Raw genomic sequence first — 211,782 nt, forward strand, 5'->3', positions numbered from 1 at the left:
TAACAAACCTAATTCCCCCCACCACAACATTTACCTACATCCACCCCTGCCCTCGTCTGCCTTTCTCCCTCATCTCACTGAGGAAGGGGCCTCTTCTTCCCCCAGCTCAATCCTTTTGGCCCCCAATTCATCCTCTCCTGTCTGCGAGCTTGCACCATATCTGCAACGTCCCCTTTTCCAATGACTCTTCCTCCTCAGCCCATAAAGATGCTCAAGTCTCTACCTTCCTTTAAAAAAATTTAAAAAAAAAAAATTTAAGATAAGCAAAAAAAGCCCTCGTAATTACCACCATATGTTAATATTTCTTAAACCTACATGAAGTATAAAATAGGTACAGAGATCATATGAAAGGAATAAATCGCCCAGCCACGAAGACTGTAGTGTATGTAGAAACTCCATCTATGGTTTAAAAAAAAAGAAAAAAAGTGCACTCCACAAATATTTTTTAGTCCCTAATTTAATCCGCAATGTGTTAGTTATATAAGCACACCGCACTAAGGATAAAATTATGAACATATCCCACTGCTTCACTTGACTAGCCTAAAAAATAAAAATATATGTGAACATTACACAGTCCATGTCCTCAAGAAGCTTACCATCTAATATCTGTATTAAACTGCTTACAGTTCAATTTTCTGTGGAAAAGAGATTGAAAACTGGGCTACTGTTTTTGGGGAAAAAAAATCATTTTAGATTCTCACTTCACACTAGACATCCAAAATTAATTCCAGAGGAATTTTATCTGTAGAGAGATTATTTGTGTATATATCCTCCTCAAAAACTTTCATTCAAGCACAGATTTAGGATTCTTGCTGAATCAATTATTGTTTGATGATGTTATACTTCTATTCCTCTATATGTATTAGTAGAATTTTACTGCAACTAATAGCTTTCCATCGTTTTCTTTCTTTCTTTATATTGGTTAGTATGACTTTGGACTCATTTTTCTCCAACATGTTATAGTTCATTACTGCCACCATTCATTTCTATGCTCCAGGTGTCCCTGCCTTGGCCAGTGTGAGCCCCTTCCAGCAGACTCCTGAGTCCATTTGACATGCCTCCATTACTTTTTGAGCACATCTTACCTTTTGTTCTTTTTCTCTCTCCACCACCCCTTACCCCTGGCAACCATGATTCTACCCACTGCTTCTATGAGTTCAACATTTTTACATTCCACATATATGAGATCTTGTGGTATATTTCTGTGCCTGGCTTATTTCACTTAACATCATGTCCCTAGGTTCATCCATGTTGTCACAAAAGACAGAATTTCCTTATTTTTAAGGCTAAATAATGTTCCACAGTATATATATACCACATTTTATTTTGTTATTATGTTTTTTGACATGGAGTCTGTCACCAAGGCTGGAGTGCAGTGGCACAATCTGGGCTCACTGCAATCTCCGCCCTCCATCCCCCACCCTGATTCTCCTGCCTCAGCCTCCCGAGTAGCTGGGATTACAGGCGCCTGCCACCACACCCGGTTAATTTTTGTATTTTTTAGTAGAGACGGGGTTTCACCATCTTGGCCAGGCTGGTCTTGAACTCCTGACCTCGTGATCCACCTGCCTCAGCCTCCCAAAGTGCTGGGATTATAGGCACGAGCCACTGTGCCCAGCCCCACATTTTCTTTATTCAGTTGTTCATTGAGGGACACTTAGGTTGATTTCATATCTTGGCTATTGTGAATAATGCTGCAATAAAGATGGGAGTGCAGATACCTCTTCAAAATAGTGATTTTGGCTGGGCACAGTGGCTCACACCTGTAATCATAGCACTTTGGGAGGCCAAGATGGGAGGACTGCTTGAGGCCAGAAGCTCAACACCAGCCTGGTCAACATAGCAAGACCCCATCTCTATAAAAAGATTTTTTTTAATTTCAATAAAGGAAAAATAGTGATTTTATTTCCTTTGTATATACACCCTGTAGTGGGATGACTGGATCACATGATAGTTTTATTTTTAAACTTTTTTGGCAACTTCCATACTGTTTTCCATAATGGCTATACTAATTTACATTCCTACCAACAGCATGCAGGGGTTTCCTTTTCTCTATTTTCTCTCCAATCTTGTTATCTTTTGTCTTTTTGATATAACCATTGTAATAGGTGTTAAGTGATATCTCTCACTATGGTTTTAATTTGCATTTGTCTGATGATTAATTATGTTGAACATGTTTTTCATATACCTGTTGGCCATTTGTATGTCCTCTTTTGAGAAATGTCTATTCACATCCTTTGCCCATTTTATATTAGATTATTTGTTTTCTTACTATTGAGTTGTTTGAGTTCCTTATATATTTTGGATATTATCCCTTTATCAGATGTATGGCTGGCAAATATTTGCTCCTGTTCTCTCTGTTGTCTCTTCAATCTGTTGATTGTAACCCTTGCTCTGTAAAAAGTTTTCAGTTTTATGTAATCTCATTTGTCGATTTGGCTTTTGTAGCCTGTGCTTTTGGGGTCATATCTAAAAAATCACTACTCAGACCAATGTCATGGAGCTTTCCCCCTCCTTTTTTTCTAGTAGTTTTACAGTTTCAGGTCGTACACATAAGTGTTCAATTTACTTGAGTTGATTATTACATATGATATGAGATAAGCCTCTAATTTCATTCTCCTGAATATGGATATCCCATTCCCCATTACTACTTATTGAAGAGAATATCCTTTCCCTATTGTGTATTCTTGGTCCCTTATTGAACAACTGACTGTAAATGGGTAGATTTTTTTTCTGGACTCTTTATTCTGTTTTTTACTTTTTAATCTTTTTTAAAAATTAGCAATCCTATTTATTAACTGATGGACTCTTTATTCTGTTCAGTTGGTTTTTCTGTTTCTCTGCCAGTATCATGCTGTTCTGATTACTGTAGCTTTGTGGTATATTTTGAGATCAAGCAGTATGATGCTTCTAGCTTTGTTCTTTTTGCTCAAGATTTCTTTAGCTATTCATCCTCTTTTGTCATTCCATAGGAATTTTAGAGGGTTTTTTTCTAGCTGTGTGAAAAATGTCATTGGAATTTTTATAGGGATTGCATTGAATCTGTGAATCACTTTGGGCATTTTAACAATATTCTTTCAACCCATAAACATGAGATGTCTTATTTATTTCTGTCTTCTTCAGTTTCTTTCATCAATGTTTTATAGGTTTCAGTGTGCGGGTCTTTTACTTATGTTAACTTATTTCTTTTTTTCTTTTCTTTTTTTTTTTTTTTTTGAGATGGAGTCTCACTCTGTCTGTCGCCTGGGCTGGAGTGCAGTGGTGCCATCTTGGCTCACTGCAACCTCCGCCTTCCGGGTTCAAGCGATTCTCCTGCCTCAGCCTCCTGAGTAGCTGGGATTGCAAGCGCCTGCCACTACTCCCAGCTAATTTATTTTGTATTTTTAGTAGAGACAGGGTTTCACCATGCTGGCCAGGCTGCTCTCAAACTCCTGACCTCATGCTTCGCCCACCTTGGCCTCCCAAAGTGCTGGGATTACAGGCGTGAGCCACCGCACCCAGCCCGTATTTATTTCTAAGTATTTTAATATATTTTTGTAGCTATTGCAAATAGGATTGTTTTATGGATTTCTCTTTCAGATAGTTCACTGTTAATGTTTGGAAACACTACTCATTCTTGTATACTGGTTTTATATCCTACAACATTACTAAATTTCTTTATTAATTCGAATAGTTTTTTGGTGCAATCTTTAGGGTTTTTCTGTATAAGATCATGTCATCTGCCAGGCGTGGTGGCTCACGCCTGTAATGCCAGCACTTTGGGAGGCTGAGGTGGGCAGATCATGAGGTCAGGAGTTCGAGACCAGCCTGGCCAACATGCTGAAACCCCGTCTCTATTAAAAATACAAAAATTCGCTGGGCATGGTGCTGCGTGCCTGTAGTCCCAGCTACTCAGGAGGCTGAGGCAGGAGAATTTCTTGAACCCGGGAGGCAGAGGTTGCAGTCAGCCGAGATCTCACTGCTTCACTCCAGCCTGGGTGACAGAGTAAGACTCTGTCAAAAAAAAAAAAAAAAAAAAAAATGTCATCGGCAAACAGGTACAATTTAATTTCTTCCTTTTCAATTTGGATGCCTTTTATTTCATTCTCTTGCCTAATTGCCCTGACTAGGACTTCTAGTACTATGTTAAAATAGAAGGGGCAAGAGTGCATGTCCTGGTTGTGTTCCTGACCGTAGAGGAAAAGCTCTTTTTTACTGTTGAAATGATGTTAACTGTTGGTTTGTCATATATAACTTTTATTGTGTTGAGGCATATTCTTGCTATACCTAATTTGTTGAGAGCACTTCCTTACTTTTTGACCCGGCAGACTCATCTTGAACTTTCCCTGCCCCAGGCCTAGAATCAATCAGCTCTCAAAGGAGCACCAACTCCTTTTAGTAGGGATGCAGACATGTTTGTAAAAATTATGAAACTCAGTTCCAGCTAGGATGCAATAAAATGCACTCTCTTACACTGCGTGTGAAAATATAAATTGGTATATTCCCCTCTAGAAAATGATTTGGTGGATTTAAGCACCTTAAAAATATTTATACTTCATGATCCAATAATCCCCATTCTGGCAATCTGGCCCAAAGAATTGATCTGTGTTTTAGAAAAGTAAGATAAAGACATTTATCACAGCCATTTATACATTAAAGAAACAAAAAGGAAACATCCAATACAAACCAACACAAATGACACGAAAGCAATGTAATCAAATCCATTCTAACCAACACAACTGACATGGAAGCAATACAAATGATTTTTTAAAATATGTAGGCATCAATAGTATGTTGACTAAGACTTTTAAAAGCAATTTTCCACCGGGCGTGGTGGCTCACGCCTGTAATCCCAACACTTTGGAACGCCAAGGCGGGCAGATCACTTGAGGTCAGGAGTTCGAGACCAGCCTGGCCAATATGGTGAAACCTCATCTCTACTAAAAATACAAAAATTAGCCAGGGATGGTGGCCCATGCCTGTAATCCCAGCTGCTCGGGAGACTGAGGCAGGAGAATCACTTGAACCCTGGAGGTGGAGGTTGCAGTGAGCCAAGATCGTGCCACTGCACTCCAGCCTGGGTGACAGAGCCAGACTCCGTATCAAAAATAAAAAAGTATGGCTCAAGCCTGTAATCCCAGCACTTTGGGAGGCCGAGACGGGTGGATCACGAGGTCAGGAGATCGAGACCATCCTGGCTAACACACTGAAACCCCGTCTCTACTAAAAAATACAAAAAACTAGCCGGGCAAGGTGGCGGGCGCCTGTAGTCCCAGCTACTCAGGAGGCTGAGGCAGGAGAATGACGTAAACCCGGGAGGCGGAGCTTGCAGTGAGCCGAGATCGCGCCACTGCACTCCAGCCTGGGCGACAGAGCGAGACTCCGTCTCAAAAAAAATAAATAAATAAATAAAAAAGTATTTTTCTTTACTTTACAATCAACCTTCTTGAACAGGTTTTCTTGTCTCTCTTTCCATACCCCCCATTCATGCTTCAGTCCCCTGTAGTATGGCTTCTATCTTCTGATCCTCACAGAACCATTCCACTTCTATCTTCTTCATCCTCATAGAACCTTTTTACTAAAAGTGCATTCAAGATGTCCTCCTTTTGCAAAAATTATTTTCAGACCCTGTCTTTTTTTTTTTAATCTCTCTGAAACACTCCCTCTTTTTTGAAAACTTTCTTGTCTGTTGGCTTCTATGACATTAGGCTCTGCTGATTCTTTGTTAACCCCCAGACACTCCTTCTCATTCTCTTTGTGGGGGCTCCTTTTCCTCTACGTGACCTTTAAGATGTAAGTGTCCCTCAGAGTTCTCACTGAGGTTGACTTTTCTCCTTACTTTGAAGTCCTAGATAATATATACTCTGTCTTCAACTGTTACCAACACATGCTAAAGATTCCCGAATTTCTTTCTCCAGTCCACCCTTTCTGAACTGCAGATGAGGCCAACTGCCTCCTGGACATCATCTTGCTGTCCCATGGCATCGCAAAGTTAACAAACCTTAAACTTAACCCATGATCTTGGCCATCAAATCTGTGACTCTATGTATATTCCTTCCTTGTTGAACTGCACCTGGTCTCCCAAACTCCAAATTCAGAAGTCCCTTTTGCTGTTCTCTCTCTCCTAATCTTCATGGACAATCAATGACCAAGCTCTATTCATTCCACCTCACCCTTTTTTAGATAATCAAAATGAAAATACAACCACATTAGAATATTTATGAGAATCCCGTTATCTGGATGAGTGTCTCAAAACCAAATGCTTACAGAAATTCCATGGCCCATGTTTCCATTTGTGTTTATAACAGTATTTGGGGCCAGACTATTAAAATACTCAGATTCTTTTACCGGCTATATGAAAGACAAATGATGTCAACATATACAATATTAACAAAATAGAGAAGAGTGCTGGGCTAAATGAACCATCATATGTCATCCAGTAAAATAGGCTAGCTATGTAAAAAAGAACGTGCACGTGGCTGGCCATGGTGGCTCACGCCTATAATCCCAGCACTTTGGGAGGCCAAGGCTAGTGGATCACGAGGTCAGGAGATTGAGATCATCCTAACTCACACGGTGAAACCCCGTCTCTGCTAAAAGTACAAAACAAAATTAGTGGGCGTGGTGGCTTACGCCTCTAGTCCCAGCTACTCAGGAGGCTAAGGCAGGAGAATGGCGTGAACCCGAGAGGTGGAGTTTGCAGTGAGCAGAGATGGCGCCACTGCACTCCAGCCTGGGCAACAGAGCAAGACTCTGTCTCAAAAAAAAAAAAAAAAAAAAAAAAAAAAAAAAAGAACGTACACATAACCAGTGAGCTTCATCTTCACATTTCAAAAAGTAATTTCAGCTAAATGTTATTTGTTATATTTAAGTGATATTAATGGTAATGTGTTGTTTTCTACTTTTCTTTCCAGTCATTTTATCTATAAATTTTTGTATTTTACAGTTGTATAAGAGCTGTCAGCATAAGAAGCATATATCTAGTTTTATGCATATTTATAGCAATATTTTAATGTCGATCCTAGGGATCTGAAAAATAACTTTTTTAAGAGATAGGGTCTCACTTGGTTGCCCCAGTTAGAGTGCAGTGGTGCAATTATAGCTTACTGGAGCCTGCAGCCTTGAATTCTTGGGCTCAAGTGATCCTCCCACTTCAGCCTCCCAGGTAGCTAGAACTATAGGCGCAATCTTGCCTGATTTTTGTTTGTTTGTTTGTTTTGTATAAAGAGGGTCTCCTTATGTTGCCTAGGCTGGTTAAAAACTCCTAGCCTCAAGCAATCCTCCTGCCTTGGCCTCCCAAAGTGCTGAGATTACAGACTTGAGCCACTGCACTCGGCCAAATTTTTCAGTGAAAAATGAACTCCTCCATAACTGGCTTAGGAAACACTGTTTTAGATGCTGAGACTCCAGTAACTACCACCTTTACTACTACATTGGCTTAAAGCCAAGTTTGCTGCCATCTCTAGCAAGTGTTTAGGATTTGATATAACATGTTTTATGATTAAATTTGCCTTGGTTCTATATAACATCCTATAGCTATTCACTTTTTAACGGTATTTTTCTCAATGATAGTGAATGTCTTTATTGTACTATATTTGACATATTTTTATGGCTGCCCTACATTGTTTAGGGAACAAGTATGGATATGAACGCTTACTTGTGGTAGTGAGCAAGGGGTAATAAGAAATGTGAACCTGATATAATATAAAGTAACTACAGTCTCAGGTGTCTTAGGGCATCAGATTCAAGATGAAAATTAAAAGTGTGGGGAAAAGAAAGAAAGATAAGATTATTCCTGTGTCTATGCAGAAATGGAAGTCATAAGAAACTCCATTTTGATCTGTACTAAGAAAAATTGTTCTGCTTTGAGATGCTGTTAATCTGTAACTTTACCCCAACCCTGTGCTCACAGAAACATGTGCTGTATTGAATCAACATTTAATGGATTTAGGGCTGTGCAGGATGTGCCTTATTAACAATATGTTTGCAGGCAGTATGCCTGGTAAAAGTCATCACCGTTCTCCATTCTCTATTAACCAGGGACACAGTGCACTGCGGAAAGCTGCAGGGACCTCTGCCCAAGAAAGCCTGGGTATTGTCCAAGGTTTCTCCCAACTGAGATAGCCTGAGATACGGCCTCATGGGAAAGGAAAGACCTTACATCCCCCAGCCCGACACCCGTGAAGGGTCTGTGCTGAGGAGGAGTAGTGAAAGAAGGAGGCCTCTTTGCAGTTGAGATAAGAAGAAGGTTTCTGTGTCCTGCTCGTCCCTGGGAATGGAATGTCTTGGTGTAAAACTGACCATTCATTCTATTCTGAGATAGGAGAAAATCGCCTATCTCAGATAGGCTGGAAGCAAGATATGCTGGCAGCAATACTTCTCTGTTACTCCTTGCTACACTGAGATGTTTGTGTAAAGTGAAACATAAATCTAGCCTATGTGCACATCCAGGCACAGTGCCTTCCCTGGAACTTATTCATGATACAGATTCCTTTGCTCACATTTCCCTGCTGACCTTCTCCCCACCATCACCCTGTTTTTCTGCCACACTCCCCTCACCAAGATAGTAAAAATAGTCATCAATAAATACTGAGGGAACTCAGAGACCAGCGCCGGTGCAGGTCCTCGCACGTTGAGCACCAGTCTCCTGGGCCCACTGTTCTTTCTATATACTTTGTCTCTGTGTTTTATTTCTTTTCTCAGTCTCTCGTCTCCACCTGAGAAATACCCACAGGTGTGGAGGGGCAGGCCCCCTTCAAAAAGCTCATATACCTCTCTAAACAGTTCTACAGGAATAAATGGAGGTTGGCTGCCAATACCCCTTAAGCCACCTCAAAAACCAAGTTGACAGGCTGTATGCTTTTTTCTTTTCTCTCGGGAAAAATACCAGTGCCCTCTAGTGTCCAAAGTGCACCTTGAGTAGTACCATGTAGATCAGTTTATCTTCAAAGAATAACGTACTAATTCAATGTTAGAGATAATTTTTTAAAATAAATTTTGGAGGCTGGGCGCCGTGGCTCACGCCTGTAATCCCAGCACTTTCGGAGGTCGAGGCAGGCAGATCACTTGAGGTCAGGAGTTCGAGACCAACCTGGCCAACATGGTGAAACCCCATCTCTACTAAATACAAAAATTAGCTTAGCATGGTGGCACACCTGTAGTCCCAGTTACTTGGGAAGCTGAAACGGGAGAATCACTTGAACCCAGGAGGCAGAGTTGCAGTGAGCCGAGACTGCGCCACCACACTCCAGCCTGGGTGACAGAGCAAGACTCTGTCTCACAAATAAATAAATAAATATTGCAGCATTAAATTCTGGGCAGCAATATAAAAGCATGCTATTATCCTACAGATCACAATATAAAACACTCTTTATTTTCATGTTTTTGAGAGCAATGAACACACAAGATACAATCTCTGGAGGAGACCAGAATTCTTTTTTTAATCTACCGTTTTTTAAGGCTTCACATCTCTAGTCCAGCTTCATTGGATCACAGATAATCCCCCTCGACTGAGCATGGTGGCCCACGCTTGTAATCCCAGGACTTTGGGAGGCCGAGGAGGGCCGATCACTTGAGCCCAGGAGTTCGAGACCAGCCCGGGCAACATGGTGAAACCCCGTCTCTACCAAAGGAAAAAGAAAAGAAAAGCAATAAAGAAGAATTCGCTAAGTGTGGTTGTGTGCACCTGTAATCCCAGCTACTCGGAAGGCTGAGGTGGGATGATCTCTTGAGTCCAGGAAGTCTAGGCTGCAGTGAGCGGTGATCGCTCCGCTGCACTCCATCCAGGGCAACAGAGCAAGGCCCTGTCTTAAAACAGAAAATAATAAGAATACCATTCATTATCTTCTAACGCAAACAATCAATGGAGTTTCTACAGACCGAGACATACGTGGTGGCAGGACCTGCTTGTGTAACTGTTCCATCCTTTGCATTCGGCAGCGCCGAATACCCTAGGCGACCCCGCGCTGGCTGGGGGCACTCTTTTTTCAGCCAAAGGCACGTTCCATTACCGCCCCTCAGGGGCGCGCCAGGCAGCGGGCCGGCCGAGCTGCCACCGCCCGGGGCGCCCTGTCCGGTTAACTTCAGTGCCGATCTGGAAACTTATTCCGTGGTGCTCTAGATTGTTACAAAGTTCTGGGTGGTGCAGTCCCAGCGCGCCCCGCTCCCCGGCCTGCAGGTGGCATACGAGTCTCTCCGCTGTCGGAATTCGGGACTGAATCACTGCGGCGCGGAAACCCCTTCCCCCAATAGGATCACCAGGAAAGTGGCACCATGGAGTCTCTATCCCTGGCTGTGGCCACGCCCCTCTCGCGGACTCCGCCCACCCCACGGGAATTGACTCTTGGCGATTGGAGGCGTGTCGAGGGCGGGGCTGGGGGAGGTGGGCTGAGGAGGCGGGGCCTGGGAGGGGACAAAGCAGGGAAGAGGAAAAGCTCGGACCCGCCCTATGGTCCCGGGTTTCTGCAGAGTCTACTTCAGAAGCCGAGGCACTGGGAGTCCGGTTTGGGATTGCCAGGCTGTTTGTGAGTCTGAGCTTGTGAGCGGCTGTGGCGCCCCAACTCCTCGCCAGCATAGCATCCCGGCAGGTAACCTCTGGCTCCGAGGGGCGGCCCCGGTCCCTGGCTGTGGTGGGGTGGTTCTAATTCCCCAGAAGGCAGGAATGGGGTAAAGGAAGAAAGCGCAGATCTTGGGTGTGGAGGGAGTCGAGGCCTGCTGGCAAAGAAGGGAACAAATCCAGGTAATGAGAATGGGAAAAGAAAAAGGGGTAGGAGGGGATGCTGGATGCTTGGATATGCAGAAGGCCTGCTTTTGGGCATGGGAGGGAGAAATTGGGCGGTGGGGAAGTTGGATGCAATGACAAGGGGAAAAATCATGTCTGCACTTAAGTTGGAAAATCGAGGGGTGGAGGTTGCAAGAATGCATGTAGAAGACTAAGCCTGGAGTGTAGGAGGAAGAAAACGTGCAGCAGCTGCGGGCTGGAGCAAAGAAGGCTGTTAAGCCGAAGACGGGCGTCTGCAGGGAACTCAGGCGGCGGGGAATAGCCCTGAGGCTGATCCCTCGCGCCCGCCAGGGGGCGTGGAGGGGGCGGAGCTCCAGCGGCCTTCCGAGGGGTCGCTAGGCCACACGGGGCCGGAGTGGGCTGGGGAAAACACCCCCGCCAGTTCCGGGTGCGTGGAGTTTAAAAGGTCCCAGCACCAGCGAGGGGAGGGGAGGGGCGGGCGTGGAGACCTGGAAGGAGGTACCGATCCAGCCGTGGTTGCAGCCCTCTTGCACAACGGCCATAAGGACGGGTGCAGGCCAAGAGCAAGGACGTGCAAACCCCAAGACCTGCTGACGGGCAGCGAAGCGGGGACACGCAGAGATAATTGTGCTCCCGTGACCTTTATTTGGGAAGTGCCTGCGGGGCCTAAAACTGGCCTTTGTGCCTCCAAATACACTCAGCACTGTACTTGAAACCAGATAAACTGGGCTGTCTGGCAGGTATTAAAAACAGCTAAATTCTCCTGTGAGTGTTCTGTATGTTAACACTTTCTATTCCTCGTTTTGTTTTAGGAGATAAACTACATTCAGTTGAGTCTGCAAGACTGGGAGGAATTGGGGTGATAAATTCATTCACTGTCAAGGTGAGAATTAGCAATTTCCTCCCTTCTTCTGTACTTTCTTTGATGTGGCAGTACAGTGTTTAACTGGTCTTGGGGGCAGGCCGAGGCACTGCAACGGAGTGAGTGAGGAATATTTCCAACAACGAATTCCAACAGCTTCCTTGTTTCTTTTAATCCAGTGCCTTCTCTGCAAGAGAACATTTTTGCCCAGAAATTATTGTAGTTCATGAACTCGGCAAAAAACAATCTGGCCAAAAATTTGAGGTTGATGAAAATAATATTAAATGGCCCTTTTTTTAATTAAACTATTCTGTATTGTTATTCAAGGTTTATTTTCTGGAATTGCACAAGTATGTTAGGAGATAGGATTCAGCTACTTTAAGAGTAAATGAGCTGGTGCCTGTTGGTCTTAGAACAGCCCTTCCTTCTGAAGTTGGGGTTGGGGTGGAGGCAAAATCTTGAGGGGCAAAAAAGGTGGAGAAGTCAGTCCAGTGGGGCCTCAAGCCCATCCCACAGAAATCAGATCCAGAAGAAATACAATTATGTTCCACATGGTAGTAACAAAAAAGCTTCACTGTTTTAGTTAAAAGATGGTAAAAATTTCATGGCTAAGTAATGTGAGGAAAACCTGAAGCATTTGAGTTATGCATTATGAGATAAAGAAAGATTATTGTAGAGAATACAGTTGCTTTAACTGAGAAGGAAATAGTGAACTAAAAAGATATCAGTCTTTTCATTTTAGGTACAATATTTGACCTTTATTAACTGTATTTGCCATCAATGATAAATTGCCATGTCATGACTGTTGCATCATACTATATAGGGGCATGGCCATGGAAGTGTAGTATCAGGAACCAGATAAGTTCACTGCCTCCTTTTTTGCTTTGTTTTAAAATAAGGATGAGTGTGACAGTGGAATCAAACATGAACTGAATCATGTGCTTTCAGCTGTACTACAAATTATACTTGACATTACATATGGGAAGTAATTGGCTCATCCACACCATTCTGTTCATTTTTTTTAGTCTAGTTCAGTTCCAGAAGGTTCCCCAAAGGAATCTCCTAAACACTAGTAAGAAAAATTCTAGAATTGCAAATTTGGAAAGTGAAAATGGGCCTGGGGATTGGAAATACATCCAGGCTTGTCGAGAAACTGAGGCTTACTGTCTACTAATCATTATATTTTTATTTAAAGACCAAATTACTTTAGCTCAATTTTTAAAGAAAGATTATTTTAGGCCTCTTACCTAATAAATTTTTTAAGTCAATTCTCTTGACTTTTTTAGTCCTTAAGAGAATAAAAGCAATTTGTAGCTGTGTTGTTGGATTAAAAAAGAGTTTCGATTAGAGCATCATTAGAAGGAATAGATAACTTTTAGCAGGCTCAGGGCTGCTTCTGCCTCTAGGGACAAGCTGGGACATGGTCTTCATTGAAGCCTCACAGTTTCATTTTTTCCAAAGGGTCCACCCTTGCACTTTCGCAGAATCAGATTGATTTGTGTATGCTACCACCCTATCCTTAAAGTGCTGTCTTCCTAGGACAATGCACAGATTGTCCTGTCCCACTCACTAGCAGCTTACCCTTGCCTGTGAGCAGCCAGAAGAAGATGACAGGGACATGCTTTGGTCCTGGGCAGTGGCCCTACTGTATAGAGATTCTTCTAATTGAGAAATCACTTTGTTGTATTTAGCCCCACATCTCGAATGTCTGAGTTATCTCTAGGAAAACAGTTCCCCCGGGGAATTCTTCATCTCGCCTTTCGACTTAAAGTTTCCCTAAATATGGGTCACAAGAACCAGTTGAATCTCCTCATGGCTAGTTATTTTTATTAAATAACAAAAACAGCCTCTTAAAAGAGGGGAAATACTAGCACTCACCACTCTGCTCATCTTGAGAGCCCAGTAAAATGATGAGCTGGACTGAAGTGTTTGATAAACATGAGATTGTGGAAATAATCTCATTCATAAGACAAACCAGTAGTTGAGAATAATGATTGCATTATGAAGGGCATGTTATAGAGTCAGGCTCTCCCACGCTCCAGCTAGGTGGCCTTGGGAAAGCTCTTTTTCCTTTAACAAAGTAAAATGGGAAAATGATGTCCGTTTTTTAGGATTGTTATGAGGGCTAGCTCAGAAACCACATGTGAAACCTAACACAATACTTTGTACAGAGAAGATACTCAGTTCTAATGGTAAATAGAATTGCTGTTACCTCAACTGCGCATAAATTGAATTGCATGAATTGTTCTTTTAGTAGTCACCACGTTGTTTATATATTTACTTTCCCAATTATAATGAAATAAATGACAAGGCATGTATTTTTTTTTTCTTTTTAGGTTTATTGAAGTCAAAATGTCCAAAAAAATCAGTGGCGGTTCTGTGGTAGAGCTGCAAGGAGATGAAATGACACGAATCATTTGGGAATTGATTAAAGAGAAACTCATTTTTCCCTATGTGGAATTGGATCTACATAGGTAAATGAGTTACCCCTCCGTGTAGCAAACTCAGAAAGTATAATTGGCTGGGCATAGTGGTACACACCTGAAGTCGCAGCTACTTAGAAGGGAGAGGCAAGAGGATCCCTCAAGGCCAGGAATTCAAGTCCAACCTGGGCAACAGAGTGAGACCCCATCACTTTAAAAAAAAGAAAAACAAAAGGGAAGGAGAAACAGGAAAAAAAAAAAAAAAAAGAACGTAATCTGAATTATTTTGAGGTGAAGTTAGCTTTTTTTATATAGATACAGCTGTGTTTTGTGAATAAAGTTTGTTTTAAGCCTAAATATATTCAGATGAATCTTCTATTTTAATTTTAACATACTGCTAGAAAAACTTGATTTATCATCTAAAAGTCAAGAATTATAAGGGAAAGAATGATTTTCAGATTCTTCTAACCTTCTGTTTCCTGTGAAGGTTTCATTTGTAACAAAGCAGTGGCTAAGAGTAGTACAATGTATTGAGAAAAGGGAAATAAGAGAGGATGTAAGAAACAGTAAACTGAATGCAGTTAACACAGTCTTGTCATTTCAAACTCAATTTTCTATCACTCTGCTTAGTCAATGGACCTGTTTCCTTTTCATTCCTCACCTTTTGCCCTTTCCATCTAATTGTAGTGCAGAAAGAATTCATGAAGTTACTTAATTGAACCCCTCCTTTCCAGCAAAAGTTCCCTTAAATCCTATGTCTCTTTGCCCTGCGTGTAAAGTGCTTGGGGACAGATGCAAACGTCTATGTAATTCTCTCATTTTTTTCGCTGTGCTTTTTATAAACTTGCTTCTATTCTTTGTATCTTTAGGTAGAGATAGAATTTTTTAAAGGGTAAAGTGGCTGAAGACTGGCATAGTAAAATATTGAGCAACACATTTCAGCCAAACTATTGGCAACTCTAAGTGTGTTTGCCTCAGCCCAGAATTAGCCATCAAAATTCGTCCTAAGGACCTGATTGAGTGGAGACATTTAATTCACATAATGTCATTAAACATACTTTTTAATTATTCTAAACCTAAGCTGCTGATGTCTATATTGAAATCATAAGATATAAATGCTTGCAGAAGTCAACCAAACGTATAAGAAATTAGGCATAAAAATATCTTCCAACTAGGTTAAAAAAACAGCATTTTAGGAACTCCTGTTTCAGGACTTTACATGACAGTAGGTGAACTGGCAGGGTTCTTGTCCTTATAATGGCTGCAAAGATGCTTTGAGGCTCTTTAGTATAGAATCATGAGGAGTTTTAAAGGGGAGGCACTATGACTAGGAGGAAAAAAGTTGGTGGCTGCAGACTAGATAATTTTTGGAGGCTCAAACAAGTTTTAAATTTTTCCAAAATTGCTATGATTATCACTGACTGGTTCTTTTTGAGGAGAATGGAGCAGATAGTTTGTTTTATGTAGGCTGGACAGTGGTCCCGGTAATTTGTTCCTTCCTTTCTTATCTTGTTAGAAATGTTAAGAAGACAAGCAAAAAGTCTACTAATTTGCTGGTGGATTCTCCTCATGAGAAATGGTTCCCAGGAACTTGAAAATTACTGATCATACCTCCTGTTAGAGTTGGGATTGGATCAGCATTTCCTGTGCAAGAAGATAACAAAGGACATGACTTCGCTAGATTTATATGATTTATCTAAAGTCAAAGCAGCTGGGAATTATTTTTATCTGGAAATAAGTCAAGATTACTATCTCTTTGTTTGCATCATGAGTTGGGTAGGAGATCTAAGAAAGGAAGATAAAGGAACCAAAAAGAAATCTAGAGGCATAATAGTTCAGCAAGTTTTAAGAGCTGAAAAACTTTTCTTTAAATCCTTGGAGAACAGAATACATTGTTACATTATTTTGTTTTCTTGCTTTTTAACAAGCTGTTACATGCTTCAAATAAAGCTTTGCAGTCATTTTCTATGTTCCCTGGACAACCCAACATTCTTTCAGCTCTGAATGACCTGCAATCTTAGTGTTGGTGTATATTAAGCTATAACTCTCTGGTATATACAAAACCATGATGATTCCATTACTTACCCAATAAACTGTAGGCTTGTTTCCAGAACAAGCACTTGCTCAAGAATTAGAGAAAGAATTAGGCGGGCATGGTGGCGCATGCCTGTAGTCCCAGCGGCTTGGGAGGCTGAGGCGGGAGAATCACTTGAACCCAGGAGGCAGAGGTTGAGTGAGCCGAGATCATGCCACTGCACTCCAGCCTGGGCAACAAAACAAGACTCGTCTCAAAAATAATAATAATAATAATTAGGGAAAGGCTAATTTTATGACTGGCATTAATGAAGGAGCCATTAGCATTTTTGGCATCAACTGTCACATCTTTACCTCCTACCACTTTAATGTCAAAATACAAAAAATCCTTTAAGCCCTCCCACCCCCTTTTATTTTTAAAGAACAATATTTACTAAGGGAAAAAGGTGGCTCTTAGGCTTACACTTAATTATACTAATTATATGGAGAGAAACCCGGCCGTTATTTCCTCTATCTGTTGAAAAACAGGAGGCAAAGGGCAGAGTTTGATGGTTTCCATTCAGTTTCCTGATAGACAGCTTCCCATTACAAGAGGAGGGGCGGCCCAGCAGTCTAGCCTCTCTTAGTTCTCTTTTTAGTTGGCACCCATGTTCTGTGTTTAGGGTGTGCTAATGCTAAAACTTGGCAGATTTTGGTATACTTGGAGCCTTCACTTTCTCATAATGAGCTCTATATGCCATCACTGTAGTTATAGGTTACAACTATCCGTTTGTCTGAAAAATTTTGCTTCTAATTTTTCTCTTTCTAGCTATGATTTAGGCATAGAGAATCGTGATGCCACCAACGACCAGGTCACCAAGGATGCTGCAGAAGCTATAAAGAAGTATAATGTTGGCGTCAAATGTGCCACTATCACTCCTGATGAGAAGAGGGTTGAGGAGTTCAAGTTGAAACAAATGTGGAAATCACCAAATGGCACCATACGAAATATTCTGGGTGGCACGGTCTTCAGAGAAGCCATTATCTGCAAAAATATCCCCCGGCTTGTGAGTGGATGGGTAAAACCTATCATCATAGGTCGTCATGCTTATGGGGATCAAGTAAGTTATGTTGGCAATAATTTGATTTTCCATGTTCTTTTTTCATGGCCCAGACTTTCCAACTTATATGTGTTTTATTCTTATCTTTTGGTATCTACACCCATTAAGCAAAGTACAAAATTGATCAATGCATGTATGTATAACTGTATATTTACACACATTTAGCTAAAGGCAAATACAAATAAACTTACAAATAGGCATCCATCTCAACACATTTTTTCAAACATGCTGTTTTTTTTTCCTTTATCCTTTTATTCAGTTATACCATAGGATATTGCCATTTTTATGTTTGTAATTTCATATGGTTCAACCAGATCTGTGGTTTTCAACACTGGCTGCACAATAGGATCCTCCTACAAGTTTTTTTGGTGGTTTTGTTTTGCTTTGCTTGATTTGTTTCTTTGTTTTAGTTCCAATGTTGAGTACCACCCTACACAAATTGAAATCTGAATTCCATGGGGTTTAGCCATTTTAAAGCTCCCTAGGTGAATCTAATATGCAAACTTGAGAACCACCAAAGATTGTATTAAACATGATCCCATCATGCATAAAAGAAAAAACTGGCTGGGTACCATTGTTCACATCTGTTATCCTAGCACTTTGGAGGCCAAGTTGGAAGGACTGCTTGAGGCCAGGAGTTTGAGACTAGCCTGAATAGCAGAACCCTGTCTCTACAAAAATGAAAAGTATTTCAATAATTACATCAATTGCTCATAGAAGAGCCAGTTTTATTGTTTATTCATATTTAAAGTGAGTAGGCAAAGCTGAGTGGAGTGGCATGTGCCTATAGTCCCAGCTATTTGGGAGGCTGAGGCCTGAGGATCCCTTAAGCCCAGGAGTTCAAGGTTACAGCTATGAGCTATGATCACACCACTGCCTGCACAACAGAGCAAGACCCTGTCTCAAAAAAGAAAAAGAAAAAAAAAAACTGACTCGGTAGTTGAAAGCAGCCTTACTAAAGCATTCCTGCCTGCTTGGAAAAACAGTATTGCTTCTTTACTTCTGTACCAGTAGGCTTGTTGCCAAATTAAGCAAAAAACTGCCAAGTAAACAAAATCAAAGTTCAGTGTTGAAACTGAGGTTTCAGACTTTCACAGAAAGTAGTTTATGTCTTAAAAGGACCTTAAAAACAGGAATCTCTGATGTTGAAATCCGGAGGTTTTAATGTAGCCATCATTGAAAACAGTGTGTTGAGGGTAAACAGTTTAGTCCTTGAGGGATCAGTTAACTTTGTTCCACCCTGTGGCTAAAACTATCCTTTCGTCCTGGCCAGAGCCTTCAGAAATAGCTCCCAGGGGCCCAGGCAAGGGAAGGTAGATAGATGGCAGTGGTGCAAACTCGCTAATCTTGCAAACATCACCCTAGATTCTTTCGGGCTCAGTCGTGCCTTTTTTGTGTGTGTATCCTTTTTGTGTTTTGTTTTTGAGACAGTCTCGCTCTGCCGCCCAGGCTGGAGTACAGTGGCGTGATCTCAGCTCACTACAAGCTCCGCCTCCTGGGTTAAGCAATTCTCCTGCCTCAGCCTGCTGAGTAGCTGGGGATTACAGGCACCCACCACCACACCTGGCTAATTTTTGTGTTTTTAGTAGGGATGGGGTTTCACCATGTTGGTCAGCCTGGTCTCAAACTCCTGACCTCGTGATCCGCCCGTCTTTGCCTCCCAAAGTGCTGGGATTACAGGCGTGAGCCACTACGCCCGGCCTTCCTTTGTTTTTGTTTTGTTTTGTTTTTATTTTGGCATCAGTTATTTGTAAAAATGGCCATTGTACTTATTAAGTCCAGAAAGAGAATTTCAAACCTCAGGTCGATTCACAGACTGTTTAAATATACATAAACCTATACAATGCATTTATGGTGCTTTGGTGCATAAATGTTTTCCCTTTTCAGTTTCTCCCTTTTCAGAAATAGTAATAAATTACCACTCATATTTAATTTACAGACTTTATATGTCAACAAAGTTCTGTGTAAAGTAGGTATTTAATCTTCACTGTTACTTGCTGTTCTTTGACCAACTGTTTTTAGTATTTCTCTGTTTTTTGTTTTATTTTTTTTCCAAGACGGAGTCTTGCTCTGTCGCCCAGGCAGGAGTGCAGTGGCACGATGTCAGCTCACTGCAAGCTCCGCCTCCTGGGTTCACGCCATTCTCCTGCCTCAGCCTCCTGAGTAGCTGGGACTACAGGTGCCCGCCACCACGCCCGGCTAATTTTTTGTATTTTTAGTAGAGACGGGGTTTCACCGTGTTAGCCAGGATGGTCTTGATCTGCTGAGCTTGTGATCCGCCCACCTCGGCCTCCAAAAGTGCTGGGATTACAGGCATAAGCCACCACGCCCAGCCTGTTATTAGTATTTCTCTACACATATAGATGTGGCCAGCGCCTGCTGGTACCTAACTCTGCAAGTATCTGATTCAAGTCATTGAAGAAGATACAATGCAGCAAAGACTTCTGGATGTCTAGTATATGCCAGGCATATTATTCCACTCAGTAGCTGAGGCCCATAAGGGAGGTGTCTGTCCTTGAACAGCCCTTTCCTAAAAATCATCATCATCCCATTGTAGCTGCTCCCAGAATGATTTGATTGCTCCATATGAACAAGTCCTATAACACTAGTAACAATGATACCATGAGAGACCGAGCTCCGATGGCCTAAGGACGGACCAGACCTCAAGTCCTTTGACCCTGGATGCAGTATTTGTACTATATCATAGTTCCCTCCTTGTAAAGCTGATGTAAGAATCAAATGAGGTGATACAAGTTAAGCACTTAAAGCGTCTGGCATAGAGTAAGGACAAAGCATTAGCTACCTCAGTACTACAACTAGTATTGTTATCATCACCCTCTAGGGAGACTTCCCTGGCTTCCATGCCATGGTCACCTCTTTTCTTCTGTCATCCTATAGTCTTTTTTGGGGGGGGGTCTATACTCTCTTTTGGCATTTGAAAGCTCATATTGCTTTTCACTTGTATATGTCTTTATTGGGTTGTAAACTTCCTAAAGGAAAGTGGCTTATGTTATTCTCTGTCCTCTCCAGATCAGTGCTCAGAAAACTTTCCTGTACATCATATAGGCACCTAATAAATATTTATTGATTTGGGGGAACTTCTAGACCTCTTCATCCACATCTCCTAACAAAAAAAAAAAAAAAGAAGTTTGACATACTGCCCTATTTGTCTAGGTATCTTCTAGGTCTATATTGTATGAATATTTTCCTTATAATTCCTGCTAGGGTATTTTTTTTTTCTTTATGCCTTTTTCCCCCCTACATAGTACAGAGCAACTGATTTTGTTGTTCCTGGGCCTGGAAAAGTAGAGATAACCTACACACCAAGTGATGGAACCCAAAAGGTGACATACCTGGTACATAACTTTGAAGGTATGTATGACTGTAGCATAAGCTTCATCTTTTTTTAAAAAACAAATGATTTAGATAACATTTTTATTGCTTTTTTAAAGTTAGTTATGTGGCTGCCTAAAAATATAATCTGAATTTACAGTGTTTTTGCAAAACCCGAAACCAGACATAAAAAAGTAATTTGCTTCCATGCCTTCCTGTGGCATGATTAAAGGCACAAAAGGGTTAGCCACTTAATTGGAAATGCCTTTCGGCAAAGGCAAGGAGATAATTACGCATTTATCTTAAAGCACAGAGAGAAGGTTGGCAGAAATCTGTTGTGCGTGAATTGTATACGTTAAATATTAATATTCTCAAATCACCTGGCTTATAATCCTGCCCTTTGCTCTGATAGGGTTTGTATCTGGAAGAGGTTGCATTATATATTTGCTGAAGTTTTCTTCTTGCCCTTCTGGGTATTTATTCTGTGAAAGTGGAACATTTGCTTTTTGCCTTTTCTTTCCCAGCTACCCTGCTACCTTTGATGGTAAATCCCACCCACAAGTTGTTGAAACAATTAGTCGGCCCTTTTCCTTCACTATTGAAGTTGTTGAAAGCACTCACACAAACAAAAAAAACCCCAACATTCACCTAGCTTTTGTTTTTCTTGCCTCTTCCAAATAATATCATTTATTGGAATCTGGTTCTGCAGGCTTCAGCACCTTTCACCCTGAACCCAAGTTAACCCTGAGCGTTGGCATAGATTCAAGTTCTATCTAAACAGAGTTCAATAAGAGTTGTAAAAGATGGTGATTACATGTAGCATAATTATTTCTACTTATTTCTACCAACTACAGGAGGAGTGCTCAGTATCCTCCAGGAGATTATAAGAATTTTCATTCAGTATTTGAAATGCAAGTTTTTCTCAATAACTGAGGATTGAGTGTACCCCCAAAGTTTAAAATAGATGTTGGGAATTGTAAAGGTAGGTGTGTTTGTCCATTCTTGCGTTGCTATAAAGAAGTACCTGAGGCTGCGTAAGTTATAAAGAAAAGAGGTTTAATTGGCTCATGGTTCTGCAGGCTGTACAAGCCTGGTTCCAACACCTGTTCCTGGTGAGGGCCTCAGGAAGCTTCCAATCTTGGCAGAAGGCGAACAGACAATAGGTGTATCACATAGCAAGAGAAAGAGAAGGGGGAGGTCCCAGACTCTTTTAAACAACCAAATTTCAAGTGAATTAACTGAGCGAGAACTCACATAATCACCAAAGGGGATGGTGCTAAGCCATGCATAAGAGATCCAACCCCATGTTCCAATCACCTCCCACCGGGCCCCACATCCAACATTGGGAATCACATTTCAACATGAGATTTGGAAGGGACAAATATCCAAACCATATCAGTATGTAAAAGAAGTTTCAAAATTATTTGCCTTTTCTTACATGTATTTCTGCTTCATACCAGTTTTTGGTATTTCTGCATCTTCAGGATTTTAAAGACTGTATGTTTTTTCATTTCTATTGTACTTCCAAAGCAAGTTAGAATGTCCTTATCTAGAACTGGCTTTTCTCTCATTATATGCCTCAGAAATTTGTAGAATATTCAGGTTAGAAACCTGTCTGGGACTTCTGAAGTCTAGTCTCAGATGTGAGAGCTGAGAAGTAGGTCATTCGGTTGTGATAGGTAACTTTACCCTTATTACAACTACACTACATTTATTCTTCTCCCTTTTTTTCCTCTTATTGGTTTCTCCTCTACAGAGGGTGGTGGTGTTGCCATGGGGATGTATAATCAAGATAAGTCAATTGAAGATTTTGCACACAGTTCCTTCCAAATGGCTCTGTCTAAGGGTTGGCCTTTGTATCTGAGCACCAAAAACACTATTCTGAAGAAATATGATGGGCGTTTTAAAGACATCTTTCAGGAGATATATGACAAGTAACTATAGTTCTTTTTTAACATTTTCCTTATTCTCAAGTAAGCTGACATTTGTCATATAGAGTATGTATCTCCCTGTCCCTATGATTCTGGGGAAATTGAGTGAAAATCATCACTGTCTCTTAAAGATAAGGGCAAAGCTGAGGTTTAGCAGGAGTGAAACAAAACCACTCAGAGTTGCTTTTAGAAGATAAACATGTTCTCAAATAAGGGCCCCACATGAATTTTTTTCAGAGCCAGGTTCTTTAATGTTTAAATAAAAGTACCCTGTTAGTGATAGGAAGTTCTAATTTTTCATGTGGGAGTTTCTAAGTCGACCCATTTCCATGCTTTCTGAAGCCCATTGTTAGAATTTAAAACTGTTTTAGTGGAGTCATTTGAGCTTAAGTCTAAGTTTATAACAACACTGGCATCCACAGCACAGGAGGTGAGCATGTGTTAATATTTAAGATTGGCATAAGTCTCTTTAGGTGCAGGTGTTTAGGCCAAAATGTTCCTGAGTCATTTTGATTCCTCCTCCTGCTGCCCATCTATACCAAGCCCAGAAACTGTCCGGAATATGTTTTAGTTTCCTGAATGACACCAAGCAGTAGAACAGCCTTTTCAAAAATACATTTTTAAAATAAGCTGAATCTCAAGAATCTGATCTATAGTATAATGAAAACTGAAAAGTGAGGTAGTCATTGGGATACTCTACTGTCTCAATTCTCACAGCTTCCCTGCAAGGTGGGTAAAATTGTTCTTACAGATGGTCAAATTGAGTTTTACAGCTAGAAAATGATTGGGCTAGGATTTGAGCCAATATCTGTCAGATTCCTGAGTTTCTGCTGCTTCCACTAAAATATATGCTGCTGCTTGTGTGTCCTATCTTCTCTTTGGGACAAACAGATGATATCCATAACAAAATCAATTTTATTATTATTCTCTTTTCTCTCTTGTTTCCTAGGCAGTACAAGTCCCAATTTGAAGCCCAAAAGATCTGGTATGAGCATAGGCTCATCGATGACATGGTGGCCCAAGCTATGAAATCAGAGGGAGGCTTCATCTGGGCCTGTAAAAACTATGATGGTGACGTGCAGTCGGACTCTGTGGCCCAAGGTACGGAGGTGGAGCCTGGCCTGTAGGAACTGGGTCATTCCAGGGTAGTTCTCTAATTTGGGGAGGGGAGTTTTGTAGTCCTTTGCTGTAAAATCATGGAATGTTAAAACTCCAGGTCCACTGTCTTATCTGACAGCTAAGGAAATGAAGCTCAGACTAGAGAAGTGATTTACTCAAGACCACAAGGGAAGTAAATGAGTGGATTGACACTCCTGGCTCTAGCCTTAGATGTTAACACAGTTTCTCTCGTAACCTTTTTCCCCACTTCAAGTTTTAAAGCCTACCTGATCTGAAAAATCACTCCCTTTCCCTGCCTTCCTTGTCCTTTGGTGAAAATGTAAAAAACCAGGGCACTCAGGGAAGGAGGGATAAAGTGAGGAGCCTGATCATGTCATAACCAAGCTTTGGTGCCTGCAAAGCTCATTTATCTAGCAGCAGGACCTACTCATGTCCCTCTGCCAGCTGCTGTTCTGGTAGAATAGAAAACAAATGTGTTTGGCCGGGCACAGTGGCTCATGCCTGTAATCCCAGCACTTTGAGAGGCCAAGGCAGTGTTTCACTTGAGGCCAGGAGTTCGAGACCAGCCCGGCCAACATAGCAAAATCCAATCTCTACTTTAAAAAAAAAAATACCAAAATTAGCCAGGTGCAGTCACATGCCTATAGTCCCAGCCACTCAGGAGGCAGAGGCATGAGAATTTCTTGAGCCTGGGAAGCGGAGGTTGCAGTGAGCTGAGATCATGCCACTATACTACAGCCTGGGCAACAGAGCAGGACTCTTGTCTCAACAACAACAAAAAACACAAGTGTTTTTGTTTACTGCTTAGCTTATACACAAATACATTGAGCAAAGAACCCTAGGACTGTTTACAGAAATTCCAGAAGTTTCATGCATGGGGTAAGGGCCAAATCAACAGAAACACAGCACCTGGTTTCCTCAGCGCCAAGTTGCCCTTCAGTTTCAGTTGCCCATGGTAGCTGTGTGAACTTGAATCTCCCCAGATGAATGTTTGTTAACTTTAATTATGTTTGTTTTTCCCAAGAAGTTCTACTTTTTCTTTCTCTTATCAGTGTTAAGCATCTCCTCTCCGTTAGAAAATCAGTAGATCAACCTGGTTAAAGATAACTTTTATGTCAGATAAATGAGTCACACAACTCTCCTTACCCTGCTTCTGTTTCTCTACATCCTCACAATCATTTGTACTGAATGCAACAGAGGAAGGAGTGTTGTTGCTTTGTGATGACTCCGTGGTTGATGATTAACTTCACAGGTGATGTTGGGAAGTAGCAAAAATGGAGAAAAGAAGAAAATCAATTGTACAGATATAAGAGTTGTAATGTGGTTCTTTCAATAAGAAACTACAGAAACGAATTGTTGTATTGAGGGTATGAAAGAGAGCGAGGAAGGGCAACTGGGATGTTCTTGGATCCAACCGATCCTGTGTTTACCTGCCTTCTCTTCCCAGTCCCAGCAAGTGTATGAGCAGCTTGAGGGTAGGAGACAGCTCTCATCCATCTTTATTTCCCCAGAGCAGCAGAGCATTGCACATAAGAATAACAGTAATAGATTGAGCTCTCACTGTGTCCAGTACTATTCTAAGAAATATATAGTTTTCATATATATTTATGAATATATGTATATTTATCTAATCCCACAGCAACCTAGTGAAGTAGGTGCTGTTATTACTCCCATTTTACAGATAAGAAAACTGAGCCACAGTAGCTATAAAGCCACAGAACTAGAGTGGAATGCAGGCAGTTGGACCCTGAGCCCTCCATCAAGGAGTAGGTACCCCTGAGATAAGTGAGGGGAAAATGCAGCCTTTCCAGACCCATTGGCTCTGACATCTGGAACAGGGATCCTGCCTTCTGAAAGGCAGAATTATTGGTGATTCCATGTGCTCATGTTTACTTTGCTTACTAAGACCTATCAAGATAGAGTCATTTATGCTCTCATTTCTGAGAGACTCCGTGCTCTTCATGCAGTTGGACCCAATGCTTCATGCTCCGCTACTTACAGGGTATGGCTCTCTCGGCATGATGACCAGTGTGCTGGTTTGTCCAGATGGCAAGACAGTAGAAGCAGAGGCTGCCCACGGGACTGTAACCCGTCACTACCGCATGTACCAGAAAGGACAGGAGACGTCCACCAATCCCATTGGTAAGATGGTGTTTACATTGATTTTTCACCAGAGAGTGCTCTCCAAAGGATATCTCCAAAGCAGCTCAGATGTGTTCCCTTGGCTTCTCAGTGTTTTGTGTGCAAAGTCATCACTAAGTAGCTGATTTGTTCTACTAATAAGATCTATTTCAATATGCTTCTTAAAATATAAAATATATGCTTTTCTGTTTTGTGGGAGAACATAGGTTACAGAGAAGATTTATCAACAAGCATTTTCCTTTACCCGTGGTGCAGTGAAATGTCACATAAGGCTACAAATCTAAAAGTCACAGGGATAGATCCTTTCAACCAGTTTCAAAGAAGCACTTTAAAAGGAGATTACAGCCTGGAAAAAGGAGACCAATATAGACAAGAGATAGAAGAGAATGTGACCTTTTTCAAATTAGAAAATGCCTTAAGTTTCAAGCACTAGTACCATGCCATGAAAATGTGTTTTCTTAAAGTTTCTGTTTGGTAAAATATTTCTAACTTTCCTAAAACTTTTGACCCATGTTGTTAGTATCTAAAGAAGTCTGTCACTTAAACAAAAAACTATTCTGTTTTTGGGAACTATGAGACATTTGGAAACCTCTGTAACTGGGATGATGGGAGTGTTGGGTTTTTTCCCCCCTTTTAGCTTCCATTTTTGCCTGGACCAGAGGGTTAGCCCACAGAGCAAAGCTTGATAACAATAAAGAACTTGCCTTCTTTGCAAATGCTTTGGAAGAAGTCTGTATTGAGACAATTGAGGCTGGCTTCATGACCAAGGACTTGGCCGCTTGCATTAAAGGTTTACCCAAGTAAGTATAAGATGCCCTAGCGTCTGTGGTCAAATTAACACTTATCCTCATTGGGCTTAGAGCATCAGTGCTTTCTGGAAATATATAAATTGTTATTCATCATCTAGTTCAGCAGTCAGCAGACATTATCTGTAAATTGTCAGATAGTGAACGTTTTAGGCTTTGTAGGACATATAGTCTTTTTGCAACTACACAACTACTCAACTTTGCCTCTGCCATTGTAGCAAAAAAGCAGTCATAGACAATAGAGAATCAAATAGTGTGGCAACACCCCAATCAAACTTTTATGTTCGAAACCATGTGCTGGGCTGTAATTTGCTGACATCCTATCTAGTTGACAATCATTGAATGAAAAGGTTCTATTTAATTTTAAGAAGCAGATTATAGACAAATAGAAACAAAGGTACTTCAGAGGCTATTTTATTCTACACCTTTATTTTCTTTAACTTACCGATGAGAAAAGTGAGCAGCACAAGTTTAAGGTGTGCAATTGTTTATAGTCCCTTAAGTATCTGTAACCAATATTTGGGCAAATATTTGACAGCCCATATGTTTACTGAGAATTTTTCTAAGAACATGGTAGCCAGTATCCTGGGGGGATTTGCTCCATATCTCAACCAGTGCATCCACAGAGGTCCCAGGTAGGATCAGTATATCCCATAATGGGGATATACTTGATCACTGCATGTTTCTTAATTTAAATTTTCAGCAAGATTGCAGTGTTTGAAATGGTCTTATCAGGGGAATACCTTTGTAGCCTATTTAATAGGCACCTGTCAGCAGGATTATGTTATCCAGTCTACTGTCTTTCGTTTTTCCTTTTTTTTCTTTTCTGTTGAGACACAGTCTCGCTCCGCACAGGCTGGAGTGCAGTGGTGTGATCTCAGCTCACTGCAACCTCTGCCTCCCGGGTTCAAGCGATTCTCCTGCCTCAGCCTCCCAAGTAGCTGGGACTACAGGTGTGTGTCACCATGCCCAGCTAATTTTATTTTATTTTATTATTATTATTATTATTATTTGTATTTTTAGTAGAGACGGGGTTCCACTGTTAGCCAGGATGGTCTCCATCTCTTGTCCTCATGATCTGCCCGCCTTGGCCTCCCAAAGTGCTGGGATTATAGGCGTGAGCCACCAGGCCCAGCCTGTCTTTTGTTTTCTTAAGACACCGATAGAAATAATAACATTATATCCTTTTTTAAGGACATGTAACAGTTTGTGGGAAGGTGGGTAAAGGATTGGCTATGCCCTGAATAAGTTTTGTTATGTTTAAGAATGAGGAAGAAGTGGGATGATTTTGGTTTCAGCAGCATTAGTCTGAACTGAAACTCCGTGATAATTTCACCCCCAAAGCTACATAGCAAGAAACCTAACTGAGTATGTGTGGGTGAGTCTCTACTGCAGGCTGCCTAGAGAGCCTGAGTACTGAGCCTGGGTCAGCCCCAGGAACCTTGAACATAGTCATTGTCTATAAATTTTGTAGCTTACTAACATGAATGTGTTTTCTTCCAGAAACAAAGAGAATACTATTTTAAGTAGCATTTCTAGGACTTTACCGCTACCTGCTACCATATCAGAGACAAACTAAATTTTCTTTTTCTTCCTCCCCATTAGTGTGCAACGTTCTGACTACTTGAATACATTTGAGTTCATGGACAAACTTGGAGAAAACTTGAAGATCAAACTAGCTCAGGCCAAACTTTAAGTTCATAACTGGGCTGAGGAGGATAAGTGTCTTTTGGTAACTAGGTCTATAGGTTTACATTTTTCTGTATTACACTCAAGGATAAAGGCAAAATCAATTTTGTAATTTGTTTAGAAGTCAGAGTTTATCTTTTCTATAAGTTTACAGCCTTTTTCTTATATATACAGTTATTGCCACCTTTGTGAATGTGGCAAGGGACTTTTTTTAAAATTTTGTTTTATTTTCTAGTACCAGCCTCAGGATTTGGTTAGTACTGATTTGTATTCACTGTCACTTTTTCTCATGTTCTAATTATAAATGACCAAAATCAAGATTGCTCAAAAGGGTAAATGATAGCACAGTATTGTTCCCTAAAATATGCATAAAGTAGAAATTCACTTCCTTCCCCTCCTGTCCATGACCTTGGGCACAGGGAGGTTCTGGTGTCACAGATGTCCCGTTTTGTGAGGTAGAGCTGTTAAACTTGCACATGACTGGAACAAAGTATGAGTGCAACTCAAATGTGTTGAAGATACTGCAGTCATTTTTGTAAAGAGCTTGCTGAATGTTTCCAATAGACTAAATATTGTTTAGGCCACAGGAGAGTTTGGAATCCGGAATAAATACTACCTGGAGGTTCGTCCTCTCCATTTGTCTCTTTCTCCCCTGGCCTGGCCTGAATATCATGCTACTCTAAATATAGCATATTTCATCCAAGTGCAATAATGTAAGCTGCATCTTTTTTGGACTTCTGCTGGCCTGTTTTATTTCTTTTCTGTAAATGTGATTTCTCAGAAGTTGATATTAAACACTATTCTGGTCCTTATCTTCTCCTGAACTGTTGATTTTAATTAAAATTAAGTGCTAATGACTATTCTGCGTTTCTGTTTATTGGATGCCAAGCACCATGCTACATCCTAGCCATAGGAGTGTCATCTGAAAAAATTTTCTGCTCTTAAAAAGTTCACCATGGTGGAAATAGATAAGTAAATAGTAAGATGTAGATCCTGCAGTGAAAGGAAAGAAGACCAAAAAGGGAACTAAAGGAAGAATTAAGGAATATTAGAGAATATATTCTATCTATGCACATGCTTAGGAGTTTAGTCATTATATATATGTTATCTTGTAAATGATTAGGGAGCCAGTGAAGACTTTTAAGAAATAAGGGACTTGATCATATTTTTATTTTTAAAAATAGCACTCTGGGAAACTTGTATAAAAAATGGATAATGGCCGTGGGAGGCCAAGGCGGGCAGATCACAAGGTCAGGAGTTCAAGACCAGCCAGGCCAATACGGTGAAAACCCGTCTCTACTAAAAATACAAAAGTTAGCCAGGCGTGTTGGTGCACGCCTGTAGTCCCAGCTACTCGGGAGGCTGAGGCAGAAGAATCGCTTGAACCTGAGAGGCAGAGGTTGTCGTGAGCCGAGATCACACCACTGCACTCCAGCCTGGGCAACAGAGGGAGACTCCGTCTCAAAAAAAAACAAAAAAGAATGGATAGTGGGGGGTGGGGAGGAGGGTGTTGGGTGCAGTTGAGGAAGGAGGACCAGTTAGGAGGCTGTTGCAATACTTCAGGTGGGAAATGATGAAGATCTGACCGGAACAGTGGCACCAGGAAGAGAGCGGGATAATCCCTGGGATAAGGAAGTTGAATGGCTGGGTCTTGGCAAGACCAAGGATATGTGGGGATGGAGGGACAGGAGCAAGTCAAAGATGCTTCCCACTTTGTGGCTTCACACCTGGGGGAAAGGCTGCTCCACATCCCAGCATCTCTGGGAGGGAGGCCCTGGTGAGCTTTGCGCTCTTACACATCAAAAGTCAGTGAGTTGGGGTGGAGATCCTTGGTAATTTCTAGTCTACCTTCCTGGCAAGCTTGGAATTGGGCCCCAGACCCTGCTCTACACAAATCTCCTTGAAGGCCCAATGAAACATGGAGCCTTTCAGAATCCGATGGCATGGAGCTTATTCAAAATGAGCTTTTGACCAATTTCCCTCAGCGCTACCCCCAAAATACATCCCAATCCAAGCCCACAGTCCCAGAACAGCCCTGTTGAGAAGAGATTCTCATGAAGTAGGGGAGGCCCATGTGGCTTGGGCAATTTATTACTGACCAAATTGAAGTTAGAATCCAAACCATGTGAGCTCTCCTGGCAAGGGAAATAAAAATCAATTTTCACATAAGATAACCGGTGTCAGGTCACTCAGGTGGTAGAAAAAAAAAAAATTGCTTCTAGTTAACATCAAGAAAGAGGCAATAAATATTTTTATCTCATGTAAGATTTTTAAGATTTTTCAGTAAAAGATTTTATAACCTATACTGTAGTTTGTAAAAGGAATAGAGATCTACATAAATTAGAATAGAAGACACATAATCATTGCTTCTCTGGTGGCTTTTTGCTGATAAATTCAACTAGTCTTTACCTCAATATAATGACATGCCAATGACTCATTTTAATATTAATACCTGTAAGTTTTTTTAATAGGATAGATTGGGATTATAAGGAAAAGGAATGTAAATTCTTTTTACATGCCTTCATACTATCTCATTTAATTCTCGCCAGAGTCTTAAGAAGTTGACTGTATACCACTGATACTTTTTATGAGAAAGCAAAAAATTAGAGATGTTATTAATAATTAAACATGGAACTGATATTTTCTTCCAAAAGGCCACAGGTCTTTCACTCTTTGGAAAATAGATTTTTTTTTTTCTCTTTTGAGATGGAGTCTTGTTCTGTTGCCCAGGCTAGAGTGCAACGGCATGATCTTGGCTCACTGCAGCCTCCGCCTCCCAGGTCCAAGTGATTCACCTGCCTCAGCCACCCAAGTAGCTGGGATTACAGGCGCCAGTCACCAAGCCCCGCTAATTTTTGTATTTTTAATAGAGATGGGGTTTCACCATGTTGGCCACGCTGGTCTCGAACTCCTGACATTCCGCCTCAGCCTCCCAAAGTGCTGGGATTACAGGCGTGAGCCACCGCACCCAGCCATAAACATATTTAAAGCCCTTTGATGTCCAACATACTGGTTAAATGTAGTATTCTTCAGATTGTTAGATATTTGGCTTCTTACAAAATTCAAATTGTTTTAACATTTTAAACTTTACATCCAAAAAAAAATTGTCAAATAAAATGTGTTTTGCACTCTCCTCCTCTCATCTAAACTTATTACTCAGCTGAGCACAGTGGTTCACGCTTGTAATCCCAGCACTTTAGGAAGCTTGAGGTCAGGAGTTTGAGACCAGCCTGGCCAACATGGTGAAACCCCGTCTCTACTAAAAATACAAAAATTAGCCAGGCATGGTGGCTGTAGTTATTCAGGAGGCAGAGGCAAGAGAATCACTTGAACCTGGGAGGCAGAGGTTGTAGTGAGCAAAGACTGCACCACCGCACTCCAGCCTGGGCAACAGAATGAGACTCTATCTCAAAAAATAATAATAATTTTAAAAAATAAACTTATTACTCTTTTTTCAGATTTTTGACTGGTAACCTCTTCATAACTGTTAGAGCATCCATTTCCTCTTTCATTAACAAGATTTTAATAAATTTTAAGTGTTTTGGGCCAGAGATGGTGGCTCACACCTGTAATCCCAGCACTTTGGGAGGCTGAGGCGGCCGGATCACTTGAGGTCAAGACCAGCCTAGCCAACATGACAAAACCCTGTCTCTACTAAAAATACAAAAACTAGCCAGGCATGGTGGCAGTCACCTGTAGTCCCAGCTACTCAGGAGGCTGAGGCAGGAGAATCGCTTGAACCCAGGAGGCGGAGGCTGCAGTAAACTGAGATTGCACCACTGCACTCCAGCCTGGGCAACAGAGTGAGATTCCGTCTCCAAAAGAAAAAAAAAAAAAAGGGTTTTGTTTCTACTGCTTTGACCAAAGTTGCAAAATACATCAGTGGCCATTTTGAATTGGAACTTGGGAGTCACATTTCAGGTTTGGGTAGGAGATGAAAGCATCACATACAACAAAATGATGGCATTGGACTGGGTGATTTTAAATAGTTCCTCCAGCATTCACAAGCATCCTCAGAGTTGATCCGGTGAGTGAAAATCAACATTTGGCCTAATGTCTATCAGGATCAGCATTTGGCCAAGAACCCAGTTAATGTTCTGAACAGATGCTGACCAATACATTCAGAGGCTGATGGTTTATTATGTAACAACCAGAGGATCAGAATTGTTGACCTGGGAAATGATTACTCTTTAGCACAACATAGAAGGCAGCAGGATCCAGGGACAGGGAAAATATGAGTTCCAGACTTCAAAACTCTAAATTGTAGGTACTGTTTCTTAAGAAGAATTTCTAACTGAAAATATTTAAAATTTAATCTTAGCAGTCAGAATCACAGCTCCCCTGTGTTCCTGCTTGATACATAAAATCCTTCTACAACACTAACAAGTGACTTACCATCTACTTAAATATTATATAATAATTATTTCCCCCAAATTAAGAGTCTTGGCTCTTCTTATTAAGAAGGAAATTAGAAACTAATATAAAGAATGATAATGAAGACTTTGGATATTTATATCAATACTGATAAAAGTTTTTGCACTCACCTCTCTAATATTAGAGATTTTCACAACCCCTATTTTTAATATTAGGGAGAATGTAGCTTCCAAACTGTGAATTCCTCTGGAACAAGAAACTCAAAGAACTCTGAATTTGGATGATATCTCAGACTCTGCAGGAGAGGAATTTTGCAGATACTGTAGCATTGTTTATGAAACTGGCCCAATTGTCCCATAAAACTAATATTTATGGTTTCTTCTGAATAAACAGAGAAATTGGCCTTCCTAGTCTTAAAACTTGAAAAAGTTACATTTGTCTTATCTGAGTTCCTTTCTCAGGAAATAAACCATCAGGCCTCTCAGATAGCATCAAGGAATTGGAATTTACGAGATCATTGCATCTGGACAAGGAAACATCAGACCCCTCACCCATCATGATTGTTGAGGCAATTCCCTGCTTCCTGTTGACCAGCTCCTCTCCCTTACCCCTCCCTAATTCCTGTTTCCCTGAATGTAATTACATTTCTTCCCTACTTTATAAACCCTTAATTTTAGTCAGGTAGATGGATTTGAGACTGATCTCAAATCAGTGGGTGAGACAGATTGGGTTCAACTCTGAATACAGCATGCGCAAGTGGCAATTTACAGCCAAGGAGCAGGGTGGGGTCAATGGATGGAAAATTACCAAGAGGAAACATCAGGGGTGAGAGGGATTCTGGCTAAAGCAACCAACAGGATTCTTGCTGAAGAGAGACCAGAATGATCAGACATCACCCAGGAGATGGTGGAGGGTGAGGAACATGATCACACATTGAGGATGATCAGATATCAATAATGGGGGGGTCCTTGCTAAAGTGACTTGTCAGGGTCCTTTGCTAAAACTGGATTTTACAAGAAAATACACAGATGGAGCTAGCAGAAGATTCAGAAGCCTGACTAAAGTTTGGCCAAGCAAAACTGTATCTTGGTCAAGTAATACAGCATCCTTCTCTGTATATGATAATAAGGGAAGAGGGGGAAGGATGCAGAATGCTGGTTTGTCCTCACGTTGGTGAAATTAGCTTTGCTTATTTAGTGAAGGTGGTAGCTGCCTTGTGAATGTACTGTTCTCTCCCTTGTAAATGTAAGCAACATGTAGGAAGATGGTATGCACACTGATCATCATCAAGCTTCACCCATTGTTTCAGCGTCCATTGATGATTTTATAACTCCATCATACCTTCTATAATTATTACACACATTAGCATAAAAAGAGTATATATTTATATTACCATAAAGAACAGCTTTCTCTTCCCTCCATTCCTCTATATTGGTATTATTGGTATGGACTCACAGATTCTTTTTATTTTATTTTTTTTTTAGACAGGGTCTCACCCTGTCACTGATGCTTGCATGCAATGGCATGCTCACAGCTCACCACAGCCTCAACCTCCCAGGCTCAAGTGATCTTCCCACTTCAGCGTCCCTTAGCAGCTGGTGAGAGGTGACAACGTGCTAGCAGCCCTCTGCTTGCTCTCAGTGCTTCCTCGGCCTCGGCAGGCTTGAGGAGCCCTTCCTCCTCAGCCTCGGCGCTTGAGGAGGCCTTCAGCCCACCACTGCACTGTGGGAGCCCCTCTCTGCGCTGGCCAAGGCCAGAACCAGCTCCCTCTGCTTGCGGGGAGGTGTGAAGAGAGAGGCGCTGGTGGCAACCGGGGCTGCGAGTGGCACTCAGGGGCCAGCGCGAGTTCCGGGTGGGCGTGGGCTCGTCGGGTCGCACTAGGAGAGGCCAGTGAGGGGTTTAGCAGCCGGGCCAGCAGCTGTGGAGGGTATGCCAGGTCCCCCAGCACTGCCGGCCCACCAGCGCCACTCTCGAATTCTCACCCGGCCTCAGCCATCTCCCTGCAGGCTAGGGCTCTGGATCTGCAGCCCGCCATGCCCGAGCCCCGCTCCCGCTGTGGGCTCCCAGGTGGGCTGAGCCTCCCCTATGGGCGCGACCCCCTGCTCCACAGTGCCCAGTCCCATCTACCGCCCAAGTGCTGAGGAGTGCAGGTGCGCAGCGAGGGACTGGCAGGCAGCACGGGACTGGCGGGCAGCTCTGCCCGGCCCTGGCACAGGATCCACTAGGCAAAGCCAGCTGGGCTCCTGAGACTGGTGGGGACTTGGAGAACTTTTGTGTCTAGCAGGAGGATTGTATATGCACCAATCAGCACTCTGTGTCTAGCTCAGGGTTTGTGAATGCACCAATCAGCACTTTGTATCTAGCTAATCTAGTGGGGACTTGGAGAACCTTTATGTCTAGCTAAAGGATTGTAAATACACCAATCAGCACTCTGTGTCTAGCTCAGGGTTTGTGAGTGCACCAATCACTGCTCTGTGTCTGGCTAATCTAGTGGGGACTTGGAGAACCTTTATGTCTAGCTAAAGGATTGTAAATACACCAAGCAGCACTCTGTGTCTAGCTCAACGTTTGTAAACACACAAAGCAGTGCTCTGTGTCTAGTTAATCTGGTGAGGACTTGGAGAACTTTCATGTCTAGCTGGAGGATTGCAAATGGCCAATCAGCACTCTGTGTCTGACTCAGGGATTGTAAACACACCAATCAGCACCCTGTCAAAACGGACCAATCAGCTCTCTGTAAAATGGACCAATCAGCAGGATGTGGGTGGGGCCAGATAAGAGAATAAACTGCAGGCTGCCCCAATCACCTGTGGCAACCCGCTCTGGTCTTCTTCCACCATGTGGAAGTTTTGTTCTTTTGCCCTTTAGGATAAATCTTGCTACTGTTCACTCTTTGGATCCATGCTGCCTTCATGAGCTGTAACACTCACTATGAAGGTCTGCAGCTTCACTCCTGAAGCCAGCGAGACTACGAACCCACAGGGAGGAATGAACAACTCCAGATGCACCACGCTTAAGAGCTGTAATGCTCACCGCGACAGTCCACAGCTTCTTTCTTGAAGTCAGCGAGACCAAGAACTCACCAATTCCGCACATGCTGGGACAACAAGCATGCACCACCACACCCCAGCTAATTTTTGTGTTTTTTGTTGAGATGGGGTTTTGCCACATTGCCCATGCTGGTCTCAAACTCCTGGATTCAAGGGATCCCCCTGCCTCAGCCTCTCAAAGTGCTGGATTCAGGCGTGAGCCACAGCATCCAGCCTGGACTCACAGATTCTTATTTTATTCAATGGACTGTAATTTACCACCATCTTCATGTATTTTGATGCTTAGATTGTCTCAGATTTGGCCAGTGGGAATCCTATCAAGCTGAGTTGTGTCAGGATTGTAACATATTCTGCAGTTAATTTGGGTATACTGTCCTGTATATTAAGCCACCTAGTAGTATGATTCGCTTTTCTTAAGTGAGGCTTCCTCTGAGAAGAGTTTTCACATGCCATCCTTCTTTTCTACCAACAGAATGTATGGGTCCATGCTTTCCTTTCCAGATCTAACCACACAATGTCTCAGCAGACAGTATTGTTGAAAGACTGCCTGTTTCAAAATGGATCCCCAGAGACTGGAGCCTTACTTAAAAGACAAGTCTGGGGTAAAAGCAAAGGAAGGTACTAGGGTTCTAGGATTGTCACCAGTTACTGACCTTTTGGAGAGATGGGGAGATCAACTTTCAAATTCTATTATTGAGAGACTAAATTATGGAGTCCACACGGTGGACATTTAGGTAATAATGGGAATACGGACAGAGTATGACTGGGTAGGCACCTGAAGAACTTCTAGGGCAGCTGACTGTGTTCCATTCGTTGATATGGGTAATGATTACAAGAGTACCTTGTAATGGTTTACTATGTTATACATTTGTGTGATTTACTGCATCCTTTTTTAATAATAAAAAGTTTTTAAAAGTGTATTAGGAAACCTGTTCTTAATCCCTTGGACTAATTGCATAGGACATTCTTCTGGAACAAATTCAAAAACTTTCTCTGCAGTGTCGGCTTACCCTCCTGACAAAGCCTTTTGGTTTGCCTTTGATAGATGACACAATTTCAAATCATCTTTAACCTTTCCAAATAAAAACTAGGAAGCGCCTCTCCAGGAAGGTGCTCTGCCCTGGAATTTTAATTGGACTGTATACTAAGTATTATGAGTAAAGACATTTAAGGGTCTTTCGTGGGCTTTTGGACTTACATTCCTTTACCTGAATGACTTCCTGACACTTTCTTGTCTGGAGTATTTGGTTTTAAAGCTTTCATTTGGTTTCTACATGAGAATTATCCTTTTCCTAGTTGGTCTTGCTTTGTTTTATTTGGAAAATAATGCTTTGCACATTATTTATATGTTCAGAGACTAAACTTCAAGACATTCTAACCGAATCATGTTTTCCTATGTTCAAGTCACTACATTTTTACCAAATTCAAAATTTTATCCTCCTTTTTTTTTTTCCACTTCAGAAGCATTTCAGTCATTTCCTACAGGGTTTAACTCTGAATTTTTTGAGTAAACTCCAAAATGTTTAAAATATATGATTAAAAACTAACTTGCTGGGCACAGTGGCTCATGCCTATAATCCCAGCACTTTGGGAGGCCAAGGTGGGTGGATCACAAGATCAGGAATTAGAGACCAGCCTGGCCAATATGGTGAAACTTCGTCTCTACTAAAAATACAAAAATTAGCGGGGCGTGGTGGTGGGCGCCTGTTGTCCCAGCTACTCAGGAAGCTGAGGCAAAAGAATCGCTTGAACTAGGGAGGCAGAGGTTGCAGTGAGTCGAGATTGTGCCACTGCACTCCAGCCTGGGCGACACAGCGAGACTCCATCTCAAAAAAAAATAAAAATAAAAAATAAACTAACAACTTAACTTTGACCCTGAAATATTATTCTAATATTCTAGAGCTATTCTTACCTATTTAAAATGTTCCAAATTTCCTGGCTGTAGTTACTCCCTTTGTTAGAATTACTCAGCAAGTTTACCTTTCTTTGATCATGTTTCTATTTTTATTGTTTGAAATACCCTGCTTGTTGGTGACTTATTTTTTCCTGCAAATTAATTACCATGCTCATGTACTATTCCATGAAGACTTACAACTTGGAACTCAGCCAATGTTTTGAATCTGGCCTTTCCATCTGCATCTACTTCCTTACAGAAGGGGTTTTTCCTTTCTTCGATTTTTGAACCTAATTCATCCAACAAGTAGATTGGAGCATGTCCACTAATCCTGACACTATCTTGGTAAATCAGTGTCCCATAGGACCCACAACCTCTAGGTAAGGGTACTTTTATCGGTCAGGCTGCTGCAATTGTACCATTGCTGAGCGTAGCTTGGGTTTTGAATCATTGGTTTTGTTACAGTGTTTTAGTAAGATTCTTTACTATTATAATGGGAATGCTTTTCAGAACTTATTTGGAGTTAACTTGGGTCTCATTTTCTATGAACACATTCTTCAAATATCCTAAAGCTATGGCAAGATAAGCAACATCTTGATCTGTACAATGAGTGCTTTAATTCTTGCACTTTTCCACAGTTGTGATTACCTCATGTAGTTCAGCGGTATGACTGCCACATCACTCACATATGCCATCTCCTCTGTCAATTACTGGAAAAGTACCAGGCCTGATGTGTCTGCCTCATAAACTCCCTCTGAGCACTGTGGAGAATTGTAGGCACATGGCTTCTCTGGAATGACAGTATATTAGCTTCCACATTATTCATTCAGTAGTCAGAGATTTCACAGATAATCTCCAAAATAAAATGAAGGAAATGCATTTTAAAGATCACTCTTTTTGAGTCTAGATGAATGAATCAAGGGACCACCGTCAAAAATACAGAAGTTCCAAGAAGATTGCTGGTTCTAAACAATGAGCTCAGTTACAAACCCAATGAGTGTGAAATAGGCACAACCCCCAACTGGAGGATTTCAAGCAGTATTTGAAGATGAAGGATTGAAGCCAGGACCAAAGATATAGACAGCAGTTGAAGTCTTGAAAATAGACACTCTCTGACAAGAATAGCAAAACAAGAACAATAGGTGGTCAATGATTGGCTACACTTAAGAAATAAGAAGAATAAGTGAAGGACACAGAAGGAACAACCTGAAAGACAACCGGGAAGATCAGTGTCAAACGAAGCCAGAGAAAAAGCCAATTTATGTAGGAAGGTGTAAACATCCAGCTCAAATATTAGAAGAGGGCTGAAGATGAAGGCAAACTGAAAAATTATCACTGGTGACTCTGGAGAATCATAAAAAGCATCTGAAGATTTTTAAATAAATGAGGTTTATCACATTCCCATCTTCTGAACTGATTTTTTTTTTTTTTTTTTTTTTTTTTTTTTGAGACAGAGTTGTGCTCTTGTCACCCGAACTGGAGTGCAGTGGCATGATCTCGGCTCACTGCAACCTCCACCTACTGAGCTCAAGCAATTCTCTTGCCTCAGCCTCCTGTATAGCTGGGATTACAGGCACACACCATCACACCCAGCTAATTTTTGTATTTTTATTAGAGACGAGGTTTCACCATGTTGGTCAGGCTGGTCTTATAACTCCTGACCTTGTGATCTGCCCGCCTCAGCCTCCCAAGGTGTTGGGATTACAGGTGTGAGCCACCACGTTCAGCCAGCTTTTTTCTTTAAGGTGGGGTCTCACTCTGTCACCCAGGCTGGAGTGCAGAGGCGCAATCTCGGCTCACTGCAACCTCCGCCTCCTGGGTTAAAACAACTCTCCTGCCTCAGCTTTCCGAGTAGCTGGGATTACAAGCATGTGCCACCACACCCGGCTAATGTTTATATTTTAGAGATGGGGTTTCACCATGTTGGTGAACAGGCTGGTCTCGAGCTCCTGACCTCAAATGATCTGCCTGCCTTGGCCACCCAAAGGGCTGGGATTGCAAGCATGAGCCACCGCACCCGGTCTTCTCAACTGATTTTCTTTGCCATTTGATCAGGAATCACTTTGAACAAAGGTAGTAAAATAATCAACTGCGAGGTAACAAAATAGAGGGTATCACATAAACAATTCAATAAGCTTCTAAGAGAAATTCAGCTCCTACTGAAATTCCAAACCTATGCATTTATTCAACAAATATTCTTTGAGGGTGCACTGTGTGCCAGGGACTGGCCTAGCCAATGGGCACACACAGTGGGCACAGCGTGGTAAATTAGACCTGAAACTTTATACTATACCATTTGCATACCACCAAAAAGAGAGGGAAACTTATGCATCGTTCTACATTGGCATTTGGGGACCATGTACACAAATTATACAGGCAACTTTTTGAAAACAAATGTAAAACTATTTATTATTTCAATAATTATGTGAATTGCTCATGGAAGATTCAGTTTTGTTGTTTATTCAGATACAAAGTGGGTAAGCAAAGGTATGTGCAGTGGCGCATGCCTAGAGTTCCGCTACTCTGGAGGCTGAGGTGGAAGTATCACTTGAACCCAGGAATGTGAGTCCAACCTGGGCAACATAGTGGGATGCCCTCTCCAAAAAAACACAAAAGCAAACAAAACACTTCAAAAGTAGGCACTTTTGAAGTTTTAGTCGCAATGGACAATATCTTAAACATTGTTTTCTTAATCTAATCTATATAAACTTTATGAAAACATCAATTCCTTAAACACTTTTCTTAATCTGTTCTGCAGAAACCTTATGGAAAATAAATTAGGTAATAATAAATTATTAACTAATAAATTGTAATAATAAATTAGTTAATAATTTATTGTTAACTAATAAATTAGCTAATAATTTATTGTTAACTAATAAATTAGCTAATAATTTATTGTTAACTAATAAATTAGCTAATAATTTATTGTTAACTAATAAATTAGCTAATAATTTATTGTTAACTAATAAATTATAATAAATTAGTTAATAATGTATTATTAACTAATTTAAATTGTTAAATTAGTGGGGATTGAGTAGACAAGGAAAGCAATACCAAAGGAAAAAAAAAGACAGCTTGGCCAACATGATGAAACCATCTCTATTACAAATACAAAAATTAGCCAGGTGGTGGTGGTTCACACCTGTAATGCCAGCTACTTGGGAGACTGAGACGGGAGAATCGCTTAAGCCTGGGAGGCAGAGGTTGCAGTGAGCTGAGATTGCATCACTACACTCCAGCCTGGGTGACAGAGTGAGACCCTGTCTCAAAAAAAAAAAAAGAAAAGAAAAGAAAAAGAAAAAAGAAGAATGAATTCCTGCAGAGCCCTGAGATTGTAAGACAGTGACAAACCTTAGGCCTATATCACAGTGTGTAGGGAGACCCCCTGAAACTATTGCTATGGAATAAAAGATGAAATGCTCCTGATTATTGTAAATACAAAATTGCATGCAGGGTTGTGTAAAGACAATGCCAGGTTGGACTGCCAGAATGAGCCAACAGCGCGTGATGTGCTTCCCCCTCCAGAGAGCCTATGAATGGACGTGCAGTCAGGGAGGTTTCACATCACCAAGATTCCTATCCCAGAAAAGCAGATGTTCATAGCTCTGGGAATGGAACGCGACCCTCATGGAGAGCCTATAAATGGACGCACGGGGGGTGTCTGTCCATATGGATAAGATAGGGCTATAAACGCCCTCATCTTACCATGGCTCTTCTAGGCCTCTTTAGGGTTAAGGCATACTCCCTTCTGAGAATTTCTGGTCTAACCAGTTGTCTTGCTTCACGTCCTGTTACCAGGGATTGTTTGTAACCAGCTCTTGCTGCAACTGTTACTGGTGATTAATATTTTGCTCATCATAGGTAATGGAAAGACTGTGTTTCTGTTAGAAATTACTGATGCGCATACTATATTGTAAATTCTTACCTCTGTATACTCTACTTCTGCATACAGATGTTATGTTAAAGGATTACTTCATCCCCATGTGACCATCTCACCTCATAATCAAATGACCCTAAATCCCTCACTAACCTACCCCTGCCCTCACTAAACTTAATAATAAATGCTGGCATATCCAGTGCATTGTTGGCACTGTGGGACCAGAAGGCGGTGACCCCCCTGGACCCAGCTTTCACTATCTTGTGTGTGTCTGTTATTTCTCGACCTGCCAATCCGCCTGGGAACAAAGAGAGAGCCCCGTTGCATTTTGGGCTGCTGGCCAGATCCCGCAATAACAGTGTGTAGGATTTGTAAGTGGAATTATCCCATGTAAACTAGAGTTATGGAAAAGCAGTGTACAGACTAAGTTCTATGCAAAATTAATGACCTTAGTAGCATTTATGCTGACAGTCTGTAACATTAGAAAGTAAATTGTGGCCGGGCATGGTGGCTCATGCCTGTAATTCCAGCACTTTGGAAGGCCGAGGCAGGTGGATCACGAGGTCAGGAGATCAAGACCACCCTGGCTTACATGGTGAAACCCTGTCTCTACTAAAAATACAAAAAATTAGCCAGGCGTGGTGGTGGGCGCCTGGAGTCCCAGCTACTCAGGAGGCTGAGGTGAGAGGATCACTTGAACCTGGGAGGCGGGGCTTGCAGTGAGCCAAGATCATACCACTGCACTCCAGTCTGGGTGACAGAGCAAGACTCCATCTCAAAAAAAAAAAAAGAAAGTTAATTGCTTTCTGGACACATGGTATTTGGTAAATAAGCTCAACGTTATACCAGACTCAAGATGCAAGGATGAAATAGACTGCATTTCAAAAGTTTGGATAATTCAGTTTGGCACTAGAACACAATTTATGGGGGAAGCAATGTAGCAAGTCTTCAGTATTTAACTAGAATAACAGTTGAGAGAATTTACATTTATGTATGTGGTCCTTTATATAGGTATTTTCATTTCATTCTTACCATCATCTACCACTACATTTTACACAGGAGGAAACTAAGGCCCAGAGAATAAAAGTGACTTGCTCAGGGTCAGCCAGTAAGTAGCAGAATAGAGGTCAAACTATCATTTTCTCAGTGCATCTAGACAAAATGTTTCTCAAAATATGAACCAAGGGTCACCTATATGAGACTCACCAGTGATAGGTAAAACACACAATGGAGAATTAATTTGGAAACACCAAATTGAATATTCAAATGCAGATTCTTGGTCTCCATCTACCGAATCAGACTCTGAAGTCAGGGCTCCAGGAATTTCCAGTTTTACGAGCTCTCCAGGTGATTATTATGAATGCCAAAGTTTGAGAACCATGAAAGGAGGTTAGGTGAAAGCTGACATATGTAATAAATTTACATAAAGTTTTGAGTGGTTTACGTCAGCCATTTTAAAAACAGGATGATGATAATTAATTGCGAGTAATCTCTAATGGGTACAATTTAAGACAGTACATAAGGTGTATTATTTACCGCTTACCCCTTGCTGGCTTCAGCATTTTTTGCAGGAAACTTTCTCTAAGTTCCACTATTCCAAGCTACTGTTCCAAATTGCCTTTCTTCTACTCCTGAACCCACAAACTCTCTCAGATGGGTAAACTGGGTTTTCTGTCACTGTTATTCCTTTCAGAGCTCCTATTAGGGCTCTTCCACCAGCTCCCCTGTCCCCCAGCGCTGCACCGCTCAAGCTCAGGGCTCCTGCTAAGCTAGCCCCGCTGTCTCTCCCTGCAGTCACAATTATGATTATTCACCAGGACCTCATCAGCCACGATGAGATGTTCTGCAACATTTACAAGATCCAGGAGATGGCTGAAGGGCTGTGCCTGAAGGTGGAGGAGAAGATGGCACTAGGAGAGAGGGTAGCATTGATGACTCTCTCATTGGTGGAAATGCCTCCGCTGAAGGCCCAAAGGGCAAACGTACAGAAAGCACTGTAATCACTGGTGTTAAGATTGTCAAGAACCATCCTTTGAAGGAAAGCAGCTTTACAAAGGAAGCATACAATAAGTACATCCAAGATTACATGCAATCAATCAAAGGCAAACTTGAAGAACAGAGACCAGAAAGAGTAAAACCTGTTATGACAGAGGCTGCAGAACAAATCAAGCACACCCTTGCTAATTTCAAAAACAATACCAGTTTTTATTAGTGAAAACATGAATCCAGATGGCATGGTTGCTCTATTGGACTACCATGAGACTGGTGTTATTACAGTAGGCAGCTAGTTAGGCATGAGCAGGGAATAAGAGGTCTCCGCCCACCCCCACCAGGAATGTCAGGCGACCATCAGGTGATGGTCAGGTGGTTGTTAACTGTCTCTCTAAAATAATAATTGGTCATGGCCAGGCGTGGTGGCTCATGGCTGTAATTCCAGCACTTTGGGAGGCCAAGGCGGGAAGATCACCTGAGGTCAGGAGTTCTTCCCGCCTGGAAAGAACTTCCTACCTGGTCAACAAGGTGAAACCCCGTCTCTACTAAAAATACAAAAAAATTAGCCGGGTGTGGTGGCGTTCACCTGTAATCCCAGCTACTCCGAAGTCTGAGGTAAGAAAATCACTTGAAGGAGGCGGAGGTTGCAGTGAGCCTAGATTGCTCCAGTGCACTCCAGCCTGGGTGACAGAGCAGGACCCCATCTCAATTATTATTATTATTATTATTATTATTATTATTATTATTGGTTGCATCCAGCTCCAGGGAAAGGCAGTCTCCCAGTAGATAGAAAAACACCCGAAAGTGGTGATAAGGAGCTTCCCAATAAGATCTCAGGAACTGAGTGAGTGGGTTCAAGCTTGCACACTAAGAGGCAAAATGGCAGAGTTTAACTGGTATATAACCACCTAGGAACATTTGGCTGGTAAGGGAAGAGTACCTCAAGTGAGTATGCGTACAACTCCAGTAAACACACTACACATATTCCCCTCTCAGGCACCAGCAGGCCACTGCGCATGTGGACAGCCCACCCCCAGGGAGGAATCTGGGGAGAAGGGATGCAAGACCCTGGAAGCATGCCAACATATAAAACCCCAAGTCAAAGGTCAAACGGTGCAGTTGATCTCTCAAGTTGCCCGCTTAGCCCTCTTCCAAGTGTACTTTACTTCCTTTCATTCCTGCTCTAAAGCTTTTTAATAAACTTTCACTCCTGCTCTGACTCTTGCCTCTGCCTCCTTGATGGAATTCTTTCTTCTGAGAAGGCTAGAATTGAGGTTGCTGCAAACACGTTTGGATTTACCACTGGTAACAGTGTGACCCCATATATAATTTTCTTTCTTTCTTTTTTTAATACTTTTCAAAACCTTTTGACTCAATTGTTATTTTGTTTTATTCTACTTATGTATTTTTTTTGAGACAGGGTCTTCCTCTGCCACCCAGGCTGGAGGGCAGTGGCACAATCTCAGCTCACTGCAACCTCCACCATCTGGGGTCAAGTGATCCTCTTGCCTCAGCCTCCCAAGTAGCTGGGACTACAGGCACATGCCACCAAGCCCGACTAATTTTCGTATTTTCTGTGGAGATGAGGTTTTGCTGTGTTGCCCAGACTGATCTTGAACTCCTGAGCTCAAGCGATCTGTCTGCCTTGGCCTGTCTACTGGGATTATGGGTGTGAGCCACCGTGCCCAGTGATTCTCTTTAAGGATGGTTTAGAAATGGAAAAATGTTAACAAATTTGGCAATTACTTTGGATCTCTCACTTGTCGTCATAACTGGCTTCTACTTGTCATCCACATAACACCAGGACTTCGAACAAATGGGACTGATATCATCTTGAGCTCTTCATTTATTTTGACCATAATTTATCTGGAGTGTAGACATTGTCTTTAAGAAAAATATGTCAGGTAGGTTCTCTAAAAATTAAATGCATTTAAACTCATTTGAGAGAATGCCTTTTAGTTTAAAACGTATTTAAACTAAGTCCATCTTGTAGTGTTCCTGGAGAAGCTAAGCCTGATTGTAAGCCACTACTAGAAAGAATAAGACTGTCATCAGATAACTTCCACAGTGGAAACTACTTCTGAGACTGGAATATAAAAAGCAAGGATCAGGCTGGGCCTAGTGGCTCCTGCCTGTAATCCTGGTACTTTGGCATACTGAGGCAGGAGGATTGCTTCAGCTCAGGAGTTTGAGATCAACCTGGGCAACATAGTGAGACCCCATCTCTGAAAACAGATATATATAAATAATTTAAAAACCCCAAGAATCAAAAGTGTTAACTCTGAATTGCAGTAAAGGGAAAGACCATGCTCATAGCAATGCCAGCATCTGAAGTGGAGCCTTTTACATTTCATCACTTACAATGGAAGTAGTTAATTCTGAAAGAAACTATAAAGAGGGTAAAAAGAGACTAACTTAGCTGGGACAGAAAGAAAAAGAACTTTCAGTAGCGGGGTCAGGAGAGTGGCAAGGTCACCTGTGGCTCTTTGTAAAGCAGAGTTATGTGTTAAGTCAGGATTTATTGGTTCCATAGCTGCCAGAACATTTGTCCTACTTTTCAGGCATCTCTACAACATTTTCCCCATAATCTCCTGGGTGAAATGCACATTCGCATTCCAAGTCACTTTGAATGGGAAAACCTTAATGAAAAGGCGTTAATCACAGATACATCAGGAAATATACTACAACAATATTGTCACAGCTGCAGCAGGAAGTCGTGGTGAGCCTTCCTGGTTATTGTTTAATGTTGTTTTGTGATAAATAAACAGAGTTCAAATGGATAATGAAGAAACCATTTCATCATCTGTGTGTGTGTGTGTGTGTGTGTGTGTGTGTGTGTCTAGACCTCCCCATCATCCCTCTCTAATTCCCCTCCCATTCAACACATCAGTTTTCTCTCTCATTCATTTCGTTTATTTATTTATTTATTTGTATTGTTAGTAGAGACAGAGTTTCACTCTGTTGGTCAGGCTGGTCTTGAACTCCTGGCCTCAAGTGATCTGCCCACCTCGGCCTCACAAAGTGCTGAGATTACAGCCGTGAGCCACCGTGCCCGGCCTCTCTAATTTATTTTTGTCCAGGGATTAAGTATTACTGACAAGATGAACTAGGCTGAGTCAGCTATAGTGAATCCAGATTCTAAGGCAACCTCAAAAAACAAGCAGCTCAGGGCAAGAACTGAAACCTAAGGTTTAATGATTTGATATTTTCCAAAGTCTGAAGTTTTAGGTATTTTTCCAAATGCTACCTGAGGATTTCTATTGCAACTGTGCATTGCTGCCCTGCCAGACAACTGCAGTCAGCATCTTTGGGCTGACTTGGTTTCTGACCCCTCCTGGTTTCAGACCAGGCACTAGCCCTTGAGGAAAATTCAGACTCCCTTGAAGGTGGTCTCACAACCCCACACTCCTTCTAATCAATTCTGCCTCCCCTTGAACTGAGGCAAAAAAGAGGCCAGGTGCGGTGGCTCACACCTGTAATCCCAGCACTTTGGGAGGCCAAGGAGGGCGGATCACGAGGTCTGGAGATTGAGACCAGCCTGGCCAACATGGTGAAACCCGGTCTGTACTAAAAACACAAAAATTAGCTGGGCATGGTGGCACGTGCCTGTAATCCCAGCTACTCGGGAGCCTGAGGCAGGAGAATGGCTTGAACCAGGGAGTCAGAGGTTGCAGTGAGCCGAGATTGTGCCACTGCACTCCAGCCTGGAGACAGAGTGAGACTCCATCTCAAAAAAAAAAAAAAAAAAAAAAAAAAAAAGATCGTGATTCTCAGCTAAAAGTACAGAGTAAAGAGAACATGGCAGCAGTGAGAGAGAGGTGAGATGCAGGAGAATCGTTTGAACCTGGGAGGCAGAGGTTGCAGTGAGCCGAGATTATACCATTGCACTCCAGTCTGGTCAACAGAGCAAGACTCTGTCTTTAAAAAAAAACAAACAAACAAACAAAAAAAAAACTACCTCTCTCCAACAGCAATACAAAGAGAACTTTTTCTGAGCTGGAACCAAACAAATTAAAAAACAACCATTTCATTCCTGCAGAAAAGCTCAGTAAAATTCAACTTCATGCTTCTAGATATGGCTCTAGAGATGGGATCTCATCTAAAAGAACAGATTTTTAAAAACTGTTTCTAAATTTTGCTCGTCCCAGGCACATTAAGATGGACCCATGACAATTACTAATTCCTCTGTCCATTTATAGAACGTTTAATTGAAATACAATAAATATATAGAAAAGAGCACATGTCATGAGTATACAGCTTGGTGAAATTTATAAGCTGAACATTTCCTTGTTAGCCCCAGATCAAGACCCAGAATGTTATCAGAACCCAGGAAGTCCCCAGATGTGCCCCTTCCATATCCTGGCAGCAAAGATTTAGTAACCGTTCCCCTGACTTCCAAAAGCGAGTCGTTTTACCATTTTTTGTACTTTATACACATGAATCAGATCATGTGTGTTCTGCAACTAACTTCTTTCATTCTACTGTGTTAGTGAGATGAGTCCTTACTTGAGTATAGTTTACACAGTTTTTTGAGGCAAGTTTGCTTTTGAGAATTTAAGGAATGGAATGAAACAAGGTTTCACATGATTAACACAGGCAATTCACTTCTTTCGGATCAACAAGGCATGGCTTATCACAGTATCAAATATCCTAGGACAAATGGCAAAGCTAGCTACAATTTATTTCAACAAGGAGGGAGATGGATAAAGGAGCACTGTTTTGAACAACCTGAAGCTTCTGCTTCATGTTAAGCCTTCTAAAGTATGTTTGCAACAACAAGGTCACTTGGGCTCTCAATTAGCCTGGCTTCTGGCTTCAGCTTGTCTGTGGCCTTAGGTATACTTCTTGTCCTCTGAGACAGAAAAATTTTACTAAATATTACCCTTCTAGTTCTTATAGCCCATGATTCCATGTTTCCAACTCAAATCCCTTGACCATCTATCCACACAGCGATCCTGCCTGCATCCAAACCAGCTGGTACAGAGAAAAGTCACAGTTTTAAGTTAGGAGTAATAAAATCAGTCTAATTTTACAAGGTCTACTGAAGACAATATACCCATGTTATATCCAATAAGCAATTTTTTTTTTTTTTTTGAGACAGAGTCTCTGTCACCCAGGCTGGAGTGCGGTGGCATGATCTGGGCTCACTGCAGCCTCCCCCCAGGTTCAGGTGATTCTCATGCATCAGCCACCCGAGTAGCTGGGATTACAGGCATGTGCCACCATGCCTGGGTAATTTTTGTGTTCTTAGTAGAGATGGGGTTTCTCCATGTTGGCCAGGCTGGTCTGGAACTCCTGACCTCAAGTGATCTGCCTGCCTTGGTCTCCCAAAGTGCTGGGATTATAGGCATGAGCCACCACGCCTGGCCTAATAGGCAATATTTTAAACATACAAGTTCTATAACATCCACTTTCTATCTTAAGGTGTTTTAATAGCTTATGTATCTAATAAGTAGACTTTCTTTTTTTCTTTTTTTGAAACAGTTTCACTCTGTTGCCCAGACTGGAATGCAGTGGTGTGACCATGGTTCACTGCAGCCTCGACCTCCCTGGACTTAGGTGATCCTCCGACCTCAGCTTCCCAAGTAGCTGGGACTACAGGCACGTGACACTATAGCCAGCTAGTTTTTTGTTTTTTTGTTTTTTTTTCTGTAGAGACGGGGTGTACCCAAGTTGCCCAGGCTGGTCTGGAACTCCTGGGCTCAAGCAATTCACCCACCTTGGCCTCCTAAAGTGCTGGGATTACAGGCATGAGCCACCACATCTGGACCTAATAAGTAGACTTAGAGTGTGGATGAGGATGAAGTGACAGGCCAGGTGATCTATTCTGTCCCCACCTCATAGTCACCTTACTCTTGACATCATTCTAATTGTATTTACACTTGGTGTTGAAGAAAACAAACACAAAAATCTTCATGGGTCAACTTTAAACATATCTTATTTCTAGATCACCATGGATTCATATCCTTTTCTTCCTATTATTTTGTAAATAACACATTTATATTACATTATAATTCAAATATTTTTGTATTGAATTCACCATTTAAAATATATGACAGTTTTTACAAACCAATTTTGACTTTTTATTTTCATTGTTTTATTACACTGCAATTCTTTAAAGACAGAAATGCTTCTCAGCCTCAATGTGAGAGGTGCTGCTGGCAGGAAACTGGGAGAATCTGTTCTATTCACTGACCTCATCAAGGACAAAAACCAATAGGACAAAGCCTCTGCCTTCAAGAAGAACGCAGTGAAGACAAGACAGTTAATATGGCCACCTTAATTTTTTTCCAAGAAATGTTTTGGAAACCTGACATGATTGGCCTTACCCAGACCTTTTATTTCTCAACAAACTCAAGGAGACAACTCATCCTGAAGTGCTACCCTTGGAAATACCTTCCTAAAAACAATAATAGCAACAAAATAACCAAGAAAATTATTTACTAACCCAATTGGAGAGAATAAAAGGTCATGCTTCAAAAGTTACCATTGCTTTGTTGTCTAAGAACAAGTTTTACTTTAAAAATAAAATGACAAGCCAGGCGTGGTGCCTCATGCCTATAATCGCAGCACTTTGGGAGGCCAAAGCGGATCGCTTGAGGACAGGAGTTTAAGACCAGCCTGGCCAACATGGCGAAACCCTGTCTCTACTAAAAATACAAAAATTAGCTGTATGTGGTGGCACACGCCTGTAATCCCAGCTACTCAAGAGGCTGAGGCATGAGAATCACTTGAACCCAGGAGACGGAGGTTGCTGTGAGCTGAGATTGCACCACTGCACTCCAGCCTGGACAACGAGAGCAAAACTCCAGCTCAAAAAATAAATGAATAAATAAATAAATAGTAAACAGTCACAGTAGAGGAGAGACTGAATTATTTTTTAATTTTCTCTATAGAGAATACTATGAAATCTTGGTCCTATTAAGAGATAATCAAAGAGTATGTAAACAAAAAAGGAATTTTAGAGTATGTTAGGCAGTTAGTAATCATGAAAATATTAATACTGATTTTTTGTTTATGGTATTTTTCAACTCTTTAAAAAATTTGTAACTTGTGATTAATAGTTCTATATAAACATTCAATTTTGTATTAGTTTCATATTTACAATTCTGCATTGTTTTTATTAAACAGGGTCCCCATAATGTATAAACTTCAGGCTCACCAAACCCAGAAGTGTCTAGGTACAACATAAACTCAATATGGAGTGAACAACTAGTTTAGAAAATTCCAAATCTATGGTTTTTTCAGTGTCTTCCATAATGCGACCTCAGGTAATCAACTGACTTACTTGGCCAGTGGAAAGGAGTGGAAATAAAGATTAAGAGGTATCAACAACAGACACCCAGCTGTAGATGGGCCAGAAGAACAAACTCTGCCCCCAGTCTAGTGGTATAGAGGAGACACAGACAGAAACCATTAGCAAGCTTTAAGCAAGGGAGCAAGTGTTTAAGACAAGGAGGCAGGTGTGTGGGCAGGGATCTCATTTATCATTAGAAAGATGGTGATGGTTTGAACCCAGGTGATGTTTCTTCAGGATTGCCACTGTTTTGTGTTGACATTCACCAAGTAGAATGATCTTTGCGTCATTGGGTACTTTGGGGCACCCTAAGTATGTAGGAGTCAGAGTTTTACTAGCTTCCCCAGCAATCCTTGCTTAGTCAATTGATTCCTATGTCTGCAGCCAAATGCTATAAAAAACTCCAGGGGAGGTAAACTCCTCCCATCCTCCTGGCTTTTCAATTAATCATTTAGATGGGAAACACAAGCCTACTCAGGTAAAAAGACACGTGAACTTCAGGCCAGGATCACAATCCTGTCCCAAATATATGACTTTTCATCCTCCCTCAACCCTTAATGGGGGTGGGCGTGGGGGAGTGTATTTTTAAAAACAAATGATTTTAATTCATTCACTGTTTCCTAGCAACCAGGAAAAAGCATGTTATCCTGATGTCTGTGAGCACCAGTCTGAGACGCGCGGATGCTCCAGCATGCCTCCAGAAGCAGAGAAAGAACAAAAGCACTGGAATAGGTCTCCGGTTGGTGAGCAATTCTCAAAGGGGAATTTGTTAAGAGCAGGCACCTAATAGAATAGCCCAAGAGACCTAATAGAATAGCCCAAGAGATTGCAGGGGTGCAGCAGGGAACCTGCATGGAATGTGCAGATATTCTCCAGGAAATGATATTCCTATAGAATCTGGGGGCTCTGACTTCTAGGGAATTGTTTCAATGAAACAGTTAAAGCCTGAGACAGATGACATCTTTCCAGTACCTCTTTTGTGTGTGCTTTCAGCCACACACAAAACACACAGCGGTCTTGTTTTCTTTAGAGCTCTATAGTCAGAGAAGAGGGGTAACTGGCAGAATTCAAATCTAGCTGAATCAGAGTCTGTGCAAATGGCCTTCTTTAAACCAGGCGTAGCTACTAAATGCCTATAAATCACTCACTTCTACAGCTGTAAGGAATCTCTCCAATCATGCAATGCTTTTTTTTACAGAGGAAGAAATGAAGAAACATAGAGAGGCAAATTAATTTGTTCAAGGTGCACAGCTAGTTGGTGGCCTCACAGGGTCTTCTGATCTACAGCTTAGTGGTTTGGGAGTGGGATATACTCATATTTTAAAGATCGAAACCTTTGCATATTATACTATATTGAATGGCGGTGGTGGGGGCAGGGGATGGGGAGGATGAGGGATGATCTAAGAGGAAGCTGTCACAACAACCGAGCAACGCAAATATTATAACTTGTAAGTCTGAAACTCAAAGGGCTTGCTCAGAATTACAAGACAAGAATGGATTAAAGCACATGCTAAGTGTGCCTTAGTCCCCTTCAAGGAATTGAGATAGGCCAAATAGTCTAGCAACAAATGTTTTTCCAAATTATTGAATCAGAAGAATTTTAATGCATGCCAGACTTTATAGAGTTACAGAATGTTGGGGTAACAAGTGCTCTAGGCAATGTTAGCCAGGCCCATCTTTTTAGGATAATACCTGAGGCTGGAAAGCAGAAGATGCACAGCCACGTCAACGAGTGTGGCTTTCCTGGGTCCAGTGCTCTTTCTTCTCTAGGCAATGGGGCCACCTCTATGGCTTGCTGCATTCTCTCCCCATTGACTCTGTAGGGGGCAATATTATTGTCTTGATACTTAATCAATTTCCTGTGAAATGCTCTTACTTTCTTCCCACTTTCATCTTATCCACATCCCGTTCACTCCCCAAAAACTGAAGCAGATGTAGCAGCAGCAAGAATGATCCAAAATGGCCAGGCACGGTGGCTCATGCCTGTAATCCCAGCACTTTGGGAGGCCGAGGCGGGTGGATCACAAGGTCAAGAGATGGAGACCATCCTGGCCAATGTGGTGACACCACTCTGTCTCTACTAAAAATACAAAAAAATTAGCTGGGCATGGTGGCATGCACCTGTAATCCCAGCTACTTGGGAGGATGAGGCAGGAGAATCGCTTGAACCCAGGAGGCGTAGGTTACAGTGAACCGAAATTGTGCCACTGCACTCCAGCCTGGCAACAGAGTGAGACTCTGTCTCAAAAAAAAAAAAAAAATTTATCCAAAATAACGAAGGTGGACTAGGGAATACTTTATTTAGATCAGCGCCATCCTGTTTGCTCTTTGCTTACTGTTAGTAGAGCTGAATCAAGTGAAGCTTATATGGTACCATTTTTTAAAAAACCGTGTCTAAAGTTTGTTTTCCAATCATCTTTAGAGTAGTGATTTAAATACACGTACAATTTTAAAAGTACAAAGGGTACTATAATAAACACCCATAGGTTTAGAATTCTGGAGTCAATAACTACTAACATTTTGTTATATTTGAGTATTGGGGTTCCTCAGAGAAACTGAACTGACAGGATGTGTGTGGATACACACACACACACACACACGGTGCAGTATAGGCTTAACCATCTCTTTTGCTCAAATATTTTGATTTTAAGGAATTGGTTGACATGATTGTGGGGTCTTGGCCAGTCCAAAATCTGATAGAGGAGGCCAGCTGCCTGCAGACTCAGGGAAGAGTTGCAGTTTGAATCCAAAGGCTACCTACTGGCAGATTCCTTCTTGCATGGGGGAGGTCAGTCTTTTGTTCTATGAAGGCTTTTGACTGATTGGACAAGGCTCACTCAGATAGAGGGCAATCTGCTTTCAAAATCCACTGAATTAAATGATAATCTCATCAAAAAACACCAGAAACATCCGGGATAATGTCTGAACAACTATTTGGTCATAGTGGCCCAACCATAAAATAAATTTAAAAATAAATAAAACATCACAGATAGTGGCCCAACCATAAAATAAATTTAATAATAAATAAAACATCACAGATAGATACCCTATTTATACCTCTCCCTGAGTACCCCATTCAACAGTGATGATTTTCTACAGACTCCTTTTTGATGACTTCAGACCTCTTTTGACCCCATCACCTGATCTTCAATTTCTGGTTCAGTGCAGGGGTGGGAATTGAAGACATATTTCCCATAACCACATTTTCTTCCAAGGACCTCCTGGCCATAGGAGGGTATAGATGGAGTCTATGGAAAACTGCATTATGAGCCACTGAGCCAGGGTGAACTCACTGGGAGTTATGCTCACAGAAAAACCCAAACGCATTTAGATCTAGATGGATCACATCCATCTAGTTTGGATGGTTCTGCCTGAATAGTCTCATCAGCTATTACACAAACCATTTTGGTTTTACTTGCTAGATTATTGCAAGGAAGAGTAAATTAAGTAAATAAGTGCTGGAAAAATTTGGAAGGAATAAAAGGTATCAAATAAATACAAAGTACAGTGCATGAGCCTCCAGGCAGCTTTTTGACCTCGAATCTGCTGAATAAGAGGCCTGAATGAGGTGCTCCCTCGGATCCCTTCCAGAGCCTAGGACTCCATGACTGGTATTTGCAGTGATAGCATCCCTAACTCAAATTCTCTCTGATTTGCTGCTGTAGCCTCTAGGCTCAGAGAAGCTGGGTCTTCCCACAGGATCTCAAGTGTACTGTTAGCTGCAGATACCTGCTCAGCTGGCTAAGCCTTTAACATGGAAAGAAGGCTCATAAAGAAGGAAATGAAAAAGCTCTTGTAAGTATGATTGAGAATAACTTTCATTTATGACACTTGGCATTCAGTGGATTTCATGTCATAGATGGCTTGGGTATTGGCAGCGGGTAAAAATCAAAGGAAGAATCTATTTCTGCATGGTAGGAGAAAACCAGAGGGTGATCTGGCCTCTCTCGGTCTCCTGCCAGGGAGGCCTCACATGTGGTGCAAGGCAGGATGCTGAAACTTTTGGGAGGATGTTTCTGCTGGCAGCCTGCACATTCAAGGCATCTGCGTTCTAGAGCCTGAGAGCTGAGCCTATGTCCCAGTCAGCCTGTGTAGGCAGGATGCACCGTTGAAAGGGTCTGCCTCTGCTGGTAAAAGGTATACGAGAGATTCCTGAAAGGGCCCAGCATCTGAATTGCAGCCTCCTGCTCTGCCTCTTTTATTGTCAGCCTTATTGACTAAGAAATTCATCTCCTTTTTCTTGACATCTGACCATTTTTAAAACAAACACAGAAAACATCAAGTTTCCTTTGAAAGAAATGTTTTCCTCCCATGGTAGTTTTTTTTTGACTTGTACTTAACGAATGTTGGTGAAAGATCACAAACCATATAAAAAGAAAAAAGAAAGATTATGTTCTATCTCATATGTGTTATAGACACAACAGTAATACCCTTTTCATAAAAAAGCTATCACCATCCCCATCAAATATCTTTTCTTGGCCTTCTAAGATAATTTTAACAAGCCCTTAAGAAATACTAGAAGAAACTATGAATTTACATATATGTACATATATACATGTATACACATATGTGAATTCATATATAGTACACGTGCACACATATATGTGTATGCACATGTATGTGAATTCATATTCATCTCTTGCTTTTAAGCGGAGATTATATTGGCATCAGACTTCAGGAAAATGAATTTGACCCAAAAGGAAGAAGGGAACTTACCTTTCTAGATTATATGGTAAAGAAAGGCACACTGATGCGAGTCATATTTGTGTTATATGTTAGAGACCAATAGAATAATAAAGAATAAACCATGATCAGGAATGCCAACTCTTCCACATATCTCATCCAAAGATTTGGAATTTCAAAAGTGATATAAATACAAGTTTATATCCAAAGAATACATTTAGGCTACTTTAAAGTATCCTGAAATTTCAGTAGAAATTTAAGAATTTTTATCAATCTAGTTAAGCTTAGTGACTCAGAAGAAAAGATTTTAGAAGCCAGAAATAAACTTATTCTCCACCTTACGTAAAATTGTGAGATGTGCCGAAATCAACCTGGGAGATGCCATAGTCCTTCTTTTCCTGCACGCATTTCCTCTCTCTGACATTCCCAGGGTAGCACCTCTCTCTCTTCTCTCCTCATGGTGCTTATTTTACCTTCTTTTCTTAAAAGTCACTGTTAGGAAAGGATCTGCTAAGGATAAACTAAAGTGGAATCACTAATAAGTTTTCATGCACTCCTCCTCCTAAGGGTATTTGCATTCTAAAGAGAAAAAACCTTATGGAAAAGAATACTTACCTACAGAATTTTATGTATCTGGAATTTATCAACTTTGGACATGCTGCTTGAATTTAACACGGGAAGCAAATGATTATTTTAAACAGTGTGTCTCAATCCTTTTGGTCTTGTAAAACCATTTCTGTGTGTGGGTATTTGGCATATTATTTACTTTCCTGTAAGTTCTGTTCCAGTTGAGTTTAATTTTTAGATAAATGTTATTTCAGCTAATTATGGTTAGACATTTTAAACTGCAGCACTGTAGAATTACCATGTAAACCAAAACTGAATATTAACTCAGCTACCAGAGTATCAGCAACTTCTGTTGTATTTTGGTGGAGGAGGGAGGGATAGGGAAAAAAAAAGCCTTTTTCTGCAGACTGAGCCTGTGTCACTTCAATGGTTCAATGCTGCTCTCTTGCTTTTAAGGGGAGATTATATTGGCATCAGACTTCGGGAAAATGAATTTGACCCAAAAGGAAGAAGGCAACTCACCTCTCTAGATGATATGGTAAAGAAAGGCATGCTGATGCGAGTCATATTTGTGTTATATGTGTATTAAAGAGACAGAAAAAGGATCTAATTTATACAATAAACAAGGCTAATATTGACACCCATCCCCCAAATGTCCTCTTCCTCATCTTCTCCTCACCCTGAGATTGTTCATATGGTCATTTCAACCCACTAACCAGAAAGCAAAAAGAGAATGAGAAAATAAAACATGAGAGTTATTTGCTATTAGGAAAGAAGATTAAAAAGCAAAATCAATGCAAGGCAAAATGTTACATCCGTGGAGTTAAGAGTTTGATAAAATTAGCTATCACGTAGTTCTCAAAATAATTTCTTTACCATTTGCATCAGTGGGGGAAAACCAAATAAATTAAGTAACCCTAAAAATCCTTGGTGTTATTTATTTTGAAACCCAGACTCAGGATCTGAAAGTTCACATCACAGAAATTAAGGAAGAAACCATATAAAGATCTAACTCAAAAGAAATCAGCACACCCTGTTTTTCCACTGCCCATTTACTATCCTTGCACTAATAAAAAAGACTCTGTCCCTCCACTCCCCTCTCTTCTTCTCTGACTAAAGCAGAGTCAGTCTCACTGGCTTTCAAAACTACCCTGGAGGTAAGGAAACAGTTAAGCCTTATTCTCTCTGTACACATATTAAACAGATAAATTAAGTAGATTAGAGCAGTGCTTCTCAAACTTTAATGAGGTCATATTACAAGGCTGTTTTGATTCAGGAGGTGAAATGGGGTGGGCCCACGGCCTAGGAATTTGCATTTCAAATGAGCAAACAGGTGATGCCAAGGCGTCAAACCTCGGATCAGGTTGCAACAACTGGTCATGGTCCCATTCTTCCTGTTTATTTATTCATTTAGGTTCCCTGTTCAATTTGGTTCCGTCCCTGGAAGAAATAACTCCACTGTTTAAAAATGTTAAGACTTAAGAACGCCTCTGCAATAATTAAAAACAAAACCAATCTTCCCTTTTCTGTGTGTGGGGACTGAAAGGAGAGAAGGAATATTTTGATAGACAAATGGTAAATATGCTTACTGAACAGGAACTCTTAGGAATTACTAGGAAAACGTGGTCACTAGGATAAAAATGAGCCTCTGCATTGGTTCTCAGCTTTTTACTGTGTGTGCGTGTAAAACTCTCAGCAAGTCACTTACTCAGGTCTATCCCGCTCCCCGCCTGCCCCATCCTTGCTTCATTATAGTTCCTCTACCTGTGATTTCCTTCCCCATCTGTAGACATTCTCATCCCACAAGCCCCAGCTTCAATGAAGCTTTCGTCTCTGAAGCTTCTTGGGATTCTAGCTATCTCTCCAGGTAGACATAAAATGGCCCATCCTTCCAAATTCTCACCACACTGCCCCTGCAGCCCTGGAAGCACATTTCTTACATTCTACTCATGGAACCAGAAATTGTTCCCTGCAGCCCTGGTCCCCTAGCCTTACCTTTTTCTATTTTAAAATTTAGGGAAACTGAGGCCCAGAGAGCATCAGTTACTCACCTAAGGATATTCCGTGAGTTTTTGGCAATACCTAGATTTGAGCCCAGATTTTCTGATTCCAAGTTTATAATTCTTCACTGATCTCTCCTTTCGTTTCCAAATCACAGAAATCAGATAACTGCTCTAGTGGGAAATAAATGTAATGTCTGAAGATCCCAAAATATTTCTGACTGATTCATCCCTGTGAGGTGAGGTCTGAGAAAAAAAAAAAAAAATCTGTCTGAGCATCAGGTTATTAAAGCTAATGATCCTTCCCATTTTGGACATGACAGACTAGAATAGGCTTAGCAGTACCATTGTCATTGGGTCCAGAGAGTACTTCGGCCAATGTCTAAGCCTGTTTCTTTGCTTTCTGTGCTTCTTGCTCCCAGGCACACTATGACTTGGCCATCAGTGTTGCTTTGCAATGGCTGCATCCCTCAGAAGACTTAACTTGGTTGGAGTGGGAGGAACTGTAAGTTGAAATAGGTTTGTTGCTTTCCTCTTTAATTTGTGCCTATGATTAACGATTGAGGAAGTTCCAGCCCTAACATCTTCCATCATGAGGCACTCTGCTTTGAAAACACTACAGGGTGAATATCCCCTTCAACGAGACACCTGAGGAACCTCCACAGTTGCCAACTTGAAGAAGTTACATGTTTCCATGTTTTGCATCTCTACCAATTGACTTCTGTGAGATAAAAGACTTTCTTGCACAGAATGTTGTATCTTAAGGGGTCAGGTGCGGTGGCTCATGCCTGTAATCCCAGCACTCTGGGAGGCCGAGGCAGACTCATTACTTGAGGCCAGGAGTTCAATACCAGCCTGGCCAATATGGTAAAACCTCGTCTCTATTAAAAATACAAAACTTTGCCCAGCATGGTGGTGCACACCTGTACTCAGGAGGCTGAGGCAGGAGAGCAGAATCACTTGAACCCAGGAGGCGGAGGTTGCAGTGAGCCAAGATTGTGCCACTGCACACCAGCCTGGGCAACAGAGTGAGACTCCATCTCAAAAATAAAGAATGCTCTGTGTTAGAAACGTGACTGCTTTACTGTGTACATGCCATAATTTAAAACAGTCAGTTCTACGGTTAAAGGCTGTAATCTTTTCCTAAGGACTACCAAACACAAATTCTTAAGCATTTAGGCAGATATGTATCTCAGCTGAGCTATTTGAAGCGCAGAATAATTTTCTTTCTGGGATTACTGGCATTTTCTGTCGTGTGTAGGGAGTGTACAGGCAGATTCACTCAATTGGTAAGAACACAGAACTAATGAGGACAGGATCAAATCGCTTATTCCAGAGGCCTGTTATTTTTTTTTTCTACTCAATGGCTCTGGACTACACACTTGATCCTAGAGAGATGTAACAGGGTTTAGCTGCAATGAGCAGAAAATCCAATTTGAACAGCCTTAAGCAAAAAAAGGTGGGGAGTAGATTTTATTGCCCTTGAATCTGAAAAGTCCACGGGTAGGACTGTGTTAGGCATGGTTTAATTCAAAACTCAAACAATGTCATATGGATCCACCTCTTGACTCCATTTCCTCAGGGTGAACATCATTCCTAGTTTCAGCCTATTTCATTATCAGAGTAAGGGTGGAGATATATATATACACACACACACACACATATATATATATATATTTTTTTTTTCATCACATAATTGTGTCTCAGTGGCTGTTACCTGACTTGTCTAGGGTTGGACAGTGGCAGTGCAGGGGAGGTAGAATACACTGACAGCTCAGTCCACAGTGTATTTTTCACCTTTGGAATCTAGGGGTGTAGTGGGCTCCCCTAGAAGCATATAGGCTTACAGTGGGGTTAGGTAGTTCCCCCAAAGCAAATTGCCACAAGAACGGGAAAGGATAATGGTTCCCAAAACCGAAAACATCCCCCACAGTGGCCAGTCTGCCAGTCTTTGACTGCTGTGAAGACATGGAGAGATGAGGCCAAATTCATCACCATTATTGGAAGGTTAAAAATTCAAAGTTTGGATTTCACCGATGGAGGAACAATCACATCAGTTTTATTAAGATAAATAAGCGGATAGCACACAGCCATTGCAGATTACTTATCGATTATCATCACAACCTCAGCAGGCATCAAAAAGAACAAGAATAAATCCTCCACTTGTATTTCCTATTCCCCATTAGGAAAATGCCATTCCATGGCAGACCCATGTATCCAAATCGTAGAGAACGAGAAGCTATGATTTTATCATCTTATGCTGGAATCTTAATGGTAAGGAAAAGAATATCATTTGCCTATATGAATATTTCACATCTACTCTGAGCATTTTTACAGTAATGAATATTTACATTATTTTTCAACCAATGTTTCTAAATGTTTAGGAGTTACTAATAGTAAATGCTTCATTTTTTAACGTAATAAAAAGACTAACTTCTAAACTGTATATGAGAACATTTATTTAAGAGGCAAAGAAAAAAGAAAAGAATGAGAGACATAACTAATTGGTATCTGGAAAACTGATTCTTCCATTGATCAGAAGTTATTTACTGTATTTAGTACTTATGATACCCAAGCACAGTTTTAGACATGCTGGAGCTATACTAGCTTTGTGTTGTAATAAAAGAAAAGCCATGGTATGATCATACTTTGTTAATGCTGTTGTTGTTTAACAGAACAGTATCCCGATTGAGGAAGTCTTTAGAATTTATGGGGCTGATTCTTCTGCCAGTTCTGGTACCATCAAGGTAAGGGTGACCCGGGATTGTCAATATAAGGGATTTTTAGAGAGAATTTATTTAGTGTATAAATGTATAATGTCGTATTTTCAGACATCAATTACAAAGTAACAGTTTTGCATCAAAATGTACAAAACCAGACATAATCATTTCTTACCTGAATAACATGTTTATGAAATGCCTTTCATATGTAAAAGACCACGCAGTAATAACAAATGTGTCTCATGTAAGGCTGAGAAGCATCAGCAAAGAGGCAGCAAAGAGAGTACCAGGCTTGGGGGCCGAATTTTATTCTGCTGTGGTTTTGGGTTTTTTTGAGATGGAGTCTCGCTCTGTCACCCAGGATGGAGTGTAGTGGCGCGATCTCGGCTCACTGCAAGCTCTGCCTCCCGGGTTCACGCCATTCTCCTGCCTCCGCCTCCCGAGTAGCTGGGACTACAGGCGCCCATCACCATGCCCGGTTAATTTTTTGTATTTTTAGTAGAGACGGGCTTTCACCGCATTAGCCAGGATGGTCTCCATCTCCTGACCTCATGATCCACCCGCCTCAACCGCCCAAAGTATTGGGATTACAGGCGTGAGCCACCGCTCCCAGCCAACACTACTTTTATTAAAGACGGGTATCACTACTGGTCTCAAATTCCTGGGACCCAGTAATCCTCGAAATCCTGGCCTCAGCCTCCTAAGTAGCTGGACTGCAGGTGTGAGCTCCACTCCCAGCTCCTCCCATGAAACTACTTTGAAATCATTAGCAGTAGAAGCAGCAGTGACCTGGGAGTTCAGAAACCTGGGTTTGAGTTCTTACTCCACGACTATGAAACCCTAGATGCATCCCTTTCCTCCTTTGGGCTTCCATATGACTGATCTTAAAAAAAAAAAAAGGTGTTCTGATTAATGTTTAAGACCACTTCCATTTTTGACACTTGTAAATGTATGAACATTAAGTAAACATTTAAATATGAACTGCTATTTAGAGGTGAACTACTGATCCCTTCACCTTCGGATACCTCTAGAAGAGGGAAGAGGGAAGAGGAAAAGGAAGGTGGGGTGGTGAAGGCCATGCAGTGGGAAGGAGGAAGGGGGAGAACCAACGCCCTCATGCCCAGGTCTTCTGCTCACACTGTGGCTTTCCCCGCCCCCACCTGGATTCAGAAGGGAGGGCAGGGCAGGGGCAGGGCTGGGCCACAGGAATGCCTGCCTCCCTTGCTCTTTTACTGCAGATCATTGTGCAAGCACTGGGGTCATGTAGAGTTCAAGAGCCCACCAGGTCCACCTTAGGAGTCAAGTGTTTACATCAAAACCAACCTTCCTATCACCTTAATCCATATGTAACCTGACTGCAGTCCTGAGACTCAAATGCCCTTGATGATTGTGAAAATCAGAACTTTCTCTCTGATCCCTCTCGTTTAACTCACTTCATTCATTCACTCATTCATTCATTCATTCATCTGTTCATTCAGTATAATTGTAGGTGCAGGGGACACAGTGGTGAGCAAGTCAGACAAGGTAACTTTTTAAGAACTTTTTTTGTAGGCAGGGCGCAATGGTTCACGCCTGTAATCGCAGCACTTTGGGAGGCCAAGGTGGGTGGATCACATGAGGTCAGGAGTTCGAGACCAGCCTGGCCAACATGGTGAAACCCCAACTCTACTAAAAATACAAAAAATTCGCCGGGTGTGATGGTGGTCGCCTGTAATCCCAACTACCGGGGAGGCTGAGGCAGGAGAATCTCTTGAACCCAGAAGACGGAGGTTGTGGTGAGCTGAGATCACGCCACTCCACTCCAGCGTAGGCAACAAGAGTGGAAACTCTGTCTCAAAAATAATAATAATAAAAAAATATTTTAGGGATGGGGGTCTCCCTATGTTCCACAGGCTGGTCTTGAACTCCTGGGCTCAAGCAATCCTCCCACCTTGGCCTCCCCTAGTGCTGGGATTACAGGCATGCACCACCACACCCAGCCAAGATTACTTTTCCTATAGATCTTATATCCTATATTGGAGCTTACCTTGTCTGAGATATAAGCCACCCCAGGCCTGACCCTCCTCAGAGATCAAGATGTTCTTGGTTTTCAAAGAAAGCCCAGCTCTCTGTGTTCCTTGGATAGCCAAGCAAATCATACTGCTTCATTCCTGCTTGCCTTTTTCTGCAGCTTTCTCCCTTCTAGGCTGCCCTTTCTCCTTTTCCCCTACCCCTCAGCACATATACATGCAAGCGTGAGCCCCAAACCCTTCTGTTTCAGTCACTGTTTTCTTCCTGTCATCTTCTGGTACCTGGGAAAGGTCTAGAAAGGTATCAGCACATCTGACTGGTTGGTCCCAACTCACATGACCGAAAGATTAATATGGAAAATCACATCCTCGAGAGCATGGCACTGTGGACCCCTCCAGGCTTGGCTGGGTTATCATTCAAGAAGGTTTGCAAACATGGGTGTCTGAGTAGCTCAGATAAATTAGGTTCATTTAAAGTTGCTAGAAGGCCAGGCGTGGTAGCTCACACCTGTAATCCCAGCACTTTGGGAGGCAGAGGTGGTTCAATCACCTGAGGTCAGGAGTTCGAGACCAGCCTGGCCAACATGGTGAAACTCCACCTCTACTAAAAACACAAAAAATCAGCGGGACGTGGTGGTGCATGTCTGTAATCCCAGCTACTTGGGAGGCTGAGGCAGGAGAATCCCTTGATCCTGGGAGGCAGAGGCTGCAGGGAGCCCAGATTGTGCCACTGCATTCTAGTCCGAGAAACAGAGCAAAACTCCGTCTCATAAATAAATAAATAAATAAAGGTGCTAGAAGGGGAAGACAGACCATGTAGAGGTGGACCAACCAATCTCTACCTATCCATCTGATCACTCATTTATTCATTAAAGAGCCTTTGTTCAGCACCTTCTCTGTTCAGTGACACATAGTCCCATTCTCACAATCAGTGACAATAACCAGCTCAGAACAGAGAGAGATAATATTGTCACAGGGGCTGACTTTTCTTTAAAGCCTTGTATTTGTTTTTTGTCTTAGTTTTTGTTTGTTTGTTTGCTGTTTTTTTCTTGAGACAGAGTTTCCCTATTGTTGCCCAGGCTGGAGTGCAATGGCGCAATCCTGGCTCACTGCAATCTACGCCTCCCGGGTTCAAGTGATTCTCTGCCTCAGCCTCCTGAGTAGCTGGGATTACAGGCATGCGTTACCATGCCTGGCTAATTTTGTATTTTTAGTAGAGATGGGGTTTTGCCATGTTGGTCAGGCTGTTCTCGAACTCCTGATCTCAGGTGATCCACCCGCCTCAACCTCCCAAAGTGCTGGGATTACAGGCGTGAGCTACTGCACCTGGCTGCTTGTATTTGTTTATTGCTATGTGATGTGAATAATGGCTCAATTTTATATACACGCACACACACACAAACATACTATATATACATACATGTGTGTATATATATAATTGAGCCATTGATTACTATACTACGATATATGTATGCATATCTGTATATATGTATACATATGTGTATATGTATATATAATATACAGATATGTATACATATGTATATATACTATATGTATATGTAGTATATATATAGATATGTTATCCGAGAGGCAGATTGTGTAATGTTAAGCACTAGGATCCCAAAGCCTGGCCTCCTGGGTTTGAATCCCAGCTCCACAGTTACAAGCAGAATAATTCTGGGCAAATGTTCTAACCTCTCTAATTCTCAATTTCATTTGTAAAAACAGGGACGCAAAGATGGGGTGGTTGTGGGAATGAAGTAAGTTAGAATCAGTGAAGCCCTTAGTGTTTGGCACATGGTAACCTCCAAATAATAGCTTTAATTAAAGTTCTGGTACTCAGGGAATGGAGGTCTGGGGCTGTCCTGTGCACTGTGGGATGTTTCACAGCATCCTTGGCCTCTACCCATTAGATGCAAGTAGCTTCTCGCCAGTTGTGACAATTAAAAATGTCAGCCCGGTGCCATGGCTCACGCCTGTAATCCCAACACTTTGGGAGGCCGAGGCGGGTGTATCACTTGAGGTCAGGAGTTCAAGACCAGCCTGGCCAACATGGTGAAACCCCGTCTCTACTAAAAATACAAAAATTAGCCGGGTGTGGTAGTGGGTGCCTGTAATCCCAGCTACTCAGGAGGCTGAGGCAGGAGAATTGCTTGAACCCAAGAGGCAGAGATTGCAGTGAGTGGAGATAGTGCCACTGCACTCCAGCTTGGGCAACAGAGGGAGACTCCATCTCAAAAAAAAAGAAAAGTCTCTAGACTTTGCCAAATGTCCCCAGGGAGGCAAAATCACATGAGATTGAGAACTACTGCTCTAAATATTCAAAAATTAAATAGCTAATCAAGTATCCACGTGTATTATTAACACAATGTGAACTTTGCCTCTTTTGGACAACCAGTTATCACAGAGGGTGTAATTTGAGTTACCAATACGAGAGCCTAAGAGTCTGAGGATCTGCCCCGTGAGCCTCACAGGCTCCCCACTTCCAGAACGCCAGTTCAGGCCTTACTCTTGGAGCTACACATCAGCTGCACTCAGGGACTTTTGCCACATCTTGAATTAGGAATTAGCAGAACCTCTCAATAGGAATGTAGCATTTCTAAGACTGAATTGTAAGGCTATTTTAAGAATCTTTTGGAATTTAACATAATTTCAAAAAATGGTTTTAACTAGAAAGAGGAGTTTAAAAAAAAAAAAAAAGATATTGCCAGAGATTCTTCTTTAATTGTTACATATATCTGAATGATTCCTTCCGATAAAATGTCTCCTAAGCAACAGCTAAAATCCTTCCCAACCAAAAGCTTAAAACTGTTGAATACTAATCAGATTATGTAGAATTTCCTGCAACTGGAATTGGCCACATGACACAATATGGGTACTGTGCTAGGCTTGATGACTTTCTCCGGGAGTATGTGCTGCCACCTGATGGTAAAAAGGCGTCATAGGCGCGGGATTGCTCACCAACTCAGCCTCAGGTTCTACCTCCTGAGAGGGAGCGGATTTTTGCTGTAGGGAGCTTTTTTCTGCTGAGGATTCTGGACTCCTAGAAAAAAATCAACTAAAGGCGTTATGCAAGTGAGGGTTATTGACAACTAGCCCCGGATAAATATAAAATGTCTTACTCTTTTTTTTTTGAGACAGAGTCTCACTCTGTCACCCACGCTGGAGTGCAGTGGTGCCATCTTGGCTCACTGCAACCTCTGTTCAAGTGATTCTCCTGCCTCAGCCTCCTGAGTAGCTGGAATTACAGGTGCGCGCCACTGTGCACTGCTAATTTTTTTAAATTTTTAGTAGAGAGGTTTTGCCATGTTGTCAGGGCTGGTCTTGAACTCCTTACCTCAAGTGATCCACCCCTCCTTGGCCTCCCAAAGAACTGGGATTACAGGCTGAGCCACCGCACCCAACCGTGTTTTATTCGATTTTAACCTGAAGAAAAGAGAACATAAATCTTCCTTCAACAAATCAAACAAAAATAAAAATATTCTTCAGCTCCATTTGATGGAGAAAGAAAGAGACAGAGAGAGTGGAAATGTGCACATCAGAGAGAGAAAAGAGACAAAGGCAGGTGGTCAGACAGCACTAGAACCTCTGCTTTCCTTCTTTCTTCATGAAGCCGGACCCCAGCGTCTGACTGGCTATCATTTGAGTCCATCTGACTGGCTATCATTCGAGTCCATCCTAACTGACATCCAAGTCCAGAGCATGTCACAGGCAAACAGACTGATGTCCAGTCCCAGCTTTGTCACTTGCTAGCTGTGTGTCTTCAGATAAGTTATTTCTCTCCAAGTCCCAGTTTCCCCATATGTAAATAGGCATGTCTAAACAGGCATGATTACACTTCCCCAAACACACCTGATCACTCTGAGGACTCATCAAGATCGCACGTATCGAGCACACGATGGTGGCACCAGGGGACCTTCCATTTTAGTGCTGTTATTTCCAAGTTCACCCCCACTCGGATGGCCAGCCTCCTTCCTCCTGACTGCAGCCTGGTCCCTTCGTGATAGGCCTGGCTTCCACCCTCTCACACTTACTCCAGTAATTTGCCAAGCATCTTCTCTTTTTGGAGGATGCTGACTCAGACTGAATTGTGCAGAAATTTTAAAATGTTTTCATGATAAGGGGAGGGACCTATGTTTGAAATAAAAGTTCAATATTGACAGATCTTAATCATGAGGAATTGGCCGGATGCAGTACCTGTAATCCCAGCCCTTTAAGAGGCTGAGGCAGGAGAATCACTTGAGCCCAGGAGTTCGAGACCAACCTAGGCAATGTGGCAAAAACCTGTCTCTGTCAAAAAATACAAAAGTTTGCTAGGTGTGGTGTTGTGTGTCTACAGTCCCTGCTTCTTGGGAGGTTGAGATGGGAGGATCATTTGAGCCTGGGAGGTGGAGGCTGCCGGGAGCCAAGATCTCGCCACTGCACTCTAGCCTGGGTGACAGGGTGAGACCCTGTCTCAAAAATAATAATAATAGTAAACGAGGGATTAAAAACACACTTTCAATATTAATTGTGTCCAAATGAACACTTAACAATATATATTTAAAGGACAAAGACCAAGCAAACCAACAAATCCAAGTGTGTAAAATGGAACAGTATCAACAGCTTTAAAGTTCTCTGTATACCCTCTCCTGTCTCATACCCTTCCTTTCGCCCTAGGTTACCACTATTTTGAATTATGTGTTGATTACTATATTTTACCTCTTTATAGTTTTACCACATATGCATCTCTAATCTATATATTGTTTAAGTTTGCACAACTTTTTGAGTTTTTATAAATAGAATATTAGCAAATGTGTCATTTAATGGTTTTCTTTTTTTATTCAACATTATGTTTGAGAAACTTATTAATACTGCTGCACTAACATAGCTATAGTGTCTTTTCACTACATACAGTATTCCACTCTAGGAATATACCACAATGTTGTCATCTATTTTTCCATTTCAGGCACTTGAGTTTTTTTTTTGTTTTTTTTTTTTTGAGATGAAGTTTTACTCTTGTTGCCCCGGCTAGAGTGCAGCGATGCCATCTCGGCTCACTGCAACCTCTGTCTCCTGGGTTCCAGCAATTCTCCTGCCTCATCTTCCCGAGTAGCTAGAATTACAGGCATCCGCCACCACACTCACTTAATTTTTTTGTATTTTTAGTGGAGACGGGGTTTTGCCATGTTGGCCAGGCTGGTCTTGAACTCCTGACCTCAGATGATTCACCCGCCTCAGCCTCCCAAAGAGCTGGGATTACAGGCATGACCTACCACGCCTGGCCGAGTTATTTCTTGCAAAAGCAAAAAGCGTTGCACAGCAAAAGAGTTTCTGTGTGGTATATGCCTAGGAATGAAATTGCTAAGCCGTGGGTATAAGCATCTTCAACTCTCTACATAAAGCTAAATTGCTTTCCAAAATGGTTGTGCCAATTCTATTTCTACCAGCAATGCAGGTTATCTACATTGGCTTTTTCAGTTTTGTCAGTCTGTTAAGTGTATTATGGTATTTCACTGTGGTTTAAATTTGCATTCCCCTGATTACCAATGGACAACTATTCACATGTTTCTTCTTCTGTAAAGTGCCTGTTAAAGACTTTTGGCCAGATGAGTGAACCAACATTTCTGCATTAGGTGGGCAGGGGGAGCTCTGCCAGCAAGGGAGAGTGGGAATGGGAGGACATCAGGAGACATTTCTCAGAAGCGGTGACATTTGAGTTACATGGTAAAAGAGAGGTAGGTGCCTCTGGGCAGAAAAGGAGGAAATGGCTATAAAGGGAACTATGTGAAGAGTATCTGTGTGTGACAGGGCATTCTAGGCAATGGGAACCAAGTACAGGAACAAAAGGCCACGTGTGCAAGTTCATGTTCATATGCTTCACACGCCCCATCAATGGACTGTGAGTACTGTCCAATGGACAGTACTCAAGAATTGGACTCAAGGATGCAGAGTTGATTAAACAGGCCAAACGCTGTAACTAGCAGGTGTTCGTGCCACAAAGGATGGACAGATTTTAAAAGTAGGACTGTTTTCCTTTCAGGTTCCCCAAGTTTCATCTCTCCGCCTCTCCTTGCACCCCTTTGCCATGTTAACAGCACCCAAAGCAGCAGAATACGCCCGCAAACAGAGTAAGCCTGGTTACTTTCATCTGCTTAGAGGAATGTAAGTAAAACTAGGAGATTAGGAAATAGCCTCACCAGGTAAGGTCAAAATTGTCATGGGAATTCGATTTCTGTGTCTGGTTGAATTTGAAAGAACGAGGGGCTCTTAGGGCTTAATTTCCCTCCATTACTGAAATCAAGGAAGTCTTATTTCTCAGATGCTTTGGTAATGGGAGCAAAGCACTCCAGAAGCAAAGGATCTAAAACTGTGGGCGGGCTGGACAGGGTAGCTCACACTGGTAATCCCAGTGTTTGGGAGGCCGGGCTGGAAGGATCTCTTGTGTGCCCAGAAGTTTGAGACCAGCTTGGGAAACTTAGTGAAACTTCATCCCTACAAAAATAAACCGGGCACAGTGGCTCATGCCTGTGATCCTGTAATCCCAGCACTTTGGGAGGCCGAGGTGGGCGGATCACCTGAGGGTAGGAGTTTGAGACCAGCCTGGCCAACAGGTGAAACCCCATCTCTACTAAAAATACAAAAATTAGCTGGGCGTGGTGGCGGGCGCCTGTAATCCCAGCTACTCGAGGCTGAGGCAAGATAATCTCTTGAACCTGGGAGGCAGAGGTTGCAGTGAGCTGAGATTGCGCCATTGCACTCCAGCCTGGGCAACAAGAATGAAACTCCATCTCAAAAATAAATAAATAAATAAAATAGCTGGCCATGGTGGCACGCTCCTCTAGTCCCACCTACTCAGGAGGCTGAGGTGGGAGGGTTGTTAGAGCCCAGGAGGTGGAGGCTGCAATGAGTCTTGATGAAACCACTGCACTCCAGCCCGGGCGGCACAGCGAGACCTTATCTCAAAAATAATTAATTAATGAAATTAAATTAAATGAAACTGTGGACGTACACATTTTTTTAAAAAGTTTTATATATAGATATGGTTACTACATCTGTCTGTAGGTGTCAAGTCAAGAAAGGGAACAACAAATAAAAATGCCACCAGCAGCTCTACAAAGGAAGCAAATGCCACGGAATGGAAATCATCACAAAGGTTTTCAGACACACAGCCAAAGAACAAAGTAGGTGTGAAATTGTAAATTGGACCAAACTGATACCAGCTATTTTGGGAGTACTTTCCTGATAGCGTGGTTAAAAGTTTAGCCTTTGGAGTCAGATGCTCTGGGTCTGCGCCATTGCACTCCAGCCTGGGCAACAAGAGCGAAACTCCATCTCAAAAATAAATAAATAAATAAATTAAATAGCTGGCCGTGGTGGCACGCTCCTCTAGTCCCACCTACTCAGGAGGCTGAGGTGGTGCCTCTAGAGCCCACTGCTTACCAGCGGTGTGACAGCAGGCAAGCTAAACTCTCTGTGCCTTAGTTTCCTCCTCTGCAAAACAGGAAGAATAATGATACCTACCTCTTAAGGTTGTTGGGGTGATTAACCGAGATTATTCATGGTAAAAGTTTAGAACAGTGCTTAGCACGGAGTAAACCCCAAATAAATACTAGCCATCATTATCTTTTCAGCATTTGAAAAATACTATCCACAAGTTAATTGGCTGTTACTCTGTTGATGCAAATAATACGTTGAGGAGAAAGTTTGTATTAATATCTGTATCCAAAATGTTCCTATTCTTGATTCCTCTCTCAGTAATAATAATTTTCTTTTTTCCTGCTTAATGTCTCCCCTGCTCCTGCCCATCTGATTCCCGATTTTTATGTGGCAGAATTCAGAGAATGGTCAGAGACGGACAGGGCTGGAAAGAAAGGAGACAGGGAGGAGGGCTCTTTGTTCTTCCAGCTCTGGGCTCTCAGCTGTAACGTGCAACGTGAAAAGAAAATTTCAGAAGTCAGAGAGACTTCTCTGATTAAAAGAATAAAAGCTGAGAGGGGAGAAAATCAGAAAAGTGGTACAGGGTGGGTATCTGGGATATTTTAGAGTTTTGTTGAATGGGAAATGTTAGATATGCTGGAAGGCTGTAAGGTAGAAAGGGGGAAGGGAACTTTGAGAACTGATATGCTGACTTATGATTGGGTTTGCATCAGGAAACAAGTGACAATTGAAATTTATTTTTATTTAGTTTGGCTGTTGTGCCATCCATTTTTAAACTGAATCTCTGAATAGACTGGACTACATGAGGCTTAGGATTTATTCAGATTTCAGAGGCAAACTCTTCTCTGTCCCTTATATCTGATTAATTATAAATGTAACCTTATCATAGCAACTGCTTTAGCAACTGACTGAATTCTTTGGTCATATCAGGGTTTTAATAAATGTTATTCTGATAACAGAACAACTGCACTATTTGGAAATTGTCACCATATTCAATTTTCTTTCAAACGTATTTGCTATAATAAGATTTGAAGGCATTCGATTTTTTTTCTTTTCTTTTTTTTTTTTTTCCTTTTTTTTTTTTTCTTTTTGAGACAGTCTCGCTGTGTCACCCAGGTTGGAGTGCAATGGCACAATCTCAGCTCACTGCAACCTCCACTTCCCGAGTTCAAGTGATTCTCCTGCCTCAGCCTCCCGAGTAGCTGGGATTACAGGCATGCCCCACCACATATGGCTAATTTTTGTATGTTCAGTAGAGGCGGGGTTTCACCACGTTGTCCAGGCTGGTCTCAAACTCCTGCCTCAGCCCCCAAAAGTGCTGGGATTACAGGCATTAGCCACTGTGCCCGGCCGAAGGTATTAGACTTTCTAGAACTATAGCTTTGTTTCTGAAGAATTTTTTGAAGAATTTGAAAAATGAGGTCATTTTTTATACGTGTTTGGAAGCAGCAAGTTTTAGAGAGCAAAACAAAGGAACAATGAAAAAAAACAGTAACAACTCCAGAAATCACACACACACACACACAATCTAGACTTCAAACTTAATCACACACACAAAAAGATCTCTGAAATAGGGGTTTACAGAAAACCCCCAAAGCCTCATCAATGGACCCTATGTAAGGAAAACCTACCCCTAAACATTACTCATTGGTATCTTATTTTTAAATATAATTTTGTTCCATATATGTTTTCTTCCACAACCACTGAAGATTGCTGGATTCTTGATGGAAGCATATCTTTTATTTCCTTAGTATTTCTCACACGTATATGAAGTACTTTGCAGGCAGCAGAGATTCAGTAACTATTTTTATTTAGTGAATTGGCAGTAGGTAGTAAGTGAAGAGTCCTTAGGTGACGGTTCTCAAATCTCTGTACCCTGTCTATAGTATCAAAGGCTCAGTTCTGGGGACCAGACCTTTCTATAGGCTGACTGATGCTTGCGAGCCCAGGAGTGTCAAAAGAAAAAACGCCCATGTTTTAGTAGGGCCCCAGGCCCTGAGATGAATCCCTTCCAGAAAGGCCCTTTCTTAACAATCAAACGACAGAAAACCCTTTGTGTTTTTTCTTTCACACTTTATTATTTGTGCATTTTAGGCATTTTTTCAAACTCTTGGGTAATGTATCTTTTAAACTAGTTTTAAAAATTTTAATAGTGATACATGCTTATAAGTAAAATTTTCAAGCCATACAGAAAATATAAAATGAAAAGCAAAAGAACTCCCTCTTCTTCACACCCCTTTCCCACTTTTCAGAAATAATCACTGTTAATATTTCTTGTGACATTTAAATATTTGCTACACATATACATATAAATATACATATATGTATGTCTCACTGGTTTTTTAGAATTCTTTCAATATTAAAGGAATAAATATTTTATTAAATGGATGAAAAACATGCTTTCACACCTTGGTATTTGAAGAATATTTTCATTTTAAATACTTGAGCTTAATATTTTTCCTTTTTGGCTTGTAGATATTATATGTCTTTTAGCTAAAGAACAATTTTTTTAACCTCAAGATAAAACAATGCCTCATTCAGAATTTTTTATTTATTTCCAGCCACCGAATTTCTTCATAGAGTAAGAGAAAATAGGAAATTATTTTTTAAAAAAAATCTTGGCCAGGTACAATGGCTCATGCCTGTAATTCCAGCACTTTGGGAGGCCAAGGCAGGCAGATTACTTGAGGTCAGGAGTTCAAGACCAGCCTGAACAACAAGGCAAACCCCATCCCTACTAAAAATACAAAAATTAGCTGGGTATGGTGATGCACACCTATAATCCCAGCTACTAGGGAAGCTGAGGCATGAGAATTGCTTGAACCCTGGTGGCAGAGGTTGTAATAAGCTGAGATTGCACCAGTGCACTCCAGCCTGGGCAACAGAGCGAGACTCTGTCTCAAAACAAACAAAGAAACAAACAAACAAACAAAACCCTCAGTGTTCTGGGAAACAGTTTTTTTTTTTTTTTTTTTTTTTTTTGAGATGAAGTCTTGCTCTGTTGCCCAGGCTGGAGTGCAGTGATGTGATCTCGGCTCACTGCAACCTCTGCTTCCCAGGTTTAAGCAATTCTCCTGTCTCAGTCTCCTGAGTAGCTGGGATTACAGGTGTGCAAACACCATGCCTGGCTAGTTTTTGTATTTTTAGTAAAGACAGGGTTTCACTATGTTGGTCAGGCTGGTCTCGAACTCCTGACCTCGTGGATCCACCCACCTCGGCCTCCCAAAGTACTGCAATTACAGGTGTGAGCCACCGTGCCCAGCTAGGGAACAGTTTTAAAGATTTTTTTTTTAATTGCATTGTCCTGGGAAAGCGTCAGTAGTGGGCACATTACTAGGAAATAAATTTGGAATGAACAGGACCATACCAAAGAGCTAGAATACAGCACACTTCTTGAATCCAGGCTACCCACTTAATAACTTGAGTGAGTTACCTAATCTCTCTGTGCTTTAGTTTTTCATCTCTTTAAAAAGTCATGATAGTACCTACCTCATAGGGTTGCTACAAGCACTAAATAAGTTTTATGTGTAAAGGCTTAGAAAAGTGTCAGGACAAGCCGGGCGTGGTGGCTTATGCCTGTAATCCCAGCACTTTGGGAAGCCGAGGCGGGTGGATCACGAGGTCAGGAGATCGAGACCATCCTGGCTAACACGGTGAAACCCTGTGTCTACGAAAAAATACAAAAAATTAGCAGGGCGTGGTGGTGCCTGTAGTACCAGCTACTCGGGAGGCTGAGGCAGGAGAATGGCATGAACCCGGGAGGCGGAGCTTGCAGTGAGCCAAGATCATGCCACTGCACTCCAGCCTGGGAGACAGAGCAAGACTCTGTCTCTCAAAAAATAAAAAGAAAAGAAAAGAAAAGTGTCAGGACAGTGGCAAGCAATAATATAATCACTCTCTTTATCACCACTCATGAAAAATTCATGCTATCGTGGAAAGAAATGAGACATAGAGAGAGGACAATTTAAATTTAAATCCAAAGCAATACATCAGAAATTCAAAATAGTATCCTACAAGCATAATACGTAACTGCTAAAAGGCCAAAAACTGATTTGCTTTGGGTAGTACTGGTTAAGAGAAGTATAACTTTTAACTTGAAAATAACTTCAAACTTAGAGAAAATTTGCAAGAATAATATACAAAAAACCCACATATTCCTTTTATGCAGAGTCACAAATTGTTAATGTTTTGTTCTATTAGCTTTATTATGTTCTGTCTTTGTCTCTCTGTATATAGATAAAGATATATAACTTTTTTTCTGAGCCATTAGAAGTTATATATACTCTACCACTTTACCCTATGTCCCTAGGTGTGTATTTCTTAAGAACAAAGTCATTCTCTTAAATAACTGCAGAATAGTTATCAACTTCAGAATATCTATTATTGGTACTTTTATTTAATCTACTCTCTATACACCAATTTTGTCAATTGACCCAGTAATGTTCTTTTTAAGCTTTTTTTTTGCTTCTGTATAAGATCCTGTATGGGATCACATATTGTATTTAGTTGGGAAATAAAACTCAATTTCCAAATATATCAGAATAATTCTACGAAAATTCCTTTGTAATTACATTAATCTAATCTATCTTTGTCAGTAAGTTAGTATCTGATATTTGACCTTAACTTCCTAGAGACTTAAAGCTAATGTTTGTATCCATGTTAAATTGATGTGCTTGATACCAAAATCATCTTTTATTCTGCAGGTCACTTAGAAAATTGGAATTGTACCATGGAACTTCATAATAGATTCTCTGGGAGCAGATGAGAAGCATCATCTTAAAACCACAGCTTTTGCCAGTACATTTTTCTTTACAACTAGTTTTTGATATAACTGCATTGAAGTGTTATTTTTGATGTTGAGCTTTCTTCTTTTAGAAGCATATTACATGGCTACATTTTGTTAAAAAAAAAAAAGTATGATCTTATGCTACTTCATTGTGACTGGCAGACTGCTGGAGAATTCAGAGAGTATATAGTATTTCTGTATTAGAGCAAGCTGGCTTTGTAGCATATTTTACAAATGTGTGGCATTAAATATTGCACAGAGATGGAGTGGGAGGCAGATTTTCAAAGAGTTAATCCAAAATAAAATTAATCTGTCATTGATTGCCTTTACTGTGTTCTCATATGAAAAAATGTTTAAAACTCATTTCAATAAAGCATTAAAAGAAAACTGAATACAGGCTTTCTCTCAGTAGACTATAAAGACCACTGGGAGAGAAGATGTTCTGGTCTTTTAGTACCTTTCCAAAATGCTGATTAGGCACATGGCTTAGCCTGTCAATGTATGTAATAACAACTTGATCACATGAATGTCAGTGTGCATGCTACATTTCTTCAGGTTCTGGTGTGCCATCTGTCTACAGAACAGTTTTCATCAGCACGTGCAAAAACACAGATGGGGGGTGTAGACTTTTTCTGAAAATGGTGGTGTATTCTCATGCAGGGCTGGGAGACCAATGCAATGTTTTCCACACTGGGTTTGATTATGGTTGTAAGATTTACCAGTAGGCCTGCAGCTAATTAGAAGGGAGGCAAAGGAGGGAATCAGCAACCTGTGGTCCCTGCATGCACTGCTAGGTGTCTAGCTTCATAGGACGTCGCCCAGTTTTCTTTTGCCTAGCTCTGCTAGTTATTTTTTTCTTGGTAGCTATTGCTGTCTCTCCTTTTACCACCTGCGCATTTGCCTTACATGCTGCCTGAGGATTTTCACAAATGACATTGTGAATGTGTTGCTAGCTGTGGTCAAATACTCTTTTAGAATACCTCCGTGGGTCTAAAGCACAAAGGTGTTTGATTTCATCTTCCTACATACATGTGGAATGACAAAAGACAGTCTGGGGTTTGGAGTCTTCCTCCACCCTTGCACATCTGAGGAGTGCTTCTAAATCAATACGTTGGCAGCAATGGAGAAGGCTCTCAGGCAGTCACTTGGGTTCAATGAAACAGTGATACTATTGAAAGGAAAAACACAGGCAATCATCATGCTAATTTTAAAAAACAAAAGCAATGCTAGAAGGAGGGTGGCAGGGGGAGGGGAGTGGAAGGATCCTGCGTATTCTTCTGCTCTTTGAGCCTCTCACAGACTCTCAGGTTACCTTTTTATTTTCAGCTCAAGAAGTGTTTAATCTCCAAGCAAAATATACCTGCTTCCAGTATTTACTGCTTTTCACCAGCACCTCAAAGTCATACATTTAAAGATTGATTTTATTATTTTTTCATCTCATGAAATTGTTATCTTTATAATAGAATTTTTTTCCTGTCTGGCTGAAGATGGCAGATGTAATAGAAAATTAAGAAAACAGCAGCAAAAAACAAAATAAAAAAAATAAAGCTAAGATCTATAATCTTGCCATTTATTGATTACCATGATTGATATGTTAGTATAGTACACACTTCTAATCTTATGTTTACCCTACCTAAATATACGCAAAATATTTTTATCAAGACTGTATCATACTGATGAAGTCATTTAAGAAATATAATTGTCTTTCAATTAGAGGATTTTCTGTTTGGGATTTTGTTGTTGCCTCTTCACAATTCATGTCCTTCTGGACCGCATATGCTTCCCATAAGTGACCTCAGATGTAACCACCAACCTCCATCTCAGCAGTTTCCATAGGCAAACATTGCAGAATGCTGGGCATGTAATGTATTTCTAGTGAGCTGCATAGGATGAGAAGTGCGCCCTTTGTCTCCAAGGTCATAATGGCTCTGCTGACTTTAATACCTTTCACTGGAGCTAGTGAGGACAACTCGAAAATGCCAGAAAGAGAGAGAGAGAGTCCCCTGCCCCATGATCTCAGATGAAAAAAAAAGAGAGAGAATACAGAAATCCCCCTATGCACCACCCCCAGGTCCCTTTTGTGTTGTTTTTGCCAACACAGCAGCTTTCCTGCTATATATACCAGTTGCCCCTTTGTCCCCATCATACTACATGCTAATCACCCTCTGTCAACAACCATGGGGAAGGTGAGCCTGTGGAGATGCTGTGCCATGTCTATTGGGCGTCTGGGGTGTGTGGGGATGTTCCTTCCAGCTGACTGTCTACTGTCACCTTATTTCTACCTCAGATCACCTTCTTCGAGGACCGAGACTTTCAGGGTCGCTGCTACAATTGCATCAGTGACTGCCCCAACCTGCGGGTCTACTTCAGCCGCTGCAACTCCATCCGAGTAGACAGCGGCTGCTGGATGCTCTATGAGCGCCCCAATTACCAGGGCCACCAGTACTTCCTGCGCCGAGGCAAGTACCCCGACTATCAGCACTGGATGGGCCTCAGCGACTCGGTCCAATCCTGCCGTATAATTCCTCATGTGAGTCTTGCTTCAACCTGACTGATGTGAAAGCATCAATGATCCATGGCCATCAATTCCTGCTTATAAAAGTCAGTTTGCTCCAACTCAGCATGAGTGTTCACAACAAGGCCTGACCCTCAAGCCTTAAAAACACAGAACAAAACAAAACAAAACAAAACAATAATCTCTATTTCTCCTACTTAAGCACATCAATAATTGTTTTAGGGCATGGGAAATCACAACATAGCCTTTAAATTAAACTTGGTAGCATCTAGATGATCCCTAATTTCTACATAAAAGTCACCTTATTCAGTAACAAAAAAAAGAAAGAAAGAAAGAAAGAAAATGAAAAGTCTCTCTAGCTTATCTAGATAATTTTTTTTTTTTGAGACAGAGTTTCACTTTTGCCCTTGTTGCCTAGGCTGGAGTACAATGGCACAATCTCAGCTCACCACAACCTCTGCTTCCCAGGTTCAAGCAATTCTTCTGCCTCAGTCTCCCTTGTAGCTGGGATTACAGGCATGCGCCACCATGCCTGGTTAATTTTGTATTTTTAGTAGAGATGGGGTTTCTCCATGTTGGTCAGGCTGGTCTCAAACTCCTGACCTCAGATGATCCGCCCACCTCGGCCTCCCAAAGTGCTAGGATTACAGGCATAAGCAACTGCACCCGGCCATGATAATTATTTTTTAATGATAAAAAGTTAACAGACTATGGGATAACATATAGGTATAATCTACTCTGACTGCATTGGAAATTTTTTTCACTACATTCTGGGACTTACTAGAACCTAAGAAAATACGTTTCAACTTGTGTGGATTTATAATTTCCAGGAGTCATTATCAACTAGTTTCTTACAAATACCAGAGACACACAATTGATTAGGATTTCATAGAACATGGTCCTCACCAAAATGCTGCTTAATCTTTTTTAATCACATGCAGCATGTGTTTACACTTTCTGATGGCACTAAGTTATGTGGTGTGACAAGGAGATTCAAGAATTGAAATCATGGCCAGACTTAGTGGCTCATGCCTGTAATCCTAGCACTTTGGGAGGCCAAGCTGGGCAGATCACTTGAGGTCAGGAGTTCAAGACCAGCCTGGCCAACATGGTGAAACCCTGTCTCTACCAAAATACAAAACATTAGCCAGGCATGGTGGTGCGTGCCTGTAGTCCTAGCTAAGCAGGTGGCTAAGACAGAAGAATTGCTTGAACCCAGGAGTCCGAGGTTGCAGTGAGCGGAGATCATGCCACTGCACTCCAGCCTGGGTGACAGAGTGAGACTTCATCTCAAAACAAACAAACAAACAAAAAAACAAAAAACAAATTTAGGCTTAAAAAATATGCAGATGCACAAAGAGGTATAAATAAAATAGGCGTTTTTGGGGGACAAGAAACTCAAATGGCACAAATGACCTGGCAAAATGTCACTTGAAAAGACATGTGGACTCAGTGTAAATATAAATCACTGTAAATTATAAGTGCAAAAAGTGACTCAAAAACAAGCTTGATAAGACTCAATTATATGGAGTAAAAATGGATATGAGAGTTGAAATCCTCACTACAGACTCACTGACTACAATTGTATTGATGGTTGCTTACAAAGAATACACTTTTATTCCCTATATTTTAATGTTTGTTTCTTCCACAGCATCTTCAGTTCACTGATCAGGTCAGATTTATTTTAATATTTTTCCTAATTTGTTAGAATAACAACATTAAAAGTGGGTTCAGGGGAGAAACACTTTATCAACTGGTTTAAAAACCATGTTTCAACCAGGTGCAGTGGCTCACACCCATAATCCCAACATTTTGGGAGGCCAATGTGAGAGGATCACTTGAGCCCAGGGATTCAAGACCACCCTGGGCAACATAGTGAGACTCCCTCTCTACAAAAACAATTTAAAAAATAAATTAGCTGGGTGTCATGGTGCACACCTGTGATCCCAGCTACTTGGGAGGCTGAGGTGGGAGGATCGCTTAAGCCCAGAGGTGAAAGTTGCAGTGAGCAGTGATCCTGCCACTGTACTCCAGCCTGGGCAACACAGCAAGACCTTTATCTCAAAAATAAAATAAAAGTCACGCTTCATGAAGATACAGACCGATTGTGTCACTTTCGTTGACACCCAAGGATGCACGCTGTTTATTTTTCTTCTTTTGTTTATTGCCATGACAGACCAGGTCTCACAAGTTAAGGCTGTACGAGAGAGATGACTACCGAGGCCTTATGTCTGAGCTCACTGATGACTGCGCCTGTGTCCCAGAACTCTTCCGTCTCCATGAGATCTATTCCCTCCACGTACTGGAGGGCTGCTGGGTCCTCTATGAAATGCCCAACTACCGGGGGCGGCAGTATCTGCTGAGGCCTGGGGACTACAGGAGGTACCACGACTGGGGGGGTACAGATGCCAAAGTCGGCTCTTTGAGACGGGTCATCGATTTGTACTAAGCTGTGCCTGCCTTGTTATGATCCACATAGAAACAAAATAAATATACAAATTGTGTTCCCCGCACTAAGTGGCTCTTGCTTATCTTTATTTATTTATTTTATAATTTGTTTTGTTATGGAGTCTCGCTCTGTCACCAGGCCGGAGTGCAATGGCGCTATCTTGGCTCACCGCAACCTCCACCTCCAAGGTTCAACCGATTTTCCTGCCTCAGCCTCCCGAGTATCTGGGATTACAGGCACCTGCCACCATGCCCAGCTAAGTTTGTAGTTTTAGTAGAGACGGAGTTTCACCATGTTGGTCAGGCAGGTCTCAAACTCCCGACCTCAGGTGATTCGCCCCCCTCGGCCTCCCAAAGGGCTGGGATTACACAGGCGTGAGTCCGTAATAAAGGACCGTGCCCAGTCCTTGTCTTTAAATAATAACTGAATTCTAATAGATGGCCACCCCTGGCAACTTACTTGACCCTGAAAGATGTTTTGAATGTCCACTCACTTCCTAGTCAGGCAACGGTATTAACAGAATATCCATCCCTGTCATGTAGAGAGAAGCGACAATTTCTACCTTTCATGACCTACAATCTGAAGGAAAGAACGATGAGCATAACAAAAAATACTTTAGAACTCACAGAAAGGAAAAAATACAGGACCCATTGTGGCTTGTGACTGGAATGCCAAACACAAGGGATTGCTGGAAGGATTAGGGAAGATGAAGTCTCAGGGGAGGTTTTAGTCAAGTGAAAATGCGGGCTGGGCGCGGTGGCTCGAGTCTGTAATCCCAGCACTTTGAGAGGCCGAGGCGGGCGGCTCATTTTTGCTCAAGATTTCAAGACCAGCCTGGCTAATATGGTGAAACTCCGTCTCTGTAAAAAATACAAAAAAATTAGCCTGGCGTGATGGTGCATGTGAATGCCTGTAGTCCCAGCTACTCGGGAGGCTGAGGCAGGAGAATTGCTTGAACCTGGGAGGCGGAGCCTGCTGTGAGCTGGGATCGTCGCCACTGCACTGCAGCCTGGGCGATAGAGCGAGACTTCATCTAAAAAAAAAAAAAAATACAGAGAGAGTGAGAGAGAGAGAAAATTCATGAAGAGTTTTTTGTTTTGTTTTGTTTTTTTGAGACAGGGTCTCAAGAAACTGCATGAGGAAGACAATATTTAAAAGAAGCTGGGCAGAGATTAGGTGATGCTGATGTTCAGAGAAAGGAGAGATGAGTAAGGGCTGGATCTGAGAAGCGATGTCCTAGGAAAAGGACCCTAGACGGCCTTAAAGATTGGATGGGATTTGGCAAGCTTTAGGGGAAGGGAAGGTGTTCTTTCTAGGCTTAGGGAACAACTCCCATCTGCAGGCCCAAATTTTCGTGGACACCCTGAATCTAGAAGGCAAAACAAGAAAAAAAGTCTCCCTGGTTCGCCCTTCTTGGCTGCCAAAATTTTAAATCAGATATACCCACAGTTTTCAGGGTAAATTTTGTCTACTCTCACTGCTTCTGTACTTAACCACAAAAGTTCAATAAAACAGTGAGGATGAGGACTTTTCCAATGCTTCAAAGACCTCCAAAGCGCTATTATAGAAAGGATACACAGCTTTAACACAATGAAGAATAAAACTTAAAATATGCACAAGCACACACACACACACACACACACACATACACACACAGTCTCTCTCTCTCTCTTTCTCTTTCCCAAGTCTCTGTTACAGCTGATGAACAGCCCTGGCTTTTGCATCCTCAGTCCTCTGGCCACAGTGAGATGAGTTTAGAACAGGGTCTTGTCATGAACTCATGGTAACGTGTTCTGGGGAGGATTTCCCCACTCTTGGCATATTCTATTGCAAATGATCACTTGTGAGTGCAACAGTGACCACTCTGATCTGCAGTCCTGCTTCAGCTGCAGCAACCTGGTTTATACAGGTGGACAGCAAGGGCTGGACGCTCTGCTGGGGCAGATACATCAACCACCAGCACAGGTGGACTTCAACAACTCCATCTGCTCAGACTGCACAGTCCCCACATAGGTTACTCTTCCTCATAGTCATCATTGACTATGATATCAAAATTACCAAACAAAAGATCTTTGCTAAATTAAACAAAAGTGTTCCAATATATGAAATTATCCATCCAGGAGTTGTGGCTCATGCCTGTAATCTCGACACTTTGGGAGGCCAAGGAGGGCAAGACCCAGGAGTTCGAGATCAGCCTAAGCAAATGGTGAAACGCCATCTCAACAAAAATAAAAATAAAAATTAGCTGGGTGTGGTGGTGCATGCCTGTATTCCCAGCTACTCGGGAGACTAGATGGAAGGACCGTTTGAGCTCAGGAGGTCGAGGCTCAGCTTTGGTCGTGCCACTGCACTCCAGCATGGACAACAGAGTGAGACCCTGTCTCAAAATAAAAAAAAAAATGAAATTATCCATTGATCACATTTAGTCTCTATACCATAAACCAAAGTGTAGGCAGTATGGCAGAGCCCAGAAACAGGCCAGGCACAGTGGTTCACGCCTATAATCCTAGCACTTTGGGAGGCTGAGGCAGTAAAGTCAGTTGAGGCCAGGAGTTTGATCCCTGTCCAACATAGAGAGACCCTGTCTCTACTTTAAAAAAAAAAAATGCATAGAAACACGTATTTTTAAAATTTTTTTTAAAATTTCAACTTTTACTTTAGATACAGAGGGTGTATGTACAGCTTTGTTATATAGGTATGTTACACCCAGGTAGTGAGCATAGTACCCAATAGGTAGTTTTTCAGTCCACACACTCCTTCCTCCCTACCCCCTCTAGTAGTCCACAGTATCTATTGTTCCCATGTTTAATGTGTGTTCAAGGTTTAGCTCCCACTTATAAGAGAGAACATGTGGGATATGGTTTTCTGTTCCCTTGAGATTATGTTCTCCAGTCCCATCCACTGTTGCTGCAATGGAAAGAATTTTTTGTTGTTATGGCTGTGTAGTATTCCATAGTGTATATGTACCACATATTTTTATCCAATACACCATTTATGGGCACGTAGGTTGATTCCATGTCTTTGCTATCATGAACAGCATGGTGATGAACATACGAGTGTGTGTGTGTCTTTTTGGTATGATGGTCTATTTTCCTTTGGGAATATACCCAGTAATGGGATTGCTGAGTTGAATGGTAGCTCTGTTTTAGGTCCTTTGAGAAGTTTCCAATCTGGTTTCCACAGTGGCTGAACTAATTTACAACCCACCAACAGTGTATAACTGTTCCCTTTTCTCCATAGCCTACCAGCATCTGTTGTTTCTTGGCTTTTTGATAATAGCCATTCTGACTAGTGTGAGATGGTATCTCATTGTGGTTTTTATTTGCATTTTTCTGATGAGTAGTAATGATGAGCATTTGCTCATATATTTGTTGGCCACTTGTATGTCTTCTTTTGAGAAATGTCTGTTCACATCCTTTGCCCATTTTTTAATGAGGTTATTTGTTTTTTTCTGCTTGTTGAACTGTTTAAGTTCCTTATAGATCGTGGATATTAGACCTTTTTCAGATGCATAATTTGCAAATAATTTCTCCCATTCTGTAGGTTGTCTGTTTACTTTGTTGATATATGCTTTTGTTGTGCAGAAGCTCTTTAGTTTAATTAAGTCCCACTTGTCAATTTTTGTTTTTGTTGCAGTTGCTTTTGGGGACTTAGCCAAAATTCTTTGCCAAAGCCAATGTTGAAAAAGGTATTTCCTAGATTTTATTCTAGAATTTCGTATTTTGGGGTCTTACATTTAAATCTTTAATCCTTCTTGAGTTACTTTTTTTATATGGTAAAAGGTAAGGGTCCAGTTTCAATCTTCTGCATATGGCTAGCCAGTTATCCCAGAACCATTTATTGAAGAGGGAATGCTTTTCCCATTGCTTGTTTTTGTCAGTCTTGTTGGAGATCAGATGGTTTTAGGTGTGCAGCTTTATTTCTGAGTTTTCTATTCTGTTCCACTGGTCTATGTGTCTGTTTTTGTACCTGTATCATATTTTGGTTACTGTAGCCTAAAAATATATATAGTTTGAAGTTGAGTAGTGTGATGCCTCTGGCTTTGTTCTTTTTGCTTAGGATTGCTTTGACTATTTGGGTTTTTTTGTTTTTTTGTTTTTTTGGTTCCATATGAATTTTAGAATACTTTTTTTCTAATTATGTGAAGAATGACATTGGTAGTTTGGTAGGAATAGGGTTGAATCTGTAAATTTCTTTGGGCGGTATGGCCATTTGAACAATATTGATTCTTCTAATCCATGATCATAGAATATTTTTCCATTTATTTGTGTCATCTCTGATTTCTTTCAGTAGTGTTTTGTAGTTTCCCTTATTATAAAGATATTTTACCTCCTTGGTTAGCTGTATTCATAGGTATTTCATTTTCTTTGTGGCTATTGTAAATGGGGTTGTTTTCTTGATTTTACTCTCAGCCTGGATGTTATTGGTGTGTAGAAGTGCTACTGATTTTTCTATATTGATTTTCTATCCTGAAACCCTGCTGAAATCATTCACCAATTCTAGTCGCCTTTAGAGGAGTCTTTAGGGTTTTGTAAGTATAGAATCATATCATCAGTGAAGAGAAATAGTATGACTTCTTTTCCTATTTGGATGCTGATATGGTTTGGCTGTGTCCCCACTCAAATCTCACCTTGAGTTGTAATAATCCCCATGTGTCAAGGGTGGAGCCAGGTAGAGGCCACTTTTTGCCATACTGCTCTCATGATAGTGAATAAGTCTCATGAGATCTGATGGTCTCATAAATGGGAGTTCCCCTGCACAAGCTCTCTCTTGCCTACCGCCATGTAAGATGTGACTTTGCTCCTCATTTGCCTTCAGCCATCATTGTGAGGCCTCCCCAGCCGTATGGAACTGTGAGTCAATTAACTCTCTTTCCTTTATAAATTACCCAGGCTCAGGTATGTCTTTATTAGCAGCATGTGAACAGACTAATACAGACGCCTTTTATTTCTTTCTCTTGCCTAACTGCTTTGGTTAGGACTTCCAGTACTATACTGAATAGGAGTGGGGAGAGAGGGCATCCTTATCTTGTTCCAGCTCTCAAGGGAAATAGTTCTAGCTTTTGCCCATTCAGTATATTGGCTATGGATCTGCCATAGATAGCTCTTATTATTTTGACATATGTTCCTTTGATGCCTAGTCTGTTGAGAGTTTTTATCATGAAGGGATGTTGGATTTTATCAAAAGCCTTTTCTGCCTTTATTGAGATGATCATGTGATTTTTGTTTTTAATTCTAGAAACATTATTAATTGATGTATCAAGGCTATTATCATCTTTAGCATTTATTAAAATACTGACAAAGACTCTGATATGGTTTGGCTCTGTGTCACCACCCAAATCTCATCTCAAATTGTAATCCCCATGTGTCAGCGGAAGAGCCTGGTGGGAGGTGATGGAATCATGGGGGTGAACTTCCCCCTTGCTCTTCTTGTGATAGTGAGTTAGATCTGGTTGTTTGAAAGGGTGTGGCACTTTCCCCTTCACGCTCTCTCTTGCTCCACTATGGTAAGATGTGCTTGCTTCCCCTTTGCCTTCCGCCACGGTTGTAAGTTTCCTGAAGCCTACTGGCCTTGCTTCCTGTACAGTCTGTGCAAGTGTGAGTCAATTAAACCTCTTTCCTTCCCAAATTACCCAGTCTCAGGTAGTTCTTTATAGCAGTGTGAGAACAGACTAATATACTCTCCCCTTTTACCAATATTATGATCAGTCTTCTCAGAGTCCTTTGTTTGACTAGGTCCAACCTTGGGCTTCCCTTTTTGTCCTTATAGAATCCAGTTTGGTCGAGAATCTTCCTTAATTACTTTAGTGAATATCTCCCACCCTTGGTATCTGAACACCTTGGTCGTCCTTCAGCAATAACTCTATCAAGTCAATTTAGCTAGAAACCCCTCATCCTTGGTGTTTCCTCTTAGTAATTTTCCATCCACTGTCCGTGACCCCACTCCTAGGTTGTAAATACCCATTTGTCCTTTTTGGAGTCAGAGTTGTATACAATCTCTCTTCCCCACTGCAAAGCCCCATTGCAATGATCCCTATTCCCATCTCCATGGCCCTCTCTGAACAGTCTGCCTTACCACTTTAACAAGTGTGATAATTTTTCTTTAACAGTATGTATGACATGATTTTTTAATTCATTGGCAATACTTTACAATTTGTCATATGTCTTTAAATCCATTGTCTCATCTGATTTTCATTGTTATTCCTATTTAATAAATGGGGAAACTGAGGCTTGGGGGAGTTAAATGACTTTTCACAAGCAGTTACAGAAACTGTAGAAGTTAGTGGATGTGTGTAGCTATTGCTCCCCTGAGTGTATTCTCCACAAATAGTGCCTAGTCAACAATTTCCCAGTGTGTTTTGGTATTGTGATGAAAAAAAATTTTTTTAAAGGAAGCAGTGTGAAATCCAGACCACAGGACAAACAGGATAGGTTGTCATAAGTGGTATTGTTTTCAAGTGTTGGCTTCTCCACCAAGCTATGGTGCAGGCCCTGAAACTATCACTCTCCCCTCCTACAACTCTAACCAGCCTAGGTGCCTATACTCCCATAGCAGAAGCTGACTATGCAACTGAGAGGACTTCAGTTCAAGGCCCAGACATTTCCATGACTTCAGAAACAGCAGATGAGGCTCTTTCACCAACCTCTTGAACCAACATTTTATTTCTAAGTATTTAATTTGATTCTCCAATAGTCTCAATATAACAATTTGCCTCAAGGCTTGTTTAGGGCTGTCACTAGTTGTGCAGGAGGTTGGAACAAATTCTTCAATATCACACGAGATAAGTTAAGGAATGGGCCAAAGCCAGCCTATAAGCGCTCCATACTGTTTATCTGGCCACAGAGAGTCATGCGAGGGCCTGCGTATCTACTGGATACTGTGTAGGTTCTGTTCCAGGAGAGGGACCCCTACCCACTATAGATTTTCCTTTTTGGAGGGTAGCATGAGTCAGCAGGAGAAATACACAAGCTGCCTGGATTGACAGTATCAGCTATTCACAGGTCTCTGGGAACACCAGCTTCCCTGCACCTAGAAACTTTGGGGCTGACAGGCTCTTTGGGGCCCATAGGATATTAGGGCCCCTACCCCCTGCCAGAAGAGGAAGCCACCAGTCTTGTGAGAAGTGGGGAGAAAGTGGCTATCTACTTGCACAAACTATGGTGAAAACCCAGGTTAATTACAGGTAATTCTGCTCTTTGAATTATAATGCTCATTAATGTGCCTGAATTATAATGCTCATTAACATTCCAAGTCAAAGGCAGGCTCTCTGATTTGTGTGATCTAGGCACTGAACAAATTTTATCTTCAGTTAGGCGTTTATACATTATATAAGATTTTATGAAGCCATAACAACAAGATCATGCACTAATTTCTTCTTTCTTCTCTTTTATTTTTCATCTTCTTTCTTCTTTTTCATTTTTCAAAGGTGACCAGCTCCCAGTACCAGGCAAGGAGGTCTCATGTTGGAGCTCCCTGAAGACTATTTCCACATCCATGATTAGTTCATCTCAAGGATATCTTCTCCCAATCCCTAGACCTATAAAAGACCCTGAATCTTCTGTGAGATGCCCAACTGTAGGGGAGAAAATTCCTACTGAGGCTCCAAACAAAACAGGAATTTCACCACTAGGGGAAGACAAATGTCAAAGTGAGCCCTTCAGGAAGAGTCCCAACTGATGCTGAAATATGTTTAATCCTTAAATTTCTTCTATTAGAATCAATGAGATTTTGACCTTGTGTTGCTAATACTTACTTTAATTTATCTTTCTTTCATAGGATTACTGATTCTTCTACGTATCAGAACCGGAGATTGGTTTAATTTGTATGACTTAAAGGATGTTTCTCTAGGGTCCTAAATCACTTAAACATCATACTACAGATAAAAATCTGGGTAATTTTAAATCAGATCAATGCTTACTACATGATAGTTCATCATCATCCTCAAACACTAACCTATGAATCACACTGAATATGTTAGGTCTTACATAAAACAGGGTTGTTAATTTGGTCTCTAAGAGTTAGAACTTTCAGCACATAAGGACTGTTTACATTGTTTTAGTGAGTCCACTAAAGTGAGTCCACTGGGTGAATGATATCCTCCTGAATACTGACTAGACCTCAAGCATGGGTATAGCTAACCAATAGACAGTCTATTTTTCATTCAGTTTCTCTTCACCAAAAAAAAAAAAAAAAAAGTTATTAAAAGGCTAAACGTGATCACCTTATTCAGTACTACTATCACTTTATTTGAAAGATGACTTAGAAGAAAACAAGAGAATGCTACATAGTATAAATAACACTGTACAACCACACATGGGTTTGACATATAAAAAAGCTGGGATGATAAAATATCAAAATGTTAACTGCAGTTATCTCAGCTTTATTTTCTTCTTGTAGTGGACACTGTGGTGCTGCCTGGACTTCCACTGTGAACTGAAGCACTCCTTCTCCCAGATACTGACAGTGTAAAGCGAGTTTGTCTCCAAGAATTTTCCTCTGCTGGAGGAAGCTGCCTTGCCCAAAGTTACACTTCTCCACGGCAGCAGCCCACATGAAATTACTGGTCAATGCAGAGGCACAGATTCCCAGTCCACTTGCCTAAGTTCCTGACAACTCTAGCCCTAGCCTTCCCTGTGGGATCGGATGAGGTCACCATTATTGCAATAGCTCTCTCTCAGCTCACACTTATAACTGCCTGCAGGGGTCCCTTCTGACCAGCTGATAGAGTGGGGGAAGGCTGAGCTTGACACACTAATAAATTGGCATGGCATTTGGGTGCAAGCCCCAAATAGAATGTTGCTGCAGAATAGCTCACTGAGGAGCCACCCTCAAGACAGCAGTGAGGGAAATCCTCCCAAAAGGCAACCTTGAGGCAGTGCACCTGGCTGCGCTCGCAGTGCAGAAAGAAAAGTAGCCCAAGGTCAAGCATATATGGAATTACTGAGCAGTAATGTGTGGCTTGGCTGGCTGGTCCAGGGCCTGGAAGGAGAAAGATGAAGATTAGGGACAAGAAGGTCTGGGGTAGAGGAATGTGCAGGCAGATATGGGAGTCGGCACAAAGGGCGAAGATAGTTGTATCCCATGTGAAGGCCCATTGTCAGGCATCCACCATTGAAGAGGCACTAAACAACCAAGTAGACAGAATGATGTGGTCATTTGATACCAGTCAGCCTCTGCCATCAGTCACCCTACTACTGGCAGTCAGCTCACTAACAGAGCGTTCATAGTGGTATGGATGAAGGCTATGCATTAACTCCTACTTATTAAGGCTAATCCAGCCATTTCCACCGTAGAATGTCCAATCTGCCAGCAATAGGGACCAACTCTGAGCCCTTTTGGTCCCACGCCTTGAGAAGACCAATCAGCCACTTAGTGATAACATTTGAGGCAGAGCAGGGACACCAAACAGCAGGCAGGACTCTGGACAGCCACCAGCAGAAGGAGGGATTTAGGCCCTTAGAAGATCTGAAAGGGGGAAGAAAGCCACAATTATCTGTTTTTGTCCATGTCAGAGCCAAGTATTGAGGGCCTGCAATGTGCCACTCTTCTGCTCTAGGGCTCGGGGGTGGAAACGAACAAGAAATAATACCCCAGCCCCCAGAAGCCTACAAACTTCCAGGCAAGTATCAGTTTCATTCAAGACAAGCCCCCAAATACCAACAATGATGATCACAGAGTTTTGTGGGGTTTTTTTGAGACAGGGTCTTGCTCTGTTGCTCAGGCTGGAGTCCAGCGGTGCAATCACGGCTCACTGCAACTTCGACCTCCTGAGCTTAAGCGATCCTCTCACCTCAGTCTCCCAAGTAGCTGGAACTACAGGTATGCGCCACTATGCCAGGATGATTTTTGTATTTGTTGTAGAAACGGGGTCTCACCATGTTACCTAGGCTGGTCTCTTAACTCCTGAGTTCAAGCAATCCACCTGCCTCAGCCTTCCAAAGTGCTGGGATTATAGGTGTGCGCCACCTCGTCTGACTGATCACAGAATTTGGAATTTGAACTAAGCTTTATGGTTTTTAACGCACTTTCACAAATTACTTCACTTGATTTAATAAGCAATTTAAGATTGCTTGTTATTTAAATTCTGGCTTTTAAAACTAAAACACACACACACACACACACACACACACACACACACACGCACCCGTCCCTGAGCAGAATTCATTACTTAGTTTAATGGCCTTTGAGAAGTCAATTAAGCAGAGTAAACTATAAAGGAAAAGCACAGAGACAGAATTTCGCCCATCCTTTTGCTCAACTAAAAGTGTACTCTATTCATTTCGATGGCAACAACAGCTTTAGTGAATTAGAACAACCCGAACCTACCAGAAAGAATGAGAGTAAACCATTCAGCCAACCCCAGTGACCGGGGGAGGGAGAGGGACGAGCTTGCAAATCCCCTTACTCACCATAATGGGCCCTTTTGTGTGATTTCCTGTGGAGGCAGCAGTCAGGGCTGCTATATATACAGTGACATTCCCCCAGTCCCACACAGCAACCAGAAAACATCTGCTTACTTCCTTCAAAATGGGAAAGGTAAGTCCTGGGTACTGGATACTCAGCCTTGGCCTTAATGCAGTGGCCTCAGTGGGGGCCAATCACTCCATGCTGCCATATCTTCCATTTTTCAGATCACCTTCTACGAGGACAGGGCCTTCCAGGGCCGCAGCTATGAATGCACCACAGACTGCCCCAACCTACAACCCTATTTCAGCCGCTGCAACTCCATCCGGGTGGAGAGCGGCTGCTGGATGATCTATGAGCGCCCCAACTGCCAGGGCCACCAGTACTTTCTGCGGCGAGGGCAGTACCCCGACTACCAGCAATGGATGGGCCTCAGCGACTCCATCCGCTCCTGCCACCTCATTCCCCCGGTGAGTATGGCTCTGTCTTTGCCTTCCATCTTTTTGGAAATAAAAGCTATTTAATGATATTTTTTTTTTTTCTTTTTTTTTTTTGGGAGGGAGTCTCACTCTGTCACCCAGGCTGGGGTGCAGTGGCCGGATCTCAGCTCACTGCAACTTCCGCCTCCCGGGTTCAAGCAATTCTCCTGCCTCAGCCTCCCGAGTAGTTGGGATTACAGGTGTGTACCACCACGCCCGGCTACTTTTTGTATTTGTAGTAGAGACGGGGTTTCACCATGTTGCCCAGGCTGATCTCGAACTCCTGGCCTCGAGTGATCTGCCCACCTCAGCCTCCCAAAGTGCTAGGATTACAGGTGTGAACCACCACATTCGGCCTATTTAATCACATTATTCTTAAACCTAATATTTCTAACTAGAGGACAGAAAATGGAAGTGACACAGTACATGCAGGCCAGTTTAGAAGGGTGTCTCAGATGGGAAGCTGTTCTTCATGAACTCTGTGTTGGTTTTTTAAAAATCATATGCTCCCAGATTTTATATTTTAAACATAATCAAAAAGCTGAAAGAGCAAAGACTAATTAAGAAAAAGCAGGACATGGAGGAGACTAAATTTACCGTCTATTCAAGATAAAATGTATTAAATGTTCATTTCAAGCCATATCAAGTCAGAAATCAAATATATCAAAATGTATAAATATAACCTGGGACTGTGTAATTGATTAAAAAATACTTTTGCGGCTTGGCACGGTGGCTCACGCCTGTAACCCCAGCACTTTGGGAGGCCGAGGCCAGCAGATCACAAGGTCAAGATATCAAAACTCGGCTGGGCGCGGTGGCTCAAGCCTGTAATCCCAGCACTTTGGGAGGCCGAGACGGGCGGATCACGAGGTCAGGAGATCGAGACCATCCTGGCGAACACCGTGAAACCCTGTCTCTACTAAAAAATACAAAAAACTAGCCGGGCGAGGTGGTGGGCGCCTGTAGTCCCAGCTACTCGGGAGGCTGAGGCAGGAGAATGGCGTAAACCTGGGAGGCGGAGCTTGCAGTGAGCTGAGATCCGGCCACTGCACTCCAGCCCGGGCTACAGAGCGAGACTCCGTCTCAAAAAAAAAAAAAAAAAAAAAAAAAAAGATATCAAAACTCTTTGATCTCTACAAGGACATGTCAACATGGTGAAACTCCATCTCAACTAAAAATACAGAAATTAGCTGGGTGTGGTGGTGTGCGCCTGTAATATCAGCTACTCAGGCGGCTGAGGCAGGAGAACTGCTTGAACATGGGAGGTGCAGGTTGCAGTGAGCCGAGATCGTGCCACTGCACTCCAGCCTGGCGACACAGCAAGACTCCATCTCAAACAACAACAATAACAAACTTCTGCTTGCTGTGTCTTACTTTTCTATTTAATTATTCCTCCTGAGAAGATAGGATCCTGTCTTCTGATTTCTATTCTAATTTAATGGTCAGTACCTATTAGCTAGCTTAGAGGTATAAATTAGAGAAAAGGCCAAATCTGAAAGTAAAGTTTGAGATTCCATATATTCTGAGGAGTGACTGCAGAGTTCTTAGAATTGTGGCATGTGGGAGGCATGGGATACAGTGTCATAAAAACAGAATTTAGGCCGGGCGCGGTGGCTCAAGCCTGTAATCCCAGCACTTTGGGAGGCCGAGACGAGTGGATCACGAGGTCAGGAGATTGAGACCATCCTGGCTAACACGGTGAAACCCCGTCTCTACTAAAAAAAATACAAAAAACTAGCCAGGCGAGGTGGCGGGCGCCTGTAGTCCCAGCTACTCGGGAGGCTGAGGCAGGAGAATGGTGTGAACCTGGGAGGCTGCGCTTGCAGTGAGCTGAGATCCGGCCACTGCACTCCAGCCTGGGCGACAGAGCCAGACTCCATCTCAAAAAAAAACAAAAAAAACAAAAAAAACAGAACTTAATAAAGGTGATACTTGCTGCTGAGGGAAATAAGTTGAAAGCAGGAGGCTAGAAAGGAAACTTAAAAGTCAGCTAGGTTGAAATTTGAACCGAAGGCTGGGTGCGGTGGCTCACGCCTGTAATCCCAGCACTTTGGGAGGCCGAGGTCAGGAGGTCAGGAGTTCAAGACCACCCTGGCAAATATGGCGAAACCCCCTCTTCTAAAAATACAAAAATTAGCTGGGCGTGGTGGTGCGCACCTATAGTCTCAGCTACTTGGGAGGCTGAGGTGGGAGGGTCACTTGAGCCCAAGAGGTTGAGGGGACTGGGACCCATGATCATGCCACTGCACTCCAGCCTAGGTGACAGAGGGAGGCCCTGTCTCAAGAAACAAATATAGATGTGTGTGTGTGTGTATAATAGTGAACCCCAAATATCTGAGACAGGTCTCAGTCAATTTAGAAAGTTTATTTTGCCAAGGCTGGTCGTGGTGGCTCACGCCTGTAATCCCAGCACCTTTGGGAGGCCAAGGGTGGTGAATCACCTGAGGTCGGGAGTTTGAGACCAGCCTGACTAACATGGAGAAACCTCTACTAAAAATACAAAATTAGCTGGGCATGGTGGCGCATGCCTGTAATCCCAGCTACTCGGGAGGCTGAGACAGGAGAATTGCTTGAACCTGGGAGGCAGAGGTTGCGGTCAGCCGAGATCGCGCCATTGCACTCCAGCCTGGGCAACAAAAGCAAAACTCCATCTCAAAAAAAAAAAAAAAAAAAAAAAAAGAAAGTTTATTTTGCCAAGGTTGAGGACGCACCCATGACACAGTCTCAGAAAGTCCTGAGACATGTGCCCAAGGTAGTTGGGGGAACAGTTTGCTTTTTATACATTTTAGGGAGACATGAGACATTAATCAATATGCGTAAGATGTAAACTGATTCAGTCTGGTAAGACAGGAAGTAGGGGCTTCCTGGTTAGATGTAGCTAAGAGACAGAGCGGGGCGCGTGACTCACCCCTGTAATCCCAGCACTTTGGGAGGCTGAGGTGGGTGGATTGCCTGAACTCCTGACAGAGTTCAAAGCCCAGCCTGGCCAACATAGTAAAACCCTGTCTCTACTAAAAATACAAACTGAGCGTGGTGGTGCGTGCCTGTAATCCCAGCTACCTGGGAGGCTGAGGCAGGAGAATCACTTGAACCCAGAAGGCGGAGGTTGTAGTGAGCTGAGATTGCGCCATTGTACTTCAGCCTGGACAACAAGAGCGAAACTCTGTCTCAAAAAAAAAAAAGTAGATAAGAGACAAAAGGTTCTTTTGAGTCCTTGATCAGTTTTCCGCTGAATACACAATTCAGTCTGGCTGGATGAATCCGCATCTTTGCATAAACAGTAGGGGAAAGGCAGCAATAAGAGATGCATTTGTCTCAGGTGAGCCTCAGAGGGGTGACTTTGAATAGAATGGGAGGCAGGTTTGCCCTAAGCAGTTCCCGGCTTGACTTTTTCCTTTAGCTTAGTGATTTTGGGGTCCCAAGATTTATTTTCCTTTCATTGTATATACATAATATGACCCTTAGCTTTCCAATGACTGTTTTCTCCTTTGAGAAAGGCTTTCTCAAATAACAGCGACTAAAGTGATGTGATAAATTTTATTGTAAGCAAATCTTAATTCCCGAAGACCTAGCTCCGCCCATGAATCATTAGACTCAGTGGTGGGTGACTGGGGGTGAGACAGCTCCTTAACTTTGCAACATGGTTGTTCTAGAAGCAAACTTGGCCTGGGAGAACTTCTGGGCGGTTGTGGCCAGGGAGGTGTAGGGACTGGAGCTTCAATTTCCAACTATTTTTGTTCGTTTACTCTTGCTTTTCTGTCTGCCACTCCAGCACTCTGGCACTTACAGAATGAAGATCTACGAGAGAGATGAATTGAGGGGACAAATGTCAGAGCTCACAGACGACTGTCTGTCTGTTCAGGACCGCTTCCATCTCACTGAAATTCACTCCCTCAATGTGCTGGAGGGCAGCTGGATCCTGTACGAGATGCCCAACTACAGGGGGAGGCAGTACCTGCTGAGGCCGGGGGAGTACAGGAGGTTTCTTGACTGGGGGGCTCCAAATGCCAAAGTTGGCTCTCTTAGACGAGTCATGGATTTGTACTGAAGTATTTACATTCTCCACTTTTTTCCTTTAAAATCTAATAAAATGTTTAGCTTGTGTTTCTGGCACTAGTAGAGCCCTATCTATTAAGCATTTATAAGTGATAATGGCACTCAGCCAAACATAGTCACATGTTTTCAAGATGGGAAGCAATCTTTTATAAGGAGAATAATGCAGAGATATTATTTCCAGCACTCTTCTAATGACTAAAACATGTTGGCTCAAATAAAAACTCAGTTCACTTGGGCTCAGGCCATTTGTAGTTAGTCTCACAAGGCCAGATTTGCAGCTACAGTGGTGAATTTATACTTTTTGAAACACCTCCAAGTTATCCCTCCAGGTTATCCCTATTGTCTTCTGTAATAGTCCAAGCCTTAGTTGACGAGGAAAGTTGTTCTCAGCATCTGGACTCCTACCTTAGCTCCATAAACAAACAGATGAACTGGTCCACCACTCTTACCTATTACACTCCTATCCTCCTAAGAGTCACCATCCCTTTCCTCTCACTTCCATTGCCAATCTCTCATTGCACTGTGAGATTTCCAGTCCAAATAGAATTCACTGTGTTTTCGCTATAGGTGCTTTGTGGAAGAATTTCAGGACATTTACAAAAACCACATGTGCATGGGGAAACTCAGCCTCATGTCATTTCAATAGAAAGTATTATGATTACACATAGTAAATAATACAAAGTGGTCAGGTGTCGTGGCTCACGTCTGTAATCCTAGCACTTTGGGAGGTCAAGGTGGGCAGATCACAAGGTCGGGAGTTCAACACCAGCCTGGCCAACATAGTGAAACCCCGTCTCTACTAAAAATAAAATACAAAAATTAGCCTGGCATGGTGGCGTGTGCCTGTAATACCAGCTACTCAGGAGGCTGAGGCGGGAGAATTGGTCGAACCCAGGAGGCAGAGGCTGCAGTGAGCCGAGATTGTGCCACTGCACTACAGCCTGGGCGACACAGCAAGACTCCATCTCAGAAAAAAAGAAGAAAATAATACTAAGTGGAAAATAAGCAACTGAAATTTTCTGGAAAACTTCGTTTGAGTGTATGTTTGTTTTCTTTGGTTTTTAAAAATGAATTAAGGTTAGCCAGGCACAGTGGCATGCACCTGCAGTCTCAGCTACTCAGGAGGCTGAGGCAGGAAGATAATGTTTGAGCCCAGGAGTTCAAGCCTAGCCTGAGCAACAGAGCAAGAGTTCGTCTCTTCCCAAAAAAAAAAAAAAAAAAAGAATCAAAGTTGCTAATAAAAAATTATGGTACATTTTAAAAATTCAAAATAAGTGAATGAGGAAATTGGGTCAGAGGCAACACAAGAGAAGAGATGAGATGGAGCCAAGAGTGAAGTTCGAACCCGAGTTGCATGCTGTGAGGTGCTATGTTCAGTGTAGATATATCCAGACTTGGATCCAGCAGCCATCAAGGCAGAGAAGAAAACAAGATTCGACAATTAATTATTCAAGACAAGCCTAATCAATGTCAGTACCAAAACCTAAAAGAAAGTTTTCTTGTGAGTCCTCATAAGGAGAGTACTAAGTAAACACCATCCTCAACAACATCCTGCAGAAATTAAATAAAGTTTTGTGGATGTTCCATATAAGGTTCATCAATAAAACAAACAAATGGCTTCAGATCAAAATTTATCGGAAGTACTCCATCCTTTGAGATTCTAATAAATTGCCTCAAATCCTATCTTACATGGGGTGGGAGCTTTGTGTACCCACTTCCACCAACGTATCTATAACCTAATGTCTTTGGTAATTCTGGAAAAGGAATGAGTCGATCATGCTTCTCTCAGGAGCCCCTCACTCTGAACTCCTGCCTCGGCTTTGGGTGGGTCATATTGCCCTCCTACGTGTGCTGCTATTCTGTCCTCATGCACCATGCTGACCCACATGCGGGACAGAGCTCCTTTTCCTTTAACTTCTGAACCATCTCTCACATGAGGTACTGATGTGTGCAGCTGGCTTTATAATAAAGGGTATGGGAGCACAGTGCAAGTTTACATCATAACAGTACATTGACACAAATGTAATATTAGATTGCCCTATAGGCTTTAACCTACTGCTGGGTGGTCTGCCTTCTCTCCCTTTCTTGTTCCTCTCTTCTTGGCTGGCAGCCATACCCAGGGCTGTTCATTTTTTTTTTTTTTTTTTTTTTTTTGAGACAGAGTTTCACTCTTGTTCCCCAGGCTGGAGTGCAATGGCATGATCTCGGCTCAATGCAACCTCTGCCTCCCACATTCAAGAGATTCTCCTGCCTCAGCCTCCCGAGTAGCTGGGACTACAGGCACCAGCCACCATGCCCAGCTAATGTTTGTATTTTTAGTAGAGACAGAGTTTCACCATGCTGGCCAGGCTGGCCTCAAACTCCTGACCTCTGGTGATCCACCCACCTCGGCCTCCCAAAGTGCTGGGATTACAGGCGTGAGCCACCATGCCCAGCCCTGTTCATTTTTGATAGAACCCTCATCCATCCATGTGCTCAAGGTCTCTATATCCAACACCCAAGGGGCTTATGACAGACTAGTGTATCGTTTATTTCTTAAATTGGGTTATTTATTTATTTGAGACAAGATCTTACTCTGTCATCCAGGTTGGAGTGCAGTGGCACAATCACAGCCCACTGCAGCCTGCATCTCCAGGGTTCAAGCGATCCTCCCACCTCAGCCTCCCAGACAGCTGGGATTACAGGTGCACACCACCATGCTCAGCTAATTTTTTTTATTTCTAGCAGAGACAGGGTCTTGCCATGCTGCCCAGACTGGTCTCAAACTCCTGAGCTCAAGCGATCCTCTTGCCTGGGCCTCCCAAAGTGCCAGAATTACAGGTGTGAGCCACCACATCCAGCCATCAATTTGGTCATTTGTTTTGGTTTTGGGTTTCTGTTTTGTTTTGTTTTTTTTTGAGATGGAGTCTCACTCTGTCACCTGGGAGGGAGTTCCGTGGTGCAATCTCAGCTCACTGCAACCTCTGCCTCCCAGTTCAAGCAGTTCTCCTGCCTCAGCCTCCCAGGTAGCCAGGACTATAGGCGCACACTACCACGTCCAGCTAATGTTTGTATTTTTAGTGGAGACACAGTTTCACCATGTTGGCCAGTCTGGTCTCAAACTCCTGACCTCAGGTGATCCACCCAACTCAGTCTCCCAAAGTGCTGGGATTACAGGCGTGAGCCACCGCGCCCGGCCTACTCTGGGTCATTTTTGAGGGTGAAAGTATATATTATTAATAATTACACTGGGACAAGAGGCATGAACCAAGACTGTTCTATGCAAACTGGGATGCATGTTTAGCCTACTGTGTGTGTGTGCGTGTGTTACAGTTTAGCCTACTGTATGCGTGTATATATAGTGAGAATACAAATATATATAAAGATTTATTTCCTGAAAAATCATCAGAATCTAGGATTATTTAGTGTTACTCTTCCTAAATCTCAGTTCTTTAACCTTTAAACTCGCAATAATAGTGATGGCTTCCTGGAGATTAATCAGAGTCCTGTTTGTCAACAATATGTCAAACATAATTTAGAAAACCAAAAGCTCCTTAAAGTGCTGAATTTTACACTATTTTCCTAGAAGACATAAAATCACATATTTTGGCTGGGCACAGTGGCTCCCACCTGTAATAAAAGTAATTCACCATCTTTAGGCATGAAAATTATTCTAAAACATCTGAACTGAAAGGGATTAGAGTCCCCGAATCTCTTTGATCAAGTCATTATTCTTAGAAACGTGTTGCTCCTATCCCTGGGATACAGGCAAAGAAAAAGATGTTCTCCTCCTAAATCCAACATACAGAGGAAGTCAATACTGGGGAGTGACCTGGGGAAGACATTATGCCGAAACTAGCTCCTAATTCTACCCTTCACTCCTCCTCTTCCTCCTCTGTTTAAAGTAAATCCTGGGGCCTCAAAGAGTGGAATGTTAGAAGAGATAACCGATAGAATCCCACTAATCTTTTTCCCCATTGAGATGAACCAACAATTTGAGATAACCTTCGTATTCTGCATTCCAGGTACCCTACACACACCAGCTTTTCCTGCGTAGCCTAGTTTGTCCAGATTTAAGTCTTTTTCTTCCTTTTTTCCCTCTTTCCTCCCTTTGAATTTATGATGTCCTCTTGCCTGTTTAATGTGATAAAAGGCCCACCAAGCAAAGACACTGAAGTAGTAGCTATTACATAAAGTAAGTGCCAAGAACTGTTGTGCTGAGTTATGCCCTCAAAGAGTTCCCCTCTTAGGGGCTGCTTCTACAATTTTCCTGCCCTGTTACCATGGGTTTAGGTGCTGATGTTAGCATGTGTCCCATTCTCACCCTTTCTGTCCTTGGAAGGTCAATTATTTTCTTCTTTGTGGGTTTGTCAAAGCAAAAGTGTCAATCACAACCACCTGTTGCTTAAAGACGACATGCATTGTCAATTTTTTCCAAGAGGACTATTATAAGGACTCAAGCAGAGGTGGGTCGATGATTACCCCCCGTCTTCTTGTCCTTTATTACATGGCCATCAAAGACAAATTGAGAAAGACAAGTAGATGCTAGGGCCTCTGTTACGGTGATCCTTGGTCGCTTATCCAGTCTCTTTGTTTGGGACACTTTGGTCTACACCGTTGCCACCTAAATGACCTCTGCTCATTTAACCAAGCACACAGTCAAGCACATACTGCATAACTATGTTTTGTCATTATGGCATACACAATGATGGACCACATATGTAACAGTAGTCCGATAAGATTACAATAGAGTTGTAAAACACCTTTCGCCTAATGACGTCATAGTGTAACATCTTAGTGCAACACATTACTCACGTATCTGACGATGCTGGTGTAAATAAACCTCCTGTGCTGTCAGCAGTATAAAAGCATAGCATATACAATTATATACATTACATAATACTTGATAATAAGCAAATATGTTACTGATTTACGGATTTACTATACATACTTTCTTTTTTTAAGATGGAGTTTCACTCTTGTTGCCCAGGCTGGAGTGCAATGGTGTGATCTTAGCTCACCGCAACCTCTGCCTCCGAGATTCAAGTGATTCTCCTGTCTCACCCTCCCGTAGCTTGGATGACAGGTGTGCACCACCACGCCCAGCTAATTTTGTATTTTTAGTAGAGATGGGGTTTCACCCTGTTGGCCAGGCTGGTCTCGAACTCCTGACCTCAGGTGATCTGCCCACCTCAGCCTCCCAAAGTGCTGGAATTACAGGCATGAGCCACCGCGTCCGGCTTGCTATACTATGAAGTGATGATAAAAAGTATTCTCCTCCTACTTATATTAAAAAAAAAAAAAAAATTAACTGTACAGCCTCAAGCAAGGCCTTCACCAGGTATTACAGAAAAAATCATTATCCTAGGTGACAGAAATTCTGTGTCCGGAATTGGTGGGTTCTTGGTCTCACTGACTTAAAGAATGAAAGCAGCAGACCCTCGCAGTGAGTTAAGTTACAGTTCTTAAACACGGTGTTGTCCAGTGTTTGTTCCTTCAGACGTTCAGATGTGTCTGCAGTTTCTTCCCTCTGGTGGGTTTATGGTCTCGCTGACAGGAGTGAAGCTGCAGACCTTCACAGTGTTATAGCTCTTATAGGCAGTGCGTCTGGAACTGCTAGTTCTTCTCCGTGGCTTTGTGGTCTTGTGGACTTCATGAGTTAAGCTGCAGACCTTCGTGGTGAGTGTCACAGCTCATAAAGGAAGCATAAACCCAAAGAACCAGCACCAGCCACATTCATTGTAAAGAGCAAAAAAATAAAGCCACCACAGTACCCAAACGGACCAAAGCCGTTTGCCACTGCTAGCTCGCGCAGCCTGCTTTTATTCCCCTATCTGACCCCACCCGCATCCTGCTGATTGGTCCATCTTACAGAGAGCTGATTGGTCCGTTTTACAGAGAGCTGATTGGTCCATTTTACACAGTCCATTTTGGTCCATTTTGGCAGAGTGCTGATTGGTGCATTTACAATCCCTGAGCTAGACACACAGTGCTGATTGGTGCATTCACAATCCTTTAGCTAGACACAGAGTGCTGGACAGAAAAGTTCTCCAAGTCCCCACTAAGTTACCTAGACACAGAGTACTGATTGGTATATTTACAAACCCTGAGCTAGACACAAAGTACTGATTGGTGCATTTACAAACCCTGAGCTAGACACAGAGTGCCCAGTGGTGCATCTACAATCCTTTAGCTACAGAGTGCTAGACAGAAAAGTTCTCCAAGTCCACACTAGGTTAGCTAGATACAGAGTACTGACTGGTGTATTTACAAACCTTGAGCTAGACACAGGGTGCCGATTGGTGTATTTACAATCCCTTAGCTAGACATAAAAGTTCTCCAAGTCCTCAATAGACTCAGGAGCCCAGCTGGCTTCACCTGGTGGATCCTGCACCAGGGCTGCAGGCAGAGCTGCCCGCCAATCCCACACAGTGCACCCGCACTTCTTAGCCCTTGGGCGGTTGATGGGACTAGGCGCCACCGAGCAGGGGGCGGCGCTGGTAGGGGAGGCTCCGGCTGCGCAGGAGCCCACGGTCTGGGTGGCGGGCAGCAGCGGGGGGTGGGTGGGGAGGCTCGGGCATGGCGGGCTGCAGGTCCCGAGCCCTGCCCCGCGGGGAGGCAGCTGAGGCCCGGTGAGAATTCAAGCACAGTGCCAGCGAGCTAGCACTGCTAGGGGACCCAGCGCACCCTCTGCAGCTGCTGGCCCAGGTGCTAAGACCCTCACTGCCCGGGGCTGGCAGCCCCGCCTGCCGCTCTGAGTGTGGGCCCTGGCCTGTGATACCTGTGGGCAGCTCCGACTCCCGCCTACGCCTCTCCCTCCACACCTCCCCACAAGCAGAGGGAGCCGACTCCAGCCTCGGCCTCGGCCAGCCCAGAGAGGAGCTCCCACAGTGCCATGGCAGGCTGAAGGGCTCCTCAAGCGCTGCCAGAGTGGACGCCAAGGCTGAGGAGGCACCAAGAGCGAGGGCTGCTAGCATGTTGTCACCTCTCAATTCCATGTGTGTTTTTGCCCCTGAAGACCTTCCAGTGGGACAAGATGTGGAAGTGGAAGACAGTGATATTGATGATCCTGACCCTGTGTACGCCTAAACTAGTATGTGTGTTTGTGTCTTAGTTTTTCACAAAATTTTTAAAAGTAAAAGGCCAGGTGTGGTGGCTTACGCCTGTAATCCCAACATGTTGGGAGGCCGAGGCAGGCAGATCACTTGAGCCCAGGAGTGGAAGGTTCTTGTATCAGTTCGAATCCCAAGAGCGCGTCAACAGGCAACACGAGGAGGTGTGGAGCAACATGCTGTTTTAATGAGCACCTGGGTGCAGGCCGGGTGAGGCCTAAAGTGGTGTCAGCACCAAGTGAGGAGGGTGCAAAGGTTTTATAGTCTCCTGTAAACAGGAAGTGTCCTAGTCTGACGTAACTGCTACCTTGTACCCAGATGGCCTCTTTCTCTATCTTGATCTTCAGGGATACTTGTCTTCCAGCCAGCTCTTTCCTGCTTCTGCTATCTTGCTGGTGCACGCTGCTGACACAAGTGGCCTTGCACCTTGGGACTGGGCCTGAGAAGGGAGGGGTTACTCATCCCCTTAAGCTTTCAGACCTTAGGGAGAATCTTACAAGGAGTTTGAGACCACCCTGGGCAACATAGCAAAACCCCATCTCTATTAAAAAAAAAATAGAAAAAAGTTTATATAATAAGGATAAAAAGAAAGAAAACATGTTTGTACAGCTATACAATGCTTGTGTTTTAAGCTAAATATTACTACAAAAGTGTCAAAAATGTTTAAAATGCTTAAAAGTTGATGAAGTTACAGTATGCTAATGTTAGTTTATTATTGAAGAAAGAAAAGCATTTTAAAATAAATGTTGTGTACCTAAGTGCACAGTGTGTAGAAAGTCTACAGTGGTGTACAGTAATGTCCTAGGCCTTCACATTCATTCACCCTCACTCACTGACTCACCCACAGCAACTTCCAGTCTTGCAAGCTCCATTCATGGTAAGTGTCCTATACAGGTGTACAATTTTTTATCGTTTATACCATATTTCTACTGTACCTTTTCTATGTTTACATTTGTTTAGAAACACAAATACTAGTGTGGTAGGCTGATCCATCTAGGTTTGTGTTAGTACACTCTATGATGTTCACACAACAATGAATTTTCTCAGAATGTATCCCACTGATAAGAGATGCATGGGGGAAGAGGAGACTAGAGAATGGAGGCATGGGCCAGGCGCAGTGGCTCACTCCTATAATCCCAGCACTTCAGGAGCCTGAGGTGGGAGGATTGCTTGAACCCAGGAGTTCGAGACCAGCCTGGGCAACATAGTGAGACCTCATCTCTACAAAAAAATAAACAAAATTAGCCAGGCGTGGTAGCAGGCGCCTGTGGTCCCAAATTCTGCTGAAGTGGGAGAATCCCCTGAGCGAGAGAGGTAGAGGCTGCAGTGATCCAAGATCACGCTACTGTGCTCCAGCCTAGGAAACAGAGCGATACCTTATCTCAAAAAAAATAAAAATGAAAAGAGCCAGAGAATGGAGGTGCAAGTGAGTAGCGGTGTTGCAGGCAAGCGTGAAGCCCAAGAACCTGCCTCTGCCCCCAGCAAGGCCCTGGCAGGGCCAACGACTGCAAGCTGCATGGCGAGGGCCCAGGTCATAAGGAACGGGCACATTCGGACATGAGAGTGGGGTTGAAAAATATAGGCCAGTAAAGCTGAATGAAATTGTCAGGAATGAATACACCGTGGGCAGGCTGCAGATCTTTGCAAGAGAAGGGAATATGCCTCACATCACCTTTGCTGGCCCCCTGGGAACTGACAAAGTTATAAGCATCCTGGGCCCAGCACTGAAGGATGCCATGCTGGAACTCAGTGCTTCAAAATGGCAAGGGCATTGATGTTGCGAGGAATAAAATCGAAATGTTTGCTCGACAAAAAGTCATCCTTCCCAAAGGTCAGCATAAGATCATCATCCTGGATGAAGCAGACAGCATAACTGATGGAGTCCAGCAAACCTTGAGGGGAACCGTGGAAATCTGCTCTAAAATGACTCACTGTGTTCTTGCTTTTAATGCTTCAGATAAGATCACCGTGAGGCTAGTGTGACAGCAGCATAGATGAAGGATCAGAGAGAGGCCAAATTTCGGGCTTGGACATCATGAAGAAGCTGTTAGAGTAGTCTAAGAAGATAAAGGAGAGTTTTAGAATTCTACATTTGTGTAACTGGTGGTTCTTAGCTCCAGCCGCAGGTCAGCATCTCCAGTGGAGTTTTAAAGAAACTGCGAGTGTCCTGTTCCTACCCCAGCCAGACCGAATGGTCATCTGCCCAGAAGGGCCCAATATTCAGCACACATTGTGATTCCAGAGTCTTCCTGGGCCTGGACTGACTCATCTGAGGGCTTGTGGCACATGGATGTCTGCCTTGGAGGATCATTTCCCCATCTGGAAGCCCTGGCCAGCCAAGGCCATGCTGGGGCAGTGCTGGCTGAGGCCTCTGTCTGATTTGCACTTCAGTTGGGTGATTTGAGGAAGGATCTTAAAAATCTGGAGTTCACTCTAGATTAGATGTTAGCAGACAGCAGGATTAATTTTGTGATTAGTTACCTCAAGAAATATTACCCATGGGGAGGGGAGACTAGAACACAGATAAACCTGTAATCCATAAAGAAGTAGCAGTTAATCATTTTGGCTGAGAGAGTGAGGGCTTGGGATTTTGAGAGTGGAGCATTGACTTTGTTTTTGTCTGCACTTAGGCAAAGTTAAGAAGTAGCTTTATTTTATCTCATTTCATCATGGTCTCAGAGTAGCCTTGTCTGAAGTTGTTATTCTGTGAGACTGTTTATGTCTAACAGGGGAGTGACATGTCCTTACTGTGAGTGCCAGGTCAGCATCCGAATGTCAGAGGCTGCTCCTTTTTCTCACTTTTTTCTCATTAATCAGACTATAGTCCATGAGATAACTCATGCTCTGAGTGGTTATGTAATTTGCCATGGAGCTAATCAGTGAACCTTCTGAGTGCAGGCGGCCTGAGTCCAAAGCTCACGCTCTTGCCTGTGAAGCTTTATGGCCTCCCTCATGCTTGGAAAAGAAAAAGCAATCTACAAAGCAATACTTTATACTTTGGTTAATACTTTGACATTTAGCCCTGTTTTTACCACATTTCTTTTAAGCACCTGCTGCCAAAGAGGAGTGGCGCCACCAGCATGGCTGGGCTGTGTGGATTATACAGCTACATTCTCGTAATCAAAGAGCTAATAGGGTGATGCCAGCCTCTGAGGGAAGCCTCACTGCCTTCCCATCTCTGTTCAGAGGCTACTGGATCCCAGTGCACAGTCCTCCGCTACACAAAGCTGACCAACGCCCAGACCTGTGCAAAATTGATAAATGCTAGAGAGAAGAGTACAGTGCTGTACACTGACTTTGGCCTAGAAGCCATCATCTTCATGGCCCAGGGAGACATGAGGCAGTCCCTGAACAACTTGCAGTCCATCTTCCCGGGATCTGGCTTCAGTTACAGCAAGAATTTGTTCAGGGTCTGCGACGAAAGCCACCCCTACTCATGAAGGAGGTGATCCAGCATTGTGTGAATGCTGATGTCAAGGAAACCTACAAGGAAGGATCAGAGAGAGGCCAAATTTGCGGCTTGGACATCACGAAGAAGCTGTTGTAGTAGTCTGAGGAGATAAAGGAGAGTTTTAGAATTCTACATTTGTCTGACTGGTGGTTCTTAGCTCCAGCCCCAAGTCAGCATCTCCAGTTCACCTTTGGCATCTGGGCTACTCACCAGAAGATGTCATTGGCAACATCTTCCAAGTGCGTAAAAGTTTCCAAATGGCAGAATAATTGATAAAGTGGAGTTTGTCAAGGAAATTGGATACACTGGTATGAAAGCAGCAGAGGAGTGAACTCCCTTCTGCAGACAACTGGGCTCCTGGCCAGGCTGTGTCAGAAGACAATGGCCCTGGTGGCCAGTTAGAGCAGAGGCTTTATTGATTGAGTTACAAGAATCCTCATCCCTGGAATACAGGAGGCACAGCCTTCTGAAGTAGGGGGCATGGGTAGGGAATGCCATCTGAGGCTGGTGCCAGCATACACCGTACTTTAAACCCTCGTGGTTTTCACGTTGCTTCTAGCTGATCTCTGCTCCACGAGTGTTTGCATTCAACCTCAGACTCACTGATGAGGTGATGGGGCAGGGCAGAAAGGCTCAGAGAAGCTCAGGGCAGGCACCTCATCTGTGTGTGAGTTGGCATTTAGCTAATAAAACCTTGCAGTGTTTGTTGTAAGGTGACCACATGAGGCCTCAAGGAAAACCACCTTCCTGTCTCTGCCCTCGCTTGTTCCTCTCCTTTCTACTTGTCGCTCCTAGCAGCCTGCAAATAAGAAGATGACTAGATAGTAGATTGGACAAGCTAATCTCAGTTCTTCTAGAAGCATGAAGGGACCAGTTCCCTGGGGTGAGGGCAGAGTTTGCTATAATTTCCTATTTAGATAGACTTCTCAGAACCAGGGCAATGAGCCCTTCAGGAAAGGCTTGCCGAGGGGGTGCCGACTGGCGTGGCACCACACAAAAACTCCAGCATGATGCCTTTCCCATGTTTTCGAGGGAACTTTTTGCTTTTGCTTTAGAATTCCCCAGTGCATTTTATATTAATTTGCAGAATTGCCTCTTTATTTGCAAGGGTACTATTTTTTCCCATTTTTTAAATTAAAATGTCAATTGTATATAAAAAAAGAGATGCATGACTGCATATGATACCACCGTATATTAATTGCTAAGAAGCAGGAAGGTGGGTGGTAAAATCAACTGCTGGCTGGACCTCAAACACCAGCAAAACTCTAGAATTGGCTACTGCTGTTGTAACATTCATTTCTCATCTCAGAAGAAATAAAAATTAGAATTACTAAGGAGTGGGAGGACTTGGGGCACAACACAGCATTCCTAGTTTTTCCCTTTTGCTTATTATCTCCGCTGTTATAAAGTCCCATTATGGCCAGGTGTGGTGGCTCACACCTGTAATCCCAACACTTTGGGAGGCCAAGGCTGGAGGATCATTTGAGCTCGGAGTTTGAGACCAGCTTGGGCAACATGGCAAGACCCCATTTCTATTTTTGTTTAAGCCCGATTAAATCGGCCAGGCACAGTGGCTCATGCCTGTAATCCCAGCACTTTGGGAGGCTGAGGCAGGCAGATCACCTGAGATCAGGAGTTCAAGACCAGCCCAGCCAACATGGTGAAACCCTGACTCTACTAAAGATACAAAAATTAGCTGGGTGTGGTGGCAGGTGCCTATAATCCCAGCTACTCGGGAGGCTGAGGCAGGAGAATCGCTTGAACCTGGGAGGCGGAAGTTGCAGTGAGCTGAGATAGCACCATTGCACTCCAGCCTGGGTGACAAGAGCAAGACTTCATTTTTAAAAAAAAGCCCCATTAAATTGATCAAGTACAGGGTGCTTGTGTCATCCTACACACTGAAAGTTGCACATCCTGAACTTTGATGTAAGTGTGTTATGCCTGTGTATGTTGAGCATTTGAAATAGGCTCCATAGACCATGATAACAATAAATTTCAGACAAGGGATGACTTTCACACATCCCCCCTCCCAGGCATTTATTGAGTATCCTGTATGTGCCAGTCCTCTATGCCAATTAGTGAGAACACAAAAATAAAGATGGAATAGTCCCTGCCTTTATGGGGCTCTCCCATCTGTTTTGAGGGACTGATGTCTAAACAAAATAATTAGATAAGTGATAGTTACCATTATAGTGGTATGAACATGAGGTGCTATGGAGGCAGTATTTAATTCAGCCCAGAAGATTAGGAAGGGTTCAGGAAAATCTTTTACAGAGAAACTGATGCTTGAGCTGAGACTTGAAGAAAGGGCAAAATTTCTCTGGTTGAAAAATAAACTGGTGTCTCATTGAGAAGGATCAATATTTTGAAAAACAAGAACAACATGAAATAGTGTTGTGCATTTGGGAGATGACAAGTGGTTTGGTGTGATCAAACAGAAAGCATGGGGACAGACAGAGGAGGCCAGGTCTAGGATGCCATGCTAAGGGATCAATATTGGATCCTGGAGACAATGGGAGGCTATGAAATATTTCAAGCAAATGAACAGCATGACTTGATGTGTTTTGATTCTCATCACTCCAGCATCTGGCTGAGTGCAGTTTGGAGGAAGACAAGACTGGGCAGTCAGGAGACTGTTGAAAGTCCAGCTGAGATACGATGAGACCCTATGTAAGGCAGCTACAATGGCAGGGGTTTTGGGGTGGGGGGTAGTTGGGGCAGAGGAGAGAAGGAGAAAGATTTGAAAAAAGGTTGGAGAAATACAAGACTATGCCATTCTGGAACAAGAGCAACGTTCTGGGATATGCATTTTCTGGCCCCTTTATTGCTTTTCCTGTCTTCTTACCAGTGCTCTAATTTAAGTGCTGGTATCTCTGCTCTGATTCTCTCACTGTGTACATATGAAACTTTATAGAACAAAAAAGAGTGCTACAAAGCAGAGAGCACATCTGCCTTTAGGTCTAAAGAGAATGTTAGGCAGGGCACAGTGACTCATGCCTGTAATCCCAGCACTTTGGGAGACCTAGGCAAACAGATTGCTTGAGGAGATCAAGACCAGACTGGGCAACATAGTGAGATCCTGTCTCTACATAAAGAAAATACAAAAAATTAGCTGGGTGTGGTGCCATGCACCTATAGTCCCAGCTACTCAAGAGGCTGAGGTGGGAGCTTGAGCTTGAGTGTGGGAGGCAGAGACTGCAGTGAGCTAAGATTGCATCATTGCACTCTAGCCTGGGCAACAGAGCAGACCTCTGTCTCAAAAAATAAATAAATAGAATAAAGAGAATGTTAGTACAATTCCTAATAAGGCATTGCCTGGGGATGGCTAAAATACATGATTTCCTTGTCAAAATATAAAGGGATAAACCACAGCAGTGTTTTGGCCCAAGAACTATTTGTTGCTTATTAAAAATATAGGTTCTGGGCTGGGCACGGTGGCGCATGCCTGTAATCCCAGCACTTTGGGAGACCGAGCTGGGTGGATCACCTGAGGTCAGGAATTTGAGACCATCCTGGCCAACATAGCGAAACCCTGTCTCTACTAAAAATACAAAAATTAGCTGCATGTGGTGACGCACGCCTATAATCTCAGCTACTCAGGAAGTTGAAGCAGGAGAATCACTTGAACCCAGGAAGCGGAGGCTGCAGTGAGCTGAGATCGCACCACTGCACTCCAGCCTGGGTAACAGAGTGAGACTCCGTCTCAAAACATAAAATAAATTAAATAAAATAAAAAATAAAAATATAGATTCTGAGGTCTTCTCCTGATCTAATGGTGCAGGATTTGGCCAAAAGGTCAAGATGGTAATTTGCGGTTTTGACATGCCAGGTGATTCTTAGGCACACTCGAGTTTGAAAACCACCTGATGGTTTCTGAAGTCCCCTCCAAGCCTAATTTTTCTTTAATCACAAAATGGCTTTATAGAGGATAAATTTTTTTTCAGGAATCTTTGAAAGGATTAAATACGTTTGAGAGAGATAAACAGGATAAAGTCAGCCTTAACGATGTCACTCTATTACTAATAACAACATATATTCAGTGTTCATTTGTGCCAAGTATGTGCCAAATGCTTTATACACATAATCCCACTTATTCATGTCAATATCCTTTAGCTAAAGGCCACCAGGGACACACCTGTCTTTAAACAAGTTGAGCTTATTACTTGTTGCAGCAAGGGAGGACATTCTCCTTGGGGAAGCATGGAGTGTCTCAGTAAGAGAGCTTAGAAAGAAATTGTTAATAGGATTGGCACTTCAGTTGTGTGATTTGGGGGAGGATCTTAAAAATCTGAAGTTCACTCTAGATTAGATGTTAGCAGAAAGCAGGGTTAATTTTGTGATTAGTTATCTCAAGAAATCTTACCCGTAGGGACGGGAGACTAGAACACGGATAAACCTGTAATCCATAAAGAAGTAGCAGTTAATCATTTTGGCTGAGAGAGTGAGGGCTTGGGATTTTGAGAGTGGAGCATTGACTTTGTTTTTGTCTGCGCTTAGGCAAAGTTAAGAAGTGGCTTTATTGTATCTCATTTCATCATGGTCTCGGAGTAGCCTTGTCTGAAGTTGTTATTCTGTGAGACTGTTTATGTCTAACAGGGGAGTAACATGTCCTCACTGTGAGTGCCAGGCCAGCATCTGAATGTCAGAGGCTGCCCTCTTGTCTCACTTTATTTCTCATTAATCAGACTATAGTCCATGAGATAACTCATGCTCTGAGTGGTTATATAATTTGCCATGGAGCTAATCAGTGGGCCTTCTGAGTGCAGGTGGCCTGAGTCCAAAGCTCACGCTCTTGCCTGTGAAGCTTTACGGCCTCCCTCACGCTTGAAAAAGGGAAAGCAATCTATAAAGTAGGATACAGTACTTCTCAGTCTCAGGCCCAGTGACCACAGAAACCTTTCCCTTGCTTGTTATCATAAGTTCACCACCAGGGACTGATTTCTAGTTAGATGACGTGCCCACAAAAGGCAAGGTTAAGAGCTGTCTTAAAGCATTGGGTTAACGAAGTCAAAACTAGCCAAGACATGAATCTAGATTTGTGTCCTGCCCTGGACTGGAAAACTGCGTAAAGACAAAAATTTAAGGTACAGCAGTCTCTACCATCCAGGGAAATGAGTCAGTGTTTGTGGCATTCTACATCAACAACCTCTCTGGAATCCTGGAGCGATTCTATAATGGCATAGATCTTTCCCAGAAAATTCACAGGAAATTACTCAATCATATAGAGAGAGCCATGAATTTCGGGTCAAAAGTTCAGACTGATGCGCAGATAAATTTAGAAAACAGTAACAATCCAAATAAAAGCAACACAGAGCAGTATGTGCAGGACAGCGTTAGAATATACCAGAGAACAAGGACACAATCTACAATCATTTCCAGTGAATGCAGCATGTTAAAGAGATGCGTAAAATCCCCTTACCGCCGAGGGCCCCTTTTGTGTTGTTCTTGCCAACGCAGCAGCCATCCTGCTATATAGACTGGCTGTGCGGCCTCAGGCCCCATCACACTGAACTCGCATCATCCGTGTCAACCAGCCATGGGGAAGGTAAGCAGAACACAAAAAATAAAATGAAAAAAAAAATTGCCGTTATATAATGCCTGTTAAGAGCAAATAATGCAATTTGGAACGATTCTTCCTTTGCAGATCACCCTCTATGAGGACAAGGCCTTCCAGGGCCGCAGCTACGAATCCACCACTGACTGCCCCAACCTGCAGACGTATTTAAGCCGCTGCAACTCCATCCGGGTGGAAAGTGGCTGCTGGATGCTCTATGAGCGTCCCAACTACCAAGGTCAACAATACTTGCTGCGGAGAGGGGAGTACCCTGACTACCAGCAATGGATGGGCCTCAGCGACTCCATCCGCTCCTGTTGTCTCATCCCCCAGGTGAGTTTTCTAGATTTCCATCATGCCGCCGGAGTGTCCCCACTGTATGGTCAATGTGGGTTAGAGGGAGGGAGGTTTGCATTTAAAAACTCCTAAGGGTTAGATGGACATCAGAGACCTGAATAAGCCAGATAGATAACATGGACAAAAACAGCAGAGAAATGTAAGGAAGAACCCACTTAGAGGGAGAATCCGTTTTACTTTAAATTTTTGCTACCAATAAGTCAATTAAAAGTGGTCTGTAACAAATGTAATATCATAATGGGATATAAAACAAAACTTGCAAATGGGAAGCTGGTTGGGCATACAAAGACGATATTTTTAACAAATTGTTTTGCCTATAGAAAAAGAATTTCTGATGAATTAATTAGATAGGTTCCACTGTGGACAAGTAAACCTTCAAAGCTGTATTGTTAATATAGGCTATTCAAAGGTTGTGTCCAACTTTGGAAAAGGTAATTTTTCTTAATTTGGAAAATCAGTTAAATTCTCATTCCAAATGACTATTTAAATTAACTTTACACTGAAGTACAAGATTTTTTAAATCTTACTTTAGTGGTAAATTTATATGTTTATAAATTTGGGAGATAATACTCTTACTAAAAGAATACTAGTCAAAATAAATTATTTCTATTTTTTCCCCAAAATGTAGTTTGAATTAACACAGGTAATTAGGAATCAAGATATCTGAGCTCTTGATGGATTCTAACTCAGCGTTTGAACCTCTTAAAAATTCCATCTCCTAAATAAGAATGAATTTCAGGTCAAAAAGAAAATGAGCATAGCAGTATTTAGGTGCTAGTGGAAGACAGATCCATGCGCAGCATCCACAGTAATCTACATTTTACACTGTCTAAATTTGACATTGACAATTCCATGCCCCACCCTACCAAGTTCATCTGTTCTTTGGTTGGACAAATTCCGGAAGAGACTCATTTGCTTTTCTCTATCCTTCTTTCTGCGGACTGAGTAGACAGGCTCCCACAGGCTGCGGCTGTACGAGAGAGAAGACCACAAAGGCCTCATGATGGAGCTGAGTGAGGACTGCCCCAGCATCCAGGACCGCTTCCACCTCAGCGAGATCCGTTCCCTCCACGTGCTGGAGGGCTGCTGGGTCCTCTACGAGCTGCCCAACTACCGGGGGCGCCAATACCTGCTGAGGCCTCAAGAGTACAGGCGGTGCCAGGACTGGGGGGCCATGGATGCTAAGGCTGGCTCTTTGCGGAGAGTGGTGGATTTATACTGAAATAGCTTAACACTACCAATTTCCCATTTTGGAACCTAATAAAGATTTAGTCTGCATTATTGGCAATTGCTGACTTCTGTCGTTCTTTCATTGTGCAAATCAGTTCACCTTTAAATTTCCTTGTCAAAAGTTAAGTGAATGGGGCAGGAGATGGGGCCTGTTGGAGAAGAGCTTCAAGGTAGAGTGAGTTTGAACAAGCCTCGGATGTTAGGGTGGAGGCAGGGTGTAGCCTGCCTGAGAAAGAAAAGGCAGGGCAATGCCAGAGACCTGGGAGAGGAGGACTGGCGAGAAGGGAGGCATTCAACTAAGTACCTTGAGGAACAATAGTTCGGAATTTTCCTTCTAACCAAAAATGTGGGTCAGACAAAAGGCAAAGTCAGATGAGTGGTGAGGGCACACTTAACTTGGCCAACAGCCTGATTAGACTATACAAAGGATTGTACTTTTGTTTACTTTCAGGCACAGTATTGTATTAGTAATGCCAGAGCCACCACGGCCACTGCCGTACCTTTGAACAAAGTTAAAGACCATTCATCTCCTTTTGAAAATGACTCCTGTCCAGGACTGTAGCTCTTTGTCAGTGCTACCCCTGGCCCAAATGCTGTGTTAATTACAGAAACTGCACATCAGTTTCATGGTGACCAGCTATTGCAAATAAATTAATAAGAGATACACATCAATCTTTTAAATAGATTTGCATGGTATAGTGTACCCCAAACATAAAAAGTAACTACAAAAAACATCGTTCTGCCATAAGGACACATGTGTATATGTTCATCACAGCACTATTCACGACAACAAAGACGTGGAGTCAACCTAAATGTCCATCAATGGTAGGCTGGGTTTTACAAAGTGGTACATACACACAATGGAATACTATGCAGCCATAAAAAAAGAATGAGACCCTGTCCTTTGCAGCAACATAGGTGGAGCTGGAGGCCAATATCCTAAGCAAACTAACATAGGAACAGAAAACAAAATACCTCCAGGTTGGAGAGGATCGAAAAACTACCTGTCAGGTACTATACTTATCACCTGGGTGATAAAATAATCTGTACACCAAACCCCCACAACACACAATTTGCCTGTATTACAAACCTGGATATGTGCCCCTGAATCTAAAATAAAAGTTAAAATAAATAAATAAGTCCTGTAACTACAAAACGGGCCCAAATTTAAAGGTGCATTAAAGAAAGCCATAATTTCTGGAGCCTCTGATTAAACTAAAATCTGCTTGCTCATAAGCAAAGCCCTAAAAAGTTTTTTTAAAAAAAAAGAAAGAAAAGAAAGCAATTGCAAGTCTTTTCATCAGTAGAGAATTAATTTATTTTAACTTAAAAATTTCCCTTCAAAGTAAAAGTCCTCCCATAATCTTACTACTGTACAAATTCTATAAAGAAGTAGAAGGGAGTCCTTCTGATGCCCCTCATTGCTAACTCCTGTTTATAGTTGGTGAGCACCCTTCTGGGATTTTTGCCTTGTTTATATAGCTGTCTCATAAAACACATGCTTCTTTTCTTTACAAAAATGGAATCATGCTATATATATTAGTCTGCAACTTGCTTTTAAAATGTATTATAATATGGACATATATCTAGGTCAGTATCTTATTCTGTTTCATGGTTGAATTGCATCTTGTTGTTTGGAAGTCCCTTAGACCATTTCACCATTTGTCCACTTAAGTGACTGGGCTTTCCCAATGTTGCTTTGACCAACAATGCTGCAAAGAATGACATTGTACATATACGCTAACCCTGACGTGCCATAATTTTAAAAAGATAGTGACCTAGAAGTGAGACTACCGGCTCATACTGCAAGTTTATTTTATTTATTTATTTTTTGAGACATGGTCACACTCTGTTGTCCAGGATAGAGTGCAGTGGCACAAACACAGCTCACTGCAGCTTCGACCTCCCAGGATCAAGCAATGATCCTTCCATCTCAGCTTCCTAAGTAGCTGAGGCTACAGGAGTGCACCACCATGCCCAGCTAATTTTTTCATTTTTTATAGAAAGGGGGTCTCACTACGTTGCCAGGGCTGGTCTCGAACTCCTGGGCTCAAGTGATCCTCCCACATTGGCCTCCAAAAGTGCTGGGATTACAGGTGTGAGCCACCACACCCAGCCACAAGTTTATTTTCCATTTCAATATCCTCCATTTATTAGCCACTAGAGACTCAACTTCTCTGAGTTAGGATCCTTACCAATTTTTGAGCACCTACCATGAGCCTGCTATATGTAGCAATGGGGATGAAGAAAACAATCAAAACAAAACAAAAGAAAAAGGTATTTCACTACCACTGCAGAGCTCTACATAGAAAGAATACAAAAAAAAAAAAAAAGCAGCAGCAGCAGCAGCCAGAAAATAAGAATTAAAATAATTTGTATTGCACATAGTTGGTGTTTAATTCATAAATACCACTTACAAAGATTTATGACTCAAAGACAAGACAAAGTACTTCCATGGGTTGACAGAGGGCTGTGAGCAATTCTTTGAACATGAAAGAAGCTGGACACAGGTCATTTTCCACTCCAGTGCTCTTTCCAGTCCATCAAACTGTTCTCTTCCAGGCCAATAAATACTTTCTAAAGTCTTCCTCGAGTCCAGCTTCTAGACATTTATTCCTTCCTCTCCCTGCATCATTCCAGCCATAGCTCCCCTTCGTGTTCATGCAATTAATTTCCTCTGAGTCAAAGGCCTTGTGTACTCTCGCTCATTCAGAGAACAAAGATGTATTCTAGATCCCACTAGAAATAAGTTTCTTAGGAATTTGGTTTTATTTAATAACAAGCTAAGATATCATGTTTTTCTGTTTCGCACATATTACTTTTCTAATTTCCTCAAACGTAGATATTTCCCTTTTTAGTTCTTTCTGAGATTAAGCCTCTTAGAACTAACTATTCTCTCTTTTGAATCACGGCACCACCATTAGCTAAGAGAAAAACATCTAATTCTCAGCTCCTTCCAGGCATAACTGTAACAAGATCAGACCCAATATCGAAGATTCATGTTTGCTGTGTGTTTTACCATAATAAAGGTTCAAAATTCTGTGAACTCTCTTGATAAAATATTCCAATTTCTTACACCCTTTCATGACGACGTTCTCTTAAAGGACTAAACTTGAAATTTTCAACATTCAGTTAAGCCCATTTCCTTCCTATTAACAATCAGTACTCAGCATTGTGGCACGTAAGTAATACTGTAGTTCTGACAGATTAATTTATATTTGCCTTATTAAGAGTCTTTGCTTTTTCTGCTCCCCGACTTAAACTTTTTTTGTTTTTCCCCAACCTATACAAACAAAAGCGTGAACTATATGTGAAATAGCTGAAGCTCCACTTCTATTATAAATAGACAATGTCCCAAATTACCTTTTTACAAACATTCTCAATAGCATCAGCCAATGATAGTAATCCGAACACTCCAGAGAGAATGGGACCAAAATCCACAATGAGCCCCGCGGACTAGGACAGCAAAGAATAAAAAGAGAACACGAAAATGCCCTTGCTCCCCTCCGCGGGCCCCTTTTGTGCGGTTCTTGCCAACGCAGCAGCCCTCCCGCTATATAGCCCCGCCGCGCCGCCGCCCCACCCGCTCAGCCCCGCCGCGCGTCCAGCCAGTCATGGGGAAGGTGAGCCCAGCCCGCGCCCCGGGCCCCGGGAGCTTCCTGCATGGCGGGGCGGGAGACTGGGGCAGGGGCAGGCCTGTGAGCCCTCGCCTTGCCTCGCCTTGCCTTGCAGATCACCCTCTACGAGGACCGGGGCTTCCAGGGCCGCCACTACGAATGCAGCAGCGACCACCCCAACCTGCAGCCCTACTTGAGCCGCTGCAACTCGGTGCGCGTGGACAGCGGCTGCTGGATGCTCTATGAGCTGCCCAACTACTCGGGCCTCCAGTACTTCCTGCACCGCGGCGACTATGCCGACCACCAGCAGTGGATGGGCCTCAGCGACTCGGTCCGCTCCTGCCGCCTCATCCCCCACGTGAGTGCAGCCTCATGTCAGGACCCAGGCCCTCAGGACACTCACTGGATGGTTTCAAGAAAAAGTTAAACATTAGCAGTAGTGATGAGTCACAATAACTGAGAGTGGACAAAAGATGAACTATAGTGGATTAAGTCAATAGAGTTTGCCCCTCACAAAAGCAAAGTGTTACCCAGAAACCAATTAATCACAATTAATCCACAAATATTTATTGAGTAGGATGTGTCGCCTGCCCTACGGATTGTATAAGACTTAAAAGTCCTGTTCTGGAATCATTTAGAATGGAGTTGTAGAAAAACCACTAATACCCAATAGAAGAATAAATGCCAGAGGGTACGGCAGTTACTAAGCAAACAGGGTAATTTCTTTTGAGACTTTTTCCCCTTTTTGCTCCTCTCTTGCACATTTTGGGTTTTCCCAGCCTATATGAGTAAGACTTTCCTTCAATGGAGAGCAACACAGATATTTCACACAGGTGCCACGTATATCCCATATGTGTGTGAAAACACTAATGTTTATGAAAAATTCGTCCTTGGACTTACTGATTTTTTTCCCCATTTTTCTTCATTGCATTCACAAATTATTGACCTATAATTAATTGTTCTTTAATACATTACCTTAATATTTAATATTTAATAGTTTAATATGTTTAAAATACTTCTATTTTAAAAAGAAGGCTTATATATTTAACATATGATATTTATCTCATTTATTTAAATGATGCATTATCATTTAATTCAGTATATTAAATGATATATTTAATATATTTTAAATACTTATATTTAAAATACATATTTTAATATTTTAAATATATTTACATTAAATATATTTAATGACTATAATGTATTTAATAATATATCTAGTTAATATATATTTAATATGTTTATATAACTATATAAATTATATTATATTTTAAATATATTTTAATATATTTTTAATATGTTTCATTTACATTATATTTATTTTTGGGGGGTTGTGGTTTTGTTTTGTTTTTTTGAGACAGAGTCTCACTCTGACGCGCAGGCTGGAATGCAGTGGTGAGATCTCAGCTAACTGCAACCTCCGCCTCCCGGATTCAAATGATTCTCCTGTCTCAGTCTCCTGAGCAGCTGGAGTTACAGGAGCACGCCACCACACCCAGCTAATTTTTGTATTTTTATTTTTATTTATTTTATTATTATTATTATTTTTTTTTTTTTGACAAAGTCTTGCTCTGTGCCCCAGGCTGGAGAGCAGTGGCATGATCTTGGCACACTGCAACCTCTGCTTCCCGGGTGCAAGCAATTCTCTTCCTAAGTAGCTGGGATTACAGGCACGCACCACCACACCTGGCTAATTTTTGTATTTTTAGTATAGACAAGGTTTTGTCATATTCATCAGGGCAGTCTTGAACTCCTGACCTCAAGTGATCCACCCGCCTTGGCTTCCCAAGGTGCTGGGACTGCAGGAATGAGCCACTGCCCCAGCCCTTATATTTGTGTATTTTAAATATATTTTATTTATGTTTTAGTAAAAGTTATTTTTAAATAAAATGTAATTTTTAAAATAAATATAATCTTAATTTATACTTATAAAATATAATTTGAATATAATTATTAAAATCAAATATAAATATAATTTTATATATTTTATAATATATTTTAAATATAGTATATAATTATATATTAGATATCATGTATATTAAAATTATACATAATTTAAATACATTTCTTTATAATTTAATGTTTATTTTAATATTAAAACATTTCTTCAAAATGGCATAAAATAGTAATAAGCTGTTACAGGTTTGGGTTTGTGTGTGTACAGGATACTGAGCATAGGAGTCAGCTTATGCTGAGAAATAGCTGAATATATTAAAGAGTGAGATTTCCTTCTCAATTTCTTCACCACACTTTATAATCTTGAAAAGGTACTGAATTTCTGCCCTCGGTAATGAGGAGTTTATAAATATTCAGAATTAATTAAATTTTGCCATGTATTTCTAAATGACTTGAGCAGGTGCTCACCAAGCTGGACTGCCTGACAATGCATTGGAATCGTTTCATGGTTGCTTTTCTCCTCCTTTTATTTCTGGGTCTGCCAGGCTGGCTCTCACAGGATCAGACTCTATGAGAGGGAGGACTACAGAGGCCAGATGATAGAGTTCACTGAGGACTGCTCCTCTCTTCAGGACCGCTTCCATTTCAATGAAATCCACTCCCTCAATGTGCTGGAGGGCTCCTGGGTCCTCTACGAGCTGCCCAACTACCGAGGACGGCAGTACCTGCTGACGCCAGGGGACTACAGGCGCTACCAGGACTGGGGGTCCATGAATGCCAGAGTGGGCTCTCTGAGGAGAGTCATAGATTTCTCCTGAAATATGTCCTCCTTTGTCATTTCTTAATTTGGAAACTAATAAAATATTTTCTGTGTGTTCCTGGCACTGATTTGCTTGTGTCTTTACTGTGCCCTACTTCTATCTTATTTTATTTACACACACAAGGCAAATGGCAACCAAGATGTGTAATACATAGATAAAGGAAGTTCTCACAACAGAAAGACGTCTTTATATTAAGTAGAACTTAACAGTTTGCCAAAGTTTCATAGTACATTACCTTATTTGATTCTCTGGCCTTTAAACAGCTTGCCGCTTCAAACCAGATTATCAGAAATCTGTTTAGATTTCAGTTTTTCTCTGAGGCGTCAGGACCTGAAAACGTAGGTTCAGATAGTGTGACGAACTTTTTCAATCAGGGATTCTGAACCTGGGTACCATAAGGCACGTCCATTTTTGAATTCTCTAAAATTGTATGCAAAAGTTGAGTTGACAAATCTCTGTCCGGCTCCCTTACTACAGAGGTGGCCATGTGGCCGCCTTCTGGCCATATCGAATCGTAAGTGAGAAATGATGATAGGGAGGGAGAAGAGACGGTTCTGTAAAAACTTTTGCCTTTCTCATGAAAAGGAGCAGATGACCTTGGTGCCACAGTTCCCTCTTATTTCTTATACTCAAGAAATGACAGCTATGAGATAAAGGCCAGGAGAATTTCAGAGATGTTGGCCTAGATGTGGCTGAGCCCCTGGACCATGCTAACAACCTTTTACCTTTAGACTTCTTACAATGGCAGTCAAATAAACCACATTTTGTTTAAGCCTCTGCTATAGGGGCCGGGTATTCTGTTATCTGCAGTTCAACACACATTTCTAGCTGATGTAGAGTATATGTGAGTTTTCCTTAGGTAACTGTACAGAATTTTATTTAGAGACATTCCTAATTTTAAAATGAAAAAAAGAAAAGATGGGAGCTAAATGATGAGAGCACACATGTGGTCACAAAGAAAGAAACAGCAGACACTGGACCTGTTTGAGGGTGAAGGGTGGCAGGAGGGAGAGAATCAGAAGAAATAACTATTGGGTACTAGGCTTAGTACCTGGGTGATGAAATAATCTGTACAACAAACCCCCGTGAACAAGTTTACCTGCATAGCAAATATGCATATGTACCCCAAGCCTAAAATAAAAGTTGAAAAGAAAAAAAAAAAAGGAGTGGGGGAGGAGAGAAAAAGAAAGAAAGGGAGGGAGGGGGAGAGAAGGGCCATTATAGAACATTGTAGTTGTAAGATAAGATGGTTAATATATTTTAAATCTGTATATCATCTAACCTAGATAACTCATTTTATGTAGAGTAAACTGAGGTCTAACTCCAATGTCACACTCAATAACAGAGGTGGAATCAGAAGCCAGAATCACAGCTCAGAAACTGCTGGTTTTCTACTATAAAATCAGCAAGATTTTGGCCAGGTGCGGTGACTCATGCCTGTAGTCCCAGCACTTTGGGAGGCTGAGGTGGGAGGATCACCTTAGGTCAGGAGTTTGAGACCAGCTTGGGCAACATGGTAAAACCCCATCTCTACTAAAAATACAAAAATTAGTTGGGCATGGTGGCGGGTGCCTGTAATCCCAGCTACTTAGGAGGCTGAGGCAGGAGAACTGCTTGAGCTCAGGAGGTGGAGGTTGTAGTGAGCTGAGATCACACCACTGCACTTCAGTCTGGGCAATAGAGCGAGACTCTGTCTGAAAAAAAAAAATCGGGAAGATTTTATAAAATCTATTACGAAATTTTGTCAAAATAATGACAACACTAGCTCATAGATTATTGCCATGAGGTCATTGCAAACAACCAACAAGGAATTGAATTAAAAATCTTGGGGCCGGGCACGGTGGCTCATGCCTGTAATCCCAGCACTTTGGGAGGCTGAGGCGGGCGGATCACAAGGTCAGGAGATGGAAACCATCCTGGCTAACACGGTGAAACCCCTTCTCTACCAAAAATACAAAAATAAATTAGCCGGGCGTGGTGGTGGGCGCCTGTAATCCCAGTTACTCTGGAGGCTGAGGCAGGAGAATGGCATGAACCCAGGAGGCGGAGCTTGCACTGAGCCGAGATCGCGCCACTGCACTCCAGCCTGGGCGACAGAGCGAGACTCCATCTCAAAAAAAAAAAAAAAAAAATTAGATAATCCAAAGCTGCATTCTCTGAATACACATGGGCACACACACACACACATAAAGTTAAATATATTTATATAACCTCATCAATATGCATATGTGTTAGTATACTATGTATAAGGCAGTCCTACAATATATTCACTTATATTGGTTCTTTTCCTACCTCTTATTCTGTCTTATTTGTACTCTCATTAGAATTTTAGAAAGGAGGAGTCACTATGTCAGTGCTTAGAGGCTAATCTGATCATGTCATTTCCCTGATTAAAAACCTTTGACGTTCCTTCACTTCCCATAGGAAAACATTTGAATTCCTGAGAACCTGACCCCCAGCCTATCTACCTCATCTCCCATTTCCTGACCTCAGCTGTTCTTCCTTCCCATCTCACCTGAGTCCTCCAAGCACACCAAACACTTTCACATCTCTTTGCCCTTACTTACATCTCTTCCTCACCGGGATTTCTCTTGTGACCCTTCTCCCTGGTGAGTTACTCAACCTTTAACCAGATTAAAATTCACCCTAATCCCACAGCCAGAAATGGATCTGACTTGACGCTTTAGACTGAAAGCAGCAGCAACTTCATATCAAATAGACAAGCAAGATGGAAATCTACTAGCTCACACGACAGGAAGTCTTGGGAGCACAGGGTTTAGGGATGGTTGATTCAGCAGCTCAACAACATCATCAAGGCCCCAGGTTTTCTCTGACTCCCACAGTATTTAGCAGCTGCATCATCCTAAAGCTGGTATCCCTGGTAACCATAGAATCTCTATTAGCTGCAACTGGGGCAATATACAAGAAAGGGTGAGTGAAGAAACACAAGAGCAGTCTTCGCCTATAGCACAATTGTGTCCAGAGCACAAATTCCCAGGATTGAAGAGAACCTTAAAATATTATCTGATTCTTGAGTGTGAGCTTTGGTGTTATAGGGAAATCAGAATGAACTGAATAAAGGGAGAAAAAGGGATGAAGTCCAAGGAGGGAAGGGTACAAACAGAAAAAAAAAATTGTTTAAGATGTCAGTTATATTCAATAATCTTTTATTTCTCTTTATAAAATAAGAGAACTGTAAGATTTTTTTTTTTTTGAGACAGAGTCTTGCTCTGTCGCCCAGGCTGGAGTGCAGAGGCGCGATCTTGACTCACCGCAAGCTCCGCCTCCCAGGTTTAAGCCATTCTCCTGCCTCAGCCTCCCGAGTAGCTGGGACTACAGGAGCCCCCCACCATGCCCGGCTACTTTTATTTTGTAATTTTAGTAGAGACAGGGTTTCACCGTGTTAGCCAGGATTGTCTCCATCTGCTGACCTCGTGATCCGCCCACCACGGCCTCCCAAAGTGCTGGGATTACTGGCGTGAGCCACCACGACCGGCCAGAATTTTTTTTTTTTTTTTGAACTGGAGAGGACAACAGGTAGGCAATGCAGTGGTGCAATCTCGGCTCACTACAACATCCGTCTCCTGGGTTCAAGTGATTCTCCTGCCTCAGCCTCCCCAGTAGCTGGAATAACAGGTATACGCCACCATGCCTGGCTAATTTTTGTATTTTTAGTTAGAGATGAGGCTTCACCATGTTGACCAGGCTGGTCTCAAACTCCTGACCTCAAGTGATCCACCGCCTCGGCTTCCCAAAGTGCTGGGATTACAGGTGTGAGCCACTGTGCCTGGCTGACTATAAGAAATTTAAAGTATACTTTGTTTTAGACACTCGTTAACACCTTTATAATCCATGGAATTCACCCTGTCTTGGGAGGCAATTCAGATGGTACCAACTATTGGCAAACATTTACACTTCTTCAGTGCTTTGTGATAATGAGGAGTTGAACGTCACAAGAACAGCAGAGGGAGAAATATGAACCAACTTTTGAGCCTACTTCTAGGAATCTATCCTAATAAACAATTCCTAAACATGAAAAAAAAAAGCATTATGCACAAACTACTCACTCAATATTTATTATAATAAAACTGTAGCAGGACAAGCCACAGACAAAACCCCTCAGACACCGAGTTAAAGAAGGAATAGCTTTATTCGGCTGGGAGTTTCAGCAAGACTCACATCTCCAAAAACCGCGCTCCCCGAGCGAGCAATTCCTGTCCCTTTTAAGGGCTTACAACTCTAAGCGGGTCCGCATGAGAGGGTCATGATCAATTGAGCAAGCAAGGGGTATGGGACTGGGGGCTGCATGTACCGGTAATCAGAATGGAACAGAACAGGACAGGGATTTTCACAATGTTTTTCCATACAATGTCTGGAATCTATGGATAACATAACCAGTTAGGTCAAGAGTCGATCTTTAACCAGGCCCAGGACGTGGTGCGGGGTTGTCTAACTGTGGATTTCATTTCTGCCTTTTAGTTTTTACTTCTTCTTTCTTTGGGGGCAGAAATTGGGCATAAGACAATATGAGGGATGGTCTCCTCCCTTATTCCCCCACTTTGAGAACCTAACTCATTAGTAGGAATTCTCACTTTTATTTTCATTACCCATGTCTTGACAGATCGATAGTGATTCATATAGTACATTTGTGCTGAAGCATTTTGGTGAACTAAGGTAGTGATGAAGCTTTTTATCATTTGAAGAAGTACAGGTTGGCCGGGCGCAGTGGCTCAAGCCTGTAATCCCAGCACTTTGGGAGGCCGAGACGGGCGGATCACGAGGTCAGGAGATCGAGACCATCCTGGCTAACACGGTGAAACCCCATCTCTACTAAAAATACAAAAAACTAGCTGGGCGAGGTGGCGGGCGCCTGTAGTCCCAGCTACTCGGGAGGCTGAGGCAGGAGAATGGAGTAAACCCAGGAGGCGGAGCTTGCCGTGAGCTGAGATTTGGCCACTGCACTGCACTCCAGTCTGGGCGACAGAGCAAGACTCTGTCTTAAAAAAAAAAAAAAAAAGAAGAAGAAGTACAGGTAACAAACAAGGGAGCAGTAGCAGGGAACCATTTTTCAAACATGGCCACAGGATCAAATCCATGCCACACTTGCACAGACACATGTGCTAATTTTGTCATATTTCTTTTTTTTTTTTTTTTTTTTTTTTTTTTTGAGACGGAGTCTCGCTCTGTCGCCGGGCTGGAGTGCAGTGGCCGGACCTCAGCTCACTGCAAGCTCCGCCTCCCGGGTTCCCGCCATTCTCCTGCCTCAGCCTTCCAAGTAGCTGGGACCACAGGCGCCCGCCACCTCGCCCGGCTAGTTTTTTGTATTTTTAGTAGAGACGGGGTTTCACCGTATTAGCCAGGATGGTCTCGATCTCCTGACCTCGTGATCCGCCCGTCTTGGCCTCCCAAAGTGCTGGGATTACAGGCTTGAGCCACCGCGCCCGGCCTAGTTTTGTCATATTTCTAACTAGGTCTTCAACAACTTTCCCTTGATCATCTATGTGTAGACAGCAATTAGTAAGGTTAAATTTCCCACAGATCCCTCCTTTAGCTGCTGGCAAGTAGTCAAGAGCCAATCTATTTTGATAGTTAGCATTTCTCATTGGAGTTTCTTGCCGGGCCAGAATAGTCAAGGCTCTGCCAGTCTTATTAATGATTATTTCTAAGATAGCCTGTAACCATATGATTCAGTTGAGCATGTAAATGGGGGTCCTGTATCCCCACAAGCTGTCCTGTGCCCAAGTAGCAGGCCCGTAATATGTATGATTCTCTCAGGGGGCTATTTATCATCTTTCCAATTTTTTATAGCTATGCTTCTCTTTTCGCAGGAAGCATAGACAGGGAAGCCCAGGAGTTCTCCTGTCTTTATGAGCAGTAGGAAGAAAGATGGTTTAATAGTGCCAATAACACAACTACCTGCCCACTGGTTGGGTAATTTGGTGTAAACCCTATGCCCACATATCCAGTATAATCCACTGGGGGCTGTCCAGTCCCGGTGGGACTCCGGGTGGGTCCACACGGTTTGCAAATTTGGGAATTTACTAAATGGATTTTTCCTAGTGTGGTTTGAACGCCACTAGGTGGCTGTATTTGTAGTACTATTACACAGTTTTTTGCCCAAGGCAGCTGAGTCTTCCCACAGGAAGGGTGAAGTCCTTCCCCACTCTTGCTATACAGTATTGTCTAACAATTGAGGCTTTTAGGACCCAGAAGTTATCAGGGTGATTCTTTTGAGCCGGGAATTCATCAGGAACTGGGTCTGTAGGTACTAATTCTGGGGCTTCCCATGGCCACTGATCTCCCATTACAGTTCCTCCCCATACATAACATGAAGTGACATTGAGAGACTGGGCTACATGCTTGGCTAATTGCAAAAACAGATTTTTTGTTTTTCCTGGAATTTCTGGTACTGGCACATTCAGTTCATCATAGAAGGTTTGAAATACAGGCTCAGGAGAGCATTTATAAACTTCTCCTCAAACCACAATATTTACTCGAGGATCCAGTCCAGCCCCATCGATTCCCTTTTTTCCAGCGAGGATCAAGGGGGTTCGTTATTGCTAGTTCCAGGGGGTTACACTGACCACTGGTACAGGAAGGGCCACTTTTCACTTTCCGAAGGTGGACAGGATTTTTTTCATTTTTTATCCAAGTAGCCTAAATGACACAAGACCAATATCCACATTTATTTCTATATAGCCCTAATTCATGATGAATGTACTTATTTTCTGCCATATAACCTCTTTTCTAATTAAGAGAACCACATCTTCTTTCTAACTTATTACTGTTAATGACAGCACAGGCATCAAATTTCAAGGTGACTTGTTTGGGCACCCCTTTTTTCCTGTTTTGGCTAACACTTTACTCATATCGTTTATGAGCCCCCACCAGTCCTCAGTCCTTAATCTTATTTCAAAAACCGTGGTCATGGGAGGCTCAGATGGGTCATAACACACATCAGGTTGGTCATTTCCTGGGCTACATACCTTGTATAGAATAGCATTATACAAACAAGTTCTTTTTAGAGTCCCAGTACACTTATAATAACCATAAAATAATAGGACTGTAGCAACTTTTTGTCCTACCTCAGTGACTTCATGTATACACTGGGAACAGTCCTCAGTCTGAGGAAGGTCAGTTGAAGTCCTTACTGCGTAAGTCCAAATTTTAAGGAAAATGAGTCCCACGATGAGTTTTCCCATGCTGAGGCCATGTGTGGACCAGTCAGCTTCCGGGCGTGACTGGAGCAGGGCTCATCGTCTTCTTCAGAGTCACTTTGCAGGGGTTGGCGAAGCTGCTCCCATCCATGTATAGCTCCCAGTCTACTGATGTTCAAGAATGGTCTCTGAGGTTGGGCCCACTAGAATAAACTGAGTCCAACACCTCTACACAGTTATGTCCAACTGGGCTTTCTGACACCAGGAGCAAGGTGGCAGGGTTTAGGGTGTTACAAACTTCAATGGTTATACGGGAATTTTCACATGGGAAGCTTTGGTACTTAGTTAATCTATCATTTGTTAGCCAATGATGTCCTTTGGTATTCATCAAAGTTACCACAGCCTGGAGGGGCCTTTATATTCAGGTTTTGCCAAAGAGTTAGTTTATCTGCTTCTTGTGCTAACAGGGCCATTGCTGCCAAGGTCCTTAGACATGGGGCCCAGCCTTTGGAAACCCCATCTAGTTGCTTTGAGAGATAGGCCACTGGCCTTGGCCAGGGCCCCACAGTCTGGGTTAAAACTCCAACTGCCATATTCCTCTTTCTGTCACATAGAGTGTAAAGGGTTTTTTCAGGTCAGGTAGCCCCAGGGCTGGGGCCAACATGAGTTTTTTCTTTTAACTCATGAAAAGTTCGTTGCTGTTGGTTGTAATAGATATGGTTTATCCAATCTACATTTTTATTAACTGTCACCCACCAAAATATTGACTCAAATCCTGCAGCTATTTGATTTTAAGCTTTAAATTGATCTGGTATTCCTGTAGGACTTCAATTGTGTCTAAATAGATGTGAAGAGTCGAAAGACCCATAAGAGGCTTCTCTCACTTTACAATGTCTTATTTTTTCCTCCCTCTGGTAGATGAAATGTCAGGGTGACAGGGAGAGCCAACTGGACTAAAGTACAAATGCCACTCCAGTTATCTGGCAGAGTGTCCAGTAAAGGCCTACCACAATACCACCACACATCTGCTCGGGGATGAACAAGGGCTGACTGATTGATAAGCTCTTGAAAATTCTTAAGCTCACTGCATCCCTTCAGGTCTCCAAGGAACGCTAAGTTTCCTCCTTGTCGTGAGAGACACGAAGTGAACTTAGTGTTGGGAGACAGAAGCTGGATGGCCCTTAGGGGCTGACCCTCGTGGTGCCGGACTTTGGGATATAGCAGAGACAGTTTGGCAAGCTTATTACTCCAGGCTGTAGAATCCTGGAAAAGAGCTACCATGCAGCCCACGCCTGGTTGACTGGGGGACTACCTTAGTGGAAAGGGGATAATCTGGGCCTCTGGCCTGCCATGTGCACAAGCACAACAATTGCTTTTGTTTAACATGCAGATGGAATATTTGATCCATTCCAACTAGGTATTTTCATCTTGGTATCCTGTCTTAATTGCCAAAGTTTGTTTTAAGTCTTTAACATCTATGATCCTCTATTAAAATGAATGTACGATTTTAGGAAATTACAAAAACCGGTTGGGGTAGTCCATCCTTGCTCTTTAGTGGTCCACAGAACGTTGGACCAACTACGACATAAAAGCTCTACATTGTGGGGCAAGACTCCTGGTCAACACTGGAATCTTTATCGAAATTTCCCGGATTAAATGGCCCTAATTTACTAAAGGCCAGTCTGAGCATAGTCAGGAAGGACAGAGGTACTTTTCTGAAGTAGAGAGCTGTCTTTGACTTGGCAAGTCCCCACAGGGTATAACAAGGCAAGCATTAAATGCAATAGTTTGAGGCAAAATTGACAGTTATGTTAATAACTAGATGGTCAGTAATACAGCGAGGAAAGAAGAAAGAGTAATAGAATAGAAGAAAGAGTTAAATTTTTCTTAGCTTCAGTTTGGTAGGGTTTTCCCCTGGGACTATGGCTCACAACTCTGAAGGGGATGGCGCTTTCTTGACTCAGTTGTGATGAATCCATCCTTTTTTCGCTGTATGAACAGCAGTCTCAGTGGTTTGCAGCACAAGGTAGGGTCCTTCCTAGGCTTATTCGAGTTTCCTTTTTTTTCACCCTTTGATGAGAACATGATCTTCAGGCTGGTGCTGGTTTACCAGAAATTCTAGGGGTGGTACAGGTGCTAAAAGACTTTTAGTTTTGATGGAAACTCTGTATTCATTAAACAATAACTCCCCAATCCTACCTCCTCCGATCCCTGGTAACCACCATTCCACTTCCTGTCTTTATGAATCTGACTATTCTAGGTACCTCAAATAAATGGAATCATACAATATTTGTTTTTCTGTGTCTGATTTATTTCCCTTCGCATGTTTTCAAGGTTCATCCATATGTGCCATGTGTCAGCATTCCTTATTAGGAATAAGGAATAAGGAACTTCCAACTTTGCTTTTTGCAAGACTAATTTGTTGATTTGGGGTCCCTTGAGATTCCAAATGAATTTTAGGATACATTTTTCTCTTTCTGCATAAGGAAATCACTGAGATGTGATAGGGATTGCACTAAATCTGTAGATTGCTTTGAGTAGTACTGACATATTAACAATATTGTCTTCCAATCCATTAACATAGGATGTGTTTCCACTTATTTATGGCTTCTTTAATTTCTTTCAATATTTTGTAATTTTCAGAGTATAATATACTTGGTTTCTTTTTTAACTTGACATATGGTAAGCATTTTCCATACCCTTAAATAAATTCTTTGACAACATGATTTTTGGTAGCTGCAGAGCATCTCATCAAACAAGTGTTCCATGATTTATTTAATCAATGCCCTATTCTGGACATTTTATTTGTGTCTAATTTTCTATATTATAAACACCATTCTGATAAAATATCACTGTTCATAATCTTTGTATGCATCTTTAATTCTTTCCTTTGGACAAATTCCTAGAGATGGAAATATTAGATCACAGGTGTGAGAATTAGGAGTTTTTAAATATACATCAACAGTGTTGCTTTTTATACAAAACTATGGCTTAAAATCTTTTCTTTCTACTGCTTTATGGTTTCTAAATTTTCCACAAAAGTTATAATTTTTAAAAGAGAAAGATGTAAATGAGGCTTATTAAACTTATGTAGGTCACATAAAATTTGTCCAGAGAAAGCTATTTTTTAGTATTAGACTTACGTAGCAAGAATCGAAACTAAGGAGTGAGACTGGGTACACGAAAGTTATTCTAAATCAGTGGTTCTCAGTGGGGGTATGGGGGTGGATTTGCTTCCCCGGGAACCTTTGGTAATGTCTGCAGACAGTTCTGCTTGTGACGACGGGACAGTAATGCTACCGGTACCCAGCTGGTAGAGGCCAGGATGCTGCTCAACGTCCTGCAATGCACAGGACAGCCTCCCCCCACCAGCAGATAATTTTTGGCCCCAAATGTCAAAAGAGTGCTGGCTGCAGTTGAGAAATCCTGCTCTAAAGAGAGTGGAACACCAGGAGGCGCCGGATCTCGGCAAAAGGAAGGAAGACCCTAGTCCCCGGAGTCAGAGCCTTAACTAGAGAGCCACGAGGGCTTTGCCCCAGGGTGAAGAAGGCAGAATCTTTGCAAGATTGTAGGATTTTCAACTTGTTATATTTGCATGTTAACTTGCATTTGTCAGCAGCTAGAACCAACTAAGCTTAGCCTTTGGTTAGCAAATATGTTAGTTAAAGAGAAAGTTACCAGTGTAATAACTGCCAAAGGGTCGCTTCACGAATCCCAAGTTGAGGGTTTCATTGCCTGTGCTGAGGCAGGCACGGTGCTGAAGCTCAGGACTTTCCTGCTTCCACCCAGGCTCCAGCCATCAGAGCTGAGGCCAGGTGCCTAAACAGGGCTTCCTCAGGCCCAACCCCTGGCATCCAACCTGCTGCATTAGTTATCTGACACCCTGCTGATCAGCAGGTAAGATCATAGAGAGGTTCTCTTAAAGGAGAATCACATCCTACTGTAAACACCCCGAGGAGAAGGCAAGATCATCCTCACGTTTCACATTTCACACCAAGAAAACTCTGTAATCTAAACGCTTCGTGCTGTAGTCCATTTCGACCTTAGACTTGGTCACTATTCAGCGTTGTTGCTCAAACTGAACTTTTAAAAGGTAAATAAAACATTTAATTACAATTATTAACTCTTCAGCACTTGCTCAATTCCAATTTCCCAAATAGGCTTTATGTAGAGGCCCAAAAGGCACTGACAGTTTTAACCAGATCATCAATTCGAAAGCTTTAGAGAGTCTAAAAGAAAACATACAATAAACCTCCCACCCCCACCCCCACAGTCATTATATAGAACAGAGAGAGAGAAAAAAATACCCTTGCTCCCCTCCGCGGGCCCCTTTTGTGCGGTTCTTGCCAACGCAGCAGCCCTCCCGCTATATAGCCCCGCCGCTCCGCCGCCCCACCCGCTCAGCCCCGCCGCGCGTCCAGCCAGTCATGGGGAAGGTGAGCCCAGCCCGCGCCCCGGGCCCCGGGAGCTTCCTGCATGGCGGGGCGGGAGACTGGGGCAGGGGCAGGCCTGTGAGCCCTCGCCTTGCCTCGCCTTGCCTTGCAGATCACCCTCTACGAGGACCGGGGCTTCCAGGGCCGCCACTACGAATGCAGCAGCGACCACCCCAACCTGCAGCCCTACTTGAGCCGCTGCAACTCCGTGCGCGTGGACAGCGGCTGCTGGATGCTCTATGAGCTGCCCAACTACTCGGGCCTCCAGTACTTCCTGCGCCGCGGCGACTATGCAGACCACCAGCAGTGGATGGGCCTCAGCGATTCGGTCCGCTCCTGCCGCCTCATCCCCCACGTGAGTGCAGTCCCGCCGGGTCCCTTCCGTGCCCTCGAGTCGCATCAGTGATCCACATGGATGATTCACACGACAGGCGATGGGATGGGATGACAGCCTTCTTTTTCCTAGCTCTAACTATATTCTCTTTTCCTGTATTAACATCGGTGAGGTTTCCTCCCACTGAAGAAGTATGTGATGCAGTGCTTTTAACTGGACATCGTATTTTATTTTGCTAAAGTCAAACTCACCTCTACTGGGAATAAGTTGTGCGTGGCATTCGCTCAGAGCATCTATGCCACAGGTGATGGAAGAGCAACAGATTAATTCCTTGCTCTTAGGTGCCCATAGGCTAGGTGGCTATTTCTTACTTCATCTGTAAACAGGGCTGATAAGAGTAGTTCCTTTCTAGGGTTCCAAAGAGGGTAAAAGGAGGGCACCTGTCACAGGCCAATACCCACCCCCAAGTATTAACTATTATTATGAACATCAGGGGCCTGTCAAGTCCTGACTTCTGATTGGGCAAACCAGTAACCAACAATGAGATTCCAATAGCTCCTGCAGGGCCCCCTGTTACCCAAATGAAGCCCCAGCAGACTGGAATTTCAGTCCCTAAAGTTGACTGTGACAGAGTCCTGGGAAAATGAACCATTTTTGTGAAGTCTGAAATCCCCTCACAGGGTTTAAGAGCTTGATAGGGACCCAGTCTGGCATTAGGAGCCCAAAAACTTAGATTTCTAATTTCAAGTTCCAACTCTTCTAATTACAGACTGTAAGATCCACTTTACTAGCAGTCACTTAAACCTCAAAAAGAATTGCTTATGAGAATCTTCCCTAAAGAAAAAATATATAGAGGCCGGGCGCGGTGGCTCAAACCTGTAATCCCAGCACTTTGGGAGGCCGAGACGGGCGGATCACGAGGTCAGGAGATCGAGACCATCCTGGCCAACACGGTAAAACTCCGTCTCTACTAAAAAATACAAAAAACTAGCTGGGCGAGGTGGTGGGCGCCTGTAGTCCCAGCTACTCGGGAGGCTGAGGCAGGAGAATAGCGTGAACCCGGGAGGCGGAGCTTGCAGTGAGCTGAGATCCGGCCACGGCACTGCAGCCTGGGCGACAGAGCGAGACTCCGTCTCAAAAAAAAAAAAGAAAAAAGAAAAAAGGAAAAAAAAAAAAAAATATATATATATATATAGAGAGAGAGAGAGAGAGAGAGAGAGAGAAAGTCTCAAAGCCAGATTTGAGAGCGAAATGACATTACTGATCAGCTCTTAACAGAGACAGAAGAAATGTCATTGGAAGACTCAGAAGGGGATCCAGAATCTGAGCTCCAAACAAAAAAGATTTTTTTTTCCTTTTTTTTTGAGACGGAGTCTCGCTCTGTCACCCAGGTTGGAGTACAGTGGCATGATCTCGTCTCGGCACACTGCAACCTCCACCTCCCGAGTTCAGGCAATTCTCCTGTCTCGGCCTCCAGAGTAGCTGGGATTACAGGCACACACCACCACACCTGGCTAATTTTTGTATTTTTAGTAGAGACGAGGGTTCACCATAATGGTCAGGCTGGTCTTGAACTCCTGACCTCAGGTGATCCACCCACCTCGGCCTCCCAAAGTGCTGGGATTACAGGCATGAGCCATTGTGCTCTGCCCCTAAAGAATATTTTAACGTGGAGGAAGAAAAGCATTGAGGCAATGGGAAGGAACAAACAAATGAAGGAAGAACAAGTGCTCAAAACAAGAGACATGGTCAGGCGCAGTGGCTCACACCTGTAATCCCAGCACTTTGGAAGGCTGAGGAAGGCAGATCACCTGAGGTCAGGAGTTCAAGACCAGCCTGGCCAACATGGTGAAACCTCGTCTCTACTAAAAATAAAAAATTAGCCGGGTGTGGTGGTGGGTGCCTGTAGTCCCAGCTACTTGGGAAGCTGAGGCAGGAGAATTGCTTAAACCTGGGAGGTGGAGGTTGCAGTGAGCCAAGATTGTGCCACTGCACTCCAGCCTGGGTGACACAGTGTGACTTTGTCTTGGAAAAAAAAAAAAGAAAAAAATCTTCTTTTTAGACAAGGTTTCTCTCTGTCACCCAGACTGGCTTGAGTGGTGTGATCATAGTTCACTGCAACCTCAAACTCCCGAGCTCAAGTGATTTTCCCACCTCTTTTTTTTTTTTTTGGTAGAGATAGGGTCTCATTGTGTTGTCCATGCTGGTCTTGAACTCCTGGGCTCAAGCAGTCCTCCCACCTTGGCCTTCCAAAGTGATGGCATTATAGGCATGAACCACCATGCCCAGCTGCTCCTTCATGATCTTGAACTTCCATTTTGGGGTATTACCTAAAACTGATTTGTAAGAGCACATGTTGGAGGTAAGAACTGAAACGTAGTTCCCTTTGTGACGGCTCTTGCTTTTCAGCATGTTTGAGTAGCAGAGCTTAAAGCAGAAAGGCATGGATGAAGGATTGCTTGGGCTGGACTTTCTTCCTTCACCAATCTGAGCCTCATTTGGGTAAAAGCAATTCAACCTTCTCTCCCTCTAGCTTCTCCTAATGCTATTGAAATTCAAAATAATGTCTTTTGCCAGGTATACATTTGCCTTTTTGTTTCAAAATCTTATTATTTGCCGGGCGCCGTGGCTCATGCTGTAGCAGGACAAGTCTCAGACAAAACTCCTCAGACACCAGATTAAAGAAGGAAGAGGTTTTTTATTCGGCCGGGAGCGTCGGCAGACTCGCATCTTAAGAACCGAGCTCCCCAAGAAAGAAATACTTGGCCTTTTTAAAGGCTTACAACTTTAAGGGGTCCACGTGAAAGGGTCGTGATAAATCAAGCAAGAGTCGGAAACGTAACTGGGGGCTACATGCATCAGCTAACGGAACAAAAAGTTTTACAATGCTTTTTTCATACAGTGTCTGGAATTTACAGATAACACAAGTAGTTTAGGCCAGGGGTTGATGTTATTATTATTACTTTGTTTAACTCCTAGGGCCAGGTGGTGGTGCCAAGGTTGTCTGGCTATTTATCTTACTTTTGTTTCTTTCCAACTTTTTGCTTTCTCCCCCTTCTCCTGTCTTATAAACTAGGGAAAAGGAGAGATGGGAAAAAGCTGGGAAGGACAACAGGAGAAGTGATGGTCTCATTCCATAACGCCTGTAATCCCAGCACTTTGGGAGGCCAAGGTGGGCGGATCACGAGGTCAGGAGATTGAGACCATCCTGGCTAACACGGTGAAACCCCATCTCTACTAAAAATACAAAAAATTAGCTGGGCTTGGCGGCGGGCGCCTGTAGTCCCAGCTACTCGGGAGGCTGAGTCAGGAGAATGGCATGAACCCAGGAGGCGGAGCTTGCAGTGAGCCGAGATGGCACCACTGCACTCCAGCCTGGGCAACAGAGCGAGACTCCGTCTCAAAAAAAAAAAAAAAAAAAAACTTATTATTTTCTGTGTCATGCAACAAGAGCCCCAAACCACCACAAATTTATGAAGAAGAGACCAAAACAAATACATAAAATATTTAAAAGTGGTCCTGAGCAGGACCAGCGTGTCTATTCATGTAGATTATACCAGAAAACTCTAGGGAGCACCATTCATACCAAATGAACGGGGAATGGTGCCCTCTTGAGTTTCACAGTGCGCAACCTACCCAACTATACACAGCAGCCCTGGTATTGGCAGTGTCTTTCTTTTAGCTTGAGCTTGGTCACTTTTGAGACAGGAATTTTTTTTTTTTTTTTTTTTTTTTTTGAGACGAGTCTCACTCTGTCGCCCAGGCCGGAGTGCGGTGGCGCGATCTTGGCTCACTGCGAGCTCCGCCTTCCGGGTTCACGCCATTCTCCCGCCTCAGCCTCCCAAGTAGCTGGGACTACAGGCGCCCACCGCCACGCCTGGCTAATTTTGTTTTTGTATTTTTAGTAGAGACGGGGTTTCACTGTGTTAGCCACGATGGTCTCCCTCTCCTGACATGATCCGCCCGCCGCGGGAGCCACTGCGCCCGGCCGAGAAAAAAATTTTTTTAAGTCATCCCCCAGGAAGTCAGGTTTTTCTGACGTTCCCTCTTCTGCTGTTTGCTGAACCCCCAGGCCAGTTCCCACAGGATCAGGATCCATGAGCGAGAGGATTGTAGGGGCCAGATGGTGGAGATCACTGAGGACTGCCCCTCCCTTCAAGACCGCTTCCACCTCAGTGAGATCCACTCCTTCAACGTGCTGGAGGGCTCCTGGGTCCTCTACGAGCTGCCCAACTACCGGGGGCGGCAGTACCTGCTGAGGCCAGGGGACTACAGGCGGTGCCAGGACTGGGGGGCCACAGATGCTAGAGTGGGCTCCCTGAGGAGAGCTGTGGAGCTCTACTGAAATGCTTTTACTCTATCCTTTGCTGCATCTGGAAACTAATAAAATATTTCCTGTGTGTTCCATGCAGTAATGTGTCCTCTGTTCCTTTCAGCCTCCTTGGAAGGGCTCAGCAAAAATCATGCTGGGAATCATGTGGATTTTCTTGCATGTATCAGTGGAAAGGGTCTGTGAGGCAGCAGCTAAGAGCACAGCCTCTGGGGCCAGAATGCCGGGACCCAGCTCCACTTACTAGTGATCGCTGCTGGGCAAGTTACTTTTAACCAGACTCCCAGACCTCCTGAATCAGCAACCTCCAGAGAGCGCCCTGTGCATCTGTGAGGCTTAACCAGCTCCCTGGGAAGGGTTATGATGTGGAACATTTGGGGCCCACTGAGTAAAAGCCTTTCCTCTCAAAGTGTGGTCTGAAAACCAGCAGCACAGGGCATGCCCTGGGAGCTTGTCAGAAAGGCAGAATCTCAGGCCTCACTCCAGACCTGCTGCCTCAGAATCTACATTTTATTTTATTTATTTTATTTTATTATTTTTTTTAGAGACAGGTTTTTTACCCTGTTGCCCAGGCTGGAGTGCAGTGGTGCAATCACGGCTCACTGCAGCCTCGAACTCCTGGGCTCAAATGATCCTCCTGCTTCAGCCCCCCAAGTAGCTGGGCCTACAGGTTGCATCACCACATCCGACTTACAATTTTTTTTTGTAGAGATGGGCATCTCCCTATGTTGCTTAGGCTGTTCTTGAACTTTTGGCCTCAAGGGATCCCCCTGCCTTGGCCTCCCAAAGTGCTGGGATTACAGGCATGAACCGCCACATTCAGCCACCCATGGAGCTTTCTAAAAATGCTGATGCCTGAACCCCACTGACACATTCTTTTTTTTTTAATTTGTTTTTTGTTGTTGTTGTTTTGAGATGGAGTTTCACTCTTCTCGCCTAGGCTGGAGTGCAATGGCACAATCTCGGCTCACCGCAACCTCCACCTCCCAGGTTCAAGCGATTCTCCTGCCTCAGCCTCCCAAGTAGCTGGGACTACAGGCACCTGCCACCACGCCTGGCTAATTTTTTGTATTATTGGTAGAGACGAGGTTTCACTATGTTGGCCAGGCTGCTGGTCTCAAACTCCTGACCTTGTGATCTGCCTGTCTTGACCTCCCAAAGTGCTGGGATTACAGGCATGAGCCATCGTGCCCGGCCGAGACAATAATTCTGAAATAATTACACAATTTTCAAATAATTTCTCTCCTCTGATTTACATTTTACTGACTTAGGTAAAGCTTTATTGGAAAACAAGATTTGGATCCAGGACCAAGATGACACTTCCTTCTTTCCAAATCAAACTAACCACCGGATATCCACAGGCAGAGCAACTATGGATTGCAAATATTCTTTCCTGGGCCAGGACCTGGCCTGGTGACAGAGTCAGGCAGTGAACGTGGCCTGGACAGTCAGCCCGAGCAGAGACAGCCACAGAGACTGAGTGATGGTGACAAGGGGGCTATGATCCATTCCAAGCTGAACTTTCTGTTGATTAGGCCACTGAACCACCTAAACACCAGGGAGACATTTACCTTGCTTAGGAACAAGATCGTGAGACTATGAGGTCTACACAACTCAGCTGTGCTTAAATTCACCATCAGTGGAATTTATTATTAACACGTGTTTCCATTCATGATTCATGAATCTCCTTTTTCTTTGTACTCTTCTTCTCACATCTTCCTTTATTTTTGATTTGTGACCCTACGATTTCTTTTTCTTTTTTTAAGCAAAGAGTTGGAAGCCTTTTGTGCCACACAGAGACTAAATGGATAAAAATTCCTAAGTGTCAACTGTTTAAAGTAGCTTCCATCTCTTCCATTTAGAAAATGGTTTTATTTAGTCTGGATAAGAGCTCCACCTTGTGCTGGCCAGAAGGAAAGCAAGTATGATTTAAAAGCCTTTTCCAAAATCACAAATAGAGATTATTTTGCACCTTTAAAATACACTCAGCTATGCAGTATATGCAGGTTAAGCTTATAATTTAGCCAGTGGTTATTAAGCAAATATAAATTGTTTGAGATCTTTGTGACACATCCTAAGCATTTCCTAAGAGACAGTGAAGAGAGGCATGCCAATTGGTCTTGTGTTTGCCCCACAGGGTGTGGCCTTTCTGAATGGACAATCCAGCATCTACACCGTGCTTTTTAAAAGAGCTTTATGTTGGCTGGGCGCAGTAGCTCACACCTGTAATCCTGGTACTTTGGGAGGCCAAGGCGGGAGGATCACCTGAGGTCAGGAGTTCGAAACCAGCCTAACATGGCAAAACCCCATCTCTACTAAAAATACAAAATATTAGCTGGGCGTGATGACTCGTGCCTGTACTCTCAGCTACTTTGGAGGCTGAGGCAGGAAAATTGCTTGAACCTGGGAAGTGAGGCTGCAGTAAACCAAGATCATGCCACTGCACTCCAGCCTAAGTGGCAGAATGAGACTCCATCTCAAAAAAGCAAATAAACAAAAAATAAAAGTCTTCATCCTCCATCTCTCAACGTCTGACAGGCCCACATGTAACTTATGAAACACTGAGTTCATGAATAAAACAGACCCCACATCCACGTTCAAATATTTCCTCCACTTCATTTTCAAGCTCAGTCTCTGTGGTTTCTCTCAACCAACTGTTTAATATCCTGTACACTTTTTTTCTTACCATTGTACATGAATAGTTTTTCTTTTACAGAAATCTTAATCTCTTTTATTAAAAAAAAAAAAAGATACCTATTCCAAACATTGTTGACTGACTTCCACTGTTCTTCCTTCCCTCTCTTGGTGTCTACAGACATATAAAGCTATCCTCATCCCCCTCATCTTAAGCTATCTCAAATCAATCTGATTGTATTCAGAGATAATGGACAGTGTACAGTGTTATTCCTCTACTGCCCATTTCTGCATTTGAAAGCCACAACCTTGATCTAAAATAACACCTGCTGGGCACAGTGTCTCACACCTGTAATCCCAGCACTTTGGGAGGACAAGACAGTCAGATTACTTGAGCCCAGGAATTCCAGACCAACCCAGACAACATGGCGAAACCTCATCTCTACAAAAAGAAAAGAAAAGAAAAGAAACCACACGCAAAGAAAAAAAATAAATAAATAACACCCAAGCTATGCACCTTCAGGTTGCTTCAGATATTTCCCTTAAGTGATGTTTGTCTCTCTGCCTTATGAAAATTATCAGAATCAGCCGGACGCAGTGGCTCATGCCTGTAGTCTCAGCACTTTGGGAGGCTGAGGCGGGTGAATCACGGGAGGTCAGGAGTTTAAGACCAGCCTGGCCAACATGGTGAAACCCTGTCTCTACTGAAAATACAAAAAAAAATAGCCGGGCCTGGCGGCACATGCCAGGAGTCCTAGCTACTCGGGAGGCTGAGGCAGGAGAATTGCTTCAACCTGGGAGACAGGTTGCAGTGAGCTGAGATCGCACTATTGCACTCCAACCTGGGTGACAAGAGTGAAACTCCGTCTCAAAAAAAAAAAAAAAAAGAAAGTTGTCAGAACCAAAATAGAGTGACCAATTATAAGAAAACAAAACCCTGACAAATAGGGACAGGGAAGGTTATGAAGAGAAGATTCCCATGCTTATATGCTTGATAACAAAAAACGATCACAAAAGACTGCAAAAACCACAACCTTGCACACAGAACATTGCAACTTTATATTAAAAATACTTCTGCAAGGACATCTGCCCAGCAACTGCCTGTTCAACCTTGGACTGGTGTCACCCTTGTTAATGATCTTTGTAGCCAAGGATAATTATTTCAAAACAATTATGTAATCCTCATTTTTTCCTTTGAAAACCTTTGTCTTCCTTTAACCTCCCTGAATATGCACATAGTTTAGTATGGCATGCATATTCCCATTACAAAGCTCCACTCCCAAAGAAATATTGTTTACTTTTAGAGAGTCCCTCTCTTGTTTAGGTTGACAGTCTGAACCCTCGTACTCCCAGCTGACTCTGGTTTAGAAGATGGGAATTCAGAACTGTTGTTATAGCTCACAAATATAGTTCATGTTCTCATACCTTTGGGGCTTTATGTACTACATGAAAGGAAAGCACTGCAAATAAATCCAGATCCCAAAGCCCTGTGTGGTCACCAGACTCTGGCTTTGAAGCATACCCTTTCCTGGTACATATACACAATGGAATACTATTCAGCCATAAAAAAGAATGAGATCCTGTCCTTCGCAACAACATGGATGGAACTGGAGGTCATCACGTTAAGTGAAATAAGCCAGGCACAGAAAGACAAATATCACATATTCTCACTTATTTGTGGGAGCTAAGAATTAAAACAATTTCACTCATGAAGATAGAGAGTAGGATGGTTACTAGAGGCTGGGAAGGGTAGTAGGGGGTGAGGAGGGAAGTGCGGATTGATATAGTTTGGATCTGTGTCCCTGCCCAAATCTCATGTGAAATTGTAATCCCCAGTGTTGGAAGTGAGGGCTGGTGGGAGGTGATTAAATCTCAGGGGCAGATTTCTTGTGAATGTTTTAGCATCACCCCTTGGTGCTGTTCTCGTGATAATTAGTGAGTTCTCATGAGATCTGGTTATGTAAAAGTGTGTAGGATCTCCCTGCTAGCTCTCTCCCTTGCTCCTGCCCCAGCCATGTGACATGCTGCTACCTCTTTGCCTTTCACCATGATTGTAAGTTCCCTGAGGCCCCCAAGAAGCTGAGCAGATACCAGCATCATGCTTCCTGTGCAGCCTGTGGAACTGTGAGCCAACTAAACGTCTTTTCTTTATGAATTACCCAGTCTTGGCAGGGCTCATGCCTGTAATCCCAGCACTTTGGGAGGCCAAGATAGGCAGATCACTGAAATCAGGAGTTCAAGAACAGCCTGGCCAACATGGTGAAACCCTGTCTCTACTAAAAGAACAAAAATTAGGTGGGCATGGTGGCGCACACTTGTAATCCCAGTTACTTGGGAGGCTGAGGCAGGAGAATTGCTTGAATCCAGGAGTCAGAGGCTGCAGTGAGCCAAGATTGCGCCATTGCACTCCAATCTGGGCAACAGAGCGAGACTCCATCTCTAAATAAATAAATAAATAACCCAGCGTCAGGTATTTCTTTATAGGAATGTGAGAATGGACTAATACAGAGATGATTAATGGACACACACAAAAATAGAAAGAATGAATAGGACCTAGTTATTAATAGCACAACAGGGTGAGTATAGTGAAAAAATAATGAAGTCGTACACTTTAAGATAACTAAGAGTATAATCGGATTGTTTGTAACACAAAAGATAAATGCTTGAGGGGATGGATACCCCACCTACCCTGATGTGACTATTATACTTTGCATACCTGTATCAAAATGTGTCATGTAACCCATTAAATATATATACCTACTATGTACCCACAAAACATTTAAAAATTAAAATTAAAAAAAAAAAAACTTACCCTCTCCTACTCACTCTGACTTTGTGGCCACCTGCCTCACCCTTTCAGGGTCCCAGCTTGGAAAATAAGATGAACCTTATCTTACCTTACTATTTTTTCTTTCCATAAAATTAAACTCATCTCCTCTCAGCTAAGTCTCACCATCAGGCTCTCCACAGAGACCGCTCCGTTCCCCATTTTCAGATTATTCTTCATGGTTTTTATGTCCTGCAGTTAACTTTTTCAGCTACTTCGTAATGCTCTTTTTCTTTTTTTTTTTTGAGATGAAATCTCACTCTGTCACCCAGACTAGAGTGCAGTGGCGCGATCTCGGCTCACTGTAACCTCTGCCTCCCAGGTTCAAATGATTCTCCTGCCTCAGCCTCCTGAGTAGCTGGGACTACAGGCTCATGTCTGTAATCCCAGCACTTTGGTAGGCCGAGGCGGGTGGATCACGAGGTCAGGAACTCAAAACCAGCCTGGCCAAATGGTGAAACCCCGTCTCTACCAAAACTACAATAATTAGCCAGGTGCAGTGGCAGGTGCCTGTAATCCCAGCTACTTGGGAGGCTGAGGCAGGAGAATCATTTGAACCTGGGCGAAAGAGGTTGCAGTGAGCTGAGATCGCGCCACTGCACTCCACCCTGGGCAACAAACTGAGACTCCCTCTCAATAATAATAATAATGTTTTATAATCTATGTTATCACAAAGCTTTACCATATTATTATAACCTTAGTAAAATAGGTGAACAGTAATAGATGAAAGACAACGACACCTTCTTTGACACTGCTCGCATTGAGAAAGGGGACCTACGTCTCCTCTCCTTGAGTCTGACTGCTTTGACCAGTGGAATATCCGAGGAGTGGCGCTGTGCTGGTTTCCAAGCTTGGCTGTAAGACACTGGCAGCTTCCAGTTCCTGTCTGATGACATTGACTGGAGCCCCGAGCTTCCCTGTGAGAGTCTGACTCCCCAGAGGCTGCCACCGAATAAGGAAGCCTGAGGTAGCTGCAGGAAGAAACTCTGTGGAAAGGCGGGTGGGGAGGGACAGAGAGACCGAGAGAGAAAGGGAAACAGATGCCCAGCCAGCTCCTGGTTGTTCTAGTCCCCCCACCATTCCAGTCTTGCAGCTGAGGCCCCAGGCATTCTGCAGCAGAAATGAGCCGTCCCTTGCTGTGCCCTGTTTGAAGATCGTCATGATAAATGGTTGTTTCAAGCCACTACAGTATTGCTCAGTAACAACAGATACTTGGGCAGAATTTGGTACTTGGAAGTGGGGTGCTATCATAACGAATACCAAACCATGCGGCACTGACTTTGGGACAGAGTGTCAGAGAGAAGCAGAAAAGCCAGGAGGAGACTATAGGTGAGGGTGTGAAAGACTGAGGAAAGTATTTATAGAGGCTGGAAAACAGAGGACTCTTTTTATGTAGTGACAGGAAGTGTGAGGACACTGTCGCCTATGGGAACGTGGAAAACAGAAAGGGTGCTTAACAGCTTGTGGGATTGGCTAGAGAGATGTCCAAGCAGAATGTAGAAGATGCCAACTGGCTTTTTCAGTTGCCTATGACAAAATATGAGACAGGAGAGATGATGTAAAGAAAAATTGTAGGCTGGGTGCGGTGGCTCACGCCTGTAATCCCAGCACTTTCGGAGGCTGAGGCAGGAGGATCAGAAGATCAGAAGTTCAAGACCAGCCTGGCCAATGTGGTGAAACTCCATCTCTACTGAAAATATAAAAAATTAGCAGGGTGTGGTGGTGCACGCCTGTAGTCCCAGCTACTTGGGAGGCTGAGGCAGGAGAATCACTTGAACCTGGGAGGTAGAGGTTGCTGTGAACTGAGATCACGCTACTGCACTCCAGACTGGGCGACAGGGTGAGACTTTCTTTCAAAAAAAAAAAGAAAAGAAAGAAAAATTGTTCAGGTTCTTAGCAAAAATAGAAAAGTACAAATATTGGATTATAAAATAAACCTGTTGCTTATCCCTGGTCTCTCCCATTAAAAGATTCCCAAATAAAAAATATCTCTAGGGCCTAAGGTCAAATCCAGAATAACATGCTTTGTCAGAAAAATTTAAGGGCAGGCCTAGTAATCGCAAGGATGTGCCTCATAGACCATCTCAGTAAACAATAGAACTTTGAAGACTCCTAAAGGTGTTGTCTTACAGGAAGGAACCTCAAAGGAGATCCAAGTATTTCTAACATGTAAAATGGGCACATTTGCATCATCTTCACAGGATTGGTGTGACTATTAAACAGAATAATACCCATTCTTCTAAATATCTGCTGATGTCTACTCTATGCCAGGCATTGTTCTAGTTTTTGAGAATTTCTAAGAGTTATTAATCTTCAGGATTCGGGAACAAAAAATTAGAATTCTTGAGAATTCTTGGCAATCCTCAAAATCATAAGTTATTCTACATTTTTCCATAACAACTTCTTGGTATGTTTTTAAAAACAACAACTGACCACACTAGTAAAAAACGAATCATTTTTCTGTGATGGGATTATACAAAAAGTTTCTAAGGCTTTCTGCAAATAAAACCTCCCCCAAAACAAACAAGAAATACCCCCAGACAGTGATAATAAATGAATGGGTTATATGGTTTATTATTATTATGGACATATATATTGAGACAAGATTACAGTACATTTCAATGACACATAAAAATAATTTCTACCTGAGTTAGACAACAGAATATATTAAAAGAAGGGAACATTAACACAAAATAACGCCAAATAAAATGATTCAAATTGTTTCAATTCAAATAATTGAAAAATAATACTGCAAACATTTAAATTTTAAACGTTATTCTTTTCTAGAGACGGAATCTTGCTCTGTCGCCCAGGCTGGAGTGCAGTGGTGCGATCTCGGCTCACTGCAACCTCCGCCTCCCAGGTTCAAGCAATTCTCCTACCTCGGCCTCCCAAATAGCTGAGATTACAGGCTCACGCCACTGCGCCCGGCTAATTTTTGTATTTTTAGTAGAGACGGGGTTTCACCGTGTTGGCCAGGCTGGTCTCAAACTCCTGACCTCGTGATCTGCCCGCCTCGGCCTCTCAAAGTGCTGGGGTTACAGGCGTGGGCCATCGCGCCCGGCCAAAAGTTATTCTCAAAAATGAAACGGAAAAACACATAAAGCACGAATTGCCCTGAATGTCTTGGTCCTTGTTTCCTGACAAATATTCCGGTTGCAGAATGTTTCTTTCATTCTATGTTAATGTTAGTTTATTATTACTAAGAATGTGTCTACAAGCATCTTTGAATTGGGCGTTAGGGTACGTGTTGGTTATTATAAACTCATTCACTTTTCTTAATGATGAAAATATTGTCTTCTTTCACTGGTTTTGATTGTTTCCTTGAAGTGTATATTATCTTCGCTAATTCAGATTTTAGATGTTTCTGACTCCGTGATGGAGTAGTTCCCAACAATATTCACTCTTCTTTGCATTGCTTCTGATAAAGCATATTTTCCTCCACAAAAGTCTTTCCTTAATGATTTTGCTAATTAAGCCATTTCATTTTTGTTTCCTGAAGCAAAAAGAGTTGTCAACCTCATATAAACTGCTAACTGCTGAAATATTTAATGAGAGATATGAGACCTTTTTTCTGCATTAAGTAATTTGATTCTAATGTCTTTTAAAAGCATACTACTCAAAGCACAATTCTGTTTTTGATTAGATTTGCGTCATGATTACTTAATGCTTCGACTACTAATCAAACAAGTTTTAAGCAAGTTATTGTCTCTCTCACAATTTTACCATATTCCGTTCTCTCTCTCCTTTCTTCCTCCCCTCCGCCCCCCACTTCCTCCCTTCCCCCCCTTTTTTTTTGAGACGGAGTCTCATTCTTGTCACCCAGACTGGAGTGCAATGCAGTGATCTCAGCTCACTGCAACCTCCGCCTCCCAGGCTCAAGCAATTCTCCTGCCTCAGCCTCCCAGGTAGCTGGGATTATAGGCATCCACCACCATGCCCGGCTAACTTTTGTATTTTTAGTAGAGACAGGGTTTCACCATGTTGGTCAGGCTGGTCTCAAACTCCAGACCTCAGGTATCTGCCCGCCTCGGCCTCCCAAAGTGCTGGGATTACAGGCATGAGCCACTGTGCCTGGCCCCCTTTCTTCTTTTTTTAAGACAAAGTCTTACTGTATTACCCAGTCTGGAGTGCAGTGGCACGATCATAGCTCCCTGCAAGCTTGAACACCTGGGCTCATGTGATCCTTCTGGCTCAGCCTCTTGAGTAGCTGGGACTACAGGTGTGCTCCACTACACTCAGCTGTTTTTTTATTTTTAGTAGAGACAAGGGCTCGCTATGCTGCCCAGGCTGGTCTCAAACTTCTGAGCTCAAGTTATCCTTCCATCTTGGCTTCCCAAAGTGTTGGGATTACAGGTGTGAGCTGTTGTGCCTGGCCTGTGTACGTTTGTCTCTCATTCTTCATGCAAAAGAGAATTTCTTATTGGAGAAAATGTAAACAGTTTTACCACTTTTCTTTTTCTAAAAATTGCCAGAAAACACGACCTTGTAGATTATACTGACTGGCTCCAGCCACATAATCTGAATCAGAGTAATTGCTTTCATCTGTCTCATAGACAGACTACACTGTGTTCACCTCCTCTGCCAGTTGTGTCTGATGCTGTATCTTCCAGTTTTTGAGTAAAACACTTTTGTTACAGCAAGGAGAAGGAACACACTTGCTGAAAACTTTCCAAATTTTTTCATTACTGCTGCATCACCACTAGCTGTTGATATTGATGGAATTCCTCACCAGTAACATTTCCATGAAGATCATGACAATTTATTTCTTGCAGGAAGAATTAGAAAACTTTCCCCTGCATTTTAAACTGATTTTTCCTGGGATTCAGGAAAATATCAATTTCCCAAGAAATTCTGGGAAGGCATGGAAACATCACACTGCAGCAGGTGCTGGGAACGCAGCAATGAACAAGACAGACCAGATCCCTACTCTCAGATAAACACAGTGATCCGGGTATTTCTAATAGTGAAATGACACTCACGAAATAAGGTGATGTGTCTGGGGATGGCTGTGATATTTTTAGTTAGTACTGAGGTTTGGCGGCATGTAACAGTCAAGCTGCAAATAACAGTGTCTCAAATTAGATAGAAACTTGTTTGTTTTTCTTACATCAAAGTTATCTAGAGGCTGGTATTGCACACTCCACCCTCATCCCACAGTGCCATTAGCCAGGCCCCAACCCGTTCTTTCCTCCCGTCCTCACTGCCGTCTCAGCATCCAAGGTGTTTTCAGGAGCTCCAGTGATCACACCTGCATTCCAGATAGCAGGAGAGGGGAAAATAGGAAGAAGAGCTGTTTGCTTCCCTTTTTTTCTTTCCACTTTTTTTTTTAATGAGTTCTCACTCTGTTGCCGAGGCTAGAGAGCAGTGAGGCAATCATAGCTCACTCACTGTATCCTTGAACTCCTGGGCTCAAGCCATCCTCCAACCTCGGCCTCCCGAGTAGCTGGCACTACACATGAACCACTACACTAATTAAAAACAAACAAACAAACAAAAAAATAGGCTCGGCACGGTGGCTCACGCTTGTAATCCCAGCACTTTGGGAGACTGAGGCGGGTGGATCACGAGGTCAGGAGATTGAGACCATCCTGGCCAACACGGTGAAACCCCGTCTCTACTAAAAATACAAAAAATTAGCCGGGCGAGGTGGCGGGCGCCTGTAGTCCCAGCTACTCTGGAGGCTGAGGCAGGAGAATGGTGTGAACCCGGGAGGCGGAGCTTGCAGTGAGCTGAGATTTCGCCACTGCACTCCAGCCTTGGCGACAGAGCGAGACTCCATCTAAAAAAAAAAAAAAAAAAAAAAAAAAAAAGCAGCAGCAGCAACAATTTCCCATAAATGATCATTAAAATGTGTTAAATACTTCTGTTGTCACAGTTATTTTTTACTATAATCATCTAGCTGGTTTTCTGCTGAAGGCATTGCCTCTGTATTCTCAAGACTTTAATGAATAAGCAACCCAGTCTGAAGTTAAACTTGGACCCTAGCTTTCTAGGATCTTGTGAAAAATCAGAGAAGCTGCTTAACCTCTCTAAGCTGCAGTTTTTTCATCTAATGGGGATAGTAATAGAACCCACTTCACAGGGTTTTGTGAGAGGTAAACAATAGAATATAATATGTAATGCTATAAAATGCCTGGCATATAGTAACTCACCAAATGTTAGCTGTTAGCTAGGTGCAGTGGTCTGCACCTGGAGGCCTAGCTACTCAGGAGGCTCAAGCAGGGGGATCACTTGAGCCCAGGAGTTCACAACCCGCCTGGGCAACATAGTGAGACCTGGTCTCTAAAAAATAAAAATAAATACACACATACATATTAACTGTTATTGTTACATTATATTACCTTTTTAATGTCCTAAGTGTTGCATTTTGTATTTGGGGCTTTTAAAAAATTATCATGAGGTGCAAAGCTTAATGAAGGGTGTCAAGTATGAGGCAGCTTGCCAAACATAATGTAATTATAAGTATATTTATAAACCAGGCCGGGTGCTGTGGCTCACGCCTGTAATGCCAGCACTTTGGGAGGCCAAGGTGGGCAGATCACCTGAGGTCGGGAGTTCTAGATCAGCCTGACCAACATAGAGAAACCCCACCTCTACTAAAAACACAAAATTAGCTGGGCATGGTGGCGCATGCCTGTAATCCCAGCTACTTGGGAGGCTGAGGTAGGAGAATCACTTGAACCTGGGAGGTGGAGTTTGCGGTGAGCCGAGATTGTGCCCTTGCACTCCAGCCTGGGCAACAAGAGCAAAACTCCATCTCAAAAATAAAAAATAAAAAAATAAGTATATGTATAAACCTATAGTAACTAGAATACAGAAAATAAGTCTACTGTGCTCCAAACTAGAAACAAATTACTCAATTCTAGGCAGTACATTGTAAAGGGATCATTACTAAAATGTCTTATCTTCTAAAAAGGACACTAGGATTGTGAAGAATCTAAAAACTCTCTTCTAAGAGTAGTTGAAGAAACTAAGTCCATTGAGACTGGAGAAGAAAAAGTTAGTATTTTTATATATTTAAAAGGCTACCATGCGAAAAAGAGCCTGGACTAATTTTCTATGTGAGCACAATACAGAATTAATACCAATGGATGTAATTTGTGGGAGTCTGATATGGGGGTCAGCATTTTAGAAGGCTTCAAGGCAGCTAGAAGTATCCAGTAGTGTAATGGGCTGCCTTACCCAGTAGCGAACTTCCTGTTCAATGAGGTGCTTAGTCATTCACGAACAATAAAGAGGATTTCTGTGTGGATGTGAACTGAGCTTAACTATGAGGTGTCTTCTTATTCACGGGGTTTGTTTATGTGATTCTAAGGATATGTATTTGATTCATTTGATTGCAAGTGACAGATCCTCGATCAAAAAAGTTTAGACTGGGCCAGGCATAGTGGCTCACGCTTGTAATCCCAGCACTTCTGGAAGCCGAGGCAATCAGATCACTCGAGCTCAGGAGTTCAAGACCAGTTCAAGACCAGTCAACATAGCAAAACCCTGTCTCTACAAGAAATACAAAAAAGTAGCTGGGTGTGGTGGCGCACACCTGCGGTCCCAGCTGTTTGGGAGGCTCAGGTGGAAGGATTGGCTTGAGCCTAAGAGGTGGAGGTTGCAGTGGGCTGAGATTATGCCCCTGCGCTCCAGCCTGGGTGACAGAGTGAGACTGTCTAAAAAAAAAAAAAAAAAAAAAAGTTTAAACTGAAAAAGGATTAACTGACTTACAGAACTAGGAAGTCACAGCTGTTGTCATGCAGAAATGGATTCCAGGGTTCAATGACATGCCTTCCTCTATGTGGGCTTCACCCTTAAACAGGCTTTCCCCACGAGACAGTCCACAGAAACCCGAGAACTACTGGCTCACTAGTGTTCAAACTTTCTGTCTCTCTCCCTGAACAACTGAATCAGCTCTCCAGGGACTTCTGTTTGTCTTGCTGGGGTGAGCTGCCACCTTGAACTTTGAGGATGGTGTACTCTCGCTGGCCAGCCTCAGTCACATGCCTGCCTGTGTTGGGGAGAGTGGGCCTTGTGATTGCCAGAACCATGTGTGGAGGAGCTGCTCTTAGAGAGAAGAGACATTGGGCCAAAAAAGGTAATAGATATCTGCTGTAAGAGGATTTCTGAATAGGCAGATGAGAACAACAATGCCTCCAAGTTCTCAGCGTGACTCAAAGAAAGCCATTCTTCTGTAATTTACTGTCCATCTGTAAATATGAACAGGAATATATACATATATGAAAAGAAGGAAAGCTAAATGAACCCTGCAGTACTAGACCAAAATCAGAGTTATCAGTATAAAACCCATAGTTTTTAAGATAGATAGATAGATAGATAGATAGATAGATAGATAGATAGATAGAGTATTCATCTGTTCTCATGCTGCTAATAATACCCGACTGGGAACAGTGGCTCACACCTATAATCTCAGCACTTTGGGAGGCCAAGGCAGGTGGATCACGAGGTCAGGAGTTCAAGACCAGCCTGGCCAACATGGTGAAACCCCATCTCTACTAAAAATACAAAAATTAGCCAGATGTAGTGGCATGCACCTGTAATCCCAGCTACTCAGGAGGTTGAGGCAGGAGGCGGAGGTTGCAGTGAGCTGAGATTGTGCCACTGCACTCCAGCGTGGGTGACAGAGTGAGAGAAAGAAAGAAAGAAAAGGAAGGAAGGAAGGAAGGAAGGAAGGAAGGAAGGAAGGAAGGAAGGAAGGAAGGAGGGAGGGGGAGAGAGAGAGAGAGAGAGAGAAAGAAAGAAAGAAAGAAAAAAGAAAGAAAGAAAGAAAAGAAAGAAAAAGAAAAAGAAAGAAAGAAAGAAAGAAAGAAAGAAAGAAAGAAAGAAAGAAAGAAAGAAAGAAAGAAAGAAAGAGGCCGGGCGCGGTGGCTCAAGCCTGTAATCCCAGCACTTTGGGAGGCCGAGGCGGGCGGATCACAAGGTCAGGAGATCGAGACCATCCTGGCTAACACGGTGAAGCCCCATCTCTACTAAAAAATACAAAAAACTAGCCAGGCGAGGTGGCGGGCGCCTGTAGTCCCAGCTACTCGGGAGGCTGAGGCAGGAGAATGGCGTGAACCCGGGAGGCGGAGGCTGCAGTGAGCTGAGATCCAGCCACTGCACTCCAGCCTGGGTGACAGAGCAAGACTCCGTCTCAAAAAAAAAAAAAAAAAAAGAAAGAAAGAAAGAAAAGAAAATAAGACATACCCAAGACTGGGTAATTTATAAAGCAAAGAGGTTTAACTGACTCACAGTCCCACTTAGCTGGAAGGTCATGGAGGAAGGTAAAGGGGGAGAGAGACACGTCTTACATGGTGGCAGGCAAGAGAGCTTGTACAGAGGAACTCCCCTTTGTAAAACCATCAGATCTTGTGAGACTTATTCACTATCATGAGAACATCATGGGAAAGACTCACCCCATGATTCAATTACTTCCCTTCCCACTGGGTCCTTCCCATGACACATGGGAATTAGGGGAGCTACAATTCAAGATAAGATGTGGGTGGGGACACAACCAAACCATATCAGATAGATAGATAGATGGATGGATAGATAGATAGATAGATAGATAGATAGATAGATAGATAGATAGACAGACAGATAGATAGATAGAACCCTGTACTAACTATAGGGTAGCCCTGCTCCACAAGGAGCAGTAAAAAAATTAAAAAATAAAAAAATTAGCTAGCTAGCCAGATAGATAAATAGATTAGATAGATAGATAGATAGATAGATAGATAGATAGATAGATAGATAGATAGATAGAAAAATGTACTTATGCATTAGTAAAACAAACACATATTTTGTAGCTCCGTCTGCTGAGAGGGGAAGTAATGACATTTTAGGAAATAAGTACACACCTAGCATTCAGATCTTGATCTGCAATAAGAGGAACCAGGGCTTCTAGGAGAAGCATTTAATTCCAGGGCTGGGGCAGAGGAACTGCAAGATGAGTCTGGAACATCCTGTGGTTCCAGGAAGTAAGAAAATGCTTAAAAAGGGACTGGGCACAGTGGCTCACGCCTGTAATCCCAGCACTTTAGGAGGCTGAGGGGGGCGGATCACCTGAGGTTGGGAGTTCACGACCAGCCTGGCCAACATGTGAAACCCCATCTCTACTAAAAATACAAAAATTAGCTGGGTGCTGTGGCGGGTGCCTGTAATCCCAGCTACCCAGAGGCTGAGGCAGGAGAATTGCTTGAGCCAGAAAATCAGAGGTTGCAGTGAGCTGAGATTGTACCACTGCAGTATACCCTGGGCAACAGAGTGAGACTCCCTCTCAAAAAAAAAAAAGCTTAAAAAAAAAAGGAGGTAGGTACAGCAGATATAGGCACCAACCCAGTGGGCCCTGCCCTCCCCAGGTGCCACTGCAGTTGCCCTGCTGTGACTGCAGACCCCAGTGTCTCTGTGCTCTTGGGGTCCCAGGAAGGCCCTCCTACCCACTACAGGCTCGGAAGTGCCTGTTCCCACTGTCTGGCCTCTCCCCACTCCCAACACCTGCTCCAATCATGCAGCAAGATTGAAGCCGAGCCTGGGCACTGTCACAGCCCAGCAGGGTGGGCACACACTCAGGGCAATGCTGACATGCCAGCCCCTTGCCACCTTGGCCCCCTCCAGGCTTTGGGCACTGATGAGCATAGGAGGGAAGCTAAGGAGGGGCTGAGGGCAGCTCAGCACTGGCCTGCAGGCACTTGGCACAAACAGCCTATATTCTATGAATGGAGGCAGGAGGCAGACAGGCTCCTGGGCAGAAGGGAATAGGTCCTGAGTGAAGCCCCATCTTCAGTCCAAAGAAGGCCTGAAGCCTGGGGGCCAGGCTGCGAGTCCTGCAGACTGGAGGGACAGCTCATGGTGCTTTTGCCTGGGCCAGCCTCTGGCTGCCCATGGACCAATCAGCATGCACTTCTGCACTCTGAAGACCATAAAAACCCTAGACTCAGCCAGAGCAGAGAAGATGTCAAGATGACCACCTGCAGAGAGGAAGCTACCCTCTCCAGGGCCTCCTCTCTGCTGAGAGCTGAACACTCATCAGGATGATCTGCTGGCAGAGAGGAGCCACCCACTCCAGGCCTCCTCTCTGCTAGAGCTGAACGCTTGACAGGTTGACCTGCCTGCAGAGAGGAGCCACCAATTCCAGGGCCACCGCTCTGCTGAGAACTGAAGACTCAACAGGATGACCTGCCTACAGAGAAAAGCTACCCACTATGGGTCTCCTCTAAGCTGTTCTAACATGCAGTAAAGCACTTATTTGTCTGGTTCACCCTCCACTTGTCTGCATACCTCATTCTTTCTGGACACAGGACAAGAACTCAGGCAAAGGTGCCACTGGCCACAGAGGTGTCCAGCCAGAAAAGTGACACCACAAAAATCTCGTAACACCACCACTCCCAGCTAATTTTTGTATTTTTTTGTAGAGACTGGGTTTTGCCATGTTGGCCAGGCTGATCTCGAACTTCTGGGCTCAAACAATCAGACTGCCTCGGTTTCCCAGAGTGCTAGGATTACAGGTGTGAGCTACCGTGCCCAGCCAAAAAACACTTACATTCTTGAAGTATCTGGAATCTATTTCCAGATATGTAAAGCTGGCTTCTCGGTGCTGTATAATGTAACCCATGCAGTGGTGAGCAAGGGTTGAGCAGCTGCTGAAAGGCCCACAGCTTTGGAAGTCTTCCCTGCTGTTTTCACAGTGTTTTTTCCTGCCATGCAGCCAATAATAATAATCGACAACATTCCTAGACTGTTTCAAGGGTGTCGGGCATGGTGCCATTTACTTCATATCCACTTGATTTTTCAATATTTTCATAACAAACATATGAGTCAGGTACTAGTAGTATCTGCATTTAACAGGGACACATGTTCAGAAATTAAAGGATTAGTCCAGTGCCACATACAAATAAAAGTTGCAAAACCAGGATTGCAAGCCAGAGTTTTCTGACTCCAGAGTCCCCACATTTCACCATTAAGCGATACTGCCTCTCTGTGGGTGAGGAGATACTTGGACATAGAGGAAGGGAGTGAGGGGTGGTTACAGGAAGATGTGTGTTTTTTTCCTGGGCTATGGCATTTCTAGCAGTAATTTGCTCAATAAAAGGGATAGTGGAAGCAATGAATATGGACATCAGGAGCTTGGCCAAGTGCCAGGGACCCACACCTATTGAGCTACTGCTCAATTCTGAGCATCTGTCCCAGTAGGGACCTCAGGCAAGAAGTTGAAGCCAGTGAAGCAAAATGCAATTCCCATTAGAGGGACAGGCTGGCTGGTGGGCAGAAGTAGTTTAATGTCCAGGCAGTATTCTGTGATTTTGCTCACTTCTATTACTTCAAAGAACACTGACTATAACATATGTTGGCAGAAAAAGCTCCCACACCTGAGTAGTCAAGGTTTCTAATAGGTTGACTAGCAGATTTTCTCATTGGTTTAATGATTAGAAGGGCAAAGTCTGCAGGTAACAGGTATTGTTGGTAGCTGGGTGGACTTGAGCAGGTAGGAACTAAGAAGGGTTCTAGAACAGCTAACCTCAATATGGAATGAGACACAGGTTAAGAGATTCTATGGGCCGGGTGCAGTGGCTCACACCTGTAATCCCAGCACTTTGGGAGGCCAAGGAAGGCGGATCATGAGGTCTGGAGATTGAGACCAGCCTGGCCAACATGGTGAAACCCGGTCCATACTAAAAACACAAAAATTAGCTGGGCATGGTGGCACGTGCCTGTAATCCCAGCTACTCAGGAGCCTGAAGCAGGAGAATCACTTGAACCAGGGAGTCAGAGGTTGCAGTGAGCCGAGATCGCGCCACTGCACTCCAGCCTGGCAACAGAGCTAGACTTCGTCTCAAAAAAAAAAAAAAAAAAAAAGAGAGAGAGAGAGAGATGCTACAATAGCCACAACATGAATTCAGCTCATCCTTCAATAATGGTTGAGTGCCTTTTATATCCTGGGTCTTAATGCTGCTGAGTTAAGCAGAAACATTTCAGGGATAAGATAAAGTCGCTGCCACTAAGGAAAAGGGAGAAGGAATAGCATTGATTGAGCTCTTACTCTGTGCCAGTCACCATATCAGGTTCTGGGAATGCAAAGAGGAATAAGTCAGAGCCTTTCCCCTTAGAGAGCTTAGAGTCTAGCCAGAGGAGCCAGACCCACAATTAACTCTATAAAGTAAAATGTGGTTAGCTTTGTAGACACCCAGGATGTGAAGGGCTGCAGAGGCATGGAAGAGGAAATACATGAATTCACCCTGTGTAGGTAAAAGAGGATTTTCTATCTCCCAAGGAGATGACATTTGAAATGGATTTTAAATTCTGATTAAGTATTTAACAATTGAGAAAGTAGGAGGACATTGTTGGCACCAGAACAGCATGAAAAAGACATGAACACAAGGAGGCATGGCAGGGCACGGTGCATAGCAGACAGTGTGGAGCCCAGCATGGCTAGAGTACAAGACTAGAAAGTGGGTAGATCAGGGTTTTAAGTACTTTCAGGTAATAGGGGACCACTGAAGGCTTTCAGCAGGCTTGATGCAATCGGGCCTGTTTCCTTAAAGACAAAGAACTGACAAATGAGAGGAAGGATAGAGGCAAGAAATCCAGGAAGCCACAAGAGTGTTTGCAGAGAGCTGGGCCAACCCCAAGTGTACATGCCCCTTGATAGGGGTCAGCTGGACATAGCCTGTGCCTCCCATTTTGGAGAAATAAGAGCTTAGGGTAGCCAGATCTTCTCACTTTTGTGAAAACCTAAACTTGTACATTCAACAGCAACTACCTACCCTAACACTGATTTTAACGTTGCTTAAACATCTTTAAATCACCCACAAGACGAGCAAAACATCCTCAGTTAAATTTCTGTACAATTACGAATATAGGAAGGATTTAAAATCCAAACAGGGCCAGATGCAGTGGCTCATGCTTGTAATCCCAGCACTTTGGGAGGCCGAGGCGGGCGGATCACTTGAGGTCAGGAGTTCAAAACCAGCCTGGCCAACATGGTGAAACCCCATCTCTACTAAAATACAAAAAAAAAAAAAAAAAACTAGCTGGGCATGGTGGCAGGCACCTATAATCCCAGCTACTTGGGAGGCTGAGGCAGGAGAATTGCTTGAACCCAGGAGACAGCAGTTGCAGTGAGCTGAGATTGTGCCACTGGAATCCAGCCTAGGTGACAAAGCAAGACTCCATCTCCAAAAATAAAAAATAAATAAATAAATAAAATTAAAAAAAAATTAAATCCAGACAGCATGGTTTGGTCATTGATTCCTGGAGTCAGGCCAACCTGTGTTTGAATTCTGGTTTTCTCACTAACCAACCAGGAGACCAGAGGCTAGTTAGACAGCCTCTCTGAGCCTTATTATACAAGATGGTTGACATTGTTGCTGTGAAAGATAAATAAGAAATGCATGTTAAGCATTTAGCACCGGACCTAGCATATAATAAGTACTCAATAGACTGGGGGCACTGACTGATGCCTGTAATCTCAGCACTTTGGGAGGCAAGGTAGGAGTATCGTTTGAGACCAGAAGTTCGAGACCAGAAGTTCAAGACCAACCTAGGCAACATAGCAAGACCTCACCTCTACAAAAATAAATAAATATATACATTTTTTAAGTGCTCAATATGTGTAAGTTTCTGTGGTTGTTGTTATATCAATTGTATTATATTCTACATCATATATATATACTTTTTTGTTTTTTTCTTTTGAGACGAGTCTCGCTCTATCGCCCAGGCTGGAGTGCAGTGGTGCGATCTTGGCTCACTGCAACCTCCGCCTCTCAGGCTTATGCCGTTTTCCTGCTTTAGCCTCCCGAGCAGCTGAGTCTACAGGTGCCCGCCACCACGCCTGGCTAATTCTTTTGTATTTTTAGTAGAGACGGGGTTTCGCCGCGTTTGCCAGGATGGTCTTGATCTCCTGACCTTATGATCCGCCCACCTCGGCCTATGTATATGTATAAAATATACATCGTATATTTTATTATTGTCTAGTTAATATATTATTATCCTTTTCATCAGTTAGAATTGAGTTTTTATTTAGATTCAAAACACCACAAATAACCACTGCAATCTTAAAAACAATTCATATCCCTGGTTTTGATACCCATAGTTGTAAGAAAAGCAAGAGAAAACTGGCTGGATAGAGTGTCTCACACCTGTAATCCTAGAACTCTGGGATGCTGAAGCAGGAGTATTGCTTGAGGGCAGGAGCTCAAGGCCAGCCTGGGCAACATGTTGAGATTCTATCTCTACAAACAATCTTTAAAAAGTTAACTGGGCATGGTGTTGTGTGCCTGTAATCCCACCTACACAGGAGGCTGAGGCGGGAGGATCACTTGAGCACAGGGGGTGAAGGTTGCAATGAGCTATGATTAAACCACTGCACTCCAGCCTGGATGACACAGTGAGACCCTGTGAAAGAAAGGAAGGAAGGAAAGAAGGAAGGAAGGAAGGAAGGAAGGAAGGAAGGAAGGAAGGAAGGAAGGAAGGAAGGAAGGAAGGAAGGAAGGAAGGAAGGAAGGAAGGAAGGGAGGGAGGGAGGGAGGGAGGGAGGGAAGGAGGGAGGGACTTAACTGTCATTATTTTTATCCTCCCTATGGAAAAGAAGCCAGAAAACATGGACTGGAAATTCAGTGCATCTTTCTCCCAAGAATATTTGCTAATTGCATTTTCTAATGAGCTTCATTCTTTCACTTCTTTTCGAGTCTTGCAAGTTTTTAACTTAGAAAATTTTCAGGCTTAGAAACTTATATGGCTCATGCCTGTAATCCTGGCACATTGGGAGGTCAGGGTGGGAGGACTGATTGAGCCCGGGTATTTGAGACAAATCTGGTCAACGAAGTGAGACCTCACTTCTAAAAAATAATTTTTAAAAATTAATTAATTAATTAATTTAAATCTATTAATTAAATTTGTTAATTAAATTTTTCCACCTTATATTTTCAAAAATAATGAAATTTTGTTAACATTTTCAATAGCTCAACCTAAATTTATAATTAAAGATAAAGTGGACTGCTTCAAGAAGTCTAAGTGAACAGAAATCTCCCTTGCTAAAGATAAGGGTTCAAAGCTTTACATTTAATCCTCAAAATAAATTAGATCCAATCTTGCTTTGAGAGCACCCAGCAGATGAGCAACAGCTGTTATGTTTGACCTACATTTGACCTTCATTTCTGTCTTCTAGCAAAATAGGAAAGTAAGATTAACTTATATGAGATCAGAATAGAAATAACTGAACTGAGATCACTGTTATAATGTGCTGGGCAGGACTCTTTCAATTGCAAGTGACTAAAACTAACTCACACAAGCTTAAACAAAAAGAGGATGTATTGCTCGACATCATCAAAAGGCTTCAGGCATGGCTGGATGCAGGGGCTCAGGTGAGATCGTCAGGAGCTGGTCTCTGCAGCCCTCTCCTTCCTCCACTCTGCTTTCCTCTATGTTGGTTTTACTCTCAGGCAGGCTCTTTCCATATGATGGCTGTGGTAGTTAATTTTAGGTGTCAACTTGTCTGGGTTAAGAAACCCAAATAGCTGGGAAAACATTATTTCTGGCATATCTATGAGGGTGTTTCCAGAAGAAATTGGCTTTTGAATCAGTGAAGTAAGGAAGACCCAACCTCACCCAATGTGGGTGGACACCATTCAGTTAGTTAAGGGTCCAGACAGAACCAGAAGGCAGAGGAAAATTGAATTTGCTCTCTCTTCTGCAACTGGGACACCATCTTCTCCTGCCCTTGGACATCAGATCTCCAGGTTCTCTGGCCTTTGGACGCCAGGATTTACACCAGCAGTCCCTCAGTTTCTCAGGCCTTTGGTCTCAGACCCAGAGTTACACCAATGGCTCTCTTGGTTCTCAGACATTTGGACTTGGACTGAGCCATGCTACCAGCTTCCCTGGTTCTCTACCTTGCAGGTAGCCTGTCAAGGGACTCCTAAGCCTCCATAATCACAGGAGTCAATTCCCATAATAAATACTCCTTCATCTGTCTATCTCTCTATCCATCCATCCCGTTGGCTCTGTTTCTCTGAAGAACCCTGACTAATTCAGTGGTCCTCAACTGTTTCAGCCTTAGAATACTCTAAATGACTGAAGCAAACCCTGGAGTTGGGAGATAGAGTCAATGAGACTTAAGCCACATGGAATGAGAATGAGGAAGAGGTCATGTGTAGGTCAAACATAACAGCTGTTGCTTATCTTTTACTGGATGCTCTCTAAGCAAAGTTGGATCTAAAGTATTTTGGGGATTAAATGCAAAGCACTGAACACTTATCTTTAGCAAGAGAGATTTCTGTTCATTTAGACTTCTTCTTGAAGCAGTCTACTTTATCTTTAGTTATAAATTTAGGTTGGGCTATTGAAAATGTTCACAAAACTTCATTATTGTTGAAAATATAAGCTGGAAATTTTTCTTTAATTAACAAATTTAATTGATTGAAATTAATTAATTAATTTTTATTTATGTATTTTTATTGAGAAGAGGTCTGTTTTCCAAGGAAAAGAGGAGCACTTGAAGGTGGAATGGATTCCGAGAAGAAAAATCAAAAGAAAACAAGTGCTCGTCACCTGACTATGCCCACTACAAAGTCCAAAGAAAATTGATAACTTGCTTCATGACACAGCATGTAGCGGACACTCCTGCTAACAAATGGGCAGACTAGTCACTGGCTCCCTCATTCACCAGGAACACAGACACTGACAGTGGAGTCTATGGAGAGCATCTCTGATTTCCCAGTTAGCACCCTATCACCTGCAACTTTATGAAGCATAATATGTTTCTTCTTCCTTGAAATTTAGACTGTTTTAAGCCAGGTGCAGTGGCTCACACCTGTAATCCCAGCACTTTGGGAGGCCGAGGTGGGTGGGTCACCTGAGGTCAGGAGTTCAAGATCAGCTTGTCCAACATGGTGAAATCCTGTCTCTACCAAAAATACAAAAATCAGCTGGGAGCGGTGGCAGACGCCTGTAGTCCAAGCTACTCAGAAGACTGAGGCAGGAGAATTGCTTGAATCTGGGAGGTGGAGGTTGCAGCGAGCCAAGATTGTGCCATTGCACTCAGCCTGGGTGACAAGAGTAAAACTCCATCTCAAATAAATAAATAAATAAATTTAGATTGTTTTAAAAAACATGTACTGAAAAATTTCAGGTTAGATGAGCACTTCCTGTTGGTAAATGTGAGTAGACCCTGGAATGGAATTATTGTGTAAAGTTTTAAGATTTTTCTATCATGAGCTGTGTAGAAAATAGGGTCACTAAACTTACTGATCTCTTAAAGGCAAGCCTTAGAGTAATCTACAAATAAATAAATAAATTTAGACTGTTTTAAAAAAAATGTACTGAAAAATTTCAGGTTAGATAAGCACTTCCTGTTGGTAAAGGTAAGTAGACCCTGGAATGGAATTACTGTGTAAAGTTTTAAGATTTTTCTATCATGAGCTGTGTAGAAAACAGGGCCAATAAATCTACTGATCTCTTAAAGGTAAGCCTTAGAGTAATCTACAAATAATCCCACACCTTTGAATGACCAGGTCTCTTCAGGGTTCTCCAGAGAACTACAGTCAACATGTGTATATAAGAGGACATTTGTTGTAAAGATTGGCTCATGTGATTATGAAGGCTGAGAAGTCCCACAATTTGCTCTTTGTAGTCTGGAGAACCAGAACACTGGTGATGCAATTCCATTGGAAGTCTGAAGTCCAAGTCTGAAGGCCTGGAAAACAGGAGAGCTAATGGTGTATGCTCCAGTTCAGACCCAAAGGCCCGAAAACCAAGAGCACTGATGTCTGATGGCAGAGAAAGACAGATGTCCCAGCTCAAACAGACTGAATTCACCCTCCTCTACTTTTTTGTCCTATTTGGACCCTAAATGGATAAAATTATCCATAAAATGATAAAATTACTGTATTGGTGAAGTTAATTTTCTTTACTGAGGCTGCTGATTCAAATGCTAATCTCTTCCCAAAACACTTTCACAAACATACCCAGAAATATTTTACCAGATATTTGAGCATCCTTTAGCCCAATCAAGTTGACACATAAAAGTAAGCAACCCACTACTATATACCTAATGTGGTCCTTCAATCTATTATCTCATTTTGAAAACCAGACTTCGAACTTCTGTAAAGTTCTGTACTGCTCTGAAATCAAGGCTTTGTAAAGCTCCCACTTTTAATGAGCAGTGGGATGGTGCAGTGAGAAGTTAGATTTGGAATCACGAGCTTGGAAGCCAAGTCTCAAATGTACTTCCTGTTATTTGCATGATTTTATGCAACTCTGAGCCTCAGAGTCCTTGTCTCTCAAACACCAACAGAAATTCCTACCCCACTATCTTGCCAGAATTTTTCAAGAAGCAAATGCGATAATTGTTCAGGAAGCCAATATTTAAACTAGAAAGTGTTCTACTTTTTTGTAAGGTAGACACACATGGAGCTACTCTATAATTAAATGACTACTTGCAGAGTCATTCAATGTCAAGCCAGGTTCCTTCACTCTCCTCCAAGTGGACAGTTATTAATATTTAAATATTTTTTAAATGCCGATGGAAGCTAATTTAAGACAGCCTGCCTTTCTTTTAGAGAAATAAAACTACTTTTTCTTCTTTAATAAAGATATTTATGAATTCATGGACTTTAATTCCTTTTTTTGTAATAAATCTGTTTGCCTTTAGATTATGGAACAGTGTTACACGATTTTAAGGAAATCTGTGTTTTTTTTTTTTTTTTTTTGAGACAAAGTCTCACTTTATTGACAAGCCTGGAGTGCAGTGGCACAATCTCAGCTCACTGCAACCTCTACCTTCCAGGTTCAAGTGATTCTCGTACCTCAGCCTCCCCAATAGCTGGGATTGCAGGTGTGTGCCACCACATTTGCTAATTTTTTTTTTTTTGAGACGGAGTCCCGCTCTGTCACCCAGCCTGGAGTGCAGTGGTGCAATCTCGGCTCACTGCAAACTCTGCCTCCCGGGTTCACACCATTCTCCTGCCTCAGCCTCCCAAGTAGCTGGGACTACAGGCGCCCACCACCACACCTGGCTAATTTTCACACTTGCTAATTTTTAGCAGAGATGCTATTTTTAGTAGAGAGGCTGGTCTTGAACTCCTGACCTCAGGTGATCCACCCACCTAGGCCTCCCAAAGTGTTGGGATTACAGGCGTGAGCCACTGCGCCCGGCGGAAATCTGTATGTTATTTCTGGCTGCCATTTTTTCCATGCTGAGTTTCCAAATTCTTTAATTGATATATGTCAGCCTTTCTGGTAAATTCTCCACAACTTGATTAGGAGCATTCTTCCTCTTCCCCTATTTCCTGTGTTGGCTCTCTCTGCAGGCACCTCAATGTTGCATCCTCTCACTCATCAGCCTATCCCTCTGGGACACTCTACCAAAGCAGTGCTTCTCAGTCTGCATGGACACTTGAATCATGCGGGAAGCTTTTCAAAAAAATCCTAAAGTTTGGCCTCGCTCGGAAGTAGGAGTTAGTCTGAGGTAGGACACAGGCTTCCCGGTGTTTGTAGAGTCCCTCAGCGGATTCTAAAGTGCAGTCAGAGGTGGAAACCATGGGGGCAATTTGCCTTCTGAACAAATGTTTTTTTTTTTTTGAGATGGTGTCTCCCTCTTGTTGCCCAGGCTGGAGTGCAGTGGTATGATCTCCGCACACTGCAACCTCCACCTCCTGGGTTCAAGCGATTCTCCTGTCTCAGCCTCCTGAGTAGCTGCGATTACAGATGCCCGCCACTACACCCTGCTAATTTTTGGTATTTTTAGTAGAGACAGGATTTCACCATGTTGGCCAGGCTGGTCTCGAACTCCTGACCTTAGGTGATCCACCCACCTCGGCCTCCCAAAGTGCTGGGATTACAGGTATGAGCCACCACACACCCGGCCTAATAAAGTTTTTAAATACAGTAGCCACCACTGTTAACAAGGCAAATATTCTTTGCTAATTCTATTTCTAGTTTTAATCTTTTTCTTTATGTCTTGGCTACTGCATTCTATTTGTAATGTTCTTGTGTTCTCAAAGTTAATATAAATATTAGTACAGAAAAGAGCAATATTCCTTCATAACAACAAAATTAATGTTCCCATCTGTTTTTATTGCTTATTTTATTTTTGTTAATACATGGAGTTCTTTGAATATCTGAACTTGTCCCTACTTTTAAAAATTATCTAGAACCTCTAACAGTGTTAAATACTAACTTTAGTGTCATTACAAATTCACGGTTGCATTCTGTGGTACAACAGTCATAATTTCTTTTTCTTTTTAGACAAGAGTCTCACTGTGTCACCCAGGCTGGAGAGCAGCGGCGCCATCTCAGCTCACTGCAGCCTCCACCTCTGGGGTTCAAGTGATTCTCCTGCCTCAGCCTCCCAAGTAACTGGGACTACAGGTGCGCACCACCATGCCTGGCTAATTTTTGTATTTTTAGGAGACATGGGGTTTCACCATATTGGCCAGGCTGAGCTCAAAATTCTGACCTCAGGCAATTCGCCCACCTTGGCCTCCCAAAGTGCTGGGATTACAGGAGTGAGCCACCATGCCCGGCCATAACAATTTTTATTAATATGATCCTCATTCTTTCAATTGTTGAGCATATACCATGTCAGAGACTTTGCTTTGCTCTGAGAAGACCAGGATGAATAAGAGGCCTGAGAAAAACAGGCATGTAAATCAGTCAATTTAGAGCAATATAACAAGTATTCCAAAGGAAATAAGTAAAAGTTCAATGACATCCCAGAGTCCCCTAGGTTTCAGGTTCATCTCTAACTCTCCAGTCCAGACTTTTCATAGAACTTTAAACCCACTGGAGGAGGGACCAAGAGCAACAGCTATTAGGAGGCTGTTACAATAGCCCAGGCAAGATATGGTGATGCTCAGAGCAGGATTCAGGGCCTGTCATTACTCACAGGGACAATGGCCACAGCCTCCTTCTTGGCTTTCCTACCTCCAGTCTTCTCCCCTTAAATCCATCCTCCACATGCAGCCAGACTAACATTTTTAAAAGCAAACCTGATCATGTTGATACCACCCCAACCCCTGCTTACAAGCATTTATGGCTCCCTGTGGTTCTCAGGGAACCATCCAACCTTCCTTTTTAGAAGGTCCCTACCTCCTCTCACTTATCACCCTTTCTCTCTACCATACCCTCTTTGTCCTTCTCAGCATATTTCCTTCTATTCAGGGCCTTTGTACATGCTCTCTGTACCCTTAGCTAATTCCTAACTCTTTCTTTGGCTCTCCACTTTTTCTAACAAGGCCATTTCCCCCATTTCACTCTGTTACGGCACCATGTACTTTGCCTTCATAAAACTTACCATAAACGAAATTTAGTGCCTTTCCTGAAACTCTTTGATCACTATCTGTCTCCAATAGAGCGGAGACTGTGTATGCTTTTGGCTTACAGCATAGATCTCTGCACTGAGATCAGAACTGGGCCCACAGCAGGTGTTCAAGAACTATGTCCTGATGAATGAATGAGGAGATGAGGAGGTCTTGGAGGTCCCCACAGAGGAACACGTGTACATCATCTGGATGTGCTCAGGGATCATCAAGAAGCATGGCATCAATGGCACATAGGGTATAAGGCAGGGATCAGGAGAACATGAAGCTAAACAGACAAGCTGGGACCAGCTCATGAAAAGCCTCACGAGTGTCTCTGTTCTGCAGACAGTAAGGAACTACCACATAATAGCAGAAGAGTAATACTATCATGAAGGTAAGTTGTAGAAATCTAATTCTGGCAGCTTTGTGAAAGATGGGTTGGTGCAAGGAAGCCCTGAATGCAGGGACTTGAGTTAAATGATGATTACATTTCAGGATAGTTTCCTATTTCCAACTGCACTAGCCACTCATTCTAGTGGCTTCTCCAGTTTGACCTTTGGCAATCCTCCTCAGACACAATTCTGTTCTCTATTGGCTGTCTGTTTTCTTCCTACCCTGTTGGGTAAATACTGTGGACAATTTGGACCCAACACTTTTCCACCAAATTGGCCAGATTCACCAGTATTTCCTCACAAGGATGAGTCAGACAGGATCAGGATGTTAAACTTGGTCAGTCAAACTGTTTCTAGACTTCCTCAATTCTTTTTCTTTCCTTTTAGTCAGGTTTGTGTTAATGGCAACTGGAGCCCCAGTGGTGGATGAGATGACTCAAAGAGAACCTACAGTGTGCAGAGAGAAAAGGGCTTGAGGAAGAAACCTTAGGAACACCAAAATTTTGGAGCAGAAAGAGCCAGTAGCTGAGACCGAGGCAAAAAAGATAAAAGAAAGGACAAAGCAAAGGAATGACATCTGGGACACTTCTAGAATATCACTAGAAGCTACAGGAGAGGAGAGTTTCATGAAGGAGAGAGTAGTCAATGGTGTCCAAAGTCACAGATACGAGAAGTAACATTTGGGATCTAAAAGATGGCAAATGAATTGTGTTGATAGGAGGTCTTTATTAACCTTAACATTTTATTTTTTAACTATGGCCATTCTTGCAGGAGTTCGGTGGTGTCGCATTGTGGTTTTGATTTGCATTTCCCTGATAATTAGTGATGATGAGCATTTTTCCATGTTTGTTGGCCATTTGTGTATCTTCTTTGCAGAACTGTCTATTCATCTCCTTAGCTCACTTTTTGGTGGGATTTTTTTTTTTCCTCTCTGATTTGTTTGAGTTCCTTGTAGATTCTGGGTATTAGTCCTTTGTCTGATGCATAGCTTGCAAAGATTTTCTCCCACTCTGTGGGTTATCTGTTTACTCTGTTGATTATTTCTTTTGCTGTGCAGAAGCTTTTTAGTTTAAGTCCCATCTGTTTGTTTTTGTTGCATTTGCTTTTGGATTCTTGGTCACAAAGTCTTTGCCTAAGCCAATGTCTAGAAGGGTTTTTCTGGTGTTATCTTCTAGAATTTCTATGGTTTCAGGTCTAAGATTTAAGTCTTTATTGATCTTGAGTTGATTTTTGTATAAGGTGAGGGATGAGGATCCAGTTTCATTCTTCTACATGTGGCTTGCCAACACCATTTGTTAAATAGGGTTTCCTTTCCCCACTTTATGTTTTTGTTTGCTTTGTCAAAGATCAGTTGGCTGTATTTGGCTTTATTTCTGGTTCTCTGTTCCATTGGTCTTTGTACCTATTTTCATGCCAGTATCATGCTGTTTTGGTGACTATAACCTTATGGTGTGGTATAAGTTGAGTAATGTGATGCCTCCAGATTTGTTCTTTTTGCTCAGTCTTGCTTTAGCTATGTGGGCACTTTTTTTCGTTCCATATGAATTTAGGATTGTTTTTTCTAGTTCTATGAAGAATGATGATGGTATTTTGATGGGAAGTGCATTGAATTTGTAGATTGCTTTTGGCAGTATGGTCATTTTCACAACATTGATTCTATGCATCCATGAGACTGGAATGTTTCCATTTTTTGTGTCATCCATGATTTCTTTCTGAAATGTTTTGTGGTTTTTCCTTGTAGAGGTCTTTCACTTCCTTGGCTAGGTATATTCCTAGGTATTTTATTTGTTTATTTAATTTGCATCTATTGTAAAAGGGGTTGAGTTATTGATTTCATTCTCAGCTTGGTCGCCGTTGGTGTATAGCAGACTTACTAATTTGCGACATTGATTTTGTAGCCTGAAACTTTACTGAATTTATTTATCAGGTCTAGGAGCTTTCTGGTTGAGTCTTTAGGGTTTTCCAGGTATACAGTCATATCATCTGCCAACACCAACAGTTTGATGTCCTCTTTGCTGATTTAGATGCCCTTTATTTCTTTCTCTTTGATTGCTCTGGCTAGAACTTCCAGTACAATGTTGAATAGAAGTAAGAAATGCTTTCAACTTTTGCCCATTCAGTATAATGTTGGCTGTGGGTTTGTCATAAATGGCTTTTATTACCTTAAGGTATGTCCCTTCTCTGCTGATTTTGCTGAGAGTTTTGATCATAAAGGGATGCTGGATTTTGTCAAATGTTTTTTTGTGTGTCTATTGACATGATCATGTGATTTTTGTTTTTAATTCTGTTTATGTGGTGTATCACATTTATTGACTTGCATATGTTAAACCATCCCTGCACCCCTGGTATGAAACCCACTTGATCAGGATGGATTATCTTTTTTATATACTGTTGCATTCAGTTAGCTAGTATTTTGTTGAGGATTTCTGCATCTATGTTCATCAGGGATATTGGTCTGTAGTTTTCTTTTCTCGTTGTGTCATTTCCTGGTTTTGGTGTTAGGGTAATCCCGGCTTCATAGAATGATTTAGGGAGGATTCCCTCTTTCTCTGCGTTTTGGAATAGTGTCAACAGGATTGGTACCAATTCTTCTTCGAATGTCTGATACAAGTCAGCTGTGAATTCTTCTGGTCCTAAACTTTCTTCTGTTGGCAATTTTTAAATTGCCATTTTAATCTCACTGCTTGTTATTGGTCAGTTCAGGGTTTCTATTTCTTCCTGGTTTAATCTAGGAGGGTTGTATATTTCCAGGAATTTATCCATCTCCTCTAGGTTTTCTAGTTTGTGAGTGTAAAGGTATTCATAGTAGTCTTGAATGAGCTTTCATATTTTTGTGGTATCAATTGTAATAGCTCTCATTTTATTTCTAATTGAGCTTATTTGGATCTTTTCTTGGTTAATCTTGCTAATGGTCTATCAATGTTTATCTTTTCAAATAATCAGTTTTTTGTTTCATTTATCTTTTGTATTTGTTTGTTTTAATTTCATTTAGTTCTGCTCTTATCTTTGTTATTTCTTTTTTTGTGTGGGGAAGGGGCTACAGATGGGGTCTCACTCTGTCATCCAGGCTGGAGTGCAATGGCACGACCTCAGCTCACTGCAACCTCCACCTCCCAGGTTCAATCGATTCTCGTGCCTCAGCTTCCAGAGTAGCTGGGATTATAGGTATGCACCACTACACCCAGATAATATTTTTTGTATTTTTAGTAGAGACAGGGTTTCACCATTTTGGCCAGGCTGGTCTTGAACTACTGACCTCAAGTGATCCACCCACCTTGGCCTCCGAGAGTGCTGGGATTACAGGTGTGAGCCACCATGGCTGGCCTGATCTTTGCTATTTGTTTTCTTCTGCTGAGTTTGGGTTTGGTTTGTTCTTCTTTCTCCAGTTCTTTGAAGTGTGACCTTAGATTGTCTACTTGTGCTCTTTCAGGCTTTTTGATTTAGGCATTTAATTCTATGAATTTTCCTCTTAGCACCACTTTTGCTATACCCCAGAGGCTTTCATAGGTTGTGTCATTATTATCATTCAGTTCAAAGAATTTTTTAATTTCCATCTTGATTTCATTGTTGAGCCAATGATCATTCAGGAGTAGGTTATTTAATTTCCATGTATTTGCATGGTTTTGAGGATTCCTTTTGGAGTTAATTTCCGATTTTATTCCACTGTGGTCTGAGAGAGTACTTGATATAATTTCAATTTTATCAAATTTATTGAGACTTGTTTTGTGGCCTATCATATGGTCTATCTTGGAGAATGTTCCATGTGCTGATGAATAGAACGTATATTCTGCAGTTGTTGGGTAGAACGTTCTGTAAATATCCATTAAGTCCATTTCTCCTAGGGTATAGTTTAAGTCCATTTTTTCCTTGTTGACTTTCTGACTTGATGACATGTCTAGTGCTGTCAGCAGAGTATTGAAGTCTCTAACTATTATTACATTGCCATCTATTTCATTTCTTAGGTCTAGTAGTAATTATTTTATAAATTTGGGAGCTCCAGTGTTAGGTGCATATATATACACACACACACACACACACACACACACACACATATATATATATATCAGTGTAATATTTTCCTGTTGGACTAGACTTTTGATCATTATATAATGTCCCTCTTTGTCTTTTTTAACTGTGTTGCTTTAAAGTCTGTTTTGTCTAAGAATAGCTACTCCTGCTCGCTTTTGATGTCCATTTGCATGGAATATCTTTTTCCACCCCTTTACCTTAGTTTATGTGAGTCCTTATGTGTTAGGTCAGTTTCTGGAAGCCAGCAGATGCTTGGTTGGTGAATTCTTATTCATTCTGCCATTCTGTAGCTTTTAAGTGGAGTATTTAGGCCATTTACATTTGGCAGTAGTGTTGAGATGTGAGGTATCATTCTATTCATCATGCTAGTTGTTGCCTGAATACCTTATGTTTTTATTTTATTGTTTTATAGGTCCTATGAGATTTATGCTCTAAGAAGGTTCTATTTTGGTGTATTTCTTTTTTCTTTTTTCTTTTTTTTTATTCGATATGGAGACTCGCTGTGTCGCCCAGGCTGGAATGCAGTGGTGCACTCTCGGCTCACTGCAACCTCTGCCTCCCGGGTTCAAGCGATTCTCATGACTCAGCCTCCAGAGTATCTGGGACTACAGGTGTGTGCCACCACACCCGGCTAATTTTTTGTGTTTTTAGTAGAGACGGGGTTTCACCATGTTAGCCAGGATGGTCTCGTTCTCCTGAACTCGTGATCTGCCCACCTCGGTCTCCCAAAGTGCTGGGATTATAGGTTTGAGCCACTGCGCTTGGCCTATTTTGGTGTATTTTGAGGCTTCTATCTATTTCTCTGGAGATTTTTCCTTCCATATCCTGTAACATTTTTTAAATGTCTTTAAGTTGGTATTTACCTTTCTCTGGTGCCTCCTTGAGTAGCTTAATAATCGATCTTCTGAATTTTTTTTCTGGCCATTTAGAGATTTCTTTTTAGTTTGGATTGTGAACCTAGAAAGTCTGAGACAGTTCTCAGTTAATTTAGAAAGTTTATTTTGCCAAGGTTGAGGACAGACCTGTGACACTGCCTCGGGGAGTTCTGATGACATGCCCAAGGTGGTCGGGGCACAGCTTGGTTTTATACGTTTTAGGGAGACATGAGACAACAATCAATATATGTAAGAAGTACATTGGTTGGATCTGGAAAGGCGGGACAACTTGAAGCAAAGACAGGAAGATTCAAAGCAGGGAGGGATCTTCCAGGTCATAGATAGGTGAAACACAAACAGTTGCATTCTTTTGAGTTTCTGATTAGCCTTTCCAAAGGAGGCAATCAGATATGCATCTATCTTAATGAGCAGAGGGATAACTTTGAATAGAACGGAAGGCAGATTTGCCCTAAGCAATTTCCAGCTAGTTTTTCTTAGTGATTTTGGGGCCCAAGATATTTTCCTTTCACAGGATCCATTGCTGGTGAGCTAGTGTGATATTTTGGGGGTGTTAAAGTGCCTTGTTTTATCATATTACCAGAATTGTTTTTCTGGTTCCTTCTCATTTGGGTAGACTATGTCAGAGGGAAGATCTGGGGTTCAAGGGCTGCTGTTCAGATTCTTTTGTCCCACAGGGTGCTCCCTTGATGTGGTACTCTCCCCTTTCCCCTTGGGATGGGACTTCCTGAAAACCAGACTGCAGTGATTGTTATTTCTCTTCTGGGTCTAGCCACCTGGTGGCTCTGGGCTGGTACTGAGGAGGGTCTGCAAAGAGTCCTCTGATGTGCTCCATCTTCAGGTCTCTCAGCTGTGGATACCAGCACCTGCTCCGCTGGAGGTAGCGGAGGAGTGAAGCGGACTCTGTAAGAGTACTTGGTTGTAGTTTTGTTTAGCATGCCAGTTTTCTCAAATGCTGGTTGTACTGACAGTAAAGCTATCATGTGGACAGACTTAGGACCTCTGGTTAGCCAGGATGTTACAGGCAGTGGAGTTAACCATTGTTTTCTCCTTTCTTAGGGCAGGGCTATTCTTTGATGAGTTGCTGTAATGGTTTGTGTTGCTTGGCCTCCAGCCAGGAGGTGGCGCTTTCAAGACAGCTTCAGCTGAGGTAGTACGGGGGGACCCAAGCTTCCCCTCGGGTCTCCTGGATGAGCATTCAGGTTTCTCAGGTGATGGGCGGGGCCGTACAACTTCCATGAGTTGTACGTCTTTTGTTTTTGGCTACCAGGGCAGGTAGAGAAAGATCATCTATCTGGTGGGGATAGAGTCAGGCGGGTCTGAGCTCAGACTCTCCTTGGGCGGGGCTTGCTGCGGCCACTGTCGGGGAAGGGGTGTGGTTCTCAGGCCATTGCCATAGGTTCTCAGTGGAATTATGGCTGCCTCGGCTGTCATACAGGTCGCCAGGGAAGTTGGGGAAAACTGGCAGTGACAGGCCTTACCCAGCTCCCACGCACCCTGAAAGGCCAGTCTCGCTCTCCCAGTGCTCCTCAACAGCACCAAGTTTATATCTAGGCAGCCAGTGAGCAGGGCTGGGAACTCCCCCCACCGCCACCATACAAGCCTCCCGCCTAATAAAGCAAGCAGGGTTTTCAGGCCCGCCCCTCCTCGCTGCGGCTTCTGTGCTCCTATCTGCACTTCCTATTTGCCCCCAACCCCAGATTCTGCTCTGGAAAATTCATGCTCGAAATCACTATAAAGTTAAGCTGAAAGTTTCCTTCTCCCTGTGGGCTCTCCCTAATTCCACTGGCAGTCCCCTCCCCACAAGGGCGCCTGTGAGATAAAGTCAGAAATGGGGGTCTCTGGGCTTCCCTGGGGACCGGGAGTGCCTACAGGGTTCTTCCTGCTGCTGCTTCTACTTTTATATTTTGCTCAGCTCTAGGTAAGGTTAAATCCTTCTCCCATAATATGGATTTTCAGGCTCCCCAGTAAGGATGTGTGTTTGGAAGGAGACTTTCCCCCCTCACACTCTGGCCACTCACAGTTTTTCAGCTGTGTCTTGGAGTTTGCAGCGGCAAGCCGCTTCTTTCAAAGGGTCTGTGAATTCTTTTGGTTTTCCTGGTATGTTCCTGCGGTAGTTCTTGGAGCAAAAGTTCACGATGTGAGTCTCCGCATGCTGTTCTGCCTGTCTAAGTGAGAGCTGCAAGTCAGTCCTGTCCCCCATCTGGCAGCTATTTTTATTATGCCTTCTGTTGCCGTTCTTGAGAATGTCCAGTGATTGTCTTCCAAGGAAAAACTTTGTATACTATATTTTCTACCATGATCTTTCATCATCAAATCCTAAATTATCTTTCTGGGTGTGATGAATGAGACAAACATGTCTGGGATACTTTCCCATATCACTTTGAAGCAGTCAGCATCCAAAAAAGAAACAGATGGCACACTCAATATGGATAAATTGAGGATATTTTAATAAAGGATCTATTTATAATGGTGGAAGCCAGATTAGGGAAACCAGAAAGAGAAAGTGTAGCACCCTGGAACTAGCAGTGGGGGAAGCTATTACTTAGGTTAGGGGGTTGGGAAGCCCCCTAACCTAAGGCTCAAGGAAAAAGAGCAATTGTCGCAACCCAGAGAGCTTAGCCATCTAGAGAGGGCTTCTGACAAGAGCAGTGGCCTTCAGAAGGATGCAACCAACCTGTGGAGACACAGCAACAGGGAAACAGGTGAATAAATATCCTGGCCTCAGTCTTCTCCCACTCTCAGATCCCTTCATGGTATTCACCCTTGGCCAAACTCAAACCACAGGCAAACAAAGCAGCTGAGCCCCCCAAAATCATGCTGTTCTTTGTTCTGTTAGATCTTGGAAAGAGTGACATCCCTACTCCATTCTAGCTTGCCACTTTTTAGGACTTTTTTCTCAGCCACACAAGGATGACTGAAATACCCCTGAAGTGCAATGTTGTAGTGAGCAAGCATTTTTGATGGAAGTCTAGAAGTACTGAGTGCACAAGTACCTAAATGCTTACTTCACTCAAACAACCTCTGGACCAAAGCATCTCTCTTTCCTAGTTTAGAAACTAGTGATTAGCAAATGATTAGTGATTGAGATCCAGTTTAAAAATAAAAGTTGCCTGATTTCATCATTGAAACTAGTGCTAAACTCTTTGGACTCGTTTAAATACTGGATTCGTAACACAACACACATTTATTCAAAATCTACTATGGCTCAGCTCCTCCATGCATGCTAAGGCTTAAGGACACAGGCACATAAGACATCAAATAGCATATTCATTCACTCAACAAGTGTTCCTTGAGAGCTTTCTATGTGCCAAGTACTATGTGAGATTTATAGTCTAGAGGGAGGGAGGCAGAACAATAACAGTAAATGAGATAATTACAATGCAAAAGAGAAAAACCCTCATGGCTTGTTATGTGATGAAACTAATGTCTCGACAAATACCACATATTCCTGAATATGGTTTTCCTGAAGACCAAATTCTTTTTTTTTTTTTTTTTTTGAGACAGAGTCTCGCTCTGTCGCCCAGGCTGGAGTGCAGTGGCGCTATCTCGGCTCACTGCAAGCTCCACCTCCTGGGTTCATGCCATTCTCCCGCCTCAGCCTCCCGAGTAGCTGGGACTACAGGCACCCGCCACCACACCCGGCTAATTTTTTGTATTTTTAGTAGAGACAGGGTTTCACTGTGTTAGCCAGGATTGTCTCGATTTCCTGACCTCGTGATCCGCCCGCCTTGGCCTCCCAAAGTGCTGGGATTGCACCAAATTCTTTATATACATAATTTTAGAAAATATTTTAAAATGAGTCCTTTTAGAACAACTGTATAATACTAATGTTTTGTATTTATACCACTCAAAAATTTTTGCTGGGCACAGCAGCATGGACCTCTAGTCCCAGCTTCTCAGGAAGCAGAGGTGGGAGGATCTCTTGAGCCCAGGAGTTCAAGGCTGTAGTGCACTATGATTGTGCCTGTGAGTAGCCACTACACTCCAGCCTAGGCAACACAGCAAGACCGTGTCCTTTCAAACTAAATTTTTAAATAAAAATAATTTTTAAATCTTCATTAGGCATTGTAATGGTTAAATATCATTCATTCATTAATAATTATTCAGCACTTATTATAAGCTAGCAATTTACCCCAAGTCATATGATTCGGAAATAACAGAACCCAAGTCTGAACCCAGCCAATTCCAAATCCATGCTAGTTCCTCCACAGTAGAGAGAAGAAGAGGAAAACATGTGAAGGAGAAAAATATTCCCATAAACGTGAGGAACTGAGCATTTTTGTGGAAGAGGAATGAAATCAGAACGTATCAAGTCAGGACAACAGAAACCACTCTTTCAATCCAAGGGAATTTAATTCAGGAAATAGATTACAAAAGTGATAGAAGAGCTGAGATGCCAAACAGGGTGGTGACGTAACCCGGAGATTAGCGACAGCAAGAATCAGCTAACACCCATGGGATGGAGGGACAGTAGGAAGAAATGCTATTCTCAGAGCCTAAAAGCTAGGATTGTCTGGCTGGAAATAGAACCATTATAGAGGCTCCCTTGCGGGGGTCTGGACCATGGAGGGAGGGCCTTTCAGCGGGAGTTAGAGCCTTGAAAGAGACTCTGCTGCTGTGGAAGACATCACAGGAAGCACAGAGAGGCAGGAGAAATACCCATTCACTCATGCCTGTCCCCAGCAGAATATACAAAACTCACGGAGCAAGGAAGCCTGCAAACTAAAGGTTGCCACAACGGGGCAGGGTGAGGAATCACGCTGGGCAGTTGACAGGCTCAGAGCTTCCAGGAAATATTTATGTAATTTATGCGATGTAGTTTTATGTAACCACTTACCCTATCAGTACTATCCTTTTTTTCAACACTCTAGGTCTTACTTCTTGGTCTGAAGGAAAACAGAGGGCCAGGCGCAGTGGCTCATGCCGGTAATCCCAGCACTTTGGGAGGTAGAGGCAGAAGGATGGCCTGAGCCCAGGAGCTTGAGACCAGCCTGAACAACATAGCAAGACCCTCTATTTACAAAACATTTTTTTGAAGTGAACAAACAGGCCTTGCTGTGTTTCCCCGTTCCTTACCATTAGATCACACCGTTTTTGCCCTATCACATTTCTCCACAGTGGTCCACTCTTCACTAAACCTACTATAAACAATGCTCACATTTAACTGCTTCTTTGGGTCTTCATTTCCTTATGAAGCTTCCCATGTCATGTAAAATTTAAATAAGTTTGTTAATCCATCTTTTGTGCTAAGAATCAGAAAGAGTAGCACTCTACTCCCCTACACAATTCTATGGGACAGATATTGGCATGTCCATTTTAACAGATGAAACTCAGAGAGTGAATGATCTACCCAAAGCTCAGAAATGGTAATTGGCCAAGTAAAACTCAGTCCTTTTGTAGTTCGGGAGCATGATGATTTGGTGTTTATGCCTAAGTGTGCTATGTGCCTCCCTCTGAACCTTGTTACAGCATTGGCACATTAGCCATCTAACCTGAACAACAACAACAACAACAAAACTCAGTCCTAGTTCTTCTGATCATAAGTTTAGTGCCCTTGTCACCTCAACACAATCACCTTCCCCAAGAGAAAGAAGCTTCTGTATTCCCTTCCATATTGGGAAGGCACTGTTAAAGTTGAGTGAACTTTATCTTGTATTATGCCAGCCATCTGCTCTATGATTATGATTTTAGTATAAACCTTAAGGCTTTACCACCGAAAATCACAATTAACTTTTTCTGCTCACCTTTTTTTTTCTTTTTCTTTTTTCCGAGATGGAGCCTTGCTCTGTCGCCCAGGCTTGAGTGCAGTGGTGTGATCTCAGCTCACTGCAACCTCTGCCTCCCGGGTTCAAGTGATTCTCCCGCCTCAGCCTCCTGAGTAGCTGGGATTACAGGCATGCACCACCACTTCTGGCTAATGTTTGTATTCTTAATAGACACGGGGTTTCACCATGTTGGCCAGGCTGGTCTTGAACTCTTGACCTCGTGATCTGCCCGCCACAGCCTCCCAAAGTGCTGGGATTATAGGCATGAACCACCACCCCCGGCCCTTTTCTGCTCATCTTTACCAAAATATTGAAATGTGTTTCCAAGGCCGGGTGTGGTGGCTCCCATCTGTAATCCCAGCACTTTGGGAGGCCAAGGCAGGCAGATTGCTTGAGCTCATGAGTTCAAGACCAGCCTGGGCAATATGGTGAAATCCCATCTCTACAGAAAAATGCAAAAATTAGCCAGGCGTGGTGATGCACGCCTGTGGTCCCAGCTACTCAAAAGGCTGAGGCATGAGAATCACTTGAACCCAGGAGGTGCAGTGAGCAAGATCATGCCACTGCACTCCAGCGACAAGAATGAGACTCTGTCTCAAATAAAAAAAAAAAAAAAAAGAAAAGAAAAGAAGCCAGATGCAAAAGAGTACATAATGTATGATTTCATTTTTATAAAATATAAAAACATGCAAGAGAACTTTATTAAAATCACAAGGGCACAGGTGGGTTTCTGGGTTTCTGGTGATATTCTATTTCTTAATCTGTGTACTGGTTACAGGGGTGTGACCAGTTTTTGAAAATTCATTGAATTAGACACTTGCAATTTGTGCACTTTTCTGTATATATGTAATATTTTAATAAACAGGGTTTTTAAGAGTAGCATAAGTTGCTTGAAAAAAATTTCCAGGACAGATGCCTTGAATTTACATTTTCTCCTACGCGCTGCAGTCAGCTAGAGTGAAGTGTGAAAGGCTCACTCTTGACATTCGGGCCCTTCATTCCTCCTTTATTCATCCATTTAACCCATATTTATTGAAGAATGGTGTCAAGCACTCGGAGGCAGAGTCCCTGCCCTCATGCAGACTACAGCCTATGTAGAGAGGGAGGAGACAGATGTCAATCAAATAGTCATACAAACACACATATCAGAGATGGTGAGAGAAAGGGGGGATGCTGAGAGGCCTCTCTCAGACCTAAAGGGTGAGTAGGCTCTGGCAGAAGAGGATATTAGAAAGGGAACCGTGGTCAGGTGGCTTTTACACGTTAGGCTTAACTAATCCAGTAGAGGGCGACCACAGACAGGCATTTCTGGCAATTCCTACCGCATCAGGAAGGCTGAAGGATGAAGGTTTGCTTATCATCATCTCTCATTGAGTGTTGAAGGAGCACAAATTACTCACCAGAAACTAAGAATCCAAGTGTAAATTTACAAACGTCAATGTTGCTGTCTAGCATTGCCCAACAGTTTGATGCAGATTCCTACCAAATGCCTAGTGACCTTAATAAAAAAAAAAGAAAAAATGTTAATAAGGCACGATTAAAGGAATCAAAATAAAAGCCCTTTTCTTGATTTGCACACATCCTCAAAGAGCTGCCTCAAGCACAGATACATACACATGTGACTTTTTCTTATTTATTAGTACCCCCCTCCATGCCACGCAAATACACAAGAGGCTCATATCTGCTGTACCCCACATCCCCTACAGAAAGCATTCTACTGTGGATCTGCTTCGTGGATTATTGGTTTTATTCAGGCAGCTGATGAACAAATATAATTTTATATGTTGCCTATAGACATAAGGCAAAACAATCAATAATTTCCCACATCCCATTAAATGATCAGGGATGTAATCAGGATTAAAAACCAAGATATTTCCAGTGTACTTAAGGATAGATTTCTTTAACATCTAGTATATGTCAGCACTAGCAAGAATCTAAGGCATGTCATGTCCTTCCTTTAAAATTAATTCCCACTGCAGGCTGGATGCAGTGGCTCATACCTGTAATCCCAGCACTTTGGGAGGCCAAGGTGGATAGATCACCTGAGGTCAGGAGTTTGAGACCAGGCTGGCCATTATGATGAAACCTCGTCTATACTAAAAATACAAAAATTAGCCAGGCATGGTGGCTCACACCTGTAATCCCAACTATGCAGGAGGCTGAGGCATGAGAATCACTTGAACCCAAGAGGCAGAGGTTGCAGTAAGCTGAGATTGTGCCACCGCACTCCAGCCTGGGTGACAGAGCAAGACTCTGCTTAAAAAAAAAATCCCAGTGTGATTAAAATTTTTCAGTTTTTTAAAAAATGAAAGCAATTCTCTGACAGGTAAAGGACTGTGTGGTCTAGCCATTACCCATCTCCCAGACTAATCTCCTTTCCTCCTCATTATGTTTCAGGCTTTCTTGTTTCCACGAAATCGTCATTTTCCATTTGCTGTTTCCCTTGCCTGAAACATTCTGCTCCCATCATCTAACCAGAGGCTTCTTGTCATTCAAGTTCCAAATTGTTACTTCCTAGGAAAAGATCTCTTTGACCACTCATTCCTGTCTGCCCTTCCCAACATGCAAAACAGAACCCTGATCTGTGGCTGGAAATGTTTTGGGTTTTTTTTGTTTGTTTGACAGAGACAGAGTCTCCCTCTGTTGCCCAGGCTAGAGTGCAGTGGCATGATCTCAGCTCACTGCAACCTCTGCCTTCCGAGTTCAAGCAGTTTTCCTGCCTCAACCGCCCAGGTAGCTGGGATTACAGGCATGCACCACCATACCCAGCTAATTTTTGTATTTTGGTAGAAATGGGGCTTCACCATGTTGGCCAGTTTGATCTCGAACTCCTGGCCTCAGGTGATCCATCTGCCTTGGCCTTCCAAAGTGCTGGGATTACAGGTGTGAGCCCCCATGCCCAACCTAGCTGGAAACTTTCCTGTATATTAGTCTATATTTCTCAGCCTCACTAGCAGCAGGATGTGGTCATGTTTCTGGCTAATGGGATATAAGTGGATATGTTCAGTGGGACTTCCTAGAAGCTTCCTTAAAGGGAAGCAGACAGGCCAGAGGAGATGCTTTATGCCTAGAATCCCAGCACTTTGGGAGGCCGAGGTGGGAGGATCACTTGAGGCCATGAGTTTGAGACCAGCCTGGGCAACATAGTAAGACCCCATCTTTACAAATTATAAACTTTTTTTTTTTTTTTTTTTTTTTTTTTGAGACAGAGTCTTGCTCTGTCGCCCAGGCTGGAGTGCAGTGGAGCGATCTTGGCTCACTGCAAGCCCCGCCTCCTGGGTTCACGCCGTTCTCCTGCCTCAGCCTCCTGAGGAGCTGGGACTACAGGTGCCTGCCACCATGCCCGGCTAATTTTCTTTTGTATTTGTAGTAGAGACGGGGTTTCACCGTGTTAGCCAGGATGTCTCGATCTCCTAACCTCATGATCCGCCCACCTCAGTCTCCCAAAGTGCTGGGATTACAAGCGTGAGCCACCATGCCGAGCCTGTTTTTTAATTTTGTTTTCTTTTGTTTTGTTTTGTTTTTTAAATTAGCCAAGTGTAGTGGTTCATGTGTAGTGCCAGCTACTCGGGAGGCCGAGGTTGGAGGATGGCTTGAGCCCAGGAGTTCAAGGATACAGTGAGTGAGCTATGATTGCCTCACTGCTCTCAAGCCTGGGCAACAGAGTGAGAATTCATCTCAAAAAAAAAAAAAAAAAAAGTGGAAAGTAAAAAAGGGAAGCAAACAGCTCTTCTTCCTATTTTCCCCTCTCCTGCTATCTGGAATGCAGGTGTGATCACTGGAGCTCCTGAAAACACCTTGGATGCTGAGATGGCAGTGAGGACGGGAGGAAAGAACGGGTTGGGGCCTGACTAATGGCACTGTGGGATGAGGGTAGAGTGTGCAATACCAGCCTCTAGATAACTTTGATGTGAGAAAAACAAACAAGTTTCTATCTAATTTGAGACACTGTTATTTGCAGCTTGACTGTTACATGCCGCCAAACCTCAGTACTAACTAAAAATATCACAGCCATCCCCAGACACATCACCTTATTTCATCAGTGTCATTTCCCTATTGGAAATACCCGGATCACTGTGTTTATCTGAGAGTAGGGATCTGGTCTGTCTTGTTCATTGCTGTGTCCCCAGCACCTGCTGCGGTGTGATGTGTCCATGCCTTCCCAGAATTTTTTGGGGAATTGATATTTTCCTGAATCCCAGGAAAAAATCAGTTTAAAATGCAGGGGAAAGTTTTCTAATTCTTCCTGCAAGAAATAAATTGTCATGATCTTCATGGAAATGTTACTGGTGAGGAATTCCATCAATATCAACAGCTAGTGGTGATGCAGCAGTAATGAAAAAATTTGGACAGTTTTCAGCAAGTGTGTTCCTTCTCCTTGCTGTAACAAAAGTGTTTTACTCAAAAACTGGAAGATACAGCATCAGAAACAACTGGCTGAGGTGGTGAACACAGTGTAGTCTGTCTATGAGACAGATGAAAGCAATTACTCTGATTCAGATTATGTGGCTGGAGCCAGTCAGTATAATCTACAAGGTCGTGTTTTTCTGGCAATTTTTAGAAAAAGAAAAGTGGTAAAACTGTTTACATTTTCTCCAATAAGAAATTCTCTTTTGCATAAAGAATGAGAAAAAAAAACACACAGGCCAGGCACAACAGCTCACACCTGTAATCCCAGCACTTTGGGAAGCCAAGATGGAAGGATAACTTGAGCTCAGAAGTTTGAGACCAGCCTGGGCAGCATAGTGAGCCCCTGTCTCTACGAAAAATAAAAAACAGCTGAATGTAGTGGCGCACACCTGTAATCCCAGCTACTCAAGAGGCTGAGCCAGAAGGATCCCTTGAGCCCAGGTGTTCAAGCTTGCAGGGAGCTATGATTATGCCACTGCACTTCAGCCTGGGACCTTGTCTTAAAAAAAGAAGAAAGGGGGCCAGGCACAGTGGCTCATGCCTGTAATCCCAGCACTTTGGGAGGCCGAGGCGGGCAGATTACCTGAGGTCTGGAGTTCGAGACCAGCCTGACCAACATGGTGAAACCCCGTTTCTACTAAAAATACAAAAGTTAGCCCGGCATGGTGGTGGATGCCTGTAATCCCAGCTATTCGGGAGGCTGAGGCAGGAGAATCGCTTGAGCCCGGGAGGCGGCAGTTGCAGTGAGCTGAGATCACTGCATTGCACTCCAGCCTGGGTGACAAGAATGAGACTCTGTCTCAAAAAAAAGGGGGGAAGGGAGGAAGTGGGGGGCGGAGGGGAGGAAGAAAGGAGAGAGAAAATGGAATATTGTAAAATTGTGAGAGAGACAATAACTTGCTTAAAACTTGTTTGATTAGTAGTTGAAGCATTAAGTAATCATGACGCAAATCTTCTAATCGAAAACAGAATTGTGCTTTGAGTAGCATGCTTTTAAAAGAAATTAGAATCAAATTACTTAATGCAGAAAAAAGATCTCATCTCTCATTAAATATTTCAGCAGTTAGTAGTTTATATGAGGTTAACAAATCTTTTTGCTTCAGGAAACAAAAATGAAATGGCTTAATTAGCAAAATCATTAAGGAAAGACTTTTGTGGAGGAAAATATGCTTTATCAGAAGCAATGCAAAGAAGAGTGAATATTGTTGGGAACTACTCCATCACGGAGTCAGAAACATCTAAAATCTGAATTAGCGAAGATAATATACACTTCAAGGAAACAATCAAAACCAGTGAAAGAAGACAATATTTTCATCATTAAGAAAAGTGAATGAGTTTATAATAACCAACACGTACCCTAACGCCCAATTCAAAGATGCTTGTAGACACATTCTTAGTAATAATAAACTAACATTAACATAGAATGAAAGAAACATTCTGCACCCGGAATATTTGTCAGGAAACAAGGACCAAGACATTCAGGGCAATTCGTGCTTTATGTGTTTTTCCGTTTCATTTTTGAGAATAACTTTTGGCCGGGCGCGATGGCCCACGCCTGTAACCCCAGCACTTTGAGAGGCCGAGGCGGGCAGATCACGAGGTCAGGAGTTTGAGACCAGCCTGGCCAACACGGTGAAACCCTGTCTCTACTAAAAATACAAAAATTAGCCAGTGCAGTGGCGTGAGCCTGTAATCTCAGCTATTCGAGAGGCTGAGGTAGGAGAATTGCTTGATCCTGGGAGGTGAAGGTTGCAGTGAGCCGAGATCGCACCACTGCACTCCAGCCTGGGCGACAGAGCAAGGTTCCGTCTCCAGAAAAGAATAACGTTTAAAATTTAAATGTTTGCAGTATTATTTTTCAATTATTTGAATTGAAACAATTTGAATCATTTTATTTGGCATTATTTTGTGTTAATGTTCCCTTCTTTTAATATATTCTATTGTCTAACTCAGGTAGAAATTATTTTTACGTGTCATTGAAATGTAGTGTAATCTTGTCTCAATATATATATGTCCATAATAATAATAAACCATATAACCCATTCATTTATTATGTCTGGGGGTATTTCTTGTTTGTTCTGGGGGAAGTTTTATTTGCAGAAAGCCTTAGAAACTTTTTGTATAATCCCATCACAGAAAAATGATTCGCTGTTTACTAGTGTGGTCAGTTGTTGTTTTTAAAAACATACCAAGAAGTTGTTATGGAAAAATGTAGAATAACTTATGATTTTGAGGATTGCCAAGAATTCTCAAGAATTCTAATTTTTTGTTCCCGAATCCTGAAGATTAATAACTCTTAGAAATTCTCAAACACTAGAACAATGCCTGGCATAGAGTAGACATCAGCAGATATTTAGAAGAATGGGTATTATTCTGTTTAATAGTCACAGCACTCCTGTGAAGAAGATGCAAATGTTCCCATTTTACATGTTAGAAATACTTGGATCTCCTTTGAGGTTCCTTCCTGTAAGACAACACCTTTAGGAGTCTTCAAAGTTCTATTGTTTACTGAGATGGTCTATGAGGCACATCCTTGCGATTACTAGGCCTGCCCTTAAATTTTTCTGACAAAGCATCTTATTCTGGATTTGACCTTAGGCCCCAGAGATATTTTTTATTTGGGAATCTTTTCATGGGAGAGACCAGGGATAAGCAACAGGTTTATTTTATAATCCAATATTTGTACTTTACCATTTTTGCTAAGAACTTGAACAATTTTTCTTTTTTTCTTTTTCTTTCTTTCTTTTTTTTTTTTTGAGAGAGAATCTCACCCTGTCGCCCAGTCTGGAGTGCAGTGGCGTGATCTCAGTTCACTGCAACCTCCGCCTCCAGGGTTCAAGCAATTCTTCTGCCTCAGCCTCCCAAGTAGCTGGGACTACAGGTGTGCACCACCACACCCTGCTAATTTTTCATATTTTTAGTAGAGACAGGGTTTCACCACATTGGCCAGGCTGGTCTTGAACTTCTGATCTTCTGATCCTCCTGCCTCAGCCTCCCAAAGTGCTGGGATTACAGGCGTGAGCCACCGCACCCAGCCCACAATTTTTCTTTAGATCATCTCTCCTGTCTCATATTTTGTCATAGGCAACTGAAAAAGCTGGTTGGCATCTTCTACATTCTGCTTGGACATCTCTCTAGCCAATCCCACAAGCTGTTAAGCACCCTTTCTGTTTTCCACGTTCCCATAGGCGACAGTGTCCTCACACTTCCTGTCACTACATAAAAAGAGTCCTCTGTTTTCCAGCCTCTATAAATACTTTCCTCAGTCTTTCACACCCTCACCTATAGTCTCCTCCTGGCTTTTCTGCTTCTCTCTGACACTCTGTCCCAAAGTCAGTGCCACATGGTTTGGTATTCGTTATGATAGCACCCCACTTCCAAGTACCAAATTCTGCCCAAGTATCTGTTGTTACCGAGCAATACTGCAGTGGCTTGAAACAACCATTTATCATGACGATCTTCAAACAGGGCACAGCAAGGGATGGCTCATTTCTGCTGCAGAATGCCTGGGGCCTCAGCTGCAAGACTGGAGTAGTGGGGGGACTAGAACAACCAGGAGCTGGCTGGGCATCTGTTTCTCTTTCTCCCTCGGTCTCTCTGTCCCTCCCCACCCGCCTTTCCACAGAGTTTCTTCCTGCAGCTACCTCAGGCTTCCTTATTCGGTGGCAGCCTCTGGGGAGTCAGACTCTCACAGGGAAGCTCGGGGCTCCAGTCAATGTCCTCAGACAGGAACTGGAAGCTGCCAGTCTCTTACAGCCAAGCTTGTAAACCAGCACAGCGCCACTCCTCGGATATTCTACTGGTCAAAGCAGTCAGACTCAAGGAGAGGAGACGTAGGTCCCCTTTCTCAATGCGAGCAGTGTCAAAGAAGGTTCGTTGTCTTTCATCTATTACTGTTCACCTATTTTACTACGGTTATAATAATATGGTAAAGCTTTGTGATAACATAGATTATAAAACATTATTATTATTATTGAGAGGGAGTCTCAGTTTGTTGCCCAGGGTGGAGTGCAGTGGCGCGATCTCAGCTCACTACAACCTCTTTCGCCCAGGTTCAAACGATTCTCCTGCCTCAGCCTCCCAAGTAGCTGGGATTACAGGCACCTGCCACTGCACCTGGCTAATTATTGTAGTTTTGGTAGAGACGGGGTTTCACCATCTTGGCCAGGCTGGTTTTGAGGTCCTGACCTCGTGATCTACCCGCCTCGGCCTACCAAAGTGCTGGGATTACAGACGTGAGCCACGATGCCTAGCCAAAACATCATCAATATTATTATTATTATTATTATTATTATTATTGAGAGATGGTCTTGCTATGTTGCCCAGGGTGGTCTTGAACTCTTGGCCTCAAGTGATCCTCCGGCCTTGTGTTCCCAAAGTGCCGGGATTACAGGCATGAGCCACTGTGCCTGGCCAATTCAGATATTATTTAACTCCTGCTTAAACCCACTCTTAAAAGGAGGCATCCTCTAGTTCCTTGTCTTCTACACAGTGGTGTCTTGTGATCATTTGGAGACTCTCAGTTCCACATATAAAGCACACCATTTGAAACAGTTGGTGTGCAGAATAGTTTTCATTCATCTCTCTAGGGTAATGTTTTGTCCCTTCCTCACCTGCTCTGTGTCTCAGGAGGCAGGTCTTTCCCTGTTGGCTTCTGGTTGATTTCAGCCACTGGATGACAACAGAAGTTCCATGGAAGAGGTAAGGGAGGGTGAGGGTGCTGGATTTATTCCCCAGGTTCATCCCAGCTGAGTCATTGTGGTTTGGCTTTCTGTTTCTCCAGGCAGCATTCTCCATTTAGCGACACCATATTCTCTCTAAATTAGTTCAGGCCTAGATCAATAATGTCCTCCTGGTTCTTGCTAACTTCAGGATACTGCACCATTCTTTGTGAGTTTCCCTTAAACCTGATTCTTCATTAAATTCCTCTAAATTATCCTATTTGGGTCTTCTGTTCACCGACAGAGACTGATACAGATGGTCTACTTCTGATATAACTAACACTTTGAAACTCTCCCTAATTTTTTTTTTTTTTTTTTTTTTTTTTTTTTTTTGAGTCAGGGTCTGTGTGTTGCCCAGGCTGGAGTGCAGTGGTGTAGTCTCAGCTCACTGCAGCTTCCACCTCCCTGGTTCAAGCAATTCTCCCAACACAGCCTCCTGAGTAGCTGGGACCACAGGTGTGTGCCACCACATCTGGCTAACTTGTATTTTTTGCAGAGACAGGGTTATCGCCATGTTGCCCAGGCTGGTCTCAGACTCCTGAGCTCAAGTGACCCACCTACCTCGGCCTCCCCAAGTGCTGAGATTACAGGCATAATCAGCCTTTTTCTTCTCAGAATTGTTTATTAATGTAGTTTTCCCATTTTTTAAATCAGGCTTTTGATCCTTTGTCCTTCCATTTATTTAGAGTTCTTTACATATTAAGAATATTATCCTTTTATCTGTAATATATTTCACTGCTTACTGTGTTTTATTTTTCTTCTTGAGGGGAACAGGGTCTCACTCTGTTGTTCAGGCTGGAGTGCAGTGGCACAATCACAGTTCACTGCAAGCTGAACCTCCTGGGCTCAAGCAATCCTCCCACCTCAGCCACCCCAGTAGCTGGGACTAAAGGCATGCACTGCCATGCCCAGCTGGGTTTTTTTTCATTTTTAAATTTTGAGATGGAGTCTCACTCTGTCACTGAGGCTGGAGTGCAGTGGCAAGATCTCGGTTCACTGCAACCTCCACCTCCCGGGTTCAAGCAATTCTTCTGCCTCAGCTGGATTACAGTAGCTGGAATTACAGGCACCCACCACAACATCCAGCTAATTTTTTTGTGTTTTTAGTAGAGACAAGGTTTCACCACATTGGCCAGGCTGGTCTCGAACTCCTAACCTCAAGTGCTCCACCTGCCTTGGCCTCCCAAAGTGCAGGGATTACAGGAATGAGCCACCACGCCTGGCTTGTGCTCACTATTTTTTGACTTTGTTTATAGTGGGGTATTTAGCCATGCTCCCCCAAAATTGTTTTTATTTTTTTTTTTATTTTTTTATTTTATTTTTTTTTTGAGGCGGAGTCTCGCTCTGTCGCCCAGGCTGGAGTGCAGTGGCGCGATCTCGGCTCACTGCAAGCTCCGCCTCCCGGGTTCCCGCCATTCTCCTGCCTCAGCCTCCTGAGTAGCTGGGACTACAGGCGCCGCCACCACGCCCGGCTAATTTTTTTTGTATTTTTAGTGGAGACGGGGTTTCATTGTGTTAGCCAGGATGGTCTCGATCTCCTGACCTCGTGATCCGCCCGTCTGGGCCTCCCAAAGTGCTGGGATTACAGGCTTGAGCCACAAATTTATTAACCTTTTATTTTATTACCTCTCGATTTTGAGGCTTTCTCCATACCAAGGTTAAAGAACTCACCCATGTTTTCTTCTAGCACTTGTGTGATTTTGCATTTTACATTTAGATTCCTATTTTGAATTTATTCTTCAATATGGTGTGACGTATGAATTTAATTTTATCTTTTTCAAAATGTACCATCTGTCCCAGAACCATTTATTTAAAAGCTTATTGTAGAACTTGAGGATAACTGGTAGATTTTAAAAAATAATAATAAAAGTGTATCTTTGACCCAATGGTTTGAGGTGCCAGTTCTTCACATAGTCAGTTACCATATGTGTTTCTTTCTGTTTCCGCGCTTTTAATTCTGCTGCATTAGACAGTACCACTGGGTGTTAATTATAAAAGGCTTTATAGTATATTTTAATATCTGTTTCATCTACTTCAAAGTTTTGTGTGTTTTTAAATGTTTCCCTGGCTATTTTTAAATGTTTCTCCATATAAACTTTAGTATCAACTTGTATGGCTTCATTTAAAAAGCTCGTTGCTATTTTTATTGGGATTATGGTTGGTAATAAATTGACTTGAACAACTGACATCTTTGTGCTGCTGAGTCACCCTATCCAAGAATAGGAAATGTTTTAATTATTAGGGGCTTTATAGAATATTTTAATATGTGGCAGGCTACTCCCTGCTAAAAGTTTTTCTTTTTTATTGGTTTCCCGACTATTCTTGCTTATTTTTAAAATATGAACTTTAGTATTAATTTGTTTGGCTCCATAAAAAATTTGGTGGTATTTTCATTGGAACTGTGATAAATCGACTTAGGGAGAAGTAACAAGGCCCCCAGGTCTGATCACTTCAAAATAGATATTTTGAATGTAAACACACACACACACACACACACACACACACACGCACACCAGAACCTAAAAATTTATTCCAGATGTGGAAAGGATCAATGTCATTCAATTTAGCAAATATTTATGTATTACCTGCTATTTGCAAATCATTATAATAAAATATAACATGAGTCACGGTCTCTGTTCTCAAGAAGATAAGCACCTGAAGGGGGCGATAAGCACTTAATGATTATAGTGAGCCTCCACAGGATTGAACGCAGTGTCTTTCAGGGTGAGCATCTCTCTGAGTCACAGAAATCTACAGCCCAAATATCCATGTGCAGCACTTGGATATATCCACAGCAATCCATGGCAAAAATGCAATTTGTTTTTTCTTGCATCTGCCGCATGTTATTATAACTTCTTATTCTCTAGGGATCTTGATCATGTCTAACATTGATCCTCACCCCCAAAATGTTCTCTCTCATAGGAGAAGAAAAGATTAAGATGAGACCATTCATTTATTCTATAAATATTCCTTGAGTACCTTTCATATGTGAAGAATTGGTCTGGGAGCTGAACTCATAATAGGTTACAAGAAAGACCGCATCCCTCCTTGGGGAGATTCCATTCTAGAGACAGAGACAGTTCAGGCGGAAACAAACAAGTTAAGTGATACAACATAATTGCAGGGTGAGGAGGGCTATATGGAAGAAGAAGACAGGGAAAGGAGACAAAGGGCAAGGTGCAATTTTGGATAGGACGGTGAGGGAAAGCCTTGCTGGGGAGAAAGAATTTGGACAGACTTGAATGTGACTGGGGGAATCACATGAAGGTTCTTGGAGAAGACCCTGCCATGCACAAGGAGCATCTGCAGACCCCGGGGGCCCACAAGCCAGAAGATAAAGCAAGGGAGAGACAGGGAGAAAAAGGGCTTCAGGTGCACGGTGCCTAGATCAGGTAGGCACTCCAAGTTCCCCAAAAGGAGTTTGGATTTTGTTCTGTGAGAAAGGATGCTTTTAAGCAGGGGTATGACACGTGTGATCTGATTTATGTTTTAAATTTGGCTGCCATGGAGAAAATGGACTGTAGTGAGGGGGAAAGGGGGAGGCTGGTCAGAAGTCACTGTGCTGATCATGTGACAGATGGCAGGGGCTTGGATCGGGGGACCACAGTGGACAAAAAAAGCAGCAGCAAAGTGGAAGAATGTGGGAATTTTTTTGGAAGACAAACTAACAGGACTTACAGATGAACTGAATTTGGGAGTGAAGGGAGAGGAAGAGCCCAAGGTGGCTCTCTAGTTTTTGGTTTGAGTAAGTGGGCGAATACCAGTACCATATATTAAAAAGAGGTAACTACTGGAGAAGGAGCAGGTTTGGGGCAAAACCATAGAGATCTATTTTAGACACATTATTCAAGATATTTGGTTACTTCCCACTAATTTTTAATAACCTAGCATAAGTTATATTGCCCTTTTCTATTCTTCTTTCATCCTCAATTAGAGTTGTTCCCAGGACAGTGTTTAACCTAGATGTAAAAGAAGATACAGCAATCATCATTTGATCATTTCTGAAGGTCTCAAGCATTATCGTTCTATAAAAAGGATTCAATAAGGACAGGCAAGGTGGCTCAGGCCTGTAATCCCAGCATTTTGGGAGGACAAGGCAGGCAGATCACCTGAGGCTGGGAGTTTCAGACCAGCCTGACCAATATGGGGAAACCCCGACTCTATTAAAAATACAAAATTAGCCAGGCATGGTGATGCATGCCTGTAATCCCAGCTACTCAGGAGGCCGAGGCAGGAGAATCGCTTGAACCCGGGAGGCGGAGGTTTCAGTGAGCCGAGACCACACCATTGCACTCCAGCCTGGGCAACAAGAGTGAAACTCTGTCTCAAAAAAAACAAACAAAAAGGATTAAATAGTCCAGGTGGAGTGGCTCACACCTGTAATCCCAGCAATTTGGGAGGCCGAAGTGGGCAGACTGCTTTGAGCTCAGGAGTTCAAGACCAGCCTGGTCAACCTGGTGAAACCCCATTTCCACACACACACAAACACACACACACATACACACACACACACATCAGCCAAGCATGGTGGCTCACACCTGTAGTCCCAGCTACTTGGGAGCCTGAGACTAGAGAATCGCTTGAGTCTGGGAAGCAAAGGTTACAGAGAGCTGTGATCGCGCCACTGCACTCCAGCCTGGATGACAGAGTGAGACCCGGTCTCCAAAAAAAAAGGATGGGGGAGGGATTAAATAAATATTGTCATTGACAGCAAAAGCTGTTTGGATCTAGTTAATGATATAATCTGGATATGTGTCCTCACCCAAACCTCATGTTGAAATATAATCCCCAGTGTTGGAGATGGGTCCTGGTGGGAGATGTTTAGGTCATGGGGGCAGATTTCTCATGGCTTGGACCTGTCCTGGAGATAGCAAGTAAGTTCTCATGAGATCTGATCATTTAAATGTGTGTGGCACCCCCACCCTCACTCTCTCTCTCTTGCTCTTGCTTTCACCATGTGAAGGGCCAGCTCCCACTTCACCTTCCACCATGAATAAAAGCTCCCTGAGGATTCCCCAGAAACTGAGCAGTTGCCAGCACGATGCCTCCTGAACAGCCTGCAGGACCGTGAGCCAATTAAACCTCTTTCCTTTATAAATTACCCAGTCTCAGCTATTTATTTATAGCAATGCAAGAATGGCCTAATACATTGATTTCAACTATAGTCAAGGAGGGAAAAAAGTGAATGGAGGTTAAACAAAGTTGTTTTCACATGATCAGGAGCAGAGATAAAGTTATAACTTGCAAGTGGCTCCATTCAGGCTGATGGTGCATGATAACAGTGCTTGGTTACCTGGTGGGCCTCATGGGCTGAGGCCTCAAAGACATAACCAGGCCCTATTGTGATCTCTGCATTGGAAACATGGGGCCTTTATTCAGCATCTGCCATCCACAAGACACTGTGCCCGGGACTTTCACCATGTCTCATATGGTGGCCCTGCTATTATTCTTAGGCAGCTCTTTATTCCCAGAGGGGTTCCCTTGACTTCTTAGATACAATGGATCATTTGAGTTTTGCTTGTGAAACTGTGAAAAGTCTTTAAGAGCAAACACATACCTCAATGAGACCACAAAGGGGTTAAGGCATGTGCAGTGCTTTGAGGTGAAAAGCTCTCAGTAGTACTAATTATTATTCTTTTACTTAAAAGTAACTCTTATATATATATATACACACACACACACTTTATATATATAGTATATATATGTACTTAAAGTGTATATATATATACTTTAAGTTCTAGGGTACATGTGCACAACGTGCAGGCTTGTTACATATGTATACATGACGTGCTGTGTTTGTTTGCCACACCCATTAACTTGTCATTTACATTAGGTATTTCTCCTAATGCTATCCCTCCCCCCTCTACCCACCCCATGACAGGCCCTGGTATGTGATGTTGCCCGCCCTGTGTCCAAGTATTCTCGTTGTTCAATTCCCACCTATGAATGAGAACACGCAGTGTTTGGTTTTCTGTCTTTGCGATAGTTTGCTCAGAATGATGGTTTCCAGTTTCATTCATGTCGCTACAAAGGACATGAACACATCCTTTTTTATGGCTACATAGTATTCCATGGTGTTTATGTGCCACATTTTCTTAATCCAGTCTATCATTGACGGACATTTGGGTTGGTTCCAAGTCTTTGCTATTGTGAATAGTGCCACAATAAACATACGTGTGCATGTGTCTTTATAGTAGCATGATTTATAATCTTTTGGGTATATACCCAGTAATGGAATCGCTGGGTCAAATGGTATTTCTAGTTCTAGATCCTTGAGGAATTGCCACGCTGTCTTCCACAGTGGTTGAACTAGTTTATACTAGTTTATACTCCTACCAACAGTGTAAAAGCGTTCCTGTTTTGCCACATCCTCTCCAGCACCCGTTGTTTCCTGACTTTTTAATGATCACCATTCTAACTGGTGTGAGATGGTATCTCATTGTGATTTGGATTTCCATTTCTCTGATGACCAGTGATGATGAGCATTTTTTCATGTGTCTGTTGGCTGCATAAATGTCTTCTTTTGAAAAGAGTCTGTTCATATCCTTTGCCCACTTTTTGATGGGGTTGTTTGTTTTTTTCTTGTAAATTTGTTTAAGTTCTGTGTAGATTCTGGATATTAGCCCTTTGTCAGATGGGTAGATGGCAAAAATTTTCTCCTATTCTGTAGGTTGCCTGTTCACTCTGATGGTAGTTTCTTTTGCTGTGCAGAAGCTCTTTAGATTAATTAGATCCCATTTGTCTATTTTGGCTTTTGTTGCCATTGCTTTTAACAAAACAATAAGTAAAACATGAGTCCACAAAAAGCTGTGAGAGGGATATACTTTATAAAGACCTTGGGTTCTTTCAGCTCTTGGCTTGGAGGAGGCCAAGGTGCAACTTTCTTCCATCGTCCCAAATCCGGGTTAATCCAACACCAGCTGCCTCCACCATGCTGCAGAAGTTCAGTCCCAACGAGATCAAAGTCATGTACCTGAGGTGCATCGGGGGTGAAGTCGGGGCCACGTCTGCACTGGCCCCCAAGATCGGCCCCCTGGGTCTGTCTCCATAAAAGGTTGGTGATGACATTGCCATCAATGGGTGACTGGAAGGGCCTGAGAATTACAGTGAAACTGACCATTCAGAACAGACAGGCCCAGATTGAGGTGGTGCCTTCTGCCTCTGCCCTGATCATCAAAGCCCTCAAGGAAACACCAAGAGACAGAAAGAAACAGAAAAACATTAAACACAGTGGGAATATCACTTGTGATGAGATCGTCAACATTGCTTGACAGGTGCAGCACCCATCTTTAGCCAGAGAACTTTCTGGAACCATTAAAGAGATCCGGGAGACTGCCCTGTCTATGGGCCATAATGTTGATGGCCACCAACCTCATGACATCATAGATGGCATCAACAGTGTTGTTGTGGAATGCCTAGCTAGTTAAGAAGCACAAAGGAAAATATTTCAGTAAAGGATCATTTGACAACTGGAAAAAAAAAACAAAACAAAACACCTTGGGTTCTGCAGTCAATTCTCCCTGCCTAAGTGAAAATCCCTGATATTTTGTGAATGATGAGAGGACACAGTCATTCCAGTCCCCAGCACTAAGTCACAGTACACAGAGCAGGGCAGAATATCTGTAGCTACTGTGAATGAAATTATTTTGAATTTTGTGGGAAAAGAACAGTGTGATTGGGCCAGGAAGGAATGATTTACATTTTAAGAATCAAATGTGTGAATATTTTTTTCCAAAAATATAAAGTATTCTTTTATTATAAGGAAAGTAATACAAGTTTTACATAGAAAATTTAAAAATATGAACTTTTATTTCATTTTATTTTATTTTTTTGAGGCAGTCTCACTTTGTCGCCCAGGCTGGAGTGTAGTGGCGTGATTTCGGCTCACTGCAACCTCTCCCTCCCAGGTTCAAGCGATTCTCCTGCTTCAGTCTTCCGGGTAGCTGGGATTACAAGCGCCTGCCACCATGCCTGGCTAATTTTTGTGTTTTTAGTGGAGATGGGGTTTCACCATGTTGGCCAGACTGGTCTCGAACTCCTGGCCTCAAGTGATCCGCCTGCCTCAGCCTCCCAAACTGCTGGGATTACAGGCATGAGCCACCATGCCCAGCCAGAATATTTTTTTTAAATAACATTTAAATTAATTTTAACCACTACTAAGATAATCATTATTAATATTTTCTTTATATACTACAAATACATATGTGTATGTGTGTGTATATTTTTATATAATCATATTTTAAAAATATTGACTTCTATGAGTGTATTCTTTAAGAGAACATGATTTGAAAACTAAAAGATCAACTTTTGAAAACCTTTGTTATTGGGAAAGTTGCCTAGCACAGATATAACAACAATTACTGGCATTTTATAGCATCTTATGTGACTTATCTCTTTTATTATTAACAATAGCTATTGTTATTAACATAAAAATAATTATCATTGACATATTAGTGACAGAAGAAAGAATGCCTTGCTGGGAGGCATAACTCCCAGTTCAAAGTTATGATTAGATACAAGGCTGCGAAATACTTTGAGCCTGAATTTCCTCAAGTATATAATAAACATCTTGGACTAAATGAAGCCTGAGGCCTCTTCCAGTTTTAAAATCCTACCCAAGTCTTATTTTAGAATAGGGGCACTTACTGAGATGCATTTGCTGAGATGCAAATTTACTTTCAAATATTTTATCTAAAATGCACCTGTTTTCAAGCTAAGAAAAATGGATCACATTTTGAAGAAAATTCGAAGGCTTTGAAGATGGGGCCTATTTACAGAGACCAATTTGTTTCTCTGCATTATTTTAACATGCAACTCTTCTCGAGTCCTGAAGCTTCCTAAGTATCTGAGGCTTCAAAAAGTGGGGGTAGAGACAGCTTATTACCATGGAGATAGATGGGAGCAAACGGTCACATCATCAAAAGCAAACTAGAAATGTACAAAGCTTTTGTGATGCTGATCCTTTTTTTTTTTTTTTTAAGTAAGAAGAAGAAGGGAAAAAGGCACAAATAAAAGGACAGATCTCTCTCATTAAATCCAACACTAATTTAGTAATCAGTGAAATAAAGGTACCCTTGAAAGCCTGCTGCCAGAAAATATAGTACAACAAAGAAGCACAAAAGGTTGCTGGCTGCCAGGTATAATTTCCAGGTACTCCAAGTGCATTTGGACTCCCTGTTCTCTTAGCTTTGCTTTGCAGATTGGCTGTCTTCGTGGCAGGCTCGAACTATCCATTTAGTCACCCTAGTGTGTTATCCAAATATTTAGAAGGAGAAAAATTGCAGGAAAATAACCTTTAATTTTACAATTCTCCAAAGGAAACTGTTCAAAATTAAGAGGTCTAAGAAGCTAAGAATGAGTGTTAATCTATTTTTCTGTTTACTACCTATCGCTTTGGATAATCTGGAAATAATTTTGACAGTGGGATAAAAGTTGAAGTTGCGGTAAGAGTCCAAATTTTCACAAAGTAGCTTATATCAGAATAAAGTTGCCATCCATTAGATTGCTTACATATAGATATGCGAGCTATTACACCTATCCATTACATAATCTTACTCCAGCAGAGGCTACCAAAAACCTGTAGGCAGGAAAGATTTACACTCAGTTCCTCATAAGTACCCAAAAGAAAAGAAATCACTTTAGAATGATTATATAAGTTAAAGAACACGGCCAAGTTTGTGCCTTGAACTTTTAGCCTATCAATTAGCAATAGTAATTGCATACTGCTGGGATGTTTTAGAGACTGAGGTAATGTTTTAAAAGTGTTTTGTGCTATTCAGAGGGAAATGCAATTTACATTATATTTTAGGATGTGAATTATGAAGGAAATTATCTCTTTTTCTTTCTTAAACCCCTCTTCCCCCTCCTCTACCCCCTTCTCCTCCTCTTCCTTTTCCTCTTCAGATTTTCCCTCTTTGCCTACAGCATTAAGAGAGACTATTCACATTATAAAGACATTGATTTCCTTAATTGATCTATAAATTCAACGTGTAGCCAAATAAAACAACAAGGTGATTTTTTTCAACCTGACAAAAATAACACTAAAGTTCTTCAAGACATATAAATGGGCAATTAGAAAAATTCTGAAAAACAAGAGTAGTGAGAGGGTAATTAATATAACTATATATTAAAATGTATCATGGAGTTATAATAATTAAAATATTTTATTCTAGAGAAGAAATAGAATAGCTAAATAGAATAGAATGGAATAGAAGAGAATGAACAGAAATAAACCCAAATACGTATACAGATTTAATGTGTGAAAAAGGTAGATGAGTCAAATTTATAGGGGAGGGATGGGAGAAGGGAAGATGTATTAGTCAATAGATAGTAATGAGAAAACTGGCTAGGAATGGAAAATAAAATAAAATGGGTTCTTTACCATGCTCTTTATATTCCCAAAATTTCCAGAGGGTTCAAAGAAAGCTATACATAATCTATAGCCATACCACTCTGAATGCCCCCAATCTTATCTGATCTCAGAAGATAAGCAGGGTTAGGCCTAGGGGGCTGCTTAATATTTGGATGAAAGAAATGTAATATAAACAAGTAAGTGTATATATGTGTGTATATATGTGTATATATATACACACACACACATAAGTACATATATATACACATATATACTTAACTGTATATATTACACTTGTTACATATACTAGTTTTGAACTACTATTATATATGTTAGATTATATAGTTGGTGAATTTATATGTAATCTGGAGTATGAAATATATATAATCTAGGAGTTGTATATAATCTAGGAGTTTTTAAAAACTGGTGAATTTATATATAATTAGGAGTTTGGAGTGAATTTATTTATACATAATATATATAAATAAATAAATTTATTCATTTATTGGTGAGTTTATTTATATATAATCCAGGAGTTTAAAAATAATTTCTAGGCTGAGTGCTGTGGCCCACACCTGTAATCCCAGCACTTTGGGAGGTCAAGGTGGGAGGACTGCTGGAGCTCAGGAGTTGCAGACCAGCCGGGCATGGTACACACCTATAGTCCACGATCCTTGGGAGGGTGAGGTGGGAGGATGGCTTAAACACAGGAAGTTGAGGCTGTAATGAGCTATAATTGTGCCACTGCACTCCAACCTGGGCAACAGAGTAGTAAGACTCTGTCTCAAAAAAGGAAAAAGGAAAAGAAAACATAAAATAAAATAATTAGACTTTTTCTTCATTTTTTTTTTAGTTTTTTTTTTATACCCACACTACACAGATGTAATATAAAAAGACTTTCTAGGCAAGACACACAATCCTAAAGTCTTAAAGGAAGAGAAAAATAAATTTGAATATATACAAAGTGGAAAAAATATTGCAACATATTTGACAAGCAAAGAAAATCATTAATATACAACTTCTTGTACAACTCAGAAAGTAAAAACAAAACAAAAAGAAAGTGGCCAAATCTATTGAAATCTTTGTCTCATTCACAATTGAATAATTGCATGTAAAATAATGAGCATATCCATATAATGAAATGTTATCTGGCAATAAAAAGCAGCATTATTAAATAACTGCCAAAAAGTGTAAATAACCAAAATGCTCATCAACTGATGAATGGAGCAGCAAAATGTGCTATATCGATACCATAGACTGTTATTCAACCATAAAAAGGAATGAAAAACTGACACATGCTACCACATGGATGAGCCTTGAAGACGTTATGTTAAGTGAAAAATGCCAGACACAAGAGCATATGTTTTATGATTCCAATGACATAAAATGCTCAGAATACGAAAATCCAGAGAGACGGAAAGTGAGTTTGTGGTCGCCTAGGGCTCGGGGGTGGGACTAGAGGGAAAATGGTGAGTGACTGCTAATAGATACAGTTTTGGGGGGAGGTCATGAAAATTGTTTGTGGTGATGCTTGCACGACTCTGTGATATACTCAAACCATTGAATTGTGCACTTCAAATGGATAAACTTCCTGCCATGTGAATTATATCTCAATAAAGCTGTTATTTTTTAAAAGCTTATGTAAAAAAAACCAATGAGCTATGTTGAATTTGTTCATCATATTACAAAACTAGATAACAATAAATGTTGTTAAGAATACAGACACAGTCATTCTCATACTCTATTGGTAGGAGTGCAAATTGGTACACTTTTTTGAGGACAATTCAGCAATAGCCTTCAAAATTTAAATATACCATATCCTTTAATTCTGCAATTCAAAAAATTATCATATGGATATACTTGCAAAAACTTGCCAATATAGATATACAAGTATATTGTTTACAATAGAAAAATCTGAAAATCTGGAGCTAGCCATTGTGGGGAATATTATACAGCCTTTTATTTTTTATTTTATTCCTTTTTTTTTTTTTTTGAGACGGAGTCTCGCTCTGACACCCAGGCTGGAGTGCAGTGGAGCGATCCTGGCTCACTGCAAACTTTGCCTCCTAGGTTCAAGCGATTCTCCTGTCTCAGCCTCCTGAGTATCTGGGACTACAGGCATGTGCCACCACACTCAACTAATTTTTGTATTTTAGTACAGACGGGGTTTCGCCATGTTGGCCAGGCTGGTCTCAAATTCCTGACTTCAGATGATCCACCTGCCTCGGCCTGCCAAAGTGCTGGGATTACAGGCATGAGCCACCATGCCTGGCTTTACACAGCCTTTTAAAAATATTATAGTTATATGGACTGCTATGAAAGGATCTCCAAGAAAACAGTAAAAATAACTAATATTTACCGAGCTTTTGCTATGTGACAGGCAATCTTCTAAGTCCTTTACATTCAATAACCCGCTTAATCTTCTTTGGAACCCTATATTTTTAATATCATCACCTTCATTTTCTAGATGGTGACACTGAGAGGCACAAATAGGTTTAAGCAACCTGCCCAAGATTGCGTAGTAACTAAGTGATAGACACAGAATTCAAACCCGCTTGAATAAATTTAAAAAGTATAGATCTATATAAATATGGCTTCATAGTTATTTTTTTCTTTCTAGGAGCATACATAAGTAACTGTTTGAAGAGAGAGGTACTGAACTGCCTCCTTATTGGTTACTAGAAGGCAAATCAACACAAGCTACAAAATGAGGTGGGGTTTTTTTTGTTTGTTTGTTTGTTTTTTAATGGAGGGATGGGAGTGGAGGGAGTTGTTAGTGTTTACTTTGTATGTTTCATGGTCTAAAGTCTCTGTTACTGACTGGAAGCAGATTGCTGAATCCATAATTTGATTTGCCTGACATTTTTAGATATGAAAATCAAAGGTCTACCCAACATGTCTAAAACTGAATGACTAATTGTCCTTCTTTTGATATTTTACTTAAATGAAATAACCAGTTTACAGACCTAATTTTCCCTTCTTAAGGTGTTAATTCTCCCTTATTAGGGTGTCTAAGACCTGACCCTTCTTTTTCAGTATAGCTACGTTATATCTAGACTACTCTAGTATAGCATTCAACACTGGTTTTATTCCATTACTTTCTTGCACAAAAGCCTTCAAACTCCCAGTATTAGTCTGTTCTCACTCTGCTGTAAAGAAATACCTGAGACTGGGTAATTTATAAAGGAAAGAGGTTTAATTGACTCACAGTTCCACATTGCTGGGGAGGCCTCAGGAAACGTATAATCATGGCAGAAGGCAAAGGATGAGCAGGTGCCTCCTTTACAGGGTGGTAGGATGGAGCAAGTGCAAGCAGAGGAAATGCCAGATGCTTATAAAACGATCAGATCTCCTGAGACTTATTATTAGAGAACAGCACGGGGGAACCGCTCCCATGATCCAGTTACCTACACCTGGTCCTGCCCTTGACACATGGAAGTTATTACAACTCAAGGTAGATTTGGGTGGGGACAAGAGCCAAACCGTATCATTCCCCTCAGGTAAAGATTTCATCCTCAGCCCAGGCTTCACACCTTCCTTGGTCTGTTCAAATCTTTCTTTCCAGGCAGGGCATGGTGGGTCACACCTGTAATCTCAGCATTTGGGAGGCCAAAGTGGGAAGATCTCTTGAGCCCAGGAGTTCAAGATCAGCTTGGGCAAGATGGTAAGACTCTATCTCTGTAAAAAAAAAAAAAAAAAAAAAAAAAAAAAAAAGTCTCTTTCCAGTATTATTTCCCACGGCTTTACCCTCCACACCAGCATTTGCTGTGTGAGATTTTTGCTTTATCCCTAAATCAGCCTATCCCTTTCTTTCTGCCCATATCCATTATAGCCTGACTTCGAAGTCCAACTTCAATACAACGTTTTATCGAGAGCCTTCCCTGACCATCCCTACTCTAGTAAGGGTAATCATAGTTATGGCGACTTCCTTGTAAGCTCATCCCGGCATTATTTATGGTTTACTTTGCAATGGAAGAAATGCCAATGACTCAATTTTGTCCTCTCTCACCTGACCAGGATCCTCTCTCTGCAGATTACTCTCTCTCTCCCCTGTATCCTCAGTCTCTCTCTCTTTACTGGCTCCTTCCCATCTCCATTTAAAACTTTTCAAGAGTCTCCTATTATAAATGAAGCAGAAAGTATGTGGCAGTGAAAGTTCTGGTCCCCCTAAGTAAAGTGCTGAGAATACTGAATTGCAAGCCCCAGGATACTGTGAATTCTAGGGTTTGCAATTTTCCATGTACTGCATTAAGCTCCAAGTATCAGACAATCAAGCAGTGGGCAGGTGGGGAGAGGGAAGTAAACGGTAACAAGTATTTTGGAAAAACAGTTTGACATTAAAGAGTTGAAGATTAGAGTGTTCCCTGGGGCGTTATCTACAGGGGGTATGTTCCAAGATCCCCAGTGGATGCTCGAAACCGCGGATAGTACCAAACCCTGTGTATACTATGTTTTTCCTTATACATACATACCTATGAATAATAAATTAGCTGCAGTAAGAGATTAACAACAATAATTAACAACATAGAGCAATTATACCAATATACTGTAATAAAAGTTATATGAATTTGGTCTCTTTCAAAATATCTGATTGTACTGTACTCACCTATTTTCAGATGTTGACTATGGGTAACTGAAACCACGGAAAGCAAAACCACAGTACGGGGGGACTGTTGTAATATCCTTATGACCAAGCAATTCCATTCCTAAATATATGCTCTATAGAATTCCTTGAATGTGTGCACCACGAGACATGTACAAGAATAATCATAGCAGCATACTTATCACAGTCCAAAACTGCAAACAATTCAAATGTCCATCGAGAGTAGAGCAAATAAATAAAAATGGTTGTATTGTAATACACATAAATGTATTATGCTGCATATGGAGTGCTTAATAGTATTCTATACAAGAGAATACTACTGAGTGGTGAAAATGAATAAACCGTAGCTGCATGTAACGACATGGATGAATCCCATCAACATTTGAGAAAAAGAAAAGGAAAAGCAACCCCTAATATTCAGCAGCTGTGCTCGTGCTATCAGATGGCCGCTCACAACTAAACATTGGTGTTCACCTGTTGAAAGTAAGTAATTTCATGTAACATTACACCAGATAAAGCCACCCCGTGACCATGATAAAGACAAAAACAAGATTACTCTGTAATCACATCTGACCACAGACAAAACATGGATATTGCCCAGACCACAAAAATGACTAAGTACCCTCTTATTCTAGCTAATGAGGGACTGCTGCTTCTTTCTCAATTACAGCATTAGCCTTGGTCTAGCCTTCCCTCCTTCTAGATAAGATTTAGTGCAATACTCAATGCTCCTGACAGTATCTAGTCCAGAGCAAAGTCCTTGTTCCTTAAACTCTCCCCGAAATTACCTAACAGAAGCCCAAATCCTACAGTGAGTCCTGACACCCTCTTACTGAGATGTCCTGACACCCTCTTACTGAGATGCCCCCTCCTTCCCCATGCTGTGCTTCCCCCTCACTATAATGAGTAACGAACTCAACTTTTTCGACTGTAGGAGTTTTCCTGTTGGACTGGAGGGCATTGGCATATTAAATTGAAAGAAGCAAGTCCCCCCAAAGTATAAACTTCCTTGAATAGGAATGATTAGAAAAATAAATAAAAATAATAATCAGAAGAAAAAAAGCAAAATATAAACTTGCATTCAAATTTCTTGAAATACTAATTACATTATTTAGGGATGATTATCACATCCTAAGTGATGTGATACAACTATAGAAATAAAAGCAAAGAGGCCAGGCGCCGTGGCTCAAGCCTGTAATCCCAGGACTTTGGGAGGCTGAGGCGGGCAGATCACCTGAGGTCAGGAGACCAGCCTGGTCAACATGGTGAAACCCTGTCTCTACTAAAAATACAAAATTAGCCAGGCGTGGTGGCGCACGCCTGTAGTTCCAGCTACTCACTCAGCAGGCTGAGGCAAGAGAATCACTTGAACCAGGGAGGCAGAGGTTGCAGTGAGCAGAGATGTGCCACTGCACTCCAGCCTGGGCAACCAGAACAAAACTCTGTCTCAAAAAAAAAAAAAAAAAAAAAAAAAAAATTAAAGGAGAAAAGAAGGAAAGAAAAGAAAGAAAAGCAAAGAGAGGATTATGACAAACATGGGAATAGTGTTAGCTCTGAGGGGAAGAAAGGGTGGGGTAGGTTGAGGCATAATCAAGGAGGGAGCACCAGTGAAAGCTGCTACAAGAGAGCACATAGGGGAAAGCTGGCTGAAATCTGGAAACTGACCTGATAGCTACGGAGGTGACCTCTTCTCCGGATGTGTCTGAGAGGAGGGCTCCAGCATTATCCCACTTGACAGAGAAAGGATTCAAGAGCTTGTCTGATGATAAACCTTCGGTCTAGACATAGCTTACCTTATTCAAGGATGAGTAAAGACAGCAAAACGCTGAAGCCTTGGAGACACTTGCAGAATAGGAAAAAGGAAACAACCTCCAGAAGTTTCCAGGGTAGAGCTTGCCCCAGGAATTGATCTACTATAGAATACAGAAGGAAAATTCAGGAAACTGGTAGCCTGCAAAGGTACAAGATGGATTTTTTTTTTTAAGGGAAGGGCTATGAGTTATTAAAAGAGGGGAATAAAATGAAGACATAAGGATGAAATGAAAATGCAATGTATTCATCTGTTGAGGCTACTCTAACAAAGCACCATGGACTGGGTAGCTTTTAAATAACATAAATTTATTTCTGATTGTTCTCTAGGCTTGAAAGTCCAAGATCAAGGCACTGGCAGATCTGGTGTCTGGTGAAGGCCTGCTTTCCTTTAGACAGCCGTCTTCTCACTGTAATCTCACACGGCTGAAGAAGCAGAGTGAAGGGCCTCTCTCAGGCCTCTTTTATTAAGACACTAATCCAATGCATGAAGGCTCCACCCCATGACCTAATCACCTTCCAAAGGCCTTTTACCTCCTAATAGCATCACCTTGAGGGTTAGGATTTCAACATATAAATTTTTGAGGAATGCAAGCGTTCAGACCATACCATACGATAATTTTTTTTTTTTTTTTTTTTTTTGACAGAGTGCAGCGTCACGATCATGGCTCACTGCAGCCTCAAACTCCTGTGCTCAAGTGTTCCTCCCTCCTCAGCCTCTCAAGTAGCTGGAACTATAGGCATGAGCCACCACACCCAGCTAATATTTTATTTTATTTTATTTTATTTTATTTTATTTTATTTTATTTTATTCAGAAATGGGGTCTCACTCTGTTGCTCAGGCTGGTCTGGAACTCCTGAACTCAAACAATCTTCCCACTTCAGCCTCCCAAAATGCTGGAATTACAGGTGTGAGCCATCATGCCTGGCCACAACAAGATTTTTATTAAGGGAAGAATGATGTAATGAAGAATGATTGCAAGGAAATTCTTATGTCCTGGAATTAAAAACAAAACAAAACAAAAAATCAGGCCAGGCACAGTGACTCACACCTGTAATCCCAGTACTTTGGGAGGCCAAGGCTGTCAGATCACAAGGTCATGAGTTCGAGACCAACCTGGCCAAGAGACCAGACTGGCCAATATGGTGAGACCCCGTCTCTACTAAAAATACAAAAATTAGCCGGGGATGGTGGTGGACACCTGTAATCCCAGCTACTCCAGAGGCTGAGGCAGGAGAATTGCTTGAACCCGGGAGGCAGAGGTTGTAGTGAGCTGAAGATCATGCCACTGCACTCCAGCCTGGGTAACAGAGTGAGACTCCAACTCAAAAACAAAACAAAACACCACAATGTTGGAAGTGTAGCAAAACTGATGCTGTAGTGACAAGGACAAGTTAAATAACTTTCCCAAAATACAGGGGGAAAAAAGGACAATGAATGATAAAGATAAGATGATAGAAATGAAGGCTAAAGAGCGAAAAACAGAGGACATTTCTTAAGAACTCAGAATCAGTGGAAAGACACGCTCACCAAGGGTATGAGAGGAGAGTGATTCTCCACTGGAGGGTGGAGATGAGAGTGTGTGATAACAGCCTGAGTGGGCACATGATGAGAATGGCCCCGGATGGGCTGGTGTGCTTTTGAATTGCAGTAATTAGTGTCTGCTAATTGGGCTGTATTGTGTGCTTCAGTTGAGTTAGGAAAAAAATAAGTCAGAACCACTGTAAAATAGAAGTCTGATATAAGAAAATGAATGCATATGAATGAATGAGTGAAGTTTAACTAGATCAAGAGTACTAATACATGTTCCAGATGAAATAAATCTCAGGACTTCGAAACCAGACTGGGCAACATAGTGAGACATCATCTCTACAAATATTAAAGAAAATTAGCCAGGTATGGTGGCATACGCTTATAGTTCCAGCTACTCCAGAGGCTGAGGTGGAAGGATTGCTTAAGCCCTGGAGTTCAAGGTTGCAGTGAGCTATGAATATGCCACTGCACTCCACCTAAGGTGATAGAGTGAGACCCTGTCTCAAAAAAAAAAAAAAAAAAAAAAAAAAACATACACCTAGACATATTTAAACAAAATATTTGAACCCCAGAATTTAGAAAAAAAAAGCCAGCATATTTTCTCATTATAAAAAGAAAAATCCCAAAACAAACAGAAAAATTAATATTGTCACAAGCTTCTATTTTTGTGTCACATAAAATACTGGACACAATGAAACAATGTTTACAGAGTGCTGAGAAGTAAGGTTGAAATAATATTCAGCCACATTTTCATTCAGGAAAAAGGCAACATAAAGACTCCTGCAATTCAAAAGCACTTGGAAAGATGCCACCTCTGTACTCTTCTTTCAAAATTACGTGAGATGGACTGTAACAAACTTATAAACTGGCAAGTCATGGTGATGAGTATTTATCAACTAAAATTGAGATCGTTTTAATACAAAAATTAACTGAGCATGGTGATGTGCATCTGTAGTCCCAGCTACTTGGGAGGCTGAGGTGGGAGGATAGATTGAGCCAGGGAGGTGGAGGTTGCAGTGAGCCAAGATCATGCCACTGCACTCCAGCTCAGATGACAGAATTAGACTGTCTCAAAAAAAAAAAAAAAAAAAAAAAAAAGGAGATAGTTTTATAATCAGTGGCACAGCAGATTCCTATTCTCTATACAACAAAATCAATTTCAGGAAAAAAATCATTAAGTAAAACAACATTAATAATAGTTCATCTCTCAGAAAAGAAATGCAAAAAGTGAAATATTTTATTAAACTTTGTTTCAGTAAAAATTATTACATTACAAAAAAGGAAAATATGGATTAATGCTTTTTAATTATAATGATGTATTTTTGTTTTTGTTCTCATAAAAGCAAAATCTTGTAACTTTGTGCCTACATACTGGTTGGCCACAGTAATGGATATAGCATTACAGTTTGATAATAATTACAAAAGGCCAACATGTTGAAAACAAGAATAAATTCCAATTATAAAGATTTGATTCAAATTCAGTGCAATATTTCATGTGTAAATGAAAATTTGTAATCAAATTTTTGCCTGTCACATACATTCACTTTGTAGTCTGCATTGTTTCACTGTTTCATATTATAAATATCAAAAGTCCAAAAGGTCACAAAGAAGGACAGAACTAAAGTTAACTCATATTCTGATTTTTTTTTCTTTGTAATCACTATTATTTCAAATCTACTCTTTAAAGACAGGCGTTTGTAGTACACTAGGGCTGAAATCACAACTAGGCCCCCAAAGTGAGCTGGAACCATCTGGTCCATTATAAACTTACTTTAAAAGGAGCCTGCGTTGCTGAGTCCCATGTGTTGGAAACCGAATGAATAACTGGAAACTCTTGTAATTTACTTCCATGTAGAACACTGGGTTTGCTGAAGGATAAGTAACAAAATACGCTAAGTTGAAGTTTACATGCACATTATTAAAACTCAGTAACCTCAGCAATTGTTCAGATTTAGGCCGAATATTTTTTTCAGGGAGGAATATTTTGTCATTGACTTTGTTTACATTTGCTAGCACATGGTGATAAGCACAGCCCAACTTTCAGTTGATTTTATTACTGCTCCCACTGCCCTACGCTTGGTCTACCACTGGCTTTAATAATTCTGGTAGGCCAGACACCAGACACAGTGGCTCATACCTATAATCCCAGCACTTTGGGAGGCCGAGGCAGATGGATGACTTGAGGTCAGGAGTTCACGACCAGCCTGGTCAACGTGGTGAAACCCCGTCTCTAAAAATACAAAAATTAGCCAAGTGTGGTGGTGCATTCCTGTAATCTCAGCTACTTGGGAGGCTGAGGCAGGAGAATGGCTTGAACCTGGGAGGTGGAGGTTGCAGTGAGCTGAGATTGCACCTCTGCACTCTAGCCTGGGAGAACTAGTGAGACTCTGTCTCTAATAATAATAATAATAATAATAATAATAATTCTGGTAAATCTGGCTGGAAAACTGAATGCCAGATCCTGGGTCGCTCTTTTTCAAATTTTTCTCCAAAGAAAGGACTGTGGTTTAATCATTTAGGGTTATGCTCCCACTGTATGTAAAGGAAAGTCATTGCAAAGGCTGAAGCGAGTGAGGGAAATCCTTTTCTTGTGTAATAGACAGCCCAGGGTTGGCAGAGCAGCTGCTCATTGCCAGCAGTGATGTATGCTTTCCCTGGCTTTTGGTTCCAACACCCTTCACTTCTGTCTTTCTTCCTTAAGCTTGTGAAACAGCTGCTGAACCTCAATGTGTCATGCGGACTTTCCACTCAGGAAGAAGCAGAAAAAGCAAAAGCAAAATATTCACAAAGCTAAATCTGTCCCTTTTTATGAGGAAAACAATAGCTTTCCTAGAAGTCTCATCTACCAGGGTTTTCCTGAAATCTCATTGACCATACAGGCCATCCCTGCGTGCAAGAGAGAGTGAGAAATACAGCCTTTTTATTTCAGCTGGATTCATTGCCACCCCAAATAAAATTAGGGTTCTTTTGGTGAGAGGGAATGGATATCATTTAGATAAACTGCCTGGAAACTAAATGCTAGCTATTGAATTCTTTCAGTTGTGAAAAGGTACAGAAATAAACTTGGGGTATACTTGAACTTCCCATAAGGAGAAACTTGTGGTGGAGAATCACTATAATTTTAAACAGTTCCAGTGCTACAGCATGAGAAAGATCCATTAAGAAAGATGCTTAACTATGGAGCAATAGAGACCAAAATCATTTCATGTTTCTACTTTTTGTATTTTAATATTTTTTTCACTTATGTCGCCTTTCTTTTTTGTGACCAAGAAAGGTTAAAATATATTATCATATTGAATCACCATGAATACGTATCACAAGGTCTAGAGACTATTAAAACTAGAAGCAGGCTACTCCAAAGGCAAATATTGACCCTTCTTTTTCCACCCAGTCATCTTTCAAGTTCCTGAATCTGCCTAAAGTAGAAAGCAGCAGTGGCCCCGGCAGCAATATTAACTATTTACCATTTACTTAGGTCATTAGTCCCACTGCACAGCAACTCCTGAAAGGAAGGGCATGATGGAAGCAATGGTCGTTCCTTGGGTATTTTTAACGCCAAGGCTCCCTAACACTGAGTTCTCATGTTCATCTAATCCAGCTACTTCCTTGTTGTAGCAGACCCATGTTTTCTTAGTTTGCCCTCATTGAGGTGAATAACATATTTGTTGGTGAAAAGTTTCAAGATCAGATACCTGTTTTCTCTTTTTTTTTTTTTTTTTTTTTTTTTTTTTTTTTGAGATGGAGTTTTCGCTTTTGTCGCCCAGGCTGGAGTACAGTGGCGCGATCTCAGCTCACTGCAACCTCCACCTCCTGGGTTCAAGTGATTCTCCTGCCTCAGCCTCCTGGGTAGCTGGAACTACAGGCGCCAGCCACCACACCTGGCTAATTTTTGTATTTTCAGTAGAGACGTGGTTTCACCATGTTGGCCAGGCTGGTCTTGAACTCCTGACCTCGTGATCCACCTGCCTCGGTCTCCCAAAGTGCTGGGATTATAGGTGTGAGCCACCATGCCTGGCCATACCTGTTTTCTTATTGTCTCCCACCTCAGAAAATAGTGCGGTCTGAAGGAAGGGCTCAGGAAAGGAGCTCCTGTCTAGGGAGGGTACAGTGAGGCTGACAGGCTCCACTACCTAGCTGAAGAAACTGCCACTTGGAGACAAATTCATGCAATTCATAGTCTCTCTAAAAAAAAAAAAACACTTCTCAAAAACTCTGGCTGGACACAGGGGCACGTGTCCCAGCTACTCAGGAGGCTGAGGTGGGAGGACCACTTGAGTCCAAGAGTTTGAGTCCAGCCTGGGCAATATAGTGAGATCCCATCTCAAAAAAAAAAAAAAAAAAAAGTCTGGGCCGGGCACGATGGCTCATGCCTGTAATCCCAGCACTTTGGGAGGCTGAGGCAGGCGGATCACAAGGTCAAGAGATCGAGACCATACTGGCCAATATGGTGAAACCCCGTCTCTATTAAAAATATAAAAATTAGCTGGATGTGGTTGCGGGCACCTGTAGTCCCGGCTACTTGGGAGGCTGAGGCAGGAGAATCGCTTGAACCCGGGAGGCGGAAGTTGCAGTGAGCCGAGATCATGCCATTGCAGTCCAGCCTGGGCGACTGAGTGAGACGCTGTCTAAACAAACAAACAAACAAACAAAAAAGTCTGGGCCAGGGCCTTTCATTTTGCTTTTACATGGGATTTCATGCTAGATAGACAGAGATATAATCGATGTAGATATAGATGTGGATACAAATAGAAATAGATATACATACAGAAAGATATACATATATTAACAGAGATAGGTAAGGACAGACAGATACATATAGGTAGGTATAGATACATGGGGACTAAGTTTCCCAAGAGAAGACCTGCACACCACTTTGAACACCTAGGCCTCCATTGCAGCTGACCATCACAAAGTTTGTGCATACTACATATCACGGCCATCTTCACAACTGTATTCTCAAACACCCCTATAACCATATTCTTCCCAGACTAAACAACAGTGATAAATTATGGTGCTTCATTAGGCAATATGTCATTACACAGTGAAATACCACTGGGCCATTTAAAAGAATGAGGTAGGGCCAGGTACTGTGGCTCACACCTGTAATCCTAGCACTTTGGGAGGCTGAGGCAGGCGGATCACTTGAGGTCAGGAGTTCAAGGCCAGGCTGGCCAACATGGTGAAACCCCGTCTCTACTAAAAATACAAAAAGTGGCTGGGAGTGGTGGTGCGCACCTGTAATCCCAGCTACTCAGGAGGCTGAGGCAGAAGAATAGCTTGAACCTGGGAGGCAGAGGTTGCAGTGAGCCAAGATTGCACCACTGCACTCCAGCCTGCACCACAGAGTGAGACTCAAAAAAAAAAAAAAAAAAAAAGAAAGACTGACAGAGGTATGGGGGAATATATTATGAAGTGAACAAAGGAAGTTGCAAAGCTGTGAATAGAAAATTATATGTGGTGTTTTTTGAAGGGGCTGGAGAGAATAGTGTGGAAGAGACGTGATTAGACTATGGATTAAAAAAAAAAATTCTAAGGGAACATATACCAAAATGCCATATATACATATATATATATTTTTGGTTGAGGAGAAGATCACTTTCCTACATTATATGCTTCTCTAATGCTTTATACTTTTATACAAAAATATATAACCTTTGAAATCAGGAAAATACATTGATTCATGTCTTATGTGCAACATGTTTTTAAAATTCACTTTCGACCGGCCACCTGTATCCCAATACTTTGGGAGGCTGAGGCAGGCAGATCACCTGACGTCAGGAGTTCAAGACCAGCCTGGCCAACATAGTGAAACCCCATCTCTACTAAAAATACAAGTAAATCCATCTCAAATAAATAAACAAACAAATAAGTAAATAAATAAAATTCACTTTCTTACAAGATCTGGCCTTGGCTTTCCTACTCACTCTTGCTTCATACCACTCCCAGACTTTCAGCTTCAATAAGCCTCCCTCCTGCCATGTTCATTTCCTCACCTCTACTCCTGTTATTCCTTCTGCCCAGAACACCCTCCCCTGAGCCTTTCATCATTACAAATTCTACCCAAATGCCCTTCAAGGAGTCCAAGAGTCTCCTTGAAACTCTTCTTCCAAATCAAGTGCGGTGGCTCACACCTGTAATCCCAGCACTTTGGGAGGCTGAGGTGGGACGATTGCTGGAGACCAGGAATTTAAGGCCAGCCTGGGCAACATAGTGAGACCTTATCTCTATTTTTTAAAATAGAAAATATGTATAAAAACTTTTCCGGCCGGGCGCGGTGGCTCAAGCCTGTAATCCCAGCACTTTGGGAGGCCGAGACGGGCGAATCACGAGGTCGGGAGATCGAGACCATCCTGGTTAATACGGTGAAACCCCGTCTCTACTGAAAAGTACAAAAAACTAGCCGGGCGAGGTGGCGGGCGCCTGTAGTCCCAGCTACTTGGGAGGCTGAGGCAGGAGAATGGCGTGAACCCGGGAGGCGGAGCTTGCAGTGAGCTGAGATCTGGCCACTGCACTCCGGCCTGGGCGACAGAGCGAGACTCCGTCTCAAAAAATAAAAAAAAACAAAAACTTTTCCTTCAGCTCTCATTCCACTCCGACCACTTCTTTTCTCAATTTGTACAATTCCTTTCAAATTTTAGTGTGTATAGGAATCCCCTGGAGAGATTGTTAATGCTCCTGTTTCCCCACCCCCAGAGCTTCTGATTCAATAGGGTGGTGTAGGGCCCCAACATTTGCATTTCAAACAATATTCCCAAATGATGTTGCTGCTGCATGCAGGTTGTGCGTCACACTTCTAGAGACACTGGTCCAGAACTCAATAATTTAGAACGTATATTCTGTTGCTTTGTTCATTTTATGAAACACATATCTCTTTCATTATACTGTCAGCTCCTTGAGGGCAGGAATCTTGTTTCACACTCCTCTATCCTCTGCAGTACAAGAGTGCCAAGAGATGCTCATAGGATATGTGTTAATTGAGGCTGGAGGTTTGCATTTTCTTCATAATTTAGATGGGGTAAAGCTTATGTGTTTGCAGCAGTCTCTTCCAGTAGTACCAGCTCTGGAAAATTTCCTGGCACTGGCTCTGAACTTGAATGCATCTGGAACCCATGAGGTGTGACCATGTGGCTTTGTGTTCACCTGGCTTGGGAGGACAATTCTCTATGGGCCTCAGATTTTCTGAAAACACAATTTTATAATAAGACTTTTTTTCTTTGGTCTCCAGACTGTCCCTAAATTGGTGCAGTCTTGAGACTGAGTGATGCAACTTGATTATAAGACAGCAGTCTGGGTCTAGGTGGCCATACTAAGTGTAAAATACAAGTATGCCATCAATTTCTAGCTTTTTTTTTTTTTTTTTTTTTTTGAGACAGGGTCTCACCCCGTTGCCCAGACTGGAGTGAAGTGGTGCAATCACAGTGCACTGCAGCCTCAACCTTCTGGGCTCAAACAATCCTCCCACTTCAGCCTTCCAAGTAGCTGAGGTTACAGGTGTGCACCACCACATCTGAATAATTTTTAAGTTTTTGGTAGAAATGGGGTCTTACTATGTTGCCCAGGTTGGTCTCAAACTTGCGGGCTTATAGTATTATAGTTTTAAAAGGAGTGATAGGATACATGGCCTCAGTCAGCCCACTGTATGAATGCCAGATCCCATTCAGTGTGAGTCATGGTACATTCAGTTGGCTGTGTATGGCCTGATGGCCTTCTCTCCAGGGCAGCCGAAGGCAACAGAATACACACACAACCCATGCTGTTACTCTGCATCTACTGAAGCCCACCCTTCCATCTCCAAACAGTAGAGAAAGTCCCCAGTTTTCTTGGGGATCATAAATAATTGGAACAATTCCACTCACCTATCTCTGTGCTGGCGAGTCTGGAGTGCTGAGACACTCTAATTCTTCAACTTCTTCTTTGGATAGACCCTCTGTTCTCTTTCCCACTGGGTGTTGAGAAGACAGGAGGCATCGCTAAAGCGATGTGCCTTGTGAGTCTGTTATTGGATAAAAATGCTCTCAAAAGGGAAATAAGAATATGCTTCTAGTTCTACCCATAAAACTAGAAAATTAGTCTTTAATCCCATAGGAAAAGAGACCTGGCCTTTTACGCTGATCTGAGAAAATATGGAATATAGGTAGTTCCCAAATATACTAGTCATAGGAACCTCTCAGGGAACAAACTTTGGCTGATAAATTGCAAACAGGCGGCTGAGCGCTGTGGCTCACACCTGTAATCCCAACACTTTGGGAGGCCGATGGGGGCAGATCATGAGGTCAGGAGATTGAGGCCGTTCTGGCTAACACGGTGAAACCCCATCTCTATTAACAATAATTTTTAAAAATATCCGGGCATGGTGGCACGTGCCTGTAGTCCCAGCTACCCAGGAGGCTGAGGCAGGAGAATCACTTGAGTGACAGAGCGAGACTCCATCTCAAACAAAACAAAACAAAACAAAACAAATTGCAAACAGGCAGGAGGAACGGGGTACAGTATTTTGAATCACTATACACAATGCAACAAAGATTTATTAAGCACTCAGGTCACAACACATTGTACTGGACACTGAGGACAGGATGATACAACAAAAATAGGCATAATTATTGCTTATGGAGCATGTGGTTATTCTCATGAAGCTTACAGTTTCCAGCAAGGTAATTATTAATATACAAGCATTCTGACAAGTATAAGTGTTTAATTATCGTAAATGCTGTGAAGAGCATATGGTGCTATAATTGCATGATACAGACGTCGTCAACCTAGAATGGGCACTAAAGGACAACTTTCCTGAAGGGCTGACTACTGAGCTGAGAGCTAAAGGATGACTGGAAACTACTAGGGTAAAGAGTGTTCTAGACAGAATGATATGCAAAGGCCCTGTGGCAGGAATGAGCATGAATTGCTCATAGCATTGAAGAAGGCTGCAGTGACTGAAGCAGACAGCTAGGGGGAGCGTGGTACAAGATATTGCTAGAGAGGAAGAAAGGACCAGACCACGTCTGGGTCTCTTAAATCATAGTGCGAATTCTTATGAGCAATAGGAAGCTACTGAAATGCTTAAGCAGTTTTCTGTTTTGAAAGAGTTACGCTGGCTGTTGGCTGTTGTAGAGTTAATGGATTGGAAGGGCCAATAGTGCTGCTAGGAGGTGATTGCAGGACAAGTGCAGTCACCCAGAGGAGAGAAGATGGAAGCTTGGTCTAGGGTTGGGAGAAGGGAAATGAAGAGAGGTAGATAGCTCTGCACAGAAGAGTTCCCCGTACGTGATGCAAGCTTCTAGGACAGCTAAGCATTTGAAGCCTTTGTTACAAAGCTAACTGATTATGGAACAGTAGTTTGAATGTAGGTGGCCGTATTAGGTTTGTAAGCATGTGATTGACTTTTAGCTTCATATTTTAAAAGCATAATGGGACAGGCAGTTTTTCCAGAGAAGTGGAGTCCTGGAGAGTGAGTAGAAGCAGCCAACTCAAGGAGAAATTCCTCAGGAGTGCCATTCTGCTTTATCACCACTGAGTGCTGCTGTTTCCAATGACAAGTTCCCAAGAAACCAAAGGGCCCAGTAAGGTAAGAGGAATCGGGGGGGAAAACCACCTTAGAGTTTTAAAAAGTGGGGAAGACAAAGATGTTTTCTAATTTTGGAAACCTGAGTTCTAAGCTACAAGGGTCCAAATCAAATTTTTGGGAAGGTCATTTTGTAGTATGGTAACTTCTTGCTTTACTGTCAGCATCTCTAAAGACAGTCCCCAGTAATGAAAGAGCCAAAAGAGGCTTTTTTTAGAACCATTAGTGTACCCCCTCCTGTACAGTCCCATTAGCGGGCCTTATTAAACCAACCCAGACAAAGAGCAAAGATGCCCTAGTTAATGGAGAGTCTCCGATAATTACTCTGCTCAGCCGCTTCTTTTAGGGTCTGAATGGTCTTTAAATAATGTTTCTCTTGCTGTGGTCGCAGACAATGACCTAGCAGTCTGCTTTAAGCGGTGCCAATCCCATTAGCCAAAGAATAGCAAAGCTCTGTGTGTGTCTGCGTGCCAAGGAGCGAGTGTGTGTATGTGTGTGTGTGTCTGTGCGCATATGTGTGTGTGGTGAGGAGCTGAGCTTATGGCAGGGATCAGGCTTAATGTTGCTTTCTTCCTCTTTTCCTCCCTTTCTCTTCATACTCATCCCTCCCAGGAACCAGACACACCACTGTGTCTATTGAGTCATCTGCCTGTTAAGTGACAACCTGTCCTTATTGAAAATGGAAACAGACTCCCTTAAATGCTTGCGGATGATGTTTCTCATTCCTACTTACTAAGCACTTCTCTGTAGGATGTGATTCTAAACATGCCCCTGTCCTCTAAGAAATTCACGTCCCGGAACCACAATAATGCAAACAATGTAAAGTCACCCCAGTAAATGTGTGCCACTCAGGTTGGAAAATGTTTTAAAAGCTTCATAAATGTGGAAGAAAAAGATTGAGGGTACAAAAGTTATAGGAAGGAATGCCAAGATCTTTGGAATATTTTCCTCTGTGGCTTTCTCTCCTG

The 211,782-nt window shown here is 42.4% G+C and overlaps 7 protein-coding genes, 1 long non-coding RNA gene, 1 other non-coding gene and 3 pseudogenes across 14 annotated transcripts; 11 read left to right on the forward strand and 1 right to left on the reverse strand.

Annotated features, from left to right (window-relative positions):
- Positions 1-9,330: 9,330 nt before the first annotated feature.
- LOC126933109 (uncharacterized) lies at positions 9,331-9,960 on the reverse strand. The gene is made up of 2 exons (XR_007718421.1): positions 9,869-9,960; positions 9,331-9,782 (listed from the first exon to the last, which is right to left on the reverse strand). It is a non-coding gene; the product is annotated as an uncharacterized LOC126933109 (long non-coding RNA).
- A 456-nt stretch (positions 9,961-10,416) lies between these two features.
- IDH1 (isocitrate dehydrogenase (NADP(+)) 1) lies at positions 10,417-29,017 on the forward strand. 3 transcript variants are annotated; one of them, XM_050752645.1, is made up of 10 exons: positions 10,417-10,565; positions 11,533-11,603; positions 13,919-14,056; positions 16,848-17,139; positions 20,406-20,511; positions 22,229-22,406; positions 23,353-23,504; positions 25,524-25,664; positions 26,302-26,464; positions 28,076-29,017. In XM_050752645.1, the coding sequence occupies exons 3-10, from the start codon at positions 13,935-13,937 to the stop codon at positions 28,164-28,166; spliced, it is 1,245 nt and encodes a 414-aa protein (XP_050608602.1). In that variant the 5' UTR covers positions 10,417-10,565; positions 11,533-11,603; positions 13,919-13,934; the 3' UTR covers positions 28,167-29,017. The 3 variants fall into 3 exon arrangements, with proteins under 3 accessions (XP_050608602.1, XP_050608604.1, XP_050608603.1); XM_050752647.1 differs by lacking the exon at positions 10,417-10,565 and adding an exon at positions 11,122-11,147; XM_050752646.1 differs by lacking the exon at positions 10,417-10,565 and adding an exon at positions 11,181-11,460.
- A 14,139-nt stretch (positions 29,018-43,156) lies between these two features.
- On the forward strand, positions 43,157-45,134 carry LOC126933103 (translationally-controlled tumor protein-like; annotated as a pseudogene).
- Positions 45,135-51,306: 6,172 nt separating this feature from the next.
- Positions 51,307-75,209, forward strand: C12H2orf80 (chromosome 12 C2orf80 homolog). 3 transcript variants are annotated; one of them, XM_050752663.1, is made up of 9 exons: positions 51,307-51,382; positions 54,309-54,438; positions 56,350-56,431; positions 58,316-58,398; positions 60,080-60,167; positions 60,569-60,640; positions 68,645-68,732; positions 69,667-69,785; positions 74,745-75,209. In XM_050752663.1, the coding sequence occupies exons 2-9, from the start codon at positions 54,398-54,400 to the stop codon at positions 74,751-74,753; spliced, it is 582 nt and encodes a 193-aa protein (XP_050608620.1). In that variant the 5' UTR covers positions 51,307-51,382; positions 54,309-54,397; the 3' UTR covers positions 74,754-75,209. The 3 variants fall into 3 exon arrangements, with proteins under 3 accessions (XP_050608620.1, XP_050608621.1, XP_050608622.1); XM_050752664.1 differs by having other exon boundaries at positions 51,308-51,386; XM_050752665.1 differs by having other exon boundaries at positions 51,309-51,382; positions 54,343-54,438.
- Positions 75,210-76,823: 1,614 nt separating this feature from the next.
- CRYGA (crystallin gamma A) lies at positions 76,824-79,879 on the forward strand. Its single transcript, XM_050752672.1, has 3 exons — positions 76,824-77,013; positions 77,115-77,357; positions 79,519-79,879. The coding sequence occupies exons 1-3, from the start codon at positions 77,005-77,007 to the stop codon at positions 79,789-79,791; spliced, it is 525 nt and encodes a 174-aa protein (XP_050608629.1). The 5' UTR covers positions 76,824-77,004; the 3' UTR covers positions 79,792-79,879.
- Positions 79,880-90,291: 10,412 nt separating this feature from the next.
- CRYGB (crystallin gamma B) lies at positions 90,292-94,787 on the forward strand. Its single transcript, XM_050752669.1, has 3 exons — positions 90,292-90,327; positions 90,423-90,665; positions 94,447-94,787. Exons 1-3 carry the CDS (start codon positions 90,319-90,321, stop codon positions 94,720-94,722), a joined length of 528 nt encoding a protein of 175 aa, XP_050608626.1. The 5' UTR covers positions 90,292-90,318; the 3' UTR covers positions 94,723-94,787.
- Positions 94,788-103,557: 8,770 nt separating this feature from the next.
- On the forward strand, positions 103,558-105,674 carry LOC126933106 (replication factor C subunit 2-like; annotated as a pseudogene).
- Positions 105,675-110,517: 4,843 nt separating this feature from the next.
- On the forward strand, positions 110,518-112,471 carry CRYGC (crystallin gamma C). Of its 2 annotated transcripts, XM_050752668.1 has the most exons (3): positions 110,518-110,817; positions 110,917-111,159; positions 112,133-112,471. In XM_050752668.1, exons 1-3 carry the CDS (start codon positions 110,809-110,811, stop codon positions 112,403-112,405), a joined length of 525 nt encoding a protein of 174 aa, XP_050608625.1. In that variant the 5' UTR covers positions 110,518-110,808; the 3' UTR covers positions 112,406-112,471. The 2 variants fall into 2 exon arrangements, with proteins under 2 accessions (XP_050608625.1, XP_050608623.1); XM_050752666.1 differs by lacking the exon at positions 110,518-110,817 and having other exon boundaries at positions 110,863-111,159.
- Positions 112,472-115,809: 3,338 nt separating this feature from the next.
- Positions 115,810-118,810, forward strand: LOC126933101 (gamma-crystallin D). The gene is made up of 3 exons (XM_050752670.1): positions 115,810-116,036; positions 116,146-116,388; positions 118,472-118,810. The coding sequence occupies exons 1-3, from the start codon at positions 116,028-116,030 to the stop codon at positions 118,742-118,744; spliced, it is 525 nt and encodes a 174-aa protein (XP_050608627.1). The 5' UTR covers positions 115,810-116,027; the 3' UTR covers positions 118,745-118,810.
- Positions 118,811-130,300: 11,490 nt separating this feature from the next.
- LOC126933107 (gamma-crystallin D-like) lies at positions 130,301-135,016 on the forward strand. Its single transcript, XM_050752675.1, has 3 exons — positions 130,301-130,340; positions 130,450-130,692; positions 134,744-135,016. The coding sequence occupies exons 1-3, from the start codon at positions 130,332-130,334 to the stop codon at positions 135,014-135,016; spliced, it is 525 nt and encodes a 174-aa protein (XP_050608632.1). The 5' UTR covers positions 130,301-130,331.
- Positions 135,017-173,453: 38,437 nt separating this feature from the next.
- LOC126933308 (small nucleolar RNA U13) lies at positions 173,454-173,558 on the forward strand. The gene has a single exon (XR_007718544.1). It is a non-coding gene; the product is annotated as a small nucleolar RNA U13 (small nucleolar RNA).
- A 16,319-nt stretch (positions 173,559-189,877) lies between these two features.
- On the forward strand, positions 189,878-190,388 carry LOC126933105 (60S ribosomal protein L12-like; annotated as a pseudogene).
- The last annotated feature ends 21,394 nt before the right edge of the window (positions 190,389-211,782 follow it).

The sequence above is a fragment of the Macaca thibetana genome, chromosome 12 (assembly GCF_024542745.1).
Source record: "Macaca thibetana thibetana isolate TM-01 chromosome 12, ASM2454274v1, whole genome shotgun sequence".
Classification (NCBI taxonomy): domain Eukaryota; kingdom Metazoa; phylum Chordata; class Mammalia; order Primates; family Cercopithecidae; genus Macaca; species Macaca thibetana.

Bases quoted from the DNA above. Each gene is read 5' to 3' on its own strand.
- IDH1 (XM_050752645.1), top strand. From the start codon at position 13,935: ATGTCCAAAAAAATCAGTGGCGGTTCTGTGGTAGAGCTGCAAGGAGAT. The intron at 14,057-16,847 runs GTAAATGAGTTA...TTCTCTTTCTAG, and splicing joins GTGGAATTGGATCTACATAG to CTATGATTTAGGCATAGAGA. The intron at 23,505-25,523 runs GTACGGAGGTGG...CGCTACTTACAG, and splicing joins GTCGGACTCTGTGGCCCAAG to GGTATGGCTCTCTCGGCATG.
- CRYGB (XM_050752669.1), top strand. The intron at 90,666-94,446 runs GTGAGTATGGCT...CTGCCACTCCAG, and splicing joins CCTGCCACCTCATTCCCCCG to CACTCTGGCACTTACAGAAT.
- CRYGA (XM_050752672.1), top strand. The intron at 77,358-79,518 runs GTGAGTCTTGCT...TTGCCATGACAG, and splicing joins CCTGCCGTATAATTCCTCAT to ACCAGGTCTCACAAGTTAAG.
- C12H2orf80 (XM_050752663.1), top strand. From the start codon at position 54,398: ATGGAAAGAAGGCTCATAAAGAAGGAAATGAAAAAGCTCTT. The intron at 60,168-60,568 runs GTAAGGAAAAGA...GTTGTTTAACAG, and splicing joins CTTATGCTGGAATCTTAATG to AACAGTATCCCGATTGAGGA. The intron at 68,733-69,666 runs GTAAGCCTGGTT...ATCTGTCTGTAG, and splicing joins AGAATACGCCCGCAAACAGA to GTGTCAAGTCAAGAAAGGGA.
- LOC126933107 (XM_050752675.1), top strand. The intron at 130,693-134,743 runs GTGAGTGCAGTC...CTGAACCCCCAG, and splicing joins CCTGCCGCCTCATCCCCCAC to GCCAGTTCCCACAGGATCAG.
- LOC126933101 (XM_050752670.1), top strand. The intron at 116,389-118,471 runs GTGAGTGCAGCC...TGGGTCTGCCAG, and splicing joins CCTGCCGCCTCATCCCCCAC to GCTGGCTCTCACAGGATCAG.
- CRYGC (XM_050752666.1), top strand. From the start codon at position 110,887: ATGCAATTTGGAACGATTCTTCCTTTGCAGATCACCCTCTATGAGGAC. The intron at 111,160-112,132 runs GTGAGTTTTCTA...CGGACTGAGTAG, and splicing joins CCTGTTGTCTCATCCCCCAG to ACAGGCTCCCACAGGCTGCG.